The sequence below is a fragment of the Astatotilapia calliptera genome, chromosome 16, assembly GCF_964374335.1.
Source record: "Astatotilapia calliptera chromosome 16, fAstCal68.1, whole genome shotgun sequence".
In the NCBI taxonomy this organism is placed as follows: Eukaryota; Metazoa; Chordata; class Actinopteri; order Cichliformes; family Cichlidae; genus Astatotilapia; species Astatotilapia calliptera.
In genome coordinates, this window is record NC_137437.1 from 4,931,234 (window position 1) to 5,216,100 (window position 284,867).

The 284,867-nt window shown below is 40.5% G+C and overlaps 10 protein-coding genes across 18 annotated transcripts in view; 7 read left to right on the forward strand and 3 right to left on the reverse strand.

The window, feature by feature from the left end:
* Nucleotides 1–1,419: 1,419 nt before the first annotated feature.
* Nucleotides 1,420–10,996, reverse strand: hacd2 (3-hydroxyacyl-CoA dehydratase 2). Its single transcript, XM_026145051.2, has 7 exons — nt 10,774–10,996; nt 9,223–9,340; nt 8,349–8,367; nt 5,694–5,782; nt 5,014–5,135; nt 3,395–3,573; nt 1,420–2,186 (listed from the first exon to the last, which is right to left on the reverse strand). Exons 1-7 carry the CDS (start codon nt 10,896–10,898, stop codon nt 2,104–2,106), a joined length of 735 nt encoding a protein of 244 aa, XP_026000836.1. The 5' UTR covers nt 10,899–10,996; the 3' UTR covers nt 1,420–2,103.
* A 1,993-nt stretch (nt 10,997–12,989) lies between these two features.
* stam2 (signal transducing adaptor molecule (SH3 domain and ITAM motif) 2) lies at nt 12,990–27,328 on the forward strand. Of its 2 annotated transcripts, none has more exons than XM_026145092.2 (14): nt 12,990–13,163; nt 15,158–15,242; nt 15,393–15,468; nt 15,892–15,987; nt 16,171–16,317; nt 20,450–20,516; nt 20,763–20,961; nt 21,826–21,920; nt 22,037–22,119; nt 22,206–22,293; nt 22,413–22,467; nt 22,595–22,742; nt 24,582–24,760; nt 26,464–26,805. In XM_026145092.2, the coding sequence occupies exons 1-14, from the start codon at nt 13,124–13,126 to the stop codon at nt 26,654–26,656; spliced, it is 1,551 nt and encodes a 516-aa protein (XP_026000877.2). In that variant the 5' UTR covers nt 12,990–13,123; the 3' UTR covers nt 26,657–26,805. The 2 variants fall into 2 exon arrangements, with proteins under 2 accessions (XP_026000877.2, XP_026000876.2); XM_026145091.2 differs by having other exon boundaries at nt 12,992–13,163; nt 26,461–27,328.
* An 8,261-nt stretch (nt 27,329–35,589) lies between these two features.
* cacnb4a (calcium channel, voltage-dependent, beta 4a subunit) lies at nt 35,590–68,768 on the forward strand. 4 transcript variants are annotated; one of them, XM_026144578.2, is made up of 14 exons: nt 35,590–35,875; nt 37,279–37,362; nt 56,092–56,211; nt 56,945–57,067; nt 58,291–58,418; nt 59,154–59,233; nt 59,430–59,449; nt 60,363–60,443; nt 63,638–63,696; nt 63,785–63,894; nt 64,016–64,167; nt 64,541–64,636; nt 64,785–64,961; nt 66,742–68,768. In XM_026144578.2, the coding sequence occupies exons 1-14, from the start codon at nt 35,813–35,815 to the stop codon at nt 67,003–67,005; spliced, it is 1,557 nt and encodes a 518-aa protein (XP_026000363.1). In that variant the 5' UTR covers nt 35,590–35,812; the 3' UTR covers nt 67,006–68,768. The 4 variants fall into 4 exon arrangements, with proteins under 4 accessions (XP_026000363.1, XP_026000364.1, XP_080146916.1 ...); XM_026144579.2 differs by having other exon boundaries at nt 59,157–59,233; XM_080290790.1 differs by lacking the exon at nt 37,279–37,362.
* Nucleotides 68,769–68,933: 165 nt separating this feature from the next.
* arl5a (ADP-ribosylation factor-like 5A) lies at nt 68,934–78,697 on the forward strand. Its single transcript, XM_026145312.2, has 6 exons — nt 68,934–69,303; nt 75,221–75,281; nt 75,429–75,576; nt 75,724–75,807; nt 76,240–76,391; nt 78,052–78,697. Exons 1-6 carry the CDS (start codon nt 69,258–69,260, stop codon nt 78,098–78,100), a joined length of 540 nt encoding a protein of 179 aa, XP_026001097.1. The 5' UTR covers nt 68,934–69,257; the 3' UTR covers nt 78,101–78,697.
* A 135-nt stretch (nt 78,698–78,832) lies between these two features.
* Nucleotides 78,833–147,913, forward strand: neb (nebulin). The gene is made up of 140 exons (XM_080291026.1): nt 78,833–78,918; nt 84,225–84,378; nt 86,904–86,996; nt 90,457–90,564; nt 90,707–90,814; nt 90,932–91,036; nt 91,132–91,236; nt 91,387–91,491; nt 93,857–93,961; nt 94,611–94,715; nt 94,807–94,914; nt 95,366–95,482; nt 95,820–95,921; nt 96,006–96,113; nt 96,204–96,308; nt 96,426–96,524; nt 97,038–97,142; nt 97,249–97,356; nt 97,451–97,564; nt 97,661–97,858; nt 98,013–98,120; nt 98,224–98,322; nt 98,454–98,558; nt 98,730–98,837; nt 98,929–99,240; nt 99,357–99,563; nt 99,663–99,767; nt 99,864–99,971; nt 100,058–100,369; nt 100,497–100,703; nt 100,784–100,888; nt 101,012–101,119; nt 101,211–101,522; nt 101,645–101,851; nt 101,955–102,059; nt 102,221–102,328; nt 102,422–102,733; nt 102,826–103,032; nt 103,140–103,244; nt 103,343–103,450; nt 103,544–103,855; nt 103,936–104,142; nt 104,864–104,968; nt 105,101–105,208; nt 105,308–105,619; nt 105,757–105,960; nt 106,094–106,198; nt 106,294–106,401; nt 106,600–106,911; nt 107,028–107,231; nt 107,376–107,480; nt 107,679–107,786; nt 107,868–108,179; nt 108,284–108,487; nt 108,621–108,725; nt 108,821–108,928; nt 109,122–109,433; nt 109,529–109,732; nt 109,831–109,935; nt 110,249–110,356; nt 110,461–110,772; nt 110,866–111,069; nt 111,170–111,274; nt 111,594–111,701; nt 111,793–112,104; nt 112,207–112,410; nt 112,583–112,687; nt 112,823–112,930; nt 113,049–113,360; nt 113,571–113,774; nt 113,910–114,014; nt 114,129–114,236; nt 114,338–114,649; nt 114,943–115,047; nt 115,136–115,234; nt 115,364–115,465; nt 115,581–115,688; nt 115,788–116,099; nt 116,197–116,301; nt 116,406–116,510; nt 116,597–116,701; nt 116,826–116,933; nt 117,039–117,149; nt 120,038–120,235; nt 120,472–120,576; nt 120,681–120,785; nt 120,877–120,981; nt 121,090–121,197; nt 121,288–121,401; nt 121,575–121,772; nt 122,099–122,203; nt 122,328–122,432; nt 122,557–122,664; nt 122,785–122,892; nt 122,988–123,095; nt 123,222–123,326; nt 123,418–123,522; nt 123,607–123,705; nt 123,803–123,907; nt 124,041–124,145; nt 124,243–124,347; nt 124,553–124,657; nt 124,958–125,062; nt 125,171–125,275; nt 125,409–125,513; nt 125,631–125,735; nt 126,748–126,852; nt 127,990–128,091; nt 128,210–128,317; nt 128,414–128,518; nt 128,619–128,723; nt 128,815–128,919; nt 129,046–129,150; nt 129,263–129,373; nt 129,482–129,592; nt 129,731–129,832; nt 130,003–130,107; nt 130,637–130,726; nt 131,827–131,940; nt 132,236–132,340; nt 132,870–132,974; nt 133,662–133,766; nt 134,465–134,575; nt 135,274–135,384; nt 136,183–136,296; nt 136,981–137,085; nt 137,179–137,283; nt 141,118–141,222; nt 141,668–141,760; nt 142,648–142,740; nt 143,265–143,357; nt 143,686–143,778; nt 144,081–144,173; nt 144,787–144,879; nt 145,360–145,467; nt 145,827–146,013; nt 146,176–146,268; nt 146,476–146,616; nt 146,711–146,820; nt 147,061–147,913. Exons 1-140 carry the CDS (start codon nt 78,833–78,835, stop codon nt 147,232–147,234), a joined length of 19,314 nt encoding a protein of 6,437 aa, XP_080147152.1. The 3' UTR covers nt 147,235–147,913.
* A 626-nt stretch (nt 147,914–148,539) lies between these two features.
* tbc1d8 (TBC1 domain family member 8) lies at nt 148,540–168,323 on the reverse strand. 2 transcript variants are annotated; one of them, XM_026144271.2, is made up of 20 exons: nt 167,965–168,323; nt 162,228–162,338; nt 161,953–162,071; nt 161,574–161,802; nt 161,115–161,355; nt 156,988–157,195; nt 155,595–155,792; nt 155,115–155,264; nt 154,777–154,927; nt 152,918–153,132; nt 152,672–152,789; nt 151,715–152,000; nt 151,434–151,563; nt 151,117–151,215; nt 150,917–150,985; nt 150,557–150,827; nt 150,384–150,449; nt 150,204–150,290; nt 150,003–150,112; nt 148,540–149,811 (listed from the first exon to the last, which is right to left on the reverse strand). In XM_026144271.2, exons 1-20 carry the CDS (start codon nt 168,089–168,091, stop codon nt 149,419–149,421), a joined length of 3,378 nt encoding a protein of 1,125 aa, XP_026000056.2. In that variant the 5' UTR covers nt 168,092–168,323; the 3' UTR covers nt 148,540–149,418. The 2 variants fall into 2 exon arrangements, with proteins under 2 accessions (XP_026000056.2, XP_080146990.1); XM_080290864.1 differs by lacking the exon at nt 150,204–150,290.
* Nucleotides 168,324–172,156: 3,833 nt separating this feature from the next.
* pdcl3 (phosducin-like 3) lies at nt 172,157–176,158 on the forward strand. Its single transcript, XM_026145526.2, has 6 exons — nt 172,157–172,292; nt 173,244–173,361; nt 173,509–173,599; nt 173,942–174,085; nt 174,954–175,162; nt 175,590–176,158. Exons 1-6 carry the CDS (start codon nt 172,287–172,289, stop codon nt 175,733–175,735), a joined length of 714 nt encoding a protein of 237 aa, XP_026001311.1. The 5' UTR covers nt 172,157–172,286; the 3' UTR covers nt 175,736–176,158.
* On the reverse strand, nt 176,052–181,045 carry nms (neuromedin S). Its single transcript, XM_026145527.2, has 7 exons — nt 180,695–181,045; nt 179,029–179,075; nt 178,570–178,626; nt 177,874–177,900; nt 177,728–177,781; nt 177,220–177,294; nt 176,052–176,505 (listed from the first exon to the last, which is right to left on the reverse strand). The coding sequence occupies exons 1-7, from the start codon at nt 180,930–180,932 to the stop codon at nt 176,473–176,475; spliced, it is 531 nt and encodes a 176-aa protein (XP_026001312.1). The 5' UTR covers nt 180,933–181,045; the 3' UTR covers nt 176,052–176,472.
* Nucleotides 181,046–221,614: 40,569 nt separating this feature from the next.
* On the forward strand, nt 221,615–236,977 carry LOC113007638 (LON peptidase N-terminal domain and RING finger protein 2). The gene is made up of 12 exons (XM_026144365.2): nt 221,615–223,259; nt 225,527–225,645; nt 226,942–227,064; nt 227,640–227,798; nt 228,130–228,355; nt 232,318–232,417; nt 232,531–232,645; nt 232,895–233,016; nt 233,130–233,316; nt 233,407–233,541; nt 233,807–233,956; nt 234,349–236,977. The coding sequence occupies exons 1-12, from the start codon at nt 222,515–222,517 to the stop codon at nt 234,505–234,507; spliced, it is 2,340 nt and encodes a 779-aa protein (XP_026000150.1). The 5' UTR covers nt 221,615–222,514; the 3' UTR covers nt 234,508–236,977.
* Nucleotides 236,978–242,583: 5,606 nt separating this feature from the next.
* LOC113008059 (mitogen-activated protein kinase kinase kinase kinase 4-like) overlaps nt 242,584–284,867 on the forward strand; it is a 107,834-nt gene continuing 65,550 nt past the window's right edge. For all 4 annotated transcript variants that reach the window (XM_080291137.1, XM_026145198.2, XM_080291138.1 and 1 more), the window contains exons 1-2: nt 242,584–242,907; nt 243,170–243,235. In XM_080291137.1, coding sequence (XP_080147263.1) covers nt 242,851–242,907; nt 243,170–243,235 — 123 coding nt within the window. In that variant the 5' untranslated portion in view covers nt 242,584–242,850. The remainder of the gene's footprint in view (nt 242,908–243,169; nt 243,236–284,867) is intronic.

The window sequence follows — 284,867 nt, forward strand, 5'->3', positions numbered from 1 at the left end:
AGCAGCATAATTTGTGTTGTTTGTAATCCGTGACACTGACTTTTAGAAGAAACAGCATAATGGAGCATGATGTACACAAATCCCTTCAAATTAAGAGATAGTTGTTTCTGAGATTTCAGCCTCAAGTTTTATTTTAACTACAGACTTCCAAAAGTAATCAGGGCAATAAATCAAAAACCACATGGTGTGACCAAGGGAGCATTTTTTCCTGTGAATTATAAAACATGCATGTAACTTATTAAGGGCTGCATCGCACTATGGGTGGTTCTGTGTGTATTTAAAAACCTATCATCAATTACTGATTCAGAATAACTTGGAAACTTGTCTTTTTTTTTTTTTTGCTTCTGTGACATTTCTCTGGGAACCACAACAAAACTCCAAAGTACCTCTAATGCACTGTGATGGAGGCAGAAATCTCAGATACTGTGAAACCAACAAATCTGTGCATGGCTAGTTATCACCAGAGATATGACAAAAAAGAAGTTTTTATTTAAATACTTATTTCTTTTTTGCTGATACTGCTTTGCTGATGAGGTGCTTAAAGGCAGTTACTGCAAGCATTATGTTTTAACTCAAAGGTAATCTCGAGCCTGGTGTTACGGAGTCACCTGAGTCCAACGAAAATATCAAGCATTCAGGATCATAATGCTCAAATGTAACGTTGTGTCCAAAAAAAAACAACAAAAAAAAACCCACAGGAGAAAATCATTACTCCTGTAATGCCATGTAGCTGTCACATATGAAAAGTACTTTAGTTTACAATCCTCTACATAAATAATAACCACCAAGCGTATTTACCAAACTACACAGACCCCAATCTGGATTTTTTTAAATAAAAGTGAAAACTCCAGCACATATTTAGGCTACAATGCAGTTTTACATTATCAAAGCTTATTTCATCCCAAAACACTGTTGCTACTACAGATTGTGCTATCTGCTCTTTTTATTTTTTGCTTAAGTGTCCCGTATCTTATGCCAAAATAACTTCTTTGTAAGTGTTTTCTTTTTAAAACATCCCCTTTAAGACACACGGACTGTGTTTGTAAGAGGTGGGGTACACACTAGGAGCTTAAAGGAGCAGGAATGCTTTAATCTTGACGCTTAAAGTATAATTTAAATGAAGCTAACAATGCTATAAACATCCAACAGATTAAAGAAACAAAAGGCAGAAAAATGATGGATGTGCACAGGAAAAAAAACAAAAACGGGACTTGTCTAGTCACAGGAATTAGTGTCTGAACCACCTGGACATCAAACAATGAAGAAATCAAAGGACACGGCTCACAGTCATCACTTGAAAAGCCAGGAAACTTTTAAAGCTTTTAGAGAGTAAACATAAACTAAGCTGAGGCAGACTCCACAACCACAAACAAGCAAACAACGGCTGAGAGGAATAAAATGGACAGGAAAACCCAAGCATGCAAGCATGGAATGAAAGGTTTATTGAACTAAATCAGGAATGTAATCAAACCTTTAAATAAAATAAATGACAGAACACAAACATCTGGACCACAGTTTGCAGCAACGAACACTGTACCTGCAAATCCTACAGACACCAATTTTCAGTATTAGACTTCACATCGTTCTTTCTAAAGCAAAGCGTCTTAAAAGAAACCAAAAAACGAGTCGTGGGGAGGCAACAAATCTACTCTACTTTTTTTTTTTAAGTTTCATTTAAAAAGAGGGGAAGGGAAGCGGGGAGAGGTATGAATTATATCACTGTATAATTCGAATCAAGCTTTACGTGATGGAGCTCTGCTCACTGCTCAGACAGCCGCTCGACTGTACCCAAGTCAAAATACAGATCCTTCACAGCTGCAAGCTCTCTGACTAAACAAAAGTAGCTCTGTAAGTTTGTTCATGAATAATATAAAAGAGAAAAAACAAAACAAAAAGATAACACCAGTTCTTTGTGTACAACCAAAACAACGGCTGTATTAAAGAAAGTTACTTGATAATTGGACCGTCTGCCAGGTCAGTTCTGGCAGTTTAAACCTGGTCGGGTTTCCAATAAGCGTAATTTTGTTCCTCGTTTATTTGATGTTTTGGTTTCTTTTTTCATTTTCTCCCCCCTCGTTTGAATCTTGCTGAATGCCGCTGGGCTCACTCCACTTTGCCGTAGTCCTCTATGTGACCCAGCACCTTCTTCCTCTGCCGGATCATGTGGAAGTAGAGCTGGGGAAAGACTGGGAGAGGCAGGGGGAAAGAACAAATTAATACATTCTCCAATAAATGCTGATCAGTGCACCAACTCCTATTCAAGTTACAGTTAAGTCAAAGTGCAGATGTTGAGTGCTTAAGAGAACACGTTCACCACTGAGAAATTACACACAGACCACTAAACAACAACAACAAAATATGAACCAACTTTCTATCTACACATTTCCTACAATACCACAAAAAAGGGGAAAACTATAACCAGTTGCAATAGATTCCACATGCATATCTAATAATGTGACCACTGAGTGCATAATATTGTAATTATGCCTTTGATATGCGCGTTTATTTTTTCTTTTAAAAACCCCACTAATTATGTAATAGCTTATGTCATTATGGGTCTGTGTCCACAGGCAGCTGAAAGCAGCCATGACCTCATTTTCAGCACCCTTCTCTCAGCACTTATTGTTGCTAGGATACAAAAAACATTTTCTTCAGATAGAGATCGTAAATAACCGGGCTGTCAGAGACAACTAGGACCAAAATCCCTTTCACTGTTGTTGACAAGGTTGATAACATAAGTCCATCACTTCTCACTCATCAACATCCTATTTGGTAGCTGCAGCCCCGAAACCTTCAACTTAAACATGGCAACATCAGATTTATTGCCAAGAAGTATTATTGCAACAAAGAAATATCCAACCATTTCCTAACTTTTCATGCCATGTTTAGTTCTTTTCTCAGTTTTACAGGCTCTCTGTTGTGAAATGTGTAAATATTAGGGTGGCCACAAACAAGCAGCACTCAGCTCATAGCAGTCACCAACCAACAGTAGTGAATCCTTAAGTGCAATTCGCATACATAAGCAGATTTCTAGTGTTTTAAGGGCAAAACTGCCTTCCCTGTTCAAAAGAAAAGGGAAGACTTTTTTTGATTTCTTTTTTAATTTAGCACTTTAGTACTACATCTCCTAAGTGAAAAAGTAAAAGCCTCTAAATGAAGTTATGAGAGTGAGAAATGCTTTGCAACATGCAAAAAGCCATCTGAAGATGTGACTGAGAATCCTCCCACAGGGAGCTCTGCATGTTTGATTAGGAGTCTGCAAATATTTTTCAAAACTAAATGTCTAAAATGGCATTTATTGATCAGTTTCTGATGCAAAAAAAAACAACCTGCAAATGAACAATGGGCTATTTCACTACACAAGGTAGAATGGAAAGTCTCGCCTTTGACTTACGGGGAATGTAGGAAATCATGATGAGGATGAGGAAGGTGTAGTAGTCGAAAGAGAAGTTGTACTTGTTGGGTAAGGTAACAGAGTACAGGCCTGTCTTCTGCACGTATGGCAGCGCTGCATAGATAGTCAGCAGTTCCCCAGTCACTCCCATGGGATACAACACGATGAAGAAGGTGTACCTACAGTACAGAGGTTTATTAATGAGAGGGGAAGGGAAAGAAACAATTAGCCTCATCACTTTATCGTTTATTTGCTGTTTTAGTAACAGGAAACAGTATCGTAGTAAATCATTCCCTAAAACACTAAGTAAGAGGTGATAGAAAACATTAAGAGTAATAATGCAAAGCAGCATTTAGAGTATTAAATCTGAAATCACGCAGAAATCATTGACATGATTTAAATATATACTGTGACACAAACATAAAGCAACAGCAGGTGCAAAAAATGCAACTCAAAAAGATCCTAAATCATTGAAGTGTTAAGCAATCACATGTTTTAAACAGAAAGAAGCAAAGTTTGCAATTAAATATGACACGTGCACACAATGAAGATGTTGTCTTCTACAGAGAGAAAACTCTTCATCTGTCTCTTCTATAACTTGCACTCCAAACCCAGCGACTGTCTTCCGTGATCCTACAATGAATTTTCCACAAATGCACAACAAATTTCTGTCTCTCAGGGCTCACGTCAAACTCAGAGTTGAACACCAATATAGCAATGGTCCCATTTGCTTCCTAGCAACAAAGACCTCGGGGAGGGAGGCTCTTAACCACTGTTGCCTTGGTTGTAGATGCAGACAGAGAGAGGCTTGTGTTTTAATTGTTGAAGCACAAGCTTTTCTGCATGTTTGATGACATCGACGAAATAATTTGGCAGTGTTTGACGTAATGTGATGAACAGCGACTCCTTACTGCTTTAGCATCCTCTTTTCACGCAATACGACCTTAAGATTTTCATTCATAAAGGATTGAATTAGGTTTGAAAAGAGGTCAAGTAAACAAAAACATTAATCAATTATTTTCCTTTAATTACATTCATTACATTTATTATTTTGTTTGGAAAACAGGCTGAGAACTAACAGTGGAACACCCAAGGAGTCTATTTTTATTGCATTTTTTATGTAATTATTAACAGATTGAAATTTGTCCTGACTGAAAGCATTATTAGCAGCTTGGTGGCTTTGTTCTCTAAGGACCTGACTCCAGTCAGCCATTTCTGTTTATCTTTGCATCGATCAACTAACAGGTAAAAGGTTGAGCCACAATGCAATTCAATAAATTTGAATTTGCATATTATCATTTTGATAATATGCAAAAAAAAAGGACGAATAAACATAAGCAAACAAAGAGAAACAAGTTAAGAAAAATGAAATAAAATATGCAAAGCAAAACATAAATAAATATATTTTTTTTAAAAATCATTAATCATGTAATTCTTAAGATGATGATGAAAATATATTTAAACACAGGAAGCAGATTAAATATTAAGAATTTAAAGAAATTATTAATGCCTTTTTTATTACTTTAGTTCAGGTTGTTGTTTATTATTTCATCTTTTATTCTTACTTTTAGCACTTTCAGTCCTCCATTGGATGAAAATACTCTTTAATTATTTCTTACCTAGCCCATTTGATGAGGTATGGCAGGTGATTGAGCAGGCTGAAGGTGTAGAAGGAGTAGCGGATAATCTCTGTGACAGTCCAGGCTGTGACAAACAGCAGTACACTGTCCTCACTTTGAACCTGCGCACACACAGAAAAAGAAGGATGATGGAGGGAGAACAGGCGAACAGACGGCCTTGCATCATGTTACAGTAGTTACTCTGCTGTAGGCCAAACTTGACTTTCCCCCCTCACAGAACCATGCTGTTTGTTTCAGATGCTCAGATCACACTGCAGGCCAACATTCACTATCCTTAAATATTATTTTAAAAACAACGTACATTTTATGTTAAAGAGACAAGCGCACTATGCATTAATTCACTCTTCTAAATACACCCTAGAAATGCATTCACGTAAAGGGGAAGAGAGAACAGTTTGAGAGAAATGTCAGTGCATCATCATTCAGACAAACAGGAAATAAAACCCATCAGAGATTAGACAGATGCTGTCGATTCATTCCTGCAGCCTTACAGCAAAACTGTAATGTTACTTACTCGTTTACTCCTCTTCAAGCTACAAACAGGGCAAACAGTAGATCAGCTGGTCAATTTTGAATTTAAGTGAATGAAACAATGTAGAAGGACGGTGTAATTCAAGTTCAGTTTACACAAGTAGCAAAAGGAAAGAAACTCGCTGTACCTCTTTGACACTGTGCGTGACAGCCCACGTGAGGAAGACCCGGGACATGACCTGGAATCCAGTCAGGACCACAGAGGATGGTACGATTCCTGGGAGATGAGGCAACACACAAACACTGAACATATAAGCATGCAAGACTACTGGTTTTAGTACAGCTGACTAAAACTGTCCTCTCTTTGGTACACCCTTTCAGCTATACAGAAAATCTATTCATGTCTACACAGTCACTTTCAGAACATTAATTGTAAAGCGCGGAACATTTCTGCAATGCACCAGCTGCCGTCCATCAGCTATAGACAGGTTAACCTTGAAAGCCTGCAGACGCTCTGCATGTACACTGTGTTAACTCACACGTCACATGTTTTAGCTGCTCCTCTGTACGGGTCAAATGCATGGCAGTCACCAAGAGCTCTGTTTGCCCAGTGACAATTCCAGTAAAGTTTGATCGAAAGAAAGAAAGAAAATAGATGAATCTGTCCTAAGTGATGACAAAAAAAGAAGAAAAAAAGACGAAGAAAGAATATGTTGTTTTCAATAGTTAATTCAGTTTAATTCTGAATATTAAACGTGTTACACCTGTCCTGATGTATAGTTTTGTTTTGTTTTTTACTAGCAGTATGTAGCACGTAAGGGCTTAAACTGCTATAAGGAAATATTAAGCACTTTTATTATATTTTTGTATACTTTGTATACAACTTAGTTACAAATGTGTAACACAAACAAAGGTCCATACCAAACAATGAACCATTTATTAACATCTGTGCTCCTTTAAATCAATATTCGGCCCTGCAATCATAGATCAGAGCACAACTATATTTGAGCCCACGTTCATTTTGGCCTCAGCTACACATCTGCAAAGCTTTGTGGCGGTACCTTGCACAGTTATGACTTTACCACACTAACAAAATGTGTCCACAGAGTGACAGACAGACATGTAAACACTTGCCACAATGTCTAACCACCTTTGTGGGAGTTCCTAGGAACCTCAAGGGTCATGTGTTGTTATGGTGGGACTAAGCTTCCATTCACAGTCTAAATGTAGCTTTTCACTAAAATTTAAAATTGCTAATAATAATAATCATAATAATGTAATTTTTAAAGTAGTACATTTGAGAAAGATGCTGATGAGAGACTTTGTGAGTAACATATCCACATATAGGACAGTTATAAATGATGATGCAGTGTGTGTGTGTATGTGGACAGCAGCCTCGGGTAGCCTGTTTACAGTATGAAAGGTCAGTTAGCTTTAGCTTCAAATCCCAGATAACGGAGAGAAAGGTTTGTGCATTACAACCGTGGCCAACCGGGCCACAGCCACTCTCCTCATCACATTAACGCCACGTAAGCAAACAGCTTCTCTGCCCTCTTTTTTTGTACACACTTCAGATGTGAAAAGGTTTTGTTTGTCTGTACATATTTACATCTGACTTACATCTACAAATGCGATTTCACGACTCATAATTATGTCTTCTGTCAAAACTGTAAACTGAGATATCAAGCTTTGTTATCCGATTTGTCAATATGAGATCTGCAAACATGCGTTGCCCAGTAAAAAAAATGACGTTATAATAACTGACGTGTTTGAGGATCAAACAACAAGGTGCAACTGGGTGTCTGTGTTCCAGTAAAGATGAGTTAACTTGGTTGTGAAGGTCAAAGATTTCACAAATTAAACTACATTTTTCAAACCTCTGGAATAAATAGCACTGGTTTAGAAAAGAAACGAGCCAACTACAAATTTAAAACCACCCAAATGTGTCATTAACTAAACAGCCATCAAGGTTACTTCATATTCTGTTCGGAATGTAAACAACAAACATCTGATACTCGATTTCTCCAGCATCTTTAACATATTTCACCCTGTAGCAGAGGTAACTGAAGGTCATACTGAGAAAAAGTGAAGTAAATTTGAGTCACTAGAAGAGTTTTAATGCTCGCTGGATCTGGACTATCTGGAACTGGTCTAATGGGAAGCACACCAAACAGTCTCCCAGAGGATGTTCCCTCTTTTGGGGATAAAATCAGAGAGCTGCCTAAAATACTTACACCATATTAAACGCTGAATACACATATTTATGTGCCATGGGTTTAAGGCATGATCAAATTTATAAAATACAAACAATCAATGTACTCCATTTCTGACACGGGTACCTAGCTTACAATATGGAAGAGGAAATATGTGAAAAAGTTCAAGGGGCCCGAATACTTTTGCAAGCCACTGTATTTGCTTCTGTATTTATAACTGTGTTTCAGTGGGCAGCGTGCGGCTCAGTGGTAAGGACTAACGCCTGGGAGCTTCTTCTGTGTGCAGACAGTGTTCTCTCGCTGTGCTTGTGTGGGTTTTCTCCAGGAACTCGGGCTTTTCCCACCATCAAACAAACCCACATTAGGTTAACACTGCCTCACAAACAAAGGTCGTTCAAGAATTTCCCTTCCTTGTTTAAAAAAAAGAAGCTTAATCAAATTAAACAGCTGTTTTTAAGCATTTCTGCACATTACCCTTTGAAGATATATAAAACTTTAGTCCTGGGTACTTGGTGAGGAAGCTTTACCTAAAAGGATGACTGAATGGATGGATCTAAATCTAATCTGTGCTTCACTGGTGACACGAAGCAAGTGTAAGTGAGGGAAGGTGCAGTCTGAGGAGAAACTCACCTACAGCACAGTGCAGTATCTGTAAAAGAGGAAAATGATCATAGAAATTGACTCAATCTGTTTCTGGAATAAAGTACACGGACACATTTTTAACTCTAGCTACTGTTGGTCCAGTTTATACGCAGAAGAACTCGAAGATTTCCTATAAAAAATGTTCCAAATACCTACCCCGTTAATACATTATATATTCTATTGAAACAAAATGCTGAGAGTCACTGAACCAAGTCAAAAATCATTGGTCCTATTTTTGATCACCTAACTAAGCTGAGGTCGGTAGTGCATGTGTCATTTGATGAATGGAATATATTGACTTTAAGTATACAGTGCGTATGGACAGCATCACTGCAACACCTCTAACACTCACTACACACATCTGGGTCAGTATGTGTGTTAGCATGACCACTCTAAACACATGTAAGGCTAAAAGAATGTCTACATACATTTTTTTAACCTAGTGTTGAAAAACATTAGAAAATGATATTCATTTGTAGTTTGCACCAAACTATAATTTTAGGATCTTAAAATACTTAAAATAGAAACTAAAATCCTTAAGTCATTAACTGTGTGGCTTCAACATGGTACGGAGAGGCATGTTAAGTTATCAGTTATCAGGGCATACCAAACTCTGAAGAGAATCAAAGACACTGTTAGACACTGTCCATTATTAGTTTGCCCTATATGTGTCAAAAGGCTAATGCTGGATTAATAAAATGGTTTTTTTCTCATTACTAGTCTCTACATACAAAACTGATAGTGTGTGCTGATATGAGCAATAGTAGTGACCTCTGAAATAATACCACATATTCAACAGACCATACACCTGCTGCATGCTCAGTTTTTATCAGTTATGCCACACCTTTAGTGGTTATCTCACCTCGAGAACAGCTCCAGTCTGAAAGAACTTCAGAGGTTTCTCTATGGAGTAATACAGCCCATGGTAGCTTCCTCTGGCCAGGTAAGCTCGAACCAAACCCACAGCTATCACCAGCCACCTAAACAGTAGAGGAAAATGCAATGCGGTCACTTCATAAATGAAAAACAAGGCCTACCAGATGATCTTGCTGTAGAAATAAACATCTTATGATGCGTCTGTAGTTTATGTGACATACAGTCAAAAGCAGCCATTAAAACAGCTGCGATTTTTGCATCTTTTGGCAAACATGTGCACACAGACAAACACAACACACACACACACAGGTAACAAGTTATAGAAAAAAAATATTTAAGAGGTCTTATTACTGGGTGCTTAGTGGTGGTGCTGGACCACCTTGTGCTACCATTCTTTGTATATATTTTTCCTCATTTCAAGGATTGGTCCCTGAGCTGGAAATGTCAGACGCGAACTAAATAAAAATAATGTAGTTAAGATTAATTCAGAGAAAGTTTCATTTCACACTCTGGTTTTAATGACTCTTAATCTCCGTCTTGGCTGCATTTGATATCAACTCTGGGGCCAGTTAGGCAGAAACTGAGCAGGTCTGCTTAGCGGCTGTGGCTGAATATGCAAAACCGTGCCTGCGAAAAAACACCCTAAGTGCTCAGCACAAAGCAAGCACTGTACAGGCCGTCAATACTGAGGAGGGTAAATGTGGCCTAACTGGTTGGAACAGTCAGCAAACAAGTCACCATTCAATTGTGCAACAGTCTGAAAATCAGAGCAATAAAATCTGCAAAAGGATTACTGTGTACACGGTTCAAGATAACTACCATTTGAAAAGCTAAGAAAATATGTTTGCATTATTAAAAATGCAAAACAACAACCTCCATCACAATCGTATTCTTTCTCCAAACATACACTTTAAAAAACAACAACAACAACTCATTTGTAGGTTTAAAAAAATCTCATTTAAATCACCGAATTGTCTTTTCAGTCCTTAAAAAGATTACTTTATTTTAATATTATAAACTATCACATGTGGTTTTGGTAACATTTACGATAATCTTTCTTTCATTTTCATAATTCTCTCTCATTCATTTGAGCGGGTGCTAAATAAACAAAAATCAATCTCAGTAATCCAACAAAACAGCATGTCCAATGCGTGAATCCGCACTTTCTGACATAAAACAACTAAAAAAAAACCCGCACACAATGAATATCTGTCATAATATTCCTGTACTGTATGGAGTAGCGTCCCGTCAGTCACAATTAATGTCCACGCCAGGTGGCTGTCTGTTGCTCCTCTAATGTTAATCTTTGTAAGCCCTTGGATGCAGGAGGAACAACGTCCAAAGTTGTGCTTCTCCTTAGCGCGCTTAGGCATGTTTATGACATTAATAACTGCAAAAAACTGGAAGAATATTAACGCTGTAACACTACAATGGGGAACTCCTTCGCCCATTATTTAGCACAGCCCATCAGCACCACCAGAGACATTTCTATCATCCACCACCCAGCAGCATTAGCACGAGGAAACACGCTACGTACCCCGCTGTCATAACAACGTTGTAAATGACGAGATATGCCGTGGCCAGGGCACCGGGTCCCTTCTTTCTCTTCGCAGCCACATCGCCGTGGGCCGCCTTGCTGGTTCCCGAAGCAGCTGCCGACATAACTGCAACTATCAACGGTCTCCGCTCCTGAACGACGGCGGGTGTCAGGAAAGGAACATGGGCCACACCAGGAAGTGTCGTACTGAAACGGGATGTTCGCTCCACCTCACTTCCGTCTTCGTTTTGAGAAGCGTAGTTTAAAAATAAATAAATAAAAACAATTAAATAAATATTCATTTTTTAAACATCAAAAATATATGTATTTATTCTCTTATTTAAGTTTATTATTTTAAAATATTTTTATTTGCCTTATTTAACTAAATTACTGCCCGCAAAGTGTGCAGGATCACTGAGTTATCATCGTCAGGTCCTGTGACTGCAGGTGGCGGTTTGTGCCACCCTGTTTCAGGGGCCCGGTTTGTGTTTCTTCACATTGCCTTATTCGTTTTCTAAATAATGAATAATTTTCTGCGGCAAATAAGTGGCACAGAATATTTGATTGTTCTGACTTGGAATTGCTAATCAGCAATGAAAGTATCGTTATGGAGGACCCAATGTTTAAAATATTTATTTATTTATGTATTGCTTCTGAGTGTATTCAACCTTTAATAAACCCCCAGTTTATTGTTCTCCTTCTGATTTGATTTAATCTTATTTACTTTATTTTTATTTACTTTATATTTATTTTTATTTACTTGCGTACTTATTCTTACATACATTTATTTATTTATTGTTTTAGGCATTTATTTCTTTGAACATAATTACCACAGCTTCTTTGTATATGTACAAGGACAGTAAAGGCCTATTCTATTCTATTACATATTTTCAGGAATACTGAACGTTTCACCAGCAGTCAGAAACCTAATAATAGAGTTGGGCCAGCTTTTAAGAACCGGGGAAACTAATTTGCTTTAAAAATGGCAAGTAATTTTCTCACAAACAACCAAGCAATTGATTGTGAAACTGATAGTGGACAAATCTACAAACAAGCCCAACAATGATTTTTGCTTATTGCGCTTGGCAAACACCACAAATACACACTAACAGATCCACAGCCAAAATATATCATCAAATTCAAGTTAGTTCCTCAATTCTCTATTCCTCCTGTTTGACCTGTTGCCCCCACTAATAATAGGTCATTCAAAACACAGATCACCAGACTCATGAGCAGATTCTTCCCCAAGGTCATTTGGACTCTAAATCAACATACAAAATCAACATAGCTCTTGTGTAACTTTCAAAATCGTTCTTGTCAAATTTGTCATTTTGAAATACATTTTTCATTACACTACTACAATACCAAGTTTTTATTTAATTTTAACTTTGTATATACCAGCTTTGTATATACACCTATGCTTTTTACATATATTTACTCTTTGTAATATTTAGCTATTTTTTTTAATTAGTTGTGTAAAAAAATACTCCACCAACCACTTAATGCATTTTACCGTTTTCAGTAACAATAAACTATTTTTTTTATTACATTCTTTTATATTGTGTTCTATTCCATTCTTAAGAGGTTAAACTGACCTGAACTACATCTAGATAGACACCTGTGCTTATGCTTTAGGGAACCATACTCCACAATAAAACGGCTCTTATGATGGCTTCTGCACTTTTAAAGAATTCTATGTCACTGTCATTGAAACTGAAGAGTCACAATTGACTGTACAAGAAGATGATTTTGGTTTTTGATGCTAGTGAAATCTGCATTAAAAAGAAATGCCTGAAGGTAATGCCCAGTTAATAACGTTTCACCATAGTGACTCTTAAAAATACCAGTTTCCCCTTTTTTGCTAAGGACCACTGCACTGTTGAATTTTTAAATAAATATGAGGACCCGTGTAGAAAAATTGTGGTGATATATAATAATTTATTTACCTAAAAGCTAATACTTTGTGGATGTATCATTGGGGCAACAATGCTGAGCCCACATCCATTATTACCCCACTAGATGCCAGTGTTTCTCTTTAACCATAAAAAAGGTGTCACCCTTAATTGCTTAATGTAATGCCACAGCGCTATATTTCCACTAAGTAAAAATGTAAAAAAACAAAACAAAAACAAACACAATTAAAGGAAAAGGTGCTACAGACTCAGTTGCTTAGTATTTTTATTTCTTATTTTTATTTTTTGTAAACAGGCATTATTGGAGACAGCCAAATTTCCGGAAGAGCAACTGGTGAGAGTTAGATGGACGAGGAAGCGATATTTGTTTAGGTTTAGCTTGAAGAACGCACGTACTTTTTTTCATCACAAAGTCTGCCTCTTTATAAATAGTTAACATGCCTTTATTTTCCCAAAATCCATTTGACCAAGATGTTGGTAAGTGAATTGTTGTCTCTTTGGCCCTTTGAGTGTGTCACAGCCAGAAGCTAACGATAGGGCCAGTCACACTAGAGGCTAATGCTAGCTTAGCTCGAGTTGTTTATTCGCTAGCGCTACGTGATAAGTTACTTTAGGGCTGCCAATTTTTGTTACAACACCATATACCAGTCCTGCTAGCCTTTGCTAGTTTGTACCTGACATATCGATGTGTTGTCGACCTCTTTTATTAAGTTTCCAGTTCATTTGTTAGTATCAGCGATTGCTTTGTAAGAAAAAAAACTTGGTGATTCATATAAACTCACAGGATAACCGCCATTACAAGATCAGCTGATCCCAAATCAACTCAAAATACGTTTATGGTTCTATTTTTATCTACTTTATCACACAAATACCATTCGTTTAAATCTCCTTTATCTTTTTTCTGTTTTCGTTGAAGCGTATACTTTGTTGATGCTCGAAAACAGTGAAATCCCCATTGCGGTTCACTTGACGTCTCACTTGGGAGGATTTGGTGTTTTCCTTTGTTTTATGTAGAAACTAAATGAGGTTTACATTTTGGTGTATTGGTTAGACAAAAAAAGAAGTGGATTGAAGATGTGTCCGTGGGCTGCAATTGTTAGTGATGCCTGTTTTCAGTATTTGGAGTTGATACGTCATTGGATAGTTAAATGTGAAAATAATATAGTAATGAGTCATTAATGATTACAGTTGTTGAAACCTTTTTTCTCTCCGGCTGATGATTAATTAGAAAAGCTTGGTCAAGACTAATTAATCAATCACTCTCTGGCCTTTCGGGTTTGGTTGTTATCTGTCTGTATTCAGATGGGTGTAAAATTAAAGGAAAACTCTGAATGTTTCACCCCAGCATGGCGATAATCCTGCTGATTTAACATATTGTGGCAGTCTTCTGCTGGCATTGTTTGGGTCAGCATGTCCCTTTAACGAGAACTGTCAGTGAAAACAATAATAATCGCAATAATCGCTGATGTCCTATGACCTTCCTGTTCTGATGAATAGTCTCTTCCCACATGGCAAACGGGTTATCTATAAGGTATATGAGTTAAATAATATGGACTTCACACTCGTGAGCTCCTAACCCAGTTGAACATTTATGGAAGATTTTGGACCAGTGTGTTAAACCTCACTTTCTACCACCATTTTTTAAACATAAAATAAGGGGATATGTATGTTATTTATTTATTTATTTTTAAAGGGTGTTGTTTTCCTGTAGTTGAGGTCTAGAGTCTTGGAAAATCCATGCCAAGCCTTTCTAATGACCCAGCACCTTTCTAAGACATTTTATATCGTGTTTCCCTTTAATTTGTCAGCTATCCTATGTGTTTTCCTAGGCTTATCCTATGTAAATTTTCATAGACACTTCCTGGCTGAACAGCTTTATCTGACTGTGCAACACTATAGTCCTTGTATGACCATACAATAGAGCACTATTGCACTAGAGAGTCATGGGAGTGACACTATGAGTCGGAAACGTCATACAAGTAATTTGCTACCAGCATATTATGAAACAGTGGCAGGTCACTTTGCATGTCAGAACACCACTTAACATCAATATAGTTTATGTTGTGATTTTTCTTTTAACTCAGAAGATAATGCAGTTCAGTTGTTAATGAGGCTTTTCTTTTAGCTTGTCAGCTGCTGAACGGGTCACAGTTTAAAGTACTTAAATATTTACATGGGATTTCTAAGTGTCTTGTCACAATAGGCCGTTAGGAACAGGTTGCACAATAAAAACAGCAACATGTAGTTGGCTTATAGAACTCTTCCACTCTTATTTTGAGTTCGATAGGTGACAGTATAACATAAATTAGATGTACAATGTGCCAGTTAAGGGCTTGCGGCTCATTTTTATATTACACCATGCATTTGGCATGTCTTCCCACATTTTCTTTGGAGATAAGCAGCCACAATGCCATTGGAGTTATTTTCTCACTGGAGCATATGCACTAAATCCGCATTTTACATATTTCCAGAGAAGGCAACCAATGAAAACAACACAACAGATGACTGGGCACTTATCATGGACATCTGTGATAAGATTGGAACAACAGCCAATGGGTAAGCTTGAAAGAGCCATCTTCCGTTGAATATTAATGGCACATTTTGATTTGAGCAGCCCAGTGGCCCCGGACACTTAATTTGAAAGTTTCATACTTGACGACATCAGCAGTACCCCCAATCCACAGGCTGTGTTCCCTTCTGTTGCAGACCAAAGGACAGCTTAAGATCCATTATGAAGAGAGTCAACCACAAAGTGCCTCATGTGGCGATGCAGGCTCTTAATGTAAGTTTGTTGCTTTACTATTTAATTTATTGTATAAAAATGCCATTACAAATAACTGCAAATGTTTAATAAATCAATAGATTGGGTCAAACACCTCTCTAGTTTTGGGGTTAGAAGTACAGTTTACTGGCATTTGGGCTGCAAACCCATTTCCTTTAAAAGGATACAGGAAAGTAGACCCTTTCCACGCCAGTATTATTTAAATGAAATGAGGACTGTGAGACCTGTTTGTCTGAGTCATTGTGAGCTAATACTGTCACATGACCTGCTCTATTCTTAGATTTCTGTCTTTAAATTACTGAGATAATTTCAGACTGTTGTCATCAAATCCCACCTCTAAACTCACCTGCTGTTAAAATGTACTGTAAATAATGAGTGGCTGTCTTTTTACTGCGATACTTATTTCACTGTCTTGGCTTGCAGTTGCTGGGTGCTTGTGTATCAAACTGTGGCAAAATATTCCACCTGGAAATCTGCTCAAGGGAGTTTTCCAGTGAAGTGAAGAGCATTCTTAACAAGGTATGAAAACTTACCTGGTTTGCGTTTCTTTTTTTTTTTTTCCTTTTTTGGGGTGGAATCTTATCCAGAGAATTTCTTGTCCATGTAGTCCTTCAAACTCAGAGGAACTTTAAGTTTAATGTTACAGTTAAAATCTTAACCAATGCCAGACTCCATAGCTGTTTGTTTTCATGTCTTCTTTAGGCACACCCTAAGGTATGTGAAAAGCTAAAGGCTCTGATGGTTGAGTGGGCAGAGGACTTTCAGAAAGATCCACAGTTGAGCCTGATTGGGGCCACCATCAAGTCTCTGAAAGAGGAGGGTGTCAGCTTCCCATCCCCATCCTCACAGGTATATTGACATGATGATTCTGAGAAATGTAACAAAGTCATTTAGAAGTCTTATACAGTCTTTACTTTGCAGCAGCTGCAACTGAGTTTTTATTTTATAATTCTTTGTCATACTTGATGCCAGTATAACAGATAAACAAAGTGTAAGTATACTGTATTTGCAGCATAAATAAAGGCCTCTTTTTGTAAAGTATCAGATTTTACATAAGCTGATGTTCTGTTAAACAATATTTCACATCACAATATAAACATTTTACATTGTGTTTTATAGTGACCACACAATCTACCTTCTTTTTTCTACTTGGAAATAGTTTCTTCTTTTAAGCTAGTAATATACATCCCACATCCAGTAGGGTTCACTAGCGTGCTGAGGCTGGAATTGTAGCCATGATTTGACCTCAGGCTAGTGTAGTGATTGTGAAGGTTCAGGCTGGGTGGAGTTTGTCTGTTTTGGAGAGTGTATATATGAGAGGAGCTTAGAGTGGAATTTCCTCTTCACATATTTCACATAATTCTTTGGAGGTTTATGTCATAGAGTCTGACTTGGTAATGGTAAGAGCTGCTTTCTAGTTTCTGTTCTGCTGCTTAATGTGTGTGTGTTTTTTGTTACGCAACAAATCTGTATGTGCCACAGATAAAACTGGACTTTGACATCAGTTTCTCATAAAGCATCTGACATACTTGAAGACTTTAACGCCAGAGGTGTGGACTCGAGTCACATGACTTGGACTCGAGTCAGACTCGAGTCATTAATTTTATGACTTTAGACTTGACTTGAAAAAATGTTCTAAGACTTGTGACTTGACTTGGACTTTTACACCAATGACTTGGGACTTGAATTGGACTTGAACCGGTTTACTTGAAAAGACTTGATATTTTACCCCAAATATAAAATTTAACATGCATATTATATAGAGATTGAAAATGTGACGTCATTCACGGGTAGAACCGCAAAGGATTCTGGGAACTCGTGGCAAGCGGTACTAGCGCACGCAGGCTTTCAATTGAAATCAGTTATACAGCGATAAAAAGAAACACAAAAATGTCAAGAAGCTGTTGTATTATTAACTGCAATAGCCGGTCGCATGACAGCCACGGGAAGCCGACGGGTAAAGAGATCGGTTGTTATCGGATTACCTCGTTGAAGAGAAATTGTTCGAGCCATGTTTCCGAAGTAACAAAGACGCGACGGATGGCCTGGATTGCAGCCATTCAAAGATCAAATATAACATCCCAGAACACTCCAGCTCACAGGTTAGTCTGCTCCAAGCATTTACACGAAGGTCAGTGTTTTTTAGTAGTTAATATGTCATTTTCATAACATAATTGGTGATATAGGTTACAAGCAAGTCTGGCGCTGAACAGAAATTGTCGTGCTATGCTCCTTTATTTATTGTGCATAAATAGTGAATTGTCCTGACACAATATTGCGTTTCGCTTCTGTTATTATGGTACATTGACAAAAACATATACTTTTATTCACAGGATAAAACAGGTTTTTTGTATCACTAATTGCCCAGTACGATTACAGCATACAGTATTATTGTCACTGCTACATTTCTGTGATGGGTACCAGAAATTATTTCCACTACTAATTAATTACCATTGAGCTCAAAGGTCCTATTAATAAACGGTTAATGAATGTGTATTTATGACGACGATTTGTGAGACTGGTAAACTTATGATACGTACGATGGTCTTTCGTTCTACACGGTGCGTTTCAAGGTCCTGCACCCATCGTCGGTAAACTGTACCTGGGCTTGTTGCAGTGACCTGAAGTTACTAAACTTCATGAGTGTATGCACTCACTCCAAGAACCGTGTAATTATAAATATGCATATAAATATGCTATGATGAGATAGCTGACTTCATCTAACTAGCAAATGTTGTCCAGGCTACGTTGGTGATACAGTTTTTTTTAATGTGTATATTTTTGTCATGCGATTTTAAAGCTGGTCCTACAACCGCATCCAAGAATAACATGCAGCTTATCTCAGAACTGTCGGTGAAAATTATTCTTGGAGCTAGGTTTAATTGAGCTGCATTTTAAAGAGGTGCAATTTCACAATTTGTGTATATTTTCTAAGTTCACTATTTTGTCATGTGTTGAGAAAAACACAGATTTAAAAATTACATGGTCTAATATTTACATTTAGCATATAACTGCAACATTATTTTTTCGTTGTGTTTTTTTTTTTTTTAAAGACTCGAAAGGACTTGAAATTCAAAGTTTCAGACTTGTGACTTGACTCGGACTTTTACACCAGTGACTTGAGACTCGACTCTGACTTGCCTGACATTACTTGAGACTTGACTTGAGACTTGAGGATAAAGACTTGAGACTTACTTGAGACTTGCAAAACAATGACTTGGTCCCACCTCTGTTTAACGCTAATAAAGCTGCCACTGAGGGGATAACTATTGTAGCCTTCAGTAGAAATGTAAATGTGCAACACATCCTTTTCCGCACAATAGACAACTCAGAGCATTAAATAATAAACAACGAATGGCAGTGATGTGAGTTAGGGCTGCGCTGATTTAAGTATTTCGAATAATTTGATGAAAAAAAATTCTCGACACATTCTTTGCTTCGATGGTTGGTTTAAGGCACGGCTCTGTGGCGCACCATTGTTACAATGGAAACGCCATAAGACTACAAGCAGACCTGCAATACAAACTTTTTAAAGGAGCAGCATGTGAATAAAAAGTTTGATATTAAGCGCACGCACACTGATAACACAACAGCAGCAGTGATGATGAAGCTGGTGCAGTTTAATGTGGAGCCAGAGTCTGTTTACACACTGCGACGAGCACATGCAGTTGAACTGTTAACTTAGTCTGAAACATGTTTAAATTATACAGCTTGCTGAGCAGCCGTCCCATTTTACAGGGGTGAGTCTAAAGGGGGACATGAGGTGTACTAGACCATGTTTATTATTTATTAAGATTTTCATACAATTTTTGAGATTTGAAATTGAAATGATGTAAAATACTGTTTTTTTTTTGGGGGGGGGGGGGGGGGTTGCGTTAATATTTAAAAAAAAAAAAATTACATCTTTTTTTCCAAGCCTATAAAAATATACATGGCCCAGTAAAACTCTGAGCCACTGATCTGAGGGTTGTTAGGTTGGACAGTGAATTATTGTTAATATTAATTAACGTTTACACCATCATAACGTCTTGTTTTCAGGAGCTCAAAAACTGTGCAACAAAGCAGAGGGCAAACATCAGAATGCTGATATGCTCACTTCTCTTCATAGAAGCCACCACATTCTCCTCTAAAGTTTGCAGTGAATGAGAGTTTGTGTCTGTAAAGACACAAACTCTCATTCACTGCAAACGTAAACAAGCAGAAACACATGTACACAAACTCATAAAGCCTTTGAGGAAGACAGAGTAAAGGTAAATGTTATGGCTTTGACTCTACTTGAGATTTAGAGATATCTTTGCATTTAGGAAAATGTTTTCTTTAAAAAATAAAATTGAGTATGACACGTAAATACAAAGGGTTTGTTTGTTTTTTGTTGTTCATCATGGATGAAACATACTGAAGTAGTTGATAGCTGCAGCCCTAATATCAGTAGTCTAAAATCCCTTCGATTTTATTTGCTTTCTCATCCTGGCTTTGTTATCACTGGCTGTGCTCCATTTGGCTCTGATGATGGTGCGCTGCATTTCCTTTTTCGGGATAGGCTGGCAAATGTGCCTCAGTGGAGAGCAGGTGGCTCATGTGGCAGCAGGTATGACATTTAATCTCTGTCAGCTAAGGGGAAAAAAGCAGCAGGCAGCGTGACTCAAGCTGTGGCAGCGTTTACCTGTTTATTTATTTACTTATTGTCAGTTTGGATTTGGCCGCACAAACTCAAGCTGTAATGAACCGGTTTTCATTTTTCCCGTTTCTATTGTTTAGCTTCTGGACATAAAATAATTAACGAGACTGCTCCTGGGAGTATTTGTGTCTAAAGGCTAGAGACACATTTCTGAACAATATGTGATACCCAGCATGAACTCCAGGTGGCACCGTGTTTTTAAAAACATTTTGGTTTTTCATTTAAAGTCTTTGTGCTTCATTCTCCCTCAGGTGCACTTATTCTGCACTCTGATCTGACCTTGTCTTTCTATACTGACCACAGGGTTCCAGCACAAAGGCCAACCCATCAACTGCAAGCAAACCAGTGGATGATGACGATCTTGCCAAAGGTAAAGTTAGTGTATTCCATTCATTTTTTTAAATCCAAAAGCTCTACACAGATTTCATAGAAAGTAATCTGATAAAAATACATGTGAAAACCTTTAAATTGATTCTCCGTGGCTGAAAATGTGATTGGAGCACCTGCCTTAGAGCCATTTGCATTTTGAAAATTAAATGAATCTGGAATGTGTGCCAAGTCTGTCTGTGCTAAATACCCTTTCTTCATTTCCACTTCTCTTGTTTATTTTCTTCAGCTATCGAGCTGTCCTTACAGGAGCAGAAGCAGCAGGCAGAGACACGCCCCATGACCATGACCTCTGACCCTCCAAACTATACTAATGGCGGTGGGGGGCAGGAGGCTCGGAAGGTGCGTGCGCTGTACGACTTTGAAGCAGCTGAAGACAACGAGCTGACCTTCAAAGCTGGAGAACTTATCCTAGTGTTGGATGACAGGTAATATTTTATAACACTTCCTGTCATGAATCAGCTCTGCTATATCCTCCCAACCAATAGATAGCACCGTTTTACCGACATTGAATGAAGATCTGGATGTGCAAAAATGAGTTTACTGCAGATGAGTTGTTTACGTAGCTAAAACTGAAAATGTTCATTATCCAGAGAAGGGGACAGGTCTGTCAGGTTAGAGGGCGCATTCAGCCATTAGCTTTGATCTATACTTTACCACTGAAAGTCCCAGAGTATGCACGACCTTTAAGATCAGACAGTCATGTTGCTATATCTTCATGGATGTTGAATATAAATACCATCCCTGCCTTGTAATTTCAGTAATAACCCAAAAATTGATGTAATGTCTAAATAAAATATAAAAATAATATATAAATGAAATGATCTGATGTCAAAAACTAACCTTTGATAAGTTATTATGACATGGCGGTAACCACTCCTTCATGCTCATTAACTGTTTTGAAACAGAAATTTAATCAGTGTGGTTCAAAGTACATGCAGTGCAATAGTAACATCTGTCAGTGATGATAATGTTACAAGGTTTGTTTGCCTGTTGGAGATTCATCCAGAAGTGTGAATATTTTTAATATGAGATATTATTTTTAGGACTTAAATGATCTGTAAATTCTGTTCTGCAAGTAAAACTAGGCAAACGTCAAAATACTTTTTCATACCAAGAGCTCTGAAAACTCACCATAACCGCCTTTTCTGGAGCTGCCAAAGACCACATCAGGGCGAGAATTTTTAGACTTCTTGTTGTAATGGTTCTGACTGGTATGAAGCTTAGCCAGACGCTAAGTATGGCTTTCTCTCAGCTGCTCTTTGACTTTGGTTTTATGTTTCCGTTTACAGTGATCCAAACTGGTGGAAAGGAGAGAACCACAGAGGAGTTGGGCTTTTCCCCTCCAACTTTGTCACAACCAATCTGAATGCAGAGCCAGAGCCAGGTTGGTAGCTCCTTAAGGACAGACTCTTGTTTGTACCTCCTGTTGAGCATATTGATTTTATTTCTAATCAGATTATTTCTAGAGCTGCTAATGTAATTGAACTTTTTCTTTCATAGTTACTTATGTTGATAACCCGGCGACTCCAGAAGAGACAAGCCTGGAAACCAAAATAGAGCCTGAGCCCGTCTTCATTGACGAGGTAGCACATTTCCTCAGCGATTCTTCATTTGCAAATCCATCTCTCAGTTATTTTACCAACACGTATCCTCTCACGTCTTTCTGCAGGCAAAGATGGACCGAACGCTGGCACTGCTGCAGAATACAGATCCTGCAGATTCCACTCCTGACTCCCTAGAGCTGATCCAGCTGGAGGGTAAAAACTTTAATGCCACTCTAAATCTAGTCAAACTGTCGCTGTCAGCTGCAGTCAGTGTGAGCCGTGCTTTTGCTTTCTAACCTCATTTCTCCTTTTCTCTCCGTGGATGTAAACAGGTGCATGTGCACAGATGAACCCACTGATTGATGAGAAGCTGCAGGAGATTGACAGGTAATGTGTTAATTATATAACATTTCTCTATTATTAATCAGATTGATCATAATCACGATATGCATAGCAAATGCAAAAGGTTCTTCATCCAGTACTTGGGACTAATGTTTGTTTGTGTGTGTTGCAGGAATCACTCAGAGTTATCAGAGTTGAATGTGAAGGTTTTGGAGGCACTGGAGCTTTACAACAAGCTCATGAATGAGGCTCCATACTACTCGGCCTACTCCAAGATGCAGTCACAGTATCCTCCAGCCAGCTCTGCTGTGGGCATGCAGGTCAGAATAGTCTTACGTGGCTCTGATTGCTAAGAGTGACTCTCAGTCGTAAATGACGTCGAAGCTGAAACCTTGTATACATCCGTGATGTTTAGATAGCAAGCCGAATAGAAAAAATAAACAATGGCTGTTGGCAAAATATTGTTTGTGTATGTAAACATATGGAGAATCAGCAGGACGCAGAGCTCAATCATACATGTTTTAAGGATGTCTCTAACATGTCTCATTCACACATGTTTTGCCTCTAAACTAGTTACTAATCTTAGACTAGTCCTGATGGCTTGATATTCAGTCAGCATTTTTTTTTTTTTTTCTTCCCTGGAGAGCGTCACAGGCCGCCGGAGCTTTCTCAGCAGATGCTGTTTTCTTGGTGGTGATTAATGTCACAGTCTTTCCCTGGAGATTTAGAAAACTGTCCACTTCGCATAGCAGGCAAACACCAGAGCTCCTTGCAACTTATTATTTTCCTTTTTCCAACTGTCAGGATTTTATTGCACCTGCAGTAACGGGGACTTGGTTAAAAACAAAAATTTAAAATGACAAAAAATTCTGAAACTGTTAATAATTTAAAACGAGTGTTTTATCAGCATCATTTCTGTATGCTGAATAAAGACTGAACACAGCAGGTCTTCTGTCTGAAGATTATGTAAACTCAACTCTGTTTTCCAATATTATTTAATTTGTAATTGTATAACTGTTTTTTATATTATTGGTATTTGTTCTTTGAATATCTCTGTTGGTGCACGTTTCTCTAGAGGCTGGCTATTTGTGTAACATAGCTCACCAAATCTCATTATTTGGGGCAGCTGCTGGTGACCTGCTACTGACTGAGGATGTTTGTAGCATCTCAGACAATGAAGGTTGTAGTTTCTGGATGTAGCAGTCTCCAACTAGAGCTTAAAGGGTGGTGAAACTAAAAATAGCTTCATTATATGTCTTGAATAAATTCAAAAGATAAGGAAATTGTCATCATAGAGATTTGGATTATACAATTCTTGCGCAGTTCTCTTCATTTGTAATTTGTTTGCATTAATTTCAAGTAGCTTATACAGATTTCTAGGTACAGATGTCCCATAATCACACTGCTATAGGTTTTGGTTGGAGCAAAAACAACACAGCATCAGTTTATATAACATGAAGGATTTTCTTTTTCTTTTGGGGGGGGTGGTTAGTGGTCTGAAAGATCTAAATGACTACAAGTTGACTTAAACAGGGCTAGTCGAGGACTAACTCATGCCAATTTTTCAGCTGTCTGTTTAAACAAAATGCAACCAGAGCAATAGGAATGTGTTACAAGACTGCTTTATACCCATCACACTAACACTACTAACTCTACAGTAAGCATATTGCGAGAACTAGCTGTTTATTTAAAAAAAATAAGCTACCCATATTAACCACGTGTTATACTAAATAGGCAAAGGGAGAACTGTTAGCACTGTGACAGTCAGGAGGTGGCCAGTGCAAATGAGTTACCAACACAAGATAAAACTGGAAAATCTAATTTACATGTAGATATGAATGCATTGTGAGCAACCCTTCTCCTAATTTACCTTCCTCATGTCTGGTGGCTTAGATTTGGATGTTACAATTTATAAACTGTTACATATTCACTAATAAATACTACAAACCGCAGTATCGTAGCGTGCCGGCAGCTGCAGCATAGGTGTAGTAACAGGTCAGTATAAACGCCAAAACAAACCAAGCAGCACCTGCTGGGAGTGGTCAACCAGTTTTTCTGGCTCTGTTCTATATTTACTGGGAAATAAGTTCACTGCCAAACTCTGTTACATCCTTTCAGTGCATTCACTTATCAGCACGCTCCTCTCCTGCTCTTCTCAGGGCTACCTTGGACCAGTGGCACCCCCTTATCTTCCCCCATCCATGCCTCAGATCCCCTCTGCACAGCCCTACAATCTGCCCAGCGACCAGCCTGGACCTCTACACTCACTACCGCCAAATGTCTCAGCTCCACCCAACACCTTACCCAACAGCCAAACTGCTCAGCCGCCCTACATGAGGTAAGAATAACACCTCCACCCTTTTAACGAGGACGTTGAAAGTCAGATTTTTAATCACTTGATGTGTCTCCAAATCACCAAAAACATTTTAATTTGTACATCATAATGAACAGTGTAATTGTCACTGACATAGCCGTCACATCACAAGGGAAAATAACAAAAACTTGTGATACGCTTTTCTTCTCTCATAAATATACAGTGGTGTGAAGAAGCGTTTGCCCTCTTCCTGATTTCCTTTCTCTTGTATGTTTGTCACACTTAAATGTTTCAGATCATCAAACAAATTTACATTTAAACAAAGATAACATAAGTAAACACAATGGAGTTTCTAAATGATGGTGTTTATTATTAAGGGGGAAAAAAACAAAGTTATGATGACCCTGTGTGAAAAAGTGATTGCCCCCTAATCCTAATAACGGGTTGGGCCACCATTAGCGGTTTTACAGCCCCATGGAGAAATTTTAGCCCATTCATCTTTGCGGAATTGTTGTAATTCAGCATGAACCACGTTTTTGAGGTCATGCCACAGCATCTCAATCAGATTCAGGTGAGGACTTAAATCCTGACCTAAATCCAAGTCTTCATTTTGTTTTCGTAATCCATGCAGAAGTGGGCTTGCTGGTTTGTTTTGGGTCATTGTCCTGCTGCAGAACCCAAGTGAGCTTCAGCCTGAGATCACAAACAGATGGCTGAACATTCTCTTCAGGGTGTTTTCTAGTCTTCCAGGTCCTGAGGCACTAAACAGCCCCAGACCATGACACTACCACCTCCATATTTTACTGTATGATGTTCCTTTTCTGAAATGCTGTATTACTTTCACGCCAGATGTAACGGGACACACACCTTCCAAAAAGTTCATCTTTTGTCTCGCCAGTCAACGGAGTATTTTATTAGAAGTCTTTGGGGATCATCAAAATCCCCAAGTCTTTATCTTTTCTGTCAAACCTGAGACGAGCCTTTAGGTTCCTTTGGCTCAGCAGTGGTTTGCAGGCCATTTTTGCCCAGTCTCTTTATTATGGTGGAGTCATGAACTTGCAGGCATGCAGTTCTTTGGATGTTGTTCAGGGGTCTGCTGTGATCTCTTGGCTGAGTCGTCACTGCGCTCTTGGGGTAATTTTGGTCAGCCGGTACCTCCTGGGAAGTTTCACCGCTGTTCCATGTTTTCGCAATTTGTGGATAATGACTCTCACTGTGGTTTGCTGGAGTCCCACAGCTTTAGAAATGTCTCTGTAACCTTTTGTAGACTGAGATTATGTTGTTCTTATTGGATCGTGGCATGATGTCTAGCTTTTGAGGATCTTTTGGTCTACTCCGCTTTGATCGGGCAGGTCCTATTTAAGTGATTTCTTCATTGAGGAAAGGTGTAGCAGCAATCAGGCCTGGGTGTTCATAAACACTTTAATTTAGAAACTGCATTTTGTGTTTACTTGTGTTATCTTTATCTAATATTTAAATTTGTTTGATGATCTGAAACATTTAAGTGTGACAAATACACACAAAAAAAAAACAGGAAATCAGGAAGAGGAAAAACACTTTTTCACACCAATGTGTTACTATGGAAACACTCTTTTAGAAAACCGAATTTGATCACTACTAACAAAATCATATTACCTACCAATCATATTTCTCTAGAGGATGTATTGAAATGATAGATTCATGAATTTGTTGACCTAAATGTCACTTGTGGATTTATTTCACAGCAGTGGTTTGAACGCTCCATACATGAGCCAAGCCACAGGAGCTCCTTACCCACCTCAGGCAGGCATGACCATGGATATGTCAGCCTACCACAACTCCAGCATGCCTCCTGTGTCCTATCCTGTAGCAGCTCCCCCTCACCAGGCTCCTCAGCAGCAGCAGCAGCAGGCAGCATATTATCAGCAGCCTCTTCTGTAAAACTAACACAGGGCAGACCTGAGAAGATGCACCCTTCAGATATTTCAGTTGCTAGTTGTGTGTTCATTTGGTTTACCTAGCACGCATGTGTGTGTCAGGTTATTGCTTTAGGAAAATTCCTTTGGCTTTTTATTTTTGTTTTTTGTTTTGTTTAGTTTTTTTGTGCCTGTCAAGCCGAACAGGACACCCCCTGGAAAGCTGAAATAACTGATGCGTGTATGTAACGCAGGTCTGCTATGCATCCAAGTCAAAACTCGGCTACTGTATGTGAGGCTTAACACGGCACCGAGAGTTTTCTTAGTCTCCTCGTTTATCATGGGTGACTCAAAGCAATGCTGGTTTTCTCAAACATCATCAGTCGGCACGAAGAAGAGTTGGTTTTGCTGTACAGGACCATGCAACAAGCCGTCATTGTCTAATTTGTTTAGGAAATTAGCATATTACAAATAATACATCAACACCATGCTGTTTCGGAATTGAACTGCGAGTCTTCTTATTGGTTAAAGAGGATTAGTCCACACTAGCCTAGATGAGATAAAATGTTATTTTCTTCTTTGTTTATGATCTGTTCACACAACCTTGTCTGCAGACGCAGCATTTTGGCAGCCCTTAAAGCCTAATACATCGATGGTGCGATAACGTGCTCAAGTTGGAATAAAATCGAGTAAAGTATTCCTTGTAGCTCTGAGAGTGAAATGCAAGCAGCGTCCAAGTCTTGTGCACAAGTGTGGCTATCAAAATCTCTTTCCTGAGAGGGATCGCTGAGAAAGCCAGCAAAAAAAATTAAACAGCCTGCAAGCATGTAGAGTAAATGTGAATAAAAACACAATCATATGTTGTAATGTAGGCAAGGAAAATGGAACAGTTACTGGTTTGTTTGTTTTTCTTGTTTAAGTCTGCAAGTGGATTCATATGAAGGTATGAGCCGTTTATCCTGATCATCATCTTGATTGCAACACTCAGCTGATGTAGTTTATTCATCTGCAAAGACTGAATTCGTGAGTTCCAGCTCAGGTGCTCTCTTCAGCACAAACATGTGCAGGTACTTAAAAGGCCAGATCTCCCATTTCACTGTTCTCATCACCAGCCACCAACGCTGTAGCTGATCAGTGTCTCTAACAGAATTTAGAAGTGCAAACTCTATTTCTCAATTGTCAGATATGTTAACATTGTAAATAATTCAGAAATGACGTTCCCATAGACTCTTTGCCTTGTGCATTCTATGATTACATTTGACATATTTAATTATGTGTATGTGTGTGTGCACATTTGTTTTTTTTCTCCATGTTTGTGTGTGTTTGAATACTTTCCCAAAAAGAGGTTCGTTGTCAATGTAAAGCGACACTGACTTTCAAAGGTTTGGGTGAATGGATAATAGATAAACGTCTGAATGGGTTTGGTAGTCTGGTGAAATGCTGCATCTCTTCATGGTTCTAACATCATTCTGTCTCTTCTATGTTTTATGCAAATCCACAGCACATTCTTTAATGTGTATGTACTAAAACGTCATAATTGTCATCAGCATTGCCTGTACTTTGATATATATATATGTGTGGAGACATGAAAAAAGTGGGTAATTATTTTTACTGGGCTTCTGCTTTTACTTTTATTTTCTTGGCAAAATGTAAACAACAACATTTTTTTAAATACACAAAAAAATCTTTAGTCAAACTGAAGAAATAGATGTTTTTCCCTCCACTTAAATTAAGAGCTCTCATACAGTCTTTTGGGCTGCTGCAGTAACTCCACACTTCTAACTTTAGCCAGAACTCCATTTCTGTTAAGCACCTCTAATGTTAAAGGCAGTGTATATTAGATGTAAAATATCTGGATTTGTCAGTGACTTTGGCATTGCACCTTAGCTTTGTAAACATTTTATTTTACCACTGAATGCCTTGTTCTTCTGTAGAAATCAAACACAACGTTGGGAAGCGACTTCTGTCTCTGAATCCTCTGGACGTGTATAATTGTTTATATTTGAAATATCCCAGGAAACGTTGTGTCATCCAGGATTTTAAAACTGCTTTTGTAACAGAGCAAACTGTATAATATTCTTCAATAAATATACTTTGAAATAAGAGAAACGGTGTGTGTGGAAGTTGATTTTGTTCTTTTAGCGCCGATTCCTCTGAAGCTGTTGAAGTAATTACATTTGTACAATTAAGAGAAGGGTGATTAAAATAGAAACTGTCCACCTACAGTAATTAGCCTCTGCTATTCCCTGCACACATCCTCATCTGCATGACACGTACAATCCAATAATATGCTCTACCCAGAAGACATGATTTATTAATCGCACTTGGCCTTTTTATAGCTTCTTTTTTTCTTTCTATTGGATACACTGGAGGTTATGTGAATGCTAGAGATGGTTATGGGTAGCAAAGTGCAGGTAAAACTGTTCTTCAGTTGCAAAGTCAGATTCTTGCCTGCTCTTCCAGGATACGTGGGAGTGTGAATAAATGTTTTCGAGATTGTCTGAAAACAGCACAGCTGGTGCCTTGGTCTGCTGAGGATGGTTGAGAAGATTCCCTCATCTGTTGTTTGTCCTCGTGAGATATTTTTGAGTTGAAAATTGGCCTGTTTTTAAGTGAAGAATGCGGCACGAAACTGGTGGAAAGTGATTACGTAGGGCTGCAAATGTGTTTATTGGAATATTTTAGTTTAGCATATAATTTTACCTGTTTACAGTTACCACTTCTCATGAAAACATTTGGAGAAAACACACTTGAATATTCATGACTGAGTCATTCTAGCAGTGTGCCATAATAAACAGTAAATAAGAATAAATAATAAGTAGGACCGTGGTCGATCTTTATGGAGGTTACTGTGGTTTTATATACCTTATGAGGGTGCTCTATCAGTACTTTACTGCAGCCACCTTCATTTTGTTGCTTGTCTGTGGGTCAGATCACAAAAATGACCATTTGTAAAACGCAAGCTTCTGAAAAGTTGATAAAGAACCTGGCATCAAAGTATGGACCAATCTGAGAAATCAGAGTGAAATTAAATCTGTAGAGCAGTGGTGTGAAACATAAGGCCTAGGGACCAGGATCGGTCAGCAAAGATTCAAATCCGGCCCACTGAACAGCTTTGAAATAATGTGAAGGAGGGCATAGATTTTGGACTTGCAAGAGAGTCTGAACAGTAATTTACGGCCAGGGGCGGATCTTGAGAAATTTTCTTAGGGTGGCATGAGGGTGGCAAAGAAATCAAATGGGGTGGCTAAATCGAACCCCCCCCCCCCCCCCAAAAAAAAAAAAACCCACTCATGCAGGTGGTTACATATGGTTAAAATGATTCAAATGCAGTAAGTATACAAGTTTTTCATATAAATAAAGTCTATAACTTAATTATTGGCTGTTGCCCACATAATTACACACTTTAGTTACATAAAACATGTGAGTTTTGACCTTATGTACTGTATAGCCTGTATGATAAATAAATATGTAGCCAATAAGTATAAAATCCAGAAAGTTACACAACATGAGGTGCTTCATTTACAAACACAAGTCTAACTTAAGTTTCACTGTTCTTTGTTATAAAACAATCACATTGTTACAGCTTAAATTACACAAAATGTCAGAAATCTGCACTGTCATGAACAAAAATGTAAACCTAATTTTTCATGATTTGTTGGATTAACCCACTGAGGTCTAAAATACAACCGGCCATTTTTGACTCCTTTTGAGTTTACGTTTGTATTTCACCCTCAGATTGTTTAATTTTATTTTTTCTTTTCAGAACTCTTTTCAACTGAATTTATTTATTTATTTATTTTACTTTCTTTTTATTGTTTTTCTTTAAACATTATACATGGGGTAAGGGGGTAACAACAAAACAACAACAACAACAACAAAAAGATAAATACAACAGGTAGGATAACAAAAAAACATGTTGGATCTCCTTGTTTCTACAGTTTGATCATTTCTCATTATCAATATGTTGGTCTTTAACCTGTTGGGTTTATGTACTCAGTCCATTTCTCCCACTTTTTATGGTATTGATCTTCCTGAGTTCTTATTCTGTAGGTCAATTGTTCCATAGTTTGTATTTCATCTATAATTTTGATCCATTCGTCCTGTGATGGTGGGTCTATCTTGTTCCATTTTCTTGTAATTGCCTTTTTACAGGCAAAAAACAACTAAATTCAGCTCAACTGAATGTAGTTGTTTTGACTGACATACTGCATTAGTATTACTGATCTGAAATCACACAAAGAACTTAAGCTCCTAGTAGTATTTTTTACTGTAAAAAAAAAAAACACAGACATGTTGAGTAAATTTTTATAACTTGAAATGCAAATATAAATTGTACATTTTGTAAACATATACAACTATTTATCTAAAAATGCAGCCAATACACCTGCCGTTTTTTTCATTTTGTACAACCATTTAAAAATATTACTGAAACTAAAATGAGAGAACAATCAGGTGTCGCAATAAGATGCCCCACAAATGATGTGTGTCAGTAAAAAAAAAAAAAGTTTGTCCACCAAAAGACAGAAGAGCACAGGGATAAACCTGCAGGCCTGACAACAGGAGGTGTATCACTCCGCTGGTTTTCTACTTAGTAACAGTGTTTACGTTGCAAATGTGCCTTTGTGACATTCATTAGTGCCCTCACTGACACACAAAACAAAACGACTACATAACAGAACAACTACACAAGACAACACAACACACTAAGTATACACTCCACACTAAACGTCACAAATCTCCCACATCAAAATTTCTCTCTCTCTCTCTCTCACTCGCTCGCTCTGTCTCGCTGCTGTTACCTTCACTCCTAAAACTTTTCCCTCTTCCTAAACAACCAAATCCCACGTGTTGACTGTTTTTTTAAATTGGGCAACATGGTACATTTTTCCACCGATAGGAAAGAGGTGGCTTTTTTCCTTTCTTTACTGTTTTCGCGCTGTCCTTAGAAAATGCTTAAAACACACGCACACAAACGTGATGACAGTATTTAGAAAAAAGCGTGGCTCATATATATTATCATAACTCTGGATTTACTGGCCTGTAATTAAAATTTAAAAACTTTGAAGTCCGAACTTTCAAAGTGGGCTGAATGCAGCTTGTTGCTATGTCAGCTTATATCAGTCATGTGATTTGGAGGTGCAGCGTGTCCGTGGACCACAGAGGGTTAATAACACTCATCTTCCTTCCATTTCCAGAGTTTAACATCCAACCACCTGTGTAAAATCCAAAATTCCCATGGTGTTGTTCAAAATGTGCTCTGGCACGATCATAAACATCGCTTGCTACTGAAAACAAGAAAAAAGCAGGTCCTGCTATGGGTTGAACCATTTGTTAATGGTGCGGGGGGGGGAACACTATGCAATATATTAAGTTTTAGCATTTATATTCGCTGTTGACTGCAACTACACTCAAACTGTTAATGCTATCTTATTTTAATAAACAACACTGTCATATGCAAAACTAGGGTGGCACTTGGGGTGGCAAGGGATCATCGCTGGCTGATGGCGCGATATGGCAGCCTCGCTTCTGTCAGTCTTCCCCAGGGCAGCTGTGGCTACAACCATAGTTTGCCTCCACCAGTGTGTGAATGCGAGAGTGAATGAATAGTGGCATTGTAAAGCGCTTTGGGTGCCTTGAAAAGTGCTATATAAATCCAATCCATTATTATTATTATTATTATTTTAGGGTGGCACTTGCCACCCCATGCCACCCTTCTAGATCCGCACCTGTTTACGGCACATTTATTTATTTGTGATTCCTTTCATTTACTACAAAAGCATTTATTTATCGTGTAGACGAACCAGACTTGCTGTTAGAACTGCACTTCTTTTTTTATGTATATAAAACTAGATTAAATGTGTAGTTAAACATCTTCACACCAAGAGAAAAGGAAGTTTCGCTTGTTCGGCCCACTGACTAATTAAGATGAAAATGATCTGTATGTGGCCCAGGAAGTAAAATGAGGCTGACGTCCCTGCTGTAGACAGTGTTGGGGAGTAACGGAATACATGTACCGCCGTTACGTATTTAAAATACAAAATATGAGTAACTGTATTCCGTTACAGTTACCGTTTAAAAAGGTGGTATTTAGAATACAGTTACTTTGTTGAAATAAATGGATTACACTGCGGTACTTTCCTGTTTCATTTTGTCGCGGGTCAGGACTGTTTGGGTTTTGTTTGACAGCTACGTTCTGTTGTTCCAGGCAGCAGCGTTACGGTTGCCATGGTTACAGGGCAACGCTCTCTCTCTCTCTCTCTCTCTGCGACTTAGTGTTTCCTGGGTGAGAGAGCGCCTTTTCGTTGTTGTTGTTGTGCTAAGCTAACAGGCAGAATGCTACAAGCATAGCTCTAAAGAATGTAGCATCACGGGCAGTGTAGTCCGTGTTGCAGGGAGAATGGACTGCCATACACGTTATGGGTCTTTACTGTACGATATAAAGGTGAAGAAGGAGGTAAAATATTTGGGCATCACAATTTCAAAAGATCACAAAGTCTTAGAAAAAGTAAATATTTTAGATAATGTTGACAAATGTAAGACAATCCTAAATAAGTGGTTACAAAGAGACATCACAATTTTTGGAAGAATATTATTAACCAAAATGGATAGTTTATCTAGATTTATATATCCAGCTTACTCTCTATCAATATCGAATAAAGTTATTAAAACAATTAATAGCTTGAATTTTAATTTTATTTGGAGGAATAAGTGCCATTATATATCTAAAGATGATTTGGTTAAACCATACATTGAAGGCGGTGGAAACGCAATTGATTTTGACATAATGAATGGTGTTTTGAAACTTAAATGGTTAAAATCCTTCCTAAATAATCCACACTCCATTTGGTTTTTTATACCAAGTAAGGTCTTTAACACACTAGGGGGTATCGACTTTCTCCTAAAGTGTGACTTTGAAATTACTAAGCTACCTGCTAAACTCTCTGAATTCCATAAACAGGTTCTTCTTTATTGGAAAATGTTATTTAAACATAATTTCACTCCACATAATAGCCCAATTTGGAACAATAGATATATACTGATGAACAGAAAATCTATTTTTATTCAAGATTGGTTATCAAAAGGTGTTTGGGCAATTGCCCATTTTGTAGATGAGGAAGGACATGTTCTAGGACATCAAGATTTTTGCCAAAAGTTTAATATCCAATGTTCTAAAAGTAAATTTAATCGGGTTATAAAATCCATTCCATTGTCACTTAAAAACATAGTTGTAAATGATATAATATATTCTGACATCTCCCCCAAGTTAAGGCAATTATATATAGATGGTATTCGATTTTGTGATGTTAAATGCAACAATAAGTTTCTTAGATCTTCATTAAGGAGTCTTTATTCTCCAAATTTACTTAGACGTAATTACATATTAAAAGATTTCCAAAGGGAAGAAATTGAAAAAATAAGAACTGATTATATCACCTTCCCTATCCCTCCTAAAGGGAAAGAAGTCCAATTTAAAATCTTGAATAAAATTTACCCGACAAATAGACTCCTTAGTGATAGATTCAAAATAGAAACGGGTAATTGTGTATTTTGTGAAACAGAAGAGGAGGATTTGGACCATCTATTCTTTTTGTGCAATTTTATACAAATATTTTGGTTGGATTTTCATACCTGGCTTTATTCCAGTGGGATTCAAATTACCCCATTTACCTTAAATATGATAATGTTTGGAGTGTTTTTGAAAGAAAAGAAAGCTAATTATGGTGTTAATGTGTTATTAATCTTGTGTAACTATTTTATACATAAATGTCGCTTTTTTAAGATTAAACCAACACTGGCTCACTGGAAAAACGACCTAAACCTGTTGGTTAAATCTTTGACTTTAGTTAAAAAGAAAAAGGCTGCTTTTTTGTTTCCTTTGTAGAAGATTTTGATTTAGTGAGTTAATAATCTGTTAATTTATGTGACCCCATCTTTATATTTTATTTTCACTATATATGAAAGTTGCTAATATGTAAGAAATGTTTATTCTCTGAATCTGTAATATATGGTGCATTTTGTTTGTATGTTTATATTACTAATAAAAGGAAAAAAAACAAAAAAACAAAAAAAACAAAACGTAACCGTCTACAGTCAGCGTAGACTTTGCACTACCGTAGACTCGACCGCCAAAAAACAAACAAACAAAAAAAACAAAAAAAAAAAACACATTATGGGTCTGTGAGCGCGAGGAGGGAGAAAAGGGGGAGTGGAAAGGTACGAGTTGTCATCGAGCAAAAACGGGCGCTGGAAACATGTAAATATAATAATAACCACTGCAGCCAAGAAGAGTGCCTGACGAGCCCAGTTGTAAGTAAGCTATTAAGACTCGACTGTACACTGTGTTCGTGTTTTCCTCCGAAAACAATAAGTTCTGTTGGAGCAGCCTTTCAACGCCTCTCTCTGTCTCTCGCAAGCAGAGTTGACCCACACAACAAAGTAAAGCTATTTTTCGGCTACGAGCTGACAGGGACCCCGCCGTATTAGTCAGAGGTCCCTTTACTACAGTTCGGAGTCGCGGACCTTCAGTAACAGTAATAAATCACACAGCAATAGTACATTCACGTTGTTGTAAAAAGCACGATAATATATTAAGTAATCCAAAGTATTCAGAATACGTTACTGTCATTGAGTAACGTAACGGAATACGTTACAGAATACATTTTGGGGCATGTATTCTGTATTCTGTAATGGAATACATTTTAAAAGTAACCTTCCCAACACTGGCTGTGGAGGATAGAGTTAAGTTGAATATCATATATAAAGTAGGCTATAAAAAATGTTGTTGTTTTTTTTTACGTGTGACATAAACACAAGTGTGAATGCTTTTAAATATATTATCTAATTGAGTTTGACTTTTGACGGCTGCCCTCCAAATGACACACGCTGAGTGTACGAAATTCTCAAGTTCTACTTCGTCCTTGAACGCAGCACTCCTGTAACCCTGTGTGATGCGTGTGGGAGGAAGAGGAGGGCTACATCTGATGTACGTGCCCTGTCCACTCCGTAAAGATCTGCAGGAGGACACGTCCGAGCTGCCGTCCAAGTCTTTTCTCTTCTGCTGGCGTGAATCGGAGTAAAGCTGGAGCCGGCGGTTCACTGTCCGCCGCCCGAGGAGCGGCACTTCCAGTGGAGTGGCACCGAGCGCCAGCCTCCGCCTTGGACCGACGAACTGGCTGAGATGTCCCGGCACATCTACACCCGTCACGGGATAGCAGAGGGGATGCAGAAGCCCGTGTTTCAGGTAGAAAAGGAAAAAAAAACATGACGTGAAACAGCGAGAATCTGTAGCAAATGTTTTAATGATGAAGACAAATCTTAAAATATATGCAAATATGCACGGGGGGATAATGAAGCCCCCTTACTCCACACTACGATGACATACCTAATAATAATAATAATAATAATTGGAGAAAAAAAAAAGTCATCCTGCTCGTTGTCTTGGTGAGGATGCATTCATTATCTTCAACTAGTCCTCGAGGTGTTATTAGTCAAACTGAGACTGCACGGGATCTGCAGCGTGGCGTGAATTTGATTTATTCAAAAAGGAATGAAATTAGGTGCTCAATTATTAAGCACTTTATGACGGAGCCCAGCTCGTGATGCATGAGGTAGTTTAAAAAACTTTTCCAGAGAAGGGAGGTACTTTACCCCCTCCCATATTTTTTCAATGTTACAACATTTCCAGATTGTTAATGTAACTGTGTGCGCACTTAGATGTAATGAATGGGAGTGCTGCTATTTGATTACCAGGAAAGAATCAGATAGGAATCAGATATTATGAAGCATAATAATCAATGAAATAATTAATTTTCCCAAGACTATGTAGCCTAATAGTTGTGGTCAGAAATTCATCCTGCTCAGGATGGTTCAGGCTCGGGCTTGAATCACATTTCTTTGTGTTTTTGAACTGCTGACGTCACTAACTTTAAGGATTTTACTCCGGGTGGGGGGAAATTTTTGAACATTCAGTACATTAATCAGGCAAATAAAACATTATCTACTACAGAATGTGTGTAAATACAGAACTCAGCAAAGTGGCCTCGTTAGAGACCGTTATACACAGCAAAGGCACTTTTGCTTTGTGTTGTGATTTTCTGAAGTTATAGTTTGGCCATGCCTGCAATTTAAAATTAAGATGGGATCACTGAAAGTGATATTCCTCCCTCTGCTGTCACAAAGGGATATGATACCAGGCGCAAGAGTGTCATAAGAGCCAAGCGCTGCAACCATTTACTATATTTCACCTCATTTCCTGCTCAAGTGAAGTATGCCCTCGCTGCACTTAAACAAATTGCTTGTGTGTGAAAATAGGTCAGAAAAAACCGAATCCGTACATCGGGGCAGTGTTCACGCAAAGCTGCACTTATCATAGACCTTAGTGTGACAGTCCGAGAAAGCATTAAAAGACCGGCTTCTTATAATCAGGTCATCACAGCAGACAAGAGACAGCTGGTTGGCATCAACGTCACTTTAACCAGAGAGACTGAGATGCTGGTTTTAACGGGGTTACTGAAAGGAAGGTGCCCTTGGGTTTGTCCTGTAGAGGAGAGGGGGATAAATAAAGGGAAGGGCCAACAAAAATACAATCACAAATATAAAATAAAAGAGCAGAGTTCATTCGCGGGTCTGTTTTGCCTTCATTAGGCTAACAGGGGGACTTACTCCAGACGCAGTCGACTGAAGAGGTCCGATGGCAGCACCACTTCCACCAGCTTCATCCTCAGACAGGTAGGACATGACGAACTTGAACTTTTAGAGGTCAAGCATAAACCTGACTGCATTTCTGCTTCGTCGAGGCATAGATCTGGTTAATACTGATGAAAGCTTCACCATGTAGCGCTGCACCTGGCTACAACACATATGACAAGCGTCTTTAGTTTAGGCAGCAACTCAGTTCAATTCAATTCAGTTTTATTCATATAGCACCAAATCACAACAACAGTTGCCTTGAGGTGCTTGATATTGTAATGAAAAAACCCTACAATAATACAGAGAAAACCCCAACTGTCAGATTAGGAAAAAGGAAGGAACAACTCTCTTTTTACAGGAAGAAACCTCAGGGGTCACCATCTGCTGCAACTGGTTTAGGGGTAAGGGGAGGGAGACGGGACAAAAGACACTGTGGAAGAGAGCCAGAGATTAATGGTCTTAGCAAACATCCTAATTGTGTCTTAATAGCCTACCAGGTCCTTTGGAAAGGAGTTAAAGAGCTATAAACAACACTATGAAGCACTTAAGACTAATAATTGATGCAAACCCCAGCTCTGACAGTGAGTGGTGAACACTTGCTGTTTGAAGATTTCCCTGGTGGAATGAAGTGTTTTTGAGAGCTCATCTCTGGACCACTGTTGATTTCTGACCTCAATCCATCATTACATAACTTTTGGTTAGACTCATATGGGTTTGGCTCCAATGTGAAGAGAAAACACTGTGGCAGCAGATAACATGTTGTCAGTCTAGAAGATGTTCTGCTGTAGTCCAGGGAATAGATGGCCTTGATTTGGTCTCACTTGGGAATTTAGCTAACTGACCTGCTTTTGAGTCATCTACCAAACTTTCACGAGTCACGGGAGCAGCGCCAGGCAACACTGTTTGGATGCACCGCCTCTTTTATATATATCTCAGTGAAAACAAAATTCAATTTCTTAAGTCCCTTCTTTAATTCATAATGTGCTTGCGCCAGACTACTTTACAGTGCTTACCGTGGACTTTGACATCCTGCTGACAAGTTACCAAGGGAACCAAGGCTGCAGAGGCCATACAAAGATACAAGAATAGTTCATCTGTGACTACCTTTGTCCCAAAGCCCCACTCTTTCTCTCCCTTTTTCATGCTTTCAAACCTGACCTCAAACAAACTTGGTCACACGTGCTCTTTGGAGATACAGTAAATCAGGCCAAATCAAGTTGGAGAAGGAACTGAATCATCAGATGTCAGTTATGATGGTGTAGCCCTTCATTAGTCACAGAAATCATCTTTTTGTACATAATTCCATTTGAACAAAACTGAGCATAACACCAGATGATTAGCAATGTAAATAAAATATAAGATCTGTATTTTATTGAGCAGCACACTAATGAATGCAGTTTGTGTTCAGTGTAAACATCATCCATTAATTAGTGAATGCCTACTGCTTGACACTGGAGTAATAATATGACTCACAGGAAGTGAAGAAGGTGGAAAAGACAGTTTTGCAGACAGACCTCAAAGAAAGAAAGAGTAGACAAAAAGAAGGAGAGGCAAAAAGTAAAGCACAAGGACAGTGGAATGAAATGAGAGCTCTTGCCCACTCCATTTACTTATTACACACTCAGAGATTTCTGTAACGCCCCCGCTGTGATTTGTGTCATCACCGGTGTGATCGTCATCAGGTAAGAAGAGAAGGAGTGGGCTCTCTCTCTTTGATGCCCACGTGTATCCATAGTAACAGCCTTCAACAACAACAGGGGTCAAGCTGACAAGGTTGATTAGCAGAAAACTGCGCCGCCTCCTTTCTTTTCACAAGAAGGTAACAGTTTTTTTTTTATTTATTTTACAGCAAAAACTCAATGAAAGGAGAAAAAAGTGAGATGAAGGCATTCTTTACAGCAGCCGAGGTAGATATCGAATGTTTTTATTGAACGTTCCTCCTCTACAGATCATTTGTGGACATTACAGAATCATGGTCAACATTATAAATCTTCCCTGGACTCTGGAGTTATTAATGTTAGTTTGTTCAGCTCTGCAACGAGGGAGAAAAGGATTAGGCGTGATCCATGCGAATACCAATTTTTGTATCGTTTTCAAAATTTGGTTTTTAAATATTAGCCTTTTCTGTTGCAAATTGTGATCTTAGGCCAGTTCAAATGTGGCTATGTGATGTTAAGAGTCCAAGAAAGACCAAAAAAGTTGCAGTGTCACAGTTCAGTGCAGCCATTTACTGTCTGATCAATTTTTGTGGTTCCAAAGACAGATCACGTTGTACAGTACAGTAAAATGATGGTGATACCAGATGTCAGTAATTTACTGTAAATTACTTTGAAGTAACATTACATCACTCGTAACCTTGCAGTATTTCACTTTACAATGACATTACGATTGGAAAAAAAGAAAGAATAATGTTCATTTTACTGTGTGGGTGTGGTTTGACAAGATATGACAGGTTGTGTTGGCAGCATAAGCAAACAGCAATCCAACTGTCACCAGAATGCAATATAAATATTGCTCTTCACCCACTTCAAACCAGTAGGAGCACAAATACAAAATTTTTCATCTGTGTAATAACCAAAGATTGGCAGAAAATAGTGCATTTAACTAGGAGACCACAGGGATCAGGGCAAGGCGAGGTGGGGTCTGCCGTCCTCTGAATGACCTCTGGTGCTTGTCTTACAAAGAAAAATGAGAGAAAATGACTTAAATTAATTGTTTGCTCCAATGGACGGCTGTGTCACAATACAGGGACATTATGTTCCAGGAGATATGGATGACGAGTCTGAGTCACTGCATGTGACACCGAACAGATCTGCTGCCGAGATGGTAAAAAACTGATTCTCCCAGATGGTACGCAGAGCACCTACACACAGATGTTTATGTGTGCTGTTGGCGAGTGGATACCTGATCGAATCCTGAGCCAGGCTTTAAGGTCCATGAAAGGATTATTTATAAGACAGACTTGTAAAAAGGCCTTTAACCTTTCCTCCATAGCAACAACTTAAAGATGCAGATAGACACAGAAGACGAAACATTCAGCTTTTTTATTGTCTGTTTGGATTTGCATCTGTTTGCAACCAGTTTGCACTTCTCTCTGGTCACTTAGCATTTTTGTAGCAATTCTTGTAATGTGAATTTTCTATCTCCTTATGCTAATTTGTCATCTGTTTCTGTTCAGTTTTTGTCTCTGTACACAGTTTCAGGTTCTTTTGTCTGTTCAAAATCGTTTTGCAGCTGTCTGTATTCATCGCACCTCTTTCTTCGGCTGGCTCTATTTGACCCTCATGCATCTAATTATGTTTTGTTTTTAAGACTAGCTGCTGGTTTGCATCTTTGGAGGTCTTTGCAATTGTTAAATGCATTGACCTCTTAATAAGAAATGTTAACTCCCCCTTCAAACAGGGGTTCTGAACTCTTGAGGTTAGCTGGGTCTGTACTCGGGTAGGCCATTCAGCAGTTCTGAACTATGGTTGGGATTTTATCAGGAATTCCTGAATTCATATTAATATGAAACAATATATATGTAGCAAATGACAAGAAAGATCATCTCCTTCAAAGGTCCCACATTTACATTGTGTACAGCTCTCATTATCTTCGTTGTTTTTTTTTAGTCTTTCAGTTCTACCGGAATCTACTACTTATAACATAGACACTTCTCTACACATATGTATTAAAGATAGGTGCTATGAGTGGGAATAATTTTACAGTGCTGCTAACAGCAAGTACATGTATGTAATTTAATTTAGGGTTTATGCTGTCTAACAAAAAATGAGTAAAAAGCACCAACAACCGGTTGCAGCAGATGGCCCCGCCCCTCCCTGAGCCTGGTTCTGCTGGAGGTTTCTTCCTGTTAGAAGGGAGTTTTTCCTTCACTGTCGCCAAGTGCTTGCTCACAGGGAGTCATCTCATCGTTGTTGTTTTCTCTGTATGTGGGGTTTTTAATCTACAATATAAAGTGCCTTGAGGCAACTCTTGTTGTGATTTGGCACCATATAAATAATGTTGAATTAAATTATTCAAAGCAGAATAATTGTCATTTGGGGAACTCTGAGCTTATTAAAACCAGTCTGTCTTGATAACACAGACATAAACATATATGTATATATTTAAAAACCCCAAACCAAGCAATTTATGTTTATCATGGTTCAAAGGTGAAGGCACAGATGATCTTTTTTTCTTGGTGTTGGAATTAATAAGCCTAGGTCAAGTTAATTCCTACTCTAGCTGTCTCTTACTTACAGTTAATTCAGTTGATGCTGACATCCAAATGACGGGAAGAAAAGGGGTTTCACACGTAGCAGACCTTTTATTTTGAGATGTCCTGAGGACACAACAAGAGTACAGTGATGAATTTTGGTGGACCAATAGATGTTCTCAGCAGAAAATGACCTCTTAGTCACAGCCGAATTTCCTGACTGCCTCTGTTACGTCGCCTGAATTAATTTCTTATCTCACATTCACGTCCTGGATCGTCGTGTTTTCATTCTCTAAATCTGTTCCGTTGCTTTACATGAATAAATCTTGGAATCATGAATGAATGTAAGGCTCGCAGAGTTAATTGATTGAATTCATTGTGAGATTGATAAACCTATAATGCCGTCCCGGAAATTTAATTTGCCTTGCCGACTCACGATACATCAAACAGAGGCAACTCTTTAACCTCATCTTTCAGCTTGCAGCTTGCAAAGTGATAAGGAAGAGACTTCACACTGCTAATCCGCCTTATGTAGGTCACATGGCTAAACTCAACAGCCTTTAATTTGTGAATTACTTGATGGGCCAAGCCACCGCTGCCGTCGCTCGCAGCTGGTATTGCACGCTAGTTTGTCAGCACCTCCTGAGTAGATGATGGAGACAATCTCATAAATTACAAATGAAAGGTACTTTGTTATCAGTTGGAAATGATTGCATGCTTAATTTAGAAAATGGCAAAAGGAGTGGGAGCAAGTTGGAGTGCCTTTCTAGCTGAGAAACTAAAGTTCCTTTCTGGCTTGTCTGACATTTCTTGCACTTTGTTTCTCTGGGATGTTACATTTTGTCTCTTGATTGGGCACAGCGTGTGTTGGAGACATAAAACGCCTAAACGAGTTCTCACATGTTCAACCTGTTTCTACCCTGATAGGTTTTCTGATTTTTAAAGGATCTAACTGAACTCAAATGGATGACAGTGACAGCTCGAGATATGAGTAAGAACACAAACTCTTTGTGCTTCTCTTATCCACTTTGTTCCATTATTAGTTCAGTTTCTTGTCATTTTTGCAGCCTGTGTGCGTATGTGTTTATTTTCAGTAAGGTAATGTTGCTCGAGCTGTCGTGTTACACGTGATATCTAATTATACCACCAGATCTACGTGGCAGCTCGGACCCACTTTTCTCCAGAAGCATATTTCACCCTTTGTGCTCTTTCTGTTTTGCTTCCCATCTTTCTTTATTTCTCTCTTTCTTTAAAAAAAAAAAAAGCACCCTTATATGTGATATTTCATGCAGCTTCAGCCTGAATAAAATGACCTTTATTCTGAAAGGTCTCCCTTTGATCTACTGTTCCACACGGGCCAGAGGGGGTCTGCTGGGAGCTGCTGTGCAGAATAAAGACACAGAGCAATATCTAAATGAATGATGAGGATGTAGCACCCGGCTCTGTGCCTCCACTAAAATACGTGCAGGATAGACACAAAAAAATCTGATGTTTTGGGAAGAGCTTGTTCGGAGCAAGCTTAAAAAAAAGGAAAAGGAAAAAAGCGTGGCGATGTTGATGAAGATGCATTATCGGATCAAGAGAGGGTGCTGTTGCTCTACTATGCCAAACAAATGGCAACGTCCCAGTGCCAAACTTGTTTGAGTAGGATCATTGCTGAGTTTGTGTAACGTGTGTGTGTCTGTGTATTTTTAACAGGGAAATTTATATTATTATTGTGAATAGTATCAAGAATTTCTTTTAAAGCTCAAAGCCAAAGGAGGGAAATATGAATTGCAAAACAAATACTGTAATTTACCTTATTAATGATTTTCATGTATGTTTGTATTTCTGAGGTGTTTACTCTGAAAATAAACAGTCTTTCAGCTGCACAAATGAAAACCTTTTGTACAGCAATGAATTCAAAGTCTTTATCTAATTTGTAGCTTAACATCCTGCGGTAATTATGGGATGGTTAAAATAGGAATCTATATTTTTTAAATGCACTGTTGTTTCACATGTAAAGTAGTTATAATAGCAACAGATGCTGTCCATGAAAGGTGTCAAACTGTAGATTTGAAGTTCTCTAGCTTTTCTTGATTGATCTCCTCTGCCATCACTCTCCCTGTAGCAGATATTTACAGATTGATTTTTACGGCTCCGGTGTGTTCATGAAGCTGTAAAGACGCGGGCGCTCCTTGTAGCGGAGCAGCGGCTCGATCGGATCGAGTCTGCCTCTCGTTCTAAGTATCATCACTCAGCTGTTTGTCTTTGCTGCCGTTCTGCATGTGCCAAATTAAATGTCGGTGTTTAGTGTGAAAGATTACCTCACGCTCACATACAAGGACAGGATTGACACGGCTTGCTGGTTAATGATGCTCTCAGGCTGCAGACGCCCCCGCCTCTTTCTCTTCTCTCTTCCTTATTCACAGCCAGCCGGGCTGACTGGAGCCTGCATCGGCCAATCGGCAGCCTGCATCTCACATCTGTCATCAACCAGTGCTGGGGAAGGGATTGGCTCGTGCAATCTCAGCTTGGAAGGCAGATGAAATGCCAGGTCTGCTCAGCCTCTGGGGATAGCCAAGCTTGCCTTATAATGGGAAACAACACTTGTTTGACCTGGGAGCAGTAACATCTAATTCAGCATTAGGAGAAGACTGGACTCCAGCTTTTTTCCCTTTTCTTTTATAAATCTGTTGTTCTTCTGTGATCTGGGTTCTTTTTCATCTACCTTCATGTGGAGGAAGAGACTGCTGGTGCTCTCTGTCACTCCCCTATCCTCATCATCCATCCTCTCCAGAACAGGTTGATCTTGAGCCGTTTCGAACTATTTTTGCACTGAAGAGCTCATTTTTGGGAACCTCACTCCTCCATGTACGATAACTTGTACCTTCATGGATTTGAAGACTCGGAGGCGGTGAGTGGAGAGTGGCGTCTGGCACTTGTAAACCACGCTGTTCTGTTCCGTCGTGGCTGCTTGATCCATACATAAACTCCCACAGAATGCGTTGAGACTTGAGTGGGCTGAGCGTGCACTCACCTCGGGGGAGTTAGAGGAAGGTGTGTGTGTGTGAGTGTGCATTTGTGTGCATGTCTCCTCAACCGGTCAAAAAGAAAAATACAGTTTTCTCACTGATACTATCAGCTTGGACGCCAGTTCTCCTCCTGTCTGGGCCGGCTGTCTGCAAAGCTGAAAAGTATTGTCTTTACCATGTATGGCTGACTGGCCGGTATGCATGCTGTTTGCCTCTGTTTATGAGCATTGTGAGCACGTCTGCATGATTCCTGTGTGCCTCCACCTTTATCAAACCCCACTGTACATCATCATGGTTTATTGAAAAGGCCAACAAACATAATCAGCATTCACTACGGCCATCTGCGTGATGCTGATGTGCTGATGCGTGCCAACTGTTACATTCGTCACTCGCAGCATGAATGCCTTTATGTTCGAGAAACACGTTGCCATTAAGGGAATTCTCATCTTTGCCACAGATAAGTGTGCGTAGGCACCTTTAATACAAAGAGGCAGACAGCAAGAAAAATCTGCGGAAGCAGAGAAAAATGCTTACAAAGGCAAGGAATATAGAAACTGCTGCCGGGTGGGGAGGAGGGAGGGAATCCCACTGAGGCAGAATCTGTCAGAACCTTTCCATAAGTCCACCTGAGATACCGGCTGCCTCATAAAGACTAAAAAGTAGAGTTAGCATGTTCTGTCCTGTCTGCAGCGTATACAGAGAGATCTTCTGTGTTTGCGTTGTTGTTTGTTGCGACTTTGAAAAATGTGTTCATTTTTATGTGCCAAGTTTTGTAGGTGGTGTGGTATTAGTAGCTTCTCTTTGCTGTTGTTTCTTTCCTGCATTGGGAGTTATTTCCAAAAACTCAAATTTCAGGCCTTACACTCAAAAGCTCTGAGTGCCCAAAATAACTCTCTTAATTTAGTTACTCTCTTAGCTGATAGTACAGCAAGATCCAGAAATAACATGTTTATTTTTTATTATTATTATACGTCAGAATAACTAATGAGCCTGAAGACAGTTTACTCCCATGTGATACTGCTTGGGAAATGGATTCGGGAAAATCCCAGTACTCTCTAGAAACTGTCTCATACAGGATAAAACTGGATCCATTCAGTCCTTCATTACTACTAAGTCAAAAACACACTACGTTTGATCCTGCTGGTCAATTACAGTGAATCAGTCAATGAGTATTTCTGTCAATACAGGCAGCCTTTGGTTCTGTGTACTTTAATAAGTACTATTAAATCAAACCTGGAGAACTTGTTCATGCACTCTGTTGGGCTGCTGTGTTCCACATTGTTCCATATTTAGCTGTACTGGCAGCGTCACAGAACACACCTTTGACCTTACTGACCCTGTGGTTTGCTATCAGCACTTATCTTTAGCTTGTTTTGTTTTTTTAAAGCCAGGAATGTCACACAGACTTGTCATTCATTTCATTTCCAGCATATATTAAACTGCAGGCTCTCTTGTGTGACTTATTTTCAGTAAGAGTTTTGGAGTGACATTGTTTGACACACGAATATATTCTATGTGTTTGGCGTTTATGACCTTCCCACCTTTTTTTTTTTTTTTTTTTTTGACGATTACTCCTTCTTTTCCAAAGCTCAACATTTTCCAGCCCTCGGACAGTTTCACTAGAAATGTTAGTCAAGTAAAATTAACACTCCAAATTAAAAATCCAGAACAAGTGTTTTACCCAAGACTACCCAGAAAGCAGCTTTTTGGTCCATTTTAAAAATGTTTAGCAGAACATGCAGGACTTTCCGTTTTGTGGCCTTGATCCATTTTTATCTGATGATGTAATATTTAGAGTCATAGTTGGTGGAAACTTCCATATGAGTATTATTCTTTTTTTGCAGAGTCACTGTCCTTCCCTAGCTTCTGGTAGTGATGTAAACCGCTTTCTACCCTTCTGCAAACATACAGTATTGTTCACTGCATGACTCACCTTTATAACAGGTATTATGAAAAACACAAAGCCCAGTAAACCTTCTGCGCTGGCTCATAGTAGTTTTACTATTGCAAATAGTAGTGCAAACGTGGAAGCAGCGCCTGAAGAAGACACTGTTTATTTCTAAACCAAGTCTTTCCATTATACAGTCACTGGACCCCTTGGTACTCAAAGGTTTCATCCATTTTTCGTCTTCAGAGTTGTTTTAATTCTTTGTGGGGCAGGTTCAAAAAGGTATTGGAAACTTTGCTCATGGATTTTGGTCCAGTTTGACATCGCAGTATCAAACAGTTTTTGCAGTCGCTGTCAACAAATCACCCATTCCACCGCATACATCATGGATTGAGATCTATTGGCTTTTTGGCTGTTTAAGTACAGTGAACTTACTCATGGTAAAGTAGCCTGTTTGAAATTATTTGAACTTTGTGACAGGACACATCCTGTTGGAAGCAAAAGCAAAATGTACAGCAAACTCTGGCATTTAAAGGGTGCTGAGATGGTACTGAGGGCGATACTCTATTTTCTCTTTTTTTGGCCATGCTCTGTAAACCCAAGAGGTGTATACCCAAAACCCTGCGCTGAATCATACTTGTTATTAATCTCTGGCTCTTTTCCACAGCATGTCTTTTATCCTGTCTTCCTTCTCTCTCCCCAACCGGTCGTAGCAGATGGCCCCGCCCCTCCCTGAGTCTGGTTCTGCCGGAGGTTTCTTCCTGTTAAAAGGGAGTTTTTCCTTCCCACTGTCACCAAAGTGCTTGCTCATAGGGGGTCATATCATTGTTGGGGTTTTTTTCTCTGTATGTATTATTGTAGGGTCTACCTTACAATATAAAGCGCCTTGAGGCGACTGTTGTTGTGATTTGGCGCTGTAGAAATAAAATTGAATTGAATGGTTTTGTAGGAAAATCCCATAGACTGCGACCAACAATCATGCCATGCTCAATTCAGTTAACTTCAACAAGATATTTATGATGACATCTAAATGCATTGAATTGGCTGCTCAGATATTTGCATTCATGAGCAAGTGAACAGGTATATCTAACAGAGTGAGTACACAAGGAGCTAAAGGCCCAAAGTGGGCCAGGTTTTCAAAGAACTTAGAGACGTTTATCCCTTAAAGCTACTGGATGCAGTGTTGGTGCCAGCTGAGTGTGCTGAGGAGGGAATGCTTTTCGTCTTACAGTCTGGGACTGATAGTCACATAGGTCAGGGGAGGAAGATGATTGGAGATGGGAGAACGGACTGAGTTTCGGCATCTGGACAGATAAGGTTAGAGTGTGGCATGACGGACTCAAGACCGGCCACTTGACACTTCGATAATGAGCCACAGTTTGTGCAGAAACGAAAAGCGGGGGGTAGGAGTCTTTGCTTGTGTAATGTGCATGACAGTAATTTTAGACATGCCTTGTGTTGACTGACGTCTTTGTCATGCATTAATAACTTCAGGTTTGTAAAGTGGCAGATGTAGGGATCTGAGGTAATATGGCCTGATTTTAAAACACTACTACTAGTAACAACTGGATTTTTATTCTTACTTTTGAGATGATTGCTTCCAATAAACGTGCACAAGGGTATGAAAAATAAACTGTTATTTTACATTATAATATAATGTAAAAGTAAAGCTACTGTTTAAAACAATAGGTTCATGTTATAAACAAAGCCAGCCTCCATGTTGAAGATAAAATGTACATTATTCTGTGTTACAAAAAGATGTAGTTTGTTATTTTAAAAGAAAAAAACATACATCAGGTGATACTCTGCAGTGGGCAGCTGTGTGGTGGTTTTATTTCTTTTTCTCCACTCTTCCAGCTATAGATTTCATTTGTAATGAGGCAGTAAATAACAGTTATTTGTACCAACCAAAGACTCCCATGGCTCTGAATGGATCATTAGCGGAGACACCTGCAAGCCCTGGACAAAGACATTAATCCACACTGTCCAGCCTGGCAGGTTGACTTCAAAGACTTATTCTAGTACCAATGCCCTGTTACACATTTTGCCCTGTTACACATTTTCATTTAATTTTTGATGTCCAATGGGAGTGATAGTCACCAAACCCATGCTTCAAGCTCCCAAAAAGGCCATATTCAGGATAGGAACACATCTTTTCATAATCTCTTTGAAAGGTTGCAAATGGGGGACAAAGACATTCAACTAAAAAAATTAAGGCACTTTAAAAAATAATCGAATGCATTTCAAACTGCTTCACAAGTGACAGACAGGATGGAAATATAAGAGAAACAAATATGAAGAAATCAGTATCCAAACAAGATTTTGTCTACTGCTCCATGCGAGATTTGTGTCCTCCATGAGCTCACCATAGCAAACCTGCATCAAAGTTTCTCAGGTGTACTGACCCAGTCAAACTCCCCATCTGCCACTGTCCCCCGAGTCGATCCCTGACAACAGTTGGGTGAGCCTCCTTGCCTCCTGGGGTAAGTGAGCATAAAGAGGGTGGCACGGTAGTGAGCACTGTTCCCTCACAGCAAGAATATCCCGATTCTGAATCCACCGCTCAGCCTTTCTGTGTCAAGTTTGCATGTTCTCCATGTGCCACATGGGTTCTCTCCTTGTACTCTGACTCCCTCCAACAGGGCAAAGACATGCATGGTAAGTTGGTTGGTGATTCTAACCTTAGAAATGAACATTAGCTCGAATGGTTCTGTTCTGTATCTCTACTGACGTGTCCACGTGGTATGGGTTTGTGAGCTTTTACCCTGAGACGGCTGGGTTAGACTGCCTAAATTGGAAAAGGAATTAGCAGAAAATGGATAGATGAAACATATCAAGAGATGAATGCATAACAAAAAAAAATGCATTTGATGGAAAAGTTTGGAAAGACAATTCTGAATTATTCTGAAAGACAATGGGAGTGAATTATCAGTCACTCCCATTAGCAAACCATGACAATTCCAAGTTTATTTATATAGCATATTTGAAACAACCTCAGTTGACCAAGATGCTGTGCAATGTAATTATTAACGTGCAATTATTAGCATGTTAATAATTACATTAATGTACGTTAATTACATTAATATAAAACATAATTACACATGTGTTATATTACATAACACATATGTAATATCATACATACACATGCAGCGAGAGTTCTGTTTGTCATGCCAGATGATCTTGATGACGACGGCCTCGAAGCAGTGCATCACGCCTTAGTCAGAAGTCAAGGGTTTATAAGCATGTGTCATGCTGCCTGCAGCTTTGCACCATCGTTGTCATATATATGTGAAGAATCACAGCTTTCACATATTTTAAGATGAAACTGGAATAGCGGTGTGCGTTTGGCATCTAGTTGTAATATTTCAACGATAGTAAGATATTCCCAAAACAAACTATTTTCTGACATTTGCTCAAAAAGTCTTTCTTCACCACATATGACATTTTAAGATGAGACAAATGATGCTCTTTTTATAATATGGCATAGCTGCACCCTCCTTCTTCAGTCCTTGTCCTGCATGGATAGGTTGTTTTAAATAGAGCGTCTGGCAGCATCCATGGGGGAACAGACTGTCCTGTCATCTGCTAGGTAAACATTTATGCTAAAGTCCAGTTTTTCAGCCCATTTAGCCGAAACTGCAGGACTCTGAACATCCACCAGCTGGCTACTCGGCAGAACTGAATGCTGAATCCGCCTGAGTTGATGAGCTGGAGACATACTGGTATGAAGCAACAAGGCATGTCTGTATTTAAACTGGTGTAACTGAGCACATTCACATGAATATTAGCGTGTATTAAGACTGAAATGAGGTATTGTGTTTTATTGTATTAATTATCGGCCTTTTTTTCAATCATTCATCATCTCCTGACATCTGCTTTCACAGTTTCCCCAGTTATTAAATATCATGGTGTCTGAATGAAGCTGACAGACAGAATCGGAGTGTTAGTTTGTTCTCTGTGACTTTATTTCTGGCACACACAGGAACATGATATTCTGAGTTTTGTTCTGTTTTGAGTGGATGGATGGCATGACGACTCCGGGGGCACAATACTGTTTAACTGTTTAGAAAGGAGATATTTAACTCCACCTGGGCGGGGCCTTTCTGTGTGGAGTTTGCATGTTGTCCCTGTTTTTGCGTGGGTTCTCTCTGGGTACTCTGACATCCTCCCACCATCCAAAAACATGCTGTTAGTGGGCTTAGGTTAAATGGTGATTCTAAATTGCTCATAGGGGTGAATGTGAGTGTGAATGGTTGTCTGTCTTTCTGTGTTAGCCTCTCGCCCTATGGTAGCTGGGATATGGTGGAAGAGGGAGGATGGATGGATGGATGGACACTTTTTAAGGATTTTGTTTTGCTATCATATATTTCTTCATTTGTTTTGATGTTAATCAGGACACATGTTGTTTCATGTGTCACATGGTGGGAAATGAGCTGCTTTGATTGATGAACAGCGATATGAAAGAAAAGAAGTCATTAAAATGAATGAATACATTCATGCATTACGTCATTACTCCTTCATTATACATTACATCATACCACGTGGTTTGGTAGCATAGTCGTCTTTTCAGATATTGCATAGCATTTTCACAGTACGCGTTAACTGAATGTCTGTAGTGCTTTGTTCCTGTAACTATAGTCCAAGTGACAGATACAAGCAGTCAGATTTGCAAATAAAGAGATTTTTTAATGCCTGCAGGCAGGTGGGTTACATGAACTGTGAGGCCAGTGAATCATAAATGATATTGACATTGCTGGTGGCAACTATTTTAGCAGCTATGTTCCGTCTCATCATTCAGCCATTTCCCTTATTTAATGCTGGTGACAAGGAGAATAACTGGCTCATGACCCTGGAGAGAAGGGTGTGCACAGCAGCCTGCAGGCCACAGAACATAGTACATTGCCTCTACCCTGAATGGAAAGCACTGATTAGCAGAAATTAACATTTGAACCCCAGAGACTCTATGCAGTCTAATACAGTGCACTGAGTTAGACCTTTCCTGCTAGTAAGACACGTGTCCAGTGTCCATGCTTATGTAATTATTCATCTGCACCTACAATAATTTTGATTACTGTATGGGTTTGGATTGTTTTTGGAAGCTTTTCAAAGACCAAAGGAGGGTAACTGACTGATATTTTGCTCAGTAAATGTTTTCTTCTCAATTTAACAACATATTAGCTGTGATCTCAAGTACTGTTCAAGTCTGCTAAGGCAAAGTTACAGTATGTTGCTTTGGCCATTTATTGGACTTTTTTGGTTTAGAACATCACTATTTTATCCACAGTGACGACACAGGATTTTAAAATGCTGTGGCTGTTTATATAAAATAGTCCTTGAAGCATTTCTCAGTCGCAGTAGTATCTTGAAAATGCCTCTGATTGCTCAATTAGGCAGTTACTGTAAAGCATTATCAAAATTAAAGTTGATTTCAATTACCGCAAGACTTTAAAACTGCATGGATTATATCAGCATTCAAAATGGTTCAAAGGTTTGGTTCTAACAGTTTTGTTGCTAAAGTAACAATTTCCTCTATAAATAAACAATTTCTAGTAATGTTTATAATCTCATGGGATCTACATCCACTACTGATGAAGTGTCCCAAATATTTAATATTATAATCTAGATCAGATTTCTAATCCCTAAACCTAACCAAGGAAGGTAAAAAGAAACTAAAAAATGGCAGAATAGCTTATGATAAAAGACCGAAACACCCTGTGAATTTGAGGCACACAACGACGTGTCCCGCTGGTAAAGTTTCCGGGTTGCCTTTCCTCATAGTAGCCATCCCTCAAGACTTTCTCCATTTGAAGGAATGCACTATAAGGGATTGTAACATATAGTCATTTTATTGAATCATCACATAACAGGACATTGACTTTTTCTCTGTTTTACTTGTGTCCATAATTTTCCTCTCGCCTGCTTTGATTCTTTGCTCATACAGAGGCTGCTAGCTTTAGCCTTGGCTACTTTGCCTTTTTAACTTAAAATGTCCATGTTCAGTTGGGTAGGTTATAATTCAGGTGTCTGATTAGGTTTGCTGTTACAGGCCCCTTCTACATTGTCTCTTACAGTGAAGAGCGTCTACACTAACGCCGTGTTAGTGGCTGCGCATGTGTGCATGTTACACATGCGTAGACTGGGTTGTATGCAAGGCTGACTGGTTGCTCACTGGTCCAAGTTAAAAACCCTGGAAACTGCCCAATACTGGTCCCTGGCGCATCAACAGGAGCATCCATCTGTCCATTTGCTTCCGCTTATAGAGCTCAGGGGAGGGGGGCTTAACCAGCTGCCATAGGGTGAAAGGTGGGGTATGAACTGGACTGGTCACCAGTCTGTCCCAGGGCTAACACAGAGAGTTAGAGAAACATTCACACCTACAGATAATCAATAACAACCATGTAACCTAATAACCTCCATATCTCTGGAGTGTGTGAGTGTCTGTTTTTGGTCACATATTGGTATTTTTAATGTTTAGTAACTCCTCTATTTGTCCCTGTAATTGTTAACTAGTCTGTTTTTAACTCAAAATAAACACTTTTTCACCAATGCATTTTTCAACTGCATAAAATTCAGTGTATTCAAAAACTATATTACCACTATAATTAAAAGATTTCACAGTGTTCAAGCACTCTGTTCTGCCATGGTGCAGTTGTAGCAAATTGAACTGTTGCCAGTTCTCCCACATGGCATTACAAACAGTAACAGTCAGCCAAAGGTGACGTCCTCAGAGCCAAGATTTGCATTACTGCTGTGAGTTGACAGTGTAAGCAAACTATAAGTCAGCCCTGTTTGAAAATAGAGGCCTTGTACACTGTGGCTGAAAGCACTTGTTATGACTGATGGGTTTGTATTCCAGGTCCATTATCCCAACTCATGTGCAAGAAGTGTGTTCTTTTTGTTTCACTCTCATGAGCCTATAGCATTAAGCTGATATAGTCACCTTAAATATTCAGGAAGGCAGGAATAGTTTTAAATGGTTTATTCCCAGAAGTGTGGCACAGAGGCTTGCAGGGTAGCCAACAAGTAAGCAGACAGGTAACAGGAACAAACTGGAGACTGGGCAACTTCAAATCAACTGTGCATTGAATTGGACCACTGCTTATCAAGAATTAAATCATGCTAGCTGTGCTATGGCCTGCATAGATCTTAGACGATCCTTTTGCTGGAAAACCACACATTCCCAGTGAATCACAGATGTAAGTCACAATGGATAGGATGCCTTTTATTGGTGGGGTGTCCAAACCATCCTTTGTATTACTAGAGCTTTGCTGGTGTTGATTAGCAGTAGTAGCGACAGGCTCTTGGTGGAACCTTGTAATGACTCTAGTCAGGATACTGGTGAGGTCTGGCACCCAAAAAGATTTATTGTTTAGTGCATGGCTGTTACAAGAACATCAGCCCCAGTTTCCATTTAAATTGAACTTATCCATAAGCTCTTTGGTGCAAAACACCATTTTGCCATTCTTTGCCTTTATTGCTACTGTAACAGCAACACAGATGCGATCTGTTTCACCAAGCCAGCTGGCAATTTATTTGCTGTGTCTATGAACTCAAAAGCACTTTTTTCCTCCCACAGAACTTGCTTCACACAAGTGAAATGTTCTCTCCCACCAAATCAAGTTTGCAAATTGCTTCAGTAATTATTCCTTCTTAATCCTTCTTAATACCATAAGGGAGGACAAAATATCAGCTGTGCAAAATATCCTGCAGTGTGCTTCCCTCACTGCAGGATGGGCAGCTCACTGTATTTGATGCCTGGAGCCTGTTGAGTGCAATGATGTTGTAATAATTCTCTGCTGTGGGAAAATGTGCTTCCCAGCTGAGCATTCACTGTTGTTTCAAATTATGTTGACACATTTTTTTTTCAGCTAGTTGGTCAGAATCTTGCTCTTGTTGTAGTTCACAATCATTTTATCTGCCTTGAATAAGTGGGTGGGTGTTTTTACTGCTCCTCTAGCCCAGCAGTTAAAATGCCCAACACTGACTCTGCTGCAGAGTGACAGTTATGACATGTGATCAAACTGATCTTCAGCCTGAAGCAGACTTTATATTTATATACAGGCACACATACTTAAGAATAATGCCAGACAAGAATTAGCCTGAAACTCTCCACAAACCCAAATATGGTAAAAGGGGCGACACAAAAATACCACATTGGTACTGATGCCCCAAGGAGGGAATCCCTGGGTTGAGCTAACCAACTGACCTTGCTATCTCTTCCTGTACTTGGCGCCTCTCTCAACTGTCTCTATCGATTAATCCCCCAAACCTTATATTTACCATGCACAATTTCTACTTTTCCTGGTGTCTGTATAGGAAAAACACAGTATGGAGCAAAAATATGGACATTAATAAAATTAGAAAAGTTACAGAAAAAAACTAAAATAAATTAGTTTCAAGAAATATTTTAACTTCAACTTACCTGTCAGAATTAAGATAAGAGACCTAGTACTGTTCTCATGTCTGTCTTAAAGTAAACTTTACACAGACAATGTATAAACTCACACTTTCCCTGTGATAGACAGTTTGATTACATTCTCACATCATGTGAAACTTTTACTAACAGCAGCTAACAGAGGCTAACAGCGGCTAATGAGGGCTAACAGTAGCTAACAGTAGCTAACAGAGGCTAACAGCAGCAAAGCCTGCACTTACCAACAGAAAATTTCAGGATATCCTCAGTTTCTAACTCTCATCTGACAGAAGTGAGCTTCACTGACTCATCAGACTCTTTTCACAAAGAGTGAAAAGTTTCAGAGTAAATAGATATGAACACCTGCTATATTGACAGCTGAGGTAGACAGTTAATTGACAGCCTATACTCAACACAGATTTATGGCAGCCAGCCTTGTCTGATGCTAAAGTGGCCACTATAGCTAGGATTATGCACCTGAATTGGACCTACCATTGGCCTGATAAAAGGGGGGGAGCCTATGAACCATATAAAGCAAAATAAGTGATGTATTATATTTCATAAATTGAATGTTATATTTCTTTTAACAAAAAGCATGACTTAAGGTTGTTTTAGTTTTCTCCTCCAAATCTGAGAAGGATGGTGGGTGGGAGCATTTGTTTACTATTCCTTTAAAACAATACTTATGACTTAAATAGTGCGTTACCCCTAAGAAAATAAGAGATGAACATCATATTATTCAAATGTCCTTTTTTTTTGTCACTTTTACTTGAAATTATGTTACTGTGATAGTAACGAGCCTTTTTTCAAATGAGCCTTTTTTCAAGGGAATAAAAGATTTTTGACATTTGTATTCGGTCTGCCGTGGTCTGTTTCGATTTCATCCTTTGAAATAAAAAATAGCTTCTGAATCTTTTCAGCTATTCATGCAGCCGTCATCTTAGAATGGGTCAGCCTTTGATCTTGCATGGAAAGTAATTCAACTAATCACATATGACCCCCCCCCCCCCCACACACACACACACACACACACCTGGGTTTCCATAAAAATCTCTTTGTCTCTATATTTTTAAGAAATAGGCTCTTGCCAAGCCCTGCATCTGTCTGTGCAGGACACATGAAATTGCACAACAAAGATGTCACATTTAATCTGGAGGGCATAAAGAAAGTTATGTCACCATGTGGTTATTTATCCTTAGTACCTGCATCTATTGTGCTATTGGCTTGTTTCCACGTTTTGTGTACTCTTTTTCTTCAGGGCTCAGCTGATTCCTACACAAGCCGACCATCTGATTCAGATGTGTCCCTGGAGGAGGAGAAGGAGGGCGGCCGGCAGGAGAGGGAGCAGCAGGCCACTGTTCAGCTTGAGAGAGCAAAGGTCAGTTTCACTAGGAGCTGTTTATGGGTAACAGAGCACCATAACTGGCTGTATATCACATAAAAAAAAAAAAAAAAGGATTTTGCATCACTGGTTGCCCTGCTAATCTGTGTTAATGGCTGTGTAAAGGTTGCCATACTGTTTCTGAACTTTTACAGTTTTCAACATTGTAAAAGTGACACCGTGTGCCAACATTCACACCGTAAATAAGTTACATGAAACAAACACAACAATGCAATTAAGTACTTCAGTGAAATGTAGCCTTTAACATTAGGAAAACACCCGTGACACTTATTACTGCATCAGTTTAGGAAATAATGGTGAAATTAAACAGTTAAGCATTAAGATCACTCAATTTGATCACTTCATTCACTGCGCAGGAGCAGATGATGATAATAATAATAATAATAATAATACTTTGGTTTTATGGCCTTGGTATGAGGCTTCCCTGCTACCTGCTGTAGATGTGGTGTGATCACTACTGATGCTGTCTTCCAGCCACTGTTGTCAGGAGGTCTAAAATAGCTTCTCTTCAGCAGTGCCCACCCCTCACTGCAGGCCATTCGTTCTGCATGTGTGATGCTGGAGCACGATGGTGCTCCAGCATCACACATGGTGTGTACAGCACATGCTGTACAAAATGTCACATTCTGTGATTGTCTGAACCAAATTATTCACTGCTAATATACATGGTTATTGCTACAAAAACTCGTCCCTCCTTTCTGTCTTGCAGACTAAAGCAGTTGCGTTTGCAGTGAAGACCAATGTCAGTTACTGTGGTGCGCTGGATGAGGATGTTCCCGTGGCTGGCACGGCTGTATCTTTTGATGCCAAGGACTTCCTCCACATCAAAGAGGTGCAATTCAGTTGCGGTGTGGCACTGTAGGGGGGGGGATTCAATTCAGCCTGCACAGTTTAGTTTTTAACCACAGGAGAAAGTGTTTTTTTAACTAAACAAAGAGTTTCATGTTAGCTATTTTGCTACTCTCTGTGTAACAACTTTTCCCATCATGGAGCTTGTGACCTATCTCTGTTTTTTTTTTTTTTTTCATTGCAAGAGCCAAGAAAAGAGTCACAAGTTAATCTGATATTCATAAAAAGAGCTATGCTCAAAATGTAGCTTTTAAGTTAACAGACTGAATGTGCGTCCAGATTTCATTAATGTATCTGTATGGGTTGTCATGGTAACAACCTGAGCATCTGTAGCTATATAGCCATGATTAAGATGCAGCTTTCCATCACATAGGTTTCCCCCAAAGTGCCTGCAAACAAGTTGTTTGTTTTTTTTGCTGTGTGTGCACAGGCTGTTGTTCTTCCCAGTTTCATACATTTCTTCCTGTTAAGCTGTTAAGAGTTTGAATCCAGGAGCAGGAGCGTAGTTTGCTGTGATTCTATTGTATGTGGGGGCAAAAAACATATCTAAGCTGATAGTCTGAACAAGGCCTTGGAGTAAATACACTCTCTATCATCTTTACCTGCGCTTTTCCATTTCCACAAAAATTGCCACTCCTTAGATTTGAGTTAAACTCCATTAATATGTCCTGATATGATTGTTTGTGAGGCTTCTCACAACAACTAGTTAAAGCAAATCAATACAACTTTCTGTCTGGACACACAAAACATCAACCTGTGACTTAAGTTGGATCATGAGCCGGATGAGTTGATGTTCTGGTTTTGTACAGTTGGTGTGGTGCAGGGCTCACTAATGTGTCTCATCATAGACGCCTGTAAAAGCAGAAATAGCAGTCTGCTTTAAGGTCAGTTTGACCGTTCTTTATTTGTTTGCCCTGACTGAAATCCAGCCAGCCAATAAAAAAAGGATCCTGTCTGTACTTTGTATTATTAGTACACAGCGTTCTGAAATATTTGTGTTAGTCTACTGAACACTGTTATTTGTAATTACAGCATGAACAGTGATAAAGGTATCTTTATGGACAGAGATATTTGTAATGTGGAAGCTGTTTCGCTGTATTGCATACCGATACAGAGGAAATTCACTTAATTACAATGGATTACTCTTAAGGACTAATTTAAATTCTGGGATTTTGTCGCTGAGACTTTTCTCGTTCTGTTTTTCAGAAATACAACAATGACTGGTGGATTGGACGCCTGGTGAAAGAGGGCTGTGACATTGGGTTCATTCCCAGCCCACTGAAGCTGGAGAACATCCGCCTTCAACAGGAACAGAAGAGAGGACGCTTCCCTGGGTGAGCAGGAGGAGGAGGGCTGGATGAGTGCGGCAGAGCGAAGGCGTCAGCAGCAGCAACAGATATTGCAGAGAAGAGACATGGATCAAAGGGGATAAAGAGAGTTTGAAGGGTTTGGGATTGTACTGAGAGCGAGCCACTTTAGGGATGAGTAGAGGCTGGCAGATAAGCAGGATGTCAGGTGGATGAAATCCAAGTTGTGCTGTGTGGTCCAGGCTCTCGGAGGTATACCTGGATCAGAGCCACCACAGAATTTTCCATCAGATGGGATGCTGGGTTGTAGTCACCGAGACGATTAATGGTGCTGAGTACTATTATCCTTTCGCAGTTACCATAAAATACAAAAAAAGCACTTGTCACTGTGAGGTACTTTGTGATTTCTATCACAAAGCCATGTAATCACAATAGTACAGAAAGAAAAATGATGACATATTTAGGTCATATATATTTACAGTGAAAGAACAATCGACAAACTGCACGCCAGTCGTTGATTAATGCAATCGCTTTTGTCTTGTATGTATTTATATCTTTCAGTAGAAGTCTGCCTTACTTTACAGACACATCACTGATTCACCAGTTCTTTGATGTTATTTAAATCCAAGAACATAGTATAATATGCAGTTTATGACTGTAGGAGATAGTGAGTTTATTCGTGGGCGGTGGTGGTGACAGATGAAATCATCCCATTAGCTTTTACAGTAACACTGCTCTTTCTATCCGGTGTTATCCATCCAGCAGTAAATCCAGTGGGAATTCCTCCTCCAGTCTGGGAGAGATGGTGTCAGGAACGTTCAAACCAAACCCAAACTCTGCAGGTTGGTTGCACAGATCCGGTTATTTATAATAGCAAATGCTACGGTTAGATTCACAAGGGATGGTCTTGTCTTCTGCTTTGCAGTTATATCTGTGTATCAGTAGGAGCATCTTTTTTTAACCTTTTGTAGTAAAATAAGGCTTTAACATAGCTGATAGAAATGTGTGCACTTACTACACATTTCTCTTCTTTTTCAGGAAAGCAGAAACAGAAAGTGGTGAGTGTGACAGCTTATTTGCTTATTTATGTAATTAAAGGTGAACTGTCAGTTATTAGAAAAAGGCTTTGTGTCCCTTTAAAACAAAAGACCAGATCTATACATTGCGTACATATATGGACGGTGGAGATTACTCTGTAATTTTGGCAAACTTTTTATTTAACATTAAAGTGTGTTGGAACCTTATGCTATGAGCAAATGATGCCAGTCACATCGGCCATGCTGGAGACAGTGTGATCAAATACACACCAACCACTCCTGCATAAGATCCAAGACTTTCTTAAAAAAGTGGAAGAAATTGCTTGACTGCATCTCAAATGAAGAGGACGCCTCCTCGTTACAGACACTGTTCTCTCTGTTCTTTGTCTTTTATCTTATATTTTCTTTTATCTTGATCTTCCCTTGTTTACATAAACAATTAATACGACCATTAAATTGATTCACCGCATTCTTAGTCATTTAATCGTATTAATTATAATATGTTAGTTTATCAGTTTCTACCTTCTTCGTCCTTTTTTTCTCTTTTTTTTTTACAGCACCAAATCACAACAACAGTCACCTTAAGGTGCTTTATATTGTAAGGTAGACCCTACAATAATACATAGAGAGAAAAACCCAACAGTGGGAAGGAAAAATTCCCAACCATCCAGTTAAGGTTGTGAACTTCAGAGCAGGTTTTGCATCATCAGTGTTTACTACTATTTAATCTTTAATTCACAGTTTTGACGAAGCAGAAGTTGTTTAAAATCTTTGATTTCAACATCTTTCTCTGGATTGGTGCTGGCACTGGTTAAAGCATTTCTCCACTTACACTCAGACACACTGGGAGAGTTCTGGGTTGCTTTCAGACTTTAGGAAACAAATGCTAAAAATATTAGAGCTTGACTTTATCTCTGTGTTTCTGGACCTCCAGGCTGAGCATGTTCCGCCATATGACGTGGTTCCCTCCATGAGGCCAGTTGTCCTGGTGGGACCCTCCCTGAAAGGTTATGAGGTAAGAAAGACTGCTGCTCCTCCAGCAGGCTGACTCTGCCTTTTTTTTCCTCCACAAAAGATGAACAAATAAATGAGTCGTTTTTATCATGAAGGATGAATTCACTAGTCCTGGTGAAAGAGACCACTCAGAAGTCCTTTGTTCTAGACGCAGATTCTTCAGTATCCTTATGGGATCCTATTAAAAACAAGTAACACTTTGGAAATAACAAGTCTGATAGTGCTCTTCATTCAAATTCACTGTTACTTAGTGAGGACATCCTTAATCTAAGACTGTGGCGTGACATTCGTTTTACAGCAGAATACTGTATTGGGTGCTTCCCAGTGTGAGCAAACTTTGAAAGAACAGAAGGGGCTGGAGCATGCTGATGAATTCACAGCTTTTAATTGTGCAATCAGGCTGACATTTCGACAGCAGTGTGTCTTCATCAGTCAGAGTGAACAAAGAAGGCAACCAAGTATTACCTCAGACCATGTCTGCAATCTTTATTGGACAGGAACGGGAATTTAAATCTATTGGATAAAGAACTCAGCAGGGCGAGTTGCCTTAACATGCGTCCATATGGGCCATGCAGACTCATGCCTTACATGAATATTACATCATGTTGTAAGTTACTGAATTTCAATCCCAGTTAATTCATTCTGCGATGAGCGTTCCCGGGGTAACAGCATCCAAATCCAAACTGCTCGTTGATAATTGGTTGGAACGACAGTGCAAAGCATAAAGGAGGCCAAGGACGCTGTGGAAGGTGGGAGTGCTGAAGTCAGTTGTCATGGAATCACAGTCCTTGTCTCCCATCCTGGTGTTGCCGTGGTAACAACCTTCTGGTTAAACTGCATCAGTCTGAAAAAGTGGAGCATCGCTTGAAATTAGAAACATAAAATAATGTGTACCATGCCTTGAGATACTTTTCATGTCCCAAACCTGTAGTTTATCTGTTCATGCAGTACCCTACAGGTTTTTTTTGTTTTTTTATGTGTGAGCAATAATATTATTTATTTATTTATTTTGCCAGTGCCACAGAGTTAACATGTAATCACGTGGTAATTAATAGGTGTCACATGCAATATTTCAAGGTTGCATGAAGCTCTGTGCAGTTGTACTGTTGCACAAAAAGATGCACTTTGAAAATTCCTTTAAAAAATTAAAACTCATTTGGTTGAGTAAGTGATCCATATGCACGGCAGAGGTCTGGGTTTGATTCCGCCCATTTCCTATGTGTCATTGCCCCTCGCTCACAGCCAACTTTCTTGTCTACTATCTACTACTGTGACATAAAATACAGGCAACTTGTATTATTGTAATGCACTGTTTTCATGTCTGTCTAAAGCATCTATTAATGACCTCACATCTCCCCGAAATGCTACTGCAAGGCTTTTAACTCACTCTCATAAATCTTCCCATATCACCCCATTATTAAATGAGGTGAGGCTCTGTGTTGTTGATCTACTTCACCCCTATTCTCCAAACCAGTTTTTAAGGTCCACAGATAAGGATTTTCTTGGCACCCATCTAAAGGGGGACTCACACCTCAGCACCTCAGCTCCAAAACTATGGAACAGCTTACACAGTTACACAAGTGTGACCTCTCGTCATGGCATATGTACACTTCATAGTCTTTAGGGGAGACTAAATATCTTCAAAAGTGGTAATATAGATGGATAAAGAGCACTACGGAAAATGTTTCTTTTTCCTCACCTGTCCCTTTAAGTAAATTTAAATAAGAACCTCAAATGTGAGTAGAGCATTTATGTATTTTGACATTTTAATAGGACTATTTATTCCTTACAACTGCTTTGTGTTACAGCCCAATGGCCATGAAGCCCCTGTCAACCCAATGTGACTGTCAGTGTACTTTGACCAATTTAGAGCGACAACTGGCACAATCGAATAGTCGCCTTTGCCTGATTTTATTCACGAATCCATGTATTTCTTTTCTGAGTCAAAGACCTTGGGAAGTATAAGTGTATGTCTTTGAGGGTAACTTTGTGAACTTAAACTTCTGTTTCAGTTCAAGGCCTCAGAGCTGCAAGCATGTTCACCAGCCAAGCCTATATATTCAAAGCTACACCGAGGGATTGCCCCAAATTTATCACCTGTGCACTCGTCTTTGCGACATCGCTCACTGAAGCTTTTGATCGCTTTATTTAATGTGACCCACGTTCATCAGCCAGGATGGGAAAAAAAAAAAGCTTTTCACAGGGTAGACTATAGCTTGGTCAAGTGTGTAATGTAAAAATGTGGCTCAGCCAGAGACTGACCATCAGAATGAATAATGGGGGGCTAGCTTCTTTTACTGCCTGCTCTGCTCCATAGCTGCATAAAATTGCTCATGTTATGAGCCTCTATAGCCACCTTTTGCTTGCTTGGTACTGCCATTGGGTGTGCTGTGTGGGTAGTGGATAATTTTGCAGACTCAAAGGCAGACAAGTGGATGCTGAAGTTAAACTTAAAGCGAGCCTTTTAATGCTGAAGTTCAGAGATTAACTACTGGTTAGCAAATGGTAAATAGCCTGATTCTTATATAGCACTTTTCTACTCTGCTTGATCACTCAAAGTGCTTTAAATAGCAGTGCAGGGTAGTTATAGGACATGGAAAACAATGCTAGAGAACACACAACTATGCAAACAATGTAAAATAGGACAAGAGGAGACTGACATAATATATAGACGAGAAGTGGTGCATGACCAGGAAACGGGTGCAGCTCTAAACACAGCTGAAGACAATAGCATATGAGACAGGGGAAGTAACACTCACTGCAAGATGCAGAGGACAACCATTACCAAAATAAAACAGGAAGTGGGACACAACAGAACAGGGTAATAGAATTTACTTGGCACAGAGGAGGACAAGAAGACAAGACAGGCGAACACAGAAAGGTGCTTTATATTGTAAGGCAAAACCCTACAATAAGACAGAGAAAACTCCAACAATCAAACAACGCCCCCTATCTGCAAGCGCTTGGTGTCTGTGGGAAAGGAAGGAAAAACTCCCTTTTAACAGGAAGAAACCTCCCGGAGAACCAGGCTCAGGGAGGTGCAAGACTCGGGGACCGTGACAGTAACAAGTTTGACAGCCTTCCCTATTCCCCCTGCCTTTAATTAGATTAATGTTTTAATCTATTCTTCTCTTCTTCCTCTTTTCCCCATGTCCATGTTATTTGCGCCGCCTTCTGCGCTCCCCATTACTGCAGGTCACCGACATGATGCAGAAAGCGCTGTTTGACTTCCTGAAGCACAGGTTCGATGGGAGGTGAGCAGTGAAAGCGAAGCAGAGTCTGTCATATACTGCATCGAGGTGCTGGCCGTGCTCTGTGTGACGCGTACAGTTTTTGTTCCAGGATATCCATCACGAGGGTAACAGCTGACATATCGTTGGCCAAGAGGTCAGTACTAAACAACCCCAGTAAGAGGGCCATCATTGAGAGATCCAACACCCGCTCCAGCCTTGGTAAAGCTACAGGAAACTCACTCAATGATGCGCATTTCTTATAGGTGATGTGGAGCGTAAATATGTTGCATATTGTTTCTTATTCATATTTGCTCTGCCGTACATTCTTTACTTTTTGTAGCTGAGGTCCAGAGTGAAATAGAGAGGATCTTTGAGCTGGCCAGGTCTTTACAGCTGGTGGTTTTGGATGCTGACACCATTAACCACCCAGCGCAGCTCATCAAGACTTCATTAGCACCCATTATCGTCCATGTTAAGGTGTCCTCGCCTAAGGTGAGATTAAAAGCTTAAGTTACTTAATTACATTAGCCTAACAGGATACTATATATTATGTTAATTTTTTTAAACTGATATTATTTAAAAACAATGACAAAAAACTTTATTGTGTTGTACTTGACAACATGCCAAGTGTGAGTGTAAGCTGTGAAATACCAAGAAACCCTTCAGGCAGTGAGAGAAAGTCATAGTCTTGACTGTAATGTGAGTTTGGAGCAGTGACAGGCGTGCCATTGCTTGTGTTGGCTGGATTTTCTAGAAAAGAATCTCTTGTCACAAACCTACATGTAACAGAGTCCAATTTCCATGGGCCTGCTACGACTCGTCTTCTAGTTTCTTAATTTTTAGACTGTTTTTGTGTCACCCACAGGTCTTGCAGAGGCTGATCAAATCAAGAGGGAAGTCTCAAAGCAAACATTTGAATGTGCAGCTTGTTGCAGCAGAGAAACTAGCACAGTGTCCTTCTGTGAGTAATCATCACCCCTTTTTTTTTTAAATTAACTTAGAAGCTGTTGCTTCCCTTAAGTTAGGTTTCATGATGTAATCACAAGTGGTGAAAAGAAATCCAAATGCAGCAGCAGATTACACCTTCCTCTCTTCTTTTCCAACCTTAGGAGATGTTTGATATTATTTTGGATGAGAACCAGCTTGAAGATGCTTGTGAACACCTGGCAGAGTACCTGGAGGCGTACTGGCGTGCGACGCACACTTCGCTTTCCATGCCGCTCAACCCCCTCCTGGGACGCAATCTGGGCTCCACTGCTCTCTCCCCGTATCCTGCTGCCATTCAGGTGAATTTCTGAAGTTAAAGAGCAAAAAACTGTCCCGGGTTTCTTTTCTTCTCATTGTTGTTTTACAGAATCCCAGATTTCAGTCATGTATGACTTCGATTTACCAACCTGCCGGATAGAAGGAAATTTGGATCATTTCAGTGTGTGAATACTCAGCGTTTGATAATGCACTATGCCCTAAAGCCATAGCTGAGGTGCATGGTATTAGCAGTAAAATGTTCTAGCAACAAGATGAAAGCCACACTAAAATCTTTCGAGAAACAAAGGCCCTCCTGCTGTCTTTAAAGTAAAAAGCTTGCAGCTCCTTTACTGATGTAGATCAGAAGCCTTGAATGCTTAGAGTGAGTTATAATGGTTTGTTGTCACATTTTCAATGCTGGAAAAATATCCACAGCAGGTTTTAGTGGACAACAGATGAGTCCATTATCTACCCAAATCCCCAGTATAGCCCAGGCACCTAAAGGTTAGTAGTAGTTAGGGTATAGTGAAATAAAGTAAATATAATTTTTGGTACCTACTTACAAGATGGTTTAACAGTGAAATGGGGTTTAACACTATTTTAAAACTTTTTACATTTTAATCTATTGTAATTGTAACTTCCTCAATACTGTAAGTGAAGAAACTATAGAACCTTTAATAACTAAAGTTGTAAAAGAACTTAAAGTTCTGTGAAAAAGTGCATGTGAAACATCACACTTGTGTTTAGGACAAACTGACCTCCTAGGTGTACGTATTTTTCCGAGTACTTGGCAGGTAGTTTGTTTTTGTTCCAAGAATCGGCTTCATTCTTCTGTGTAATATAATCCAAGGCTATGGGATCAGGGCTCTGTGGGGGTCAGAACTCCTCGTTCTTATTGTCTGATGATAATTCTTTGAGTTTAGCTGTATGTTGGCACTGATTTTGGATGAGATGACTCACTGATGGCACTGAAATACAGATATGAATATTATCTTATATCCACCTTATTAGCAGATATGATGTCCATAAACTGCAAAGAACCTCTACCAGAGCCTTTACCTTGCCTGTAGACTCTCATCTCTGCAGTACTCTCTAGCCTTTAGGCAATCTGCTTCAAGTTGGAGCCAAATACTTTAAACTTTGATTCATGACTCCAGAGCAGCTGGCATGTTTTTTACACAGATTCTAGTGTTTTTTGAACGTAGGTGAGTCATTTGGCTTTTGTTTCCACATCATCATTAAACAGTACATTTGCACAAAAACAGAACCTAGACCACTTAATGAACAGTAGGCTGTGAGGTCAGTTCCTTAATCATTAATATGCAAATTCTCATGACCATTGATCAAGAAGAAGAAGTCACTTGGATGAATGACGAAACGTTTGCCCCATTGAAAACGCTACGTCCAGATGAACAGAATCAACCTTTTGGTATCTACAGTGATATATTTCACGGGGACACCAATGAAGAAGACTCAAAATAACCATGAGTAACAAACAATTTTATTTGATATGATTTTATTTTTTTATTTACTCGTTTACACTCTGTCTGGCTCCATTCAGATTAGTTGCAAAGTGCCCTCTGGTGGACAAACTATAAAATCTCAGCACTAACTATTGAAGTGTTGAAGGGTGTTTCTCCCATCTTTACTTCTTGGATTTTTCAATCATCAAATATCTGATATGGACCGATAATACCAGCCCACTGATAAATCTGTTGGACTCTAATGCAAACATATTAAAAATGCATAGTTATGTTGATTCTGTTCGAGTGTTAACAAAGCAAAACGCAGTTTGAAATCAGCATTACTTCTCTCAAACAGGCCCAAAGAAACCGGAACAGCAACCACACGACGACAGACCATTCGCCCGTTGAACGTCGCAGTCTAGTGCCTGCCGATGAGAACTGCCATAACGAGCGGGCACGGAAGAATCGCAACCGTCTCTCCTCAGGCTCACAGCACAGCAGGGACCACTCTCCTCTGGTGGAGGAGGACTACCAGGACCCCTACCAGGACTCTTATAAGCCCCACCGTAACCGAGGATCCCCGGGAGGCTATAGCCAGGACTCCAGGCACCGGCTCTGAGCTGTGGCCTGCTGTTAACAAAGTATAGGCCTGTGTCTCTTCAAGCGACCACCGTGAACACAAGGGGAAAGTTTGCTATTACATGATAAATCTCTTACATTCACGAGGACTGAAACCACCTTTTATTTTGTGTAGTACCTCATATCTACTTTGGCCTTGGCTCCTGACAAATGAGCATTTGAACCCAAAAATAAGAATCCTGCTCTTGCTTTGATGTGAACAAGGTACTGGATATGAAAGTAGCACAAGATCAGTAAAGTTATATTTAAGAGGGAAAGTTGGACATTTTTTGAATATGTCACCAGTATGACATGTGAGTGAAGTAAACTAGGCCCTTCTGGACCATTCCCGCTGTCTCAGCTGTTACTGTAGCATGCAGGTAGGACTGTAATTACAGGGACCATCTGACTCAGGCCAGTGCCAGACAGCATCCAGCAGTGATGATCAGCGCAGAACTTGTTTGCACGGGTCCAGGAGATGGTAGAAGGAGAGTTTAATGCATCTTTAATGTGCCGCTGTCCTTGATGTGTGTGATAAGTCCTGTAAAGCTTGCTCCAGAATCCTGAGTTTTACAACTATTGTTTTAAAGTGACATGAATGGCTAATTCAGGGTTCATGCAGTAGCTTCCCGTTCCCTTTCTTTTTAAACGCTGTTTTTGTCATAAATCATATGACAGAAAAGGAGAAAAATCATGCAGATACTAATACATTTCAAAGCTCCACAACCTCAGGAATGAGAGGTCAATTAGACCTAGAAGTGTAGCGTTTATGTTCTCACCCCTGATGGGAGTGTGATTCTGAGAGTTATGTTATTTTTGTGATTTTATGATTTTGTTTCTTGAAAAAAAAAAAAGAAGCTGTTTTTCCAGCACAGAAGTCTTTAAAATGGTCACAACAGCGCATTTCTCACATGCCATGCGTCAATTAACTGCTGTTGTCTGTCATGGGTTTCGTAGGACATGGAATAAGCAAGACTTTGGGTTTTTGTGAGTGATTTATATTGAGGGCTTCCATATATAATACACTGAAAAATAATCAAAGGAAAGAAATTTTAATTTGTGTAAGGTTCAATTTCCAGAACAATAAATTACATTCCATTTATGTCATTTTATATAAAAGCCTTGCTTACACCCTCCAACCATCAGACAAAGAAATATATTAGTAAAAGGTTTTATAAAATAAAGTAACACTAAACACTTTCCTTGAGTAGCAATTTAACATGCACCTCTTCTATATTGTCATTTACAGCTTTTCTGTGTATTCTCCTTGAGTTTTATTAAAGACTACTGATAAGTAAGAAGCTGTCTAAAAGCACTTGGGCAGGACTGCACTGCCTTTGTTAATAGTGTCATTTACATGCTACTTTTATGGAAATGTTGAGCAGCCAGTTCTCCCCCATCTTTCAATTTATATGTACGCTACCAGCTAATATGGGATTAAATAGCATTACCTTTTACATGACATCCTTGTATATTGTATTTTAATATTTAGATATTGAAAAGCTCCGTTTTATTTCAGGTCATAGACCAGAGATCTCATTGTGCTGTGATTCTGGAGAGGGAAGTTTGACGAGCAGGCTTCCGTTCTTATTTTCCTTACACAGTAGCTTTTATTGTTGTAGTTTCAAAACAGTGGAGCATAAGCAGTGATTTTAAAAGATTTGAATACTGCCTGTGAGAGAATGATGCATTGATTAGAATTTGTGTGCACTGTCATTTTACAACTGTAATGAAATAAACTGCTGTTATGCTGTTGTATGGATACCAGTGGGGTGTTTTTGTTTTTTGCTTATAGAAATATTCATAAAAAATAATTTACCTGTTACTGTATTTAATAATTATTAAACCTGTTGTGTATGAAGTTTTCATATCATATAATATAATATAATAAATGCTTTTCCTTCCTTATAGCGCTCCATAAGATACTAGACACGCATGCGCAAGATTGACAGCGCAGGGTACTTCACAACAGCCAGCTGATACGAACTAGCAAGTGACAGTGTTAAGCGTTTTCGGTTTTGTTTCATACAGTAAATCAGTCGTCGGACCTACATTTTCACCTCGTAGGTCATGTAGAGTAGAAGTCAGTTCATATAAGTATGGCAGTTGTATTTGAATGCTTTGACAGGTCATCGTCGTTGTAGTTAGCAAGTTAGCTAGCTAGTTGAAGTTGGCAGGACTGAACAACAAGGCTGGCTAGCTAAGGTACATCGAACTATTACAAGCTGGCATCGAAATTCATCACCGTCAGCCATGGGAATACTATTTACAAAGTTATGGAGGCTTTTTAACCACCAAGGTAAGAATGGTGCTGCGGCATTCATCATGAAACTGTCGAAGGTGTAGGAGCTAAGGGGGCTCCGTGGTCAGAGAAGGCCCGCTGGTCTATTCTCTCATAATTAGCCGTGTAACCAGTTTCTGTCCCTAACGGGACGTTTACTGTTTCATTATTGGTATTGTCGGTGAATTTAAAAGTTACCTCATGGTTTACCGTTTATATTTAACGATATGGTCAGCATTTCACCAATGGACCGGCAAAGATGATAGTTTTTCTGCGAACATGGCGCTCCATTTCTGAATTAACTTTGTGTTAGATTATTTATGCTCTCGGGTTCTAGAGCGCAGATAGGCAAAACCAAGTAGATTCCTGGCTAGTGATCTTGAATCCGTAAACAGGTCCTTGCGAAACCTCTGTAACCTGAACCCCGAGGTACAGTGTGATGCTGTGTTCAGTCCGGGTTGACACCGGCATTGAGACTGGAGATGGCTACACCAACAGAGCACACAGAAGTCAGCTACATCAGCAAAATTCTCCAGTTAACAAGGCGATTGACTTTAGACTGAATCACACTGACTTTGTACTGCCAGTGTGATTACTTAATCTTATCAGATTAGTGTCAGGAGTTTTCTGATAGGTGACAAATTAAAGGAAGAATCTGAACCCTTGACACCTACAGTAAGGGGATCCAGCAGCTCTGTTGGGAACCGTTTCGTTGGTGAGTTGTGTGGGTTCGCTTGTCCACTTAGAGGGAAGGATCACAGCAAATACATATGTTCTGAGTGATCACACTTACCCTGCGATAAAACAGGTCTAACCAGATGGGTGTGGTCTCTTCTGTAGGGGCACAAAGGATCATTAAATACTTTAATGTGTATGAAAATAATGTGAATCATAACATAAAACAGGTCTTTGCAGTCACCTAGCTTCACTCTAACTCAAGTTAACTCAACACATATGGGAGACTTTACACTGATGTGTTAGAGAATGTCGTCATGTAGGGGAGACCGGGGATAGTTGTAACATTTTTGACATTTCTGTCTGTAAATTGGAGCTCTTTTAAGGTAGTGGATTCAAAATGTAATGCAAAGTATTTACATGTCTCGGCTATTAAATAGTGCAGCTATTTTCTCTGCAGCACAATTTCCCAATACCCATTGCATGGTATGGTCTCAAACACAAAGAGTGAAATGTTACAATTAACCCCATAGTCTGGGTTAGTTGTAACATATCCTGGGGTGAAATGTAACACAATGAAATAAGGGTACTAACAAAACATTAACATGTAATCTTTGTTTATTCAACACATGAATGCACTTAGAGCCATTTATGTAGCTGTGTGTGTGTGACAGAATGCAGAAATCTAGCTTTTGAATATATTCCAACCCCCCCAAAAAAGACAAGTTATGGAATTTTCTGCAACTGAATATTTCATTAATTTTGGTTGGTCTTCCTCGAGTTTGGCCTCATTGGCTCAGTGGGCATCATAACCTACAACTCTTGCACCAATTTTGAACATAACAATGAAGCTGAAAAAATGTAGTTGTTCACCAGCATCGCAATTCCATTACTTTTTATCATGGCTTACCTTGGTGTGGTTTGCAAAGTGCTTCAGAAAGACGAGGAAATCTGTTTCTTGCACCCATCCTGATTTATTTCCACTACCAGTACTTCCTACTGGTCCATCTCTGACACAGAGGTCTGCATAATGTATGTGTGGGAACACAAACAGTGGAGGAATTGTGTTGCCAATGGCATTAACCGCATATACAAATGCGACCAGTGAACCTCTCTCTGCTGATGTCGTTGCCCCAACTTGTTTAATATAAGTTAAAGTAATAGTGTGGTAAGTTGTAACATCTGCATTATTGTTACAACTAACCCAGACTGTTGCTGTTACAACTGACCCAGACTCCTATAGCCATGAACTAGCTAACATTACAGCCAACGGCTAAAACATTAGCACTAAAGACCTACACAGAATATATCCCCATAGACATACAAATAACACAATTTAAGTTTGAAGAGTTTAACTGAAAAGCAAATAATGCTATTAGAAATTGAAATAAAGTAGAAAAACTTTTTGGCATACAAATTACTTTTTTTCGTGTTAAATTGTCTGTGTTTGACAAATGTGCTGATTTTTCACATGTGATAGCAGAACTGAATTGGGCATGCACAGGATGAGTCACATCATTTGAAACTTAGCCCTGATTGGAGAAATTGGAAGTGTTACAACTGACCCACGTTATAACTATCCCCGGTCTCCCCTACACAAAAAAGTAATCCCTGTAAGGAGTAGTGTTTTAATTATCTGCCTGACGGCCAGAAACATGTAGGAGTAATGTTAAGATGCATATAAGCTGTTTTGTGGCCAGACAATACTATAATAATGCATCTGAGTCACAGGACCAGACATTTGCCATTTGTTCAATTCTAAATTATGCTCTTATTTTCTTGTACCCATCCTGTCCCTGAAGCCTGAAAAGCTTTTATTGTCATCCCTGGATGTAGCCTCAGAGCTGCGCTTCCAAATCTCAGAAGTCTTACCATTTACCCAGCTGACTGAGACAACCCAGTGGAAGAACAGAAGCACATTAACATACATGGCATGTTGACATGACATGACATTTTTGTGTGTGGTAGAATGCACATATAAAGCTCATTTTTCACCTTGCACAGATCTGTTTGCAAAAGTTTTCGCTTCCTCAGTTTTGAGGTTTTAGTTTTGTTAGCTGAAGGCTTAGCTGTACATGATTACACACCGATTATGGACTTTTTATGATTTCCTTGAATTACAAGTTGTTTTGTCAAAGGTTAGTTTGGGGATCCATGCAAAAACCGAGTGTGGTAATAGATCTAGATACAATAATATGATATAATAGGCATTCCTTTCTTCGCTGTCTTCCAAAAAATATTCCAGAGCACACAAATTATTTTCACCTTCTCTAGTGTAAGCAAATGAACGCTTTTTATGTTCTGTGTTCTTCAGCATAACAGATTATAGATCATATGTGCTAAAAGGCATAGGAGTATTTAAAACTTAAGAGCCAATAGGTCTCAACCGACAGGCTGATATTTGTCTATGTATCCAGTTTAAATGAAATGTTATAGCTTTTAAGTGGCTGTTTTATCTCATGATAGCAGTTTATTCAGAGTAACACAGGTTGGGTTTTCCATCTACATTTACATAAACAAAACTATAACAGGGTTTTCGAACTTGACTAGCTTGTACAGATAATGCTGTAGTTGGAAGAGCTGCAGTAGGGCTGGGCGATATGGCCTAAAATCCATATCACAGTATAATTTGAAGCACGTGCGGTAACGATATATATCACGATATATTCTTTTCTTCTGTATAAGGTTTTTCCCACACTATAAGGCACACTTAAAATCCTTTAATTTTCTCAAAAATCGAGAGTGCGCCTTATGTATGAATTCTGGTTGTGCTTACTGACCTCGAACCGATTTTGGCGTGCAGAAATCTGTTAAAAAATGTTTTAGTACAACTTTGTTAAGCTGCACTGCTTGATGGATTGTCAGAGCATTACGGCTGCCGTAGTGAGGAGCTTCGCGGAGTAGTCTGGGTCCAAAACTCCGTCCATTTCAGGTCCCAAAGTCAAACGAACACTAAGAGTTAAAAACGGTCTAAATTCTTTCATCTTTAATTAAATCATCAGCGATGCTGCTTTACCAGGTGTAACAATTAAGTTTAACATCCAGGCATCCATGAAAACAGAATTTATTAAATTTAACGGAATTAGAAGTTAACAGGAAGTTAGCTCGCTAGTTTCCACCTAAACATGACATACCATGTTCTGACTGAGAGATTTTTGAAACTAATTCAAACGTACAGCTCTGCTACCACTTCCAACATAAATGCAGACAGAAAACTAAACAGCAGTGGTGTTTGCAGGGTTACTGAAGTTGGACTACCTGGTATATAATGTTGTGCTACGTGATTGCTAGCGACACAGCTATGTTAGCATAACATTAGCACAGTGAAGCTGGAGGATGAACGCCAACTTTTTTTCCACTCGATAAAAGTTAACGTGAGGGATTCTGGTGGTCAGGGACAAATGAAATCGCATAGCAGGATGCTATACACGGGCCAAACTTCAGTCAGGAGAACTATTGATATTATTCATCCACAATACGAGGTTAGTTATCAATATACTGCAACAACATGGGAACAGAACAGCTGCGAGAGAATTCAACACTAATGAATCAATGTTACAGAAGTGGAGGAAGTGCAGTTTTTGGCTTTCCCCATATTTCAACAGTACTTCATCTCTTTGCTATGACTGTCGCCGGAGACAGTCATAGGAAAGAGAGACTTAATGCAGGCTTTGTGTATTTGTCCTGTGACGCAAGTTTTTCTATAAACAAAACACGAAGATAAGTCTGTTAAGCTCAGCTTAATACAAATAGAAGGTAGTGCATGCTTTTTCTGTCATGTACTAGTTTTTTTTCTAATGACATCAACCAGTCTTTGTTCCTCCTCAGTCCTCATCTCGCTCTCTTATAGAGATAAGTTACTTAATTTTGTAAAATGTAAATAGAAAATGATTTGCAAATCTCATGACTTCATATTTTATTAATAATAGAACATAGAAGACATCAAATGTTTCATAAAAGTAAGCATTACTAAAAAAGAAACAACTGGAGGATTTTATTAGGTAACTAACTAGGTTAACTGGTGACAGGCCAGTAACTTAACTGAGTAGAGCAGTGAGTTTCTCAGAAGTAAAAATGAACAGAGTTTCATTATTCTGCAGAAAACTGCATCGACAAATTCTAGAACAACTTTCACAATAATATTCATAATAATGTAAAAATGTGAAAGCTTTACCCAGTCTGTATTCAACATTTTTCTGTGCCGTCATGCTTTTTAAAGTCTCTGCCCCAGTTTTCTTCTTATTCACTTACTTATTATAATAATCTTATTCACCTTACATTTACCCTTGTTCTGTCCTTCATTCTAGGGCCACATTACTATTTAGTGCAGTTATGGCAGACAGTGCAGTTGATACTGGCCCAAGGACGTGCTGTAGTATGTTGTTGTTCCTAATAAACATTTACATGGTTTTATAAAACTCTATTTAAATATTCAAATATTTTTAGTTTACTACTTGTTGCAGCCCTCACATCAACACTCATAACACGGTTGAATGATGTTTCTCTTGTCCCTTCTTTACTTTTTTTTTTTTGTCGTTTATTGGCCATTATAAATACTGGTACCAGTATATCAGCAAATACTACTGGTCAGGCTCTAGTTAAGCCATACATCTAGATAATAGAAATTGAAAAATTCCTGTTATTCAAGAAATTATGACCAGTATACCAAATGTACTCTTATACCAACCAGCAATATTGGAACATCATTTTTTTCATAATTTTTTTTTTTTTTTTTTTAAGAAAATAATAATCAGCGCTTTGTTCCTTCACTCTAGGCTAAAGTTAAAACCTTACCTTTGACTTATGCTTGTGTCTGCTATTGGACTTCTTGCCTTCTGTTTGTATCAGCAGCAAGATGGAAATCGATCCCAGCTGTCACTTCTTGTTTATCTTTTTCACTAAAGCTTTTTTGTGCATTAGAAAGATACGTCTGTATGTTATATCCACAGCCGCTGATGGCTGCAGCCTGACTCTACAAGCTTGCTTTAAACCGCCCACTAACTCATCTGTAGCTGTGAAGGTACACTGTTCGCAGCATCACAATGTTCCACTGATGCTAGATGTGTGAAGCTACACAATTTGTACCAAAGGACGGTATGGATTAGTAAAAAGTTCATTGTTTGATTCTCTCAATTCAGACATCTTTTTGAAGCAACCACTTTGTTTACATAAGAGCCATACATCAGTTAGTCCTTAGCAATTAAACCCAGATATTGATGTCCCTGTTAGTCTGTGATTTCTTTGTCTTTTTGCCTTTCAGAGCACAAGGTTATTATTGTGGGCCTGGACAATGCTGGCAAGACCACAATTCTTTATCAGTTGTAAGTATCCAAATCGGACTTGTACAGTAAGCGTCTTTATATTTCCTTTTTTTTTTCCTCAAGTCATATAATTTATTAAAAATAGTCGTGGCTATTCTGTAAATGTTGCTTGTCAACAGAACCTAAAGATTGTTTTTATGTTAATAGTTCAATGAATGAGGTGGTACACACATCCCCAACAATTGGGAGCAATGTGGAGGAGATAGTCGTCAACAACACTCATTTTTTGATGTGGGACATCGGAGGCCAGGAGTCTCTTAGGTCATCGTGGAATACATACTACACAAACACAGAGGTATGAGATTATGTTCACTCTGACTAAATGAAAGAAAACTCTGAAAACTTCCCCTTACAGTGCTGTTATGTATGACTGTGCCTGTGGTTTGGCAGGGGTTGTTATTTAATTACTTGTCCATTATTTCTCCCTTTCTTCTACGACTAGTTTGTAATTGTGGTGGTTGACAGCACGGATAGAGAAAGGATCTCAGTAACTAAAGAAGAACTCTACAGAATGCTAGCACATGAAGTGAGTACCGTTTAAAAAGTGACAAAGATCCTTATAATTATAACGTAATTTTATTAGATATATTCAAATTAATATTAATGGATTGTTGTATGAAATAATGGAAACCATGTGTCCCATGCAGCAGTCATTATTTATGAGGCTCTGTCACATGTCAGAATCTAGTAGAAATTAACTTGATCTCAAGGTGCTTCATTTTTAAATTTCAAATATTACTGAAAATATACTTAAGTGTGTAGCAATATTATTGTTTTCTGGTTCATTGTATGTACACTGAATATGAAATGTCTTTCTGAGTTGATGCTATCAGTCATTTTTCAGTAAATGAGATTTTGTCTGTACTGTTAACTCATCACAGTGTTAAAAATACACATAAAGCAAACAAATGTTTCCTTATCTTGGCTTCTCTGTTGATGTTTCTTCTCTGGCCTCCAGGACTTGAGAAAGGCAGGACTGTTGATCTTTGCCAATAAGCAGGATGTGAAAGGATGCATGTCTGTGGCTGAGATCTCCCAGAGCCTCCAGCTTACCTCCGTCAAAGACCACCAGTGGCACATCCAGGCCTGTTGTGCCCTCACAGGAGAGGGGTGAGGATATAAACTTGTTATATGAGGAAAATTTAATTTACGTATGCATTAAATAATTATATAGTATTTGCTTTTATGCAGGGAAAATGTGATGAAGGGTCAGACTTACTAAGCAGGGCAAATTAACATGAAGCTAAAATCTCCAAATTGCACTGGAGGGAGTGGAAAGTTGTGAGGGTGATCTACTAACATTGCTCTCATTTATTAACAAAGAGGCAGCCTGTTCATTTGAGAAATGACTCTCCTTCTACCAAAAGCTGCACAAATTAGCCAGTCATAAACAAAGCAGACCCAATGAGGAAGCAAATAATGTACCAGCCACAGTATTACAAGCGCAGCTTTCATGCATGTGATTCTCTCCAGAAACAGCAATTCAGATCAATGAGAGTCAGCTAAAGTAGAATCAATATGTTTCTCTTCAGTTAGAAATAGCTGGGGGCTGTATGTGGATAAATCTGACAGCTCAGGAAGCCTAACAGTGTCTTTTTGGAGGACACAAAACATTATTTAGCTTCAAGCCTCAACCCATTTGTACGTTAACGAAGTTACTGTTTTGTGCATAAATGCACTCAGTGGTCCTTCTTTTTTCTATTTCCTTTTCCCTGCATGCTGTTTGACACGGCAGGTATTTATAAATTGCAGCAATAAGTCCCTTTAACTGCTGTATTCTGGCAAACGTATTAATATAGTGTCACAGATCTGATAATAGAAAGTTAAAGCCGAGCTGTAGCAGAACCGCGTATATGTACTACTGAAAAAACATGCAGAGGCTTTTGTGCACCCTAGAGCTTTCATCATGTTAATTATGGAAAGATCTCTGTGTACAAATTTGATGAAAGACTACAAACCCATCAGCCAACTGTATAAAATAAATTAGCTACCTATAATAATACACAAAACATCTGTTTTATCAAGATACCAGTATTATTGCGGAAATATGTAAGTGGCCTGTATTTGTATTGTGCTTTACTAGTCCCTAAGGACTCCAAAGCGCTTTACACATCCAGTCATCCACCCATTCACACGCACATTCAAACACTGGTGATGGCAAGCTACATTGTAGCCACAGCCACCCTGGGGCGCACTGACAGGCGAGGCTGCCGGACACTGGCGCCACCGGGCCCTCTGACCACCACCAGTAGGCAACGGCTGAAGTGTCTTGCCCAAGGACACAACGACCGAGACTGTCTGAGCCGGGGCTCGAACCAGCAACCTTCCGATTACAAGACGAACTCCCAACTCTTGAGCCACGATCGCCACGATATGTGTGACTTGGCTGTAAAGATTTGGGATGGGGGCTTAATGATGACTTATAGGACAGAGCCAAAGCTTTGGCGCTGGTGCTCAGTTCTTTTCAGTTCATGCCAGTTATGCACTTGAATACTCCTAGCAACACCTACCACAGAGCCACATCAGGTGCAAAATAAGAGATGCTTATTAAGGGTGAAATTTAGCAGACTTAGTATTTTGTGATTACTTTAAATATTTTTTCATATTCTTTTACTAAATAACACCAGTAACAGGCCCAGAGTATTAGCAATTAGTTTCCCTTAAACTTTTGTTCTTGTACGGTATAAATTTTTTTATCTTAATGCTTTTCTCTTTGTTTTTCTCTCCCACTCTCTTCCACCAATGTCTTTCTTTCTTTTTTAACCTGTAGGTTGTGCCAGGGTCTTGAGTGGATGATGTCACGGCTGCGTGTGAGATGATGACTTTGAAAACGTTCATTAGGAGTGTGCCCCTTCTCTCTTATTTTTGCCTCCAGATATGAAAATGAGGATGGGGGTAAGGTCAGTTGATGGATGGCCCTCTCCTCTTCCTTGTGAAACTGACATGGACAGACCGCTGCCAGAACTTTATGTACTTCTGTAATAATTTATTTTACAAAAGTCATCTGAACTGAGAACAAAAAAAAACATTACCTTTCCAGAAGGACGTTGAACAACAAAGAGACTCAAATTATTTAAAATGAAATTTCTGCACGGTTTTCCTTTGAACAAAACACAGAGGTCAGCAACGTATCTGCCTTGGAACTCTACATGGACTTATTCTTGAGCTACGTGTGAGTCTAGCCCATGGTGGCCTTGCAGTATTGCCGAACTGGCTGTGGTGGTTTTTAATTGCCTCTCTGTGTGAACAGTCCAGTATTCTCTTCAAACTTGGTGCCTGCAGCAGAATGTTCAAGCGATTATGGTTGATGACGACTGAAACATGCAGAGGGGAGGGTAGAATCACAGTGTGCCCTCTTCCTTTCAGTCCTTGTTAATAATCACTGAAATAAAGTCTTTTTATTTGTTTCAGGTGAATTGCATTGTGTCATGAATGAGTATTTCTTTCTGGCGACGCTTTTGAATCTGCTTTTTCCAGAGACATCTGTGAACCATATTGAATGCTGTGAGTGTGACTGGACGTTTTCTTTTTTTAGTCCTTTAGGGGGCAGAATGCGTCACACGAGCTTGTGGTCCCTGAAGCTTTTCAGGGACGATGACGAGCACCTACAGAAGTACAGTGAAGAGACAGCCAAAGTGTAGGAAGGCAGAGGGATTCAGAAAGAGAAGAAGGGACCAGGTATAAAATGTAGGCAGCACACAGTGCCTGATTAAGAGGAAAAGACACAGTTGTGTAAGGACTGCATGGCAGGGTTGTCACAACTGAAACAGAAAAATTAAAACCAACAGAAACCAAAGCCAGTCTATGTTATAGGGTTTCCATTCCTCTTCCATTGGTTTAATTTGACATCTGACCTCAACTGACTCCCAAATTTCTTGCCATGGTTTGACTTGATTATCTTTTTGGCTCGGACATTTAAATAAATGTTTGGATATCTGTAGCGCTGAGGTCACATTGAGGTGATTTAAAGCATTAGTCATTCCACGAGTTTGCAAATACTGCTATAACAAGTCCTGAAAGTGTCACCAGAAGTAGTAATTCCACTTTTTTCTAATTCACCCAGCTCTGCACTTCTTCACTTGTTTTTATTCTAATCTGTTCTTCAAAAGAGACTAAATAGTCTTTCTTGGAGCGAAACCAAAGAGCAGTAAGATGCTTTTCTGTATGGTAATTCTTGACCAATTTAATTGCAGTGAAGTCCAACATGACCTGCACAATGGAAAGTATTTGCAAATGTAGTAAAATCTAAAAATAAACACAGACACTTCATATTCACTAGACACGAGCTGTACTTAGGAGTTAAACCCTTAGATCAGGTGAAGGAGTACAGCATGTGAAAAAGCATAACTTCTAACAATAATTTATATTCTTTGTTCCCGTAAATGTTTTATTTGTGAGCATGCTGTGATCTGCTGACCCGTGCTCTGTTGACTCTGAATTTTACTTTTACTCTTTATAGATTTAGACAGCACAATTTATCAACATGTAAGACGATATTAAATCTACTGTTGTGGTAGATTTTACATTTATTTATCCCAGTGGTTTTCTAGCTTTTTCAGGGATGCCGCACTTTAGAAGCTGGTATATATATTTTTGGATATATAAATTCCTCTCCTGTCCTCTCATTGACTTACTGACGTCTTTCTCTGACTCTCAGATGTTTTTACCCCTCAGCCAATAGCTCATGCGGTATTACTGTCACTCTGCCAGGGGGGCAGGCAGCCTGGACACCCAAGTTTGTAAATGCAAGAACTTGAGAATGAGGCGACATAGGATTTTGAAATTCATACCATAGGTCCAGCTACTAAAAATCCCTGTGAGTTTGAATCTCAATGACCTCAACCTCAAGGTCAGAAGTCAGCTTTTTTGAAAATAACATAGCATTTTCTAATTTACTCCATAGGCGCATCTACTAGGAAGTAGCACTGGTGGCCATCACTATTTTTTTTTCTTCCCTGGGAGACGGCACTTTAAGCACAGTTGCTCTCTTTATGTTCACTATATGTTGAAGTTCCACAATCCCAACTTTATGTTCACCTGCACCTTGAATGAATAACAGGCATTATATTGTGTTGACAGTGTCAGCAAGACAGTGGGATAATGTTTGCTTGTAATTTACTGACTACATTTTCCATGCCTTCAACTGGAAACAACACCAGGCTGCAGCACACTGAAATTTAACTCACCTATTTGATTATGCATTAAGCGGAAAAGCTGGAATGTCATTCTGGATCGTTCTGTCCTGCTTTAACCTCTGGATATACAGGGAGTGCAGAATTATTAGGAAAGTTGTATTTTTGAGGAATAATTTTATTATTGAACAACAACCATGTTCTCAGTGAACCCAAAAAACTCATTAATATCAAAGCTGAATGTTTTTGGAAGTAGTTTTTAGTTTTAGCTATTTTAGGGGGATATCTGTGTGTGCAGGTGACTATTACTGTGCATAATTATTAGGCAACTTAACAAAAAACATATATTCCCATTTCAGTTATTTATTTTTACCAGTGACACCAATATAACATCTCCACATTCACAAATATACATTTCTGACATTCAAAAACTAAACAAAAACAAATCAGCGACCAATATAGCCACCTTTCTTTGCAAGGACACTCAAAAGCCTGCCATCCATGGGTTCTGTCAGTGTTTTGATCTGTTCACCATCAACATTGTGTGCAGCAGCAACCACAGCCTCCCAGACACTGTTCAGAGAGGTGTACTGTTTTCCCTCCTTGTAAATCTCACATTTGATGATGGACCACAGGTTCTCAATGAGGTTCAGATCAGATGAACAAGGTGGCCATGTCATTAGTTTTTCTTCTTTTATACCCTTTCTTGCCAGCCACGCTGTGGAGTACTTGGACGCGTGTGATGGAGCATTGTCCTGCATGAAAATCATGTTTTTCTTGAAGGATGCAGACTTCTTCCTGTACCACTGCTTGAAGAAGGTGTCTTCCAGAAACTGGCAGTAGGACTGGGAGTTGAGCTTGACTCCATCCACCTCCACCTTGCTGGCATCTGAGTCGGACTGGAGCTCTCTGCCCTTTACCAATCCAGCCACGGGCCCATCCATCTGGCCCATCAAGACTCACTCTCATTTCATCAGTCCATAAAACCTTAGAAAAAACAGTCTTGAGATATTTCTTGGCCCAGTCTTGACGTTTCAGCTTGTGTGTCTTGTTCAGTGGTGGTCGTCTTTCAGCCTTTCTTACCTTGGCCATGTCTCTGAGTATTGCACACCTTGTGCTTTTGGGCACTCCAGTGATGTTGCAGCTCTGAAATATGGCCAAACTGGTGGCAAGTGGCATCTTGGCAGCTGCACGCTTGACTTTTCTCAGTTCATGGGCAGTTATTTTGCGCCTTGGTTTTTCCACACGCTTCTTGCGACCCTGTTGACTATTTTGAATGAAACGCTTGATTGTTCAATGATCACGCTTCAGAAGCTTTGCAATTTTGAGACTGCTGCATCCCTCTGCAAGATATCTCACTATTTTTGACTTTTCTGAGCCTGTCAAGTCCTTTTTTTGACCCATTTTGCCAAAGGAAAGGACGTTGCCTAATAATTATGCACACCTGATATAGGGTGTTGATGTCATTAGACCACACCCCTTCTCATTACAGAGTTGCACATCACCTAATATGCTTAATTGGTAGTAGGCTTTCCAGCCTATACAGCTTGGAGTAAGACAACATGCATGGAGAGGATGATGTGGACAAAATACTCATTTGCCTAATAATTCTGCACTCCCTGTATATATAATAAAATTAGGAAAATTTAGAGACATGGACTCATGTGCTTTGCATACTCTTTCACTTTTCTCATACCTATGCTGATTTGTTTATTTAATGATGCAAATGTTTCAACAGATGTGTCATTGTTATTAAAGCTCACGCAGAGGTGACTTTGGTCTATAGCTTCTCATATTGTCAGACTGTACATGTTTCATTAAAAGCAGATTTTATTGTGGTGGGCATGTCAACTCAAAATAAAGCCCTTTCACCAAAATACCAATAAATAGTGTAGACAGCACTAAACATTTCATAAATACACAGTGCAGAATAACAGACCAGTGTCCTCACTTTATTTTGAGTATGTGCCAGCCACTGCAATTCCCGCAGAAGTGTGTTTGAAAGCTGGTACATTTTACAGGTACTGGGTTGGATCACCTTAGGTCTTCAAAACTGTCTTAATTCTTTGTGGCATTGATTCAACAAGGTGCTGAAAAATTCCGCAGAGGTTTTGTCAATATTAACATCACAGCATCACACAGCTGCTGCAGATTTGTCAGCTGTGGATCCATGATGCAAATCTGCAGTTCCACCACATTCGAAGGAGCTCCGATGGACTGAGATCTGGTGAATGTGGAGGCCATTTGAGTACAGTGAGCATACTGCAATATTCAAGAAACCAATTTGAGATTATCTGAGTTTTGTGAAAAGACACATTATCCTGCGCGAAACATCAAGATGGACATGGTCAGCAGCAACACTCAGGTAGGGGGCCCAAAGTGTGTCAGCCTGAACTATCTATTTAAGGCAGGATGGAGACATGTTTTCATGTTCTTTAAACCAAATTCTAATACACCAGAAATTGAGGCTCATCGGACAATATTTTTCCATTCTTCTTTTGTCTTGCTTTGGTGAGCCTCTGCAAAATGTAGCCTACCCTTCCTGTTCTTCGCTCACAGGAGCTCCACCCGATGTAGTCTTCTGCTGTTTTAGTCCAGCTGCTTGAAGGCACTGTGTGTTCAGAGATGCTCTTATGCATAATTTGATTATAAAGACTGGTAATTGAGGTACTACTACCTTTTTATCAGTTTGAAGCAGACTGAGCGTTACTCTTTAACGTCTGGCATTAGAGAGACATTTTTTCACAGAAAACTGCAGCTCACTACATATCTTCTCTGTTTTAGACCATTCTCTATGGACCCTGAATGGTTGTGTGGGGAAATCCCAGTAGATCACAGTTTCTGAAATACACAGATCAGCCTATCTGGCACCTTTCTTCTTAATTCTGATGCTCTCTTTGTATTTCAGCAGGTCGTTTCTACCATGTCTATATGTCTCAGTACTTGTTACTACCACGTGAACGGCTAATTAGACATTTGTGTTAATGAGCAGTTGAACAGGTGGTCAGTGAGTGTCTTCACAACAATGATGCTAATATTGACTGTTCAATCATCAAAAAAGAATAAAAATTTTATTATTAAATCAGTCCAGCTCTTGCTTACAAGAACCAACCAGCTTATTGCATGTGTCTTATAGAGCTAGAAAAAGTAGGGTATATATATCATCATTTATACATTTTGATAGGTTATTATTTGTGATATCACCTGCATCTTTTTGGCAAAGTCCCTCTATGACTGACCATCTAGTTTAATTTTAAGCTCTTACCTCACTGGGCTTCATACTTATCCTAGGTGCTGGTGGTTTATCATTGACCCTTGGCAGTGTTTGTGTTGTAGCTGTCTGTCTTGCAGCTGTTGTGTTCTGGTTTCACTGGTCATCAGTCGTTTTTGTCCAATGACTATGCATCACATAGCCACCTCCTTGGGTGTCTTTGGCACTGGGATGGCAGAATCATAATTATCTTCGATGCACCATAAAATCTGAAATTTAAATAGTGCACACGCTTCCAAAAGAAACTGCAACTATTAAAACAGTTGTTTGTTGTTAGATTTAGAAAATCAATAAGAAACTATATTTAATAACTATATTTTGTTTTTCATTCTTCTCAGGAGCAATATATTTCACTCTATGGGGACAAGCAAGAAATATCCAAAATTTAAAAAAAAAGTTAAAAAAAATCAGAACTTGGAACTGAAATATAAGGCCTAGAATATTTTTATCTGTCCTCATCAGATCCTGTATATACCATGGGTAGATATCTCTTGGGGTAACTGGAAAAGTGAGCTCACTCAAGTTGTTGTTTTGTTTTAGTTGCAGTGATGTTGGCAATGAGGACCAAGCAGCAAGCATCCAGTTCATAAGAGAATGGAGGGTCACCACCACTTTCGAGAGAGGCACACTGAGCGAGAGAGGAGATATTCAGCTGCTGCTGTCCATCTCGTCCTCGGGTAGCACCCTGCTCCTGGTGCAGTGAGTGAGAGTAATGATATAAAATACCAGAGCGATAGAGGCACATCATCTGAACAGAAAATGCAGGGTACTTCTTGGTCTTCTATACATTTACAGTGAATTGCTGTGTTAATTATAGCTACCACTGGACCTCAGCTGTATGGTTGAGGTCCAGAAATAGTTCTTGATTTATTTATAATAGCAAAATGCTTTTTTCTTTTTTGTTGCATGTGGCTCACACAACACCTGAGTGTTCTGCTGTACCGGCCTGGAAATTCACTGTTAAAAAAAGTACCAGCTGCTTCACCTTTGAGGTGCTAAACTATATTACTCTGTTTTATAGAATGAAAAAGGAGGACATCTAGAGCTGCCCCTGTGATGGCAGAAATATTGATTTCTTCTCTTGGTGTTTTTAACTTAATAGAAAGCAGTGGGCAGCTGGTGAATTGGCCATTACAGCTTACAGTTTAAGCATTAATTCAAACTTCCAAACAAGGTTTAAAATGTATTTTCAGCAATAGGAATTGCAATATTTTGCACTTTTATGGTTGTTCATGTTTTGAAAATGTCTTCATTTGATGTGCACAAAAACATGTGACAGTGAGGAATACAATGAATTTAAAAATCCTAAAACTGTTTTCATGGCAGTAAAACAGGAAAGATGTATTTTAAAGGATTGCAATGCAAAGAAATCATTTAAAAATATATTATTTAGATGTTCTCAGTCATAATTTCAATACATTAATCAAGTCTTTCTTAGACATTTTAATTTCTAAGAGGCTTATTTCTGATTCAAGGGCATTGGTGGTGTAGTAGCAACACCTTCGAGTAGCTATTCATTTTTAATTTGTACTTTTTGGAGGCATATGCTCATTTCTTGGTTTGTATCCTCAGCTTGATGTTGACTTGGTTCTTAACAGGATGTAGTCAGCTCAGGATCAGCTGATGGATGACACTGAGAACCATGCTCTGCTTTAAGCTAGCCTTCTCCTCGCCGGCTCACGCCTTGGTCATACATACTTCCATATCTTTTACAGAAAATTGCTGCTTGTCAACATTACGTCTGTCACAAAGCCATTCGCACTGGGTAGCACTGTCACAGTCTGGCTTTACTTTTGTGTTCCTGAGACCCCACTGCCAGTGCCCACTGCCTTCCTCATAACTGTACCGCTGATGCATTACCCTCAACAGGTGCTCTTTTCTGAAAGGATCAGATAGGTATATTTAGATTTTGAAACTCGAGAGCAGTTCTCTGTGATTGGCTGTGTCAGCCACATGATAACCTGGGTAGAAACTGCAGCTGTGTGCTGTCGCCCAGCGTTTCTCTGGAGGGAAGCTGGGGAGGCTTTGGTGGCTTGGGAGACCAATAAACTTTAACATAACCGGTAAGCAAAGGAAAGGATACAAAAAACAACAAATATCCATGTTGTCTGCACCCTGCATGGCTTTCCATCTGCTTGGAGATCCATATTTTCCATCCTTGGCTGCCATCTGGATCCAAGAATACCCTGCTGAGGAATAAGGAGTGTGAACAATCTTTTACACATTGAAGGAGTAACCAAACAATCCAGAACTACAAGACTCTCCAAGTCACTTGAGACAAGGCCATCTTTTGGATGTATCTGAAATTTCAGCAGGAGTCTGAATCTTTTTGTTTTCTTTCCATAGTCTCTGAAGCTTTCTGGCTTTTTCATCCTTCTACCGCTATGATTCTGGCGATTTCTTTAGTTCTTTTGCAGAGAAAATATAGATATATTAATACAAAGGGAGAGCATCCATGTACTAAAAAAGGTAGTTAGTATGCAATCCTATATTTAACCTGCAGCCTCAGAAGGTATTGCATCTCCATTTGCTAAACAGAGTCAGCCAATCAGGCTGTGGCATTAGCTTACATGTCAAATAGCTGGAGCGCTGTTGGACAGCTGTCGCCAACCTTCAGCCAGGAGGCACAGTCCTTTGAACTGTGTTGTAGCACATAAGGGAGGAAGGGTGGCAGTCACATATTCAAAAATCAGATGCCTATTAAAATTAGTCAGTGTCTCACCTATTACAGTAAACTCTGCAGATCTCCCTGTTTAATTATTCATTGAATAAGTTGTAAAGTGTTTTACACATTGTGTTATTGTTTTGTTTAGGAATTGGGCAAATCACAGAGTTGGACTGTCAGTTTGAGGCCCTGTTGGATGGAAAGTGAAGCTTCCTTACTGTCAGAGATTACTGCGAGACACCTTTGCTGGTATGGCAAGGACATTGTTTAAACGCCAATATGCTGCTGTTATAGTTTATATATATGTTTACATAAATATTACATATACAAAAAGAGGAGGGTTGAAATATCCCTGGTGTAGCCGTCCTATCTTCTCTAAGTCCCATTATATCCCATTTAAAATTTTTGATTTTATTTTGAAAGAACACGTAGAACATTTATGTTTCACTACACTGTGGTGTTTTTTTTAAAATTTATATATATATGTATATATATATATATATTACTCCCTCAGAGTAACGCATACCTGAAAATGTGATCTGTGTTTTGTGTAGAATCTCTCAAATCGTCTCAAAATGACAGAAATTGTAGAGGAATATGAAGAATATGAAGAATATGAGGAGGAGGAGGAGGAGGTTGTGGAAAGGGTAAGTGGATCCCTTTTTAATTGCACATGTAACTAAATCCTAAAGTACTCTTGTTGCATTTTTTATATTTTGGCTTTTGATCTGGATAATAGAACTTCAGCTGTGATATCATTTAATACATTTAAGTGTGGGATCTCCAAGTCCAGTGGAAGGCCCTATGAATAGTTTGGTTAGTGACGATACCTCTTACAGTCAGCAGTTCATGGAGGGAGACATACATGACTGCTGGTATATCCTGTTTCAGATGGACTCCTTCTGATGGCCTGGATTGCCCTTAACAGTCAATTATGGAAAAATAGTTCTATTAATTATATAATGTTGCATTTTATTTGTGTCCTTTTGGCATTGCAAATACCTTTACTTGAGCCTTTGACATATGCCAGACAGCAACACATGTAAAGCAGATGTAATCGTACAAGTCTGACATGTAAAGTGACTTTTTTCCATAGATCCCAGCATTTGATTTCACTACACTGCTTGAGGAGGAATATATATTGCAATGATCTATTTGCACCTAAATCCCCATAGCGTCCCTCCTGTGTATGATAGACACGCAAAGATTGGATTACATGCAGTTTGGGGGTGTGCCAGTTTCTGGAAGTTACTATTTTCCCATGTGAAATATTTCTCCAGATTGAGTGCTCACATCCCCCATGATTTCATCACAGTTTTGCTGCTTTTAGAGTCCCTTTTGTCCCTTTACATTCTCTGTGACAGTGTCTGATGGAAGAGTGAAAGCAGAAGGCTAACATTTAATCCCATATTTCCTGGTGAACTAGGATTAAAGTTAGCCTGGTATTTGTTCAAACTTAATATTGCTGATATCTTATAGGGGAGTCTGAATGACTGCTCTTGGTTGTCAGAATATCCAAACCAAGCAAACATTTTTTAAAAAATCATTTAACTCCCATATAACATATCAACTGTTTCAAACAGATTTACTACCTTTTGTGAAGAGATGTAAATCGTTTGGGAGGTAGGAAAGATAATTACGCTCAAAATCAATACACTCTGATTTCACTAGAACTTTCATCTGTACTGCGGAGAAAAGATGCATTGTTTTCAATAAAATGTAAGATGGCTTCGTATTTAATTTACAGAATGGGGAGAAACATAGTGCTGTCCAGGTCAGACATAAAACATATGATTAGTTTAATACATAATACATAAACATTGAAAAACTCATTATTTAAGTTATTTCTTTTCAAATTTCTTACTTGTTTCTATATCATAATAATAATAAACGCTAAAAAGGAAAAAAAAAATGGCTTCAATTCTCAGGTCATTAAGGAGCAAAGTGTACAGTTCTCTATCTGGCATTCAGGCAAATTTAGAAATGGACTTCTGGAGCACGTTGGCAGAGAGTGGAGGAAGGAGGAAAGGGAGGGGAGAAAATTAGACGGGCCACTGTGCTGTAAATCAGCCCCTGATAGGCTGGAACAGGTTAATATCACAGTGCTAGAAATTCGCTTATGGGAGGTGGATGCGTGGAAGAATGTGGCCTGCAGACAAGGAGTCTTTTTGCATTGAACTGTAGGGATGCTTAGTTACAGTGGTTCATCTACACCTATGGTTCTCTCCTGTCTGAGAGATTCATATACTGAAGCCGCTTACGAATGTTGATAAAAACGATTGAGATGTTCTTTCTCAGCTCTGGCTTTTCTTTCATTTAACCTAAATTTTAAGGTCTCTTGTCTCTTAATGTTCAACCTTATGTTATGTAAACGCTCTTCATCCTAAGAAGAAGGAAGTTAGAAATTAGAAGTGCTATTCCTGGATGGGGATGTATGTGAGAGGCTGTCAGTGACTAAGTCGTCACTAGAAATTACATTTAAAAATTCACATTTGCATTTTTACAAAAAGTTAAAAGAAAACCCTCTAAATTCTAAATTAACTGAGGTGAGTGGGACTTTTCTTTTATTTAGTGTATTTATATGTAAGCCTCAGAAACTAAATACAGCACCCCCGCATTATATTAAGTTGAAGGTAGAACGCTCTTTGGTGAGATATTTCAAAATCCGAGCTAACAGAATAAAAACATCCTGTATAAATTGATTTTGTTAGAGCTAAATTGTGGGGCTTTTTTCTTGTTTTTTTCTTGTTTTGTTGTTTGGCTGAATCAGTGCTTTAAACCCATAAGACCTATGTGTGAACAGCCGTGGAGATTACAAAGCTGTCCAAACAGCTTGTGTACTGTTGTGTCCTGTAGCAACTGATAACAAAAGCATTTGTATATGAAATAACAAATAAGAATAGAACAGTTGTCATGTGAGTATGCAGTGTTTTTAGACTTGGTCAGACGATCAAAGATTCAGGCTGTTCGGGCTCACATAGAATATTAATGCTTCTTTATCCTCTGTTTAAAATAAGCTTAATTAGACAGCAGCCATACTATTTTCACCTTTGGAAATTTTGCCCCTCCTTTAGGTGACTCTATTTGAGTGGACCGGTGATAAGTAGGTTACACCAAAAGTCCCCGATGACAACCTTCTCTGTTTCTACTTATTAGCCTGCCTGGGGGCATTTGCTAGAACAGCTGCTAACACGATACAGTGTAGAGTGATTTCTTACTCGTAGTGCTGAAAGTGGCAGTGGCAGTAATTGATGAATGCCAGAGCTGTGGAAAAATCACCCTCAATCCAAACAAATATTTTGCTGTTTCTCCCATAATCTGTCCTGGAAATTTTGAAAAACCAGAGTGTTTCCTATATTTGTAATATGTTGAGCAGATTTCAACGACGACTGTCACTGAGCACAAGACTCAGTTCTTACAGGTAAAACACCTCCTCCCAGGCACAACGGTTCAAGCAGGGCAGGAGACCCTTGTCTCCCATGGCTTATGGTGCATCCCCCTTCTTTCCTGCATGTGTATATAGAGTATAGATAATGTGCTGTCTTTTTTGGCTTTGGCAGGTTTTTAGAGCTAAATAATAAGTTAAATATGTTAAGATTCAGCATTTTTACTAAGACAACACATGGCTTTTGTAATTTGGTTTCCTGCAGCTTTGCTGGCCAACAAATATAATATGGTAGTGTAACCTTTGTGGATATGTGCTGCTCAATGTTGTGTTGCATGCAAGTCATTTAAAATGTAGGTGTAAGTGCTTGCCTTGGGTTTGTCTTTCATTCATTTACATTTCAGCAGGCGTAACCTTAGTATACAAAATCTCCATTGTCCAAATAGAATAAATCATTGATGATTAAATAATTTCACTAACTCGAGGTGAGTAATTAGAGCAGTGGGAATCCTGCTTCATATTGAAAATATCAGATCATTGTCCAGTCGACACATTTGCATTGAAGTGTAATTAAATATCTAGAAGTTTGCTTTTTGAAAGTATCACCAGTCCTTTTGCTTTCCCTGTCGTTTTCCTTCCTGGCAATTCCCCCTACCGTAATCAATAAAACGAGATCCATGTGTTAGTTTGGTCTTTAATTGTATTCTTCTGTCCTCTCCCAGTCTGGCTTGCCCACCAGGAAAGTAAGGAAGAAGGTCAAGGTGGATACTTCCAAGTTCATGACTCCATACCTGGCCCATAGCCAGAAGATGCTGGAGCAGTTCAGCCACGTAAGAAACAAGTTTGAGTTTTTATTTGCATGTATATATACACATTTATTTGACTTTTTACTTGCTTTTACTTGTTGGTTGTTTTCCTGCTTTGTATGACATTAATTACTTACTTAAATTTTATGACCGTTGTCCCTGACAGAATAAGTATCGCCAGGCTTATGAAATGTCCAAAGGGACACCTCCTGCCATCGTTACTGATACGCCTGAAATGATTCGTATCAGGAAGGCCCAGGAGCAGCTTAGCGAGGTGCTCTTTAAGATATGATGAATACACTATAAAACATAAAAATATGCCTCTGGTCTCAAATATGATTGGATCTTGCTTTACTGAGGAATAATTTGAAATAACACGCATTATCTTCAGGTTAAATACCGTATGGAGGGAAACAAAGCTCGGACAACCAGCTTGTACGACGGTGAAGCAAGAGAGATTGCCCACGTCAAGCATGTATCTGAGCTGATCAGCAAGGTAAGTTACCCAAATCTCCCAACATACAAAGAGAATGAATAAATATGACGTTAATGCTGATTGTATAACACAAATGCTGTTGTTATCTCTTATAGGTTCTGTACAGACAGAAGTGGGATGAGACCAAGGACAGGTACCTGCTGCCTCCTGATGCTCCTGAGCTGGTTCAGGCTGTGAAGAATGCTGCTAACTACAGCAAAGTAAGTCCAGTGTAGCATTCAAGGGCTGACTTTTAAGTCCAAAGTTTTAAAAAATTCCAAATTACATAATTGCATAATTTAACAATTCTATAATATCTGTTAAAATGTTTTATATTCACGTAGTAAGTGATAACGTTACACCTTGTTCAGAAACTTTATACCGAGGCCTGGGATGAAGATAAGACCATGTACTACCCCTACAGTGACAGTCCTGAGCTCCGTAGGGTGGCCAAGGCTCAGGAGGTCCTTAGTGATGTAAGTAAAATTTATTATCTATATCTGTCGTGTTATTCAGACTTTCAATGTGTGTTTGTGGTTATTATATCTGCAAAAAACAAAAACAAAAAAAACACTGTATTGAGCCAGCCTCTGCTCTAATGTGTCTGTTTTGATATGTCTTATAATATGATATATACTATATTATAAGTTGTTAATTCTTCAAATCTATACATTTTAACTATCTCTGCATCATTAAATTGCTTTTTGAAAGAACAAAAACATTTTATACAGACAAATAAAATTACGCAAATTATAACATAGAATTACACCACCTAGAGCTTTCTATTTTAGACAGTTACTAGTGTTATTTCTTGTAGTGTTACAAGACAATTGACAATTACCACACTGTTAATTATAAAACACGTATGGTGTGTGTAAAGATGTTGAAATGTTCCTCTCAGTGTCCACTTGTTTGTGCTGACTCGGATGTGTCATACATCACAGTTTAACTTACATTTAGGACAATTTACAATTAGATATACAGAAGAGGACTAGGGTCACTGGGGAAAAAAAGTGGGCACATCATTTTTTTTTTCTTTTCCAGAATTCTGAGGAAAATGTCAGAATTCTGAGATTAACCTCAGAATTCTGACTTTTTTTCTCAGAATTCTGAATATTTTCTCAGAATTTTGACTTTTTTCTTGGAATTCTAACTTTTTTCTCAGAATTTTTTTTTCTTAGAATTCTGACTTTTTTCTTAGAATTCTGACTTTTTTCTTAGAATTCTGAGATTAGTCAGAATTCTGATTTTTTTTTTGCAGAATTCTGACTTTTTTCTCGGAATTCTGACTTTTTTCTCGGAATTCTGAGATTAAAGTCAGAATTCTGAGATTAGTCAGAATTCTGACTTTTTTCACAGAATTATTTTTTCTTAGAATTCTGACTTTTTTCTTAGAATTCTGAGATTAGTCAGAATTCTGTTTTTCCCCCTCAGAATTCTGACTTTTTTTCTCAGAATCTTGACTTTTTTTCTCAGAATTCTGACTTTTTTTCTTAGAATTCTGACTTTTTTCACAGAATCATTTTTTCTTAGAATTCTGACTTTTTCCTTAGAATTCTGAGATTAGTCAGAATTCTGTTTTTTTCCCCTCAGAAATCTGACTTTTTTCTCAGAATTCTGACTTTTTTTCTCAGAATTCTGACTTTTTTTCTTAGAATTCTGACTTTTTTCACAGAATTCTGAGATTAAAGTCAGCATTCTCACTTTTCTTCTTAGAATTCTGACTTTTTTCACAGAATTCTGACTTTTCTCTTAGAATTCTGACTTTAATCTCAGAATTCTGAGTTTTTTCTCAGAATTCCAACTTTAATCTCAGAATTCTAGAAAAGAAGAAAAAAAGACATGCCCGCTCCCCCCCCCCCCTCTTAGAATTCTGACTTTAATCTCAGAATTCTGACTTTTTTCTTAGAATTCTGAGATTAGTCAGAATTCTGTTTTTTCCCCCCTCAGAATTCTGACTTTTTTCTCAGAATTTTGACTTTTTTTTCTCAGAATTCTGACTTTTTTTCTTAGAATTCTGACTTTTTTCACAGAATTCTGAGATTAAAGTCAGCATTCTCACTTTTCTTCTTAGAATTCTGACTTTTTTCACAGAATTCTGACTTTAATCTCAGAATTCTAGAAAAGAAGAAAAAAAGACATGCCCCCCCCCCCCCCGGTTGCCCTAATCCTCTTCCGTACTAATCCTCTTCCGTACAGATAGGATCACAAAGTATCGATCTGATACTTTTTGACCTTATCCTCTATCAGTGACGATGATACTTGGTGATGACCAAGATTTAAGAATCGGCCAGTATTTTTTTCTTTCAGACACAGGAAAAAATTTTCTCCAACATTCGTTGTGTGTTGTTACATATGAGTTGTTATTAAGATAATATGTGACTGCAGTTTAAAGATAATAATATTTTAGTGCCATGACAAGTCGCGTAACAAAACCTTACGCTCTGCTCAGATCAGCTGGTTGGTGTGATTGTGCTGTTCCAAACACGTTGCTAACAAGGAAGTTGCAGAGCGCCCTCTGGTGATAAGATAGAAAAGACTCAAAACTCGTAATATCGTTGGAGGGTGTTTCCTCCATCTCTTAATGTTTTAATTTGATTATATCGGTAAATACCTAATATTGAAAATTATATATCGTGCATGGTGCTATATCAGGTCAAGCTCTTATTACAGCTGTTATCTGTACGTCTCCTTCCTCTTGGGTTCTGTGTTGTTAAACTTTTTTCCCGATGCATGGAAATTACCAGTCTATTTAGGTAGAGGCAAACTGCATGAAAGTCAGGTATTGATGTTGACGAATTGAGCGTCTTAGTAAATGTTAACTCCTGTTGTGATTGACAGGTTCACTATAAGAAGGGCCACCATGAGCGCAAGGCTAAGTATACTTCCTTGCCTGATCCTCCTGAATTGGAGCTGGCCAAGAGAGTGTCCCAACAGCGCAGTGATGTAAGTAACAATTTTAAATCAAACAAAAACCAATATCACTGAGGTAGATATACTGATGAATTTTTCTTGTCATTAAGCTATAAATATACATAGATCAGATATTTAAGTCCACAAACTCTTACTGAAAGCAATGTTCAGTGCTTTCAGTTAATAAGAGTAGAGGAGTATGCACTACAGACAGTGAGCAGTGATTGGGGCAGTGCAGTTTTAGTTTAGATCAAAATCCAAAATACCATAAATTCAATATGAGACCAGTACACAATTATTTAATCCATTGTATAGTCTATCCATCTATCTGTATAGTGCATCTGTTTTCGCTAGACTCATCAACTTTTCTAGGATTAACAGTGTTCATCCCCTAACTAGACATGGGAGTAATAAATATCTTTGCTTATTTTAGAGTCAGAAAACTGGGCCTTGCACAGTGTAAGCACTGAAGCAGGAGCCCCAGACACCAACCAACCCTGAGAAAGGGATCAGTCCACCTGCTCTCTGATATTAGTAGCAACACTAAGCTAGGTGGGAGAGGCTAACAATGACAGGAATTCCAATCATTCCTAATGTGTTTATATAAACATATGAGATTTATTCATTTGTCCTTTAATAAAAAAAAAACCTTCTTATGTTAATTGCCATCTTTTCCTCACAGCTTAAGTACAAGGAAGATTACAATAAAAATGTAAAGGGTCAGTGGTGTGAGACTCCTTACTTCGACGTGGCGACTGCCAGGGTGGCAATGGAGAACCTCAGCGACGTAAGAATTCACTATTAAAAGGAAAGGATTTCAGATTTCTGCTTTTCTTTGTCCTTTTTCTGTACATAACTGTTGTGTGTTTTCCTTTCAGAGAAGATACACGCAACATTATGAGGATACAAAAGACCAAATTTATTTCATGCAAACAGAAACACCCACTTATGATGCAAACAAGAAGGCTCGTATTGCTGCTAGTGAGGTAAGCGCGAAAACACGCACAAACACAAAGGTAACACAGTATTTTTATAGGCCCGATCTCATGCGGAAGACACGACAGAGAGTTGACCCATGTCTCAGAGCAGTGTGTGAGTCAAGAGACTCAGTCCACTCTGACGCAGGGATACACTGTATTGTGCCCACACTGCATGACTGAGAGATCCACATTTGGTTTACTGTCACCATGCACATTACTTTACTAGCACGCAGGAATAAAATGCGAGTCTGTGTGACAAAGCTTTTCAGTTGCTCTGCACCTCATAGCCACCCACACGTTCACACACAGGGGAAACATGCATCGTTTTCAAGAAATGCGAAAGACACACTTCTTAGCTGGCCAACCAACTGTGCCATCATTTTGAACCATTTGAACACACCTCATTATCACACTTTCCTCTCTTTTTTTACTCACAGTGATCTGTTTCTGTCTTTAGGTCCAATACAAGAAGGAGTATGAGAAGAAAAAAGCACAGTCTGACTACAACACGCTCCCCGCCACAGAGAATCCTCTATTGAGGCAGCTCAGATATGCTGGCACTATCCTCAGTGATGTAGGTGTTTAAAAAGCCCTGTACAGAAAGTTTATTTTTCTTCTGTGACAAAAGATAGACCTTTTGCCTTTTCAGGAAAACTAAATTATAAAATCTTAGGCGGTTGTTTAATTATTGCTTAAATTACCGGGCCAATTGCCCTGTTATTGTTGGGATAGAGTCCAGCCCCTCCCCACGACCCTGAATTGGATAAGTGGAAGTGAAATACATAGTGTTTGCTTGTTGTTTGCAATTACTCTCCTGTAGTTTTTCCTGTACCACAAGTATGTATGTAGCTGCTCATATATTTTTTTTATCGTTGTTTGACTTTGTTTTGTTTTTGCCATTTCCTTTCCAGAAAGTATATAAGGCTAGCTATGAGAAATCCAGGGGTTTCAGCATCAACTACTGTGACACGCCCAAGTTTCAGATGGACTCAGTACTTAAGCAGTTCTCTGATGTAAGAGAGCTCGTTGAGTTAAAATTTCTTTGAATATGAACCACTTATGTTTCTCTTTTAACACACGTTTTGATTTTCTTTTAGGCACATTACAAAAATAAGTATGAAAATGAGGTGAAGGGCCACTACATTGGAAGCTATGAGGACCTTTATATGCTTCACTGCCAGAAAGTCGAGGAAATGAAAAATGAGGTTTGTGCATTAAAAAATTTGAGCATGTATTAATATATTCCTCATCAAGCCTTTCCTCATAACACAATATTTACTTTTTGTATTTCACAGCAACTATATAAATCTGATTATGAAGACATTAAAACTAGATGCTTCTTTCCTCAAACAATTACGCCTGAATACGAAGCTGGGAAGAAACTTCATCAATGCAACGATGTGAGTAGTCGCTGATTATAAAACTGTTCTTTGCAATAAAATGGATCCAGGTTCTTTTTGGATTTCTTATATGTATATGGACAATTATTATTTTTGTTTTGATCCTTTGGTTTTCAGAAAGTTTACCGGCAACATCCAGACACAGTGAAATTTACACAAGTGGTGGATTCACCAGTTCAAGTTCAAGCCGCCATCAACGCCAAACAGCTAAGTGACGTATGTACCTTTTTTGGACCACTTCCTCTTGGTGCTAATGTAGGAAAGTCTAGAATTTAAACTGGTACAGTAAAGCTAACAAACACGCACTGAACATTTAGGTGATACCTGCATATAATAGTAACATTAATGTGACTATTTTGTTTTCTCGGTGTCCATTTATGGCCTGGAATTCTTGCAATCACCAGCTTGTGTCAATCCAATTCTCCTAGATATGCAGATCACCTTTAAATTTGCTCAATCATCTATGAAGCCCAGCTGTCTTTCTATGGGCGCCATGGAAACTGGAGAGCCATTTCTCTGTAGTATAAATAGAAACAAGCATTCAGTTGGCCCAGAATAAACCCTGTGATCAGACAGGGGTTGGGGAGGTGGAGAAAGCAACTGTCACCATCTCTGAGCCCTGATAGCACACTACTGCCCTCCAGTGACAGAAAGTCAAATAACAGCTTATCAGAAAATATACCCTGAGCAGTACTGACACAATAATATTACCATTTTGTTCTTCTGCAGTTAAACTACAAGGCAAAGTACGAGGAAATAAAAATGAAGAACAGTCTACCCCCAGACTACCCCTTCTTCATTCAGTCCAGAGTTAACGCTTTTAACCTCAGTGATGTAAGTAACTGCGATATTTGCATATCTCTAAAATTTAACTCGTATCAGCTTTGATTTCTCATACTGTCGATTTCAATTTCCTGAATGGCACACTTTCTTCTTGCAGAACTGCTATAAGTATGATTGGGAGAAAACCAAAGCGAAAAAGTTTGAGATCAAAGGGGATACCATCTCAATCCTTGCTGCCCGTGCTCACACAAACGCCATCAGTGATGTAAGTATCCTACTTCAACAACTGCTTCAACAGATAAATTACCTGCAGTACCTGTTATGTATTCTAATCCATGATAAATTCTGTTCATTACTAGGTTAAATATAAAAAGGAGTATGAGAAGAACAAGGGAAAGATGGTTGGAGCCCTCAGTATTAACGACGATCCGAAGATGCTGCACTCTGTCCATGTGGCCAAAATCCAGAGTGATGTAAGTTATTAGTTGATGTCATATTTTTAATAAATATTAATTTATGGGGGTTAAAAAGAAGGGCAACTGAGTAATCTCTTGTTTATATCTTCACAGCGTGAATACAAAAAAGACTATGAAAAAGTAAAGACCAAGTATCATACACCACTGGATATGTTGTCAGTCACCTTGGCTAAGAAATCCCAGGCAATTTCCAGCATGGCTGGTTACAGGAGCATCAGCACCAACTATTTCCTTCCACCTGACAGCGTCCTGCTGGATCTGGCCAAGAAAGCCAACGTTATCCAGAGTGATGTAAGTCCAAACAGACTTTAGAGACTCCAACTGCTCAGTTTTGCTAAAGTTCTGCTTTTTTCATCATAATATGAAAACATGTCCTGATGTGCTATTGTGGGCTTAAATATTCATCAACATTTGTTTTGGTTTTGTGTGTTTCTCTGCACCAAAGAATGAGTATAAGGCTGACTACAACAGCTACACCAAAGGTACTCCATGGGTCCCATATGGCTCATTGGAAGTGGAAAAGGCTAAGAAAGCTGCAGAGATCCTCAATGAGGTATGTGGCTTCTTTACATCTGCTCTCATGGTAATAACAAAATGCATATTTCAGAGCTGATAGGTCATTAAAATAATAATATTTATTTACTCTTTTCCTTCAGAAAAAATACAGAACACACCCAGACAAGATCCCATTCACATCTATCGACGACCACCCCATCATGATGCAGGCCAAAGTCAACCAGCTTCAGAGGAGCGATGTGAGTCAAGTGTCACTGTTCATACTGGAGAACGAATTCCTTCTGCATTTTTCCAAGATCCCTTTTAGGAAGATTCTTGTTTGCTCTTACTTTCTTTTAATTTCTGCTCTGTTACATTTATTCTTTTATAGCTGTTCTACAAGCGAGGTCTAGAGGAGATCCATCAGAAGTACTCTCTGCCCCCGGATGTCCCAGAGTTCCTTCAGGCCAAGTGCAATGCCTACAACATCAGCAAGGTGACGAATGCACATAAAAAAAGCAAAATAAATAAAATATTTTTTCAACTCACTTTTAAAACTTATATAACTGTATATCGCCACAGTATGTGTGTGCATCTGTTCATGTTTGCGTAAAGCTATAATGGATACATGCCTTAAACATTGTTTATATGTTTTATGTGATTTCAGAATTACTACAAGTTTGCTTGGCAGGAGCTGATTGCTAAGGGTTATGACCTGAAGCCTGATGCCATCCCTATTGTTGCTGCCAAAGCTGCCAGACATGCTGCCAGTGATGTAAGTTTTCTGAAAGACCAAATTTGCTGCACTTTTTAAATAATTGTTACATATAAAAAACTAGAGAAGCTCCATGTGCTTTAACTCCTAGGTCCAGTACAAAAAGGCTTATGAGAAGGCGAGAGGCCACCATGTTGGCTTCCGCAGCCTCCAGGACGATCCTCTGCTGGTTCACTACATGGAGGTGGCCAGAATGCAGAGTGACAAGAACTACAAGAAGGACTACCACAAGGCCAAGCTGAAGTATCACACCCCAGTGGACATGCTCAGTGTGGTTCAGGCTAAACATGCTTCAGCAGTGCAGACCTACATTGGCTACAAGCAGCACCACCATAAATACTTTCTTCTCCCTGATGCTATGGGTCTGCAACTTGCTCGCACCATGAACTACAATTCCAGCGATGTATGTTATTAACAATGCTTGTGACTTAATGGCAATATAAACCGTATGGACTCTCTAAAAATGGTATTTGGTCTGACAATAGTTTCTTGTTTTCTGGGTTTTTTTCTATTTCTCAGCACAACTACAAGATGGATTATGAGACCTCGGTCAAGGGTATTGGCTGGGTTCCAATTGGTTCTCTGGAGGTTGAAAAAGCCAAAACGGCAGCAGCAGCTCTGAATGAGAAAAAGTACAGACAGCACCCTCAAACCATCAAGTTCACCAGTGCTACTGACTCCATGAGCATGGAGCTGGCTAAGACCAATGCTAAGATCATGAATGTGGTGAGAAGGACAAAACAAAATAATGACTTATGCTACATATCTAAAATTTAGTCCTTTTCAGAGAAGAAATAAATTCTTGCCTTCACTGTAATTACACAGAAAGAGTACAAAGCCAGCGGAGAGAAGTTCATGCACACTTACAATCTCCCTCCTGATGCCCCCCAATTTCTGCAAGCCAGATACAATGCTGCCAACATCAGCCAGGTTAGCTGCAGATTGATTTAAGCACATATGAAACATACAAAGAAATTTAATTGTGAATGTTTTTGTAACAATATCACTGATTATCTTTTTGTTTAGAATTATTACACTTATTCTCACCGCCAAGATCTGCTCAAAGGACATCACATGAAAGAGGATTCCATTCCCATCGTAGCAGCCAAAACTTCAAGAAACATTGCCAGCAATGTAAGCTGGAATTATGCTTTTCATAATAATTTTTAAATGTTAATGCATTTAATAATATTACTTATATTGCATTTTATTTAATACAGTACAAGTATAAGCTGGCCTATGAGAAAGAAAAGGGCCACCACGTTGGCTTCCGCAGCCTCCAGGATGATCCTCTGCTGGTTCACTATATGCAAGTGGCAAAGATGCAGAGTGACAAGAACTACAAGAAGGACTACCACAAGGCCAAGCTGAAGTATCATACCCCAGTGGATATGCTCAGTGTGGCTCATGCCAAGCAGGCTTCTGCTGTTCAGACAATGGCTGGATACAAGAAGATCCCCCACAGCTTCTTGCTTCTTCCTGACAACATGCACCTGCGGCTGTGTCGCAACATGATGGAGATTCAGAGTGACGTGTGTATTCTTTTCATCTTATCTTTATATATTGGTCTCATCCTGGAACAACATATATAGCATTACATATATGTATATATTTGATTATGACCTTTGATTAATTTAGATTTTCTCTAAATACCCACAGAATGTCTACAAGTCAGATTACAACAGCTACTCTAAAGGTATAGGATGGGTCCCTATTGGTTCTCTGGATGTTGAAAAAGCCAAAACCGCTAAAGCTGCACTGGATGAAAGAAATTACCGCCAGCACCCCAGTAATTTCAAATATACAAGCAAGACCGATGCCATGAACATGACTCTGGCTATGGCCAACACTAAACAGATGGACATCGTAAGAATCCCTTTTCTTAACAGAAGATACTTATGTAGAGATTCTTTAAACATTCACTGTTGTTTCTTTTCTCTGACTAGACTACATACAAAGCTTCTGGAGAGAAGTTCATGCACACCTACCATCTGCCATCTGACTGCCCCGAGTTTCTCCAGGCTAAGTTTAATGCCCAGACTATTAGCGAGGTTAGAGCACAAATTATTTAACTGAATATGCAAGTTGAAGCAATAGCAATTTCCTGAGGTTCAAGGTGTATATGAGCATAGTTGTGCAAAAAGTTGTTGTAACACTTTGCTGTTTATTTGCAGAGTCATTACAGGCACAAGTGGGTGGAAGACATTGCCAAGGGATATGACATGAAGCCTGATGCTATTCCCATCCTGCATGCCAAGCACGGCAGGCATATTGCCAGCAATGTATGTAATAAATGCATGTAATAAATTTAACTAAATTTAACTGTAAAAAAGAAAGAATCAACACATCACTTTTTCTTTTTTTTTTCTTTAGGTCCAGTACAAAAAGGCTTATGAGAAGGCGAGAGGCCACCATGTTGGCTTCCGCAGCCTCCAGGACGATCCTCTGCTGGTTCACTACATGGAGGTGGCCAGAATGCAGAGTGACAAGAACTACAAGAAGGACTACCACAAGGCCAAGCTGAAGTATCATACCCCAGTGGACATGCTCAGTGTGGCTCATGCCAAGCAGGCTTCTGCTGTTCAGACAATGGCTGGATACAAGAAGATCCCTCACAGCTACTTGCTTCTCCCTGACAACATGCACCTGCGGCTGTGTCGAACCATGAACCTCCAGTCAAGTGATGTAAGTAGCAAAGATAGTCATATGTATGCCATTTTAAAAAAATAATAAAAACCAGATTTGAACTACAAAAGATCATTTATCTTTACTTTGGAACTAATTTGCGTCATGACTTTTTTTTCCAGAATGATTACAAATCTGACTGGAATAACTTTGTCAAAGGCATTGGATGGGTCCCTATTGGCTCGCTTGCTGTTGAAACTGCCAAGGTTGGCGGTCAGATTCAGAGTGAAAATAAGTACCGCACTCATCCATCAAATTTCAAGTTTAGCAAACTGATGGACTCCATGGACTTGGCTTTGGCTAGTGCCAACAACCAGATCATGAACAAGGTGCAGTATTTTCAGATGTGTTGTATAGGGTCTCAAAATAGAGATAGTCTTGTTTGTGATAAAAATTGTGATTGACCCCTTTCACTGATTTCTTGACCTACAGAAAGCATACACCGCAGCCTGGGAGAAGGACAAAGTGACCACCCATGTCATGCCAGACGCTCCTGAGATTCTGCTGGCGAAGGCTAATGCTCTGAACATGAGCAATGTAAGGCATTACAAATTATATTTATTATTATTTATTCAATTATTTATATGATTTAACATCTATATCTTATCTAACCATTATGCTGTAAGCCATGGCTATATAATATATGTATGATCCTTAACTGTAGCGTGACCTTTCTGTCATTGTATATGTTTTCACAGAAACTTTACAAAGCTGGTGTTGTGGAGATGGCTAATAAAGGCTACAACCTCAAAGCAGATGCTATCCCCATTCTGGCTGCCAAGGCTGGCACCACCATTGCCAGCAACGTAAGTAGACAATAAAGCAAATCTAGCAAGTTAAGGAGTTTATTTCCTACAGCCCATTACAGATGCTGACCAAGTGCACATTTATTGTTACAGTACAAGTACAAATTGGCTTATGAGAAGGCGAGAGGCCACCATGTTGGCTTCCGCAGCCTCCAGGATGATCCTCTGCTGGTTCACTACATGCAAGTGGCAAAGATGCAGAGTGACAAGAACTACAAGAAGGACTACCACAAGGCCAAGCTGAAGTATCACACCCCAGTGGACATGCTCAGTGTGGTCCATGCCAAGCAGGCTTCTGCTGCTCAGACTATGGCTGGATACAGACACATTCAGCACACTAATGCTCTCCTGCCTGATGCCATAAACCTGGAACTTGCTCGTAACATGCAGTTTATTGCCAGTGATGTATGTATAACAATTTGAATAGATAACAATTTTACACAGTTACTGCCCTTATTGTGCATAGCTGTGAAAAAACAATTGTGTATTCCCCTCAGAACCAGTACAAGAGTGAGTATGAGCACTACATCAAAGGAATAGGATGGGTCCCTATTGGATCACTTTCAGTTGAGACTGCTAAAGTTGGCGGTCAAATTCTTAGTGAAAAGAAATACCGCACTCATCCATCCAACCTCAAGTACAGCAAGCTGATGGACTCCATGGACTTGACTCTGGCTACTGCCAACAATCAGATCATGAACAAGGTGAAATCTTTTAACTTTAATTGGAGAACAAAGCCACACAATATTGTCAAAAACATTGTTCAGAACTGACACTATTATTTGATTTTTCTAATGATTTTTTCTTGCAGAAAGCATACACTGCTGCATGGGAAAAGGACAAACTGACTGTTCATATTATGCCAGATGCTCCTGAGATTCTCCTTGCAAAGGCTAATGCCCTCAATATGAGCAATGTAAGGGGAATCCGTCAAATTAATAAACCTGCTGAGTCTTGTTATTTATTAGGCTGTTAATAATGCAAATCACTTACCTTAGTCATATGTAATTTCAGAAACTTTACAAAGCTGGTGTTGTGGAGATGGCTAATAAAGGCTACAACCTCAAAGCAGATGCTATCCCCATTCTGGCTGCCAAGGCTGGCACCACCATTGCCAGCAACGTAAGTAGAAAATAAAGTAAATGTAGCAAGTCAAGGGGTTTATTTCCTACAGCCCATCACACATGCTGACCAAGTGTGTATTTATTATTACAGTACAAGTACAAATTGGCTTATGAGAAGGCGAGAGGCCACCATGTTGGCTTCCGCAGCCTCCAGGACGATCCTCTGCTGGTTCACTACATGGAGTTGGCAAAGATGCAGAGTGACAAGAACTACAAGAAGGACTACCACAAGGCCAAGCTGAAGTATCACTCCCCAGTGGACATGCTCAGTGTGGTCCATGCCAAGCAGGCTTCTGCTGCTCAGACTATGGCTGGATACAGACACATTCAGCACACTAATGCTCTCCTGCCTGATGCCATGAACCTGGAACTTGCTCGTAACATGCAGTTTATTGCCAGTGATGTATGTGTAAAAGTTTGAACAGATAACAATTTTACACAATTGCTACCACTGTGAAATAAACATTTGTGTATTCCCCGCAGAACCAGTACAAGAGTGAGTATGAGCACTACATCAAAGGAATAGGATGGGTCCCTATTGGATCGCTGGATGTTGAGAAAGTAAAATCAGCAGGGAAGGCCCTCAATGAGAAACTGTATCGTCAGCCTCCTACCAACTTCAAATTCACCAAAGATATGCACTCTATGGACTTGACACTGGCCACTACCAACAACCAGATTATGGATAAGGTACAGAAGAGAATCTGTCATGAACAGTGTTGGGGAGTAACCGAATACATGTACCGCCGTTACGTATTTAAAATACAAAATATGAGTAACTGTATTCTGTTACAGTTACCGTTTAAAAAGGTGGTATTCAGAATACAGTTACTTTGTTGAAATGAATGGATTACACGGCAGTCTTTTCCTGTTTCATAAGACTATGAACTCTATATTTCTGGTAATTCCACGCCGGTGGAAACCCAAACAAAACACGCATTAAGAGCCTCTAATGCCCGTGTCTCAATCTCGCGGCACATGTTACCATTTACTACGGTTCGGAGCCGCGGACCTGTTTTATATATGCGCGGAACAGTTTTCTATACAAGATCGCTGCAATAAGTGCAGCCTTACCTAATGTCCACCTACTGTTACTCATTTTATATCAAGATTTAAAAATCTAGTTGGTATTGGTATGGCGAGTAACCTTCAGTAATAGTAACACAGCAATAGTTCATTCATGTAGTTGTAAAAAGCATGATAATATATTAAGTAATCCAAAGTAATCAGAATACTTTACTCTCATTGAGTAACGTAACGGAATACGTTACAAAATACATTTTGGGGCATGTAATCTGTAATCTGTAGTTACATTTTTAAAGTAACCTTCCCAACACTGGTCATGAATATAACTGAAAAGTACTTTCTCTTTACTTTATGTGAAGCCGATAATTACATTTTGCTTCTTTAGCAATCCTACATCAAAGCCTGGGAAAAAGACAAGACTTCAGTCCATGTCATGCCTGATGCAATGGGCATTGTTCTGGCACGGGAAAACAGGAAGAACTACAGTGAGGTATCGTATAATATGCAGTTTCCTGTCTGTAATGATATGGATGACAGTTAGGAAAACAATTACACTAATACTATTAGCATGTCCATTTGAAGGTAGACATGGTTTCCTTGTTGACATTATTTCTTGCTATAGAAACTGTACAAGTTGGATCATGAACTATCCAAGAAGAAGGGCCATAATCTTCGTAGCGATGCCATTGCCGTCCAAGCTGCTAAAGCTTCCACTACAATTGCTAGTGATGTAAGTGTCAGTTTATATTCTCTTTGCTGTATTGCTTTATGTGAACATTTATTCTAATATGCTGTTTGGTGACTAAACGTCACACTATTGCTTTTTTAGTACAAGTACAAGACAGGATACCGTAAGCAAGTGGGTCACCACATCGGTGCTCGCAGCATCCAGGATGACCCTCTGCTCATGCTGGCTCTGAATTCAGCCAAGATTGCCAGTGATGCTCTGTACAAGAAGGACTTCAACAAGTCCAAGACCAAGTTCCACCTGCCAGTGGACATGATGGCCTTTGAACTGGCCAAGAAGAACCAGATTCAAGTCAACCATTTCAACTACATCACCCGACTGCACAACTGGACATGCCTGCCAGACTCCAATGATGTGGTCCAGGCCAGACATGCGTATAACATACAAAGTGATGTGAGTATATTTTAATAATTTATATTATGAAAATATTATTATATTGCAGGACTCGTGTTTTTTTACTATATATCGTTTTTGTTGTCCACCAGATTCAATCATTGCAAATCATTCTTGGTTTTTGTTTTTTCTTCCAGGCTGTGTACAAGGAGGATCTGAAGATGCTGCAGGGTATTGGTTGGGTGCCAATAGGTTCATTAGATGTTGAGAAGGTGAAGAAAGCTGGTGAGATCCTGAGTGAGAGAAAGTATCGTCAGCAACCGAGCAACTACAAGTTTAAAATATCCACTGAAGACATGCCCATAGCACTGGCTAAGGCCAATGCTCAGGTTATGAATAAGGTATGAAATCCCATTTAAAACCTCCATCAGCCATACTGGATGTTGTATGTAAATTAAGTTATTGTAAAATTCACACAGAGGTCACAATGTAAGTACTTTTTGTCTTTTTTTTTTTTCATTTTTGTTACTGCAGAAAGCATACATTGAAGCCTGGGAGAACGAGAAGACAAAGATCCATCTCATGCCCGATGCTATGGATGTCCTTCTGGCTAAAGCAAACAACGTTAACTACAGTGTGGTATGTAGGCATTTGTGGTGTAGAAAGACTCACATCACTTATGAATTTTAAATGTATATAACTTCCATCTGTTGGATCATTGTGTTTCCTTACAGAAAAAGTACAAGCAGGCATATGAAGACTCCAAGAAGAAGGGCTATGATCTGCGCAATGATGCCATTTCCGTCATTGCGGCGAGAGCTTCCAGGGACATTGCCAGTGATGTGTGTCTTTAATCTGAATTATTTACATAAAAAAATATACTAATTGTATCATAATAATAGTGCAAATATATTAGTTTTGATATTGATTTATAGGGCTTATTAATGCATACATGAATTTTTTTAAATAATAAAACCCATTGTACAGCATGTATAAAACTGTTTAAAGGCAGTGATGATATTATTTTATTTTTCATCCAGTACAAGTACAAGACAGGATACCGTAAACAGGTCGGTCACCACATCGGTGCTCGCAGCATCCAGGACGACCCTCTGCTCATGCTGGCTCTGAACTCAGCCAAGATTGCCAGCGATGCTCTGTACAAGAAGGACTTCAACAAGTCCAAGACCAGGTTCCACCTGCCAGTGGACATGCTCAATCTGGAACTGGCCAAGAAATGCCAGATCCAAGTCAATGACTTCAACTACAGAACTCACCTGCACCAGTGGACGTGCCTGCCAGACTCCAATGATGTGGTCCAGGCCAGACATGCATATGACCTGCAGAGTGATGTGTGTATATATTTATAATTTATATATATATACAGTTTCTATATTCTATATTTCTACATATAGTTTTTTGTATATCTGCCAACTTTTGCCACAACACTTTCTTTCTTTTTTTCTAGGCTGTGTACAAGGAGGATCTGAAGATTTTGCAGGGTATTGGTTGGGTGCCAATAGGTTCATTAGATGTTGAGAAGGTGAAGAAAGCTGGTGAGATCCTGAGTGAGAGAAAGTATCGTCAGCACCCGAGCAAATATGGTTTTAAAATATCCACTGAAGACATGCCCATAGCACTGGCTAAGGCCAATGCTCAGGTTATGAACAAGGTAAAAATTCAATAACACTCAAAATGCAGCAAAGTATAACTAATACAGAATGACTCTGGTGAAGTACTAATGCTGACATGGTAAAGAAATGATTCTGTGCACAGCTTCATGGTTGATAGTGTTTACATTTTTCCATGATTACAGAGAGCATACATTGAAGCCTGGGAGAACGTGAAGACAAAGATCCATGTCATGCCTGATGCTATGGATGTCCTTCTGGCTAAAGCAAACAATGTTAACTACAGTGTGGTATGTAGGAAATTAAAACGTTTTACTGTTTAAGCAATTTAAACATTTGTTTTGAATAATTAATTCAGATCATTGAATTTATTGCATTAATATCTTGATAAGATGTCAAGGCAGGTATTTAAGTATTCATGATTCTGAACACTATTATTTTTTGTTTTTATTACATGTTTAAAATCTGTTTTTTGTGATCATGAACAGAAAAAGTACAAGCAGGCATATGAAGATTCCAAGAAGAAGGGCTACGATATGCGAAATGACGCCATATCCATCATTGCAGCCAGAGCTTCCAGGGACATTGCCAGTGATGTAAGCTCACTGGATCTGAACAATGATAAACTTTTATATTTAAATATCAGACCCCGCTAACTCCAATCATTATTTTCACAGTACAAGTACAAGACAGGATACCGTAAACAGGTCGGTCACCACATCGGTGCTCGCAGCATCCAGGACGACCCTCTGCTCATGCTGGCTCTGAACTCAGCCAAGATTGCCAGTGATGTTCTGTACAAGAAGGACTTCAACAAGTCCAAGACCAGGTTCCACCTGCCAGTGGACATGCTCAATCTGGAACTGGCCAAGAAATGCCAGATCCAAGTCAACGACTTCAACTACAGAACTCACCTGCACCAGTGGACGTGCCTGCCAGACTCCAATGATGTGGTCCAGGCCAGACATGCATATGACCTGCAGAGTGATGTGAGTCTTTGAATTTCAGTGGTGTAAAATAATCATGTTAATTAATAAATATATTTTCCAGTTTTAGAATATTTTTAATCATAATAAATCCTTTTTTCCTCAAGGCTGTGTACAAGGAGGATCTGAAGATTTTGCAGGGTATTGGTTGGGTGCCAATAGGTTCATTAGATGTTGAGAAGGTGAAGAAAGCTGGTGAGATCCTGAATGAGAGAAAGTATCGTCAGCACCCGAGCAACTACAAGTTTAAAATATCCACTGAAGACATGCCCATAGCACTGGCTAAGGCCAATGCTCAGGTTATGAACAAGGTATGAAATCCCATTTGAAATCTACGTCAGCCATACTGGATGTTGTATTTAAATTAAGTTATTATAAAATGTATATATACATTTACAAGTAGTAATGTAAACAGTTGCTCATTATCTGTTTTTGTTACTGCAGAAAGCATACATTGAAGCTTGGGAGAACGAGAAGACAAAGATCCATCTCATGCCCGATGCTATGGATGTCCTTCTGGCCAAAGCAAACAACGTTAACTACAGTGTGGTATGTAGGCATTTGTGGTGTAGAAAGACTCACATCACTTATGAATTTTAAATGTATATAACTTCCATCTGTTGGATCATTGTGTTTCCTTACAGAAAAAGTACAAGCAGGCATATGAAGACTCCAAGAAGAAGGGCTATGATCTGCGCAATGATGCCATTTCCGTCATTGCGGCGAGAGCTTCCAGGGACATTGCCAGTGATGTGTGTCTTTAATCTGAATTATTTACATAAGAATAAATAATAGTGCGATATAGGTATAATAGATTTGATACGGCACTGTAAAGGGCTTGGTAATATGTAAATGTATAAGAAAATAATAATCAATAAAATTCATCATACACAATGTATAAAACTGTTCAAAGACATTGATGATAATATTTTATTTTTCATCCAGTACAAGTACAAGACAGGATACCGTAAGCAGGTCGGTCACCACATCGGTGCTCGCAGCATCCAGGACGACCCCCTCGTCATGCTGGCTCTGAACTCAGCCAAGATTGCCAGCGATGCTCTGTACAAGAAGGACTTCAACAAGTCCAAGACCAAGTTCCACCTGCCAGTGGACATGCTCAATCTGGAACTGGCCAAGAAATGCCAGATCCAAGTCAACGACTTCAACTACAGAACTCACCTGCACAACTGGACGTGCCTGCCAGACTCCAATGATGTGGTCCAGGCCAGACATGCATATGACCTGCAGAGTGATGTAATAGTTGTTTTCATGATTCTTTTTATTGCTTTTTAATTCTGTGTTTGTGCTACTAAAAGTATATCACAAGGCTGTTCTGCCGTGTATGTCAGGCTGTCTACAAAGCTGACCTGAAGTGGCTCCAGGGCCTGGGTTGGGTCCCCATTGGCTCGCTTGATGTGGAGAAAGCAAAGAAGGCTGCAGAAGTTTTGAGTGAAAGGAAGTACCGCCAGCATCCCAGCAAAGTTCCATTTACCAGCCCAGTAGATGCCATGAATCTTGTGCTGGCAAAGAATAACGCCCTAACCATGAACAAGGTAGAATTCTTCATTAAAGACTTTCAAAGCCATTTCTATCTGGTTATCACTTTTGTCAGAATCATTAATTAACGCTGCATTATTTGTGTTTTTTCCAGCGCCTCTACACTGAAGCATGGGAGAAGGACAAGACCACGCTGCACATTAAACCTGACACTCCTGAGATCGTCCTCTCACAACAAAATGCAATAACCATGAGCAAAGTTAGTATCATTTCAGAGCATGATTTATTATGTCAACAAGAATACTTTCAAAATATTTTCAATATTTATAATAATTTCAAAAAAATGGAAAATACCTGTTAGGAGTTAAGTGTACTCATTAAGACATTAAGCTTCATTCAGAATGCTTTGGCTTGAGTTACTAGCACACTGATATTCTTACAGTAGACTTGGCGAATATGATCCCTTAAGCAAACCTTATCACTTTATAATTAGGTGCCAAAACTAGAACATTGAAAGTTAAAGTAAAGGTTGAAGTTTAGTTAAAAAAATGTGCATATGTCTTATTTTGCAGAAACTATACAGACAAGGATATGAAGAAACTATCAAGAAAGGCTATTTCCTCCCTGTGGATGCAATCTCTGTAAAGGCTGCTAAGGCCTCCAGGGAAATCATCAGTGACGTAAGTGGTCATACTGTACCAAGTGTCTGTTTACTGACACTTTAACATAATTTAAGCATCGTTCTACTTGTAACATAAATTTTTTTTCGGCTAATTTTATCCAGTACAAGTACAAGACAGGATACCGTAAGCAAGTTGGTCACCACATCGGCGCTCGCAGCATCCACGACGACCCCCTTGTCATGCTGGCTCTGAACTCAGCCAAGATTGCCAGTGATGCTCTGTACAAGAAGGACTTCAACAAGTCCAAGACCAAGTTCAACCTGCCAGTGGACATGCTCAATCTGGAACTGGCCAAGAAATGCCAGATCCAAGTCAACGACTTCAACTACAGAACTCACCTGCACCAGTGGACGTGCCTGCCAGACTCCAATGATGTGGTTCAGGCCAGAAAGGCCTACGATCTCCAGAGTGACGTAAGTCCTTTTGCGGGATACTCAGTGAACCATGCTGCTGATTTTGTCACTATTCTTGTGTTCTGATGTTCGAATTCATGTATACTTTTCTAGGCTGTATACAAAGCTGACTTGGATGAGGTTGTTGGTGTTGGATGGATCCCCATTGGATCACTGGACGTGCTGAAGGCCAAGAACGCTGCAAAAATCCTCAGCGACCGCCTCTATAAGCAGAGACCTGACACACTGAAATATAAGACAGACATGACCTCCATGCCTTTAGTCTTAGCCAAAACAAATGCTGATATCATGAACAAGGTAAAGTGTATTATGTTTGTAATTCCATTGATTTGCCTTCTGTTAAGTCCTCTTGTTTGCACTTTCTGTTTCATTCTGTCTTTTGTGTTTCCCACCACAGAGAACCTACGTTGCTGCTTGGGATGCTGAAAAGATTAAGGTCCATGTGCCCCCTGACACCCCTGAGCTGTTGCTTGCCAAAGCTAATGCTTACAACATCAGCCAGGTACTTTTTGTCTGCACAAATGATTAGGACAATAAAATCCAAGTAGATAAAATTGATTTTTTTAGGGGTTTTTTTTCTTCATGTGCAGATAAAAATATTCTCCTATGTCTCAATTTGTATTTTTGCATTTGAAATGATTCAATGATTATTATCAAATATAAATATGTGATTCTTGAAAAGTTTATAAAAAAAAAAACAAGAGTGGCATATTGAAGGGAATAGTAGTTTGTCCTCTGTGTACTTGCTAACATATGACTGGCTAAAATTAGCTTGAGAATTCCCAGATTAAATGTAACTATTTATTTTCTCTTTCCTTCAGAAAATATACAAGGAAGCCGTTGAGGATATTTTCAGAAAGGGCTATGACCTCAAGCCCGATGCTGTCTCTGTCGTTGCTGCCAAACATGGAAGAGAAATCATCAGCGATGTAGGTGACATTGTTTTTCCTTCTCTGTTATTGACTTTATTTGCTTAAATTTATTGTCTTAACTTTGATTTCCTTCCTGCTCGCCACACAGTATAAGTACAAGACGGGATACCGAAAACAGGTCGGTCACCACATTGGGGCTCTCAGTGTCCAGGACGACCCTCTAATTGTGTTGGCTTTGAATTCGGGCAAGATCGCCAGTGATGTTTTGTACAAGAAGGACTTCAACAAGTCCAAGACCAAGTTCCACCTGCCAGTGGACATGCTCAATCTGGAACTGGCCAAGAAATGCCAGATCCAAGTCAACGACTTCAACTACAGAACTCACCTGCACAACTGGACGTGCCTGCCAGACTCCAATGATGTGGTTCAGGCCAGAAAGGCTTATGACCTGCAGAGTGATGTGAGCACTTATCACTTTTTGCTGAATATTAGCTCCAGTCTCTGTCTTCTGTGGCTTATCTGTAGCTGTGACCTGTGGTTCTTCTTCTCCTTCGGCTTGCAGGCTGTGTATAAGGCTGACATGGAATGGATCAAGGGAATGGGATGGGTGCCAATTGGTTCAATTGATGTGGAGAAAGCCAAGAAAGCGGCAGAGATTCTGAGTGAGAGAAAGTATCGTCAGCATCCCAGCAACTTCAAGTTCACTGCTAATACAGCTGACATGCCATATGCCCTTGCTCAGGCCAATGCCCAGGTTATGGACAAGGTACAGATAGCACATCTTATCCATTATTGTTCTGTGGGAGCCAGGTCTTTAAAAGTAGTGCATCAAAAGTATATGAGGTTCTTTTTGTGTCACACCAATGACACTAACTTTTTATTTTGTAGGGCTTTGAGTCATTTTATGTATACTGAGTATATTAATCTGCTTTTTACAGAAAGCCTACATTGCTGCCTGGGAGAATGATAAGACCAACATTCATGTAATGCCTGACACCCCAGAGATCATCTTGGCCCAGCAGAATAAACTCAACACCAGTCTGGTAATACAGTCTCTTCTTGCATAGGTTTTACAACATGTTAGCATGGTACAAATGATTATGTTTTCATAGGTACTGCTCTTTGTATTACAGTGTATAGAACATGAGACCCTAAAAGCATTATTCTTTTATCTCCAGAAATTTTATCGTGAAGGCTATATGGAAATGATCAACAAAGGCTACTACCTTCCCAAGGATGCAATCTCTGTTATATCAGCCAAGGCTTCCAGAAACATCATCAGTGATGTAAGTTTATGTTTCCCACTTGCTCCAGTTTGTCTTTTTGTTGCTTCACCACAGTAAATGTAGGGTTATTTTTGAATTTATTTTGAAACTGATGCATTATTTCTATCCATATTTCCAGTACAAATACAAGGCTGGTTTCCGCAAGCAGTGTGGCCATCACATCGGTGCTCTCAGTGTGAAAGATGATCCACTAATTATGCTGGCCGCTAATGCAGGGAAGATTGCCAGCGACAATGTCTATAAGAAAGACTTTAACAAGACCAAGACCAAGTTCCACCTCCCAGTAGATATGCTGACAATTGAACTGGCCAAGAAATGCCAGATCCAAGTCAACGACTTCAACTACAGAACTTACCTGCACCAGTGGACGTGCCTGCCAGACTCCAATGATGTTGTGCAGGCTAGAAAAGTCTATGATTTGCAGAGTGATGTAAGTACATGCTATTGTTGTAGAAAGCACTTTTTGGATTTTAATCGATTGTTCAATTATTTTCAGAACATTTAAGCCTCTATCTGTCTCTAACTGATTAAATAGACCTTTTTACATCCATTTTGAGTCATCCCACAGTTTGTCAAATTCAAACCATACATGAACAAATTCTGTATTTAATTAGGTTCAAACTGATTTTTGTGTTTGTAGGCTGTGTACAAAGCTGATCTGGAGTGGCTCAGGGGATGCGGCTGGTCACCTCAGGACTGTATAGATGTCGTCAAAGTGAAGCATGCCCAGACTGTCTTAAATGAAAGGCTCTACCGCCAACACCCAAGTACGGTCAAGTTCACCAGTGTCGTTGACCTCCCAGCTATTGTCTTGTCCAAGCAAAATGCTGAAAACCTCAGCGATGTGAGTAACATCTTTCTGTAGTTTCTTGGATTTTTTTTTTAAATTGTGAAACCCAAATATTTGATAAAAATATCTATTCAAGTGGATAAGATGAAGCAGTTAATGTTCTTCTTTTTTTTTTTTTATCTCTGACAGAGGAAATATAGGGAAGTCTGGGATAAAGACAAGCTCACCATTCATGTGCCACCCGACACCCCCACCTTTGAACTCGCCAAGGCCAACGCTGTTAATATCAGCAATGTACGTTTGTGTTTACTTTACCAGTGTTTACTTTTTAACTTGTCTGTGCAGACGCACAATTTTTGTTGATTTATTTGTTGATTTTTTTAAAACTTTATTTCTTGTTCTGTGCAGAAATTGTACACAAAGGCATGGGATGACCAGAAAGCAGGAGCCTACCATATCAAGGAGGATGCTATCTCTGTGCTAAAGGCTAAAGCTTCCAGAGATATTATCAGTGATGTAAGTTAAAAAAACAAAACAAAATTAACATTAAGAAATGATCTACTTGCTGACTACGTCTAGTCCTACTTGCATTAACCTTTAATTTCTGCTCCCTTTAGTACAAGTACAAGACGGGATACCGAAAACAGGTCGGTCACCACATTGGGGCTCTCAGTGTCCAGGACGACCCTCTAATCGTGCTGGCTCTGAACTCAGGCAAGATCGCCAGTGATGTTTTGTACAAGAAGGACTTCAACAAGTCCAAGACCAAGTTCCACCTGCCAGTGGACATGCTCAATCTGGAACTGGCCAAGAAATGCCAGATCCAAGTCAACGACTTCAACTACAGAACTCACCTGCACCAGTGGACGTGCCTGCCAGACTCCAATGATGTGGTTCAGGCCAGAAAGGCCTACGATCTCCAGAGTGATGTAAGTTTATAGTTGCACATGTGGGTAGTATTCTACCAATCAATAGTGTCAGTGTAGTCAGAAAGTAGAGAACAGATCATAAACATTTATTAAATGTAAATCCTTTTACTCGTTTTACTCATTCGGCAGCCAAATACACTTTTTACTGTTTTTACAGTGGATAAAATACATTACAGTTTTTCCTCTAATACTATTGTTTTCACTCTTCAGTCCAGTTCATCCAGTAACAATGTTTCAACTTTTGTCCTATAGTGTACAGTTGCATAAATTATCTGCCTGCTTTCTTTTCTCAGGCTGTTTACAAAGCTGATATGGAGTGGATACGTGGATGTGGATGGATGCCACATGAGTCCGTAGAGGTGTTGAAGGTGAAGCATGCGCAGAAGATCCTGGCTGATGTAAGTTTGTACCTCACTAAGACTTAAAAACAAATAAAAAGTATGTGTATGCACACTGAATAGTTTCTTCCATTTCTTTCTTGTATAGAGAGGCTATCGGATCAAGTTGGATAAACAGCAATTCATGGTTCCAGCTGACAGAATTGACTTAGTCCGTGCCAGGAATGCTGCTGAAGTCCTGAATGAGGTGGGGATGATTGCCTGTCATCAAAATGCTGCTTGGTTTTGACTTTTTGTTCTTAATGTGAACCGTGTGGCAAAATAGTGCTAGTGGCAAATTCCAGGTAGCTGAATTTTGATCTCCCACGTTGCTCAGGCTAAATATCGTGAGGCCTGGCACCAGGACAAGACCAAGTACTCATTGGTGGACACACCATCTCTTGCCACAGCCAGAGAAGTGGCGAAGAATGTTCACCCGGTAAGACTGATGGCATATATGATGCATTTTCTGCATATTTTAACTCAGCAAATTTCAGCCTTGTGCAGTTCCTGCTTTATTATTAGCAAAATAAGTGATACATTATCTTTTGTAGAAACTGTACACCAAAGAATGGGATAAGGTCAAAGCTACAGGATACTTCATGCCTCCAGATGCTGTACCAATCAAGCAGTGCATCCAGACAACTAAAGTGCAAAGCAAAGTAAGTAGTAGGATAAAATTTAATCAGGTTTGATTTAACTGACAACTTAATAATGTGGTAAAAATAAGTTCTTTCTTTTTTTTTTTGCCTGTCTTGTAGCATAAATACCTGGAGGGATACCGTAAGCAGGTCGGTCACCACATTGGTGCTCTCAGCGTCCAAGACGACCCTCTGCTCATGCTGGCTCTGAACTCAGCCAAGATCGCCAGCGATGCTCTGTACAAGAAGGACTTCAACAAGTCCAAGACCAAGTTCAACCTGCCAGTGGACATGCTGCAGTTTGAACTGGCTAAGAAATGTCAGATCCAAGTCAACGACGACAACTACAGAACTCGCCTGCACCAGTGGACGTGCATGCCAGACTCCAACGATGTTATCCAGGCTCGCAAAGCCTATGATCTGCAAAGCGATGTAAAGCACATTTGTAACTATTAATCATATTGACATAATAATCTGACAGAAACGTCTGTCTTGACTTCCTAACATGCATCTTGCTTTCGATCTCTAGCACGTCTATAAGTCAGATCTGGAATGGCTCCGAGGCTGTGGCTGGGTAGCAGCTGACTCTGTTGAACATGTGAAGGTCAAGAAGGCCCAGGAGATTCTCAATGATGTATGTTTACTGCATTACATGACATTCAGCCTCTTTTTCAGTTGGTTTTTTTAATCACATGTTGTGTCATTGTGTCTTGCCTCACTGCTCTGTTTTATTTACAGAGACTTTACAAGAAGACTGCCCAAGAAGGTTTTGGAAGATTCACCCTGGTTGTGGACCGGCCAGAGATAGTTTTGGCAAAGATTAATGCTGCCAACCTGAGTGATGTATGCAAAATCTAATATTTAAAATGACTCTCGATCGGAAAACCGGTGAGCAATGATCTGAAAAAAAGTTATTTTTTCTCTAATAGTTGAAGTACAAAGAGACTTTCAATGCAGAAAAGGGTCATTATATTGGCTCAGATGATACTCCTCAACTGGCCCATAGCAGGGAGGTGGCTAAGATCATCAGTGAGGTAACGTAAAAATAATAATCAAATCCTTTCTAGATTTCTAATTTATTTATTGTAAGTTCTGTGTTATATACATGTATTGTGCCAGGCTTTTCTTAAACTTTGCATATACCTTTTGTGGTTTTAGAAACTCTACAAATCAAACTGGGACGAGTCGAAGGCTTCAAGCTACCAGCTGAACCATGAATACATCCCACTGGTCATCTCCAAGAAGAGCAGGGACATTGCTAGTGATGTGAGTGTCTTATATTTCTTTAGAACTGTGATAAAATTAAATCTAATAACATGATATATTTTATTCTTGCACTACTGCAATTTTTATCATTCTAAACACCATTAGGTCAAGTACAAGGATACCCACGAAAAGGCCAAAGGTCACTACATGGCTGGAACCCTGGTGGACTTCCCTGAAGTGATGCGCTGTGGACACCAGGAAAAGAACAAGGCACTGGTGAGATACTACAAAATATAGTACAGTATAAAAAACTACACCACTACACAATGCACTGAGAAATAAGAAACCATTAGTAACAACAGGCACTCAAAGAGGCAGCTCACTCTCTGGACAGTATTTACTGTTAAGGAAACAACCCCTCCTGGGTTTTAATTGCACCTTAGAACACATATGCATCAACACTACAATGAGCGGGTGGAGGGAGGTTTGGAGTCTTCTCCCACCCCCATTCTCTGCGGCCTGCTGGAGCGGGAGGGCTAGTAGGAGGAGTTGGCCGTCCGACTGCGGTCTGGGGTGTGGGGCCTCCCTGCTGCTGCGGAGTCGGGGTGGTCTGCCTCTCCCCACCGCAGGGAAAAGGGTAACACCACCTGGGTCTGGGTGCAATTCCCCCCTCCAGGGGCAAGGGTACCTAGACCCGGTTTGTAGAGTACGCTTGGGGAGTGTGATTGTGTGTACAGCGTCTCTTTATGTCTGTCTCCACGTTGGTTGAGTGTGGAGTGAGTGCATATGAGAGCATGAGGGTGGGAATGGATGTTTGTGTCTGTGTGTGCCTGTATGTCTGTGTCTATATGTCAGGTTGGGTATCAGACGCCACCTCTCTGGGGACACCTCAGGCCCTCCAAGGTTTGGAGGCCTATCTCCACCCACCACCACTTCCCCTGCCGGTGGCGGACTCCCTCAGGTGTCGGTGTGTTGGTGGTTCTTTGTGTCTGGGGGTGGGCGTCCGGGTACACACCGGCTCACTCCTTGGCGGCCGCTTGTCGGGGCCTGGGGCCTGGGGCTCGCTCGGGCCCCTTTGGAGGTGGGGTGCCCCCGGCCTCTCGGCCTAGGGCTCGGTCACTCAGGCGCAGCTGGGGGCCGGCGGAGCTCACGGGCGCGTCACTGCAACTCCCCCTGACTTCTGCTCCGCGGCTGCTGGGCGAGCCCTCATCTGGGACTCTCCTCAGCTCTTACTGGGACAGTGGCGCGGCTGCCCCTCTGTTGGTCTTCCATGGTCTCTTGTGTTCTGGGGGCCTCTGGATGTCTGGAGTTTTGATCTCCTCCATACCCGCTTCACACCCTGGAGGACGGGGCTGTGGCCCCCCCACACTCCCTAGCAGATCATTACATGGAGAAACCTTTGGAATGCAAGCATGCTGATCCACACAGGTATGCACACATGGGTATTCACAGACGCGGACTAAAGCTTTCTTGGCTGCTGCCTCAAAGCACACTGTGCGCTGTCTATCTTGCGTGCTGCACAATATCGTTTATTACTTAGTAAATACTGATATCTATGACTAGCTAGTTTATTGTGATGGTGCTTTGTTTTCTCTATTATTATGTTGCTCTTTGTTGTTTGCTGTCTCCTCTGTCCTATTTATTTAAAAAAAAAAAAAAAAAAAAAAAATGACAAAGGATGAACTGAAGCTCTGCCATCACGTAATGTCGCATACTGCTGTTTCTGATGTCATTTAGAAAAAAAAAAAAAAAAAAAAAAAAAAGGAAACAATGTTGTGTTTTGTATCTAATAATTTGGTTTTCTTTGTTGTTTTTAAATATACTATGAGAACTTTGTAGTGCAGTAAAATACAAATAAAGGGAGCATGACAGATGTTGATGTTTTGACTGTATAAACATTATGTAGGAACAATATGAAGTTATTATATAATACTATGATACTCAAAGTACTATATAATACATATTATATCATTAAAAGATATAACACATTTTGGGGCCCACCTGCAAGAAAGGCAGATGTGAAATGTAAAAGTGAGGTCAGAGCTCAAATGTGACGTGATAACTGGATACAAATTTTAATGTAATATTCAGAATCCAGATACAACAGTATAATTTCCTAAATGTTGACAATACAAACAAAGGCAGCAGAATTTTTATGCAAAGTTTTAAAATAAAAGAGCTTCTACAAAAATACATGAAAACTTGATGATTTTTAAGTTGTTTTTTCTCTTGTTATTTCAATTATATTTGCATGTCCGAAATAAAATTCTATCTATCTATCTATCTGTCTATCTGTCTATCTGTCTATCTGTCTATCTGTCTGTCTGTCTGTCTGTCTGTCTGTCTGTCTGTCTGTCTGTCTGTCTGTCTGTCTGTCTGTCTGTCTGTCACAAGTTGTGCTATATGTCTGAAACATAACCTCCTCAGCAGAGGTAATAAAACACATTAGACAGAAGGATAGCAGCAAGACTGAAAGGGAAGGTTTACAAGACAGCAGTGAGGCCTGCTGTGATATAGGATTTGGAGAATGGTGACGCTGATGGATAGATGGAAAAAAAATGAGTATATTAGAAGAACAGCTCTAGTCGAGTAGTTTGGTGTCGAATTAGAGAGGCAAGGCTGAGATGGTTTGGCTACGTGCCGATAAGGGACAGTACATATGATGGAGCTGCCGAGCAGGAGGAAAAGAGGAAGACCTCAGAGGAGGTTCATGTTGTAGTGAGGGAGGACATGCAGTAAGTCGGTGTGACAGAGGAGGATACTGGGGACAAGGTAAGATGGAGTCAGATGATCCGCTGTGACGATACCTAAAGGGAGTAGCTGAAAGAAAAACATGGTGATTAATAAAATATGTTAGATGCCACTATATGTGTATTACAAGTATATAGAATCAATAAGTCTCAATGTATTAATTTTATTTTTGAGATCATAGACTGCATATAAGAATAGAGAAGGGGGCGGTTGTGTAAATTGGTAATTAATTATTATTGTTTCTAACTCATCCTAAGGTCAATAGATATGTATTCTGACCGTTTATTTGTTTATCAAAGTGTTTTAGTTACCCTTGTGGATTGAACTTATTTTTTAATACGTGTAAACTTTATTTCAAATTAATCTCTTTTGCATCGCTAATCAGTAAGTTTCTATCGTGTGTGTCTAAACAGAGGGTCTACCAGAAGGACTACAATCAAACCAAAACCAAAATCCACATCCCATCCGACATCATCGCTAACCAGGTAGCTAAGCGGTGCCAGGACATGCTGAGTGATGTCCTTTACCGCACCTACCTGCACCAGTGGACTTGCCACCCTGAACAGGAGGACGCCATCCGTGCCCGCAAGACCAACGAAATCCTCAGTGATGTAGGTCCTTCTTCTGTGCACGTCTGCCGCCTGGTTGTGCCTGATTGTTGTGCGAGATCCCGTACAAACTTGTATTACATGAAGTATTACATGAAGCATTATCTAGACATTATACAAAATCTTTTATCTTTGTATTTATATAAACGCCAGAAATGTTATTACACGTCCCACATTAATAGATGTTTCTATCTGCAAGCAAATATATAATGTTGTCCGGGTTTATTGTCATTTGATAGGTGTTCTATAAGGATGACCTGAACTGGATGAAGGGTATTGGTTGCTACGTTTGGGACACACCAGAGATTCTTCGTGCCAAGAAGTCCTATGACCTGCAAAGTGATGTGAGTAAAAACATGTGATTCCTGAATTGTGTGTGTGTTTATGGGGATTTGGATTTTTTCTATTTGTGTTTGATAATGTACTTATATAATATGCTCCCGTATAGCTTAAATACAGAGAGAACGCCAAGAAGGAGTTCAACAATTACTCCATTGTGACAGACACCCCGTCTTATGTGACTGCTGTCCTGGGCCACACCTGGGCCAGTGAGGTGAGTGAGCTGCACTTTTAAAAACTACAAAATTAGTGTTTCAGTTTTGAACTCATACTGAGTGGATTAATGAAACATTCATCACTGACAGCTCAACTACAGAGAGGCTTATCAAAAGGAGAAGCACATCTACACCACGGTTCTGGATACCCACGATTACGTCAGATGCCAAAACTTCAAATACATTTTCAGCAACGTAAGTGGAGATCCAGTAAAAATGTCTGTCCTCCTGTCACTGATAAGAAGTGATAGATATCTGTAAATGACATGTTTATGGTGACGTTCTGGCTTTTTCTATCAACAGAAAAACTACACTTCTACCTGGGACAAAATCAAAGCGAAGAGTTACCAGATTCCACATGACGCAAACGCCTTGCAGCACGCTAAACAGCAGAAGATTATTCTCAGCAATGTACGTTTCAATTTTTATTTCATATTATTGTTATGATGATGTTCAATTTCTGATCTTTACAAGGCAATATGAATCCTCTCTCCCGTTCAGGTGAAGTACAAGGAGGACTACGAGAAGTTCAAATCTCTCTACAGCCTGCCCAAGTCACTGGAGGACGATCCTGGAACTGCTCGTTGCGTCAAAGCTGGAAAACTCGTCCTAGATGTAAGCTCCATTTGTTTTGCCCTTACACCTTCCACATATTGACATTTCTCTTGATGAGCAATAGAGCGGCTGTGTTGTTTGATTAGCTCTATATTACAAAAACATGCATCCCTGTGTAGATTTTATTGTGCATATGACAACTGAAAGAACCATCTGTTTTTCCATCATTGCAGCGTCTGTACAAGGAGAACTATGAGAAAACCAAGGCCAAGAACCACATCCCCCCAGACATGTTGGATATCCTGTCTGCCCGTAGTACCCAGAATGCCGTCAGCGAGATCAACTACCGCAAGTATCTGCACCAGTGGATTTGCATGCCTGACATGCAGGTGTATGTGCAGGCACGCAAAGTCAATGAACAGCTCAGCGACGTAAGTAGCAGTCCTCAGCTTTGATATTCTGTGCTTGTTATTGCTTATTTTGTCAGCTCTATCATTCTCTGTGCTATGATCCTATATGTTTACATTTTATATTTTTTCTTATTTTATTTGTTTTTGTTTTTCATTTTTGTGAGAATATTGAAAATCAGTTAAACCACACTGAGTTTTTTTCTATTCCTTTTTTGTTTATTTCTTAAAAAATATGAAAGGTCAGGATGTTTTGTTGCCTTATTGTATGTAAAAGAAATCAAATAGCTACATTCTTGAATCCTATGCACTGAAACTAATTTCAGCCACAACATTTTACCTCTCCCCAGATCTTCTACAAGGATGATCTGAACTGGCTCAAAGGTATTGGTTGCTATGCCTGGGACACGCCAGAGATCCTCCGTGTCAAGAACGCTGATAATCTTCAGAGTGAGGTTAGCCCAAGCAACACACTCATTCTCCATCCTCTTCATTGTTTTAAGTTTCTAACTTTAGTTCATCTCCTTTATAAGGATTTTGTCCTAACAAATGATTGCTATGCTTCATTTTTGATTCTAGAACAAGTACAGAGCCAAAGGCAAAGATGCTTTCAAAGAATATTCAGTGGTGACGGAGACTCCAGTGTACGAGACCGCCAAGCAGAACGCTCAGAACCTGAGTGACGTAAGGGATTTTATTGTCTTAGATTCATGCTAGCTCAGTAGTTTGTTAACACTCTCTTTGTACATTACAAACGAAAAGAAGTAAGATCGCAAATCTCATCTTTTTTTTCCATTTGTTTTCCCAGCTGCACTACCGCTATGATTACAACGCCAATATCAAGGGCACCAACACCGCTCCTGCTGTTACCATTGAAACAGAAAGAGCCCGTCTGGCCAACTACATCCAGAGTGATGTAAGATAACGTTCCTTCATATTCAGTGTGATTGTTTAACAATTATTATCATATATTGCATAGTATCAATATTTAAAATTTTTAACAACATCTCTCATCATGTGTGTTGACTTCTCTTAGAACTGGTACAAAGAAGCTAACAAGAGCTTCATGCCAACCGGTTATTCACTGCCTCATGACACCCCCCTCATCAAGCAGGTCAAGTTGAACACTGTTGTCTCCAGCAATGTAAGTCAAACACACGCTTGGGCAGATCAGAACTTTTTTATTTTTACGGTAATTTGATGTCTCTGAATGACACACTTTTGTTTTTATCCTTGCAGGTGAAATACAAGGAGGCCTATGAGATGGTGAAGGCTAAAGGCTACACTCTTCACCCAGAGGGTGTCAACTTTGTCACTGCAAGGAAGGCTAACAAGATCATCAATGAAGTAAGATGACACACAGCTGTTATACTTAAGCCAGACCCACTGTTGTAGATTAATGTTTCATTTCCTTGTGATGGATGTTAAATGCTGCATAAAACAGTGCTGTGCATGTGTTTCTTGCTCCTCCAGCGTCTGTATCGTGAGACTTACCACAAGCAAAAGGACAAGATCCACACAACCTATGACACTCCTGATATTAAACAAGTCAAGATGAACCAGGAGCACCTCAGTGACGTACGGGCACCCACAGATTACAACATTCATGTCCTTTTTTTTTAAAATTCATGCTGTAAGATGGACTTTTTTTGTTCCCTTCTTACCCTAGTTGTGCTACAAAGAGAAATACTACAACAGCAGAGGCCAGCTGATATCGTTGCCCATAACGCCTGAGCTCATGCACTACCACCACGTCAATGAGATCACCAGCGACGTATGTAAAGAATAAAATTAAAACAAAAGGTGGAGTTTGAAGATGTTTTTTAAAATAATTTTTTTAATTGTTTTGTGTTTTTAGCTGAAATACAAAGAGGACCTGATGTGGCTGAGAGGCATTGGCTGCTTCTTGTATAACACCCCAGAGATGGTCCGTGTCCGCGACGTCACCAAATTCAGGGTACGTCTTTTTGGATAGAATGGATTCCTATTTTTCCTTTCCAATGCATATTCAGGCATCTGCATCATTCATATAAACTATTTTTTCTCTCTTATAGGTGAGCTATCCAGTGGAGGCTAAGAAGAACCTTGCTAAATTCTCTGTGGTCCTGGACACGCCTGAGTATAAGCGTGTGACTGAGCTGAAGACGCACATGAGCAACGTGAGTTGGTTTCCTAAATGTGCTTCATCGTATTATAGCTTCATGTGATCTGCTTTCCAAACAAAAATGAGCTTGCAGTATATTCTAAAAAACAAAAGCCACACGTTTTGACATTCGCTCTGTTTCTTTCCAGCTGATCTACAAAGCTCAGAGCAAGGAGGACATGGCCAAAGTCACCACAACTGCAGACTCTGTGGACATTCGGAGAGTCAAGTGGGCCCAGCAGCTGGTTAACCAGGCAAGCTCAAATAAACAGCATGAATAACTGAATCTATTATATGTATGTGTGTGTCTTTCCTGATAATCTAATCAATATTTTTTCCCTTCTGCTACAGTACCAGTACGTAGATCTGGCTGCCAAACAAAGAGCTCATTTCACTCCAGAAATCAATACTCCAAATATGGGCCATGCTAGAAAAATGAAAGTGTTCTACAGTGATGTAAGTCTGATCCTTCGTTCTCATTTAATGCCGCTGTCACTGAAACCTCAACCTAAAATTGTTTGTATTTTATTTTGTTTACACTATTTACTGTAGCTGCTTTCTATATACTCTTATACTTTGCCAAAATAATTGAAATTACAGCAATTGCAGTCTCCTCTGAAGCCAATTTCTAAGGTGTTGTCTCAATCGTTTCTTCCCTTAGAACAAATACAAAGAACAGTATGAGAAGATGAAACACCGGTACACTGCCATTGCTGACACACCTCTCCTGATCCGTGCCAAGAAGTCCTACCTGCAGTCCAGTGATGTGAGTTTGCTCATTTAGGAAACTTGTGATTTAGTTTGAAACTGTTATGCATTCAGGAATTATAGGAGTCAGACTGTTTGTTAATAATTTTTCCACTGAAAACAGTCAAATTTAAGAGATTTCATTAACTAATAGTGAATTTTATCCCATGTCAAAATATAAATATTCTTTATCTGTTTATCTGATTTTACCCTTTTACCACAAATACTGTACAAGTCAGTGTGAAATTGTAGATGCTATAAATCACATTATGTGTGTTTGATGAATGTATATGACACGTTTTCTCCTTCGTTTCTTCAGCTGCGCTACAAAGAAACCTTTGAGCTTTCCAAGGGACACTACCACACAGTCAAGGATGCTCTGGACATCACTTACCATCGCAGGGTCACTGATGACATTAGCGAGGTCGGCAGTTGAAATGATCTGGCTCATTGTTAACTATAAATGTCTTTATAAATGTACATGTTTTGAGCTTTTGCATCTCCATCTACTGTTTTTTTCCTCTCTTATCAGGTTAAATACAGAGAGAAGTATATTAGCTCTCTGGGGACCTGGAAGTCCATCCCCGATCGTCCCGAACTCTTCTTCAGCAAGATTGTCAGCGGTAACGTTAGTGACGTGAGTACTCGTGACTTTATTCACCGTGTGGTAAAATGTTTACAGTTCATTAAAGAGTATTCAGTACAATGAGCACTGAGACACTACACAACATTTCAATTTAATTTAATCTCATTTTATGTGTTTTTTTTAGGTCAAGTATAAGGAGGACCTGGATTGGCTGAAGGGTATTGGCTGCTTTGTATGGGACACACCTGAGCTGGTGCAGGCTGAGAGGAACAAGACGCTCTACAGTGAGGTAAAGCATCAGTGACATTAAGCTTCATTTTTATTTATATGGCACCTGTTTATGATTTGCAGTATCGAGGTATAGTTTCTGTATTTTCTTAATAAAAGTTGTATTGTCTGTCTGCAGAGACTGTACAAAGCCTCCTTTGAGAAGAACAGAGGCAACTTCAAGTATACCAGCGACACTCCATTCTTCCAAGCCGCCAAGCAAGCCTCCGTTCTCATAAACGATGTGAGTCCCGTCATTCTTTAACCTCCAGCAATAAATAAAAATTGGATTTAGTTTGTTAACGCATTTGTAAATCAAATGAAACAGTTAACCACATTTCTATTTTTCTGTGCTTCTCTATTGGACTCTCAGCGTGGAGGTAAAAAAAAAAACAGGAATTCACTGTAGTATTTTATAATTGCCTACACTGTTTATCACTGACTGTTTTTGTGTTTACCCTTAAAGTCAAGTGTTTAAAATGTTTCCCTTTGTTCTTTACATCAGTCAGTTTTTACCTTCCTTAAATTCTTAAAATGTTTCATCCACATGACGCGAGATGAAACATTTTGTTCTCTGGGGACTCCTTTTTAACTACCTTCTGACACTTTGAGCAGAGGGCTTACAGAGCAGACTATGAGAAGACCAAGGATAAGTTCACCATAACTACAGATGATCCTAGATATCAACTGGCCAGGGAGAACAGGAAGATGAGCCAGGTAAACGCCCTGGTCACGTTGTACCACCGGCCTGCCACCTCCGGTCTGGTCCCCGAAGAGCCCTGACACCGGTGCATGAGGTTGTCAGCAGGACTGCTGATGGTGGACATCGCATGGCATTTATAGAGCTCCCAACTCAAAAAAAATTCTTTCCCTTTTGTATCAGTTTCTTCATTTTGTCCCACACAGGTTGCTGTTGAACTGCCACTCAAACAGCAGCTGGAATGCTGAGTGTTATGCAGTGTTGTCCTTCATCTGCTCCATCAGAAATGACAGTTTAATCACTAGCACAGTAACAATTCAATCCACTGAGCCGATCGTCTCACACTCGCTGTAGATGATCATCCCTGTCACTCTGAGGGCACAGATAAGGACAGACAGCACCATCGTCACACTTGGATCCGGAGTTCTTCTCCAGTCCTCCCCCATGTTACTGCTGTTTTCCTTTTGTGTCCTCAACTATGGCATGCTGTGTGTGTGTGTGTGTGTGTGTGTGTGTGTGTGTGTGTGTGTGTGTATGTCATTGTGTATGTGGACAGAAAATGTATAAATCCAGAGCAAAGGATCTACTAAAGGGTGGCTGCAATGAGCTACTCCGCCCTGACATCCTCACAGCCCTTTACCAGACCACTATGGGCAGTAAGGTAAACAAAGAGAGAAGGGAAGCATGATAACTTTGATCTCTGTCCACAAACAGGCACAAAATAGACCATGTGTTATATATCATAAGACTCAAGTCATAGATGGAGGTGACTTTGTTCCTCCCTGCTGTTTGTGGACAAGGTCTTATCACATAAAATCCCCATCCTGCAGAAAATCTTTCCATCCAGTCATTCCATTTAAAAGTGGCTTTAACTCCCACATAGTCCATCCTTCTTCCATGCTCTAATCCCTCCATCGCTCATTTGCTTTTCTTCATGGGCAATTCATTACCGAAGCTTTAACACTGTTTGCCCAACTGCCTTTGAGCAATTTGGTATCTAAAGTCAGAAATGCAGTAAAATTTAGTACATTATAGCTTCTCCTGGAATTTGTTAGTTTTGACCAAAATAGCAATCACAGAGTCTTCTCTTATGTTAAACTATATATATATAAATCAAATATATATATATATATATATATATATATATATATATATATATATATATATATATATATATATATATATATATATATACATACATACATACATACATACATACATACATACATACATACAACATCTTAAACCATGTGGGCACTGCAGACTTTCATGATGGTGGTAAGGCATTTAACTGTCTCTATTGTCACATGAATAATGCATCCCTCTGTGCACGTGCACGTCTCTCATCGAGCATGCCTATAAGCTTTTCCATTGCTTTGTTTCACTCAGTCGATGTTGCATATTGATTTAATTATAACTACATGCTAGCCAACTTGCTCCGATAGTGTTTAAAAGCTATCCAAGAAAAAAAAAAGTAATTAATTTTTCCTTAAAATTAGCTATAATATGCTATAACGCTAGCGATGTTTTAAAATTAGCGCTATCATCTCAACTGACTCTTAAGAAGCTGAAATAGGACTTTTTAAAAAATCTGCAGTAGGGTTGTATATGTATAGTGTCTGCAAGACTTTTTCGATGTTTTCTTGGACAGTTTTTCTACCACTTTAGAAGTTGCTTGTTATATTCATAAAGACAACAACAACAAAAAAATTCATAAAGACAAGCAAATTAATACAGCAGCAATTTCATTGCATGATGCTAACTTTCTTTTGTTTTCACATTATCCTTGTTCTATCAGTGGAAGTATAGAGAGCAGTATGAACGTGCCAAGGACAAGTTCACCTCTGTTCTGGAGACTCCTGAGTATGAGGCCCACAAACGCAGCAAGAAGATCAGTGATGTAAGTGTTGGGTTTGCAAGGTTTTTATTATTATGTTTAGATTTTTACAAGAACTTGTGAAGAAGCAGTGGGTTTTTTTGTGTTTAAATTTCACCTGTTACTATCTACATCTGCTTAGATCATCTACAAGATGGAGTATAACAAGACCAAGGCAAAGGCTTACACCTTACCTTATGACACTCCACACCAACAACACATGAAGAAGGTCAAGGAGATCACCAGCAATGTAAGTCTGCACTGCACTTTTAAAATATTCTTTCATACACTGGCACAGGAAACCAAAATACAAAATGTACTTTTGTATATTTTATGTGTCTTGCAGCTGAAGTACAAAGAGGTGTATGAAAAGAGCAAGGCCCACATCAACATTGACCCCGAAGCTCACGAGATCCGTGCCGCTAAGGAGGCCTACAAGAACATCACCAATGTGAGCATCTCGAGTGCCAGAATTTTCAAATGACATTTTTAAACCCAAATTTGTGCTAACATCCAGTTTTTGATTCTGTTTTATTTTGCTATATTTCTAGCTTGACTACAAGAAGAAGTATGAAGCAACCAAGAACCAGTGGATCTGGACAGCGGACAGGCCCGACTTTGTCAATGCTGCCAAGAACTCCTTGCAGCAGAGCGATGTGAGTTGGGACCTCTTATTTTAATGTGTGTCATTTTAGCAACATGCAGCACTGTTGCTCTCTTTTTTTCACCGCCATATTTTACCAACAGGTTGAGTACAAGTACGACAAAGAGATCATGAAGGGCTGCGTGATACCTGTGGTCGATGACAAGTTAACCTTACTGTGCATGAAGAATGCTGAAATGGCCAGTGAGGTAAGTTTCCCCATTCTTTATTAGAGACACCATATTTAGTTAAAACTACTAAAGGCCAGATAGTGATGCTTAAGAATGTGATGTTTAATGTCCTAAACTGCTTCTTTTTTCTTTTGCCCATCCCAGGTGAAATATAAACAGAAGTATGAGAAGGAAAAGGGACACTACATGCCTGTCCTGGACACTCCTCAAATTCTCCATGCCAAGGCTGTGCGTGTTCTGGCCTCAGAGGTAAGAACTGTTCAGCAAAAAATTAACTGTACTATAGGGTATATATAGTATACCCTTAGGTAAAACTTATGAGTTTTTAAATGTTTTTATTCTTTATTTTATTGTTCATCAGAGCAAATACAAGGAGGCCAGTAAGAAGGAAATGCAGTCCGGCTCATTCACCACCCTGTCCGACACTCGTGATACTGCCCACAGCAGGACAGTCAACAAACTTGTCAGCGGGGTATGACTGTCTTACTATTACATGCGTTTCACAAAATGAGCTCAGCCAGCGTGTAACCCTGGACTGTTTGTTTGCAGCTGGGCTTGATGTGCTGTTCTATCTTTTTAGAAAGTGTACAAAGAAAAGTTTGAGAAGGAAAAGGGCAAGTCCATATATAACCACATGATTGTGCCGCCTGATGTTCAGCATGCCATGGACGTGGCCAAAAATCAGAGCAATGTGAGTCATTTCCACAAATGGGCTAAAACAGTTGGGGTAGTTGGACTTGGGGGTAATTTTTTCAGCTTTTCATAGTTGTCTGTGGATGTGGAAGTCAGGTTTACTATATTGCATTTCCAATTTTGTCCAACTGGACAGGTGGCCTACAAGAAAGATGCCAAAGCCAGCCTGCACTACACTACTGTAGTCGACCGTCCTGACATAAAGAAGGCTACCCAGGCTGCTAAACTCATCAGTCAGGTAACCATGAAGTACACTGATACTGACTCACCAGCTCAGTACATGTAAATGTGTTTAAAGGCTCAACTCAAGACAAAAGAAGAGAAAAAAGGAGCATCCCAATAGTACCCATCCCTGTACTGTAGTTTCTACATGATCAACTGACTCTTGTCGGGTCTTGTGCCCATCAGATTGGCTACCGTGAGAAAGCACGTGAAGAGGCCAGCCGTGGAGGCTCTCTAGCCCACCGCCCAGATATCGCTTTGGCAACTGAGGTGTCCAAGCTGACAAGCCAGGTACACTAAATGAATTTGCTCACCTGTCTCATCCAGCCCTGGACAGTCGGGTTCCTTTGCCACTGGGTCGCAACGATTGTCATCTCATAGAAAAGGCTTCCCTTGTTTATTCATTTATTCATTTATTCATTCATTTAATTATTTATTTAGGTGGCAGCCAGTTGGAAAGATCAGCTGCCTGGATTTTAACTGTCAGATCAGCTTCCACAAGCTAATATTAGCAGACTAGTAGTGCTGTGGTAGATGCTTAGCAGCAGTCGTGTTGGCCTAATGATACAACTAGCAGCTCTTCCACTGCGCTTCCTCTGCCATCCTGCATTATAATCCATGTTACTCCATGAAAGTAGATATAGATGTTTAACCATACCATTGTACATGTCCCACCACCATCCTTATACCTGTCCTCCTCTTCCTCCATCCTTCAATACTATAACTCTTCTTCTCAACCTTAATCTCTTTCCTCTTCTGTCTACTTCCATAACATCCTAGTCTGTGTGTTCTCATCCCTCCATCTCACTGCGCTTTGTAGGTGGAGGATAAGCCCTCCCTCCATGGAGCAGCTTCCTATGATACCCCCCTGATGCGCCACATTAAGAAAATGAGTGCGGTGACTAGTGATGTAAGGAGGTTTATGCCCTAAAACTGACGGACTGCTGCTGCTTGTCTGTCCTCTCTGTCTCTCTGTCCCCCTTCCTGCTGACCCACAGACTGGCTGAATACAGGGTTCACTGAGCCTTTAAGATAAACATCTGGAACTTTTGAGAAAATATTGATTCACAAATCAAATCTTACAAAGTTCCTATTTGATTTGCTCTTTCTTTTCTTTGCAGTGTCCACCCTCTGCTTTTTTTATATTTCCATTACAAGATGTGCCTCATTGCTAAGCATAGAGAACAGCGTTACTGCATTAGCTGCCTGGCGCTAATACTATGTGTTTATTTAAACTGTCTTTTCAGATTTTTCCCATTATTTCCCTTTAAGTCTCCATGTCTGTTTGTTTCTGAATGTGACAAAAGGCTTTTCTAAAAATGAACTTGAATTGTTCTTAAAAACATGTGTATGTCCAGTAGTTCACCGTGCTGTGCTCCATTTTCATCGCAATCCTAAGGGGTGGTGTAGGCCCTCCTAAAAGTTTGGAATACGGTTACAGTAGTGAAAAGTTAGCCACAATTCCTGTTAGATATACACATGTTTTTATAGCACACCTTTTCAAACGTGTTCCTGTGTTCTGCCTTCACTCTAAAGTGGTTTGACCTGTGGAGCCAAACCACACCTGACCTGCGTCCACAACCACACCGCCTTACCTTTTCCATATATATTTTATTATATATGAAGTTCATGTTTGTGTTTATGTGAATTACAGGATGCTTTATTTGCTTATGTTTACAGTACAAAGCATCTTGTCTGATCAGTTTGATCAACTTTAAAGTTAATAAATGCATCAGAATCAGTTTTACATTTGCAACCAATCTATTACACACTTTTCATTACTGCTCAACATATTTATGAAAGAAAAAACAAATTAAATACTTAAAATGTGGCGCAGAGCCTGTGCAAAGCTTTTATAAAACTATCTGCGAGGAATCTGAGTCACTAATCAAATCCAAAAACTGTTGTCCTTCAGTTGTTTTTTACTATGATGGAGACGTCGGCTGATGTTGGTTTCCTCTCAGTCAATACATAAACTAACTTGTACACATATCCTACGCTAATGAACAGGTGAAGTACAAGGAGAAGTTTGATAAGGAGATGAAAGGAAAGAAACCTCAATATGACCTGAAGGAAAGTAAGATTTACAAGACTCTCAAGGAAGCCAGTGTGCTGGCCAGTGAGGTGGGTGCTCGCGTATCTTATCATCACTTCACACCGTTTTTATCATAGGCCAAAAAAATCATTCATTTTTTCCACAGTTGTTATACTTTTGTATAGTTTGTCTGATTGGTTTATCTATGGGAGTAAAGCAATATCTGATTTTGGCATCCTGGTGTTGTTACTAGAACAGAGACAAACTAAATGTATCCTAGTAATTCTTTACATTTCTGTGAAATTCACCATTTCAAACAAATATCGCCCATTATATATTACCATAGTGTCTAATTAATGTGACTGCTGTCAATATAACACACAGGTGAAGTACAAGGGTGACCTGAAGAAGATCCACAAACCTGTGACCGACATGGCCGAGTCCCTGTCCATGAAGCACATCACGAGCACCAGCAAGCTGTCCAGCGACGTAAGCTACCTGTGTGACTATTAACCTTTAACCCTCTCACATTCCCAAACAGGAAGCTGCAGCGAGCGAGTTTGGTTTCGTTGCACAGTGTGCTGAACTCTGTTTCCATCACCTCACAGTAACAATCGGCAAAATGTAGCAAACTGCTGACCATCTCATGGATTTATGCACTAAGCTCCATCATAAAAGACATCCATCATTCTCTGACCTCATCTGGTAGTGATCTTTACCCATCTCACTTTTGACCTTTGACCCCAAATACTATCACCCTCTATAACCTCTACTTCTTAACCTTTTCAGTGACTTTTTTTCCTCCGTAGTTCAAACAAAACTAGTCTTTTATTAATGTTCACTTAACACCGACTTCCTCTTCCTGCCTTTTGTAGATTGACAATTATTTTAACATAACTTTAAAAACCCTTATGTTTAAATGCTATTATGTTTCTTTCTATCATAAACTATGAGGATTTTCTGCTAAGTAATGATTCGCTGTACTGAGCTGCCTTACTTTACTGGGAATCCCCCATAGTACTGCTACAAGAAGAAATTTGAGGAGAGTAAGGGTCACTACCACATGATTCCCGACACACCCGAACAGCTCCATCACAAGGAGGCTTCTGAACTTCAAAGTAACGTAAGTGGTTCATACTCCCGTGGGGCAACGAGCACTCGACACAGTAAAAAAAACACTATTGTGGGTTTCAACTGTGTCAGACAGTTTTCCTTCCCACTGTCGCCAAAGTGCTTGCTCACAGGTTGATTGTTGGGTTTGTTGTTGGGTTTTTCTCTGTATGTATATTTTTAGGGTCTACCTTACAGTATAAAGCGCCTTGAGGCGACTGTTGCTGTGATTTGGCGCTATATAAATAAAATTGAATTGAACTGAATTGATAATACTTTCTATGTTTATTATACTGTAACAATTTTAATGGGGTGTTTTAAAAATGCTGTTAAAATTGATATTTTAAAAAAATAAAAAATAAAATAAAAACAAAAAATACTCATTTTGTAATTGTTTATGATATAGCATATTTGGTATTATAGTTTTCTTTCCAGGGAGTCATTTCTCATATCAAGTCACTGTTAAATACCTTGATTGCATAATCAGTCGCAGTGAAGAGCCGTGCAAGCTTTTCTTTTCTGTTCTCATTTACATTAATTACAGTAATTTAACTTGTCTTGAATCTTACTGGATGGATACACCTTACAGCTTTTCTGTTTGATTTTCCCAGCGTACAGAAATGAATGGAAACCATGTGATATCCCCACAGTGTGTCTTTCCTTTGCAGACAGTTGAGTATGTTTGTGTGGGTCGTTACAGGTGAAATACAAGGAGAAGTATGAGAAGGAGAAGGGCAAACCTATGCTGGACTTTGAGACACCCACATATGTGACTGCTAAGGAGGCTCAGCACATGCAGAGTCAGGTAAATAAGCCTTCTGTTAACCTCTGCCAATGAAGTACGCACAGATGCAGTACGTTTTCCCATTGCAGACCTCTCTTAAAATCTTTAGTGCCTCCTTAAGCGCTATATTAACTTGTATTGTGTTGCCTCTTGTTGCTAGTTGGATGCAAAGCCATTGTTTATGTTATGCTTACAGAATGATTCTAAAGTATGGAAAAACATTTTACAATGCCTTTAGTAACTTTATTACACCAAAACTGCAATTCAGTAATTTTATAGTCACAAAATGTTTTAAATTGCAGAAAATTCACATCAGTAGCTCTTTACAGTCGTCCTATTGTAATACTGTGGCAGTGTAAAATGCGCTGAAAGGAAACTCACCCGGAAACTTCTGTATTGTTCACTTAATGCTATGACAGGTTATTTTCCTGTGAAGATGTCAAAGTAAAGTATGTGTTTGGCCTCTTTCCTGGAGCCTGCTTTATAGATTTTAATTACAATACGATATCCTAGTGTAGTTCCTTTTTCACAACAAACACCTCTTACACCTCCACACATGCACTCAGACACATTTACAGACATCAGATATACAGTTATGGGTGCTATCATGAGCAGAATGGTGCAAACAAGAATGAAGGGAGCTGCATTGTGAACCAGCACTGCTTGCATGTGGTTATCTGAGCTCTGTCTGTCCCTTGTGTTATCTCTGTGACCAATAGAAAGACTATAGGAAGGACTTTGAGGAGTACATGAGGGGAAAGAACCTCTCAGGCTTGGAGGTCACCCCTGCCATGATTCATGTCAGACACGCCACCAAAATAGCCAGTGAGGTAACTAAAGGACAACTTACATCTGATGGTGTCTCCTATTTACCTCACCCAAGCTTCATAATCGTACTAAGACAACATCACAATCGGTCTCTTTTTCTTTTCACCACTTTTTTTAGCCCTTCCCAGTTTGTCTTTTGCAGTATTATTAGTTTATTATTAACTTTTGCATGATTGTCTACAGAATAATAATGACCTACCCATCCTCCAGCCATCATGTGTCTTCCTAGCAGTAAAGTACTCAACTGATATTGAATAGATCTTCATTTTACAGTCCTTCACCAAGTAGTAGCTTACCACCAACTTTATGTGACAAGACTGCATGCATGTAATCATTTGTGTGAAACAACAGGGTGAAATGCTGATGTGAATTCCCATCTTGTTGATTTCCTTGTTGTTTTAATGAAGATTTTGTTTCTGCTCTTTCTGATTAAATGTGTTTCAACTTGTTTTTTCATTAGAATCCTGCCAAAATCACCAACGTCTCCAGTTTTCTCTGTAACAATATCACCGATTGTAATGATAATACATAAAAGCAGTGAATGTGTCTCTGCGTAACTTGGAAAGACTTGGTGACTTTGAGCTTTTTAAAGGCAAGCAGCAGAACTTGCCGACTGTATCGTTTGTCTGTCTGTGTGCTTTGGCCTGGCCTGCCTGTGTGCCCTTCTCTGCAGTCTCTCTGTTCTTCTTCCATCCTGTAGAAAGAGTACAGGAAGGATCTAGAGGAGGGGGTGAAGGGTAAAGGTCTAACTGTACTGGAGGAAACTCCGGAGCTTTTGAGAGCAAGAAATGCCACTCAAATCCTGTGTGAGGTACGACTGACCGAGAGGTGATGCGAACAACATCACGCTCTCATCCGAATGACTTCCAACAATCTCGCTCTTCATGAATCCTATCCCCTCTTAACTAAGCTTCACCATTGCACTAAAAGTGAGACTGTTGGGTTCACTCGTCCTCTTGTCCCTGCTTTCTTATGTCACTAATTTCCCATCATTGTATTTTGTGTTTCATGACCATAACCTAACCTTCATCTGCACCCTATTTAATTTTGCCATGATTTTCACTTGTACTCATATTTATTTGTGTGTTATGAATCCTACAAAAATCAGCCTCAGTTGTACCCAAAGCATATCTTCTCTTCTCTTGTTTTTCAAGTCAAACATGCAATGTTGAATTTTTATAGAATTTTAATGACTTTATCTTTTTTCATAAGTGATCCCGGTGCTTGCAGATCTCTTAATTGTTTTGTTGTTGTCGGTAGTGTTGTTTTTGAAAAGATATACTCTGAGTGCATTTGAGGTTGATTTGTAGATTGCAAGATAGATGTATGATGACTTAATGAACAAACTGAAGAAGTAGAAATAGTCTATTTTATGTCATGTCTCTAACTGCTGACTGCTGTTGTTTTATTTTCAGTTCTGTGTCAAGCTTCACACTCAGTCTTGTTACCACATCCGTTACGTAGATTCTGCTAACTTTCTCTATTCTCTGACCCCTCATGATTTCTGGTTTTGCAGCCCTCTTCAGTATGAATGAGTAGAAACCCCGTTTTGTGTTTTTTTTAGAGTAACATTATCATGTGTAAAAATTTTAACTTTTGGTGTTTACAGAGAGAGTACAAAAAGTCTCTGGAGCAGGAGATCAAGGGCAAGGGAATGCTGGCTTTGGCTACAGACACCCCAGACTTTATGAGAGCCAGGAATGCCACGGAGATCCTCAGTCAGGTCTGAATCTTAAATGTTTTTTGCATCGCTTTCTTGGAGCAGTGATTTCCAGAATGTGAGCTGCAGGCCCCTGATATGAAATGAAGGTATTATGAATTAATTATTTATGTAAAAGACAAAAAAAATCAGAGTGATTGCAGGTTAATTTGGACTGAAAAGATTCCAAGAGTAACAAAAGTCGAACATTTAGACTAGACAGAGTAAGACTGGGCTGATGAGAGGGCTATTTCTTCACACTAGGCTGAGGCTGATTAGGGAAGGGGAGACATGTGGGGAATGAGACACGGGTGAAAAAAGTCAGCACAATGACAACATTGGAAGTAAACTTACATAATGCACAAAGAAAAATCAAGCTTTGAGGAAAATGGGAACTAACTAAAAGACAAATGCTAAATATAGAGACAGCACACAGATACAAGGGAACAGTGAAGGAAGTAAACACAAATAACAAAGTCAAAGAAAGAACTTGAGTAAATACAAAATGACAGCTCAGGTCAATTTGTATTCACGAACATAAAAACAGGCATCAAAAACTCAGAAGACAAGAACTAGGCTAGAATGGTACAATAAATAAAACTAACGTTTGGTGAAACTATGAGCACACGTCCGGTGTTAAAAGGAACATCTGTTAATATTTTCCGCTGCATTTATGATCAGTGCTGACTGGCTGTTTTTCTTTTCCAGTCTAAGTACAAGCAGACCGCTGAGATGGACAGAGCCAGCTACACAACTGTCATCGATACCCCTGACATCATCCATGCTCAGCAGATGAAGAACATCGTCAGCCAGGTAGGTTACTGAACTGACCCAGCCACCACTCTCATCAGGATAAATCATTAGCATATATAAAAAAAATCACAAATTGTATTATCATCCAAACAGAAAAAATACAAAGAGGAGGCTGAGAAGACCATGTCTCACTATGTACCAGTCCTGGATACTCCAGAGATGCAGCGAGTCCGCGAGAACCAAAAGAACTTCAGCACTGTAAGTAACACACGAGGAGTTACGCCGCGTCCGGACAGGTCAGCACGTCCTGACTGAGGTTCTTTCAGCATCTTGTGTCTCTACGTGCGTCTTTATAGCTGCTGTAAAATTATATTTCCAGTACTTTATATGTTTGCAGGGGCGCCACCAAGGGGGGGCCACAGGGGGCCACTAGCCACACTTCAAAATTTGCTGCCCCCCCACCGAATGCCCCCACCCAGCAAGATTGTCCAATGTTGGTAATAATTCTAATAAACATGGGCACAAAAGAGAGGAAGACACCATATATTTACTCATTTAATCCTGTTTAAAACAGATTATTATGGATTTCATAATATTATTTGGTTTTCACAGAGACCTAAGCTAGGCATAATTATTCTTTTCCTTCTATGTTATTTGCCATATTTTTCAAGTAACCTACAGTGGGGCAAAAAAGTATTTAGTCAGCCACCGATTGTGCAAGTTCCCCCACCTAAAATGATGACAGAGGTCAGTAATTTGCACCAGAGGTACACTTCAACTGTGAGAGACAGAATGTGAAAAAAAAATCCATGAATCCACATGGTAGGATTTGTAAAGAATTTATTCGTAAATCAGGGTGGAAAATAAGTATTTGGTCAATAACAAAAATACAACTCAATACTTTGTAACATAACCTTTGTTGGCAATAACAGAGGTCAAACGTTTACTATAGGTCTTTACCTGGGGCCTGTTCTTCGTACCGCGCTAAGTGAGTTAGCTGAATTAGATTGTTGACGATTTCGCGTGATCCTGGATCGTTCGGTTCCCCGAAGCCCATCCGGGATTTGCTGTCATAGCAACAGAGCCGTAAGCGTAAACCTGCTGGGGAGCAGGTTTACTTTATGTAAACAGGATTAGATCGCGGCCACGCAGGTATGCCCGCTTCATTTATACGAAAGCAACAGCGATATTCCACCACTGTTTCACCATAAATAAATAACATCAATGTAACTAAAGACAATGCAGCACCTGATCCATTTATTGATTTCACACAGATACATACAGGTCATTTCCTTAAAAAGGGAAATGTACTATTAACATTCTATTACATGTATGTGATTATTACAGATGTAATTCATATTTCAGAGTAGTAATTGTAAATTACTTCGTGTAATCAAGATGAGAGACCACGGCTATAAAAGCGAAGGTGGATTTGGGAAGTCTGTCGCAGCCGTGTCCTGTCCGTATACGCGAGCCACCCATTGCGGAAGGTGCAAGATTGATAAGGAGAGTTTTCAGAATTCAGCGTATATTGCGGGACAGACAGGATCCTTTAGCTCAGCGCGACAGTGTGCTCATAGAGAGATATCGATTTTCCCGTGAGGATATTATTTACTTAACCAACTTGTTGACGAGGGGGTGCAGGACCACCACCTGTCTTTTTTTTGCTCTGCCCTTTTCTTGGTTGCTGTTATAAACAAACAGATTATTCCAGGGTCTCTTTCCAAGAGACGAAAAGCAATATAAGTGATAAATATTACCATTCTGTAGAATATTCTTATATTTCACTTTTACCTGTTCCCATGTTCTAGTGGGTCCTGTTGTGGCTCTAATGTGAAAGGGGATATAATATAACATATTATAATATAATATAATGTAATATAATATTGGATAATATAGTGTGATATGATAAATCTACCCTACCGCCTACTGGTGTTGGCCAGAGGGGCCGATGGCGCGATATGGCAGCCTGGCTTCTGTCAGTCTGTCCCAGGGCAGCTGTGGCTACAACTGTAGCTGCCTCCACCAGTGTGTGAATGTGAGAGTGAATGAATAGTGGCATTGTAAAGCGCTTTGGGTGCCTTGAAAAGCGCTATATAAACCCACTCCATTATTATTGTTATTATTAAATTACTTACGAGTTTAAATTGTCAGCAACTTTCTGCCAGCCCTCTCTCCTTGCTTTTGCAGCCTTTGCAGTGTTCCCTTGCGTTCTGATTAAACTCTGAAACTCCTGAAATCCCTCACTCAAGAGTTCTTGCTCTGCTGCCGAAAAATACCGAGCCGAGCGCGCTCCGTCGACATTTTCGCCGACCAATCAGAGGGTTGCCGATCAATGTTTCCACTATCGATGCGTAGCCCCTTTTACGACACCCAGTGATGTCACATTACTGCGTCCAGCTGTACTAATCGTCAACAGCAGGTGTGTTCGGGGAACCGGATTAGCGAGCTCACAGTTAGCGCAATGGTTTGGTCTTGGATGTTTCATTTGATCTTGGATGTAGTAAGCGACGTACGAAGCACAGGGCCCTGGTTTGCACACACAGTAGCTGGTATTTTGGCCCATTCCTCCATGCAGATCTTCTCGAGAGCAGTGATGTTTTGGGGCTGTCGCCGAGCAACACGGACTTTCAACTCCCGCCACAGATTTTCTATGGGGTTGAGGTCTGGAGACTGGCTAGGCCACTCCAGGACTTTCAAATGCTTCTTACGGAGCCACTCCTTTGTTGCCCGGGCGATGTGTTTTGGATCATTGTCATGTTGGAAGACCCAGCCTCGTTTCATCTTCAAAGTTCTCACTGATGGAAGGAGGTTTTGGCTCAAAATCTCACGATACATGGCCCCATTCATTCTGTCCTTAACACGGATCAGTCGTCCTGTCCCCTTGGCAGAAAAACAGCCCCATAGCATGATGTTTCCACCCCCATGCTTCACAGTAGGTATGGTGTTCTTGGGATGCAACTCAGTATTCTTCTTCCTCCAAACACGACGAGTTGAGTTTATACCAAAAAGTTCTACTTTGGTTTCATCTGACCACATGACATTCTCCCAATCCTCTGCTGTATCATCCATGTGCTCTCTGGCAAACTTCAGACGGGCCTGGACATGCACTGGCTTCAGCAGCGGAACACGTCTGGCACTGCGGGATTTGATTCCCTGCCGTTGTAGTGTGTTACTGATGGTGACCTTTGTTACTTTGGTCCCAGCTCTCTGCAGGTCATTCACCAGGTCCCCCCGTGTGGTTCTGGGATCTTTGCTCACCGTTCTCATGATCATTTTGACCCCACGGGATGAGATCTTGCGTGGAGCCCCAGATCGAGGGAGATTATCAGTGGTCTTGTATGTCTTCCATTTTCTGATGATTGCCCCCACAGTTGATTTTTTCACACCAAGCTGCTTGCCTATTGTAGATTCACTCTTCCCAGTCTGGTGCAGGTCTACAATACTTTTCCTGGTGTCCTTCGAAAGCTCTTTGGTCTTGGCCATGGCGGAGTTTGGAGTCTGACTGTTTGAGGCTGTGGACAGGTGTCTTTTATACAGATGATGAGTTCAAACAGGTGCCATTCATACAGGTAACGAGTGGGGGACAGAAAAGCTTCTTACAGAAGACGTTACAGGTCTGTGAGAGCCAGAGATTTTCCTTGTTTGAGGTGAACAAATACTTATTTTCCACCGTGATTTACGAATAAATTCTTTACAAATCCTACCATGTGGATTCATGGATTTTTTTTCACATTCTGTCTCTCACAGTTGAAGTGTACCTCTGGTGCAAATTACTGACCTCTGTCATCATTTTAAGTGGGGGAACTTGCACAATCGGTGGCTGACTAAATACTTTTTTGCCCCACTGTATATTTCACAACTGCATAATAAAACGGGAAATTCTGTTTTTGCTGTGCTACCCCATTTTTTTAGTTGTGGCCCCCACATGGCCACCCCTATGAAAAAATTCTGGAGGCGCCTCTGTTTGTATGTACTGTTTTAATGTTCTACTCCAGTTAGTTTTGTGCCTTAATCAGGGATATACGTGAAGACTTGACCTCTTTTTCATTGTGAAACATCTTAACTGCACTTTTGTTTTTCTCCTTGTAGCTTCAATACCAGGCTGACCTTAAAAACATAAAGGGCAAAGTGTCTACTGTAAAGGACACTCCTGAAATGCTGCGTGTTAAAGAGAATACAAAGAATTTCAGCTTGGTATCTACTCCGTAATATTTTTTCTTAACTTTTTCTAATATCACATTTTTTACATAATTCTTTGAATTAATTTTTTTGGGTTTGGCGTTCCACATTTTTTAACAAACCTTGATATGCAGCCCTTCTTTATTTAGAGCAAATTATTTTATTTTTTTTAACTTTGCAAAACAAGCAGTTTTTAATTTGTGTAACTAACTCTTAACCCTTGGTTCTATACTTTAACCTTTACTTAAAACTCTTAGTGCAGACGTTGTGGTGTGAAACGCTTTGCTCAAAGTGTTGTAATCAGGCAAAATGCGTGTGCTTTATTTTTTAAATGTTTGTATAGATTTTGTCTCATTCTGTGTGCTTTTGTTGACGTGTGCTCCCAAAGGTGCAAGATAAGTAAATTAGCGCTCGGTGAGGCTAACCACTCGTTTATGCTTTGATTCCTCGTCCGTGTAAGATTAAGTACAAAGAGGATTTGGGAGGAGGAACAGCTTTGCCCGAGACCCCTGAGATGGAGAGGGTTAAACGCAACCAGCGCAACGTCAGCACGGTACTCAACAGAGTGACCCTGCCCTACCTCATTACTCCTCAGCCACTCCTCCCTCCATATTTCCTCCTCCTCTAGCATCAAAGAATAAAACCAGACCTGCCATCACATCTAATCTCTCCAAATAATAATTATATATTCAACTGTTTTTGTTTTTTGCAGAAACCTGTTTTTCATTCTAATTTTTTTTTGGAGCCCAGAAAGAATCCCTAGATGCTAAGAACTAGATGACCAAAAGTATGTGGAGACTTTATTGTGCCTTTGTTTGGGGCTGTTAGTTCACATTTGTTCATTTTACAGGACTTAACAGACTTGGGTACATGAAAAAAAGCCTTTTATATTTGGACCCTGACAGAACCCAGACCTCATCATGCAGGCTCAGCGTTTGAACTTATTAAGAGTCTTGTGGCTGATGTGGAGCAAATCCCTGCAAACACAACAGTAAATGCAACACATGAATGTCCATGCTTTTAAAATGCAGTCTCAACAAAACACGGTTGTATTATTTGTGTATCCACATACTTTTGGTGATATAGTGTAAACAGATGGTGTTTCCACTGTGAAATACTTTGAATCTTATCACCCACAGGGGACTGTGAGGACTTAACAGACTCATAATTAATTTCATCTGAACCTTGAAGTGATAAACTAAACTAAGCATCACCCACATGCACCTGCGTCTGAAAACCGATATGATCAGTAACCTTTTCATTTCAGTTGTTCTGAAGTCAACACCTGAAATGTGTGCGTTCTTTGTTAAATGTTTGTATAGATGTTTGTCTCATTCTGTGTGCTTTTGTTGACGTGTGCTCCCAAAGGTGCAAGATAAGTAAATTAGCGCTCGGTGAGGCTAACCACTCGTTTATGCTTTGATTCCTCGTCCGTGTAAGATTAAGTACAAAGAGGATTTGGGAGGAGGAACAGCTTTGCCCGAGACCCCTGAGATGGAGAGGGTTAAACGCAACCAGCGCAACGTCAGCACGGTACTCAACAGAGTGACCCTGCCCTACCTCATTACTCCTCAGCCACTCCTCCCTCCATATTTCCTCCTCCTCTAGCATCAAAGAGTAAAACCAGACCTGCCATCACATCTAATCTCTTCAAATAATGATTTTACATTCAACTTTCTTTTTACAGATATCTGTCCTCGTGCTAATATTTCATTTTTATAACTCATTAGAGGACTTTTCTTGTTTCCACTGTAAAATAATTCACAGTTTATCATCCACAGGGGACTTTTAGAGCTTGCGTAATAACTCATTGTTAATTTCATGTGAACCCTGAAGTAATAAACTAAACTAAACATCACTCACGCTGAAAACAACCTGCATATTTTTACATTAGTCCCTTTAAATATACATAAATATGTCTGGAAATCAGTATCCTCTCATTTCAGGTGTTCATGTTGTTTTTATGAATAGCTGCCTGTGTATGTGTCTACAGTACAAACTGTGCTTTTGTTTGTCACCGTCTGATTTTGCACCTGTGTAACTTGTGCAATGGGCAGATACAGTACAAGGACTCTGTGGGTCAAGGCACAGCCATACCAGATCTGCCTGAGGTGAAGCGGGTCCGAGAAACCCAGAAGAATATCAGCCTGGTAGAGGAAAAAGACTGCAGTGACCCTAATATGACTTCCTTATAATAACTCCCCCCAAACGCCCTCTGATCTCATCTTACTTATCTAGAAAACTTTACCTTTCCTGTATTTAGCGCTGGTTTTCCCCTCCTACATCCTAACCATGTTCCATACGTCATTTCCTTTTACGAGACAAAAATACCCTCCCTTTTCCTTATTACTCCGCTTTGGAATTTTTCTGTCTTTTTTAATTTTTTGAAATTCCTTCCTTCCCTCCTAAATTGAAAACTAATCATCTTTTGAGTGTGTTACAACAATAATTGACTTTTTTGTGCTGTTTTATTCAAAGCATCAATACAAAGAAGGCGTGGGAGGAGGCACATCAATATCAGAGACGCCAGAAATGGAGAGAGTTAAACGCAATCAGCAAAATATTAGCACGGTACTCCACTGCAGTGAACCCCTAGTCTCCGATTTGCATCCGTTCATCCCTCCACCTCAAACAGTGCCATAACAATTCTCCTTAGCCTCCAGTAGATCTTCCCAGTAGTTGTTGTGTGTGTCTAACATAAACCTGCTTCTTTATTTTTTAGGGAACGATGTGTGTTTAATTTCATGTTCTGTCTCTGCTGTGATTTTTGGTGCCGCTTGTGGCTTTTTGTCTGCGTGTTTTTCTGTTATTGATCTGTTACTTACTTTTTTTTGTACTTTCTCTGCACGAATCCCCAAATTTTATTTGGTTAGATAAAATACAAGGACTCTCTGGGTCGAGGAACAGCTATACCGGATCTCCCTGAAGTGAAGCGAGTCAAAGAAACCCAGAAGCACATCAGCTCGGTAGTGGAACCGTACCACGTTTGCTCCTAACTGTGAACAGTAGAGTCCTATAATAATGCCTATCATACACTTCCCCCTTCCTCATCATCTCTTGCTCATCTCATCAAGCTCCATCCAGGGCCCAGACTGCCCATCCATCTAATTTACACCCTTGCCTTTTTCTCTTTATTATTTTAATCCTCAATCATCAGTCCCCTAAACTGAATAAAATCTTCCTTTTTGGTCTGTGAGTCTACTATCTTCTAACCTGCAGCTCATCTTTCTTCACATTAAGCTGCTGTGTGCTGCTCTTAATTTCCACTTCACAGCTAAATCTCCTGCTAAAGCATTAGGGATGTTTGTCTCCACGTACAGCAGAGATCCTGGCTGCTCAGCAGGAGCTACCAGGATGGATCACTCTATAGGACCAATTTCTCAGACGCTGCTTAAATATACCAAAATAATATACCAAAAAAATGCCACCAACTAAAGAAATGACCTCTCTGAGTTTAATCAATCTCAGATATTTCCAGAAAACTCCTCCTTGTCAATGAAAGCAGTCCTATAGGTGTGCGTGGTCTGTATGTTTGAGTTTCTGATTGGCCCCTCGGGGTGCTGTGCTTCTGCCCTGTAGGTGTTGTATAAAGACAGTTCAGCCAAGGGAACGCCTGTGGTGTTTACTCCAGAGATGGAGCGGGTGAAAAGGAACCAAGAAAACATTAGCTCGGTACCTTTCAGAACCTGTAGAACATGTTCTGCTGAAGAAATGTTCTACTCCTACCTCTTTTTAACCCTTCTCTAACTCTGATGTGTCCCCCTGGCTCTTGTTAATCGTATTAATTCACCTGACTGCACTCTCTCTCTTTTTTTTTAAATATGTTTAATACCTCCAGCTGTGGTGTGCCTGTGCACATCATCACTGCTAATCTCTCCTGCTGTTTTCCCACTTGATCTTATTCCTTTCGGTCTCCCACTGAAGATTGGAAAATAACTTTATTTCCTTTTAATAATTCGCCCACTTAATAAAAGTCTCCCTGCTAATTCATCCCAGTAGTGTCATAGCTCATCCCAGCAGCTGCCTGTGTCCTCTTGGCATTAAGTCTCTCTGACCACACCTCTTGTGCTGTGGATGCTAACAGCTATTGAATGATGGTTTGGGAGTGTGAAATATTTTAGATCCTTACTACTTTTGATCTGTCATTTCTAGGTTCTGTACTCTGACAGCTTCCGCAAGCAGGTCCAGGGCAAAGCCGCCTTTGTTCTGGACACACCTGAGATGAGGCGCGTCAGGGAGACTCAGCGTATCATTTCTGGGGTAAGTTTTTGTGCTTGTTTGATTAATTTCTGTTCTAAGTGGAAAAGTGCTTTCGTTGTTACTTGACTACTTGAAGAGTAAGGCTTCAGTACTCTTTGACACCTCATCATCTCAAAATGATTCAAAACAAGAATCTGGTCGCCAGTCTTAAACAATGTTGCTACACAAAGACAAACTAAAATTAGAATTGATTCAATAATGGAGAAATAATGGGTTTGGTATAGAGAAAAAAGACAGACAACACATTTTAGTATTTTAAGTAGTTAAAGTGGAGGCTGGCATCGATGCCAGTTTGGTTGGCTCGTGCAAAATGGGTCCATCCGCCCTGCAGCTTCACTTACTGTATTTGTGCACTTCAGGTGAGATACCACGAGGACTTTGAGAAGAGCAAGGGCAGCTTCACTCCCACCACCACTGATATTGTGACAGAGCGTGTGAAGAAGAACACGCAGGACTTCAGCGACATCAGCTACCGTGGCATCCAGAGGCGCGTGGTGGAGATGGAGAGGAGACGTGCCATAGAGCACGACCAGGAGACCATCACTGGTAACGACAACAGCAAGCACTAAGCTTTAGGAGTTGTTAGCTTGTTAGCAAAAAATAAATAAAACTGAAAGACAAAATACCTCAAAATTACATTCTGGAGAGACATACCTGAAGCAAAACTGTAATACGGACTGTTATCGGCTGATCTATTCATCTCCTCAGATCTGCGTGTGTGGCGCACAAACCCCGGCTCTGTGTTTGACTACGACCCCGCTGAGGACAACATCCAGTCCAGGAGTCTGCACATGATGTCAGGTGATTGAAATTCTAGAGGATCGATTCAGAGAGCCAAAGCTTTAGTTATGCTCCCGATGGATTTATTCAAAGTTATCATTAAATGTCAGGGAAGCTAAGTGACTGGCAAAGGATTATGTATTGCTTCTCGTGTGTGAAGCAGGTGTGTCACTGATAGTTAAATAAATAATACGCATTTGAAATAATGTCTTAATGCTGTTCTGACAGTACAAGCTCAGCGTCGCAGCAAGGAGCACTCCCGCTCCACCAGCGCTTTGAGCGGCGTGGCTGATGAGAAGTCTGAGGTGTCCCAGGATGCTGACCACCACATGTCCCTCTACAGCAATGGCTTCATGACCTCCTCTATTGGTAACCCTCATCAGACTAAACAGCAACAAATACACTTGAGAGTGAAGAATAATTTCCCCTCTACTTAATCTGTTTGTTATTTTAACATCTTCAGGCTACCAGCATGCTACTGTGAAGACCGTGGAGCTGCAGCAGAGGTCATCTTCAGTGGCCACCCAGCAGACCACAGTCTCTTCCATTCCCTCACACCCCTCTACTACCGGGGTTAGTAACATATATTTATATTGTACATACACTCCATTCGCTTTACATGGTTTAACTTTTCTCCTGTGGGGAGTGATGCTACAGGTGATGCTTGGTGTGGTCAGGTAAAGCAGGTTTGAAACGTTCAGTGGGATTATCATTATTTTAGTACATCAGTTACATTATTTTATGGCCTGAAGAAAAGAAGCTGAATTTAAAATTTCTGCTTGTTTGTCAAGTGTGTCCATCTCTTTCCTTCAGAAAACCGTGCGTGCCATGTATGACTACACCGCAGCCGACAGTGACGAGGTGTCCTTCAAGGACGGCGACGTCATCGTCAACGTGCAGTCCATCGACGAAGGCTGGATGTACGGTACTGTTCAGCGTACCGGCAAGACCGGCATGCTGCCAGCCAACTACGTTGAAGCAATCTAAAGACAGAGCCCGCCCACGGTCCCTCCGTAGTGGGCGCGATGCATCCACAGGGCAAACTCATCGGTCTTCCTGTGATCACAGCTGTGGCTTAGTGCAATGTGTAGCTTGTAGTGTCTGTACTTGTATTTTACTTGTATTGTGATTCTCGTGGAGTCTGTCATCATTAATATGCTGCTGCCCCCGCTCCCTGTGGATGTGATATTAGCTTCATGCCATGACCCATATAAATAGATCTGATTATACATAATGTGCCTACTACAAATGACAACGTGTTAGATTGTTTTAACTATTCTGTTCCTGTCCTGGAAAAGCGAGGCTAACACACAAACTGGCCCTTTGATTTTGTACATTTCAAACATTTCATTTACGTTATTTATCATTTTTTTGTCCAACGTATTTTCTCTGAAACACAACGGGCTCGAAAAGTTTCATGTAACCCTTTTAACGGAGAGTCCATGTAGAGAAAATATGAACGTTAGAAAGGAGTAAGTCACCATCTACCTCCTCCATGATGAAATCATGAGAAGCTCTCTGCGCCAAGCCTCAGTTTTCCCTCCTTTATAACGAAGGCTGGCCACTAGTAAAATGTGTGTTTTGTTTCTCCTGATTATTTAGGTCCTGGCTAAAGCACGTCCTCTACCTTCAATCAGTAGCTAATAAAGCACACCAAGTTCCTGCACCACTCTGCCTCCTCCTCTTCATTTCAGACTCTTTCATTAGATCACTGCTAAAAACTCTTTTCACTGCACCAGTCGAACGGTAGAAGTTCCCCGAGCCAAATACAAAACAGTCTAGACACGAGCCCTTCTCAATTATCGGTTCTTACATCCTTCATTCTTTTCCTCACTTCCTCCCCTTGCAATAATCCCTCCCCTCTGAGGAGGTGGCAGGCCGAAAAGACGGGGGAGGAAACGGGGAAATGACTAAATGAGACGTGTTTGCTTTGGAGCAGGAATTTTAGATTAAATATTTGTGTGGTTACAGCTTCATCATGTCCATTGTTTCCTTATTGCCTATTACAGCTGTGGTTTATTATCTCAGATGAGGATGTGTTAATAGCAGAGCTCATTTCATTTCACAGTTTGTTTGTGTTTTTTAAATCCTACACACTTCACCTTGGAGCTGAAAGCTTGATCATCAGTCTGTTGATCATATTAAAAACTCAAGATGTATGAATACAAAGCAATAGCTTCTTGGTTTGTATGTTCCAGCTGTGTCACGCGTCTTTCATACATCGAGGGTAAAAACGACTCGAGTCCTGGTCACAGGCAGGAGGACTGAGGAGCTGAGAAAAATGAGTAAAGATCAAAGAAAACTTGGATTTATTTTTATGGGCTGATAAACATTTTTGTAGTTATAAAAAATCCAGCACTATTGGGTGAAAGGCAAAGCACGGCAGTGAACCAATAATCTCCCAACACTGAAAACATTTTAAAAAAATAAAAGTCTGAGGGTGAACAATGATGTGAATCCTGCTGCTGCCAGTCTAATTTTGCTTAATAAGAAGTGAAAACAGAAGTGATTTTCCTCCAACATTTTTATTTAAAATGTGTCATCTTTTTTCCTGCTTTCATTAAACGCCGATTTATTTTTCCAGTATTCTGAAAAAGCTTTCAAAAATATCTTTAATCAGAGAGCGTGTGTTCGAAAACATTTAATGTTAACGAAATAGAAGTAATAAAATTAGTCATTAAAAAAAAAAACACTATCCGTACATATGCTAGATTTGTCCTTAATGCTGAATCATTGATCGCAAGGTTTACAGGTAAAACTTAAATAAGGCAGATTTCTGATGAGAAAGTGAGTGAGACGAAGCGTAAACACTTTAAAACACAACAAAGTGGTGACAAATCATTGGACTGAAACACAGCTGAGCTGCAGGCATCCTTTTGGTGACACAAGAAGGTAATAAGTAAAGTTTCCCATGGCCCAGAATGGACTAAATGAAAAATCGTATGCCCGGATCCAGTGAGTCAACCACTGGAATTGGCCGGAACATTTTTCTTCTCAAAAATGTTCACAGAAAACATCTTTCTGTCCTCAGTCAGAGGTCAGAGCAGTTTGAGGGCTTAGAAAGAAACCCAGCAGTCGTGTTATCAGCACGACAAATATCACAGGTTACATTAAGGCTCTTCAGCATCACACGACACTGCTGCAGCTCGCAGCCTGCTGTTCACGTTCGAGTCAGCTGCTCGCTCGCTGCAGAGTGAGCAAACCCGCCCGCTGTTGATACTGACTCTCCTTGGCTTGTGTGATCTTGGCTGACAAATCCAGAGGCTTCTCGAAGAAGTTCACCAGCGCCTGCTCCGTGAGCAGTGAGGCCAGGATCTGAGCGTAGCTCACCGTCCACTCGTTGTCCGCTGTCGCCGAACTCCTGCTGCCTCTGCGGGCGTCGACCCCGCCCGCCGCCGTCGAGCCCTCCTGGCTGTTGGCCTCTGATCCGGCGATTTTACCGCGATGGCCGACCTCGCCGATCTGCAGCACGAGACTGGTGACTGTGGCAATAGCCTGGAAGAGCTCGTTCTCCTCCGGGTGGAACATGCTGTAGAGCGTTTTACAGAACTGGATGAACTCCGACTGCACAAGAAGGAACAAAGAGAGTTAATCAACAAACTTCTGCATGTTTGTCTGATTATTTAACGCAGAATACATATTTTTGTCTTGACTTTTTGTCAGAAATCTGACTTTTTTCATACATCTAAAAAAAAACAAAAAACAACAAAACTCTGAATTTACACAAGAAAGGTGAGAGCATGCGACTCCTATACCTGGTTCATGAGAGGCAGAGGCTTCTCCACATCTTTCTCCTTCTCTGTGGCCAGATCCTGGAGCATCTGCTTCAGCTGATCCTGGTAATCTGTCACTTCACTGTCATCACCTAAAACAACAAGAGAGAGAGTTCTTCAGCCTCACAAGTAAATCCCCCTGATAAGTGCAATAACGTGACGAGGGAGCGTGTTTGCACTGACGAGGGGGCAGATTAACATAGAGAGGTCTGTTTGTGGACAGCAGGGGGCTCTTCATAACCGAGGGGTCATCTTCAGTTTCTGTCAGAGCTGCAGATGCGAACAAACGCAAAAGGAATCAATAAATCGCCAACATGAGAGTAGAGCTCAATAACTCGTCATCGTATTCACATAATGAATAACCTGGAGGGATGTGAAGGCAGTAAAGCAGCCTTATTTTCTCATTCAGCTCCCCAAAGTACAGCGTGTCTGGAAAAAAAAACAGAAAAAACATGAGGAGACAGAGCAAAGTGAAACTTCTTTTTATTTCAGCTTTATGCATTTTCCATTTCCCCGCCTGTCCTCCCTCTACCTACCCAGCCAGCTGGCAAAGTCTCTAAAGGTGACCAGGTTGTCGCAGTCCTGGTCCAGGAGGGTGAAGGTACGGTTGGCCAGCGTGTCGGTGTGCTGGTTGGAGACATCGGGCCACGGCACCAGCAGCCCGTACAGGCTTTTAAACTGAGGTCGGTCCAGCCGATACTGCCGTTCTATAAAGGAGCGATTCGAGTCACAGTAGTGCCACGCTGCTGCCTCTGCCGCCGCCGCCGCGCTGCTGTCCCCCCAGTACAGAGTGATGAAGTGCTCCGTCTGCAGGGAGGAGGAGGACAGAGGAAAACAAAATGATTTAAGGTCTCTTTCGCACATCAATTAGTCTGCCAGCAAGGAAGGAAAATAACCTTGAAGAGATCGTAGATGTCGGCCAAGTTCTCTGCAGGGATGGAAACATCTGGCGACACCAGTCTCAACTGTAAAGGCGCATAAAAAAAAGGGAGCATTGTAAACAGCTGAGAGCTGGGTATGTGTAATACTGTTGTGTCCTTCAAGCTTCTTTTGAGCAGCTTTAAAGATGTTTGAGATTCTGTGTCAGTCTTCTCACCGCATTTTCTTTGGTGGTGTCTTCGTGTGCCTGGAGCACCTGGATTCTGTGCCGACAGCGGAGCTGCTCAATCTGCCGCACTGTCAGGTCTCCGAATTTCTGAGGTCAGAGAGCACAGCATGAAAGATATCTCATGAACTGTGATGACTAAATGAGGATTATGAAGAAGGGCGAAAATGTAGTTGAATAAGCCAGAGGTGAAAAGCTCACTTATCTAACAAAAGGAAGCGAAAGAAAACAAGTAAAGGAGCTGGTGCACAATGTGCACAAACTAATTATTTAAGGCAAATATCAGGCAAAAAATGTGCATCTCTTACGATATAGGAGTCATTGATGAGGTCAGTGATGTTTGTGTGCCTCTTAGCGACACTGCAGCTAGTTTCCTCTGCAGCAGGCGAGGAGGACGGAAAACCGGGGCACTCTACATTTCCAACCTGGTCCAGAAAACTGGGAATCATAGGAAAGCCAACGAGGTGTTAAATTCCACCCGTGCACATACAATTATAAACCATACAATGCAGACAAAAGCACAAAGCATTCATGTCAATCAGTGGCACAATGCTTTGAGTTTTGCTTTACCAGCAAGCTGCAAACCTACCCTGTGAGAATCATAAGCGCCTGCCCGTCATCTGTGCTGGACGAAAGCTCCGCAGCATTGGCCTCCAGCACAGCCAGACCAAGCTGGAAGATGGCTTTGATTCCGTGGAAGAAGAAGCAGTCGACCACGCAGACGGCGCTGTGGAACGGCAGGACGCTCAGGAACAGGGTGAGGAACCAAGACAGGGACACAGAGGAGAGGGTGGAAAGGTCTGGAATCTGTTCAGCCAGCTCTGGCAGACGCTCCCTGATGAGCTCCTCGAACACAGACTGGTCCACCTGAGCGCCTGCAGGAGAGGGCAGTGGAGTCAGACAGTGTTGGGGCAAAGAACGGCCTTGGATGTAAGCCTATCCAAATTTTTCTCCAAGTTAAATATATTCAAGACGTGTTATGATTCTCATAAGTCTGACCTGTTTGATGCCCATTTTTCCTTAATATATGGCTTTTTCATCATTCTGACCACTAGATGGCAGCATAAACATGCTATTCAGTCTGTGCTATTCTGCAGTTCCACAAAAGATTTTTATAGTAAGGCTTTACTTCTCTTTGCTAAATAGCTGCTGTGTTCTGTAAAGATAAGTAATGTTAATGTGGTTTCCGTGTTTTAACTAGAGGCAGGTTGTTGCCAGAATAAATATATCAATGGTTTACTTTAATTTTTTTTTTTAAGTAATGTTGTGAATCTATGCTTCTACAGAGTCTCAGACCACAATCACTGTTCTTTCAAAAATAAGTGACGCCCACAAACATGTGGACATTAAAAGGAAAAGGAAATTGCTACAAATGCAACACGCAGGGCAAAAATAAACACTTTGCAAACACAGGAAATAATGCCTATTCTGAAAGCCTGTCTCAGAAACGGTACATGCACCACAGTAACAGCAGCAACACAGTAACCACTTATGTGCTTTTTTTAAAAGCGTGGCTGCAAGCAAATAAAGCTTCTGGGCTCTTTACCTATGACCCTGCGATTGAAGTAGTCGGGCAGCATTCTTTCACACACGGCCACCAGCAGCCAGAAGGCATCTTCCTCTTTAGCATACAGCAGCAGCACCGATGCCAGGATGTTCATAGACTAGTGAGAGAGAAAGCAAAATTCACACATGCATCTTAAAGTCAGGATGAACACTTGAATCACATGAGTGGTTCTAGTATTACACTATAAGTGCCACCATTACAAAAATGACTAATACTGCTGCTTACCTGACAGTATCCGATCTTTGGGTTGCGGTGAGCATACGCAGTGAGGACGCGCCTGAGTGCAGCAATGCCCGTTGGGTTTTGGAAAGCGGGATGGTCTGGCAGTGAGCGGTGCAGGTCCCGTTCGATCTCCTCTGTGGCCAGGTTGTTATGGCCCATTGATTTCTGCACCAAGCTGGCGTAGTAGCCCTCATGGGACCCTAGGTCAGAGGATGCATCTGCACAAACCACACAGGAATTAGAGAACGGAGAATGACCTGCTACCCAGTTTTGTTCCCCAACGATATATATATATGCTATAAGAAAAATCCCAGGTTAAAATTATTCTGCACACCTGTGCCTTTTACCTTCGATTGGTTTCATTTTTAGTTATTCTTTGCGGCACACAGGAACTATGTTTGGATAAAAGGAAGTGAGAATGAGCAGAGGAACAGACCACACACCAAAATAAAATCTGACTGACTGAAAGAGTGCCATTGCCTGAGGAACAACAGATGCAGAGAAGAGGATGTGAAGCCCAGGTTGGGTTTAAACACAGACACACACACACCTGTAATTCCATACTTGTGGGGACCCTTACAGTGATTCATTGCCTGCTGGGGCCAGGACCACAGTGAGACTTAGATTTAATCTCAAAGTGTGTCTTCTTGTTTTGTGTGTGCTGGCCTACCACATCTGTGTTTTTACTCAGCAGATACATCAGTGTATCGCTCATAATTAACCACAGCGTTCTGCAGCGCCATGCAATACCCTCTGGTATGAGCCTAGTTGGGCAGGGGTTCATCCGAAAGCAAGATAATGACCCAAAACATGAGTCCAAGCTAGGCCAGAATTACCTCTGGTAAAAAGTACAAGATGATAAGCTTGAAAACATGGAGCAGACAGCACTTAAACCCCATCGAGCTGGTTTGGGATGAACTGGACACAAGAGGGGAAGCAAAGCAACCTACAAGTGCCGCACATCAATGAGAACATCTGCGACAGATATGAGAGGAACTTTCTGAACAATATTCCTGTTGTAGAAAGAACACCACGGCAGTTATATCTGCCAAAGGTGGCGACTTTGATGAGTGAAAAGTTTAGATTACATTTTGGTCAATAAATTAATTCCATGATTTCTTTTTTAACTCCAATTGCTTTTATTTCAGAGTACAATGACACATTAAACTGCATAATTTTCAATACAAAAATTGAAACATTGGGGTATGTATATGTATACACACCCCAATTTTCACATAGCATGTAGGAAATATGTTCCAGTTTTGCAGATGTGCCACAATTGCGTGCAGGCTAAAACAGCCTAATTAACTTCTGCTAATTTGACGTGTTGATGGGTATCAGAAGAGTGCATGGCCTCCTTGAACCAACACGATGCTTCACTTGTGCAGCACAGACCGTGTGCAGCGGTCTGTTATTAAGATATTTGAAATAGTTCTTATAGTGTTTTCCCTCCTCTAACATTGATGACAGTTTGAAGTCTTTTGTGGTAGTTATGGATGAGGTACTTTATTTTCTCAGATGATAAAGCTGTCCATACAAAATGTAAAATGCCTCTACTTCCTGTTCTCTTTACAGTAGCTCAGTGATATTGATGCTATCTGCGTGGTCCTATGCTATCAAGCCAAAACTTCCAGGGTATGTAAACTTTTGATCAGGGTCTTGTTTCTGTTGTCTTTATGATTTAAAAAGGGAAAACAGAGCTGTGCATAAATGATTTAACCCAACTACTGACCGTGAGTGAAAGTAACGTTTTTGTATTATCATTATTTCTGAAAAATGGACAAAACAAACAAAAAAGCATAACTTCTTCCAGGCTATGTAAACTTATTACCACAACTGTATACACATATATATTTATATACCTGAAAATATCATCCACAGCTCCCCTCGCAGTGACTCTGGTATCCCCATGGCCACAAGCTTTTGGATCTTCTCTGTGCGAAACATGTGGACGCCACGTCCGAACTCAGAGAAATGATCCTCCCACAGCCGCTCCTTCACCTGATTCGTGCTCTGACACAAATACACACATTTCCTGATCCTGACTTACTACATTCAGCTGATGGATATTGTTCTTTTCTAACTCTTAGGGAGAGACGAGCCTTTTAAATCAGATCTGAAGTGACTCTGAATTCATTCGATTGGTTATTTATATATCAAGTTACAGGTTTAGATGAACAGTGTCTCAGACTCCTCCCACCTTGTTGCCGTTGGTTCCTGGTTGATTTTGGTGGAAGGCCGTCATGAGAGCTTCACTGTTGACAGTGTTGCGCAGGACATGCTCCTCTATCTCTTCTTCATCAGAGTACCCAGTGTCATAATAGAAGGTGTAGTAAGGTGTTGGGGAGCTCTGTGGAAAATGTGAGGAACAAAAGAAACGTCAGTAATTACAAACAATATTTCTCTGACTGGATCCCTTTGAAATTAGAGCTGAACAGTGCTTGCAGTACTTCCCTTAGCCGTCATACAGGAAATGTTTCCAGTTCCACATATGGCATTTTAACTTTGATTAGAGAGAACATCATAAAGTGCTTCTAGCAACCGTTTGTCTTTATGATTTTGGTAACAACCCAGTGTACTGAACATTACTGACTAGTTCTTTCTGTTGTGTTGTTGCATTGTTTCATTTTCCATTATCCGTATAAATGGCAGGTCCCACCCAATTAAACATCCCACTCACCACGCTCCTCTTGCCCTCTTTCCTGCTGCGGAACATGGACCGTTTCCACTGCAGCGCTCGAAGTCTGGAGTTCATGTTCTCAACCAGCTCGTCTCTGTCGTTCAGCTCAATCAGCTGGAAGGCCTTTTTAGTCCGAATACTCACTATGACAGGGTTGGGCAGCGCGCTGGTGCTGTCTGCTTTCTCTATGGACAAAACCTGGTGACAAAAATGGCCAAAAGAAGTGGTAACGCATCATAACACACACACAGTTGTTCTTTGTGCAAAAACAGAGCAGGAATGCAGACTGGCTCCTGCTGCTCAAGCTGGAATCGAAAGAAGAGAAACATCTTCACAAGTGGGAATCCAAGAGGCTGAAATTACTAACAACACTGCAGCCACGTACGAAGTATGCAGAATCAGGAGGAGCAGAGGGGTAGGTTAGGTTTGTGAAAGACAATGCTTCAATAGAAAACACAGGATTAGAAAGTATGAATGACTGAACAGATTGAACCACCGGCTAATTCTCATCCCAACCGGTCGCAGCAGATGGCCCCGCCCCTCCCTGAGCCTGGTTCTGCCGGAGGTTTCTTCCTGTTAAAAGGGAGTTTTTCCTTCCCACTGTCGCCAAAGTGCTTGCTCATAGGGGGTCATATGATTGTTGGGTTTTTCTCTGTATCTATGAAGCGCCTTGAGGCGACTTTTGTTGTGATTTGGCGCTATATAAATAAAATTGAATTGAATTGAATTGATACTCTCTTCCTTTCACAATGAACTGCAAAGACTTTATTACAAACTAGGATCTAAAAGACTGAATTCCCCCAAAATGCTTAAAGTTTGTCTTTTTCACCTTCATGTTTTTTTTACAGTTTGCAATCTGGCTGTTAATTTGTGTCAAAGAGACAAGTGCTACTAAAGCCACTTCCTTTACATTCCTGACAGAGCTAACAAAGTGTATACAGTGTGTTTTCATTTCCTTCTGCAGGGCGCCACGTGATCAACCACATGAAATCAGTCCACATGTTACCGGTTAACCACAGCAGACAGAATAAACAAAGACTCTCTGTGAAAGCTGTCTTATAGGGACAGCAAAGATGAAGCCAGACTTTTCATTAACAAGTGCATTTATGTTCAGGTAGTCACGACTAACTGTCACATGACATGGGACCAAAGGTTTTTGGGCCTTCTGTCACCTCCTGTAGACACCTGCAGTCTTTTAATTAGCCACATGGCTGCATTTACAATGCATTTTAACCTGGATTGCTGTCCATTATGTTTATTGTTTTATGAGACACTTAAAGATTTAACTTGAACTTTTGTACTTTATGAGAGCCATCTGCAGGCCACAGTTATAAATGTCAGAGAGGGAAGTATGTAATAGCTCTAATAATGTGCTAAATGGCAAGTACTGTACCTCTGAGAGGGGTATGAGCAGGATGAGGTTGCCTTCCTCTCGGCTGGAGAAACACAGATAACTGTCGGTGGTGTAGAGAGTCCCGGCTGTGTGGCAGCGGGCGTGTGGTGTCCAAACTGAACAGGAGGCCACCTCATAGAGGTTTTCACTCCGTGGGAGTCGAAACAGAGCCAGAACATATTCCCTAATAGCCTGCTCCTCTAGGATCCTGGGAGGGGGAGATCGTTAGAGAAAGAGTCAGACAATGAGGCAGTTTGAGACAGGTGGGGGAGTGAAAGCAAAAGCAAATGACATTACAAAAACTTCAGTCAGTGAGGAAACGGGTCCAAAAGGACAAAAAATATTTACGTCTCATTCACTTTCACTAAAACTACACACAGGGACATATAAACAGTTCTTAGTCTGGCTGGGAAATCAAATCTTCACATTTCTGGCAAACAGATAAATCTCTACAGAATAAAGCTCTGGTCCTTAAAGCCCTTAAACTTGTATATTAACAGCTTCCAAAATACCAAAACCGTATCAGCTGTTTGAAATGGAGTACAGAAGCTGTGCCAGTGAACGGCAACAGCAACAGTGACGCTCAACACTGAACAAACGCGCTGCGCTCAATGATGCACGACTGTGTCAACGTCACATTAAACGAAGACAAAGAGGAGCTGTAGCACGGCCTTGCTATGTGCGTGATAATCGACTGCAGTGCAAGAATAGAACACTTAAGTGCAGTGCTGCTCGGCAGGGTTTATTGCAGAGCTTTCAATCCCACCCTATAATTTTCCAAGACAAGAGAAGCGCCCTTGTTTCCTCACCGTTTATCCTTTCCCAGTGCAAATGCTCTTCATGTTTTCTATTTAAGCTGCATTTACCAATGACAGACATGACAAATCACATCACTTAAGGCTCTGTAAATAAATATAACAGAACAGTTGAGGCCAGAATTTTAAATATACTCATCATGAATGTGGTTGTAATTTTAATGATTTCTTTGAACTGTTCTTTTTGCAGAGTGTAATGACTGGACAGGCCAGGAAACCCATTCCTGAAGCATCGAAATTAACGTTAGCCCACTGCGTCAGTTCAAAAACCAGTTTTGATGCATGTTAGGTATCACTGTCATACTTCAACACTAAACTGTGTCCAAGTTTCAACCGTCTAGCTGTTGAAGTTAAATAATTGGGAGGAAGTCCTCCTTCTGCATTATTCTATCCACCTTGTGCACAAGGACCACGGGTAGCAACAACAGCCCCAGTGAATGATGCTACCACCACCATGCTCCACATGTGGTGGCACAAACACATTTTCTGTGGCCAAATAGCTCAATCTTTGTCTCATTTGACCACAAAACTTTCCCCAGAATTCATTTGGCTTGTCCATGTGGGCAGCTGCAAGTTTCGGTCAAGCTTGAATAACTTGTCAATAGTGACTTCACCAATGAGAAATTAATAGGCTTCAGCCTTGTGAAGTTAAAAGACATTGTAGAACCTTCAGCGCCACGTATGTTAGAGGCTGTCTGTGTACTTTTGACCCTGTGTGGATTAAAGAAAATCCGAAATTCAAATTCGACTGTGCTCTTCCACGTTAAAGATGTTGGTGTGAAGCAGGTCTATCGAACATGTGTCTGTAGGAGAGTCGTCTTACACTTCCACGCTTCAGTGACAAGCACCTCCATCTGGTCGGTAAAACAAACCGACCTCAGAGCTGCGGTGAGAGCGCTTGCGTTGTATTTCAGGGATGTCTGGTCACCCTTTCGCAAAAGCAAGAAATCTATTTTTGCTTTTTAACTCCTTTCGCAGAAACGTAGGCTTTCTTCTTGAAGATGCAAAACAGATTTGAAGTGAGTTTCTGCCTCCAACCTCTAAACTGCCAAGAGACAGGCTGGTTGTGCCCTGAGGAGATCAATTCAATTTTAAACACAGCTCTTTGTCCTCTATTTTGACCCAAATGTTTTTATTTCCCATCTGAAAAAGAAGACCCCTCAGCACGACTAAAATGCAACAGACAATAACTGTTCGTTGTCTGTATATATGCTATAACACAATCCTTTCACTTTACACTACATTTGTTTAAAGCGCGAGCATCATTTTTAACATTCTGCCCTGTTATTTGGATGTTTAGAGGCTTACTTCTCACATCCTGAGACATGTGCATTAGTCATGTGCATTAGGGGCGATCGTGGCTCAAGAGTTGGGAGTTCGCCTTGTAATCGGAAGGTTGCTGGTTCGAGCCCCGGCTTGGACAGTCTCGGCCGTTGTGTCCTTGGGCAAGACACTTCACCCGTTGCCTACTGGTGGTGGTCAGAGGGCCCGGTGGCGCCAGTGTCCGGCAGCCTCGCCTCTGTCAGTGCGCCCCAGGGTGGCTGTGGCGACAATGTGGCTTGCCATCACCAGTGTGTGAATGTGTGGATGACTGGATATGTAAAGCGCTTTGGAGTCCTTAGGGACTAATAAAGCGCTATATAAATACAGGCCATTTACCATTTTTACCATTCAAATGTGAAACACAGCACAGCGACTGGCGTGCAGATTTATGTGACCTCTCATAATATATATAGAAAGAGTCCAAATAGAATAGAAACTGAATTACTGCAGATGTTTTTATGAGTGGGCTATGAATGAGGAAGAGAGGATCCCAGCAAAGAAGTATGTTAATACTAACGTCCATGGGAAGTCCCATTTCTTTTTCTCTTTGTGAATTTGGCTGCCTTCATCTGCCACTTGTGATTTCAGTCTCATCACCACACGTTCAGTTCCTCTTTTGCTATTCATCATCCTGCCCGTTCTGGACCCTCTGTACTTTCAAGCTCTATTCCTTCCTCCTCTTCTTCTTCAAACACATGCATGGACACACACATATAAAGCAACTACTGTGATGTGGTGTGTTATCCAGTCGGGATAACACACCACATCACTTTTTTTTTTTTAGATAAAGCTTTGAACCTGACTTCCTGTAATGGTTTTGAGGTTTGTTTGGGTTTTGTTTCTTTCTTTCTTTTTTTAGAAAAATAAACAAAGTGTATGCCTGCATTACAAAAAAAACACAACAACACAGATACACAAAAGAACACGGCACAACTTCTGTCGCCATGTTTGTTGTTGCTTTGGAAAGCTGCCCCCTGCCATGCACGCACACAAACACACACATGCACACACCCACCACAAAAACCGCTGCACCAGCAGTGCTACAGGAGTGGAGCTGTGTCACACTGTTCCTGTGATACTGAACTTGTGCTGTGAAACGGCAGCTCTGTGAGGCTGAGAACACAATGAAACCTAACGCCTAAGCAGACTTTTCTTTTTAATTCCATTATTTTTACCCTATAAAACCTACTTATTTCTTATTCTTCAGTAATACTGTTAATACTGCAGCATCCCGAGCAGGTGTGTCAGGGAGGCTGTGTTAGCTTAAATTTTCCGCTTGCTCCATCATACTGAGCAGATCTGCGTGGGCTCTGTGATGCTTTGAGCTCAGCAGCCTTCATGCTGGACTAGCAAAGCAGTGAGACTGTGAGTGAAGCGAGTAACCGAGTTCCTGACTCAGTGGGTTAGCACAGGCAGGAATCTACATAGTAATACTGCTGTGTGTAAAAAGGGAAGTAGTGAGTTTCAGGCTGACTCACCAAAGGCTTATGAGAGAAGCATAATTGCAATATTTGAATGACTCGTGCCTGAAAGGATCTACAACAGGGGTGGGCAATTCCAGGCCTCGAGGGCTGGTATCATGCAGATTTTAGATGTGTCCTTGATCCAACACAGCTGATTCAAATGGTTAAATGACCTCTTCAACATGTCCTGAAGTTCTCCAGAGGCTTGGTAACGAACTAATCGTGTAATTCAGGTGTGTTGACCCAGGGTGAGATCTAAAACCTGCAGGACAGCGGCCCTTGAGGCCTGGAGTTGCCCACCCCGATCTACAAGGACCTGACTAAAAAAGCAGTACAGCAACAGTGTTTACCACAGGTATTCAACATGAGTTCTTTGCTAACTTTTTGGGAGGATTAGAGTGAAGTGAGCAAAGGTTTGAACTTCTTTCTGTGGATAACTTTGTTTTATTCCTAATGTTGCTTAATCTCACATTAAGAAACTCACTGTCTGTTTGTATTGTTAGCACACACCTGAACCGGCACTGACCTTTTGGTGATGCGTGCGGGCTGCTGCAGCACTCGGTCCAGCTCTAGGCCTTTGCTGTCCAGCAGCCGCCTCAGGGCAATGTCAGCCAGCTGACCTATGACTCCGAATGCCTCGTCCAGGTTCAAGAACATGGAGAACTCCCTTTGCCGCTGCCGTGTGGTGACCCGAATTGCCTCCGGCATTAAAGCGGTGGAGACCCGCTCCAACCGTGTTACCTCTGCCCAGGGAATCACAAACTTGACTGAAGGGGGAAGGAAGAAGAGAATAAAATCCCACTGAGTGTATGAGCTTAGAGCCACCTCGCACTCACTATAGTTTACACAGCAAGCTTTTCTAATACTGTTAAAAGAGAATGTGAGTTTCTCCAAATGCCAAAGTCTGAGTACCGTTATTACCAATTTGATGAACAAGTGCAGTCTTTTAGATCGAAAATGAGAGCTCTCACTTTGGAGTACAGACCTTCCTTCCCCAGCAGGAAGGAGTAGAAGGCCATGTGGTTGATGCTGAGGTAGAGAAAGCCCTGCCGAGGCACCCGGCCCTTCCAGCAGCAGCAGGAGTAGTACGTCACCAGTTTCTCTGACGAGGGGAGGCCAAAGTGAACCTCAAACTTCCGGAGCGCCTCCCTGAACTTCCCCGGGTCATCCTCCTGGGCCACCTGGCGTCCCTGAACCTCCTCGGCGATAAGGCCCTGCAGAAGACAAAAGCTGGAGTCATTACTTCAGCCTACTTTTAAATGGGCTCACAACCACATCGTTTAAAAATCTTTGAGAAAATCACATCTTTCAATCTAAAACTCATCCTCTCTGAGTTTTTATGACTATGCCGGCAATTTACAGACCTTGACTTTTCCTTTGACGAAGCTGGCAACATCCTCCTTGTTCTCAAACACAGACAGAGAGTGAAGCAGGTTGTGGAGCAGCCAGTCCCAGTGCTTGTTCACCTCTTCTATGGCAGCTCCTGATGAAAGCAAAGAATGAGAGAATTTAACATCTCCGGCCGGTCAAATGAGTCAAGGTAAGGCAACCGAGTATGCAGGAATCTCCCAAGGCTGCAGATCACAACAGGCACACAGATGAAAACAAAACAAAAAAAAGGCATAAGGGTTCAGCTCACCACTGGCAATGATCCAGCTGACCTGGGAGCCGGGAACTTGGAGGAGGATGCGAAAGGGAGTGACCCTGGCAGTGGAGTCCAGAACATTGTCAAGCGCCCCCACCAGGAGCCCTGCAGAGATGGCAAAGCACAGACAATCAGTAATCAGTGGGAATTCTGCCGTGTGAAAAGTCATTTCCTGGTGAGTGTTAATATTTTGTTCTTATCTCTGAATTATTTAGCAAAAATACTGCAACCTGCTGCAGCCATAATGAACCCCAAAGTAGCCATCAGTGGACATAAGAAATAGCAAAAGAGCTCAAATACTGTCTGCAGCCTTTTAAACTCTCACAGCAGTGAAGCAGCAGGTGATGGACACATACACGCTGAGAAGATCTAACACATCTATTGCTTAAATAATCACTGAATATCACATAAACCTCAACTACAACAACCAGAAAAACACAATCTCACAAGTGTACTAATGCCACTCTTCAGTCTCCCTGTCAGCGGAGTGAGACGGGGTTGAAGAGCTCTCGAACAGACAGCAATATTTCACTTCTGCATGACAGAAGGAGAAACTGGAAACATCCAGAGAGGCTGTTTCCAACACCAAGAGGACAAGACTGGTGAGTTTTATACATCTCTGGTCTTTATCTCAGATTACACTCACTGCATATGGCAGGGACTTTTCAGTGTCCAATTTCAGGATACACAATAAGCCTAACTGACGGTTTTCCATCGCATGATTTCACTCCATCCACTTTCCTTTAATTTATATTTTTGTTTTATTTTAGAATTACAAAGGGTTTTATTTTTTTATTTCTTGATAATCATTAACATTGGTAATATTAATGATGAAAATGTAGCATTTTCATCTTTTTTGGCCAACTTCTGTCAGTTCAGTATTAGCACCAGAGCAATTAATGCCTTTTCCCATGGAGTCTTTCAAAAGCCATCAAATGACCTATATGTTTGCACAGCCTTTTAGTAATGTGCCTGCACTTGCTCTGCTTGTACAGCATGGTGTAGAAGTCTTGAGCCACCCCTCTTTCTTAAAAATGTTCTTCTTGAGCAATAGTTCTCAAAGCTTTCTAAAGGTCTTTTAAAGTTTTTCTTTGGATATTTGCTGCTTTTAACTTATTTTCAGTCCAGTCATTCTGCCTGACCCTTTTCAGGAGGGAAGTTGTTTTGTTTTGGGTTTTTTTTTGCTTGTTTCTTAATCCGTTTAATGCTGACCTTATGGATTAATCATTCAAATGCAAAAAGGGCATTTAACACAAAGGATGAACAAATGTTGTGTATACACGTGACAAACAACTTGGCAAAGAACCAACTTAAAGTTTGAAAGCATCAATCTGGAAAAAAACTGACTGCCAAGAGCTTCATTATCAGCATGACGATGATCCCGAACACACTGACAGTGCAGTGTGCAGAAAAACACACAATGGGCCTCCCCACAGTCTGGACCTCAACATTATTGAAGCAGAGAACTGAACAAAAGGCAGCCAACGTCTAAAGAAGAGCTTTGAAGACTACTTAAAGAAAATTCAAGAAAGTCTATCGAAGAGTTGCATGTGTACAAACTCTGTTTTTACCTTATATACTGTGTTCCCATGTGTTTCAATGATCACTCCACCCATTTCTCATTTTTCTAGAAAAATATGAAGAAATGAGGGACGGTTTAAAACATTTGCACATTACTGCATGCACTGCATATTTTTAAATTCTGGTACTGCTTTTAACTCCAATATTTTGTTGATTTTAATTCCGCTAGTATGCTTTAGATGAGTTATCATAAAGCCTATCATGTCTGCTGTCTATGAGAAGCACTACACGTGTTTGCCTATTATAAAATATGGCTCAGATGATGAGGAAACCGTAGTTGGTTCCAATGGAAACTTTTCAGGCAGCATGCAGATTAGCTTCCCTCAAAGGCATAATCACAATAAAGAGACAAATAGAGCAGCAAAAACTACCACTTAAGACACATCCAGCACAGCAGAGAGGTCGAAGCCAACCTTATTACGGTTTTGATGAGTCTCATTTAAAAACAGAGGGACTTCGAATGTAATCAGGCATGTAATATCCACCCATCTCTTCAGCAGACGACTGAAACAGTTGCTCAGTTCAGTTTTAATACCAAAATCCGGCAGGAAATCTGCATCTCCACAGTTGCAATCAACTCCACAGATGTTCTTGAAGCTAAAATTGAGCCCCGAACCCTCATAAATTTGAATGACTCCGTGCATTGCAGTCGTCAGGCAAATAGAAACAGACCAGGCACACATGGTTCCACGTCCTGCCTGAAGCTTTCATCGGGTCTCAATAGGGCTACTGTCATCAGGTTTTCATCTTCCTGAACCATAGCTAATCTGCATCATGCTCTCCAAATAACTACACTCTTGGTGCCACTTTTATTCTGTATTTCCTCTGTGCAAAAAGCACACACTGAGGCAGACAATATTCTGACTTGAAATCAAGAAGTCCATCAAACTTTGAAAGAGTAGAAAACAATAAAATCATTATGATAAATAAGAAAGTGATAGCTTAATCGCCATTATAAACATAGCAAATGACCTAAGAGAACTCCAGAGGTCTTAGAGAGTAGCTACACACATTCTTCAGTTTGAAAATAGATAATGACAATGCAATAAAAATAAAGACTCACAGAACCTGGTTTGTATGAAAAACTGGGTTATAAGTTTGAATTGCTTCAGGAGCAGTACCACACCCATCATAAGAGTTTGAAACATAATAAAAAAAATAGGTTCCTTAAGGTTTCACATTTTCAACAACCCACACTGATGGCTATCAAACCCATTTAGAATACTATAACCAAAATAACACGTATGGAAATCGCACAAAACCTCTGGATACAGGGACTAATGCAAAGTATTGATCGTGATAAGATACGCACAGAGCTGTGTAGCCACATCCTCTCTGCAGGCCTGCAGGCGCACTTAACCATAGTCAACTAAGGACAGTCGACATTAAAAATGACACTTTCAGCAACTAGGACCAAATGGATGCATTTCATTTGTAATAGGTCAACACAGCCATCAAATCCAATATGTCTGGCTCATAGTACCCCAAAGCCCCTTAGTCTAACTTTTCTCTAATACTTTTAAAAGGTTTATTAGAAGACAAAGTTTGGGACTTTTCCCCTTAAGGTACTTTCACGTTTTACAACCCAGCTTTGCTTTAATCTATTAAAGAATTTTTATCTTTCAAAGACGCCATTATCAGTGAGATCAGCCCACCCGAGCTGAGCACAGCCCTGCTTTTCAAAGCTATGACTGAAAAAGATGAGGGCAACCAGATCTCTATCTCTGTGTTTAGCAGTGTCTTCTCTGGTTTGGTACACACACGCAGACACAAAAACAAATCTGCATGAACAGAAAAGGAACTCGCATGCTTGCTTATAAGAGGTTCAGTATAGTTCAACAACTTCAGGCTTGTCAGCCTGTAAAACCTGCCATGAGGCCTCATGACTGTGCCAAAGAGAGTCATAAATCCACAAAGTATTTCAATGGACATGAGAAACATTCAGAAACGATGTTGTTTTTATGTTAATTGATTAATAATAATCAAATTCAGGCCGCACATCAGCTCATGAGCCCTTTAGAGCCCATATTGGTGAAACGCTCAGCAGATGAGGGGGTAGAAATATAAAGATAAGTCTTTTCCAGCAGACAGCTCTGACGATCAGCCAAATGTAAACCACATCTTAGCTTCAAACTTGACCTGCCTGAAGCTGCAAATCCGGCAGCCTGGCAACACAAAACTATCCATCTGTCACCACAAACCCAGACGGGGTTTACACTGGTGAAGCTTCCAGAAAATAAAACGGAGCCACGGTGAATCATTGCCTCTCTCTGCTAACGGTCACATTGTAGGGGAATACTGCTGTGGAGACATGATGACTGCAGGCGACCTTTAGGAGGCTCGCAGCAAAGCAAAACAGACGTCTGCTTTCACATCCACGACGCCGTGATCTCTGTCTGCTCTTGAATGCATCAAAATTAATAAACGGGACATCATTTTCTTGTGCTCAGGCTGGAGTGGTGAACTGAGGCTCGCTGATCGGATGAGGAAACACTAAAAACAACACGAGAGAGGCATTAGTTTGAAATAGAAACATGTGAACGGGCTGATCAGCTGCAGATGTTACCCAGCCCTTCTCAGAAATCCAGCTGGAAGAGTGTAGTCACCGGTGATAAGAGCAGAAGAGTGCGTTTGTACAGCTGAGTTCTGAGACCACATGCACAACTCGCCTTTCTATTTAATTAATAGGTGGAAACATGAAGCAAATCCAATCTGAGCCACTAAACAGACTCTGCCGCGTGGCTTTTTTTCTACAGTTCCTGAATTAGTTAATGGTAAACGACGTGAGAGCAGGACTTGACCCTTTGACCCTCTGTCTTCTCTCTATGGGAACAGCAGGAACAAACACAAAGTAAACTCCAGCCAGGAAGTCCCACTTATTCCGTTTTATGAGAAGAGCTCCACAAGCAAGAAGACAGATCGTAAAAAGGAGACAGTGGATGAGGCACATGCTCGCTTTAATGTAATTAACATCAACTAATGTAAAAAAAAAAAAGTGTCCAGTGCGCCTGCAAAGCCTGTTACACAGACGCAATACACACACAGAGGAAACCAGACGGAGGAGGCAGAAAACAGGCCAAGCTGCAGCCGCTGCAACAAGTGTGGGGTCAGAAATTTATAGAAAAATCACTAAAGAATAGAAAGGACAGCAGTGTCACAGCAGCACGATGCCACCTCTGTAACAGCTAACACAATAGGACCCTACAGCATAACAAAGCCTGTTTCCTACAGGAAATTACAGTGATAGGTCAGAGTTCAAATTCAGCTGGCTTTTGTTTGGGGAATTTTTCATAACAGGTTAGAACACAAGTCCAATAAAAAAAGAAATTTTAAAAACAGCCAACAATGCTCTTGTGATGTTTATGGTTATTGTCACCACAAGAATTCAAAGAATACTGCGCCAGGAATAGCAGGAAATGGGTTATCCAACTGTGATCTGTACAATACTGACAAACACTGAAACAAACGTGTGTTTTATGTTTTATAGCAAAGACATTTAGCAAATGCTCGGATAAAAAAAAAAATCACGTAAGAAAGAATCATACATCAGAATCAGTTTGTTTGTTTGCCCCAGTTTCTTTTCTGTCCTTTCACTGTTTGACAGGTTAAGTCTGATTCACAAGTTCGTGCACAAGACTCTCACAGATCGCAGTTCGTGCGATTTGTGAGAGTCTTGTGAGGCATTTGTCTTTGTCCGAATGTAACACAAGTGCTCTGTTTTAAATGGATGCGTTTGTGGTCTGGTGGTAAACATGAGTTAACCGCACGTTTCGTGGGTGTAGTTTAACGTCCCCTTCAGAGGATGCAGAGTTTGAGCAGGTGTGAGTTACAGGTATGCGGCTCGGGGGCATTCCTGATTGCTCGTGGCTGCTATAATCCAGGCATGTGCTGAACTTTGATTTAACAGATCTACGTGTACACTGATCTTTCTTTGTAGAGAACCGTCCTGAACACACCCCTTCTTTGGACACCCAGTTGTTTACCTGTGACCCCGCCTGTTGCCATTCTTTGTCCATGCTTGTACCTGTTTTATCTGCCACACACCCGTGCTTTTACCTGTCCCTCTCCCTGTGTGTGTGCCTGTGCTGGCAGCATGGCCTCCCCTTTGTTTGGTGTTGTTGCTCCAGTAGCTGACTGTTTTATTGTTTACCTGTGATTCTGCTGTTGGACTCGCCGTGGCCTCTCCTCCTCTGCAGCAGGAAGAAGTCGTTGCTCCTCTCGGTCACCCAGAGTTTCAGCACATTTTTGAGCAGAACTTCATCGGGGTTTAGCCACATTTCTTCTAACAGGGAGGGACCGGAGTGAGCCCTCTGCCGACTCGGTCTCTGCAACAGAGGGGAAGTATAAACTTTATCTGCCTGTTTTTCGGCTCGGGGGTGGCCCGATCGCTCCTACAGCGGCGGGTTTTCGGCTTTATCCATGGCCATCCTGCGCTCCTGACAGCTGCAGGTTTCGGACTTCCTCGCCCCGCGTCTGCTCCCACACACCAGACACACAGCAGCTGTACACACGACTCACAGATCGCCTATAAGAGACGATGACTCACTCGGTGGCTGAATCGACTTCCCGTAGCTTTACATACAGAGCGGAGCGGTTACGATTGAAAATGAAACAACATAAAAATATAACTCATGGACCACAGTGGTCTTTTTAGAGCAGGGGTGTCAAACAGAAGGCCCGTGGGCCAGAATGGGCCCGGGACAGACCCTAATCCGGCCCATTGGATGGCTTTGGAAGAAAGAAGGAGAGCATAGATATTTTTACTTTTAATTGTATTTTCACAGATTTTACAGCTTTTCCTACTCATAAAGACCCTCTCATGGTCATTCACACTACACAAGGTAAATAATTCATAGAAAAACATGACACAGAATGTCCAGCTTTTTTTCTACTATAGACATTTCTGTAGTTTTCTGTTTGTTTTTTTGAAAAAAACAAAAACAAAGTTTAAAAAAGTAACAATAATAATAATTTCTGTGAATTAACAGAAACTTTTTTAGAAACTGTTTTATATTTACAGGAATTAGTTACCAGAACCTTTGGTGTAATTTTACACATTTATTTATTACAATTTAAGCCGAAAGAGCCAAACTGACAGATTTCTTTCATTTAGCTTCAAGAGCAGCATTTTTTTTTTATCATGTAGAAAAACTGAGATGTACTGTTGAAACTGCACTACTTTTTTAAATTTTTCACTTCAGCTCAAACTGAGCTGTATGTGTGCCATGATGTAAAATGAGTGTGAAATCCCTGCTTTAGAGTATTTGTTAATGTGCAGCTGTCGATGTGACGTTTGTGGAATAATTTTGAACTTAGCCACTATAGCCACAGCCAAAATGTTGCTTTAAAAAAAAGAAAAACCATTATTATGCAGAATATTCTCAGTCACATGTTTTCCTCTTCAAACTCACACGATCCAGTCAAAGAAACAATAAAAGCAGTTTAACAGAATTAAACTCACCTCCCACCTTTATTTAGCCAGCTGTGCCATGTAACTTCAATATTTAATATAAAATAATGTCAAATTTCAACATTCAACAATTTCAACAGGAAAAACTTACTGTAATTTAAAAATAATAAATTAACCCGCTACAGTAGATTCTTATGAAAACAGTCTGCTTTGGATTTGATCTTTGGCTCTCCTGCAACTCGTTTAACCACATCTGCCAATTGTTGCATAAGTTTCCACATGAGAGAGGAAACTTAGATTTACTGAGATCAGCCGCAGCAGATTTTGAGCTAAAGAGCTAATAAATAAGTGAAAATGACTGTAACGTGTTCTGCAGAGTCTAACTTGTGAATGGTGGTCAGGTAAAAGCTGGAAAGTAGTTGTGGTTTGTTAGTAACTTACACAGCTATAACACTTGTACTTTGATTAATAAGTTTTAAAAAAAAGCGCACAGTTTGTGAAAAACGGGGTCAGAGTGAGAGCTCTTCACTTTATTTTGTCCTGTTCCGCATTTCACCAACTTTCCCTTCCGCCAGTTCCGGTAGTGAGCCAGTGACCGTTCTGTGATTGGACCTTCGCGTGAAACAGCCCTCAGGTCTGTAAAAAAAGAGTTTCTGTGAAAAGTGACACACTGAAAGACTGTCAGTGGAGTGGAAAACAGCTTTTTATGTTATAGGACTTGTAATGTATCCTGTATCCTGTATAGGACCTGGATGATAAACACTGGAAATGTGTAATAAGGAACACATAGAGAGATAATATAGGATATATTATCCCGACAGATCCACCGGCAGGTGCACTTCACACCTGCTTCCATTAAAACCCACGCTCTCTGACACTCCCACAGTGTGGGTTGAAACTGAACCACGCAAAGTTTCACTCCTGTTCTGTGTCACTGCAGACTGCGATTGCGCTTTGTACTTGTTTTATCAAACAATCTGCTGGATCCTTGGCTTAAGGTTAACTGTAGGTTGCCCGGGATGAACAAAACCTGTTGCAGCGGTGGGCGTTTGAATGAACAGTTTCACAACAGATCTAAATAACTCTAAACCTCTAAAATTAACAGAGTATATGACATAAAAATAACTCTTTTGTGGGCAGAATGTGCTTGAAGCGAACCACCCCCACAGCACAAACGACCTTTATGATAACTCGATTAAACACAGATTTTTTTAAGGGGCCAATAAACCAACCCATTCATTTGAAAATAAAACTTCGGCTCCTTTATTCACAAGGGGTCGCTCGACATGTTTTGACTGGGGACTCTCTTTTTTTGTCCTTATACCGGAAGCCCTTCCTGAGGTAAGCCCAAAGGGGTTTCCTGTGATCAAACCTGGGGCCTTTTTTTTTCTAAGGCACATCTGTTAAACACCACACCTTCAATTTTTGGATATTTTAATGGTGCAACTTGACAGGCAATGTTGACATTAATGAAGCTCCCAAAATAAAATTATAAATAAAATGATAGCCTATAGGGTGAATCTGGGGCTTTGAGTAGTTCGCTTTCCGCCCTCCTTTAACAGTGACAGACCAGCAAAAAGAATATATCTATATTCATATATAGTCACATGTGATTATTTTTGAGCTCGGATGGATGGCAGTGGTGTAAAGCTGAGGAAGAAGGGGAAGAAGAAAAAGAGGAAGTTAAGTAAACAAAATGACCGCGGTCAAGCGGAAGGATCTCACTGTGTTACCAGTTTCATGCAAACATCTATGAAAATCTGTGAATAAAAAAATATGTACACCAGTACTTACTGTTATTGTGTGCATAACGTGGCACCTATCCGTATATGAATCGCTAATAACCTATTCACTAATTTTTTAGTAATGTGCTACAGGTCTACCTAAAAAATCAGTCAGACAACTACAGCTCATTCAGAACTCTGCTGCTCGAGTCCTCACTAAGACCAAAAAAGTGGACCACATCAGTCCAGCTCTGAGGTCTTTACACTGGCTGCCTGTCCGTCAGAGGATAGACTTTAAAGTTCTGATGCTGGTCTATAAAGCTCTGAATGGTTTAGGACCAAAATACATCAGTGACCTCCTGACCCAGTATGAACCTTCCAGATCCCTCAGGTCATCTGGATCCGGTCTTTTATCAGTTCCCAAAGTCAGAACCAGACACGGAGAAGCTGCATTCAGCTTTTATGCTCCTTATATCTGGAACAAACTCCCAGAAAGCCTCAGATCAGCTGAAACACTCAGTTTATTTAAATCCAGGTTGAAGACTCACCTGTTCTCAGCTGCATTTGAATAAAGCACCAAATCCACACTTTTAAGCTTAAATTTCAAAACTTACATTTAACTACTGATTTTATCTGTTTTGATTTTATCTGTTTTGATTTTATATACTGTTTTGTTTTTTTGTTAATTTGTTTGTTTGTTTGCTTGTTTTAATCAATTTTAAATCATGCTTTTTATTTGTTTTTGTTTCTAATGTCTCTGTAAAGCACTTTGAATCACCTTGTTGTTGAATTGTGCTATACAAATAAACTTGCCCTGCCTTGCCTTGCCTACACTTGAGAGGCTTTGCGTTGTGTGCCCTTTTTACATCCCACAGTAAATATTGTACTCTGTGTGTGTGTGTGTGTGTGTGTGTGTGTGTGTGTGTGTGTGTGTGTGTGTGTGTGTGTGTGTGTGTGTGTGGCACCTGTTTGGATTCGCTCTCAGCAGCCACAAATGGAATGCTCCGCTCTCATTCCTTATATGGGCATATTGCGCCTCAACAGGAACTTGGTGTCTCTGTTATTATTGTCCTCCCCGTGAAGCGTTTTTTTCCCAGTCCTTCTAAAATCAGGAATTTTTGTTTTTATACCACAGTAAAAAAAAATTAGTTCAGTAAATGTTTGAGACATTATATAGATAGTTACAGGGGGCTATTTTAATGCTGGGTATTTTTTGTGCGCATGTGAAACAGTCACAGGTTTTTGTTTCCTGTCGGAATCGATTTGGCTGCGCTCCTTCTATTTCCGCGTCTGGGAGGGGAACAGTGGTGTGATTTCAGAGAACTCTTATCAGTCAAAATGCAGGTTGGTAAACCTTCTTTAGTTTGTTAAAAGTCACAGCGTACCGGCTGTGAATGAGAATACTTAATGTCATTTAAAGCCGTGTAACGTGACGACTTAATTTTCTAGATATTTAGCCAGCAGTGTCTCTGAGCACTCAATAGCTTTACACTTAGCTAGCAAGCTAGCCCTGTAACACTTCAAACCAGTTAAAAGGTCTCGGAATAGTCTTGGACCAGAGTTGAGACGATTACTGTCAAACTAAAAATAAACGTTGGCACACGAAGACTTTTATATGGTAGCAGATTTGCTAAAATATTTTGTGGAAACGATAAAAGAAAATGTAAAAACTTTTAACCACTGATAAATCCAGTGACCTTTAGTCTTTTAAAAATGTTTATAGTTTATTTGAGTTTAATAAGTGTTTATTAAAAGGGTAAATAACAAATAATGTTTTGATGTTAACTTTATAACGACCTGGAGCCTATACTACGAAGCGAGTTCAACATACCCAGGGCTGTGTTTCCGTTATCTGGATTCACTCATTCTAACATTGGCTATAAAGATAAGCAGTCACCCAAAGCTGGGTATCAGCTTGCTAAGTCACATCAAAGGGGATCTATTGACCAATCTAGTAGGGACGTTTCACGGATCATGAGGCTTTTCTTTCGCAGAAAATGATCCCAATGAGTGCCCATAAAATATGATCTGCAAACAAATCCACTCAGTTTGTGATCAAATAGGAGTATAGCAGAGCTCTTATACATTCACTTTAAGCAACTATAAAACACATCCAGACCCATAGAGTGCACATGCCTTATCTTAGTCCATAGCACTATCTTAGCTTATTTGTTAGATCAAGTTAACTCGTGGAAGTAATTTGTTTGCACAAAGACTGACCTTGGAAATGTCATGTTGTTTTTTCACATCACATGGAAACCCAGATTAAAAGAAACCTTTTTCTTTTCTCTTTAGAACCCAAATGAAGATACAGAGTGGAATGATATTCTGAGAAAGAAAGGAATTCTTCCTCCCAAGGAGACACCTAAGGAGGATGAAGAGGAGGAGCTGGCCCTCCAACAGCAGTCTGTTGGTAAGAGAGATCAGTCATTCTTTGTAGCTTAAACTGCAAAAGGCAAATTTTTATCCAACCTAACATAGTTTGCAAATGCCAGTTAAATGCACATGAAATATTCAGATGTATTATTTGATATGTTAATGGGTTTTTTTCTCTGATCAGTTAAAACATATGAGGACATGACGTTGGAAGAGCTAGAGGAAAATGAAGATGAGTTCAGTGAGGAAGATGAAGCAGCCATTGAGATGTATAGGTAAACAATACAACAACTGGAGCACAACTCAAGTAGAGTGGAACAAGAATAAATAATTTCAGCTTTATGCTGGTGGTTAGTTGCCTGTTTGTTTACACCTTCTGCTTGCACCCATTAGACCTCTTGATCTGTTATTTTTTTGGTGAGGTACTGTTAAATTATCTTGGGAAAAGCTGATTTTAACTAGAATGTGGTAGTTAAAAGTATACTTAGTATTTTCTGTTGGTCATGAAAAAGAAAACATTTTTGCTAGAGAAGAAAATCTCTGTCTTAAACTTTTATTGTGGATTGATAGTCATGTGAGTTTGTCGGGGTACTGATGTAGGCTGCGTCTCCTTGCAGACAGAAGCGTCTTGCCGAATGGAAAGCAACCCAGATGAAGAATGTGTTCGGTGAGGTGGCAGAAATCTCTGGACAGGACTACGTCAAAGAGGTCAACAAGGCTGGAGATGGCATCTGGGTGGTGCTGCACCTCTACAAGCAGGGGTAGGTCATCCAGTAAGCATGAATGAGGAAAATATCGAGTGAAGTTTTTCATTTCGTGTTTATAAGGGTATATTTACCATTAATCTCAGTTATTTTACATGCTTTTTCTTTGAATAGACTTAGCACTTCCAGGTTGCTGTTATCATTAAAATGTTTTAATTGAACAGTCGGATTATGTTTGTCCAGTTTTATATATTGCAGCAATTAAAATGCTATTGAACAAAATCTCAAACAAATCTACTCTCAAAGTTAGAGAGAATTTATTTTTGGTGATGTGAAAAGCTGTTCTAAGTCCAGAACACTTCATGGTTGGAGGTGATCCTGGTATTTTGAGCAGGTAAACTGCAAACCGTTGCTGTTTAAAATACAATGTCTTGTAATTCTTAAAATTAAATTCTTTGATTTGTTAAATTACCTCAAATTTATTTGATAATGTGTTATTTCCATTCTTTATATGCTTCTGCTTAGATATGAGTATTTTTTTTTCTTTTCTTCATGCACTTGGTTGCTGTTTGAATATCTGTTTTTGTGTTTTGTAGTTTGGATAAAATAAGAAGGGATCAGTTAGCCAATGGCAATCTGGAGATTTTGTAATTAACTAACTGGCCAAATAATTAATGCCATTGGGCCATCGTTGTGGCTCACGTCCCCAGTACTGTGCCTAAATGTGATTCGTATTGGTATAACCATTCAGTACTGCTGATCTGATGCTGTCTATTTCATATTCCACACACATTCACTTGGGGCAGGAAACAATTACTGACATTAACATTAACTGACATTACATTAAAAATGAGCAACTGTTGTCACAAAGTTTACCACCAACAGGTCAGTCTGATGTTTTCTCTCCATTCATCTCCCTTACCAGCATCCCTCTGTGCACCCTCATCAACCAGCACCTGAGCACATTAGCCAGGAAGTTCCCTCAGACCAAGTTCCTCAAGTCCATCTCCACCACCTGCATCCCCAACTACCCCGACCGCAACCTGCCCACCATCTTTGTTTACTGTGAGGGCGAGATGAAGGCCCAGTTCATCGGTCCTCTGGTCTTTGGGGGCATGAACCTGAAAGTTGAAGGTAAGAGGCGACTTGCTGACAAAACCGAACATTTTTTAAGCACAAAACTAACTAACTGACTGTAGGCCTGACAGACCTATCTCTGAGTGGATACAATGATCGTTTTGTGTTGTTTTAAACTGGAAAATATCAGGAAGGTAGGTACACAGGTGTTGGCATTTAATCTGAAATTTGTTTTGTCATGTTTTCATTTTTCAGCAGTTGCACTTTTAGTCAGGCAGTTTGGTTTTAATGATAGGTACTGTTAGAATTCTATTAAGTCACTAAAGCTCGTTTGAGAGTTATGAATTTATTTTCAGTACATCTCAGTGTATTGCATGTAACTTTGGACGCTGCAGTTTGTCAATCTGTTGAGCGATATTGCATCGGCTATACCTCATGTTATGCGATTGAAGTGTCTATAATTCATGTTGTGTGTCCCAATCAGAGCTGGAGTGGAGGTTATCAGAAACTGGAGCCGTGAAGACAGACCTGGAGGAAAACCCCAAGAAACAAATCGAAGACAAGTTAATGTCATCGATAAGAAGTTCACTTCATACACGAAAAGACAGTGACTCAGAGGATGAGGATTAAAAAAAAGTAAACACCTGTAACTTCAACCACAAAAGCCGTGTGACAGCTACATGGAAAACACTGCGAAGACCTTAAAACCGAGCAGAGGGGGCGGCTTCTCCTTTGTCAGCATGTGCGTTGTGTGTTGTAACCATGTAGGTGGCGCTCTTATACTGGATCAGTCCTGTATTTGGACAGGCCACTGGGCTGCTGGAAAGTGTCAAACCTGCATTATGATCATCCTACAGTACATTTCAGCAGGGGAAACAACAACTGTTTTGTAATTTGATTAAACATTGAACTGTATCAACTACGTCCTCACAAAAGCATCACAGACGAGTTTTAACTTTTTTTAATACCGTTTCATGATAATTATGTCACAAAATGTACATGTACATTTAATTCTGGTAAATTAAATGTGAGTTCACCTCTTTGCCACAGCGATCAGTGACGGTTTTGTGTTGTTTTGTTTTAGATACTCATGTCTTGTGTAGCAATCTGCCAAATTTGCTTTGTGACAGTTTCCGTCCAATGACACCAATTTTTTATTTATTTTTTTGCATTTGCAAGCAACAAGACACACGGCAGCTTTAGCAACACACTTCAGTTTTTTTCCAGCTATACAATCAAATTGTTTCTGTTAACAAAAAAGTTACAGATGCTGTTGCGTGGTCCATCAGTTGATTTTGAGTGTGATGTCCGCAGGTGGATCTGCCAGCTGCTCTTCTTCTGATACGTGTGTGTTTGTTTGTTTCCTTTTACAACATCCCCTCTGGCAGACCTCGAATCTTCTGTTTAATTAGCAGGAGATGAAGAGAAAGAGTCAGTCACTACATTGAACCTGAGTAGTAATGCAATTAAAAGTGATACATGCTGGCTAATTCTTAATCACTGGTTCACTACTTCTTCACTACCTGAAAAGGTTAAGTCTTTATAGGCAGAAGAGAAATGAGTGGAAAGTATGGGGTGTGTGCGTGTGTGTGTTTTCGAGAATGTCTGCTGTATGTGCAGAGAAGAGATGAAAATGTTTCTGCTGTTTTTAGTCTTAATAATGGAAAAAATGCACATTTTCACTTTAGTGCCATAGTTTTAGCATTTATTATATCTCTGAAGTGTATGGAGTCAATTTTAGAGGGGCTAAAGGACAGTTTGGGCAACTTTTTCATGTGTGCTGTGCCAAAAACATTTATTTCCCCAAATTTTAATCTAGTTTCTTAACTGTATTGTTTTGCCTACTTAGACATTTTTAGTGAGATGAAATGAATTATGGGAGCAATAAACAGTTCCTGCTTGAGCAGCTCAAAACCCCTTCAGCTTGCAAACACTGATTAACGTGAATGGCTCACCAGCCAAAAACAGTTTACTACCTCCAATTGTTAAGTAGGAAGCTTTAAAAGTCCCTAAGCTCAAATGTCTGCAGTTTTTCTATCCGCTTCATTCATAACCCTGCTCTGAAATCTCCAAGTAAAAAAATCAGTTAAAAGCATTCAGATCTGTGTTCTCACCAAAAGTACCACCTTCTTCTTTCTCCTCTGGGAAAGCTTTGGTGAAAGTCGCATGAGAGGGTGAACTGAATGAGACTGGAGGAAGAAAGGGAGAGAGCTTCATGAGGATCTGCTGAGTAGGCCAAAAGACCAGAATTTCGCTCCAGATTTCAGTATTTAAAGTCGCATTTGCCACCTGCTGTCATGCTGTATCAGCTCTGCGAGCGAGCCGACAGCATCCAAATGGCCAGCTCTGAAACTGAAACTTACTTAGGTTTGTTTGCCGTTTTCGGGGGTGAAAAAAAGAGTCTTTAGATTCGTTCACTTCAACAGGTTTTGAATAAAAATTCATAATCAACCTGAAAGCCTCAAAGCAGATGTTTTGTGTTCTCCTTTTCCACCCATGCTGCCAATTGAAATGACCAAAAGCAGTTTAAGCACTGCATTAAATTAAAGCAATAACTCTCGAAAATGACAAATAAATGGAAACATCAGACACTAAGTTTGATTGGTTTGCTCATTTGCTCACCTCTTTTTGTACAGCTCCAACAGAGTTGCGTGCTTTGGAGTAATGAAACAGGAACTGGGGGGTGGGGAGCAGAATCAGTGAGCTGGTGCTGAACAAACAGCAGAAATGATGGAAAAGTGTAAAGACAACTAGGGAAGAAAACCTACTCTTTTGAAGACATTCTGGACCTGCTCCTGTGGGGGAAGGAAAACAATTAGGCATTAATAACAGAATTAAAGTTCTCACACTCTATCCTGCCTCCATTGACTCTTGAATACAGTAAACAGGCAAAACAGCAATAATTCAGCAAAACGTAAGAGAGCACACAATGATTCCAGCTCTGTTACTTCCTTTGGGTATTGTGGTATCATGTCATGTTGTCTTCCTGTTGACTCGGTGGCTCACCTGCCCACTCCATAACTTCAAAAAGAGATAAACTTGGGTAGCAACCCAGACATAGTCATGTTTATCCTGCTAACCGTCAGGATAACCGTCTAAAACTGTCTTTTTTTAGAAGCACTTTTTTTTTGTTTCATCATTTCTCCTCTTTGTACTTCTGCCTCTGCTGTGATGTAATGTTTTTTATTTAAAGGACGTGCATTTGACACAGCTTGCTGAAGAGAATTGAAATTTGACATGTGACCATCTATTGAACTGGACTTTTATTTTTTAAGGATTAGTTTGTCAGCTGTGGTTTGAAGGTATGGTTTTTCACAAGTCAAGCATTAAAAGCAGTTTTTAAAGTCATATAGTTTGTGATCATACGTCGAAAACCCCTTTAAAGTGTTAGCATGAGGCCTATAGCATAGAATAGAATAGAATAGAATAGAAACCTTTAAAGTAGCTTTAAAATGTTTGCCTACCTCATTCTGGTCTCTCCGCAAGACACCACTCAAATCATCACTTCTGATCCCTCGCACCTGCAGACAAACAGTACACTTATTTACAGCTTGAAAGCTGGCAGTGAATGCAACATAATACCTTTGACCAGTGATTTTTCTATTCTTACTTCTTATTTTCCCATAAAACACAACATCAACACTGTTTGAAAGTAAAATAGAACATTTGTACTCAAACTTCTAAGTGTCTGTATATTTCTTGTCACAGAGTTGCTCAAAGCACCGAATGTGTGGCTGAGTGCAGATGACACTGTTCATCAAACTGGCAATAAGTAGTGCTAATTACACAAGAAATGTAGACCAGAATGAGTGGATCATCCACTAAGTTAGGAGGAAAATAACAACAGCAAAAACAAAAATTGTAGAGACTTTGAAAAATGCCTCAGTGATGGAGGGATGATTGTAAATGAAGAGTCTCACTACCTTTTGTAACACTATGCCGTCTTCCCACTGATCAAGAGGACTGGCATCTGGATAAAGATACACATAATGTTAATACTTATCGATCTTTTTATAGTAGGGCAGCATAATTCAATAAATGTAATATTGTAATTGGACTGATACCACGATGTCATGCATATGTAGTCCAAAATAATAATTTAGAAGTCCTGTATCATCATTTATTGTATTTTTATGTGTTCAAATTTCATATTATTAGTAAGCCTCTAATATGAGGAGGCTGCTGGTGTATGTTTGATGCAATACTACATATGACTGTGAGGCTCGGGCTGCTCATGAGTGACTGTTATCGAACGACATGCTGAAAACGTTCAAGCTTTCCTCAATAAGCATCTTTAAGCTGTCAAAGAAACATTTCAGAATAATAACATACAGGTTGGAGATAGTGTTATGAATTTCAGAGATCTCATTAAAAAACCTATTTGGACCGACATCTACTGGTTCTGTATCATTTCATTTACATTTTCTCCATGTTAACATGTTGCTGTCTGCATAGATGTGCTTACGTCACTGTGCGTTTCAGAGTTAAAACAGAGCGCAACATTTTAATATGAGGTCAGGTAAATGCTTTCCATCCAGGTATCACACTCCTTCATTTAGAAGGGAAATTTATTTGATAAATCATTTTAATAGGGGATCGGTACTTGTAATAGAGTACGTTTTACATTGATATAATTCTACTGGTACTAAATTTTAATAATAAATGCATTTTTTTCTCTTACAATGAGTCATTTATAAAAGATTTCCCCAGTCTGAGCAGAGCACCCAGACTGGAGTAAGACTGTACATATTGTACCAGTTTTTGCACTTGCACACATTATGACTTTTTTTTAAAAAGTGGGATAACCTTGAGCTAACATCACCTATAGGGGAATTTATGAAGAATTATTATTAATCAGAATCATACATTATGCCTATCACATCTTGGTGTATCACCAGTCACCATTCATTACATCACAATCCATTCACTACATACCAATTTTATACTTTTGTTTAAAATATCCAGTGAAGAAGTCTTATTAATTAAAAAGACTGCGCAAGATACTGCATCTTTGAGTACAAAGCACATCAACCTATATTTATTAGCTCATTATGGATCTATACAGCACTGATAAATCATTCGGTGACAATGAATGATTGAGTTAGAACTTATTAACCATTTCAATGTTGGCTACGTTGTGTTACATTGTGGTGTTAGTCCCTCTTTAATTGCCTCTGAATCCACCTATGCATTGCTTTTTTTTTTTTAACATATACTGAGAGTTTAAGTGCAAGCTGAAATAGTCCTACAACTATGACTCAGATATTCCTTATTTCCTGAAACCAGTGATGAAGCCTATTTGTTATATAGTGAGCTGGAATTTTCCACTTCTTGCATCAGGATTAGTATACCATAAATAATTATTTTAAAAACTTACACTAAATGTACGACTGGCTTCATAACTTACAGGCGCATTCATAAAGATATAAAACCTTAAAAAATGCACTCAAAATTACACTTTGCTTATAAGCGATCACCACTGAAAACAACTTTTAGAGCATGATTAATTTTAGCTGCCAAAAACAACTCATGCACCTTGACGATGGTGCTGGTTTACATGTATCTGACTCAGTATCATGCTTCACCCACCTGTTGTGCTCCAACATCCAAAGCAAATGAATAAACACAGCAGAAAAAGTTGTTGCACAGCTGACAGAGTCATATCTCCACTTTCTTCTTCTTCTTTTTTCTCTCTGTGTTTGAGGAAGGTCTGCTTGACGTGGCTCTGCTCTCCGGTCTCGTCTCCTAACAGCTGTGAGTGTTCTGAATGCATTGCCCTCTGCCCGCAGCACTTTAAAAGCACGCAACTTTGCTGGCTGACATGCATCTCCTCAGGTGGCCAATCACAAACACACCAATCTGAGCATCAGCAAACCCGCTTGCGCAATCTCCAACGCACCTTGCACTCCCTCCATCTCTCTCTCCCTCTCTCTCTCTCGCTCCACTCACAGGGCGTAGAGTTGGAAAAATACAGAGCACTTGGAATGTTGAGCTCTGGGAGTATTGGGCTGTTTTGCTGCGTGGACTGACGTCAAGTTGATAACAAAGATATGACTGGTCTCCTTCAGGAAAAGGAAAGTGGATGGTGAATCTGATTAAGAAAAACAGCCAATAAACTGCATTAAATGTTAAAAAGATTACCAGCATTTAATGTGAACTCCTGCTGGGAAATCGTTATTAACGAATGATGACTGTATGAGGTACTCACATATCGCCTAATTAAGATACAGAAACAAATGGACACTCTCAGGTGATTCCAAAGATCTGCAGCTATAAATGAATATGAAGATTCATGCTCTCCTGTTCTGGTCTTGATGTAAATGTTACTGGGATGCGATTGGACGGTGATTAATTTTCATATGAGGAGATTTGTATGAGCTTGAGTAATATGGTATGTTTGCTTTAGTCAAAAAGTTCTGCTTTAAAACAACCTAAAACAGCATGTTGTTGTTTCTGCTGGGTTATCACATGCTGTAGTACGTTCTTACAGGACACATTATTTCTAAATGACTTGTGTTAAATCCTGGCAACCCTGGACTTGCAATATTCCTGTCACTTCAAAGATAATCTGGAAATGTCAGGGAATGAGTCTCTGCTTCGGGAAAACCAAGAATTGAGCTTTAACTTGTTTCAAACCCCTTTAGAAGCCTCAGCAGCTTCTAAAAGTTTCTGAACACAAGAGTTTCATCAACTAGGGAAGTCTAATTTTTCAGCTAAATCTTATTCTGAGAAAGTAAGACTGGCCTGGCATCTGTTAGACTGAAAACCCTATGAGAAGCTACAGGGCAAGTTAAAGCTTGCTAAAGCTTCCTGAAGTAAGCATTCATAGATAGATAGATAGACCTGAAGCCTGCATACGTTGTTGTTTTATTTAACAGATTAAGCAGCACACCTTGTGTCAGGTGGTGCTGTGACGTGGACACTGTATGTTATTCTTTCAGGGATTAACTGTTCTGATCGAGTAGACTGGAGGCAGAGCACTGCACTCATATTTCCCCTGACACTGACACCAGATTTTGTACCAAAACCTACTAATAAAGGTGAATCTGCATTGTTACACCCTGGAAACACTTAATTTTTTTCTTATTCATTGTTTTGGTTTTCCTATTTTTTTTCCCAGCGATCAACTCACAGGTGATTAACACCCGATTCAGAACCTCTGCTGTGTTTTTTAACCTCTTTTTATTCATTGTTTTGGTTTTATGAAAAAAATCTGTCCCACAAGAAGCAGATAATCTGTTATCTGTGATAGACAGACTTTCGTTGTAGACAGGCAGAGAGGAATATATTAAACCAAAGGTTACAGACAAAAATGATCTAATATTTTTTGATAATCTATGATTATCTCTCACCCCAACCGGTCGCAGCAGATGGCCCCACCCTGTCCTCAGCCTGGTTCTGCTGGAGGTTTCTTCCTGTTAAAAGGGAGTTTTTTCTTCCCACTGTCACCAAAATGCTTGCTCATACGGGGTCATATGATTGTTGGGTTTTTCTCTGTATGTATTATTGTAGGGTCTACCTTACAATATAAAGCCCTTTGAGGTGACTGTTGCTGTAATTTGGCGCTGTATAAATAAAACTGAATTGTTTTTAATACCTTTTGCTTAAAAGTCTTCATAAGAAATCTGCATAAGAAAGACGGACACTTTTCAATGATACAAATACTAATTTCGTGCATTCATATTTTGCTGTTTTGCAATATGTTTTTATCTTTCTGTAGCTTTGCTTTTATTCTGTTTTGCATGACTGTGGGTACCAGTGCATTTACATAAACCCTGACTGAAAAGCTTAAACCTTAAACATAATTTAAGTGATTATCAAATGAAAAGTCTACTCAACCTGCTGATTGAGCCTCTTTGTCATGCAACAAAGGGAAGGGGGAAAAAGCAATAAACTCAAACATTGTTTACTCTTGAATCTTTCAAGTGTGCGTATATGAAGATCTGGTAATCAGGGGTCATCTTGTGTGATTGCCTTGTACAAAAACAAAGGAAATGGGAATGACTGAATCACAGAGAAACAGTTGATTTGTTTCTCATTTTGAAAAATAGACATGCTCCATTCCACGGCACTTACGCAAAAACCAAATGCTTGATTTAAAACATACAGCAATGACGGATCTGATGAGAAATAAATGGTTATTTTTTCATTTGTACTTTCAGTTTAGGTAACACGTATGTACGTACCAGTTTTACCTTTGCTATTCAAAGGAAACACAAAAAACTATGATACCAAGCTAATGAAGTTTTTGAGTAGCAAACAGTGATATAGCAATAAGAAAATTTGCAAAAATGATGACTTATGTAACTTTAACATTGCCTTTTACTACTTTTAAAATAAAATAAGGATACTGGGGTTTGACACGGTGACCGCCAAGGTGATTGCTCTCTGGTTCGGTACAGCTTTTATCTGTCACACACATGAGGTGGCCATACTTTTCACCCTGTCAGAAAATAATGATCATCACATTTTTCAGTAATCTACGTTTGTGGGCTACAGTCAGAAGATAGTTCTTATTTTCTGTTTGGGGTTGGGTGGGTAGTGTTTTTCCCTAAATGGTAAATGGACTGGTTCTTATATAGTGCTTTTCTACTCTGTCTGAGCACTCAAAGCGCTTTATACAACTAATTCATTCACCCAATCACACCCATTCACTTCTAAGCTTAATTGCTAAGTATCTAACATTCATACACATCCACACTCTGATGGATGCATCAGAGAGCAACATGGGGTTAGGATCTTGCCCAAGGATATTTGGCATGCAGACTGGAGCAGCCTGGGATCGAACCACCGGTTGATCTGCTCTGCCACCTGAGCTACAGCCACCCCAAATGAGCAGTAGAGACTGATATATTAGATAAATCATATCTGTTAAAGCAGAGCTGTAGCTATAATGTAGCAGCTTAGGATGCAAAACCATATTTTTCAGTCTGTGGTCTCCTGTGCTTCCAGTTCTGATCCTTTCTCTTGTGCTTGTGCTCCATGGCTGGTCTATGGCTGCCCATCTGGCACACCTATCTGGCACACCTGGCTCCAATCACAGTATCACCAATCCTCCACCCTCTCTCAATGGCATCCCCTCTTACCAGTTGCTATAGAAACAGCCTCCTCATTTGTTGTTTTAAGTTTTCTGTAATGAATTCCCTCGTGATCTGTGGCGCTCCAACGTTGACTCTGTTCTGCATGTGCCAGTCAGATGCTCTCTTTGTTCAGTCTGCCATAATCTCTTTTTTTCTATATAGTTGTGGCCAGGTTCTGACATTACTGGAGTTTTTTTTTTTTTATGTTAAGAAATATAGATTTTTGTCACATAATCTTATCGTCTCCATGTGCAGGCATGATTGCCGCCTAGAAATAGACCACGAGAAGGTTTGGGTTTTCTTTTTATATGATCCTGGGCATCTAATTGCATGATGCAGACAAATAGGAGGCATGTATTTTAATCATTCTGAAAATAAAGTTCAAAATGTTAACCTACAACAGGTGTGTGGAAGACAGGACTGTATATACACTTAATAATTACACAGCAAGACACGGAAAGGAGAAGAACTTGGCTGGAAGTAAATTAAATTTAAAAAAATGGCAGAAGAGTGAGCACAAGAGGGCAAGAAGGATGTGCTGAAACAAGGCAGAAAGGGCACTAGAAGCGCAGGAGAGGATAATTAGTATAAAATTGATGTAGGAGCTAAACACAAAAGGACAAAAAAATGATATCATACCAGAATAACAGAGGAACAGAAACAGAAATGTAACAAACATGAAAATTCAAACTTCAAGCATTAGAAATGTCATTGAAATGTGTCAGTGCAGGAAAAGCAGACAGTGTGAAATGGTTCTACTGGTTCTTCTAGAAAAATATTCACTGAAGTCCCAAATATGCAGCTACTTAACTGTCTTCATCACTGGTTGTGTGGTATATGTCACACAGTGGAAATTTGTATTTATCTTGTATATTGTTTTTATTCTGATTTTTAGTGTTTATTTATGAGTGTTTTATTTGCATGGTTTTATTCTGTTTCTATTGCATGGTTTTTAGTGTTTTATGTGACATGGTTTTTATCCACTGTGGACTGGCTGCACATGGGACAAATTAGCTGATAGGGACCACCTGCTGAGGCAGGGGTGTGTCCAGAGGTGGCCTATCAGCTGTGTAAAGACCTTTTAAAAACAGGCTAGCTGGGCACTGAAAGAGAGAGGCCCCAGACTGGAAGGTTAATGCGAGATGGCCAGTGTGATGCGGCGACCAAGTCCTGACCTCATGGAACGGCAACAGTAAGAGACGACGCGTGTGATTGGCAGCAGGGCAGAGGTTTACCTCTGCCTGCATTTGTGAGTAGGGTCTCTACTGTTGTTTACTGGGTGCAGCTGGATTGGGAGAGGGTCACCATGGCCATGAGCCAGGGCCGCTTCTGGGACCATTGTTCTGGCCCCTATTTGTTATGTTGCAGGACACCGACGCAAGGGGAGCTGTGGCGGTGGTCGCATCATGGATTCGGGTGCAGAACGCAAGCCGGGCTGGGAAGTGATGGGCCAGCGGAAGGACAAGATGATGGGTGGCTCTTTCTTGTCTGCTGAAGACGGGGCTGGCGTGGACTCTGCTCTAAAGGAGGAATTCCTGGCCTGCTGATGGACCCATAATGAACATGTGGCCTAATTATAGCAGGGGGGGTTTAGTGAATGTAGAAAATGGTAGTTTTATGGGTTTTAGAATTGTTTTTAGTAGAGAGCAAACATTTTATGTACATTTTAAGGGCGTTTTATTTGTGCTCCCTGGCCTAGTAATAAACTGTTTCTGATCAGACCTGCTCCCTCTCTGTGCCCGTGGTATCTGACTCGCTTGCTCCCCCTTGTATTTTAAAGAATCTTTCTTTTTAGCGTGACATTCTGGCGCGACCGCTTTAGTGTCCGCCGCGCGTTTAATGTAACGCGCGGCAGACACTAAAGCGAGTCAGATACCACGGGCACAGAGAGGGAGCAGGTCTGATCAGAAACAGTTTATTACTAGGCCAGGGAGCACAAATAAAACGCCCTTAAAATGTACATAAAATGTTTGCTCTCTACTAAAAACAATTCTAAAACCCATAAAACTACCATTTTCTACATTCACTAAACCCCCCCTGCTATAATTAGGCCACATGTTCATTATGGGTCCATCAGCAGGCCAGGAATTCCTCCTTTAGAGCAGAGTCCACACCAGCCCCGTCTTCAGCAGACTAGAAAGAGCCACCCATCATCTTGTCCTTCCGCTGGCCCATCACTTCCCAGCCCGGCTTGCGTTCTGCACCCGAATCCATAATGTGACCACCGCCACAGCTCCCCTTGCGTCGGTGTCCTGCAACATAACAAATAGGGGCCAGAACAATGGTCCCAGAAGCGGCCCTGGCTCATGCCATGGTGACCCTCTCCCAATCCAGCTGCACCCAGTAAACAACAGTAGAGACCCTACTCACAAATGCAGGCAGAGGTAAACCTCTGCCCTGCTGCCAATCACACGCGTCGTCTCTTACTGTTGCCGTTCCATGAGGTCAGGACTTGGTCGCCGCATCACACTGGCCATCTCGCATTAACCTTCCAGTCTGGGGCCTCTCTCTTTCAGTGCCCAGCTAGCCTGTTTTTAAAAGGTCTTTACACAGCTGATAGGCCACCTCTGGACACACCCCTGCCTCAGCAGGTGGTCCCTATCAGCTAATTTGTCCCATGTGCAGCCAGTCCACAGTGGATAAAAACCATGTCACATAAAACACTAAAAACCATGCAATAGAAACAGAATAAAACCATGCAAATAAAACACTCATAAATAAACACTAAAAATCAGAATAAAAACAATATACAAGATAAATACAAATTTCCACTGTGTGACATATACACAGGCCTTGTCCACCACAGGACATCTTCACTTCAAACCCTCAGCTACTGGATTCTTCTGTCTGTCCAGAAACCCTTTAAACTCAGTGCTTGTGGCCATATTGATTAAAGAAACTCGATGAGTTTGGTATCATGTTTCTATTTATCTGTTGCCAGTTTTATTTAGAATAGATCGTGTCCGAAAAAAAATTAAAAATCAGTTTCCATGTTACAGGGGGTTGAGTTGTTTTTCCAAATGTGGACATGCTTGTCAGCGACACCGGACCCATTAAAATTAATGAATTCACGTTGCAGCATGAGGTCACAAATACGGATTGCTTCTTCCAGGAAGTCAAAATTAAAAATTTCACAGGATCTCTAAAGCTGTATCACTGCTTTCTTGTAAACAAATGAAACTCCAGTTCACCGTGACTGTTGCGCATTATTTGTATACTTGAAGCCTCAAAAGCATGTTTTTCCTCATAAACTATTCGATTATGTGAGATTATTGAAACTATTCTGTTTCTTCCACCCATCCATCCCCAGCAGCCTGCTGTCACTCTGTGTTCAGCCTTTGTTGTAACTGATCATCGGTGGAATAAGGTGAAACCAATTCAAGAATATGAATCTCACTGAATATGTTCTCATGTGTGAATCTTACAGTAAAGAGGAGGCCTCCAGAGTGCTGCTAGCTGCTACCAAAAGCTTCACAGTGTAATTCTGACAGCCACTATTTGCAAGATTAGAATATTTGAAACCTGAATCCAATGAATCAGGAGACATTATAGCTCATCATTTTCTTTCCATCTTTCAAACCTTTTATTGTTATCTTCACTACCCTGTAGAAAGCGAACCGTAAGTAACATGATCCACTGAATATTATTAAACAAGTGAGACAGATACTATTCAGCCTCTGAGGAATTCACGTCTGTATCACCACCTGATCTTATTTTCCACTCACTGAGGTGAGAATTAAATGCAGCTCTCTATCGTTCCACCCATTAACAAACATCAGAGCTGAATTTTCAGCACTAACACGAAGATTTCTGAACACTACCCGTCACATACATGACAGAAATATTTGTGTCACACTCTCATGGCAGTATGGCGCATGATGCTTCCCTGAACAAAAATTGCCCATTAGCATCCCAAACACTAGTGATGTAACTCCCCGTGGTCGTAGGTTGACGTTTGTGCCATGACGGTACAGCTGCTGCCTATGGGTGCACACGGCGGTGTGATCCAATGAAGAAGTGTCCTGCAGTCTCGAGGTTCCCAGTATAGCATTTAGGCTGATTGGTTTGTTGCAACAGCTGCTTCACTACTATGAATCTCTTGAGACGCTTTTATATTGGATAACCCAAGCTTGCTGCCTCTGTTTGTGTGTGTGCGCGTGTGGCTATGTGTTTGATTTGCTGCTACATCGCTACAACCTCCTAAAGGTTATGGGTGCTTGATTGCGTATGACTGCACAAAGACAGAGCACCCTTCTTGCGTTGTATCACTTGGAGACTAGAAAGAACAAAGCAGAATGGAGAGCAAAGCGTGAACCTCATCCACCCACCAGATGTCCGCTGACTTCTGCGCCAGTTTCACAGTGTGCTCTGTTTACACCCACTGGCTACTTTGTTAGTTACACTTTGCTACTGCCAGGTTTGACCTCCTTTGGCCTTCAGAACTACCAAAATTCTTTGTGATACAGATTCAATAAGTTGCTGGAAACATTCGACGGAGATTTTGGTCTTTATTGGCATGATAGCATCACACAGTTGGGCCATATCTAAGCGTCGTGCTGTGTATGTTTCACTATTCAAGATAGGACGGATCCATGTGTTCATGTTGTTTATGTCAAAATCCGACCCTACCACCAGAATGTCACAGCAGAAATCTATCAGAACAATCTTATCCAATTATCTACTGTCCAATTTTGTGAACCCATATGAAGTTCATCGGGTTCCTGATGATAGCTGATGTGAGTGGCATCCAGTCTTCTGCTGCTGTACTGACCTTACTTTGGGTTTGATTCCATAAAAAGTGACAAAAACATTAGCATCCGTTGTGCGTGGGAAGAAAACCTCTTTTTACAGCGAAAAAACCCCCTAAACTTCCAAGCAAGCACCGAGTGCGCAACGACGTAATGGGAAATTCACAGAGAAACTCGCGGATTCTTCCACTGACTGCTGCGGCACACCTGCACCAGGGTAAACCTCCGCCTACCCCACTCCTGCTTTACAGGTGAAAATAGAGCCAAAGGACCGCTAGTCTTTGACTTTATTTTCTGCTGTGTTTTACCTGCATCTATTTGAAAGAGTGAGTGTAAACACACCAAAAAAATTTTTATTTTGTGTGCTGGAATGTGCAGAAAATAGGTTTAAATATTAAACAAATTTCTTCCAGTCAGAGAATGTTGCATATAATTAAATTTTTGCTTGATGCATAAAGTTAAAAGATTAAAACTAATAAAACAAGTTTTAAAAGGAGATTTTTCCATTTGATTACTTTTTGTATGATGGATTATGCAGAAAAAGTAGAATTGGGCTGACAGATCTATCGCTTTATCACCTATTCAGGTTGTAAATCGTGTTTTTAAAAGTAATTAATTACTTTTGAAAATAAGTAATCAGTAAAGTAACGGGATTACTTTTTTGGTCAAGTAATCAGTAATTAGTTACTGATTACTTTTTTCAAGTACCTTGACCAACACTGTTTGTAACAACAGAATAAAGAAGAGCATATCCTGAGTTTCAGTTACCTTTCCAGCAGCTTATGGATATTTTCTCTCCTTCGGGCCAACTTAAAAATGGTTATACAATATATATGAGATCCCAGCATAGCAGCATTTTCTGAAATACATGGACCAGCTCATCTGGCACCAACCTTGTTCAGTGTCACTTACATCACTCTTTTCCCCTCGTGAAGATCCTCAGTTTAAACATCAGCAGGCCGTCTTTTCACCATGTCTGGATGCCTAAATGGATTGGATTGGTTGCGTGTGATCAGCTGGTCACAAAAGTGAAACAGAATGGTTGCCAAATTGAGACTGAATTTGCCAACCGTTGTTGAGCTTCCCTTCTGCTTTTAGTTATCGATGAAGTGTAATTGCAAAGAAATAAAGATGTAGGCCTAAGAGGCTCCAAAGATCTTTTAAATTGTTTGTCTGCCTTTCAAACCAACCAGAACAACAGGAAGCTCCTCTCCAGAGTCAGCGTTTAACAGAAAAAAAGATTCTTGATATTCCATTGTTTTCTGTTGGGGTGTTTACCACACACTGGCATTAACGAGTGAGTCCACATCACACTGTTGTTAAGGCCCATCAATGCTCTTCTCCTTATTAACCCCATAACTCAGCTTGCCCCGCCAGCAGGCATTACCTTTAAAATGACCCACAGTGTCGTATCTCACATGGTCGATGCAGCGCAAGTGCTCCTCGGGGAACCTGAAAACACATACACTTTAAAGGGCATTGCTCAACACTTTTTCGTGACCTGTGATCAAATTATACATATATATATATTTTGCTCGAGGATGTGCACAGTAACATGATTTGATGCTTTAGAAAGGAGACAAAAGTTGCTATTGTTTCTATTATTCTTTTGATTTTAAGAGACTTCTTATCACAAGAGGTAAAAACATCATGAAGCTGGAAATGTTTGATGACACCTCAAGGGACATGGCAGAGCTACAGTAATTTTCTAAAAGTTATAAAATCCAAAATACTGAAAATATTTATTTTTCTTTGGCTAGCAGCATAAACTGGGACTCACAGTGTTAACTTTGACCTACTTGTCACTATTAAATGGAGCTGTCATGAGAATCTAACAATGAAATATAAGCAATTGGTTTTAGTTTGTAAACTCTGTGGTTGAACACAGAAAACAAGAAAAAAGGAATTTAATAAACCGTAACCTCTACCATGGGTCTGGTCCTCTGTTATGCTCACATGGTTTGGCTCTACTTGTCCCCTTAAAAGGAGGGTAATTGCGTTTATCCTGTGATGAAACATTTTCATCGTGTCTGTAGTGGTCTCTTCTAGCGACACAGCCCCATCCATAGGGTGCGGCTGAAGGCTGGCTAAAGAGTTTGAAGAGAATGAAAATGATGCGAATCGTATGCACAGTCTGCAGTTCTCAACCCAGCTGCATGTGTAAGGGAGACTTGAGACTGACATGTTACTCTCAGTCCCAATCATCAAACTAATAAATAAAATAAATTAATTAATATTTTTGGAAGAATGGTTTTACATCCCTCCATCCCTTTTGCTAACTTTAGCCTCAGCTGACCGGCGTGGTATCCAGAATGAGAATCTGCTGCTGAACCCCAAGTACAGGGTGGGCCATTTATATGGATACACCGTAATAACATGGAAATGGTTGGTGATATTAAAGTCCTGTTTGTGGCACATTAGTATATGTGAGGGGGCAAACTCCTCAAGATGGGTGGTGACCATGGTGGCCATTTAGAAGTCGGCCATCTTGGATACAACTTTTGTTTCTTCAATAGGAAGAGGGCCATGTGACACATCAAACTTATTGGTAATGTCACAAGAAAAACAATGGTGTGCTTGGTTTCAACGTAACTTTATTCTTTCATGAGTTATTTAAAAGTTTCTCTTTGTTCACAGCCATTGACATGTCGAAGAGGTTAACACGTGAGGAGCGGGTCTAAACTGTGTTGATATCTGGTGAATGCAGTAACCGGGTCATTGCAGCAGATTTCAATGCAAGACACCCTACGAGACCACCCATCTCCCATGCTACAGTCAGCAAACTGCTTGCTAAGTTTCGTTAAACTGGTTCAGTGTTGGATTTGCCAAAATGTGGACGCAAGAAAACTGTCACTAATGAGGAAACATCAGTGGCTGTCCTAGCTTCATTCAGCAAGAGTCCACAGCGTAGCACTCGCCGCATGTCACTGGAGAGTGGCATTAGTCGAACATCCCTTCGGCGGATATTAGCTACTCACAAATGGCTCCCTTACAAACTCCAGCTACTGCAGCATCTCAACGAGGATGACCCAGATCGGCCACAGAATTTGCAGAATGGGCAAAACAAAAATTGGAACAGGACCCTCAGTTCACGCAGAAGATTTTGTTCAGTGATGAGACAAACTTTTATGTGAATGGTGAAGTTAACAAACAAAACCACCGCTATTGGTCTGACACTAACCCACATTGGATGGATCCCTCCAAGACTGCTGGAACAACAAAAGAGATGGTTTGGTGTGGTATATGGGGTACAACGATAGTGGGTCCATTCTTCATCAATGGAAACCTCAAGGCCACTGGATATTTGAAATTGCTACAAGATGACGTGTTTCCCTCTTTATGCACTGAAGCTGGCACGTTCCCTGAGTTCTTCCAGCAAGATGGTGCACCACCACATTATGGGTGCCAGGTCTGAGCATTCCTAGATGAACAGTTTCCTGGAAAGTGGATTGGTCGTCGTGGGCCAGTTGAATGGCCCCCAAGGTCTCCCGATCTGACCCCCTTAGACTTTTATCTTTGGGGTCATCTGAAGGCAATAGTCTATGGTGTGAAGATACGAGATGTGCAGCACCTGAAACTACGGATACTGGATGGCTGTGCTGGCATTTCTCCTGTGGTGTTGCTATCAGTGTGTGAAGAGTGGGAGAAGAGGGTTGCATTGACAATCCAACACAATGGGCAGCACATTGAACACATTTTATAAGTGGTCAGAAACTTGTAAATAACTCATGACAGAATAAAGTTACATTGAAACCAAGCACACCATTGTTTTTCTTGTGACATTACCAACAGGTTTGATGTGTCACATGGCCCTCTTCCTATTGAAGAAACAAAAGTTGTATCCAAGATGGCCGACTTCTAAATGGCCACCATGGTCACCACCCATCTTGAGGAGTTTGCCCCCTCACATATACTAATGTGCCACAAACAGGACTTTAATATCACCAACCATTCCCATGTTATTACGGTGTATCCATATAAATGGCCCACCCTGTATTTCAAATGTTGTTTGATGTGTTGTGCATTCTACATGCCTTGGTTGTAACAAGTGGTTGTTTGACCTACTGTTGTCCTCCTACAAGCTCAGGCTTTCTCTTTTTGAACCATTCTGTGGGAAAATCCCAGTAGATCAGCTGGTTTAAAATAGTCAGACCGGCCTAACAGGCACCATGCCACGGTAGGTACCTGTTCAACAAGTGGCTAAGCAGGTGTACCGAGCAAAGTGGGTGTATATAACTAATCAAAAAATGTAGGTCCTTTGGCTTTTTCGAAACCCTTTTTCTTGATCACATGACATTTTCCACTGAAGCCAGAGAAGGAAAGGAGGTATTTATAAGGCTGTGATTGTCAGGGATCCTGGGTCTGAGCGACCCAGGATCCCTGAGCAGTTATGAATTATATTATTATTATTGTTGCTGTCTTTCTCCCTGCTTGTGTGTGTGTGTGTGTATGTGTTTCTGCGGGCGCCTTCAGGCCTGGTGGGTGTGGCCCTGCTGACGGACTGGCCACGCCTGAAGCCACACACCTGCTGCTGATCAGGCCTCGTCGGGGGAGCTACTTAGGAGAGTCTTGGAGCTCCCACCGACCTGGGATCATTGCTTGAGACTTCTCGTTAGTCACCCCGTTGTGCTTGGTTAGTGTGTGTATACCCACGGTTCTATGTGTCCTGACGGCTGCTTCTATTGTGTCCCCAGGAGAGGGGTGGAGTGCCAGACAGCAGCCAGCACGGGGGAGTGCTGAGACACGGGAGCGGAGAGCACAAACACTGGGAGAAGACACGACACGGGAGTCTGGGGAAAGCACGGGGATTTATTGTTGTTTAGTTTTATACACTGTAAATAAATGCACTGTTTACATACAGAGCGCCGCGCCTGGGTCCTCCTTCCCTACACCCCCACGGTCTGCCAGCCAGACCGTGACAGTGATACAAAGACATTACACTTGGCTATTTAATAGTACACTAGGCCCACCAAGGTCAAACTACAAAAATATGGCCTGCAAAGTGGAGGGTGAGTTTATATGAACTGTTATATCCTTTAATGTGTTAAAGGATTATTTCATTGACTGGCTTTGCATCTTTCTTATGAAGAAAATTACACAAACATTGGAGTTTGACGACATAAAGCAAAAGCAAGGCATTAACACCTGTATGTTTGGAGGTTCAGCTCTGTGGATTCAGCGCCCATTCAGCTTCACACACATTTACATTTACTTCAACACCACAGGGCAGCGATGTTTATTCTTTATTGCATGTGTGGTCCTAATTAAAACAAACCTAATTACCCTCCTTTACAAAGTGGCTGTGGCTGAACATCTGAATAAGTACTTGATCAAGTTACAGAACAGTACACAATTCACTGACCTAACTCACGGTCAATGTTCCCTCTAATTTTTCATGTGTCGGACCACTGTGAGCAACAGCAGACGTGTGCACCGTGGTCACATCTAATCCATGCAAGTTACATGGTTTACTAAAATGATCAACTACTACTTTTAATTAACTGCTTCAGTCCACTTACAATGAAAATGTAAAAAAATAATCTTGTTTATGACCTGTGTAGTATGTTAACACTATTGGAAGTAAAAATAACTTGAATTCCAATTTTGAAAACACAACTTTCTTTCGGGTTTTTTTTTTTTTGTTTTGTTTTTTTATAAAGCTCTGACTTGTATTATGAGTATGAGTCTTTGGTCTGGGAGAGAGTCCTGTAAGTCTCTCTCTGCAAAATACAGTATATAATGACCAATGTTGGGCAATTAATTATATAGTTACTTCTTCAAAAAAGTAACTGAGTTATGCAAACAACAAAGTTTTTTGCAGCTGTTTACCTAAAACTGCAGCCAACGTGGTTTTTTAAATAAATATTTTGAACTATTTACAGAACAATCAGATGTTCTGCATCAAATTTGATGCCACACAAATCATTTGTGCCACTCCAAAAAATAAATTCTGTCCACTATGTGATAAAGGAGAACAACAGCCTGATACCTGCAGGCCTGACAACAGGAGATGTATCACTCCTGTAACACCTGTAACATTCAGCAGTTGCCTCATTGTTCTGACACACACAACAAAACTATTGACTACACTACACACTAACTACACAAGATTTCCCCCCTTCCTAAACAACTAAATGCCATGTTGCCATATCATTTTTTGATTGGTCAACATGGTACATTTTTCTAGGGTGTTTTTTTTTGTTTTTGTTTTTGCTCCCAACCGGAGAGGGCTTTGAGCGCTTTCCTTATAAAACGCCGTTTCTACCGTTTCTTCCCGCAGTAAATATAAACAACGATAGTATTCGGGAAGAAAACCAAACATTGCAGATATTTTTATCATAACTCTGGTTTTACGAGGCCTATCAACACAATTTAAAAACTGGTATAAAGTCCACACTTTTTCCGTCAATTGTTCCGTCGGTCCTGCTCACATCTCCAATGGTTGTACACCCTGTAATTAGTGATGTGTCGGTCGCGAACGAAACAGGTCTTAGAGCGACGCGAGCCGTTGGTGTTTTATTTTCTCTCTCACACTTTTTTCCGCTTCACTCCGCACGCGAGCCTTGTGCTTTGCGCTGGGGGGGCGTAGTTACACTAGCAGTAGCACAGGAACAGAGCGGGAGGGAGAGAGAGAGAAAGAGAGCCAGGAAAAACAACGTCACATTAGAAAGGTATAGTAATCATCCACAACTATTTTCATTTGCGGATGATAAAGGATTCAGAAAGTTTATTCATGCAGGTCCATATGACAGAGAATGTGCATCTTCTTTTTGTTTTCATATTTTAATTTATAATTAATTGTGTTGTGATTTGCAGTGTTTTGTGTTGTTTCACTTTAAATTTGTTTAAAAGGAAAAAGCTGAAAATTTAAATAGTTAAAAGTTGAAAATGTAAATAGTTAGTTTTTGTATTATATGATTTATTTATTACATTTTATGTGGAGTGAATAAATAAAAGTATATTTACAGTGGCCCCTAGAGACAAAACACGTACAAACTCAAAAACACGTAGTCAAAGGAGCTTGCAAAGAAAAGCGTCTGGACTTCTTTAAGATGCTTGAAGACGTTTCACCTCTCATCCGAGAAGCTACTTCAGTTCTAAGGTCAAATGGTGGAGAGTCCCAGATATAAACCTAGTGGGAGTGACCCCCCACAGAGGGACAAGAGGACCCCCTGATGATCCTCTAATCGCCTGAGCCACCCAGTTTCACACCTTGGCTCAGGCGATTAGAGGATCATCAGGGGGTCCTCTTGTCCCTCTGTGGGGGGTCACTCCCACTAGGTTTATATCTGGGACTCTCCACCATTTGACCTTAGAACTGAAGTAGCTTCTCGGATGAGAGGTGAAACGTCTTCAAGCATCTTAAAAGAAGTCCAGACGCTTTTCTTTGCAAGCTCCTTTGACTACGATGACCTGACTGAGAACCTTCACAGTCAAAAACACGTACAAAACACAACAGAAGTGCTCCAGGATGCTAGGGGGCAGTGTTGAGCTTTTGTTACCTAGTGGCTACATAAGACCGGATTTGGTGTGTGGTAGTAACAGGTAAATTAACTTTTTTTTTTAATTATTTGAATATATGAGTGCTTGTGTATAAATACACAAACAATACACATATGCTTTCATGCTTTCAATTGTGTAATTTAAGTGATATAGGTAGCTGTTTTGGAAGTTCAGTTAACGCTAGAAATATGTTTTGGAGTTTGTACGTGTCTTGTCTCTAGGGGCCACCGTAAAAATTTATATATAAACATATATAAATAAAACCACATTTTTATTTACATTAGTAATTCCTTTTGTGCATAATTTTATATTGTTGTTAATAATAAATTAATTAGAGCAACAAAACAACCTGAAGAGCTGGTTGGGAGCCGAAAGAGCCGGCTCTTTTTAGTGAGCCGAGCCGAAAGGGCCGGTTCTCTAAAAAGAGCCCATCACTAGTTGTCATTAACGTGGCTTCACTGCACATCAGCCACGCCGCTTTGCAAGCTAAAACACCGGTGTCGGCATATAAGAAGGTCAACGACGTTGATTAGCTGCGTACAGTGTTGGGAAGTGTTGTATGTTCACCAGTATGATAATGATGAAGCAGTAATCTCAGTTAACGTGGTTTTATTAACCAGCACAGCAGCAGAGAACTTACATGCTTGGATTCAATAACGGAATGGCGCCTATACCACTCAAAACATACACACACCTACACGGAGGTACGGCAAGCGGATTAGAACAAAATACCAAACTAACAGCAGGTTATCTACATCCCCCTTCTTTAGTACATCCCAGACCGGATATAAAGTTTAATGCATACTGAATAATAATAATCACAGCATAAAAGGTGACATACGCTGACCCTTAGGAACATTTAAATTTGCAACCAGATGGAAGAAATAAACATGACAAGAATATCATTTTGCTGTATAAAGTTAAATATGATTACTACTGAAAATCACCTCAAACAGAATTTAACTTGAAGCGTGGACATCAGTTACTGTTGGCTCAAACATCAAACCTGAAAATGTTCTGTGTTTTAACTAGTACCCAATTAATCCCTATATCTTGGATTTGGTTTGCACACACGACCAAAGCGTGTCCTGTAAACACCATCACTCTTGGAAGGTCTTGGAGAATGCAAAACATCAGAAGAGCTCTCAACATGAGTGCTGTCTTTAAACTGTTCTACATCATTGTTTTCACCCACAACCTGCAGTCCATCATAATGATGATCAGTGTCTTTCTGAACAGTAACAGGCTCAGACACAGGCAATATGTGTCTGTGATTTCTCCTGTAAGTGTTTCCATCTGACTGTACCAGGTAGGATCTAGGTTCTTTACAAAGTTCCTTCACCACACCTGTGCGGTCATAACCCTGTGGGGTCTGTAACCTCACTACTTGTCCTTCGTTGAGAGGTGGAAGTGGTCGGCTGGATCTGTCATAACAGACCTTCTGAGTCAGTCTCTTGTTGAGTAGTTGGGCTTTCACTCTGTCAGATTCAAGGTGTTGTGGTTTGAGCAGTTTTGTTGTGATTGGGAGCGTAGTTCGAGTCTGTCTGGATAGAAGTCGTTCTGCAGAGGAACCCAGGTTCACATCACGTGGAACATTCCTGAGGTTCAGCAGGTTGAGAAATACATCAGTGTCATCTCTGTGTGATTTCTCCATCAGCTGTTTAGCACTGCGCACTGCTCTCTCAGCAAGCCCATTGGATTGAGGATACTCTGGACTGCTGGTGACATGTTGAAAGTCCCACTGTGAAGCAAAGTCTTTGAAACGCTGGCTTGTAAACTGCCTGCCATTGTCTGAGATCAGAGTGTGTGGAGCACCATGAACTGAGAAGTGTCTTTTCATGTCAAATCCTTTAGCAGGTCAATCTCAAACCATCCTGAGTATGAGTCGACTACTACTAAATAGTGCTGACAGTGCCACTCAAAGATATCTGTAGCCACAGTTGACCAAGGAAGCTCTGGAACTTCATGCAGATGAAGGGGCTCTTTTTGTTGATGAGGTTTAGTGCTGTTACACACCGAGCAGGAAGTAACTGTTTGTTCAATATCTCTTGACATGAACGGCCAGAAGACGATCCCCCGTGCTCTCCGCTTGGTAGCTTCTACGCCGGGATGTCCTCTGTGCATGATGGTGATGTAGTCTCCTTGCAGTGATTTTGGGATCACGGCTTTGGAACCTTTAAGAATGATGCCATCATCCACAATCAGCTCATCCCTGAAAGGAAAATATGGATGAACTGCTGAGGGAAGGTTGTGGAGTCGTTGTGGCCAACCATGTTTGATGAACGAGCTGAGCGCTTGCAGTGTCTCATCCTCAGCTGTGTGTCCTTTAAGTTCCTCCAGGCGTGAAGAAGAGGTGCAGCTCACCGTCATGACATCAAAGTTGTCCTCTTCTTCAGGCTGCTGGAAAGTGGAGCTGATGGGAGCATGAGACAGTGTGTCAGCCAGATACATGTGTTTTCCACATTTATATGTGAGGGTGATGTTGTATTTTTGGAGCCTTAACAGCATCCTCTGTAATCTGGCTGGTGCAGCGTGAATAGGTTTCTTTAGTATGGTGACCAGTGGCTGATGGTCTGTTTCTACGACCACAGGCTTGCCATAAATGGAGTCATGAAACTTTGTACATGCGAAAACAACAGCCAGCAGCTCCTTTTCTATCTGAGCATATCTGGTTTCAGTGTCTGTCAGAGTACGTGAAGCATATGCCACAGGTCGCCCTTCCTGTAAGCAAGCTGCACCAAGACCATACTGTGATGCATCGCACGTTAGTGTCACAGGTTTGCTGACATCATAATATGACAGAACAGGTGGATTAGACATGTGCTCTTTAAGTGCTTCGAACGCAGTCTGATGCTGTGTGTCCCACATCCACTCGCTGTCCTTGTGTGTGAGCTGTCGCAGAGGAGCTGACAGATGGCTGAAGTTTGGAATGAATTTTCCAAGATAATTGACCATCCCCAGGAACCTCTGCAGGGCTTGGACATCTGTTGGAACTGGCATCTCTCTGATTGTGGCTGTTTTGGAAGGGTCTGCTTTAAGCCCCTCGCTTGTGAAAATGTGTCCGACATAACTGACCTGATTCAGCCGGAATTTGCACTTTAATGGGTTTAGTCGCAGGTTTACTTCTCTGGCACGATCAAGGACTTTTCTCAGGTTGTCGTCATGTTCTTTCATGGTTCTTCCGCCGATGAGTATATCATCAACAATGATGGCACATGGATACCCAGCGAATATCTGCTCCATGGCTCTCTGAAACACCTCGCTGGCAGCGTTAAGACCAAAAGGCATTCTGAGGAACCTGAAACGACCAAAACAAGTGCTGAAGGTGGTTAGCATGGATGATTTTTGATCCAATGACACCTGCCAAAAAGAGTTCTTAGCATCCAAAACAGAGAACACAGTAGCATTTGACATTATTGCAGCCACTTCTTCTACTGTGCGCATGGGATGGTGTGGTCTTTTCAGAGCAGTGTTTAAATCTCAAGGATTTATGCATATCCTGATTTCATCTTTGCCCTTCTTGTTGGTGGCTACCATAGAAGACACCCAGTCTGTCGGCTCTGAGACGGGAGTAATGACGCCTAATTTCTCCATCCTGACCAGCTCTGCCTTGACCCTGTCTTTCATGGCCAAAGGGATGCGATGTGCTGGGCGAACAACTGGTTTCACATCTGGGTTCAGTGTCATGCGATAGGTGACTGGCAACCTCCCAAGCTCATCAGAAAATAAGTCGCTGTATTCTGTGATAAGCTGTTGTGACAGGTCATCTGCAGACATGCTCAATTGGTGGACGTCATTGCTGAATGATACAAGTCCCATTTCTCTGCATGCACATAGTCCAAGTATTGGCTGAACATCTTCATTAATAACAAAGAATGATAGCACATGTGGCTGCCCATGCAGAAAACACTGCAGCTTAATTACACCTGAGGTTTGAATCTTGCTGCCTCCAAATGCTACTAGGTTAACGGACTTGGGGTGTGCTTTCATTTCTTTATCTGCTCTTATAATGTTAACCGTTTTCTTGGGAAGCACATTACATTTAGCACCTGTGTCCACCTTCATTTCAACAGGAATCCCATTAATCTGCACGGTGACAAAAACTTCCTCTTTGTGTTCCACATGCACATCAGTCGCATGGATTGCATATTGCAGATTTACACCATCAACGTAGAATGTGTCATCTCCGCTCTCATCAGCTTGGTCTGGTTCCACATGATGAACTGACTTTCTGTGTCTTGCTACGTTTTGGGTAGGCTGAACAGCTCTGCACCGTTTCTTAAAATGATTCCACTTTTTGCATGCATGACACTGCTGCCCAAAAGCTGGACATTTGCTCTTTTTTGCAGCATGAGCGCCCCCACAGTTAGTACAGTTAGTGACATGCTGTGTTTCAGACCTGTCTCCTTGTATTTTCATTTTATCTCCTCTGTGCTTTCTTGTAAATGTGGGCTGGAGCACATCAACATTTGATGCAGATTGTTGAGGAAAAGCAAGTGTTTTATTATACTCTTCAGTCATTTCATGAATCTGGCAGACAGATATGGCTTTTGCTAGCGTTAAATCACTATCATGCAGTAGCACTTTCCTTAAATTGTCATTGTTGATGCCACAAACTAGTCTGCAGTGTTGGTCAAGTTACTTGAAAAAAGTAATCAGTAACTTATTACTGATTACTTCCCCAAAAAAGTAATCCCGTTACTTTACTAATTACTTATTTTCAAAAGTAATTAATTACTTAGTTACTTAGTTACTTTTTAAAAACACAATTTACAACCTGAATAGGTGATAAAGCGATAGATCCTTCAGCCCAATTCTACTTTTTCTACATAATCCATCATACAAAATGTAATCAAATGGAAAAATCTCTTTTTTTTAACTTGTTTTATCAGTTTTAATCTTTTAACTTCATGCATCAAGCAAAAATTTAATTATATGCAACATTCTCTGAGGTGAATAAATTAGTTTAACATTTAAACCTATTTTCTGCACATTCCAGCACATAAAATAAAATATTTTTTGTGTTTACACTCACTCTTTCAAATAGATGCAAGTAAAACACAGCAGAACATAAATAAAGTCAAAGACTCAGTGGTCCTGTTGCTCTATTTTCACCTATTAAGCAGCACTGCGGTAGGCGGAGGTTTACCCTGGTGCAGGTGTGCCGCGGTCAGTTGAAGAATCCGCGACTTTCTCTGTGAGTTTTTCGCTGTAAAAAGAAGTTTTCTTCCCACGCACAACGGACGCTAATGTTTTTGTCACTTTTTATGGAATCAAACTCAAGGTAAGGTCAGTACTTCCACGCTTTAAACGCTGCACGCTCATACTCTCTCCCACAATCGATATGTGATCCATTGTTGATCTGCACACAGCTGTTGTCACTAACAGCGCACTCGCTTACGTCACTGTCGTGAGACATTCTTGCAAAAAATCACGGTTTTAGTAACGCAGTGTTCCTACGGGAAAGTAACGGTAATCTAATTACCGTTTTTGCAATAGTAATCCCTTACTTTACTCGTTACTCGAAAAAGTAATCAGATTACAGTAACGCGTTACAACTGCCCATCTCTGCTAGTCTGTCTCTTATTAGTTCTTCACTCAGATCACCAAATCTGCAGCTTTTTGCTTTAATCCGTAAATCACTTACATAGGATTCAACAGTCTCGCCAGTCCTCTGATTCTGCGTGTTGAACTTGTGTCTTTCCATCGTGACATTGGTTTGAGGGCTGCACATTTCTCTGAATTTCCTTTTGAGGCACTCAGGATCCTCCTTCGATTCTGCAGGAATGAGTACTCGTCCTCCATCGCCGGGCTCTCTCACTTCTGGCGCGTAAACAAAAGACCGCTCCGTTCTATAGCTTTGGGACCTGCTAAGTTGAGCAATATGTAGGCTTGTGTGCGCGCTGGCTTGTCAGAGTGTGCCCCAAAATGTATTCTGTAACGTATTCCGTTACGTTACTCGATGAGATTAACGTATTCTGAATACTTTGGATTACTTAACATATTATCATGCTGCTTACAACTACGTGAATGTACTATTGCTGTGATTTATTACTGTTACTGAAGGTCCGCGGCTCCGAACCGTAGTAAAGGGACCTCTGACTAACGGTGGGTTCTGTGTCGGGCTCGTAGCCGAAAAATAGCTTTACTTTGTTGTCTGGGTCAACTTTGCTTGCTACAGACAGAGAGAGGCGTTGAAAGGCTGCTCCAACGGAACTTATTGTTTCGGAGGAAAACACGAACACAGCGTACAGTCGAGTCTTAATAGCTTACTTACAACTGGGCTCGTCAGGCACTCTTCTTGGCTGCAGTGGTTATTATTATATTTACATGCTCCCAGCTCCCGTTTCTGCTCGATGACAGCTCCGACTTTTCCTTTTTCTCCCTCCCTCGCTCACAGACACATAACGGGCATGGCAGTCCATTCTCCCTGCAACACGGACTACACTGCCTATGATGCTACATTCTTTAGAGCTATACCTGTAGCATTCTGCCTATTAGCTTAGCACAACAACAACAACAAAAAGGTGCTCTCTAACCCAGGAAACACAGAGAGAGAGAGCGTCACCCTGTAACCATGGCAACCGTAACGCTGCCGCCTGGAACAACAGAACATAGCTGTCAAACAAAACCAAACAGTCCTGACCCGCCACAATATGAAACAGGGAAACAGTGTAATCCATTTATTTCAACAAAGTAACTGTATTCTAAATACCACCTTTTTAAACGGTAACTGTAACGGAATACAGTTACTCATATTTTGTATTTTAAATAGGAAAAGGTGGTACATGTATTCCGTTACTCCCCAACACTGGCTGCGTATATATGATTGTGAAGCGCATCATTGGCTGAACTATGGAATAAGGTGGCATTGTTCTAATCCCATACGGGAGCAGCCAGTCACTTACTGACTCACACTGCAAAACAGAATTGTTAAAGTTTTAATTTTAATTTCAATTCAGGTTAGGTTTTTTTTTTTGTGCGCAACACAGATTTTCTGTGCGCAGAGGCCGTGCCAGCAGTGTGCAATTGCGCACACGCACAGCTTAGGGGGAACATTGCTCACGGTGCACTAAAGACACTGGTAAATCACTCTAATAGCCGAGCAGCACCTCTGACAGATGCCATCATTTAATACACAGTGACCAATGCAACTTAGTCAGCATGAGTCACAGGACACTAGGGCTGCCACGATTACGTCGACTATCAAAATCGTCGACGACTGATTTAATAGTCGACGTGTCGTTTGAAGCTTTGTAAGATCACAAAAGACGCAGGAATAAGTAGCAGGATTTAAGAGTGTAATAACGGACTGAAACAGAAGATGGCAGCACTGCATGTACAAGGATGCCAGCTGCCGTTAAACCCCGAAGAAGAAGCAGCTGTGTCCCAGAATTCATAGCGTGGCCCAGCGCAGTTTCCAACAATGGCGGCAGCTAGTTAGTTTTAATATTATTCTTATTATTCTTTCTGGGTCACAAAATAAACGTTTAACATATTTTCAGGCGAGAATGTAGCTGTGTAAACCTCAAATATCTGCTCAGTTTATCAGGACACCACATATTTTCAAAAGCGCTCCGACGTTTTCGGAGACATCTGTTACCCACTAGCTCGTTAGCGAGCCGGGGGCTAGGCTCACTAGCGCCGTGAGAACACCGGACTCCCCGCAAATCGTTTTCAAACCCACCGCCGTCTTTCGCTACTCAGGTTAAATATATATGAGTCACTTAGATAACTTAAAATGTTATTGTTTGGCTTTTTTTTTTAGTATTTTATTTGTTCCTGAGTAAATCAGTTTGTCTGAGATTAAAGTTATAGTTTTTACACAGCTGAATAAACATCAAGCAGACAGCTGATTATCAGAAGTGTGAGATGCTCCAGAATATACTCCGGTGTCCTGTTATATTTTAGATAGCAAGGAGTTTATTAAGCTTCACCGAAACAATCTGCAAATTTCATTAAAATTTAATAAACTATCATCTTGTCTTTATTTTTAGTTAGCACAGACCTTAAACACTTAAAGCTGTAAGCTAATGATAGTTATATAAGAGCAGATGCTGCTGGTGCAATAAGCTGTAGTTTTACGTCCAATGGATGATGATCTGATTAGTCGACTAATCACAAAAATAATCGGTGACTAGTCGACTATCAAAATGATCGTTTGTGGCAGCCCTACACGACACCCTCCACTGGTGAGACAGAGGCACATGTGGAGCAGCAGCTGGATGAAAAAACTTAACAAAAAACTGAGACTTTCTGTGTGTGTGTTCATACAGTACCGCTACATATGTGGACTTTCATGAACTCACTGTTCATGAAAGTCTGATGAACAGGCTACCAAACTCTAGAACAAAAACAGATGATGAATGAAAAAAAAATTATGACAAATATTACACAGCTATGCAATGTTTACTATTTATTTTACTTTTAACAAGTGGTTAGCACCCCACATATAAACAACAAAAGAATATTTCACCTAAACACGCTCCATATTTCTCTACATATTCTCAATTTCACCCTCATGTTTGTTTATAATCCAGGTTTGGTGCCCTATATATCATGATGTTGTTCAGATTGTCATTGTTGGAGGCTGTGTTATGGTTTGAGGCTACATTTCAGTCAGTGGTATTGATGGAAATAATTCACCATGCAACACCACCATGTAACATCCCAGCAATCATTTTGGGGTAGGGGGCTGAAAGCATCTGATTGGCTTCGTCCCACAGTCCAAAGGCATGCTGTTAGTGGGGTTAGGTTACTTGGCGATTCGGATGTATGGAATGATCCCAAACACACTGCCAGTCATGGACTAGCTTCTGCAGATGATTGTATTGAAGAAGTGTGTGAACATCTTGATTCTGCTTGGGTAATATCCCAGCAACCATTTTGGGGTTAGGGGCTGAAGTTCAGTTTGACAGACTTAGCGATCACACAAATCTTCAACCTGCTGTGTGATTTGTACTTTCAATAAGCAGATCTTTGTTTAGCACATAAACACTATATTGGCCCAGCTGATGAAGCACTTTGCTTACAGCTTCAATAAAAAGCACTTTTGTTATAGAAGCTGAAACATACTCTGGAGGACAATTCAAAAGATAATGGAAGCTCCCTCACTCTGTGTGACACTGATCCTCATCTGTTTGATAGAAATAGAAGGATACTGTACATGAAATTGTGTAATAATGTGATCAAAGACTATTTATCAACGATAACTGATCAGCTGGTCTTTGATCAATGTGCATATTAATTGTAATGAAACTGACCTGACAGCCCATTCTTCATCAGTGGCGCTAGTTTCAGTCATTCTGAGAATGTACTGTTTATTAGGTTGGAGAAACCTGCAGTCAGCTGGAACCGAAGAAGTCACCTGAATGAGAGACAAAACGTTTCTCTGACTGAAAACTCTACATCCAGATGAACAGAATAAACTTTTTGGAATTTCCTTACCTGGATGATTGAGCATGCATCGTGATATGCTCAATTTTCTTATAGTTTTTGTTTTTTCAGAATCCTAAAGCATTCCAGTTTCAGTGTTTCAGCATGCATTTCCTTCTTTTCCAGATTTTTCCACATCCTGTGGCCCAGGTGCCACATAGCCTGTTAAACTCACTTTGATGACAGTCAGACGTGTTACCATTCTGGCAGAATTTTTTAAAAAATTAATGAAAGGAGAGTGGGAGCTCAGAAAGGAAGAGTTGATTGGCTACAGTGCAGTGGCATTAGCTGTGATGTGTCACCAGCCTGTACTGTCATGATTCAAAACTCTACGGTCCTTTCACACAATAGTTCTTGACTGGCTCTAGGCTGAATCTTACTAACTGTTCAATGCACCAACAAAGATGACAAATCTCTACTAGCGGCTCACCCTTCCCTGAAAAAAACTAAGGCCTTATCTGAACTGTAAAAGGCTGGTTTATTAAAATTTCTCTTAAAAATCTGACTGCAGGGAAATTTTGGGGAAAGCTAAGCACATAGGAGATAATTGCTTTATGATTCATTTCCACATTTTTGGTGTCTGTTGTTTTGTGTGTACTGAGTTTCCATGTGATGTAGTGTGCTTTGGATTAATAATTGATACACTCTCTCTTTAACCCAGGTCAAGCCTATCTTTTTAAACCCAATAATTTAAACCCAATTATAGATGCAATGGGTTATTTAAATCCATTGCAGCTATAACAGCTTCCACTCTTCTGGGCAGTTTTTCTACGAGATTTTGGAGTGTGTCTGGAGCACAGTCATGCCGGAGCAAAAAAGGCCTTCCTCAAAATGTTCCCATAAAGTTGTAAGCATGGAACTGTGGACCCTGGACAAATCCCAGAAAAACAAGCCCAAAAATCTCATCCATTAAAGCTTAAACATGACACTGTGCAGTCAAGCAGTCTTAAAGGAGTACATGGACACAGCTTATCTACCACATATGAAGGTGGAAGACCATTTAAGGATTTAAATACTAACAGTGCCTCTTTGTATTGGATTCTGTGATGCACAGGGAGCCAGTGCAAGGCTGCTAACACTGAAGTAACAAGATCCCGCTCTCACTAATGTGAAAGCCAAAGTCACCTCCTCAAAGGCATCTCCCTTTAATCATGCCCAATCATCCGGTGAAGTATTAGCTGTTTTTAACCAGGACAGTTACAGCCGAGAGCTTCAGACATTACATTACTGACGGAGTTCTGCTGGTACACACAGTCACAGCACAGTGACTCACAGCATCCTCATCAGGAACAGCACTTTCCCAGAATCAGTCATGTTGTCTGGTAAGAATCGACTGTGAGCAATTTCTGTCGATCAATAACAGACGGCACAATAAAAGTTTGAGTATTTTTATTGGTGCGAGAGCTTATTGGCAACTCAATGACTGTATCCACTACTCACTATTACAGTTCATCGTAGGAGCATAGAAAAACACTCATTACATCAGTAGTAGTAGTTTTTTCTTTTTGTTGTATGAGCAGAGTCAGAATTAGCATAACAGAAAACCTGTGCTATTTGTGAACGGGTTTTTATTATAAATATGTTATAATTGCAAAAGAAAATGAAATAATTTCATAATGTATTCATTTCCTTTCAGGGTTTGCTATTTCCAGGGGCTCTGGCTTTCTCTCAACGAAATATTTTTGGAGGGATATTTTTTATGCTCAAGATGCATTTATGGAAATAGTAACATGTTCGTGAAAGCTCAATGGAAATACTTTCTAGACGTTGAAACATGAATAATATATAACAAGGACAATGGCCCTCAATTTGTCTGATGTGCATGAATGTGTCTCTTCCTCAGAATAATAACAATTAATTTTGTTTTTTACAGTAACATTCAAGATCAGAGGTCTCAAAGAGCTATCATATTTAAAGAAGGTGTGGTAGGATGATGCAGGAATCAAAGAAAAAGGGCTAAAATGTCCATAACTCGTGACAAAAGTGGGGAAAAAATAGAAATAGGGAAACTGATGAATGTAAGTAAACTGTGTTTCAGACGATTTTGATTAGTGAGATAATATATATATTTAAAAAATGTTCTTTCTATACATCTGTCTGAGAAAATATAAGGGGAAACCTGGACTTCTTTGAATGTAGGAAACTTCAAAGTCTGATCAAATGATGTTAATGATAAAGCCTGCAATATTTTATTTGGTAATAGATTTACTTATTGATCACCTTTCAATTGGAATAATAAGTCTTTATCATTCTCTGTAAACATGTACAATATCAGAACAGCCAAACATGCACAAGACTAAACTTTGCCTATGTCTGAATCAGCTGGCGTCCTCAGAGGTCAGACTGCCATCTTGTGGTAAAATATGCTCCACTGCTTCATACTCAAAGACACATGTACACAGACAGCTTCTGGTTGTATGCCATCGTTACAGGCAACAGTGTAGTTGTCATGATCCCTGGGATGAGCTGTGTTTTTGAGTTTGTAACCTTAGTTAATACATCTAAATCTGGAGCTCCGTTTAGGTTTGAGTCTTATTTTTTAAGGGATGGATTTATTTTGGGTCTTGTCTGTGTTTCATTGATCTTATAATGCTTTTATATTGGGGCTTTTTTGCAAGTTTTATTATAATTATTATGGTTTGGTTGTTTTTGGTTTATTCCTGCTTCCCCAGCGTATGTGTCTCTGTATTTAGTCGGTTCACTTTTCCTGTTTTACTTTGACAGTTAGTTGTCTTTTGTAAGCTGCTTTAAGTTCTGCTTCCTTCCCTGTTACTGTCTTGATGACTTTTAGCCACGTCTCATTTTCTTCCTATTCCCAGTTTCCAACTAGCCTCGATGCCTGTACATACACTCATTACCCACCCAGCACTACTTGGTGATGGAAGATTTTGGTCCATATTGACATGATGCTGTCACACAGTAGCTGGATATTTGTCGGCTGCACATTCATGATGTGATTTTCCCATGATGGGGATTCGAGCTGGTGACTGTGGAGGCTATTTGAGGACAGTGAACTCGCTGTCATGATCAAGAAACCAGTTTGAGATGATTTGCTTTTTGTGAGCTGGTGTGTTAATTTGCTGGAAGCAATCATCAGGAGATGAGACCAGTGTGGTCACAGATGGATGGACATGGTCAGCAACAATACTCATGTGGGCTGTGATATTTAAACAATGCTCAGTTTGTACCAAGGAGGGTGAAGTGTGCAAAGGAAACATCCCCCACGCTATTAGCCGATTTCTACCCTACCATCCAAACACTGTAATAGCAATCGAGACTCATCAAACCAGGCAATGTTTTTCCAGTTCTCTATTGTCTATTGCATGTTGGACTTTGTTTCTCTGTCTGCATTATTAAGCCTTAATAAAGATTTGTTTGGGTTATTTCAGCCAGCTTTGAGTCTTGTGTTTGGATTCAAACCTGACAGTAATTATGTATAATACCCAGTTAACACACAAAAGTGATTTACATTTGAATTGTTTCTAATTTATTCCATTTTTCCTCATCTTTCTAAATGGTGTCAGTCACCTTGTGCTGTTTCTGTGTGTTCAGGGAAAGTGTGATTTAAATATTTTAATGGGTGAGTATTATCCTGTTTGCAGGGTTTTAAGATGAGTTTTTCCAATCCAAATATATGATCTAATGTTGTAATAACTCTAATTTGCTGCATTCAGAGAGCATAATTGAATCCCTTTACAGGAAAAGAAATCCATCTAAATCTGCATGTGCAACGTAACGCCCTCCTTAAGTGCACTCATCAGGAAATGCATTCATATCAGTTACTGGTAGTTCATGTTCTATACAGTATATCTCTTTTAAATTTATTATAATGTCAAATATAAAACGTATTTGAATTAAAAACTAATGTATTATACTGTAAATACTTATTAGTACAGAAGTTTTTACTATCTTTATATTACATGTTAAATTCATTTATGTTAACAAGGTGATGAAAGGCGTGCAAGGCAAAGCAAATCTGGAAACTAGTAGAGTTTATACAGTGCCATGCGGTGAAACGTAAGGTCCCATGACACTAACTATCACAGTGTTTTTGGTACTGAACTGTTCATCATATCAATAACTCAGGAAAAAAAAACCTCAGTTTGATATGTATTGCTTTTTAAAGTACTGTATTTCCCTGCTCATTTCAAGGACCAACAAAACACCGCATAGTTACTGCTAGAGTAAGGTGCGGTTTGCTAGACTGAAGCCAGAAACTACAGTGTTGCTGTTACAGTGCCTGTAATCACGTTTCCATCTAAACAGACGGAAATGAAAACATCATTAGTGCAGACTTCCCATTTCTGTGTCGCTGTACAAATCATTCAAGGGTGTTGTTCAGCCGAAAACTGAATGAGGAAATGTCATTTTTCTTCCTTGTCCTCGCCTTTTGTGGAAGGCACGTATGCGTAAATACGCGTGTCTCTGTGGTGGTGTGGTGGGGCTCACAATACTTCTATAAAAATAATAACGTAAATAACTATTCATTGTTGAACCCCAGTTATTGTATTGGAGTTGGGCTAAAAGTGGTTAAGCCATCCAATAACACAAACGCACACATACACACAGCCTGCTGCATGTGTGAAGGCCAGCGGAAGGAACCTCACGTGTTGCCGCTCACCGCTCTCATAGCTCACCCCTACTGACTCCACACATAAACTGTAGCACACCGGAGCAGGAAGACAGGTGGTGCTGTGAGTGCGTGTGGGTTACAGGCAGCCAGTAGCCGAGCGCGTGTGTGTGTGTGTGGGGGGGGGGGGGGTCTGAATAGTATCAGGGCCACGTGCCAGTGATGACGAACTCGGTGCACTTGGCAGGGACGACAGGAAGAGGTAACTAACAGTTATACAAGGCTTGCATGAACTGGACGTGGTCTGACAGCTGTGCTAAACACGGGAACACACTGTGTCGATTAGACTCAGTTTACATCAGAATAAAAATGGTAGATTAGGACAGATGACTCATTGCTTTGAGGACATCATGATACTGAACTCTCTTTCTTCTACTACACTTACAATTTCTTCAGTGTTATTTTGGATCCGTTATCCCAACGTTCATGAGGCAAGATAGGCCCTGCAAAGGTTACCAGTCAACAGGAACAGCACATAAATTCATTCACAGCAATCACAACCTATTTTAGATCTCTTTCTTCCTATGTCTTCCGTAAAATGAGATCTTTCATTAAGCTCGTTCGGTGAATTAGAGTTATGATCTTATATAAAATCACCCTATATGCATTAATAAAGCTGCCACTGTTTCCTGTCACGTTTGCTCAAGTGTTTATTCTCTCTGTCTGTCCCCTGCCTGTGTTGTGTGTCACTGAAAGCAACACACGGGACAAAGAAGGGATACTGTACCACTGAGAATGGAGACTAACTGCAGGCCATCTGACCAGCCCCCAGGACAGCAGAGCAAGCTGTCACATGTTGCTGCCTCGATAATCCAACTGCTTCATCCCTCCGTCTCCTTTTCACTACAAACCTACCGACACAATCAATGAAGCAGCAACTTATAAAAACCGCATGTTCCTTTCGTGTCCTGCAGCTATATCCTGAACAGAGAAAGCGACACTCACCACTTGATTCTTAGAAGACGTTCCTATCTTGTTTCTTATTATTAACGCTAATTTAAGACTTCCTCATTCCCGAAAACGTGACCGTGAACCGTGGGTTCTTTTTTTGTATTTAACAGGCAAAATATGTAGCTGGAAACCTAGAAGAGAATTCATGCAGATAATATCTCAATATGCTTATCTGGTGACATCAGTTTGAACCTTTTTGACATTATTTTTCTTCTGTTTATATTTAAAGCATTACTTTACTGGTGTAAGTGTGAGGAACTGAAAACAGCTCGAAGGTTCTTCGTACTGTGTGCTTCTGACATGAGGTGTACCTGACAAGGCGGGGACTGCCTGGAAATTATATTCTGGCTCGTTGAGTCACTGACTGACTGTTTAGGAATCTCAGATTATGCGTCAGGTGAGCTCTGGGATTACCGAAGGGTTTAGGACATAAGGTGTTGGCCATACTGTAGGGTCTAGGCTTTCTGTATTTACGGTAAGGTCATTTTAACCTGCACAGCCTTTTCCTTTGTCTTTACGGTAGTCAATGTACGTGCACAGAAAAAGCAAGCCAATTACGTGTATTGTTATCCCACGTGATACTTCTCAGCCAATCATATCATTTTTGTCAGAGCGCGTGGGGAAAACCAACCTCCGCAAGGAGAAGACACGAAAAACCTCACAGAAGGAAAATAAGAGAAAAGCAAGGTTAAAGGTTTGCAAGTGAAATGTAGTTAAGGAGAAGAAAACTAAAACCTGTCATTATTATTTCAAAACGCTCATTTTTTATACAAATCTTGCAGAATTTTGCAAATATCTATTTTTCATTTTTTAGCAGCATAGTATTTTTTTCAAGTTGTTTTTTAAAAGTCAGGTCAAGGCTTCAAAAGCCCAAAGGCGATATAAGGGTGGCGGCTCACAACAGTTTTTGTTTGCTACATGGATCATTTTAGTTCAGCTGGGTGTCTTTCCTTTTGTTATATTTCTTTAAGAGTTCAAAATGTGTTAATTAAATAAATAAAATGTATTTTTCTCTGTAGCACTTCATGGATTTCATAAGCAACACACCTTAGTTGTTCACACAAAGCATAAAGGTAAAAAAACAATATATACAGTGTTATCTTCATTTTAGATGTCAAAAAGTATTTGCGACTCCCAGTGTTTTCTTTTGCGTGGAAACTGGGTCCAAATGGCTCTTTGGGTGTTAAAGGTTGCAGACCCCTGATCTAGTGGATATAAGACTATAACTTTGCTGTGTATGGGGTGTCTGACCCATTGCTACGGGCCATTCGATCCCTATACAACCGTTGCAAGAGCTTGGTTCGCATTGCCGGCAATAAGTCGGACTCGTTCCCGGTGGGTGATGGGCTCCGCCAGGGCTGCCCTTTGTCTCCGGTTCTGTTCATAATTTTTATGGACAGAATTTCTAGGCGCAGCCAAGTGGCGGAGGGCTTTCGCTTTGGTGGCCTCAGAATCTCATCTCTGATTTTTGCAGATGATGTGGTTCTGTTGGCTTCATCGGGTGAGGGCCTCCAGCTCGCACTGGAACGGTTCGCAGCCGAGTGTGAAGCAGCGGGAATGAGGATCAGCACCTCCAAATCTGAGGCCATGGTTCTCAGCCGGAAAAGGGTGGAGTGCCCACTCCGGGTCGGGGATGAGTTCCTGCCCCAAGTGGAGGAGTTCAAGTATCTCGGGGTCTTGTTCGCGAGTGATGGGAGAAGGGAGCCGGAGATCGACAGACGGATTGGGGCTGCAGCTGCAGTAATGCGGACGCTGCACCGGTCCGTCGTGGTGAAGAGGGAGCTGAGTGTAAAAGCGAAGCTCTCAATTTACCGGTCGATCTACGTCCCTACCCTCACCTATGGCCACGAGCTGTGGGTAGTGACCGAAAGAACGAGATCGCGGATACAAGCGGCAGAAATGAGCTTCCTCCGAAGGGTGGCTGGCCTCTCCCTTAGAGATAGAGAAGTTCGGCCATCCGGGAGGGGCTCAGAGTAGAGCCGCTGCTGCTCCACATCGAAAGGAGCCAGCTGAGGTGGTTCGGGCATCTGACAAGGATGCCCCCTGGGCGCCTCCTGGGTGAGGTGTTCCAGGCATGTCCCACCGGGAGGAGGCCCCGGGGCAGACCCAGGACACGCTGTTTAATAACAAGTGTGTTTTTCAGTAATTATCTAGAGCAGGGGCTATCAAAGTTCAAAATCACACATCAGACACACTCAGTACTTGTTTACAGTTTTCTAACCATCAGAAAGACAACAGCTATGTCTGTCAATATTAGAGAAGTTTGCTTCTTGGGTGGTTAAAACAGACAAGAAGAGTTTAAACTGAATACAAAAGCTCCCTTTGTGCCCCAAATATCATAGTATGATCATGCACGAGTGTCCTCGTTTCTCTTCACGCTTGAAATTTTATCAGGAGCTGCTGCTGGGCTTTGGAGCCGTGAATCTAGAAGGAAGTGGCGGTGGATGTTTCCTCAGTGTACATTCAAACTTAACACCTCTGTACTACCTAGAACAGAGGAAAGGGAAGCAGCCAGCTCCCAGCATAAGTATAATAACTCAAAGTGAAATATACAGGGTCAATCTCATGTTAATAAAACCTCCAGAATTGTCTTTTCTTTTTGTGCCCTTTTGCAGTTCTGTTAATCAGTTTTGCATTTACACAGGACAATAGGTATTTGTTTGTGATGTAGGCAGATATCACAGGAAAATGCACAGGTTTCTGTAAAACAGAAGACACCATCTAAAATGCCCTTTATGGTATGAAGACAGGTTGTGCTCAGGTGCTAGTGACCCATAATAAAGGTCCATTCTGAAACCAAAGACTCCCACCAATCATCAAATGTAAACACCTACCACATTCATTTAAATCTTTACTTAAAAGACACATATCTGCACGTGTCTTTCCAGATCACAGTTTCCTGATCTGTAACCAACCATACGATTTATAATCCTTGTCTTTGACCACGTTAGCCCAACATGGATTCAGTACTGTAAATTGGAAAATATGAAGGGACATCATAGGATCATCTTTTTTGTCTGTGTCGGTTCTCAGTCATCCTGGTCATCATTGTCTAAGGAGCTTGGAAAGAAAAGTGTCTTCTCGGATGAGAGGTGAAACGTCTTCAAGCAACTTAAAGTCCAGACGCTTTTCTTTCCAGCTCCTTAGTTCATCTCAGTTAATTTTATTAAATCGGGTTTTCAGACTTACATGCACTTACATACATGCAGATGCTTTTGTCAAAAAGGGGAATTAATGATTACAAGCAAAGTTCCATCCATCCATCCATCTTCATCCGCTCTATCCGGGGCCGGGTCGCGGGGGCAGCAGCCTAAGCAAAGAGGCCCAGACCTCCCTCTCCCCAGCCACCTCCTCCAGCTTATCCGGGGGAATACCAAGGCGTTCCCAGGCCAGCCGAGAGATATAATCTCTCCAGCGTGTCCTGGGTCTGCCCCGGGGCCTCCTCCCGGTGGGACATGCCTGGAACACCTCACCCAGGAGGCGCCCAGGGGGCATCCTTGTCAGATGCCCGAACCACCTCAGCTGGCTCCTTTCGATGTGGAGCAGCAGCGGCTCTACTCTGAGCCCCTCCCGGATGGCCGAACTTCTCTATCTCTAAGGGAGAGGCCAGCCACCCTTCGGAGGAAGCTCATTTCTGCCGCTTGTATCCGCGATCTCGTTCTTTCGGTCACTACCCACAGCTCGTGGCCATAGGTGAGGGTAGGGACGTAGATCGACCGGTAAATTGAGAGCTTCGCTTTTACACTCAGCTCCCTCTTCACCACGACGGACCGGTGCAGCGTCTGCATTACTGCAGCTGCAGCCCCAATCCGTCTGTCGATCTCCGGCTCCCTTCTCCCATCACTCGCGAACAAGACCCCGAGATACTTGAACTCCTCCACTTGGGGCAGGAACTCATCCCCGACCCGGAGTGGGCACTCCATCCTTTTCCGGCTGAGAACCATGGCCTCAGATTTGGAGGTGCTGATCCTCATTCCCGCTGCTTCACACTCAGCTGCGAACCGTTCCAGTGCGAGCTGGAGGCCCTCACCCGATGAAGCCAACAGAACCACATCATCCGCAAAAATCAGAGATGAGATTCTGAGGCCACCAAAGCGAAAGCCCTCCGCCACTTGGCTGTGCCTAGAAATCCTGTCCATAAAAATTATGAACAGAACCGGAGACAAAGGGCAGCCCTGGCGGAGCCCATCACCCACCGGGAACGAATCCGACTTATTGCCGGCAATGCGAACCAAGCTCTTGCAACGGTTGTATAGGGATCGAATGGCCCGTAGCAATGGGCCAGACACCCCATACTCCCGCAACACCTCCCACAGGACACCCCGAGGGACACGGTCGAATGCCTTCTCCAAGTCCACAAAACACATGTAGACTGGTTGGGCAAACTCCCATGCACCCTCAAGTATCCTGGAGAGGATAAAGAGCTGGTCCAGTGTTCCGCGACCAGGACGAAAACCGCATTGTTCCTCCTGTATCCGAGGTTCGACTAGCGGACGAACTCTCCTTTCCAGCACCCTGGCATAGACTTTCCCAGGGAGGCTGAGAATGACACCAATATTTTAAGTAGATGTTTTTAGTGTTCTGAGCTGAACAAACATAATCCCATCTCATTTCATTTTATTAGATAAACTCACTGTCTACATAACATAAGACGCTGAGGACAAATAAAGGAGCTGAAACTCTTAAATCTCATATGTTTAGCCACACAGCAACTTCAAAAGTGTTAAATGTTTTGGTGTTAGTGGTCTTCTTGCAAAAGTAGAGTTAATTTTACTCTAAGTAGAGTCACATTCTTTTAATGTAACTCTGAGGTGTAAAATGATAGTAGTTAAAATCGAGTGTTAAAAATGAGTGTTTCTAGGTCAAATCTGGAGGTGTTCAATGGAAACATTAACTCTTGACCTCTTAACTCTGAACTCCTACAGGGGCTATGACACCAACAGAGTAAATTCACAGACTCCGCCCCCAGCACCATAGGCTCCAATCGAAGCTGAAGTGAAGCCGTTTCAGAACATTTTGCTCTACATATTTGAGTTGTTTGCCATGCTTGGTAAGTCATTTTTTCAAAGATTGTTTCAATTATTATTATTAGCTTTTACTTCTGTGGTTCTTTGGAGTTGAGACAAAGCTGTGTGAAAGGCATTAGCCATGTTGCTCGGTGATAGCATAATATTCTGTTTTAGCTAGCTGAAAGGTATTGTTTGCGGGCAAATACCACAGCCTTGAAAAAAAGCTTGCATGTGAATTTTCAGTCAAATTTTTGGTCAAATACACCTAAAACAATGTCTAGAATGTGAAATGTTGGTATAATGGTGCTACTTGAAACCTGAAAATGATCTCCCATAACAAAACGAGCAAACAGCAGTAGCAAATGTCCTGACTGGGTTCTACGTTAGCATTTAGATCCCTCCAGAGTTTTGTGCACACGGTTTAGGTAAAAATGAAAAAGGTTGAGGTTTTACATTTAGTTCAGTACAGGGAGTGCAGAATTATTAGGAAAATGAGTATTTTGTCCACATCATCCTCTTCATGCATGTTGTCTTACTCCAAGCTTTATAGGCTCGAAAGCCTACTACCAATTAAGCATATTAGGTGATGTGCATCTCTGTAATGAGAAGGGGTGTGGTCTAACGACATCAACACCCTATATCAGGTGTGCATAATTATTAGGCAACGTCCTTTCCTTTGGCAAAATGGGTCAAAAAAAGGACTTGACAGGCTCAGAAAAGTCAAAAATAGTGAGATATCTTGCAGAGGGATGCAGCAGTCTCAAAATTGCAAAGCTTCTGAAGTGTGATCATCAAACAATCAAGCGTTTCATTCAAAATAGTCAACAGGGTCACAAGAAGCGTGTGGAAAAACCAAGGCGCAAAATAACTGCCCATGAACTGAGAAAAGTCAAGCGTGCAGCTGCCAAGATGCCACTTGCCACCAGTTTGGACATATTTCAGAGCTGCAACATCACTGGAGTGCCCAAAAGCACAAGGTGTGCAATACTCAGAGACATGGCCAAGGTAAGAAAGGCTGAAAGACCACCACCACTGAACAAGACACACAAGCTGAAACGTCAAGACTGGGCCAAGAAATATCTCAAGACTGGTTTTTCTAAGGTTTTATGGACTGATGAAATGAGAGTGAGTCTTGATGGGCCAGATGGATGGGCCCGTGGCTGGATTGGTAAAGGGCAGAGAGCTCCAGTCCGACTCAGACGCCAGCAAGGTGGAGGTGGAGTACTGGTTTGGGCTGGTATCATCAAAGATGAGCTTGTGGGGCCTTTTCGGGTTGAGGATGGAGTCAAGCTCAACTCCCAGTCCTACTGCCAGTTTCTGGAAGACACCTTCTTCAAGCAGTGGTACAGGAAGAAGTCTGCATCCTTCAAGAAAAACATGATTTTCATGCAGGACAATGCTCCATCACACGCGTCCAAGTACTCCACAGCGTGGCTGGCAAGAAAGGGTATAAAAGAAGAAAAACTAATGACATGGCCACCTTGTTCATCTGATCTGAACCTCATTGAGAACCTGTGGTCCATCATCAAATGTGAGATTTACAAGGAGGGAAAACAGTACACCTCTCTGAACAGTGTCTGGGAGGCTGTGGTTGCTGCTGCACGCAATGTTGATGGTGAACAGATCAAAACACTGACAGAACCCATGGATGGCAGGCTTTTGAGTGTCCTTGCAAAGAAAGGTGGCTATATTGGTCGCTGATTTGTTTTTGTTTTGTTTTTGAATGTCAGAAATGTATATTTGTAAATGTGGAGATGTTATATTGGTTTCACTGGTAAAAATAAATAACTGAAATGGGAATATATTTGTTTTTTGTTAAGTTGCCTAATAATTATGCACAGTAATAGTCACCTGCACACACAGATATCCCCCTAAAATAGCTAAAACTAAAAACAAACTAAAAACTACTTCCACAAACATTCAGCTTTGATATTAATGAGTTTTTTGGGTTCATTGAGAACATGGTTGTTGTTCAATAATAAAATTATTCCTCAAAAATACAACTTGCCTAATAATTCTGCACTCCCTGTATCTCAGTCCTGTCCATCAACAACACACCAAAAACGAAATAAATGTTGACATGCTACATTTGGTATGCAGGAGGTAACTGGGGCACACGTTTTTCAACTGGGTCGTTTAATTTTGGTAGGTGGAGCAGACAGGGTGGATTTGTGTTTGGAATGCAAACCAAGCTTAGGACCTAATTTTTCGTATATGTCTCATCCACTGATAATCGTTTACCTCGTTTCTCCCTGTGTGTATGAGGAAGGTAAAAACAAAACAAAGGTTACAAAATAACTTTGCTTATCTTTATATATTTGATATATTATATAAACCTAGAGTCACAACTCCAACAGAGTGACTCTAGGAGCCTGTGGTGGGGACTAAGGACAATAACGGACTATAAAGCACCAACAACCGGTATGATGAACGCGGCCGTGACTCTGGCAGACGAGCTGAACACTTTCTATGCTCGCTTCGAGGCTGCAGCTAAGGACTCCAACAATGCTAGTGCTAGCGGCGCTAACGGCTGCAGACAGGAAGATACTGCCAGCACCGGAAACGTTCTCGTCATCTCCGATTCATGAAGTAAGGAGAGCCTTCCAGAGAGTGAACACCAGGAAAGCAGCAGGACCAGACGGCATCCCAGGTCGTATCCTAAGAGACTGCGCATACCAGCTAGCTCCTGTGTTCACTGAGATATTCAACATCTCTTTATCTCAGTCGGTGATCCCCACATGCTTCAAAGAGTCCATCATTGTTCCTGTCCCGAAGAAACCCCACCCTGCTTCTCTCAATGACTATCGCCCTGTAGCCCTCACCTCAGTAGTGATGAAGTGCTTTGAACGCCTGGTCAGAGACTTCATCATTTCTTCACTACCAGACACACTGGACCCACTACAGTTCGCTTACCGTCCAAATCGTTCCACAGACGATGCCATCTCTCATCTCCTCCACACATCACTCACTCACTTGGACACTAGAAGGGGGAATTATGTTAAAATGCTCTTCATAGACTACAGCTCTGCATTTAACACCATAATTCCCTCCACACTCACCACCAAGCTGGAGCATCTGGGACTCAGCTCATCTATGTGTCAGTTGATCTCCAACTTCCTAACTGGCAGACCACAGGCAGTAAGGATGGGCGGACATGTCTCAGCCTCCACCACTCTCAGCACTGGAGCCCCCCAGGGGTGTGTTCTGAGCCCCCTGCTGTACTCTTTGTACACATATGACTGTGTGGCCACTACCAGCTCCACCACCATCATCAAGTTTGCTGACGACACCGTCGTGGTGGGCCTGATCTCTGATAACAACGAGACGGCCTACCTGAAGGAGATTAGGAATCTGGAGAACTGGTGCCAGAGGAACAACCTCCTTCTAAACGTCAGTAAGACAAAGGAGCTGATAGTGGACTTCAGCACTAAGCAGGAGAGGAACTACCAGACCCCCGTCATCAACGAGTGCCCAGTGGAGAGAGTGGACAGCTTCAAATACCTCGGAGTTCACATCACGCAGGACCTGTCATGGTCCTGTCACATCAACACCGTGGTGAAAAAGGCCCGACAGCGTCTCTACCACCTCAGACGCTTGAGAGACTTCCAACTGCCCTCCAAGGTGCTCAGGAACTTTTACTCGTGCACCATAGAGAGCATCCTGACGGGAAACATCTTAACCTGGTTCGGGAACAGCACCATGCAGGACAGACGAGCTCTACAGAGGGTTGTGCGGTCAGCTGAGCGCACCATCCGCTCCGAGCTCCCTGACCTGCACTCAATCTACAGCAGGCGGTGCTGGACCAAGGCCAGGAAGATCGTGAAGGACCTCAGCCATCCCAACAACAGACTGTTCTCTCTGTTCAGATCATGGAAGCGCTTCCGCTCCCTGAATACCAACACAGAGAGACTGAGGAGGAGCTTCTTCCCGCAGGCAATACGGTCTCTCAATCACACCACCACACAGTACTGACCCACACATATGGTTCTTACACACACACTGGACATTCTGGACATTGTTTTCACTTCATCACTTAAATCAATTTTAGCATATTTGCACTGCACAAGACATAATGTGGATTGCACAACACTGGTCACTATATTCTTCATTTCCAGTTAATACTTGTACAGCTGCTGTTATTGTGTATATATTTATTTATATTTCTTCATACATTCTTATATAGTTCTATACTGTGTATTGTGTATTTTGTTGTACAGTTATTTTATTTTCAACTTTAATTTATATATTTTATCTTATTCTTTCCCAGTTAAATTTACCCTTCATTCTAAATTGTGTTGTACAGTTATTTCATTTTTAACCTTAATTTATATTTGATTCCTTCCTAGTTAAATTGACCCTTTTTAATTTTTCATATTTATTTCCTATCTTATTCATAGCCTTTTTTTTTTCTTTAGGTCACGAGCAGTTGTCTAAGCATTTCACTGCATATCATACTGTGTATGACTGTGTACGTGACAAATAAAAATTGAATTTGAATTTGAACCCAATGCACCTAGAGCTGTTGGGGACCCTCTTGGCCGCGTCCTTGTGCATACTTAGCAGCAGGGTCTGTACAACCTTTTCTTTTGTTTAAAAGAATTCACCCTTGTGTGGATTCCCATTACCTAAATTGGGTCACAGCTTTATGGAGTATTTAACAGCACAACAAAAGCTTTACTTGATCCAGAAGATAAGGTCGTACACCAGACTTTTTTCCCCTTTGGCTTAAGCAATAGATCTTAACTATAACATGTCGTCCGCATTTTAAATCCAAAACCAGACTTGACACACTGCTTATATAAAGCATTACATAAAACAATGAATCAACTCCCACAGATGAAACTATAAGTTAAAGTGAATAAAGTAACTCAACCAGAACCGAAAGCTGCGTTCTCTTGTTTTACTCGAGGCTATTTTTGTAATATCATGTGTGAGACCTCGTTTAAATTTAAAAAACGTGAAGTGTCTTTTTGGTAACGCACACAGACACTCATTCAGCGATATCTGCAAAGGTTATACAATATTATTGAGTTATATAAGTGAGCCACATAAAGGGCCAATAGGAGCTTGTCTCGTGTGTCACGTGTGGTCTTGCGTCTGCTTCGGCGAATTGTATGCGAAATCCCAAAGCAGAACCTTTAGCAGCTCAAAGCTAGCTGGCTAACAACCAAGATGGATACTTCCGGCGAGAGCTTTGTTTTTGTTTGGGTTTCCTCGCCATAAAAGACGAAGAAATGACTTTCGAGGTCGTGTAAATGCACATTTTTGGGGGATATCGGTTCGGAAAGAGTTCCGGAGTTTAACAAACTGCGAAGTGGCAGTATGTGTTGTCCAGTTAGCCAGTAGTAACGTTAGCTGGCTCCCCGGACTTAACTGCTCCCGGGCTCTCTTATATAAACGCGGCCGATCAGCTGTGACTTCTTGGAGAAATGATGAGCTTGTGGGTCTAGCATTTATCCACTCTATATGGGACTTCTGTGGCTCGAAACCTGACCTTTATTGCGGACATTTACCATCATAACTACGAGTTAGCACGATCCATGGAAATTAAGCTGCTTATTTACTAAGCTCCTTGGATTTTACCCACCGGTTCGTACCTAAACATGCCGTAGATTCATTTTGTGTGTGTGTGGTTTTTTTCTTCTTCTAAAGAAGTTTCTGTCTTTAGACGGGACATAAATAAAACTACCTCCGCGTTGTAAAGGGAGCGATGAGGTCCTCGATACGCTGAAAGTTTTTGTAATAAATAACGCCGACCTTCAACCTCCAGGTGTTTGCAGTGAAACTACATCAGATACTGGGACTTATCGAGGACCAGCCATGCTACACAGGCCCCCTGTTTTATCTGGGTTGAGGTCTTATGGATCGGACTCATGGCCATCACTGAGAGTTGGACACAACTGGAAGTCTGGGTTGACATTTAAAAACGCTAAAGATAGTGTGCAATAACTGGGGAAATGATTTCTTATGGTGGGGAGTTTGTGTGCTTGTGCCATGTTCTCAGTGACTCTCATAGTCTTCTAAGCGTCTGATTTTCCCGTCGGGAGAAGAAGATGGAGACCGGACTAAGGTCTCACCAGGGCGAAGCGTTCGTCCACCCGCTCTCCAATCCAGGAGCTGCGGGGATCTGCCCTGAAATGTTGGAGGTAGCAGAAGAGGCCAGCCGGGCCGGGGACTTCAACTTGGCCGTAGAGATCTATAGCTCCCAACTCGCAGATCTCCAGCACCCTGACAGGGGCTTGTGTTTGAGGAAGGCCGACTCGCTATCCTGTGCCGGGCGGATATCCGAAGCGTTGGACTCGTACTGTACAGCGGCCAGCCTTGGCAAGCTGCGCCCGGAGGAGCTTCAACTCCTGGTGGAAACCATCGCCCGAACTCTGCGTGAGAAAGAGCTGGGCATTCACGCCACTGTAAACGGGAGCAATAAAAGCAGCAGCGGGGAAGACGGGTTTCAAAATAGTGGGGAGTGTGAGGATGATGAAGCCCTGGACTTGTTTTCCTGTCATCTCTGCAAGTGTTTGCTCCACGAGCCTACAACCGTGGAGTGTGGACACACTTTCTGCAAACGCTGCACAGATGACGACTCTGTCACAAACTGTGTACACTGCAAACAAAATCTGAGCAGGAAAGAAGGACTGCCGAACGGCCGGAGAATAAACGTTGTACTCAGTGGCCTCTTGGACAAACTGTTTGCAACTGAGAGTAAAGCTAGGAAATTATGGATCGAAGGAGAGGATTCGTGGAAAAAGCAGAATCTTTTAGAGGCTCTGGAGAAATACAACGGAGCAGTGGATCTAGGTAAGACTGCACACAGCCACTACATGCGCACCGAGAGATAACCCTGTGCTAATTCCAGTGTTTAACTTGACAGATTGCAATTAAAAGTGTAATGTTTTTGTGCAATGACCTACTTTTTAAGTCTTAACTTCTCAGTGTCACCGATGAGGGGCGCCACCCCCTCCTATCTGGATTGTACCGAGGTGTGGTGTTACGTGACGTGCCGTCCCTTTTTACCAAAGCAGTACACAGCCTACCCGTGCACGCAAGAAACAGCAAAGCGGTTGTTTAATGCTGCTTTTCTCTTTATAGTTGGCAGGGCTGTGCTGTTTTCACAGAGCTGCAGAGGGGACGTCTGTATGTAGTTCTCTGGACCTGATGTCTCACTTAGTTTTTCCACTGTTATGTGATCTCAGTTATGTAAACTGAAAATTTTATTTGCTCAGTCGCTACTGTATGAATACATTCATCAGATTTGTCTGGCCGGGTTGGGTCAGTGTCCTTCTAGAAGAAGGCCATCGTATTGTCTCTGGTTTGACATAACCCTTAACTCCTCCCCTTATGTATGGTGTTGGATAAGCAGTGTTGGGTAACGTTTGGGTGAGCGGTAGTTGGTCATTAATTGTACTTAAACAGAAAAACCACAGCCTATTTTAACACCCTCATTTGCTTCATGTTTATTTATTCATTTATTTTATTTATTTATTTTTCTGGTAACTTTAAGGACAAATTGTCCTAAACATTATAAAACGGAGTGTTCTGTTATGTTGGCACATTACATAAAGGCAGCCAGTGTGTTTCATTAATCATGGGCCATGGCAAGATCATGTTGCACAGTTTGAATCCTCAGAAAGTTAAAACTGACTCCTCCTTCCCCTCCCACATCTGGCCTACTTATTAAAGCAGCTTTTAATTGTAATTCTTTTTTCAGACTCCTCTTTGGTTTTCTCTGCTGTTCTCACTTTAATGTCATTTTATAAAACTGATCAGCCTGATTTAGCTGAAAATTCTGAAATCACAGTTCAGATAAAAGGACTATGCACCATCCCTGTGGCATCCTTTCAGGCATTTCTCTCCCCAGATCAATACTGATTCATGCCTTCTGTCTTGTGAATGACTCTGGGTGATGGGAGGACAGAGTGCTTTCACAGTTTTGTCACTGCCAGCCAGTGTTTTCCCAACAAAGACAGCAGGAGGCTGTCTGGTATCTGTCATTTGGATTGCATGTAATTGAATTATAAATTTAGCAGATAATATGTCCTGATATGTGTGGTGTGCAAGGGTATGGCATGTAAAGCATAGTCTTACATTTTTGCAAATGGTCTCCATCTGTGTAAAGAGATGGAGAAAATGCAGTCAGATAAATGATGAGTCTCAAAAAATGTTATTAGTTGCGGTTTTTATGGTAACGGAGCCATGTAGTTCTTTCTATACTATACTTTCCCTCAACTATTATGTCCCACACATTGATGATAGGCTGGTCCTCTTGTTTGTTTACTGTCATACTTTGGTTGATTGTCCTGATCCTATGGGCAAAGTTTGCCCAAGAGGTTCAGACACCAGATTTCTGAACCCCTTATTAAGCTGCACGGATATTGTAGAAACTGCGTTGCTTTTTCTGCACTGAAACATTGTGTGTGTACACATACACACACTTAGTAATGAAACTAGAAGACGGTGGCAACTGAGCATCTAAACTTCTGCAAACTTTTCTTCCTGTTTCTTTACAACCATGTGCCATTTTTAGCTGTTCCACAAATGTCTTTCTTTCGTTATGAATACCTGTTCAACTTGTATATTATGTTATGAACTAACTATCAGGTCGCTTTGAAATCTTAGATGACAGCGAGTGTTATTTTGCTTATTGACAACTAAAAGCCATTCAGACAAAGTGGGTTAAATATACTTTAGGCTGGAACTTTTTCATCCTTCTCAAAGAAACCAGTGATGACAGTTTGGTTAAGTAACGCACGACAAGTCCAACTTAGGTACAGTGTGTACTTTATCTGATCATTAGTAAAGTGCATAATTTGCGTACGTGATGCATGAAGCAGTGTGTTTATGTAGGCATGCATTCCAAGCAGATGAGACTAAATGTTAATGTCCGCTGGTGTGGCTGATGTCAGTTATTAGAGTTTTAACATAAGTTACATGGTGTTCTAACACGTGTAACTGGTCTCATGCCACATGTTACATTATTGCCCTACTTCTCCTAGACCTAGAAAAAACAGTCTATTGCCTGGAGACCTATCCAATGAACTGATGTCTGTTCATCCCTGTGTATATAGTGCCCTCTTCAGGCAGACTGTTGCATCAGCGGGCTGAGTTGCACCTGGAGATGCAGAATTTCAGCCAGGCAGTGCAGGATGCCAGCAGTCTCTGCAGGCTAAAAACCCTGTGGACAGAGGTAAGATGAACAATTTGAACTGGGGAAAAGTTTGAAGTGATTTATAGGACAAAATTAAATGTACCTGAGTGAGAATGAAGACCAAGACTAAAGATAATGGTCACATTTCATATTAAGTGCTGCAGCATTCAGTAGTTGTCACTGAGAGTCCAGCTGCTCAAATGTGACCAAAGTTGCAAAAACAAACTTATATTTGCCATTTCATGCTGTCAGTCCCTTTTTATACATTCTCATTGTTATTAGTTATTGTGTAACCTTTTGGTCACAAGCATCACTTCAAACAGTCAGGCCTCTTATGATGAAATACAAATGGGCAAATTCTGGATAAGAAGCCAGCAAGATTGCAGTATTTCAATGTTTGTTGCAATTTGCTAATCCACAATTATTATACAAATGCTCACATATTCGGCTGTGACTTTGTGGTTCCTGTTCGAGGTTTGGCTTCAGTAACGTGCAGCACATCTGTTAGAAACTGCAGGGCACAGAAATCATTTTGGAAAATGGCATTTTTCTATTTGTCTTATTAACATGTGGAACTATTAGCTTACAGAACTCAAACTGAAGCCTGATTGAGATCATTATAAACTTAAACTAAAACGGTTTTTAAAGATGAATTGGACGTGCAGTCTTATTTTACCTTTATTATACTGCAGTCTCTGCCCTGTGCTGTTGGTGTCTATAATTTAATATAATTTGTTGTTTAAGTTTTTGTGTGTGTGTGTGTGTGTGTGTGTGTGTGTGTGTGTGTGTGTGTGTGTGTGTGTGTGTGTGTGTGTGTGTGTGTTAAAAGCTCATCTAGGAACAGGTAATGCAATCTAGCTTAGGTTATAAATGCTGTGGTGTGTGGCATGGTTTGCTTAACCTACTTCTCTGTATAAAAATAAACCGTGAATAAATATTCTGCTTCCTGTATTACCAGTCATTATTTCTGGCAATAAAAAGATGCTGAAACTAATAATGGTACAATGATGTTCTTGACCTTCTGTGACACGCAGGTTCTCTGCCATAGTCAGATACCCTGGACCAGTGTCCATCCACTCAACACACATTATCGTGTGGTCACATTTTTAGAATTTGCATGTCACGAGGAGGAAAAAATGTTCCTTTTTATTACTTTATTCAAGGGGTCAGTGCGTGTACCAGTAATAGTTGTGTATCTGGGTAACAAATTCTCTAAACTGTAAATTTCAAAACGTCATAAAGGAGGGACATTTGGTTTAATCTTGTTATTATTAGAAATGTCATTATCACAGCCCATGCCTCAAAAATCAAACACAAGTTTTCTGTCATTTTTAGGCTCACTATCTGAAAGCTACAGCACTGAGTAAAGCAGGCCGGAATGATGAAGCCTTACAAGAGTATTTCCTGTGTGTGGCACTAAAGCCCGACTGGGCCAAAGTGAAACTGGAAGCTCAGAAGGTAAGACAGAACCAGTTGTTGGTGTGAAATATGTAATTTGATACGGACTAAAACATGTCATAATTCTCAGAACCTCTTAACAAACTATAGTCGGATAAGCTTTTAAATAAACTTGCATGTCCTGGGAGCATGAGAGGAAACTGGGGATCCTGGAGAAAACTGGCACAGGGAGATCATGCTGTGAGACAACGGCGCTAACCATGCGCTGCCCACATAACTACGTGATAGAAAAATTAGTTTTGCTGATGCTCAGTTTTGCAGCTGAAAGAAGGTTTCTCATTTGTAAATTCTGCTATTGCCAGTGTCATTACAAAGCCTCTCTGTATATGGCTCTACCCTTTAAAGGAAATGGGAATAAAATCGATTTTGTTCAAAATATGATTTAAGAAAGTGTAAGTGCTTTAAGTTAAAGCCTTCTGCTTTCTTCAGTTTTCCTGAGAGTGATATAAATGGGGAGTGCAAATGAGTATACAGCTGTCTTTGATCCTGTTTTTGGTGACTTTCTTGTGGTAAATTTTCCTGTGCTTACTTCTTTGTGATTGTTAATTAGCCACCTGTTTTCTTTCACCTTGAAGGTCCTGGGCGAGCTGTTCTCCTCTGTATTTGAGAATGAGGATCTTCCAACACCGTTGCACCCTCTGCAAGGAGGCCTGGCTACGCGTCTCATCAAACCTCCTGCCTTGCTCAGTTCCCTGAGGCCACTTCCACAGAAACCAGGCTCATCCTCCTCACAGGTAACTGTATATGTATAAGAATCTGCCAAATCAAAGTACTCGCTGCGGTTGGCGCTTGTGAATAAGGAAGAAGGGAAAAAAAAGTAGCTATTTATAAGGTGTTTGAATCTTGATACATGGATATACAAGTGGTCTTAACAACTACATCTGTTGCAACCAACCCCAAAACTACTCGAGTGAGAGTTGTTGTAGTAGCATCTAATACTCTCTATAATTCTGAATATGATCTTCCACAAAGGCGCTTTTGAACTAATCATTCTTTTTCTTTTCTTTTTTTTTAATCCACCTGATATGCTAACGTATTTTTCTGTCTGTGTGTTTGTGTTTCCAGGACTCAGAGTTCACTGTGACTAAAAGCCCTCCAGTGGACGACTCATCCTCCAGACTCTGTGCTCTGTCTGCTGGTAAATCGGACCCTTCTCCAGGGGAGGGCAGCACAAAGAGCCTGGCTGATGTTTTGGCTGCACTGCCAGCACCCCCTGGTGGCCTTAAGAGGAAACACAAGAGTGATGAACTTTCAGCAACCTTCAGCCCTCCCTCTAAACTTCTCAGAGCTGGTATGAAACCAAAATAATTCAGTTAAATATAATTTTATTTCTTTACATTAACCTCTGTAGTGGAAAAAGGTAAAATGTAGATATTTGTGGTAGGGTTGTTTTATCATCATTGGCACTAGAGCAGGGCGATATGGCCAAAAATATTTATCACGATATATATTTGAAAATTTGCGATAACGATATAACTGACGATATAATTGATGCGAGACAAAATACAACTCCACAACATTACTAGTGCAAAAAGACAACCTTCCATTTATTTTCACTTAAACAAGAAGCTGGTTTTTATGTACATTAAAGCTTTATAAAAATGTAACAGTGCAAATGCAAATTCCTTGCTGAAAGTTTAACCAAAAGGCATTTCCAGTAGAAATGGGCTGAAATATCCTGAGCATAACCATGTATAATATCCACTGAAGTTAAAAAGAGGTGCTTTGCAACATTAAACTGCAGTGTGCAGTACGCATTTTTCGGACCATAAGGTGCACGGGATTATAAGGCACATTAAGCGAAACAAAGCAGTCAGATAAATCAAACTTTATTCAACTCATTCTTCTTGCTTCCTCCACTTCTGTACCATTGATTCATTAATGTTGAATTCTCTGGCAGCTGCTCTATTCCCATGTTGTTGCAGTATATTAATGACTAACCTCATATTGTGGATTGATTATCTCAGTTGTTCTCCTGACTGAAGTTTGGTCCGTTTACAGCATCCTGCCATGCGATTGCATTTGTCTCCAACTATCAGGAACCTTAACGTTAACTTTTATAAGTGGAAAAGTGTTAGTGTTCGTCCTCCAGCTTCACTGTTTATGTTATGCTAACATAGCTGTGTCGCTAGCGATCACGTAGCACATCATTATATACCAGCTAGCCCAACTTCAGTAACCCTACAAACGTCACTGCTGTTTAGTTTCCTGTCTTCATTTATGTTGGAAGTGATAGCAGAGCTGTACGTTTGATTTTTTTTCAGAAATCTCTCAGTCAGAACATGCTATATCATGCTTAGGTAACTAGCGAAACTAGCGTGCTAACTTCCGCTAGCTTCCTGCTAACTTCTAACTCCGTTAAATGTAATAAATTTTGTTTTCATGGATGCCTGGAAGTTAAACTTCATAGTTACACCTGGTAAAGCAGCAATGCTGATCGTTTTATTAAAGATGAAAGAATTTAGACAGTTTTTAACTCTCAGTGATGCTGCAGTGTTGTTTGACCTGAGAAATACGGGGTTTAGGACCCAGATTACTCCCAGATTTAAGAGCATCTTAGTCCGACAAATACGACAATAAGGACAGCCGCTTGCATGTTCTGCAAAAAATGTGCTTTGTCGTGTATCTGACGGACAAACACCAAACCAGTTCCACATCACTGAAGTTGCACCATTTTTACAAAACAATTCTGGTTCATCTGTTTCACTCAACAATCAGCCATGTGCGTATGAAAACAAAGGCACTGCACATGCGCGTTTTACTCATATTCTATCGCGATATTTCATTTTCCTATCGTTGCCTAACATTATACCGGTATTACCGTAAACGGTATAATATGGCCCAGCCCTAATTGGCACTCCATATTCAATTAGGATGCTTAAAGTTGCGAAAGAAATGGAACACATAGTACCAGGAATTACTCCTTTCGGAGAATGAGTGTATTCTTCAGTTGGTGGAAATGCTGCTCTTTGGCTCAAACAGTGCTGCATCATCACATGCTCTCCCTTTCATGATTTGAACCACAGTTGATGTACAGAACAGTTTTTGCATACATAAAGACATGAATAGCAATGATGTTTTGAAGAATTTCTTTGGTTTCTTTGAAAGAGATCAGATATTGAAGGATTCTAAAAGTTTCTTAAGGAGTCCTTATTTGGGTTTTTAGGATTCTGACTCAGCCTCCAGTAACTTGAGCTAATCTGACTACTCAGGACCAAAATCTAATTTCGTAATTTAGTGTATTCACTGACATTGTGAGATACTGAATGGTTCATTTAAACTGATGAGTTACATTATGTTTTTCTTATTGTTATATTGATCATGGATTAGGACAGCAGGTTGCTGGCATTTTGCTTCTTCTCCCTCTTTTCTGAGCAGTGCAGAGGTGTTAAATTTGAACGTACACTGAGAAATCCTTAGTCATCACATCTGTCCAGAAAATTTGCGAAAAGCTGTTTTCTATTTCAAGTGTAACAGCAAAATACGAGGGCGTAATTTTACCCAAATCTTGGCTGCATAATGAAAGGAAAATGAGTCACAGTCATGTAATTTTCCAAATAGCATTAGCATGTAGTGTTACTATTTAAAACGAGATCTGTGTCAAGAAAATGAAAAGCGGATGTTCAGAATGTAGGTCACGCAAATCAGGTTCGTTAGGTAATGGACTAGAAAGCTGTGGCGGTCTTAAACGTTAAGATTCATCAGCCACGCACAGCTCTTCCATGAGGCTCACATGTATCTACAGATACCTGCGTTACTATGCAGTATAGCTTATCTAGATGGGTATTTTATTAAATCCTCATATTTGGTGCAATATCCCCAAAACACACCCACATCTTGCAGGGGTATATTGAATTGATGACAGCTTTATGATATGGGATTTATGGTGTGTACGATTAGGTTGGATGCTTATATAATCATTATACAGCACCACAGCTGAGAAATTCCTCAGAGGGAGTTTTTTGGACATATAATCACTATTAAACAGTATTTTCTGTTGCACAGTTCTTTTCTACACAGCGTTTTACACGTTTGAGTTCATTAACATTTCCACAGTGTCTGATTGTCCTGCAGAATTAGTTTCAGCACAACACTTGCCTCTGAGCGTACCATTTAAGACACATTAGACATGCAGCATGTTAACACTAATGATTTGTCTACTGCTGGGAGGAGATTGGCTTCAAAATAAGTGTCTCTTTGTCTCAGTTCTTCATATAGCAGGAGTGCATTGTGTTTGCTCTTGGTAACAACAGAGTTTTTTTCCCTCTCTTCAATTCAATTCAATTCAATTCAATTTTATTTATATAGCGCCAAATCACAACAAAAGTCGCCTCAAGGCGCTTCATAGATACAGAGAAAAACCCAACAATCATATGACCCCCTATGAGCAAGCACTTTGGCGACAGTGGGAAGGAAAAACTCCCTTTTAACAGGAAGAAACCTCCGGCAGAACCAGGCTCAGGGAGGGGCGGCCATCTGCTGCGACCGGTTGGGGTGAGAGAAGGAAGACAGGATAAAGACATGCTGTGGAAGAGAGACAGAGGTTAATAACAGATATGATTCAATGCAGAGAGGTCTATTAATACATAGTGAGTGAGAAAGGTGACTGGAAAGGAAAAACTCAATGCATCATGGGAATCCCCCGGCAGCCTACATCTATTGCAGCATAACAAAGGGAGGATTCAGGGTCACCTGGTCCAGCCCTAACTATATGCTTTAGAAAAAAGGAAAGTTTTAAGCCTAATCTTAAAAGTAGAGATAGTGTCTGTCTCCCGAATCCAAACTGGAAGCTGGTTCCACAGAAGAGGGGCCTGAAAACTGAAGGCTCTCCCTCCCATTCTACTTTTAAATCTCTTCTTAAGATGTTTTAGTTTTGGTGTTAGCAGAAGCTGCTCTAGAGGGTATGACGATGGTGGACTGCAGCTGTTCTGTTTACCAGCCAGGGGCCGTTCTTATTCAGTAGATGAGGCATTAAATTTGATCGGCTCATTTAGAAACAGTTTCTCATCTCTACAGAAATAAGTTTTGGTCTTTTAGTTATGTTAGAAAACAATGAAAAGCAAATTTTGCATTTTCCATATGAATTAAAATGATTTATTTCAATGAATCATTTTATTCCGCTACTGAAGAAAACTCCCGAGCCTACTTTTGCCAACAATACAGACGTTAATGTTTGTACTTGATGTGCTGCTGAGGTAAAGAGGAATCTTGCTTTGCCCAAACTTGTGCTGAGGATGATAATTTATTGTGCAGATGAGGGGGAGATCCGTCAGGCGACTGCTGCTTGTGGAGGGAGATCAGTTCCTGCTGAGCTGTTGGACAGTGGAGACCTGGAGTGTTCACTCTGCATGAGGTAAGCTCACCCAGTTCAGTTTCAGCATTTGCAGCTTAAGACCTGTTAAATTAGTGTGTGCAAGTTTGTCATGTTGGCATTCTGCTGGGTGCTTTTGCTCATTTGTCGTCCAGATTGTTTTACGAGCCTGTGGCCACTCCCTGTGGTCACACCTTCTGCCTCAAATGTCTGGAACGCTGTCTGGACCACAATCCCAACTGTCCTCTGTGCAAGGAGAATCTGTCTGAGGTACACTTGTTCATAGAGGGTAGTGATGTCAGTGTGACTCCTGTTTAGTGTTTTTCTTTTCTGTGTTCATAATGTTTAATGTAGCATGTGATGGAAGGTGTTTTGAACTGTCGATTAGACAAAAAAAATGCAGGTTTCACTTATTCAGGAAAAGAATGAATGAATAAAATCTTTAATAATAAATTGACGGTAATATTTTTCTTTGTAATGCTCATGTGCAGGAAAATGTGCTATTGTGTATTTTTACAGTATCTAGCTAGCAGGGGCTACAACAAGACCCTGCTGATGGAGGAAGTCCTGCAGCGTTACCTAGGAGATGAGCTGGCAGAGAGGAAGAAAATCCATGAAGAGGAGATGAAGGAGCTTTCCAAGTCAGTTTTACTAACACACCCGTGCACACATTCACGATTGTTTTAGAAAACCTATTGATTATTCAAACACACACACACAAAAAGTAACAATTTCTTCACTGTGTCTCTTGCAGTCTAAACCAGGAAGTGCCCATCTTTGTGTGTACCATGGCCTTCCCCACCATCCCCTGCCCTCTGCACGTATTTGAGCCACGCTACCGCCTAATGATTCGCCGCTCAGTGGAAACTGGTACCAAGCAGTTTGGCATGTGCATCGCTGATGAGCTCAAAGGCTTTGCTGACTATGGCTGTATGCTGCAGGTATTTCTTTCTTCACAGATTTTCTTGTGCGTCCCTGTGAGCAGTCAGATAGAAATCATATGAGTGCTGATATGAAATACTGTGTTTCAGGTGCGAGACGTGAAGTTCTTTCCCGACGGCCGTTCAGTGGTTGACACCATTGGCGTGTCACGGTTCAAGGTCCTCAGCCACGGCCAGAGAGATGGTTACAACACTGCTAAGATTGAGTACCTGGAAGACAAGAAGGTGGGCGTGAGGAGCGATGTGCTGATGTTCTGTCAGTAGAACCATTTCAGACACTTTACATCACACTACTGACAATCAGAGTGGCACAAAGCAGAGCTCGGGTTTTTTTTTGCCTGTCACTGTTCAGCAGTGCAAAGAAAAACAAACCTGAGTCTCTGCTAGTGTGCCACTGGCAAATGTAGTCCTTTCTTATGAAAGGAAAAAAAACATGTCATTGTTTGTTTGTTTTTTCTAAAACGCTTATAAAATATGTCTGTCTGATCAGGTGGAGGGGGAAGAGCTAACAGAGCTTCTGAAGCTGCACGACTCCGTGTATGATCAGGCCAACGGCTGGTTCACATCTCTGAAAGACAACATGAAGAGTCAGATACACAGCCACTTTGGACACCTTCCCAGCAAAGACCCGGACCCACAGGTCTGAAAGTGCAGTGTTGACTCACGGATTTTCATTTATAAATAAAGGCGCAGTTTGATAAACACCTTGTGATGGCAGGAAAGAAAGAAAATCAGCAACATCTCAGGAATAGTCACAGAAAATTCTTTTTGCTCTTGAATGGATGTGTGCATTTCATATTCGGCAAGGTTCCCAGTGTTTGCATGCTTTTTAATACCCTACATGAGTAACTGTTTTGGCTGCAGATGGCAAAATAGAAGAGCTGTGTGTTTTCAAACAAAGAGTTGTCTTCTAAAGTCATATAAAATGACTCTATTAGAAAACTAGGGCTTTGCTAAGTCATGTGACTACTGAAGGTTTTTCTAATCTGTGTAAACTGTTTCTAAATTGAACAAATCTATGTTGTACTACAGGCCAGTCCCAGTGGTCCAGCCTGGTCCTGGTGGCTGCTCGCTGTTCTTCCCTTGGAAAACCGTGCCCAGCTCACAATCCTGGCCATGACCTCCCTCAAGGATCGCCTCATTGCCATCCGAAGAGTCCTCATCTTTGTCACTCGCAAGAGGCCACGGTGATGGAGGAGCTGCTTGGAAGAACCGCTCTGGCATCTATGCAGTTCAGAAACGTGTTCGGTCATTCGTCGGGTCGCTCCTTGACTGATTCACTTTGTACGTGTTTACTCGTTCATTCTCTCCTGCGTCAGTTTATCCTCAGATGCTCATTCCTGTGTCACGTAGCCCTCCCGAACGCCTGTCAGTTCTGCTGAGAGTATCAGGTGGGTCACAGCGCTTGCATGAAGGTGTTCCTGCTTTCTTTCTTTATCCAGCATCTCCCAACCAGCTTCACTACTCATGAGTGAACCCGACCACAACACACTTCTAAACCAGTGATCTTTGATGTGGCGTTCTCAGTCTTGTAGGAGGAAAAATCAATCGAGCTGAGTAGGAATGCTTTCATTATGGTCAACATGGGCTCTTTTTATGAAGGAACAAAAACCTGTTCTCACATAAGCAGTGTGTTCAGGTTCAAGAGGATTTTTTTCCTATACATTTTAAGCAGTGTTTAACAAAATGGGAACAGAGCTGTGCAGTCTTCAGGATTCACGACTGGGAACCAAAAACAAACGAACCCCAGCGATGTGTGAAGAAAGAAAATGCAAAAATACTGCATGATGGCAGCACATGTGAATGTACTGGCCAGGCTGTAGGTTGTAGATATTTTTCCTCCCCCAAGACTACACATACAGAATCAGCTTTTTGTTTTCTTTATATTATACAGATTTCATAAGGCTCACTTGTGACATTTAGGACCGCACTCCTACAATGCAGTATTTATCATGAAAGGTGTAGCTTATTTTCTAAAGAAGACAGCATGGTGGATGAGGAACAACTCGGGCAGACCAACACCCCGAAAAGGCGGTAAAAAAGAGGAGATACAAATCCACACTTCCTGTCAGAGCTTTCAGAATAAAATCAGTGTGCATTACATTTATAATTTGGCCATTTACCCTGGAGTTAAATTACTCTGGAGTCAGATTCAGCGTTGTGATTCCATCCACTCTTCAATAAAAAGACAGATACAGGTGTTTCTGCCAGGTTGCCCGGCCCACTTGGTAAGGATTAAATAAATAAAAAATAAAAAAAAAGCGGACAAACAGCTGATGCCTCGCTTGAAATCTTCCTGAGCCGAAACTCTGGTGCATAAGCATCAGTACCTCAGATTGTGTGAAAGGAAGGAATGAATGCCATGAAAGCCTTTGTGTTGAGACTGTGATTTCACTCATGCTAACACTAAAAACCATCACACACTGCGGTGTGTAAGATCAAGTGCAACTCTACATCTGCACTAGTTCTGAAGAGCGATTGAGCGTAAGACTAAAGCTTAAACCTCCATCACTCAAGTCGTGCTAGCGTTTAGGAAAGAGCAGATAACAATGCATCCTGATAATGCTGATCTGGATATTTTATTTTTAATGTCCTAAATGTAGCATATCTTTGGGACTGATGTAGTTATAGGGGCTGATTGTGTATTTTTATGTTTGTTTCTCTCACTCTGCTATGCCCTTAAGTGTATGTATATGTTCAAATTTAATTTGGGTGAATTTCTGTGTATAATTGTAACTCTAAGGCCTTTTTAATGTTTTATTTAAGGAACGTTTCAACAATCTTTCTCTCTCATCCTCTTCCTGTTCATTTACATGCACACTGTAATGGAATTCCTGGATTTTTCTAATGAGCAGTTGGATATGTTGATATGAAATCACCCAAGCACTTTCTAAGTATCTCTGATGCCTGACAGACATGTCGATGTGAACAATTGCAAAGAGTAAATTTTTTTTTTTCTTCTTTTGTAAACGTTTTTGCTGCTACAGATCTGTTTCTGTTGGCACTTGGCATCAACAGTTGTTGATTTAAAAATCCTAAAATCGGTGCACAATATTGATCCTGTAACCCAAATTTGCATAATGTTTAAAGTTTTTGTTTGTCTTTTTTGGTTTGTCTTGTTTTTAAATTGGCCTTAAATTGGAGTTTCTTTGTACCTGGTAGTTAAATTTGGGTTTCTACCCACAATTTCAAGCTCTCACAGTGTCTGTTAGCAATAACATATGAAGCATGCCAAAAAGGGGGGAAGAAAACAAGAGCAATGGAGGTTTTTAAAAATTCATGACATGATTTTGCACGTGTGGATTTTCTTAGTGAGAAAATGAATGTAAATGAGAAAATTCTACTTAAATGTCTGAAAGGAGATTTCTATATATTTATCCTACAGATGGAATTCAGCAGTTGTCAATAATAAAGAGCGTCCTGAGTCTCTTTATGCAGACTTTTAAGCAGATTAGGTCGTGGCTATAATTACATTGTCAGTGTGCATATAAATGCATATTCTCTCTGTGTTGCCGTTTCCTCTTCAAATGTTTGTGACTCCACTGCAGTCACGTGCTCTCTGCATGGGAGCAGTGTTCACAATGTGCTGCATTTCCCTGGCGTATTTGTAAAGGGAGCTCTTATACCTATTTTTTATTGCAAATAAAGGAAAGCACATTCAGTCGTGTCCACCTGTTTTGTAGCCGTTTCTGAGTTTGTTATCTCGTAAAAGTAAGGTAGATAGGCATGAAGTGTATGTACGCCTACAATGGTGATTTAAAAAAAAAAAATAATTTCTGCTTGATATTATCAGTTGTCATATACAGTAATTTCAACTCCTACGAACAAGATCATTTTTGTATTATGCCCTGATATTTAAAACCTTAGAGGGTGTAGTTTATCTATACTTTATCCCAGTAGGTTCCTGAGAATCCCCATTTCTAGTTGTAACAGGGAACGAGGCCTGACACATCCACATCCTCCTCCCTCAGTGAGACTGCAGATTTGGCTCACTCAATCCAAACAACAAGCATCTACCTGTTTCATTCTCCTCTTAGGCTCCACTGGTGTTTTATTTATATAGTCTGTACGATGTGACTGTCACTGGGCAAAATGAATTGTGGATGTGCTTGGCTCTAGCAGCTGTGCGCCACAGGGGGGCAGTGTTTGTTGGAAGATAGCAAGTGAGCTGAATCATGGGTGCATTGAGTTCATACAGGCCTCCAGCTGAGAGGAGGCAGAAGAATATGGTAGCATCATCATCACATCCATGTAGAACATCCATCATGTTCTGACACGTCTTTGATGTAACACAAAGTGCGTTTTGTCAACATTGCAAAAGCATCATGACAGCACTGCCATCTGATAAACAGCATCGTTTACAACCACACAAATAACCACAGTATGCACACAGATTTTGGTATTTTTAAGAGATGTGGATGAACTTCATATTGAGTCTTTCTCTTGTGCCATGTTCAGGACAAAGGGATCAAAAGTGCACATACGAAACATCATACAGAGACTGAACACACATAGTGATTCCTTTAAAGGAAAAATAAAGTGCAGCATTTTAGAAGAAAATTAGCTGTTCCCCCTGTTCTCTGTCAGAAAACATAAATATGCTTAGCCTAGTGATATTTGTCCAGATATGTAGTTTCTGCCTCCTGTTTTCTAGGTTCAAAGAGCACGAGGTGTTTTTTCTTCCCACCCCGGCCATCTTTTTCATTCATACACCAACAGGCCTTTAGTGGTGGGAAGCCATACTAGCATTGCCAACAGTTACATGTCCTGCTTCAGGTAATCAATGGGACTGAGGCCTAGGCTGAGGTAAAACTAGTTACTGTCAATCCTGCTTTTACCATTGAATGCAACGAAATGGCAAATCTTGCAAATTCAAATTCATCGACATGCTGACATGCAGTTACACATCACGACTTCAACGGCACAGAGGATGAAGGAGGAAGCTATGGTAGATCAAACACAAGCAGAGTGTTAGCTCAGTGTTCGACCCATCCGGGTTATGGTTAGGTTTAGGGTAGGAGTCAGGGTTAGGCATTCATCTTTGATTATTAGGGTTAGGGTAGGGAAAGCATTATGCCAGTGGGAGGTCCCCACAAAGATAGCAAACCAGACATTTGTGTGTGCCATCATGTACATAAAGTGTAACAGACCAGTTTAAAAATATCAGTGTGATGAGTGGTGTTAAAGATATTTAATAGCTAACGCTCCGTGAATGGACTCATGGTTATGCCTCACCCTATAATAAAACTTGGAAAACCTGCTTATTACAATTGCAATTTGTTCTTACTCTTATTCTCATCTTATAAACCATTTTTACTTTCTGAACAGTTAAAACTGTTCAGGCTAAAACTTAGATCTTTTAAAAAGCGACATACACACAAAAGGAAAATATCTGGATCAAAGCCTTTTCTGTAATCCAGCTCTTAGTCCCTGTTTGACCTGATTAACAGCCACGGTTGTCGAGTCACTGTGTGTGAGTACCATCCGATGACATTAGAAATACAAACATGAATGTCCAGTGACAAAAGCCACTTCCTCCACCTCCAAGGTGTGGATCAGTGGCAGTGGGTGTGTTTGTCACAGGGATTAAATGGTATTGTTTGTTATTTCAGGTTCAGCCCGGTCGTGCGCGTCGTTAGAAACTTCTCCTTCTGACTTCCCCTTCCACGGCGCTGTTTTTGATTTCATCATTATGTTGGGTAGCAAGACATAACTCAGATACAGATGATACAGATGAGTAACCTGACACATGGAAAATTACCTTGTGAGAAGAGATTGCTAAAAAAAAAAGCCCACAGACACACGTCTTTGATGCGATCTGACAAGCTCTTTGGTGAAGAACCATCTGAGATAAACATGCATTATGAAAATCTAAGAGAGAAAGCCGAAAAGAAAATACTTGCAAATGGGCAAACACTGAGGAGCCGAGCTTCAGCAAACACTGAGCGGTGCCCTCCATGAGTCACTCTGGGCAGGCTCATGAAGAGTCTGAGTATATTTTCCAGGTCTAGAATAAACTAAGCAGCCTAATTTACATGTCCAGCCTGGAATCTCCAAAATATCCCTTCTATAGATAACACATGAAAGCAGGGCACACCCAGCGGTTGATACTTTGATGTCTTTGGGTCATCCCCCTTCATCACCTTCAAAGGAAAGACTCAATCAAGCGGGCAAGACCATAAGTTTTAGGGCACAGTGCAAAATTATTTTTATCCCCAACAGGATGTGAAACAGCAGCTCATATGACCCAATTCTTGCCTTCTGATGTCTTCATACTTTGTCCTTGCTACTCCATTATGTTCCTTCCCATGTAGTCCTTTCCCCCCCAAATGTAATTGTTGTAAAAATCTGTGAATCTCATTTTCTTATAATGATGCAATCAAAGTTGTGTTTTTTGCTTTTTTATTTAAAGTGCCCCTTTTCACAATGGAAAACATGATACTGAAGGTATGTTTGTATATGTTAACTTGTACTCCAGATTCCTGTGGTTTAGTTTCATGTGGGCTAACTGATGTTCTTTTTTTCTTTGTTTTCCTTTTTTTTTTTTGGTGTACGTGGATTGACAGTTCAAAGTGAGCGAGGCAAAACTTTAGCATCTGGATTACCAGAGAAATGTAAAACTGTAGCATAGGGATGGACATGGATATAGAAAAGAGAACAAAAATAACAAACAAACAGACAAAGTGAATTCGCTGCAGAAAACAGACTGGGGACAAATTGCAGAACAAGAATCAGGAAACTGAACTGACTGACTGAAGAGCTGCTGATGGATAAAAACAACAGATGTAAATAGAGTGCTGCAATTTAAAAATACAAAAAGTTTGAATTGTCTCATCCAAACTTGCAAATAAAATTGTCATTATTGGGACATTATTGGGTTTTATGGCTCGTGAAGACACAACAGTGCATCTACCAAGTTTTGTCATTAAGTTTCAGCCTACTAGTGTGTTCTTCCAAGTGCTAAATGGTAAACTTATACTTATAATTATTTATCATATATAACTTATAATGAGTGAATGTGTAAATGTGCTGTGTTGGATTGACATCTAGTCATTTTTCAGGCCATTTGACTACAGTGAACTCTCTGCCTTGTTCATGAAATCAGTTAGACCATCTGGGCTTTGTGACATAGCACATTATCCCACTGGACGCAGCCCTCAGAGGAGTACATAGTGGTAAAAAGTGGATGGACATGATCACCAATAATACTCAGACAGGTCATCACCTTTAAACGATGCTCTCCTGGTATTAAGGGGCCAAAAGTGTGCAAAGAGAATATCCTCCACACCATTAGACCATCATCTGCTTCCTTTTCTGATGACCTCAAAGCAGGATGGATCCATGGTTTCATGTTGTTTACACCCACCATCCAAATGTCACAGCAGAAACTAAAACTAACCTGGCTACATTTTTGTTTTGGTGTAGCCTCAGTTTCCTGTTCTTAGCTGGCAAGAGTGGCACCAAGTGCGGCCTTCTGCTGCTGTAGCCCATCTCCTTCAAGGTTTGACGTCTTGTGCATTCAGAGATGCTCTTCTGCATACACTGATTGTGGTGGGTGGTTGTTTGAGTTAATTTTGCTTTACTATTAGCTTGAAGCAGTCCAACCACTCACCACCAGCAGTGCATTTTCACCCAGAGAACTACCACAAACAGGATATTTTTCTCTTTATTGTCTCTAGTGCATTTTTCATGGTAATATCAATTGTTTTCAGCCTGGACTGAAGCCGTAAACCAGCAGACCTTTACTTCAGACATTAGTATCCACATCACATCCAGCATTAGTCTAGAGGGATGCTGGAGAACAAATTATACAACATGACTTGTAAAAGAGGATGCTGATATCATCGTGATGTGATATGTTATCAGTATGCAGCTAACAAGCGACATGGCTGCTGACAGGTACTGTAAGAGGGATGGCAGCAGGAAATAATGCAGCTCGTCTGCAGAGCAGTGACAGCAGTACTGAAATATTTATCACTGTTTCCATTTCACATGCTCTAATTGTCCTGTATCCCTGTCTGAGAAATGGGAGGATACAAACAAAAGCTGGAAGAAAAGAAGAAAGTAGGAAAACTGTTTGCGTGAAGGCAATAAACTACTAAATGAAACAGGACTTCCCAATAGGTACGCATTTACAATTACTTACATTGTAACTACTGACTAGATTTGTCATTTATCTGATTGCTCTGATTAGTTGTTGCTTTTCGCACAAGGGTCCAAAAAGCTATGTTTTGCATGACGGACTACTGGCAGCTAGGACTGTGCCTTAACCCATTATAGTCATTGATGACGTGTTAATATTGGCCCTTTTTATAAACAGTGTCAAAGGGGAGTTAGTAGGTTCTGTGTAACAAACTATCTGGTTGATGCCAGAGAGATAGTTTCCCTTTAAACATCTTACATGGTTAGATTTCAATTATTTCTCAAGTCATGTTACAACTATAACCCCATCTTTGTTGAGAGGACAAAGTAGCCAGAAGCAATATAAATATGCAGGATGGGGCTATGTCTGCTTAAATGGACTTAAATGGACTAACCATGTGTGATTAGTTTGTGTCTACTGACTTGATAGCTGCGCGCTAGCTTCTGCATAGCAATAACGGTTATCAGCCATGCTAGTATCAACTGCATCCTCATTCTAGCAATCTTGAATATACACAAGAGTTATTTTAGTTTTGTATTTTCTAGTTATTTTTATTTAATTTGAATTTTGGTTTTTATTTGGTTGGTATCAGTGAGTTTCCAGAGTAGATTTCTTGCTTAGTTTTTATTGTTTAAAAATGTTTCTGTTTTATTTTGTTTTGTTTTATAACAATTTAAGTATTATTGCATGCAATGCATATGTCAGAAGCTAAACTAACAACTAAAATGTTTTTTCACATCTAGTTTTTTCTCAGGAGGTGCACGTCGGATTTACGAGGAGGCATATGGTGCAAGGTTAAAAGGCATTTCCATTTACGTTGTAAGTCACCACGGCATTTCCTGCAGAGATTTAAATCAGGCAGTGCTCCAGCGCTAATGTTTAATAAGGTGGGCGTGGTGAAGAAGAAATAAGTAATCCTAAGAGGTGGGTTGTGTTTGTAACTGCTATATATTGTTGAACCACTTGTGTGAATGCGCATGTGCAGAAATACTTCGGGGTGGTGAGGAGGGGGTGACTTTGGTTCCAGGCCCCAGAAAATCTAGTGCTGTCCCTGGGATAAAGGGGCGGGGAATGAGGAGAAAGAGAGGCAGAGAGACATAGGGACTGACTGCGAGAGAGAGGGCGGAGAATAGAGAGAGAGAGAGAGAGAGAGAGAGAGAGCGAGCGAGCGAGCGAGCGCAGCAGGCAGCGGTCCGGCACTTGGTCGGTATGTAGCAGCAGCAGCGGAGCTTCTGTCTGGGACTATAGCGAGAAAAAAACGCGCCTTGGGTTGAAAATATTAGTAAGGGGATTAAAATTAAAACTACCCGAGGATGAGACACACGCCGTCCGCCTGAAGGAGACTAAAACACGCCGTTATTCCGCTAATTTACCACCTTTTTTAAACGAAAATGGCGAACGACTCTCCGGCTAAAAGTCTGGTGGACATAGACCTGGCATCCCTGAGGGTGAGTGTGCTTCACAGTGACATTTTCACGCTCGCGTTTACCCTCTTTCTCCCTCAGATTTTTTTTAACAAAAAAATACAATCACACAGCGAGGCAGTGCTGTTGTTGACACAGCCCTACGGCAGCTTTTCTTTGTCTATATCCGCTGGCATGAGAAGCGAACCGGGCGCAGCCGGCTCCTGCATCGAACGAACCCGCTTGTAATTGCTACGGGGAATCAATTAATCCGCTTCTGCGGTTTGTCTTTTTCTTTTAAATCCAGGATCCTGCTGGGATTTTCGAGCTGGTGGAAGTGGTCGGAAATGGTACATATGGACAAGTCTACAAGGTTGGTCTGAGCCTCCATCTCTCTCAGTGTGTGTGTGTGTGTGTGTGTGTGTGTGTGTGTGTTTAAGCACCATCTGAGAACAAACTGGCGGCGGAAACTGGAGCACAAACATGCATTTATGTTTTTTTCCTCTCTCACGGTCTCAGAAACACGTTTTTATAACATTACCCCTCCCCTCCTTCACTTGGGACCAGTGCGGTCTGGACTGGATTATCTCTGATAGCGTTTTGACCTCTCTCTCTGCTTTACATCCATTTATTTATTTTAATTATTTCATCTTAATGTTATTCAACGATGCTAACATCATCCCGGTAACGTTAGGCCTATTTTGGTCCTGAAGAGATCCCTCCTCCCTCTTCTCCTCCTCTCATCCACACCCCAGTGAAATATTCCTTGCACAGTGCACGCGTTGCCTCGCACTGACAGGGCCGACCCAATCCGTGCATGACAGGCTTCACCACGCTGACCGACTTGTGCGCCATTGGGTGGGCGGTGTTTCATTGCGCATTTGTGCACACCGTTGCCCGGCAGGCCTTTCTGCTGGAGCGGCCCTGTGCTGCATTAATGGGAGGGGGGAGGAGGTAGGCCTGTTCATCCCATCACACTTAGCGGAAAAGGCATTTGACGGAGACCTGGTACTCTTGCAGCCCAGTTTTCCACCTCCATAGCCTGGCAGAGATGAGCAGCAGAACAGCGACATCACCCTGTTGTTGTTATTTGGCAAAGCTGAGAGCACAGGGGAAAAAAGGAGGAATGGGTTACAGCTGATGGATCTGCCAGAGCTTCTGTTGAGCTGGCTGCTGGAAAATAGCGTCTCACACACATGCAGCTTTGTATCATATAAAGCTTTTGCATTTCTGAATGTTGCTGTGGTTTGTTTTCAAAATATGTCACATGAATATCATGTAAAACACAAAGCAGGTAAGGCTTGGATGGCTGTGACCTGCAGTCATTTGCAACATCTGACACTTGTGTAGCACAAATTGCAAGTCAAATCTGCAATCCACTCTTATGTTCCTGAAGCTAGAAAATAGTCCCCGTATGTGTATGTTTGTGCGTTTTTTTTCCTTCCCCCTTCTGTGATGCATTCTAGCAATGGCATTGGCCCAGCCCAAATCCTTTTGGAATAACTCCAACTGAATTTCACTGAACAACAAACACCTTGACTGAGATTTGTGGTGCACATTTTCTCTCCACCAGGTTTTTTTGTAGGATTAATTGAAACTGACTTTAGGTTTTGTCGAGCTCTTTTCACACGTGAACACACATGACATTGTCTGAAGTTGTTCTTTCTTACATGTCGCACACAGTGGGAGGAGTGCGTGCCGGTGCTGTGTTTTCAGTGCTGCAAGTACACCGCTAATTTAAGTGTGTTACCTCTCTGGTACGTGCAGGAGGCATGACTTTACTTGCTAGCTGTGAACAAACCAGTCTTATCACATGAACTGTTCTTAAATCTGCGCATCTGGACGTCACACAGATTTTAGAGTAGAGAACTAGGAGGTTATAGTCTGATGGGTGAATGTCTGGGAAAAGTTCGGGGCTGCTATGCATAAGGTAAGCTAGGCAGAGGTTTAATACAGTCAGCTAGCTTAATCAGCTCTTACTAAGCATTAAATCGTGATTTAATTTGGATGACAGAATTGTTTTTGGACAGTACACAGAGGGAGGGGGTAATTCCGCCATTTAAGTATGACTGCAGCTGTCAGCCAGTGTTTTTGAACTGGATAGCAGCAAGATCTCGAATGACAAAACTACATTTTTAGTGTTTGCCTTTATTTTGGTGCCCAAAAAGACTTTAAGAAAGAGTTACATCAGCCTCATAATATGTTTAGTACTGTTGTTATGGAGGTTGTAACATGTGCTAGAAATCGTGACATGAAGAAGATTGAAAATAGATTAAAGTTATACATAAATATGTTCTCCAATCGTAGACAGTATAAAAAATGGAGGTTGCCTCCCTATCGCAAAAATGAAGTCGCTGCGTAAGTGCCTTAAACCTGCAAGGCCCACTATATGGCGATAGCTGTGGTTGCAAAAAAGGACTTCTGGTCCTGTAGATGTCTGCGGGAAAATATCTTTTTACTTGACCTCCATAAATGTTTCTGAATTTATGGGCTCAGTCACTCATTTCAAATTGAATAAGTCTATTTTATAACTCTTGGTCAAGCCTGTGTTTTAAAATTAAGGACTCCCTGCTCATTGGCTATAAGTTGTCAGTCACTAGCCACTCGGCTACTAAGATAAAGAAATGCTTATCTCAAGGCTTCAGTTGGAACCTCAGAATCTAGTGGGTGACATTATTGTAGCCACGTCCATCTTTTATACTGTCCACACCACCTAGTGGTCCTGCAATCCTGAAGTGGATAAGTAGAAAAAAAGAATGGATGGATATATGCTATGTTGTTTATCTCTAGCTGGTTAACATGCTCCATATGGTAGCAATGGTATGAGATCATGTTAAAGCCTCGATAGAGTCCATCTGGAACAGTTACTGTGGACAAAGATTTGCTTTGGCTCTGCTAATGAATACAGTCCTAAAGTGTGAATCGAGACCCATAATAAAGGTTTCTTAAGCCTGATTTTAATAAAATATAATATTCCCATATATTTATATATTGTCAATTTTCATTTATCGGCCATCATAAATGTCAATAAGGTCACATCAGCAAAAGGCTAATATCACCCAATAATATTGGCTGGGCAGTCTTAGGACTGGCAGTCCAGTCTTATGCAAGATTATTTTGTGAGCTTATGTTCGTCTGACCTCTCGTATTTACACATGTACGTTAGGCATCGGTGTTCACAGTAGAGTACAAGGCTCTACTGCATCTTTGCTTTTGGGGATTACACAAGTCACTGGCAGCACCGAGCGATTCCTCTTATTGAGAGGAGCGTCACTTTGAATTTCTAGTCGTGGATGGCGAGGCCGGCCCTGAGGCGAGCCTCTATAAATGCACGCTCGGTGTGTGCAGCGAAATTTCTCCTTGTAATTATACACAGTGGGTGTGTTTGTTTGGCTGTTTTTGTTTTTTCGGTGCTGCAAGAAAAACAAGACTGAATGAGATCTCGATTTACTTTGAATTATTATTATTTTGTTTGTTTCTTTGTGGTTGGCGGGGAGTGGAAGGCGACGGTGGCTGTAAACGTTTCATTAGAGCAGGGGACAAGTGGTTTTGGAAATGCTCTGATGCACCGAAGCACAAATTAACCTTGACATTTTGAGTTTAGTTCCTCAGGATTCAATGAATCATAATTACGTGTGCCAACCAGGGTTTGAGTGAAGCTGAGGCTTTTTTTCCCTGTGCTTGTCTGTGCCGCCTGCCTCGCTAACATCTGACCCAAAAACCTATGTGTGTGCCTGTGTGTGTTTGGGTCTGCACATGTGCACTTGATCCTCCACACTTGGCGATTGGTCAGGTTTCCCAGGCTGGCGAGTAGCTGCAGAGCATGACAGAGTGAGGAGTGTTGCAGCTGTGTGCACCGACAACAGCTGTTGGGACAGAGAAATAAAAACAGGAGAGGGAGTAGAGCGGTTGGGGAGAGAAAGACAGAAAAGATGAAATACGCAAGAGAGAAGATTTCACCATTGAGGTACCAGTGTTTTAATTTGCTTGTAGAAAATAAAGACGAGGGCCTCAGTGCATCATTCACACCGCTGTGCAAGCCACGTATTAAATTGAACATTCCAGACGACAAGTTTGCCTCCACGCGATGGGGTTTCGAGTTTAGTGTAATGTGTAGGTTTCACTGGATTTCTTTGAAATGAAAAGCTGAAACATCTGCAAAAAACATGAAAAGAAACAAATGAATATGCAGAGGTCACAGTGTTTCTGTTTCCATTTAAACAGTGGGAGGTGAGGGAAAAGTTCAATCAAAGCTGAAGAGAGGGGCTGGAGGAAATTTTAAAACTCCGGTGTAAGGCTGCACTCAGCATGTGGGGCTGGGAATCCCCCTCTCTCTGAGGAAATGGTTTAACCCATTTATGACTTTCTGAGCTTTGAGTCTCGCTGCGCTTCTTTCCTTTACTCACTGTTTCAGGCTCACCGGCTCACTCCGTATTACAAAGTTGTAACAAAGTATCTGAGTCGAGTAAACGAATAAGCTTTTTGGCTTTACTCCCCAAAGATGAAGCTTGTTACCTCATTTGTAGAGTGAATGGAAATTTGTGAGGAAGCAGTGAAACAGTGGAAGTCATCAGCATAGTGAGGAGAAGTTAATGGCTGTGCTCTGATGGCTAGATTAGAAAAACCACAGCCCTGTTCCTGTTGTTCTGTCATGTATCCACACGATGTATATCAGAGGTTTCAGATTTATAAAAATTCTGCAATAATATGAGATTTAAAGTGGAGTAGGAGACCACACTGTGGATCATGTTCAGCTTATTATCAACATGCTAGAGGGAGTACAAAATATCAGTTGAAATAACATAATTTCCACAAATGTGGAAAGCCTGGAAATATCCAGTTTTTACATGAGCAATTAGAATTTATACTCTTTAAGGCCTTTACACACCCTTAAGTATTTATTAAAAAGTACAGATGGGCCACAAGATTAAAATGCCCGACAGGCACAGTGGGTAACTTGGCTCATCTTGTTATGGTGCCGTGTTCTGCTGGGAAACCTGGCATTCATGCAGGTGCCACCTTAAGTCATAAATCAAAAAGCAAATTAAACACCCCGCCTCAGTGTGCCTCAAAAATACTGCAAAAACTGCAGGAGGTATACACCATGCAAATGGAGCAGGATACGCTGGGACAAGCCTGATCCATGGAAGACCCGCCCAGCATCCCAACCTCAGGATCCAGTGCCCATGAGCCTGGTGTCAGCAGACAGCACAGGATGGATCACCACCACCTCGATGGGTCAGAGCTTATTTAAAGGCATTTAGGGGACCTGCACACTGTTGGACAGGTGTGAGTTAAAAAAAAAAGTATTTATTTATTTTTTTTATTTTAATTTTTTATTGTTGTGGCTGATCATTGGAAAATGAGTGAAAACCTAAGGTAATTAGACTTTTATGTTAAAAAAAGACTTGAACTCTAAGTGAATGATTAGAAAGAGATGTGAATAAAATGAAAGCCAGATTGCACAGCAGGCTGTTCTCCTCGTATCAGAGGTGGAATATGTACCGCCTCACCCTGGTGCAGTGTTTTGTAATCATCGTTCTCTAACCTGCCATTTCAGTGGTATGTGAGGATTTTATCTGTAGTGCTTCCAATATATAGTGTACCAGTGGCACTCCAGTGCCAGATATTCTGTGCAGCTAACAAGACCAAGTGTTCCCTGTATTCTGTTTTTGGACGTAGAAGCATCAGCACTACGATTCTCGATTTCACCTGCATCTCATGACCACGTTATGGGGAAAGATGAAACGCATTTAAAGTTATAACATTGATTTATTCCCCAGTAGGAACCATCATGAATGCTGCTACTTGTTTATAATTTGGTTTATTTCACAGGAAGCCAGTGAAAAGAACCAAGTGTAGATGTGATAACACCTTTAGATCTGATTAAATGTTAGGTTGCAACAATTTTAACAGCTGCAAAAATCAATCCTTTTTTTGATTTGTTGCATTTTGATAATAAATCTCTCTGAAGTTTAAGGTAATGCCTGCAAAATGTGCAATACTGTGATATAAAACACTAAATCATCTCACGGCTGAAAGTAAAACAAAAAATCTGTTTAGATAGAACAGATAATAAACCTCCTGTCAAAGCAGTTTCACTTCTTGTGCAAGTCTTCATCCTGACTTTCTAACAGGAAAGATGCTTGTTTTTCTCCTTGCTGATAAAGTGAAGCTGGGTGTGGCTCTCTATCAGCTGCCTGTCATCTGCTGGGTAGAGCACCATTACTGCAAGTGTCTCAGAGGAGATGCACCTCAGCGTATGACTGAATGCATAGCTGATCTGTCAGATACATGGACGTCTAAGTACTCAGGCTCTGTTTCAGGTTTCCTTCAACCTGCTGCAAGTCTACATCAGCATCTGCATCTTCCACGAGGTTCAGTTTGTTTCAATGAAGTGACTGCAGTGCTGTTTTTGAATATTAAATATTGCCCCACTGCTTTTAGTAATGCCCACAGCTGCAGAACAATTGGATTTTCTTTAAATGTTTTTAAAGTAATTGGTAAATGGCCTGTATTTGTATAGCGCTTTTACTAGTCCCTAAGGACCCCAAAGCGCTTTACACGTCCAGTCATCCACCCATTCACACACTGGTGATGGCAGCTACATTGTAGCCACAGCTGCCCTGGGGCGTACTGACAGAGGCGAGGCTGCCGAACACTGGCACCACCGGGCCCTCTGACCACCACCAGTAGGTAAAGTGTCTTGCCCAAGGACACAACGACTGAGACTGTCCAAGCCGGGGCTCGAACCGGCAACCTTCCGATTACAAGGCGAACTCCCAACTCTTGAGCCACGATCGCCCCAATCATTAAAAACACCCAGTTCATTTGAATCACCATACCTGATAGGTAGCTGGTGTATCTGGCTTTTTCTGTGACTGAAATAATATCATGAATCTTGACTTGTAGTATCCAGTAGTAGGGCTGTGCGATATGACCAAAATCTCATATCCCAATATAAGACATCTATCGTCCAATAACGATATAAATCACAAAAATTCTACATTTTCTGTAAATTCTGTGAATCTCGGGCAGCTCGACTTGCGGGAAGTGTTTCCAGCTGGGCGTCATGTACCTGGAGACGAGTGTTTTAACCGATGCATGAAACTATACATTTTTAGACATAAGTTGTAACGGCCGCCGTTTTCTTTGTGAGTATTTATTACACAGCGTGCTGCGGGGAAAAGCCTGTTCTAACGTTTGGTTAGAACGCTAAGGTTTATTTTTTTTGCTTCTCATCCATAAATACTCGGCATAATCTTTCACGTGATTCAGTTTATTTTGAAAAGTCTCAACAGGATCTTGAGCTTTATCGTGAAAGGTTTATGTGGAAAATAAGCGGACGGCCGATGGTTTTACCGTCGTTGTTGCTAACGACAACGCATAAAAACAGGCGCTTGTCCGTCCATAGTGTGGTTATATAAAATATAAGAGAAAGAGAGAACTTTAAGAAATTAATATAGCCACTACAGTGACCATCAAAATGATGAAAAAATATTGCCGTAAACAGTTTATTTTGCGACACCACGAAACAAACGAAACAAACGATCGACGTTTTTATATCGTCAACCGATATATATCGTTATATCGAACAGCCCTATCCAGTAGTGCTACAAACTAGGACTGTGACTAATGAGTATGCACAGTACTTGACCTACAGTAAATCCACAGATTTGACAAACTGAAACCAAATATAATTGTGAAAACCTTTACACTGAAAGGCGTGGGAGCAGATCCATCAGCGCTTTGGTGCAACTTCTCCATGAGAAGTTGCAAATAAGTCAAATAATTGACTGACAAAATAATTTTTTATCATCTAACAACTCAACATGATGATTAATCCAAGTGGAAACTTCCACTGTTGTGTGTTTTCGTCACTACAATCTTCAATCTTGACAAAAGCCACTTCCTTAACCCTTTAAGACCTACCATAGAACCAAGTCCGCCAGAGCTTATATTATATTTTTACATGCTGTGGAGCCATTTTTGGGAGCATTTCAAGTTGCTATACATCAATACAACCATTATAGCCCAGATTTTAATAATATGTATTCATTAAGTGCATAGTAATTACATAAATTGCAAAAAAGTGCAATAAACTACAAAAAAATTGAAAATCGTTTTTGATTTTTTAACATATATTTGTAGTTAGAGAAATTTAAGAGGCTTATCCCTCAAAACTGTAAATACAAAAAAGTTGCACAAAATAGTTTCCCACCACAGGAAATTTAATTTGAGTGTCTTCATAGTTTTATTTTTGAAATACACCAATTTTTATACACTGCAGGAAAAACGAAAATAAATATTATACTGCAAATTTGCAAAAAAGCAGCATATGCATCAAAATAAACTATTTCCAGCAGTGCAATATGAGTCCTAAGCATCCCAGAAACGACACAGAAAGTCATAAAGTCAAAGATAACTTTTAAAAAGAGCAGTATAGGCCCTGAGGCCCTGATCGCAAAAAAGACTACATTTCCGTGAAAATGACGTCACTTCCGGTTTCGGCCAGGTAATGGCGGAAATGCAAAAGTTCGCGCTGACGTCTATTCCAACGTAGGAAGTGTTTTGAACAGCTGATCGGACCGGCAAAGCGTGTTTCTGGAATATTATGTTTTTGTTCCTGCAAGCGCTTTTTATGCAGTTTTTGCAAAGCTTTATGTGGAAGGAAACCGTGACCTAGGACAAGCTGATGGCACAATATGTAAGTACAACTCCTCCGGTTTCATATGCAAAAAAAATTTTTGCGCTAGCTTACGTGGTTGCAGTGCTACCGGGATTTAAAAATAGTTACGCATAACAGAGCGTTCCCGCTCCGATCGGCTCTAAAGGGTTAATAAAGGCTGGATGTTTAAATGTGTTAAAAAATAAATATCTACATTTCAGTGACTCAGAATATCCACAGAAATAATGGTGTACGAGCTTAAACCTATTAAAAAAAGATTTCATCAGGAGCACGTTATTATTATTATTATTACCCACCTCCTAAATTTCTCTTGTTTTATAACTTGTACGGGTAAAGCTATTTATAGCCGGGGCCCCGGCTCTGTAAAGTGGAGGAACTACAAAGCTGTCAGAAGGAATAGGCTCATGCAAAGCCGGCTCACCGGCCTTCCGGCTATTCAAACTGGAATGTTAGTCTTGTCTGCTGCGACCTTTCTCAGCACAGGAAGTGAAGCAGCAAAAGCCTGCCACCTCTCTATGGGGAACTTTCTTTACCGTCAGAGCTGCGCTTATCTGCTGTGACCTTTCCAGACAGAAGAAGTGGAAGCTCTGCCACTGATAGCAGTAACAGGAACCCAACTGTGTCACCGTGTTTCATGGAGAAGTTGCACTAAAGCGCTGATGGAACTGCTCCCGAGCCTTTCAGTGTAAAGGTTTTCACAAAAGTGCTTCAACACATTGCTCAAGCCTGTAGTGCTCGAATCTTTTATAAGTTGTAGGTGACTTTCTCTTTTAGAAGCACTTTTCTTTTTTTTTTATTCGACTCAAAGGTGACCCTGCTACTGTTGTTAATGAATCTGTTAGCAGTAGCCAACCGTGCCTGCTAGCTAAAGTTAAGCTAAAAATAAGCCACAAGCCTCAGACAGTATCTGGGTCATGTTCTTTGATGCTCGCACTGGTGCGGACTGATGCAGTGACTGTACTGCTTCTGCTGGTGAATCTCCGAGGATCCTTTCATCCATCAGCAGAAAGATTTAGTTTTTTCTTTTGTATTTCAAGAGATTTTGACATGGATGACATTTGCTTCCATTTGTTGCGTTCATTTTTACACCATTGTCACCAGAACAAGATTGGCACTTTTAACTCTGCTGGAGATTGAATCTCTAGTCGCAAGTTTACCTCACTGCTTTTATTGATCTTTATTTTTTTGTGTGTTCTCTTGAGCACAGCATTGATTGCAATTTAACTGATCATTAAAACCAACAATATAAAAGATGAGATCGCTGCCTGTGCTAAAAAAATTGATTCTTCACAGAATATAAACACAAAGCAATAGATTAAAGTAAAATGCGACCAAAATATAAAAATAAAAGGATTATTTATGTATTTAATGTTATTATATTAATATATATTAAATAGTTTGAAATGTTTTTTCCCTTTCCTCATTTTCTTACATTTATCAGTTGAGAGAACTTCATTGTAAAATATCTAACTAATTTCAGTTCTTTATCATATTAGTTTTTAAAAAAATTTCAAGCACATAACTCATTTGACCTCACAGGATTGGTAACTGCCTTCAGTCAATTTCCTCTTACTTGCTGATACCAGTCAACCATTGTGGCCGATGTGTTGGTTGACCCAAAACTGGAAAACCTTGGCTTGATTACCTCAAGATGGCACGGAGGAGAGAGAGAGAGAATTAGGACTGATCAGGATAAAGAGAAAAAAGTGGCTACACTTGCTGCTGTTCAGCTCTTAGTTACAGTTTTTGAGATGTAATTGTGTATCAGTCCCTTTGTGCTTTTAAGTACATATTTTATGTTTCTGTTAAAATATTTTTCACAAAGCAAAGGTTTCTTTTTTCAGGAATTCACCTGAAATTGCTGAAGTGGTGTTATCAGTTAGTCTGGAAAAAAGGATTGTTTGTGTGTGTGGATGCTTTTTAAATCGAGACAAATACCCATCAAAGATGCAATCTTTTGGCCCACGTGGGTCCACAGTGAGCTGTCCACAGTGGGCCCTCTACTGGTTTGAAATTTAGAGCACATCTGGGCGCCGCAGTGTTGGGCAGCCCATTGTGTGGGCTGTCCACATTAAGCAGAGCCCCACAATGGAGCCATGTTCACACTCTTGGTGCGGCACTGTGGTGGGGTAAGCTTTGTATCTGTGTTTTGGCTTTTCGTCCACACGTAAACAGCGTTTTGGATCACTGGAAAAAAAAACCTCCTTCCAACTCCGTTTCTGTGTTTACAGAGATTTCATTTTGCAACATGAAAGGTGTGCAGCTCCAGTAAACATCAGACTCTACCACTTTATTGTTTGTAGGCTTTTGATTGGCCAATATTTCTGCCTGGTTAGGGTCATATTGCCTCCTGTTTCTTTAACTTGCCCTTGACAGTGCTTGATATGGTTTCTTGGCTTTTCATGTGAACAGAGATATTTTTCAAAAAACTTCCATAATTAGGGCATGAGGGGTGTCTACTGGTAAATCCATCATTCCTGAAATGAGTAACCAAATACACTCAGACTGACATTAATAGACCCATTAGTGGCCTGCCAATGTAAAATATTGCTTTGATTCCTATTTGAATGCCTCTGAGGAGGATTTTTGATATATTAGATGTATTAAACTATATTTAAACTCCCCATTTGTTCCTCTGGCTCAGCTAAATGTCTGAGATGCCACATGTAAATCCAGACAGTAGCATCAGCTGTGTTTGTCTCACTTATGCATGTCTATAAAAACCCATCTTAGTTAACAAATAGCCCTCTTTTATTTTTTTTGTTTTTTGTCTGCTGGCTCCTGGAAAGGTTGTTATATAATACACTCAGCTACAGTGTGTATGCGGTGTTAGGTGGATGGATGCAAGCGTGCAGACAGTGCAAACAGATGGCTTGTCCAGAGCATTAGCTCTGCCTGTGTGCCGTGTCAAACTGTAGATGCTACATTTCCAAAAATGAGCAACAAAAGAAATGAGCCTTTGTATTGTAAATGAGTGCACCGTGGCAGCATTTGGTATGGACCAAAATGTCTGTAGCACTAAAGATTGAAAACTGCCATGTACTGAAATCTGACATGGAGCTACTGGCCAGGCTTAAAGTTCTCTGTAATCACATTTTTATTTTGTAATTAGTTTTGTATAGATATGATAACGTCTCAGAGTGCATCAATTGAAAGTCAGGGTTTGGCAAATCCCCAATTATTATTTTCACTGACGTTCAGCATGGATGAGGACGGACAGTCTCCACGCATGCTATTAACAGGTTGCATCGGGTTCCAGTTAGTACATAAAAAAAATAAATCAAAGCATAATTTGAATATTTAAATATAAAAAGATTCCATGTGGGTATGTAAACTCTGAGCTTCAATCTTTATTTAAATATCTCCACCTGTTTGACACGAGGTTTCATCTTTACTTCCTCTTTTTCTTCCTCTTCCTCTTTTTCTTCCTCCTCTGCTCTCCCTTAGTGTAATATGTTTTATTTGCTGATATATATTGCTGCAGTGTTCTGTTACACCTCTGTCTACAGGGGGTTTGAACTTCTTTACCCCTTCTTTAGTTTGTATTATTTTCAGTCAAACTCGAATTGTTGTTCCAGCCTTAAATAGATAAACATCCACTTAATCTCTTGTATGTGCTTCTCTTGGCCTGTACTGTGTTGTTTCTCTCTCAGCGTTAGAGTCAGTGAGCCTCAGTTTTCCTTACTCTAAGTATCTACGGATGAGAGCGATAAGAAGGCCAAATGTAATTTAAAAGCTGAGGTGGTGCAGTTGTTTGTCAGTGTGAGGAGGCTGTTGTAAGACTTGGAGTGAAGGTGTTTTGCAGTTTATTAGATTGATTAGGTCTCGTTGTGAACAGATATCCCTCTGTGTTTGTTCCTCTGTTCTCAGTTACAGTCACGCTGACACACACGATAGGCACAAGAGTCCATTTTTCTATGATCCAGCCCATAAACTATGTCACATGCCAGGACTGGCAAGTGATGAGATGTTATTAGTAGCCTTGCTTACTTCAGCTTCACCTTGCTTAATGTTTCCTGTGTGTTACATCAGTCATATTTCCCTAACTGCCAGCAATCTTCGTCCTCTAAAACTCAACAACCACAGGGCTAAAGCTAAAATCCAGATGGAAATTCTGCAGGAAAAAAAATCACTTTTAGGAAAATTTATTCCTCGACAAAAAATAACAGCAGATCCATTTTGTTTTATAGAGCAGGCATCAAATGGCATTCTTTGCTTTTCTTCTTTTTTGTTGAAGTTTTTAAGTAAATGACATTATGTTCAAATCCTCTGTCGTTGGGGATTTATAAAAATAGCCATTCTCTAAAATATTCAGTCTCATGGGTAAATGCCAATGTGGTAATAACACTGTTAGAGTTGCCCTGATTCTGGTTTTTCTGTTTGGATACTGATAACTTGGCTTTGGGGGAAATTACCATCATATATTTATCTTAATTATCTCACTTACATGGATTTCAGCTTAACCTCCTAGGACCTGGCGTCCACATATGTGGACATCACATTTTGGGTTGTCTAGACCACAATAATAAATTTTGCTCTACAAAGGCCTGATATCCACTTATGAGGACATTATACTGCCACTGTTTTATCGAAATTTAAAACAAATGTCCTCATAGGTGGATACCCTTGTAAAGCAAAATCAGGTAAAAAGATAATTGTTTGTTTTTATATTCATCAGGTCCCAATCAGCCCGAATTGCAAGGAGAAATTAAAAATGCATGCCATGAAAGAGTTCGGTTCTTAGGAGGTTAATGTGTGAGTCTTGTTGTGTTCTTGTTTTACCATCAAGCCTTAAACTGAACATAATAAGAGTTGGAGTTAAAAAGGCGAGCGAGAGAAAGAGTTGGTGTAGAGCCTTTAAGAGTTTGTGCTTAAGTGAAAAAATATTAAGCAAAAGAAGAAAAGCTGCTATGTTAAAATCCTGCCAAACTGATGTTCGCTTCTTTCATGCAGTATTCGCCCTCTTATGAGTGCTTGTTTACCGCTGCTGACCGATGACATCGCAAACACAGAAAAACATACAAGAGAACAGACTTGGCACCAATATCTGATCAAGCTTTTTGAGCCAGGATCAGACTGATATCTGAGCCAAATACAGGAGTGTTGCAGCTTAGTCACCATTGACTTAATTTACAATTTGCATCAATTCAATTTCCCAGAAATATTTTGATGCTGCTGCAGTTATTCACACTGTTAATATCACAATAGGTGTCGTTTATGTGTGTGTAAAATCAACAGGAGCATTTTTTTCATCACAGTCTTTTAGTTTTCTCCCACCTTCTTCAGATTGGAGCTCAGCTAAACTGTCGTGAGTACGAACACGTACACACAGTCATATTTCCAAGGTCGGAGGATCTGTCACGCGAGTGTAGTGTACTTAGATGGGTTTCATGCCTCTCTTCCCCCTTTCGCTCTCTCTCCCTCTTCCTAGGACTCCACCTTTATTGATTTCCACATAGCACTAGCTTGCATCTTGTACAAAGGCCCCTTCATTATGTTATCTGTGACCTGTTTCTGCCTGATAACTCTGACTAAAAGCCTCTGTTTAGGCTACCATCTAGGTAGTGGAGCATTTGTGGGATCTTTTAGAGTTGTTTTGCAGTATTTTGAAGCTGGTGCATTGCCTCTCAGGTCATACAACCATCTTTACTGATTATTATGAGGTGCTGCTTTATAATGCCAACAAATGAAAGGCTGTTTAAAAGTCGGAGGAGTTGGATATTCACTCAGGTTTTCCACATCTTTGTTGACTATGGACCTGTAATGCTTTTAGATCAGATCTGAGTTTTTGGAATTTTGGTAGATTTTTTTTTACTTTATTTTATGCATTTGCAAAATAATGTTAATAAACATTTAATATACTAATGTCATAAGGGAAGTCTCTCATAAGGCCTGTCCTGATTTTTATAACTATGTTTTCTGAGAAAGCTACCGTAAACATAAGTCAAGACAACAGCGTTGCTGTCATTTCAGCTATATTAGTGCATAATATCTGCTTAGAAGGAGAGTTGGATGCTCTAAAAGCCTTAATGTTTTCTCTTTTATACAGTATGCATCTCTGTCAGGGAATCAAACCACAAAAATCAGACCTGTGTATGTGTGTGTTAGTTGAAAAACTTCACTGAACTACTGAACTAGATTCCCTGTTAAATTCACACTTTAACCAGTGGCCCAAAAATTAGCAGAGGACATTAATGAACTTGGGAGCTTGCTCTGACGGTAAATGATGAGCTTCAGTCTACAGACGTTCCTGAAATCTTGTTTGGAGAGGAAGTAATTCAATTTAAAGGCTTGAGATGCGTCCTTGGCTGGGTTTTGACTGGATAAGAAGGGAACTAACTGCACCTCCGGATAAAGCAGAACCCAGTGGCCCTCCTGTTGGCTTATCATAGCCGCCACCCCCCCACGAAACATACGCGCCAGCTAACTCTCAGTGTCTGGTCGAAGCTCTTGATGACAGTTGTTGGACTGTCTGAGCTTCTGTGGTTTAAACGGGTGCACACGGTGAACTCTGTGTGAATGTGTGTGTAATGTTGAGGTGGGGGTTGAGTGTATGAGTGGCCATCTGGAGGGTGGGGGGTGTCAAAGCTTCTCTTGGGTTGGCGGGAGGGGTGTTTGTCCTGGGTTACAAGCTTAAGAGAAGTCTTGGAGGGCAAACTGATGAAGAAGAACTTTAAAAGCGATGTCACCAGCTTTAAACCTGGAAACAAACATGGCAACTGTTCTGCAAGTTATGCAACATTCAATCAACCAAGATCAGCATCTAATTAGACTGGAGGTGCAAAAACGTCGGCGCATTTGCAAAGCCATGCATGTATTTTATTTTATTTTATTTTACCATTTTATTCAATAGTTTTTGCCTGCCTTGCTTGCTTTAAGTGTATCGGTCAGGCTCTTAGCCACACACACACTCGCTTGTTGCCGCAGTTATAATAAACCCTGTTTTTGTTTAATTGAGTTCTGTAGCTCCTTTCAGCCCTGCGCACAGTGAGGCCGCTGGCTGGCCGACTGACAGCAACATTAGCTTTTGTTTTCATCTGCTTCAAAACACTGTGAGCCGGTCTGATCTGTCACCTGACCACAAACTTTGCCTCATGATTGGACCACAGCGCTGAGCTTCAGCCAGCTGACCAGAAGCCAGGCATCTGATTGGGCTAGAGCCTCTCAAAGCACTTCCTCCTGTAGCCGGGCAGACTGCGAGTTCCCATGAGGACTGAAGTGTTTCAAAACACATATACAGACTGCAGTGAAGAGAGACAGTTACTGCAACTATGTAGAGGGAACCTCTGACAGCCATAGAAGAAAACATAGATGCCTTACCGTTAAGTAAAAATATCAGTATATCAGGAGCAACAAAGAGCATCTTTAGTTATGAGCTCAGCCTGAGTGAAAACCTGAAAATGATGTAACCACAGGATACGAAAATTTTTTTTTCCATCTCATCGTGCCAGAACCTGGGAAAACAAAAACCTAATTAATGCAGGCGATGTTGTCGTGACTCGAAATCTGTTTGTGTTACTAGGCAGATACAAATAAATGCATTTCTTGCTCACGCGGGGAGGGAGAAACTGCTGGAACAGAGTTTGAACAGCAGATCAATCTCAGTGTCACATTTGTGCATCCACTCCAAGCATAGGACAGCTCAGCTCATTAGTTTTAGTCGGCAGTTTCAGTGGAAATACAGATAGGAAATGAGAGTGAGGGTGGTAGCACATACTCCTCTAATTCTCAAATTGATGACTGATAATCATATTTCCCAAAGTGCTTTGCTCCTAGGAAAAAAAAAATGTATACGATAAATCGCTTTCTGCCCTTAGATTTCATCCTTGGTTCCCCTATAAATACAATTATGTAATCCAACTTTATTGGAGAAAGGAGAAGCAACCCTGCATGCATTTTACACTCATCCCTGTCACCGGCTTTTTCCTGTATTTGTCTTTCTCTTTGTTATCTTGTCATTGGAAACAAGCATGTCACTCACAGTTGGCTCTGATGTGTCACACACCATTCTCATCTGAAAGCACTGCGCAGACACACACATTCTCGATTTGATGTCTTAGTGAGGCCATCTAATTGACATAATGCTTTCCATAGCCACTTACCCTAACCCTTAGTCTAAACCCAACCATAACCTAATTGTAACCCGGACACTAAAACCACATTTTGAGTCTTAAAAATGCCTTCAAACTCGTGGAGACAGGCACCTTTGTCCTTATAAGTGACTGTTGGTCCCCACAAGTATAGTAACGTTCCAGTTTTTGGTCCCGACAAAGATGTCTAAACAGGTACACACACAGATACATTTACAAAATGTGTTAAGAAGCTTTTTTTCTGGTTGTTGTGGGAATGTTGGATGATTTTTGTTCAAGGTTCAAGGTTCTTCCTTTGTCACATGCATTAGTTATACAAGTATAACACACAGTGAAAGTGAAATGTTGTGCCCTCGCTGTGTTGAGCTGGCACACAGGTTACTGTAGGATCAGCTCTATACTCTGTTTTCCTAGCACCTTTTATGACCCTTACCACACACACACACACACCTTCATCGTACTATCCTCAGTCAACTAGGTTGCCTTGGAGACGGGTTTGGAAAGTGTTCGGCAGACTGGTGCTTTATGTAAAATGAGGAGGGAGGTATATGGGAAAAATCTATTGCTGTGTGAGATGCTTAAAAGATGTGATTTCTGTGCTGATTTTACATATAAACTAACCAAAATAAAGTGTTAATGAGGAACATTTCTAATGCTTTTTAATGTTCATATTACTAAAGCTCAGGCCTTCAGACTAGCTGTTAGCATAGCTCCACCCACTTTCTGTTTCTCAGACCTTCTGGTTCCAGTGGGCAGCCAATCACAACAAAGCTGGCTTAAATTAAAGGTGGCCTTAAATCAGGGATATCAAACTTATTTTAGATCAGAGGCAACATACAGCCCAGTTTGACCTTAAGTGGGCTGAACCAGTGAAACTCTCTTTTCTATCAGTATGAAGTTTAAATGCACATTTAATGCCTGAGATATCTCCGTAGAAGAAAAATAAATAAAATTTCAGCAGTGTGTCTGAGTTTTTCTACATGATAAAAAAAAATGCAGCTTTAGTAAATAAAAGAAAAACTTTTTGTGCTTAAACTGGAAGAAATAAATTGCTCATTGCCCAGACTGTCCTGTAATTATAAAACCAAAAAACTCAGTTTTTCTTTTTGTCTTTTTCTTTTTCTTTTATTTTATATGTTTTTTTTTTTTTTTACTGTGACTCAAAAATAGTAGATGATGAAAGAAACATGCACTGTTCTAATTTAATTATTGATGTATTTCTTATTTACTTTGGTGTAGTTTGGATGCTCATGGGAGAGGTCTTGCAAAAGCTACAAAACCTCAAATACTGTTAAAAGTCCAAAGTTTATGCTCACCTTAACATTTTTCAAAATGTCAAGTGTGCCACATTGCTGAAGTGAGATTACTGGAAAGTAATAATATATTTTATGCACTTTGCATGGAGCAATGTTGCCCCCTGGGCCTTATGTTTGACACCGTTGACTTAAATGGAGAAAAGCTATTGTCAGATAAATCTAGCTACTCAGGAATTTAATGTTTTTTGTTACCATTTATTATGCAGTTTTTGTTAAATATGTTGCATTTAACTAGTCTTTCAGTATGTGAAAAGCAAAACTCCAGAGCTTTAAAGCAGCATGGTTTAACAATAGCAGCAGCAGTTTGTAGACATCTGAAAAAACTGTAGCTTTCTTTGAATCATTTAGCTTCTTAATGTATAAGTTAATGATCCTTTTTTATTACATTATTACTGTTGCCATTTAGTTCCCACAGTCTTACACAGTCTGGGATTCATTACAAGCTTGTTGGTTTAGAGTACACTGATTTTAGCTAGTTATACCTAGTAATTATCAAATGAGTGTTTGTTTCAGTGATGTACGTTTTTAATACATTTCTCACTGGTTGCATTGTTTTCTGACATGCTCTTCTGTTATAGAATACTTCCTCAAATCAAAGTGGGTCAATAGGAACTTTCAGGCACATCACCTGTGTAGGCGCAGGTGTGGTTGCAATTTAAAAGTACTTTCATTGTTCAGTGACCTGTAAGAAAGAGTTGCTTCAGCTACTTAGAAACACATGATCCATAACTAAGACTTTTCGTTCTCATCAAACCTCACTGACACACCACAGGCTTCCAGAACAAGCCTGGACATGTCAGTGGATAGCACAGACTGCTACACCTGCGTGCAGTGTCCCTGCTGCATACTTACCCTTAATTACACCACACATCTATAGTCAGTATAGTTTCTTCTTTTCCTAACACACCCAAAAGCATATATTGTATACTTTACAAAAAGTAAAATAATAATATGCTTTGTGTGGTTTTTATCTGAATGTTTTGTGTTTATGCCCATTATTGTTTTTGAATTTCTGGCATTCCCATCAAGGTTTTATTTTGACCATTTTAAATGATAAGAGCTGCTATTTTACCTGTATTTATGTGTGTATGTTTCTGTTTATTCTGTTCGGTGCCCTTTGGAGAAAATTTCACCCCCTGATCTGTGTTGGTGGATTGCCTATTTTCTCCAAAATATCAGATCTGAGAGTTTCTTTAGTTTCTCTGAGATGATATCTGAAATTTTTCACACAGGTGTTTTAGCACTTTTTTCTAACTGGCATGACTGCAGCATTACTGGCATTGCTGACCTGCACATAAAAATAATTACATAAAAAAGCGCTAAGACTTTGAAGAGTGTGTGATAATTTAGAAAAACAAAGACTTGCAATTATTCACCCCAGTTTCTACCCACTGTCAACAATCCACTGAAACAGATTTGATTAATGTGAAATTAATTTTTGTTAAATGTCATCAGCTTTGACATTTTGAACACTGCTCTCTGTCATGTACTTTCCTCTCTTTGGAGTGGTATTGGTGGAAGGTGCTGATGGGTGTTACAGGCTTCGCTCTGTGTAGTCTGCCCCACATAACTTGGCCTACTTCTGACCGGCTGCTGCTGCACAGCAGTTCAAGGGTCCTTCATGCTTAACAGGCGTCATAAAAAGCCATGTAAACACTCAGAGGAACACTCACTGATTACCTGTGTGTGTGTTTTGTTATGAAAGGTAGCACCTTTTATAGCACACAGCAAACAGTCTATAGGTTTTTGATACTTATCTACTTCATTTTGTTAGGTGACAAAAAGGCCAGATTGATATAATAGTTAATTTTTTTTCTTATCTAAGTCAAATGTATTAGACTGAGGTGGCTCGTGTTTTTTGGCTCTCTAAATAAGCTTGACTTGAATGTAAAGGAATGATTGTGCATGCGTGTGTGTCTCTGTGCATTTGAAACGTGTGTGTGTGTGTATGAAAAAATTTACAAGCAACGAAAACATCTGCGTACATCTGGCACTTTTTCAACAATAGAAAGGACAAAATAAATAGAAGATCTGCCTAGCTATAAAACGTTGTTGTCACGTGGACACACACACAGGCACACACATGCACACACACTCGCAGTAAATCTCTCAGTTAAGCCAAAGGGCTTATTGTTTATCTTTTATCATCTTGGCATTGCTCTGCAGTGAAATCACTCTGTAATCACCCTCACTCCTCTCTTTCTCCCACTGTCTCTTGTCTTGTCTAACTGCCACCATCCCCTTCTCCTCCTCTTCCTCTGCCACCATGTGATTAAAACAAACGCTTGATGTCCACCCCTCCGCCCTGATCCTATGGCAACTTGTGGGCCTGGTTTGCTGGTTATTTTTGGCTACTCGTGATGAGTTCTGCAGGCCTCAGAGAAGAATTACTTTATGTGGAGGTGCTAACAGCAAAGTGATGCTGAGCCGCTGTAGAACTTTACATTTTAGTGGTATGACCTATATTACGTTTTATTTGTTTTTATGGCAGTATAGGTTTGGTTGTTGTGGCTCACCTTCTGATCTGATCAAAGGTGTGACCTTTAGTCTGATCCAGGAGTAATTAGTATGTTTGTTTTTTGGTTTAATGAGCCTGGAGCGTGGAGGTAAATGCCTCCACGCTTGTCTACGTATGTTCTATCTATCCATCCTTTTGCTGAAGTTGAACCACTCCCAGACCTACTGGGAGGTAAACTCTCCAATGCGTCCTGAGCCACCTTCTGGATCTCATCCCAGCTGGGTGTGCCTGGTAGACCTCCATCATCTTAACTTGCTCTTCTCATTGCAGCAGAGTAGCAGCTCTAGTCTGAGGTCCTGCTGGAAAGCTAAATTCTACACGTTGTCAAGGAAGAATAAGAAGAGATTGTGTGACGTAAAATGATTAACTACCCTTATCAGGAGACTAATGTTTTCAAAGATTTCCATTTCTGAAAGCCTGTCATGTAGAGTCTGACCAATATGTGACTTGTAATACCAATATTGATGCTAATATTTGGTGATTTAAAAATCTGACATATCGTGCAATATTTTTCTTAATTTTAGGCCTACGAAAACAAACAAATTTCCCAAACATGTGTAGTTATTTGTGCAATGTCAACACTTATAAGATGGTAGAATGGTGTTCTCCTGTCTCTTCTTTACTGTTTTAACATAAATTTGTCAGCTGGTATAAATACCAATACTAATGGTATGGTAAATAGCTACTGATGATATCAGTCCGCTGAGCAATGGGTCGAGTGCTACTCTCAAATTTTCACATATGATTCAGTATTTATCCAACACCCAGCATGAAAATACTCAATTCACCCTTTTAACATCAACTGGGACTTAGTAGGCTGGACAAAGGTTTGGAGTCCTTTGACTTGAAGTTGTATTCAGTTTGGCAATTTGATTTGTTCAAAAAACAAAATTCAGGAAAAGACAATGAAGTTTGAGTGGAGATGTGACAAGAACAATAAGCAGCACGGTGGTTAGCACTGTTGCCGCACAGCAAGAAGGTCCTGAGTTCAATTCCACCATCAGGCCGGGGTCTTTCTGTGTGGAGTTTGCATGTTCTCCCCGTGTTTGCGTGGGTTCTCTCCGGGTACTCCGGCTTCCTCCCACCGTCCAAAGACATGCAGCTTGTGGGGATAGGTTAATTGGATAATTCAAATTGCCACTAGGTGTGAATGTGCGAGTGAATCTGAGTGTGAATGGTTGTCTGTCCCTATGTGTTAGCCCTGCGACAGACTGGCGACCTGTCCAGGGTGTACCCCGCCTCTCGCCCTATGACAGCTGGGATAGGCTCCAGCGCCCCCCGCGACCCTGAAAAGGATAAGCGGTAGCGAATGGATGGATGGATGGATGTGACAAGATGCCAGGAGGCATAACGGATCGTTAATGGCTTCTTTCAAACCGACAACCCAGAAATAAACCCTACACGAATCCTGCAGTAATTATGAAACATGAAAAACTGGGATTGTTGCTGCTAGTTACTTCCTGTTGTTTCAGGTGTGTGGGAGCTCGCGTTGTGTTATTTTCTCTTGGAAAAAATGTCTTCAAAAATGCAATACTTTTCTTTTAATTAGCATTTTCTTGGTGTAAATGTTGTTACCAAATTCCTTTTGAAAAAGGCAAAAATACTGTGGCACACTTAATGTCTTTGAAGTGTTCATTTTGTATTTGGCCTTCAAGTTTGCAGGGTTTCAGAACAAGCATTTTTAGATTTGCTTTCCCCTGTTTACACCCATGATGACTCAGCCTGTCCTGGGATCACAGTCTAGATGAAAGGCCCTTCGGCAGGGAGCGCGTCTGTTGTTGGACACGACGGTTGTCTTGCTGCCAGCCAGGACGTCCTACTGTCAAATCGTTCTTTCAAGGCAGGAGAATACGAAGCAACGGGGTGACATCTTTCCTGATGTTAAAACTGAGCCAGAGGCAGATGTAGAACAGATGATGCAAACCTGTGTCAAGCCCACCTGAGTACAAAGACGAAAACCTGATGAGAATTTATTGTCACTCTGTCAGTTTAAGATTCAGGTTCTTGCAGTCTGTCCCATCCTCCTCTCCTCAGGTGTAATCCCAGCTCTCCCCTTACTTGCTAAATAAATCATACTAGGCTTTCCTGTGTTGGACTGGGCGAGGGTTCATGTTGTCAGATGAGAGGAGCCAGGCTATGGGGATTATCAACCAGAGCAGAACGAAGGGGCTTAACAGTTTTTGCTCTGCTATGGTTGTGTTCACACTGCAGGCCCTAAATCTTATTTGATTCTTCTTTACAAGAGTGGCACAGGAGTCTTTTTCGACGGGGTGAGGTTGCCTTTTTGAGCTGTGAGCTTCAATGTTGTTAACTATGTGGTATTTTTGTAGTTTGGAGTATTAAATTGTATCTGAATTCTGGTGCAGACATTTCAAGGCATGAGTAATATGGAAACCTACCACCTATCGTCTGTTGACTTCACCTCAGAGGCAGCGGCCAGCGTTTTAGCTTGCCCAGAACTTCCTGTTTAGGTACCAGTTATTGTTCACAGAAGCATATTTTACAAAGCTTGGTCTTTGCCACTCAATCACACAATAGCCAGTTTTTTCTTTTTAAAGAGGTTGCATTTTGGCAAATGTCTTTCCTTTTTAATACTTTGCATGGGCTGCTTAAACATGTTCAGTAGTTCAGACTGTAAACAGACTGAAAGAGGGAGGGAAAATTCTACTGGCAGCCATGTGAAACTCACGATTTGTCTCTTTCTAACAGCACATGCTTGGATTGTTACTGGTGAACAGCCCAGTAATGGATTTTAATCAATTTATAAATGGATGATTCTTTTTGATGGACTTTGTATGTGGTGAAAAATATTCTCAAGGGACAATCCAGACAATAAAATGTAACTAAATCAAAATTAAAATGTTGATGTTTCATTAGTTTAAAATTTAAGTGAATTAATCAGCATAATTATTTAATAGATCAGTGATTAATGAGAATATTTAATTAGTTCTGGGCAGCGTTGTTGAATCCCTCTTTGCTTTATGCATCATTTAACCTTGACGCAGACGTTTTCTTTCCCTTTCATGTCGCCGTGCTTTGGGTTGTCCTAGTTTTGACTGTGTGCTTTAGAAGACAGAATGCTCACTGCTCTGTTGGCAAGCCTCTACCCCTCACTGTTGCTGTCTGTCTGCAGTCACCTGTATTATGAAGTGCAAAGGCCACAGAAGCCACATCTCTGACTAATTTGTCTGGGGGAAATAGACTTCTGTGACTTCCTGTGGTTGCTGATTGCTTACAGGTCTTTTCAAACTTGCCGGCACCTCATGTTGTCATCAGATATGAGTTATATCTGCAGGAAGAAGATCTCTGTGCTCATATTTGTTTCTGCCTTCATCCCTCTTTATCTTGCTGCACTGCACTGCCCTTTTATTCCCTCCCTCCCTCCCTCTCTCCCTCGCTGTAGGTTAAATCTCTTTCTATTTATAGTGAGCAGCAGCAGCAGTGGAGCTGGATTGTGGGTCAGTATGTTGAGAGGGAGTAGGAGGAGCTGTTTGTGCTGCGTGGTGCATTACAACTTGCTTTATGTCTTGAAAAGAAGAAAAAAGGGACCCTGTCATGTTATGAATAAGAGGAGAAAAGTCTGTGGAATTTGCCTTTTGACTTTGGACCAATACTTTCCTTAATTGTTTCTGCTCATGCTTTTGCTGTATAATGCACTGTTGTCCATGCACAATTGCGAACTGTATTTGTCTAATAGCTGGTTGCCAGTGTGTTGATGTTGACAGAAGGAAGGGGTTGGGTCGAGCTCAATCCAGGTCAGCAGGCAACTCACTGTTATTAAAGGTGCCACCCACTGACATTGGTCTGCAGAACACAAAGTCAGCACAGTACAGCTTTAAAAACAAATTAGCAAATTATTAAATATCTGGCATGCGTATGGACGTACTACACCTCTACGTAACACCATAAGTTTTATTAGTTATATTTCGAAGGAGGGTATTATTTTGCTGTGTCCCACGGCTTAAAATGTTGTCATTTCCAAGTTTCTACAGGCTGTTTTGGACATGTGGGTTTATGATGCTAGCCAAGCCAAATCAGCCTCCCTCCCCTCAGCAGCACAGCTCATCAAGAAGTGAACCAGCTTTTGTTTGGTTACTGTTGACTTTAGGATTTGACTGAATTACTCCTAATTTCTCATAAGCACACAGCTTTGTGCATAACAGCTCTATATTGCTGTGAAGGAACATTTTTACCCACTAAACTGAACCCTTGACAGTTTCAGCTGTGTGGCCTTTTATTGCTCTCAATAGTCAGTCATGTGGTAATAATTCCTTCTTTTCAATGCATAGAGATTTCAAACAACAGAGCCCTGGAAAAGCAGTAATAATGTTTGTGACATAACTGAGAATGGAGCCAGAAAAGTGGCCGTTGTGGATAAGGTTGACACGCTGTATAGGGGAGGGTGTAAAGCTATCTGACTTACAGAAAGTGATGCAGAATGGAGCTTTTAGATCTGCAGGAAAATTAAAAGGATCTGGCATCGGTATTATGTTCTTAATTTAAATCCATCGTTGTTGACAAGTTGGTATGTGGGGGCACTTTGAAGAGAGAAATTACACACCATTATTACTTTGACCTTTGGCGTCTGTATGTTGACCTTCACTAATGTTTGCCACACAGACCACACTGGAGACAGCCTTCTTTGTGTTTCTAAGGAGCTCGGAAAGAAAAGCAACTTCTTTACGTTTCTTGAAGACGTTTGACCTCTCGTCCGAAAAGCTTCTGGGATGGAAGAAGACCACTCGCTTTTCTTTCCAAGCTCCTTAGATTTGTATGACCTGGATGACTGATTACCTACATAAACCTTCTTTGTGTTGATTTGTTCCTTCTTTAATCTTTCAAAGCTAGATTTTTAGACTGCTTCCAGCCAAACAAAATTTTTGTTTTTTATTTTTGATTAATCCGAAGCTTTGATTGGTTCTGCTAACCAAAAATTGTGAAAAGGTAAAATTTGAACCAATTTTTTTTGGGCTGTGTGGTATCTAGATTGTAGACTTATTGAAGTTGTACAAATATCACTGTGGTATCATTAGACACCATTTAGGATGAAGAGCTTGGTCATTTGGAAGGGGCTCAGAATAGAGCTGTGGCTTATTTGTACTGAAGGGAGCCAATTATTAGGCATCTGAACTAGGATGTCTTCTGAATGCCTCCTAGGAGAGGTGTTTCAGGCATGTCCAGTCCAAAGAAGACCCCATGGCAGACTCAAGTTATGTCTCATTGCTGGCTTGAGAAAGCTTTGCTGTCTTCCTGAAAGACCAGGAAGTGGGAGGCTGCCTCAGCTACCCATTTACTCTCTTGGACCTGGACAGTGTAGTGTTTTTTGTTTCTTTGTTTGTTTGTTTGTTTGTTTTTTTTGATAAAATATTGAGTAAGATCTAAACGAAATTAATCTAACGTTGTAGCTAATCTTGTTTTTTTTTAAATCTGTGAATCTCCTGAGTGTCAGCTGCAGACCAGGGATTTATGGTAGTGATTGAGATTTTGATGTCATCAGTGGACATTTCAAGTTGAACTTCTCACTTTGAGGTAAAATACTTCCATAAGCCCTTGGAGGATTTTATGGCTCTGTCACGTGCATAAGTGCAGCAGAACTGAAAAACATGGACCGCAGAAGAGACGGATCTCCGATGACAAATATCCAGTGTCGGCCTACCCTCAGTCTAAAATTTCTCCTGTCTCCTGCGGCCGCCACCTCATTTTTATTTTTTTTCAGCTGTGTGTTTTCACAGGCGGTTAAAACATCTCTGTCTTAATTAAGTGCGCCTCACCCTTCCTTGCACTGGAAAAAAAGAGCCGCTCTCTTTTATTACAGCCCACTGTGAATGAAACCGCCTTCAGACCTCACTCCTCGCTATTGTAAAGCCCTGTATTTAGTAGCGAGGGGAGAGCCAGAGCCCCCCTAGCTTGCCCCCTCCAAGAAAAACCCCTTCATTACTCTTGCAGGCCCTTTGAAGGGGTGATAAAAAATGCCAGGGTAGAAAGTTCCAGTGGTTTGGATATCGCCCTGCCCTTGTGTCTGAAAATGGAGGGTGTAGTTGGCATCAGTGGCTGCAACCTTGAAGTCATTGCAGGAAACACCAAATCTACAGGTTGCACAAAATGCTACTCATGGCACAATTATACAACAAACCACAAATAGCTTCCTGTCTGGAGGCAGGCGATGTCGAAGCTGAGCATGACTAGGAACTGGGCTGAAGGGATGTTTCAGAAGGGAACACGGTCCAGACTTGTGCTTTAAATGACAGAGCAGGAAAAGAAGAAGAAGATTCATGGAGAGGCACGATCGCTCTCTTTGGTCCTGTTTTAAAAAAACTTGGCACACTTTACACTTTCTTCTTTGAAGATACCCTCCCGTCTTTGTTTCTTCCTTCCTTTCCTTCCGCTTGTACGTTCAGAGGATTTTGTTTATATGCCAGCTCTTCCAGCACACTAAACACTGCAGTACCCTATGCACCATCTATCAAAGGGCAGAATCTCCAGGAGAGCCAAGGTTTGGTTTGGACCCGGGCCTAGCTGCTTTGCCCAGTCAGATGCATCTATATATTACACACTGCAGGGACACAGCCCTCCCTTCCTGTCGTTTCCTGTGTCTTGTTGTGTATCATTAGTATCAGGGGTTTTTCCTGGCTCAGAATGGGGCCTTTAGGGATGACGCTGCAATAAGTATGATTATGCTAGCTATAGTAAAGGTGGTGATTTTGTTACCATTTTTGAAAGAAATCTGCATTTCTTGTTATTTCTGTTTGGTAGCAACTTCCTAGGGGGTCTTGAAAATTCCTCTTTGCGGGAAAAAATGAGGTCACCGTTCTAAAATGTTTAGGAAAGACATTCTAATGGTGTGAATCATAGGTGCTTAAAAGTCCACAGCCTGACTTTTGAAGCAGCGTAGACCTGAGCAGTGTTTGTCTGGTGAGACTGACATGGTTTTAGGGCAACATACACACAACAGAGAGTGTTAAGCGCATCCAAGAACATGTTTATTTGGACAACAAGTAAGCTATTGTCACAATAAGGTGGGTGTTTCGTATTGTGAATGAGCAGTGGGGTGGAACTATGTGGCCACTTGCAATTACACTCAGTCCCGCTAACAACCCGCACTGTATACATGATGTAATGTGGCTAGCTTGGAACATAAACTTGACACAGTTGATACACAAAGCATTGGTGAGTAGTATAATCAACATTATTGGCCCAGAAAGGATCATCAGACTCAGGGACTGATATAGACTGGTGTGCTACCAGTAAAGAAAACTATGTTTAGATGCAAATGTCCGTCAGATGCACCTTTTTTTTTTTTTTTTTTTAAATTAGAAAATTTGACACTTGTGATTGTGATCCCACGATCATAGCCATGCTTCTGATTTTCTTGGTGTGTGGATGTTTTTTTTCCCTTCTTCTTCTTCTAGCCATTGATGTTTCTGCATAGGTGAGACATGTTGCTGACCTTTGACCTATCTTTATCTGTTTCCATGTTGACGCCATGTGCTACAGCTGATGGAAAGGCTGCTGCATCATGGGAAGGAGCACATTAGTTCCCTGCCCCCCACACACACACACACACACACACACACACACACACACACACACACACACACACACACACACACACACACACGTACGTACTAAAGCAAATGCCCTACAGCTTTTTCCATACTGGTAAAAGCTAAAACATACACAGCAGTAACACTGCTGTTGAATTCTCATCAATACAAAACACCCACATTACCTCTTCCCAGTAATGTTACATTTCAGTGCACCTCCTCGCTAGACTAAGCTTTGACTATAGTCTTCATGCCAATGTTATATTTTACCTAGAAAAATTATTATGTGGATTTTTGATTTATTTATTTTTTGTCAGAGTCAGTGTTAGGGCTGTTCGATATAACGATATATATCAGATGACGATATAAAAACGTCTATCATTTCATTTTACGTTATCGTTTGTTTCGTGGTGTCGCAAAATAAACTTTACAGCAATATTTTTTCATGGTTTTGATGGTCACTATAGTGGCTATATTAATTTCTTAAAGTTCTCTCTTTCTCTTATATTTAATATAACCACACTACGGACGGACAAGCGACTGTTTTTATGCGTTGTCGTTAGCAACAATGACGGTAAAACCACCGCGTGTCCGCTTGTTTATTTTCCACATAAACCTTTCACAATAAAGCTCAAGACCCTGTTGAGACTGAATCACGTGAAAAAGTATGCAGAGTATTTACGGATGAGAAGCAAAAAACAGCCGTCAGGTGCTAAATAATAAACCTTAAACGTTAGAACCGGCTTTTCCCCGCAGCACGCCGTGTAATAAACACGCACTAAGGAAACGGCGGCCGTTACAAGTTATGTCTAAAAATGTATCGTTTCATGCATCGGTTAAAACAGCGGTCCCCAACCTTTTTTTGCGGCACGGGCCGGTTTATGCCTGACATTATTTTCACGGACCGGCCTTTAAGGTGTCGCCAGATAAATACAACAAAATAAAACTAGTACCGGTACCGAAAACAAGAAGATTTATTCATAACACACGTGAAAAGACCCAGGAAAACCGAGTTAACGATAAAAACGATAACAAAATAACGCTGAAAACCGATAAAAACCCTGAAAACCATACATTTCACACCTGAGCCTCAACTCTCACGGACCAGTACCGGGGACCGCTGGGTTAAAACACTCGACTCAGGGTACACGACGCCCAGCTGGAAACACTTCAGCAACCCGAGATTCACAGAATTGACAGAAAATGTTAAATTTTTGTGAATTAATATCGTTATCGGGACGATAGAGGTTTTATATCGGGATATAAGATTTTGGTCATATCGCACAGCCCTAGTCAGTGGACTTTCTCATGGCATGCTCCCACATTGCTCTGCATGCACAAGAAAATGTGGAAATATTCACACACAAAAGCAGTCCAATCTCACACATTTACTTTGTGTTTCACTCATGACTATTTGAATTGTAATCATTGTTAAAAATAACTCATGTAAATACTGCAGTGTTATCTAATTAGTCTATAATACACGTACATGTTTGCAGGTCTTTGTTCCTCAGTTGCTAGACTGAATCTAAATAGAGCGCCGTAGCAGTGCCCAAATTGCATCAGTTGGCGGTGGAAAGTAGGCCACCGGCCTCTTTCGCACAGCACAAACAGGGACACACAGCTGATCACCACTGCACACGCGTGCCATCAAAACGAGCCTTGTCTGACATGGCTGATCGGATGCACATGCTGCACTTCCAATTGCGCTCTGTTTCCCCCTCAGATGGAGCTGTGCAGCTGAGTGAGCAGGCCGGCTCTGTGTGATGTATGTCAGCCCTTTTGATATTCAATAGAGACGTTTTGCAATTGGCTGATTTGTTGCAGAGATGTCTGCAACAAATCACACTCATTAAAAAAAAAAAGTTGATTATTTATTCCATTATTTTTATCTTGACGATGCAATTTTCTCTTGTTTTTATTTTCAAACAGCATTAGTGGTACCTGAAGTATGTATAACCACAATAACATTAAAGCAAAAAAAAATTACGAAATGCAAAATATCTATATATTTTTAGTACGTTACAATCTAATGCTACGCAGCAATCTTATTAGTGCCAAATATAAATATAACAGAATAACTTTACTCACTGAGAAATGACTGAAGAATCTGCTGATACACAAAGGAAGCGTCAGATAATTGCAAATATAAATACTTTTAAAAGGTGGTTAACATGTCCAGTTCTGGGCTTCGGAGTAGTTGAGCCAACAGCTAACTGCTCTTATTGTATTGTAATTATTTTTGCAATCAGGTTTTAAAGTTCTCTTCTCTGTACCTAGAAGAAGTATGCAAAGGAACTTTAGAGTTATATTTCCTAAAAGAAAGCTTTTGGGTGTCATGATGGTAGCTTAGCTCTTAGCACTCCCCCGCCCACTTATTTCAGAGGGTAACCAGACTTAAACCACCTTCAGCTATGAGCTAATTGAGTTTGCATTTTAGACTTCCCTGCTCTGCTCTCGTTAGGCTCAGCATTGTCTTTTTTGCAGCTTCTGGCCCGTGCGGATTATTCGGCCGTGCTTCAACAAGATTTAGTCAGTTATTATCCTCTTGTTCCATAGCACATTTTCATTCACATCATTTGCATTTTGAAGTGTTTTAGGCTGAAATTAGGCTGGGAACCCACTGTGGGACATGAGAGCATTTAAACCCCCAAACTACGTAAAAGAAATTAATAGTTTAAGCTGCCGAAGCCCACACAGACTCCCTGCATTAGAATGAGCTGTTTGGGTATCTAATGGTTTCTGGAAATCAATCTATGGAGATTATTGTTACTTAATATTACGGAGTCCTAATGAATAAGATTGTCATCCGTATTTTTTTCCCCCCTCATTCACTGCAACACATGAACATGTGAAAAATCCCACTTTAATTTTGCTGACTAAAGCTGTGTGAAAATATTTAAAAAGGTTTGAGTCAGTAGCTCTCTGTGTCCCTTAGATGAACTCCTGTTCTAGTTTGTAAGCAAAACGTAAACAGCCACAGTCTCTCGTCTCATGTCGGCTTGGTGGGTGGAGGTTTTGTTAAGCCTGGGAGAAGATAAGAAAGATTGTGGGAGTTATGGGTCACCAAGGGAGCTGCAGAGGGCAGTGAGACAAGGATAAAAACAGATGCTGTAGTTTACATTACCTAGGTCACCTCCTAAATGGTCACTCTGTATATGACCCCCATCAGTCCTCTGTTTTTTAATCACTGCTGTTGTTGTTGGCCAAGGAGTGTTTGTGAAAGTACTGTAAAGGAGATTTTAAATATGGATAGATGGGTGTTTACCTTTTACAAACTTTACAACACACAGCAGTTACAAGAAAGCTTTAATTCAAAAGGCAGAATATAATTTGAGACTAGAGTATTTAGGGCAGCCAACCTGCTTCCTTTAAATTAATCAAGAAGTTGAGAGTCAAATTGACCCAGTGGAAACAAAAGTCCTCCTGAGTAGCTAAGAAAACAGCTCATAACTGACTTTGAATAATAAAACCAATCTTGAACTGGGATTTCCCTAATATACCATTTGTGACGTTAGGAACAACTGATCCAGTCAACATGCAACATGTGAACAGGCCTCTCTTTAGAGCTGCAGCAATGATGATAATAGCTGGTTATGCAGTTTTTGAGAAAAAGCTTTGTTTTAACATCTATGGCTTTCCTTAGCGACCATAGTGGTGATTTTAAGCAAATACTATGATGCTAAAAATAAATGGTAAATGGACTGGTTCTTATATAGCGCTTTTCTACTCTTCTGAGCACTCAAAGCGCTTTACACAACTTGTGCATTCACCCATTCACACAAACACATTGTTCTAAGTAACATTCACACTTCGATGGATGCATCGGAGAGCAATTTGGGGTTAATATCTTGCCGAAGGATATTTGGCATGCAGACTAGGGGAATCCAGGAATCGAACCATCAACCTTCCGACCAGTAGATGACCTGCTCTACCACCTGAGCTACAGCCACCCTCATCTCTCTAATCTTATCGCTCTAAACAATAACAAAGTATTCTGAAAAAAAAAAAGATCATGATTCTGTCCTCGTGATAGGCCAGGGGCCACGTTAGGTGACAACAAAGTCATGTGGAAAAGTCATGTGGAAAAGTCTTCTGGAGACTTTCTGTTAGGGCTGCTCAATTAATCGAATTTTAATCACGATTACGATCTGGGCTTTCAACGATCATTAAAAATGACTGAGCCGATTATTAGCCCCTCCCTCATTTATCCGCGACACCTTAAAGGCCGGTCCGTGAAAATATTGTCGGGCATAAACCGTCCGTGGCGCAAAAAAGGTTGGAGACCGCTGTTTAAGAGGACCCGAGGGAAGCTCGGAAAGCTAAGCAGAAGTTATTTGGAGAGTGACTGCCGTTGGTTGAAAAGAGAGTTTAAAAAAAAAAAAAAAAACTTCAGTGGTGTTGCACACTATTTTATATTATTTTTTAAAGTCATTGTTAACCCTTTAAAGCCGGTCAGAGCAGCACGCTCCGTTTTGCGTAACTATTGTTAAATCCCTGTAGAACCTGAACCGTGTAAGCTAGCGCAATAATTTGTTTTGCATATGAAACCGGAGGAGTTGTACTTACATCTGATGCCATCAGCTTGTCCTCGGTCACGGTTTCGTTCCACATATAGCTTTGCAAAAATTGCATAAAAAGCGCTTGCAGCAACAAAAACATAATATTCCAGAAACACGCTTTGCCGTTCCGATCAGCTGTTCGTAACACTTCCCACAGTGAAATGATGCACATGCTGTTTTCTTTGCAAACTTGCATCATAGGATTGTTTTTTGTTTTTCCTGCAGTATATAAAAATTGCTGTATCTCCAAAATAAAACTATGAAGACACTCAAAATAAATTTCCTGTGGTAGGAAACTATTTTTTGCAACTTTATTGTATTTAAAGTTTTGAGGGGTAAACCTCTTAAATTTCTCCAAGTAGAAATATATGTAAACAAAACAAAAGCGATTTTCAATTTTTTTTGTAGTTTATTGCACTTTTTTGCAATTTATGTAGTTACTATGGACTTAATGCATACATATTATTAAAATATGGGCTATAACAGTTGTATTGATGTATAGCAACTTGAAATGCTCCCACAAATGGCACTACAGCATGTAAAAAAAATAATATAAGCTCTGGTGGACTTGGTTCTATAGTAGGTCTTAAAGGGTTAAATAAATATCGTCAAATAATCGTGATCTCAATTTCAGTGAAAATAATCGTGATTATCATTTTTGCCATAATCGAGCAGCCCTACTTTCTGTACAAAAGTCCACAGCAGTCCTGAACTTGCTGAGATCTTCCAAGTCTTAGCTCAAAGCGGGGGTTGGTCAAATTGTCATGCATGAAGCCAGTTAGAAGATAATTGAATCCCATTGTAGAACACATTCCTAGATAACCATTTACAGGAACAGTATACCCATGTATTAGATTGTCTTTTAAAGGCAGTTGAACTGTAAACTCTGGTATTGTTAGTGCTTTATTCAGCTAAACTGGAAGAAGTTGTCACCCACTTCTCCGTTTACTCCCTCTTTTCTGCTGAATTTAATTTCCAGTAATGATTCTCCGATGAGGAGTATTATCTTCTTTCCTGCAAACATTGTTCCATCAGTTTATTAAGCTTCATTCGAGGCCTCCGAGCAGGCCTCTCTAACAGGATTTGTTTAATAGTGTGCTATTCCCCGATTCATATCTCTGCAACCCTCAGTCAGCCAAGATCAACACTAATGAGCCTTTGAAAGAGAATAATAAGCTTCCAGCGGTCGCTCTACTGTGTCTTCTTTGGGCGAGGGAGGACAGCGTGTGGAGGCGGAGTCAGTGCCATATCTCAGTAACAACGGGGGTAATGGTGTCCGACAGTTAGCTAATTCCTCCAGCGTGCTCGGCCGCTTCATTGGGCTCCGTCCACAGGCTTCAGACCTGGAGACAGTTTGATGAAGCAAAGAGGAGGTGGCTCCCTGTTTTTTGTTTTTTTTAAGGCATTTTTAAAAAATTTAATGTTTATTTAATATCTGAGAGTTGCCTCAAAAGACTCGCTCTAAACTCAGTTTCACATGTTACATTTAAACAGTCATTGTGGGCATTTGTATCAGTTTGGTCCTTATATGCATGTAGATCTTTGTTAGTGCAGGAGACCACCAAAACATTGGTATCTTGGGAAGTGCCTTCATGTGCTCAACTTTCAGTGTTTTTCACGTCTTCATACCAGATCTGCCTCTCCTCTGTCCTTCATGCCGTGCTCTCTGCCTTTGTCTCCTCTGTATCGGTGTGTTTTTCCTGCTGATCCTCCAGGCTCAGAGGAGCTGCTAGAGGAATGTCGTGATGAAAAGGATGCTAAGCCATCTTGTGTTTAGACGTCCTCAGCCTTCACAATCGCAAAATGCTCCAACACCTCCACTCATCTTCATCACTTTGAAGCTTGTGTCAAATGAAGCTGTCTGTCTTTTGTTTGTGTTTTTTCAGACTTGGAGCCTAATTATCATAGGGTACTTGAATTTAATGTGTCTTTTGGAGCAGTAGGAAGCAATGTTTTGCTAATGTCATTAGCACTAAAATTTGGAAGGTTTTGAGGTCTCAGTAGAGGTTTGGGCTCATGAAAGGTTACCTCCACTATACTGCTCGTCTTCAGGTGCAGGATTAAAATTTTTGCGGCACTCAGCATTTTCCCAGCTGCCTGTGAACAGCTTTGGAAAAGCCCTGATGTTGTGGTTTGTCGGCCTGGTCATAAGCGATATCCATTTCAATGACCGTCAGTCCTCCTAGTGTGTCTAAAAATGGGGTGATAGGTCATTACGTTATGGAAAGTTGCGGCACTGCCCAGAATGTAACCCCCTTACTACCACTAGATCTCATTACAGCAGCTATGCAGCGCTGGCCAACCCCCCCCATCCCTCAACTGTCTCCCCCACCTACCTATCCACTTTTCACCGTCTGTCTTTCTGTAATACGTTAATGTCCTCACTCCTTTCTGTTTTCTTTATTTCTTTTTTTAATGTCTGAAACTAAAGATTTGTGGTATCTGTATGTGTGTGGAGATCAAAAGGATAGTGTCAGTCTCTCTGTAAGTGTGTGTGGTCATCATTAGTGCAGGTGCAGACACTCTTTGAATTTTAGCTGGATCACAGCAATCAATGGAGATTTATTACTGACCAACCTCGCTCTCTCTCTCCCCCTCTCCGTGTCTTTGTGTTGCTCCCCAGAGTGAGACTGTTTTCTTGGCCTACTTACACAGAGCTCCCTGTTTAAACACTAAGGCAGAGCAAAGGAGAAGCAGAAACTGAGCTTAACATCTTATCAAGTCTCTCGTTGTTTTCCTGTTTTTGGGAGAAGCAACAAACTGATAAATAGTGATTTTTGTAGATCCAGAAATGATAGAAACAGACATACATTAGACAAAGGAGAAGACAAAGGCGGGAGCCTGGTAGGTACTGTAGATTAATGAAAATCCTCCAGTCTGAATTGATATAGAAATAGCAAAAATGCAGCTCATTCCCCATCTGCGAAAGTGGAGTTTAAGATAAGGGAATAAAAAGAGGAGGGGAATGAATGAGTCACAAACAAAGAAAGCACCACAAATATGACTCAGCTCCGTGAGATTTGACACTGGTTGGTTGTCTACTATCAGGCAGAAAAATGTTTTTAGTTAAAAAAAAAAAATCTCTGACTGTCATTATTCTTGTTTCTTTCCATTAAAGATGGCAGCTGCAGTCTTCCTCAGGGGGCACTGATAAAAATAGCTCAAAAATACAAGCTTTCTGCATTAACTGGGTGTTTGTCACAAAGCAGTAGATCAACACAAGTGATGTCTTCTTCATTTGCACGGTACCCTGTCATAACCAGGAGGAAGTGATGCAGATGAGTTCCTCTGCTTGAGCCACACAACCAAACCTTTGAGTGAATCGTGAATGTCAGGTTACAGTGTTGGGAGACACTCTGGGTGCTATAATGGCCAAAATAAGAAGTAAAAGCTGAGCTTTATCTAGGCTTTAAGGGATAACAAAAAGGACTTTTAAAAATGTTTTGCCTGAAGAATAATATCATTTACTGTTAAGACAGTAAATGATATGAAATGCAGGCTTCTCGTCTGCATATTTAATGCGAGCTGATTGGGTGGATTTTCTGAAACAGCTGCTTGAAGTTTTACAGCTTAAAACAGGTGTCCGTTTGTACTGATGGCAGATGGTAGATGGATTTTTGTCATCGAAGTTTCCCAACTGCGACTGTTTGGAGAACAGTTACACACACACACATACAGTATTTTGTTTTTTTATGCACTTAATGGACAGATCAATGAGCAGCAGAAATAATCAACTGCCCTGCTTCTAAATAATACACAGTGGTGTGCTTGGAAACTATGTACTGTGACACACACTAACTAAAAAGAGAATTCCTGCCTTATGACACCTTCATAAATTGTATGTGTGCCTGTATTTTTTTGTGCTTTCCCCACGAGAATAGAAGCACCGTAGGGTTAGCGATCGACACTGTCACTGTTGTTGACAAGAGAACTGAGCAGCAGCTGTGATGTGGAAGCAGCAATAAAAGTTTAAATTCCTCCTCTGGCCCTTGTGTTTTCTTCTTTCTACCTTGTTTTGTGTGTGTGTCTGCTGTTATAGCAGTTATGAGGTTGTGTTTAGCATACACCTATGAGCAGCTTCGCTCATAGGTGTCGAAGCCCATCATCGTCATGATGGTTTCAAGACTTTTCAAAACTCCACACGTTGTTGGTTTGATCAATAAAGACTTGTTAGCGAGATGGTTTTCACACTGCCGAGCTGCAGAAATAGGCAGGGTGTTTGCCTGTGCACATCTTTCTATATGTGTGTGTTTGTTTTGGGGGTTTCTCTGTGCATCTGTGCATGTGAATGTGTTTGTGAAAGTATTTGTGTTTGCACTAAAGCTTGCACCTGGCTCCTTCTCTATGCCCCGAAAGCTCAGAGGGGCACAATAAAGGATGCTTTGTCCTGAAATGGATCATGCATGTACACTCACACGTATGCCCAGTAAAATCAGGTATATATTCAGATTAAAGATAAACATGCACTATGTGTACAGTTGACAACAATTTGTAGTGTGTGTGTGTGTGTGTGTTGGCTCTAAAATGACTCCACTTCCTTGGCATTTCCTTAAGGGGGAAGTCGCACAGTTTCTTTCCCCCCCCCTTGTCTTAATTCTATCTGGCTTCTATCTGTAACACACACACACACACACACACACACACACACACACACACACACACACACACACACACACACACACACACACACACACACACACACACACTCATGTTGTTATTTCTTGTTTTTCCTCGCCTTCTAACCCTCTGATTCTCAGCCTCGTCTTGCTCGTCTTCGCTCTTCTTTATATCTCTCCAGACTTCCGCCGTTTCCAAGCAGCAGCTGGAAAAAAATGTAAAACCAGATTTCCTGGTTTTTAAAGCAAACCAGCAACACTAAATGTGTTGTGGCCCCCCCCCCCATAAAAAAGCAACAGGGGGAAAAAACTAAACAAACAAAAAGTCAGTGAAATAATTGGTGTGGTGTGGTGTGTAATAGTCAAACAGATGTCAATCAATGATAAGAGATGTGTTTTTATTGGTTATAGGGCAAAAAATATCTTAAACCTGACAGGAAGTGGTGGCGCTCGGTCACAGCCTGCTGGTCCCCGTGGTTCCTAGTTTGTGATAAGCCCACGTATATGAGGCAGGAAGTCTAGAGTGTGGTCTTATTTTGCAAGGGTAAAGGGCAGCCACGAGAAAGCAGCATGCACGCTCTGCAGTAAAACCTCTTCAGCTTCAAACTTATTTTGTGTGGGCACTTGTAAAAAAAGAAAAAAAGAAAAATGACACTTTTATTTTTTATTGTAATGTAGCACAGTGAGAACCGTACAATGTTCTCTGTTAGGAGGATTACAGGGTCCAGTGGGTTGAGAAGTCATGATTTCTTGCTTACATATAACAGGAAGCCCGTGTGACTTTCCATCTCTATTGCATGCACTTTGAACACCTTAAACCTGCAGAAAGTCATTTCAGGGAAGTTAAAATAAGTAACCGTCTGATAAATGAGCATCTGGTATATTAGGGCTGCATGATATTAGGAAAATCTGCGATGTGCGATAACTGTGATCAATATTGCGATAACGATGTGACTTGCGATAAAATAAATAGCAAAAAAACAAACAAACCCAGAATACATAATTTCTGTTTTACTGCAACAGTTTTATTTAAAGAAAGCTGCTGTATTAGCAGCGTAGCAACAAAGTGCACTTTAACATTGAAACATTGCCCCCATAAAAAAAATTTGGGTCTTCTTTAAGATCCCACCTGGCCAGCACCTCACTTAATACATGGGCTATATTTTCACTAGTGTGAGAGTCTGGAAAATGCAGTCTCTAGACACAGTGTTGTCAGTTCAAAGTCTTCGGTGAGGAAGTGCACTGTGAAGCTCATATATGGTTCCGTTGTACGACTTGACCATAGGTCTGTAGTGCTTGCGTAGTTTTCAGCTTGGCTCAGTTCAAATATGACGGTCTTGCGGCATGTTTCGTACATTTGTGGAATGGCGACATGGGAAAAGTAGTTTCGTGAGGGGATGCGGTATCTCCGGTCCATTTTATGTATCAGACTAGTGAAGCCCTCTCTGCTAACTGTATTTATAGGCATCATGTCTTTAGCCTAAAAATGTGTAATGGCCTCTGTTATTTCTTTGTAGCGCTTCGACGTTTTCTCATAAGGAGTTCCACTTGAAACACTCTGATACAGAGACGGCTGTTGGACTGCTGCGCTCTTTGTCTTAACATTAGCAACCTTTGTTTGGCTAGCCCTGTCTTTCTGGAACTCTTCAAACAGTGGATGATCTGATATCGTCGTGTTGGTGTTGTTCCTGGAACAACATTTACTATGTTGATCTGGGAACAACACCAACACGATGATATCAGATCGTGCTCAAACAGTTCTCTGTGGTTGTATTGAAGATGATGGTGGAGATTAGTCGTGTTTCCTCTGGTGGTTGCCACGAGTGTTCGGCAAGTTTTGCAGAGCACCTGTGTTTGGAGAACGTCGTCTTTATCAAATCCAAAGTACCTCCAAATAAGCGAGGTACTATTATTTTTAGCCACGAGTTCATAGTCAGTAGCCATAGTCAGCCATTACAACTCTGACTCGTTAATGCAGCGCTGTTCGCTCCCCACCTACGTAGGAGGCGGGTCTGTAATCCATTGATTGGTTAATGCCGTGAAGGGCTCTATTCGACTGGTCAAATGTGTAAAGGGGTTTCTTTGATTGGTAAATTCTTTAAAGCACGTGTGTAAACATTTTAATGTACCCAATTATCGCAGTTTACGCCATATTTTGCAATGGGCCCGTCGCACAGGCTGATATCGCGATGACAATAAATTTTCAATTTATTGTGCAGGCCTATGGTATATGTATGTCAGTGTATCCACCAGATAATCGTCGACTTTCTAAACATGACCTGGAGCTTTTTTAAGCTCGGATTTTATTTATTGTCTGTAAGTAGAGGGGATGTGTGTTGGGACTAAGCACTTGTACAATGAGGATGACCTACATCTGATTAGCTTGCCTTGACACATCATTTGTGGAAACAGATGGGGCAAATGTCCTGTAAACACCAGGCCTTCTATGTGGACATAGCTTTTCACTTCAGTGAAAATAACCTGGATCCCTTGCCCCTTGAAGTTGTAGCTTGAGGTCAAAGGTCACACTACCTGAATGATCCTTGTGAACTCTAGGGTCAGGTCCTCATTAAACCATTGGTGGGTTCTGGTTGGAGAGATGAACAATGAGAGTGAAGGAATCCCTAAAGGTCAGGCTGCGACTCTTCATCTGTCATGGTGCTCATTCGTCTTTGATGATTGTTGCTTTAATTACCTACTTTTATATTTATCAATGAGTATATGAATGCAAAGCCATTCATAATGCCTCTTAAATTGTGCAAGCTCTTTTGGCATCCCCAGTCTTTGGAGTTGCATAGAACCAGTTTAAGATTGGACGATGGCACTAAAAAAACCTTTAATGGAAAAGGGTACACAGTACATCCATGTAAAAAAGCTCCCAAACCAAGGGTGTATTGTTATCTCAAACTTGCAAAAGTTCCCTTAAGGCTGTCTCAAAAAACTTGTTAAGGAAATATGAGCCGAACTTCATTGCTGAAACCAGCTCCTCTCCACTTCCTAAGCCCTGCAGGCTTTTCCATGATGAAGGAAACTCTGGTCCAAACATCCCACACAGAGAATTGACTGAGCGTTGAATGGATAGATCACGGTGCTAGTCATGGGAGAGTCGGATGACAGAAAGATTATATCATGTTTGAATGGGGCATGGAGTCAGCTGGGAGGTGTTAACAGAGAGTTTCAGTAACTGTACTATTTGCATTCATAGTTAGGCAATAAAGGGCTCTTAAAAAGCAGAATGAAGGATTGACTGAAGTTTAATGTTCCCCTTTAATCTTCTTTTCTTCTCGGAGGAAAAAAAGCAGCAGCAGTCATAATGTTTTTATTTTTTCAGTTTTGATTTAAGTGCTAAAAACCATATGGTTTATACCCAACGAGTAAAGCTTGGTAAATCGTCATCTTTTGTGATGATTTATGTGCTGAAATGAAAAAAACATTGTCTCTAAAGTGGAAGACTCTAAAACTGGAAGATTGGCAACTAAATATATGCCTGAGTGTCTATTAAGGCAGCGACTGATGTTTTAACCCCTAAAATCCAGTGTCCTTATTACTGCAGTGGTATGAGCATCCAAACTATATATAAACTGTCTTAACCTCCGGCAGCGATTTTGTTTCCTTTTCTCTTTGAATGTGTTTCATCTGTGCAGTGACTCAATCTTACCAACACTGAAGATGCTGGGGCTAGCACAATGAATCGTGATCTCAGTAGTTTAGCATGTTTCAGTTTTTATCTAAATAAAACAAAAATAAAAATCCTACAGCTCAGACGTCCATGAGTGCTTCTGCTAGGCCTTAAAGACCTGCATTTGTATGTTGAAGCTGTGGACTGTCAGTAGGGGGCAGTGATAAAAGTTTATAGACTACTCTGAAACATGGGCTGCTCATGTTTTCTGTTTTTGACATTGGTGGTTTTTGAGTTTTTCCACTGCTGTGGAAAAGACCATCATCCTTACAGACAAAGAAATGCTTTATAGTGGAGTGAAACTGAGAGTTAATGTCACTGAAACATTTCACTTGTGCTTTTTGAAATGTTGTCCACTTCTTCTTGGACTCTGCCTCAAGAGCTACGTAAATAGACACAAGACAGGATCCTTTAAGTAAATCATTTCAGATGGGCCTACAAGCAGATTTGATTTGAGGCAATTTGGAGGGTCCACTTTTAGAACCACATGTTTAGATATTGTTGCAAAACTGGACAGCCTGTGTGAACATCTAATTTCTTTCTCTTCCTCTCTGGAAGTCTTTGTTATTTCCAAAGACTGATGATTCTTCCTTCTGGCTTTTTTTCTGTCTTTTGGTTTTTCATAAAGGCCAGGTGTGTGCATATATCTGTGTCTCGTTTTTGAACAAAAGAATCTGGGAAGAAGATGATGTCATCTTTTAACCGTTGTATGCTTGTCTAGTGCAGGGGGGGGGGGGGGGGGGTGTCTGTAATTATAACAGTCTGTGCTGTGCTGAGGTCACCTTTCTCACATGCAAAGGCGAGTGATGCAGACGCGTAGAAATTTGTTAGTAATTTAGTCTGTGACACACACACAGTCGTAATTATATTTGTTCATATTTACACATTAACTGTATGCAACAAAACCTGGGGGGGGGAGATGCATATGTTCTCACACATTCGTTTCATGATTTCATCAGTATCTACACAACTTCTATACAATCTTTGAGCC

Bases quoted from the DNA above. Each gene is read 5' to 3' on its own strand.
- hacd2 (XM_026145051.2), bottom strand. From the start codon at position 10,898: ATGTCGGCAGCTGCTTCGGGAACCAGCAAGGCGGCCCACGGCGATGTG. The intron at 5,136-5,693 runs GTACAGCGAGTT...GTGTGTGCGCAG, and splicing joins TCACGCACAGTGTCAAAGAG to GTTCAAAGTGAGGACAGTGT. The intron at 3,574-5,013 runs GTAAGAAATAAT...TCTGTACTGTAG, and splicing joins TACCTCATCAAATGGGCTAG to GTACACCTTCTTCATCGTGT.
- stam2 (XM_026145091.2), top strand. From the start codon at position 13,124: ATGCCTTTATTTTCCCAAAATCCATTTGACCAAGATGTTG. The intron at 15,988-16,170 runs GTATGAAAACTT...TGTCTTCTTTAG, and splicing joins TGAAGAGCATTCTTAACAAG to GCACACCCTAAGGTATGTGA. The intron at 20,517-20,762 runs GTAAAGTTAGTG...TATTTTCTTCAG, and splicing joins TGATGACGATCTTGCCAAAG to CTATCGAGCTGTCCTTACAG.
- cacnb4a (XM_026144578.2), top strand. From the start codon at position 35,813: ATGTCCCGGCACATCTACACCCGTCACGGGATAGCAGAGGGGATGCAG. The intron at 57,068-58,290 runs GTGCAATTCAGT...TCTGTTTTTCAG, and splicing joins ACTTCCTCCACATCAAAGAG to AAATACAACAATGACTGGTG. The intron at 63,895-64,015 runs GTAAAGCTACAG...TACTTTTTGTAG, and splicing joins CAACACCCGCTCCAGCCTTG to CTGAGGTCCAGAGTGAAATA.
- arl5a (XM_026145312.2), top strand. From the start codon at position 69,258: ATGGGAATACTATTTACAAAGTTATGGAGGCTTTTTAACCACCAAG. The intron at 69,304-75,220 runs GTAAGAATGGTG...TTTGCCTTTCAG, and splicing joins GAGGCTTTTTAACCACCAAG to AGCACAAGGTTATTATTGTG. The intron at 75,808-76,239 runs GTGAGTACCGTT...TCTGGCCTCCAG, and splicing joins ACAGAATGCTAGCACATGAA to GACTTGAGAAAGGCAGGACT.
- neb (XM_080291026.1), top strand. From the start codon at position 78,833: ATGCGTCACACGAGCTTGTGGTCCCTGAAGCTTTTCAGGGACGATGAC. The intron at 115,048-115,135 runs GTAAGTTTGTAC...TTTCTTGTATAG, and splicing joins CGCAGAAGATCCTGGCTGAT to AGAGGCTATCGGATCAAGTT. The intron at 122,433-122,556 runs GTAAGGGATTTT...TTGTTTTCCCAG, and splicing joins ACGCTCAGAACCTGAGTGAC to CTGCACTACCGCTATGATTA.
- tbc1d8 (XM_026144271.2), bottom strand. From the start codon at position 168,091: ATGTGGCTAAACCCCGATGAAGTTCTGCTCAAAAATGTGCTGAAACTC. The intron at 157,196-161,114 runs GTCAGTGCCGGT...TCCCCCTCCCAG, and splicing joins CCCGCACGCATCACCAAAAG to GATCCTAGAGGAGCAGGCTA. The intron at 151,564-151,714 runs GTAGGTTTGCAG...TATGATTCCCAG, and splicing joins GCGCTTATGATTCTCACAGG to TTTTCTGGACCAGGTTGGAA.
- pdcl3 (XM_026145526.2), top strand. The intron at 173,600-173,941 runs GTAAACAATACA...GTCTCCTTGCAG, and splicing joins GCAGCCATTGAGATGTATAG to ACAGAAGCGTCTTGCCGAAT. The intron at 175,163-175,589 runs GTAAGAGGCGAC...TGTCCCAATCAG, and splicing joins CATGAACCTGAAAGTTGAAG to AGCTGGAGTGGAGGTTATCA.
- nms (XM_026145527.2), bottom strand. From the start codon at position 180,932: ATGCATGTCAGCCAGCAAAGTTGCGTGCTTTTAAAGTGCTGCGGGCAG. The intron at 177,782-177,873 runs GTAGGTTTTCTT...CCCACCCCCCAG, and splicing joins TCCAGAATGTCTTCAAAAGA to TTCCTGTTTCATTACTCCAA. The intron at 176,506-177,219 runs GTGAGAACACAG...CTAATTAAACAG, and splicing joins AGAAGAAGGTGGTACTTTTG to AAGATTCGAGGTCTGCCAGA.
- LOC113007638 (XM_026144365.2), top strand. From the start codon at position 222,515: ATGGAGACCGGACTAAGGTCTCACCAGGGCGAAGCGTTCGTCCACCCG. The intron at 227,799-228,129 runs GTAACTGTATAT...TTGTGTTTCCAG, and splicing joins CAGGCTCATCCTCCTCACAG to GACTCAGAGTTCACTGTGAC. The intron at 233,542-233,806 runs GTGGGCGTGAGG...CTGTCTGATCAG, and splicing joins AGTACCTGGAAGACAAGAAG to GTGGAGGGGGAAGAGCTAAC.